Genomic DNA, 281,417 nt, shown 5'->3' on the forward strand with positions numbered 1-281,417 from the left:
CAGGAACCCGCCGACATGCCCAGAGACACGCAGTACAGCATTCTCCACAAGACATTCCAATCATGGGACAACAAAGTCCCTCTTTGCTGAAGCTCCTTGCGGTGGGGTTCCATCCAGCACAACTCGAAGAATCCTGATGGACGCAAAGAAAAAACCATCAGTAAGTTTACTTCCCAATCCATTGCGGGAGTTTGCAACATGCTCAGGAGAAACAAAGTCAGCATGGATAAGAAGTGTCAGATGATGTGGGAACCTTGGCTCAGTGTCTACCTCACGGGGCAAAGTGAAGACCGAAGGACTTCATTACATTATAGCCTTGGGCCAAAACTGATGTTCAGCTCAGAAAAATCTATTTGAATATTTGAAAAAGAGCAAAATTATTCTTCAGATATTTTGCTAACTTCCACATATTCCATCTTCGAAAGCAACAAGAAAATGGTCTAATGTGTTTTAGAAAATTTCTGTCCAATGGGCGGGATATTCCTGTTTTACTTTACAGAGGACGAGGCCTCACGAGGAAGGAGGCTCAAGCTCGAGCCGGGGCCCCGAAGTGAAGCCGCGCGTCGTGGTGGGAACACACGGGCGACGAGGGTTTGCAGCCCAAGACTTTCACGCAGCTCCGTCCCTGAGCAGCTACACGGGCAGAGCCCGTAGAACATTCTGACCTTGTTCAGAGAAAGGAAACACCTCCTTTCTCATCCCCAAGACACTCCGCAGATGTTTCCCTGAGGCCATGCTCATCCACTGACTGACCAAACAGATAACTTATCATTCAGAAGAAATTCCTTCCTAAAGCTACCAAACTCATTCTATGAGGCCAATATTACCTTGATCCCCAAACCAGGCAAAGACCCCATCAAAAAGGAGAATTACAGACCGATTTCCCTAATGAATATGGACGCCAAAATCCTCAACAAGATCCTGGCTAGTAGAATCCAACAGTACATTAAAAGGATTATCCATCATGACCAAGTGGGATTCATACCTGGGATGCAAGCGTGGTTCAACATTCACAAATCGATCAGCGTGATACATCATATCAACAAGAAAAGACTCAGGAACCATATGATCCTCTCAATCGATGCCGAAAAAGCATTTGATAAAATACAGCATCCTTTCCTGATTAAAACCCTTCAGAGTGTAGAAATAGAGGGTACATTTCTCAATCTCATAAAAGCCATCTATGAAAAGCCTACAGCAAATATTATTCTCAATGGGGAAAAGCTAGAAGCCTTTCCCTTAAGATCAGGAACACGACAAGGATGCCCACTCTCACCACTATTATTCAACATGGTACTAGAAGTCCTTGCAACAGCAATCAGACAACAAAAAGTTATAAAAGGTATCCAAATAGGCAAGGAAGAAGTCAAAATGTCTCTCTTTGCAGATGACATGATACTCTATATGGAAAACCCAAAAGAAACCACGCCCAAACTATTAGAAGTTATAGAGCAATTCAGTAATATGGCGGGATACAAAATCAGTGCTCAGAAATCAGTTGCATTTCTATACACGAAAAATGAGACTGAAGAAAGAGAAATTAGGGAATCCATCCCATTTACAATAGTACCAAAAACCATACGTTACCTTGGAATTAACTTAACCAGAGATGTAAAGGATCTATATTCTAGAAACTATAAATCACTCTTGAAAGACATTGAGGAAGACACAAAAAGATGGAAATATATTCCATGCTCATGGATCAGAAAAATTAACATAGTTAAAATGTCCATGCTACCCAGAGCAATCTACACTTTCAATACTATCCCGATCAAAATACCGATGACATTTTTCAAGGAACTGGAACAAACAGTCCTTAAATTTGTATGGAAACAGAAAAGGCCCCGAATCTCCAAGGAACTGTTGAAAAGGAAAAACAAAGCTGGGGGCATCACAATGTCGGATTTCGAGCTGTACTACAAAGCTGTGATCACAAAGACAGCATGGTACTGGCACAAAAACAGACACATAGACCAATGGAACAGAATAGAGAACCCAGAAGTGGACCCTCAGCTCTTTGGGCAACTAATCTTTGATAAAGCAGGAAAAAACATCTGGTGGAAAAAAGACAGTCTCTTCAATAAATGGTGCTGGGAAAATTGGACAGCTACATGCAAAAGAATGAAACTTGACCAATCTCTCACACCATACACAAAAATAAACTCCAAATGGATGAGAGACCTCGATGTGAGACAGGAATCCATCAAAATTCTAGAGGAGAACATAGGCAGCAACCTCTACGACATCAGCCAAAGCAACCGTTTTCATGACACATCCCCAAAGGCAAGAGAAACAAAAGATAAAATGAACTTATGGGACTTCATCAAGATAAAAAGCTTCTGCACAGCCAAGGAAACAGTCAAAAAAACTAAGAGGCAGCCCACGGAATGGGAGAAGATATTTGCAAATGATGCTACAGATAAAAGACTGGTATCCAAGATCTACAAAGAACTTCTCAAACTCAATACATGAGAAACAAATAAACAAATCAAAAAATGGGCAGAAGATATGAACAGACACTTTTCCAATGAAGACATAAAAACGGCTAACAGACACATGAAAAAATGTTCAAAATCATTAGCCATCAGGGAAATTCAAATCAAAACCACACTGAGATACCACCTCACACCAGTTAGAATGGCAAAAATAGACAAGACAAGAAACAACAATTGTTGGAGAGGATGTGGAGAAAGGGGATCCCTCTTACACTGTTGGTGGGAATGCAAGTTGGTACAGCCACTTTGGAAAACAGTGTGGAGGTCCCTTAAAAAGTTAAAAATTGAGCTACCCTATGACCCAGCCATTGCACTACTGGGTGTTTACCCCAAAGATACAGACGTAGTGAAGAGAAGGGCCATATGCACCCCAATGTTCATAGCAGCATTGTCCACAACAGCTAAATCGTGGAAGGAGCCGAGATGCCCTTCAACAGATGACTGGATTAAGAAGTTGTGGTCCATATATACAATGGAATATTACTCAGCTATCAGAAAGAACGAATTCTCAACATTTGCTGCAACATGGACGGCACTGGAGGAGATAATGCTAAGTGAAATAAGTCAAGCAGAGAAAGACAACTATCATGATTTCTCTCATCTATGGAACATAAGAACTAGGAAGATCAGTAGGGGAAGAAAGGGATAAAGAAAGGGGGGTAATCAGAAGGGGGAATGAAGCATGAGAGACTATGGACTCTGAGAAACAAACTGAGGGCCTCAGAGGGGAGGTGGGGGAATGGGATAGACCGGTGATGGGTAGTAAGGAGGGCACGTATTGCATGGTGCAGTGGGTGTTACAAGCAACTAATGAATCATCGAACTTTACATCGGAAACCGGGGATGTACTGTATGGTGACTAACATAATATAATAAAAAAATCATTAAAAAAAAAAAGAAGAAATTCCTTCCTTATATTTCGCTCTGAGTCAAACATGGGTCCACAAAAAAGTCGTGGCTTGGAGATGAGGATTCATTTATCTACTTGCATTATTGCAACTTATGCTTCCACCTACTTCTGGCACATTTTCAGGAAAAGTTAGGAAAAGAAATGCTAGATTTCCTTAAATTGCTTTCCTGTTTTTGACGTTTGCCCTTATTTTAGACTCCCAAGTCAGGTGACCCGGCGCCCCTGTCGGGGCTGATATTAGTATGACACACTGAACTTCCATTGCTGAGTGAAGGTTTCCAGGGCAACTACACCTGCTTGCTTCTCCCCGATGCCCTTCTTCCCAGATCTGAACTCAAGAAAGGGCTCCTGAATTACCCAACAAATAAATACACTAGAGATGTGAGAAATTTACTTTAGTTAACACAATAGTTAATAGTGCTCAGAGCCAAAGGGAGATATCCAGAGTTTACAAAGCGAGGCTATATATGGCAATTCTTTGCCTCAACTTTATATATATAGATTTTAAATATATATATATACTTTATGTATACATACATTAGTATTTATTGAGCATCTACCATGTCTCATGATATCTGCTTATTTTAATACTCTCATTGACTCTATGTAGTAGGTAATACATAATATGTGTGAAGTAGACTTAGACTTGAATACATGGAAATAGCTCTATTATACTTCTATCCATAACACAGCTGCTTCTGATAGGACAAGATTCTTACCCAGAACAATTAAAAATTCAGATAAAATGTAAATAAGAAAAGAGAGAGAAGATAGATGATAGACATATAGGTAGGTGGATGGATGGATAGACAATACATAGGTAGATAGACAGACAGACATATAGGTAGGTGGATGGATGGATGGATAAATTGGGAGGTAGGTAGATAGACATATAGGTGGATGGATGGATGGATGGATGGATGGATGGATGGATGGATGGATGGATAGGTAGATAGGTAGATAGATAGATAGATAGATAGATAGATAGATAGATAGATAGATAGATAGATAGATAGGGAGGTGGGTGGGTGGGTGGGTGGATGGATGGATGGATCGATCAGGCAGCCAGGATGTGAGGGACAAAGGCCCTAGAGAGAACTGTATCTTCCTGCATACTGCTTTTCACCTTTGGGCATTGTCCAACTCTTGGCCGGAAACAGAGACCTGTTCTAAGCAGCAGAGAGAACAGTGGAGCTTTTTATCAATGTCATAGGGCTAAGGACGTAGGTATTAGAGCCTGAGTTAGACGACGCATCCAGGATTTGAAAGGCCAAGATGAAAGAAAGGGGTGAGGCACACAGATATGAGCCCAGAGCACCACAAAGCACTGAAAGAGCAGAAACCAGACAGTAACTCCATCCCATGAGACCAGCATCACTCAGAACCGCACAGTATTTCTTAGGCAACTTCAGTCATTCAAGCAAAATTCATTAGACAAGAAGACCATTTGTTTCCTACAGCTGTTGTCATGAATTATCGAAATCTTGGTGGCTTAGAACAACGGAAACTTAATCCCTCTCAGCTCTGGAGGCCAGATGTCAAAAATCCAGGTGCCAGGGTACTGTGCTCCTCTGAAGGCTCTAGAGGGATCCTTTCTCGCCTCCTCCAGCTTCTGATGGCTCCTGTTATCCAGTGCTGTGGACCCTGTACTCCAAGCTCGGTCTGTCATCACAGCACCTTTTCTATGTCTGTGTCCTCTTCTGTCCCTCATCAGGACACTCGCACTGGATTTAGGGCCCACCATGATCCACTATGACTTCAGCACAGTCCTTAACCAATAATATCTGCAGAGACTTTATTTCCAAATAAGGTCGCATTATTTGTGACTGAAGGACATAAATGGGGGGGGGGGGGGAGACACACTCAATCCAGTACAGAGACCAAGACAATAAGCTGATAATACAAAAAGATCGAAGATTCCCAAGTCACTGGAGTTACCATATACAATTTAAAATATCTGTGATTACTATGTTCAAGAAAAAAATGATTATAAGATGGAGAATTTCATCAGAGAACAGGATTTCTTTTAAGAATAGCACAGATACTTTTTGTAATTTATTCCTTATTCTTTTTGACATACTTTACTTTTTAGATCGGTTTTAGGTTCACAGCCAAATTCAAAGTACAGAGAGTTCCCACGTGCCTCCTGCCCCCCCCCAACACGTAAGCCTCCCCCACTACCAGCACCCCCACCAGATGGTGCATTTGTTACCACTGATGAGCCCCCATGGACACGTCATCATCACCCAGAGTCCACAGTGTACATCAGGGTCACTCTTGGTGTCATACACTCTTGTGGGTTTGAACAAATGCGTGATGACAGTTACCCATCATTGTAGTATCACGCACAGCAATCTCACTGCCCTAAAACCCTCTGTGCTCTACCTGCTCGTCCCTCCCTCCCCCACTCCCAACTGATCTTTTCCTGTCTCCATAGTTTTGCCTTTTCCAGAATGTCAGAGTTAGAATCAGACAGGAGGTTGTCTTTGCTTCTTTGACTTTATGAATGCATTTAAGGTTCCTCCATGTCTTCTCAAGGCTTCATGGCTCATTTATTTTTAGTGCTGAATGATATTCCACTGTCCGGATGGACCACAGTTTATCCAGCACCCACTGGAGGACATCTTGGTTGCTTCCAAGTTTTGGCAATTATGAATAAAGTTATGATAGACGTCCACGTGCAGGCTTTTATGTGATAAATTTTCGACTCATGAAACTTATTTTCATGGGTTTTCAACCCATCAGCACCACTATTGGTTCACATGGTAAGAGTGTGTTTACTTTTGTGAGAAACCACCAAACTGTCCTCCAAAGTGGCCGCACCCCTCTGCACTCCCGTGGGCAGTGAGTGGGGGCCCCCTTTGCTCCGCATCCTCACCAGCACAGTCGGTGTTCCAGATTTGGGCTGTCCCAAGCTGTGACTTTCTGCCCAATCTCTTTACGTTGTTCTTCACAGAGAAGAAGTTTTTTGTTTTAGAGAAATCCAGCCAATCAATTATTTCTGTCATGGATCATACCTTTGGCACTATGTCATCACCATACTCACCGTCATCTCGATTTTCTCCTAGAATTGATTTTTCTAAAGGATACAATGAAAATTCTAGAACTGACAAATACAACCAATGTTAAGAACTTAATAAAGAGCTTCAGCAACTCAACAACACTCCCTCACTCTCCCTACCGCACGTGCCCTCACGTGCATGGACTTTGCTCCCTCGTGTGCAGAAATCCCCGAGCTCACAGAGGGTCTGGAGACCCCAGACCCTGGGTGCCCCCAGCCAGGAGGGCCCTCTCCTTGTTCCTGAGACATGCGCACTGCCTCAGCAGTGGACCAAAATCAGCCCCGTGAGGAAGGCTGCTCTCACGTGCCCGTGAGCTCAGGAAGGCGAGGCACAGATCAAACACGCGAAATAACAGAAAAGGTTAATGAAGAGCCAAGTCAAACTTTTATATGTGAAAACTGCCGTGTCTGAGATTTTCTTAATGTGTTGATGGGATTACCAGCATGTTATTTCAGATGAAAATATCAGTGAAAATACTGGAGATATAACAACAGAAAATATGCAAAATAAAATACAAAGAGAAAAAAGACGGGGAAAATGTAAGGAGCATCATCACAGAGCCCGAGGAGAGGCCGGAGCAGATTAATCTACGTGCAACCAGTCCCCACAGCAGGAGGCGCTGCACGGAAGGAAGGATCTGAAGAAATGCTTGCCAAAATCTTTCTAAATGTGTTGAAAACCGTAACCACAGACATCAGCAACACCAAGCTCAAGAAACATGAATAAAACCAGGTCACGTCATAATCCAATTGCTTAGAACCAGCGATTCCAAGGAAAGGTCAAACGCAAGAAACGAGGCAGACAAATCCTGCATAGATGAGAAGGACAGCAGGCTCTCCGTCAGGAGCAATGCAAACCAGAGCACCGTGTCCCTCAACCTCCCCAGAAAGGAAGGCAAGCGGCCCCAGTTGGGTGGCGCTTGCGGAGACCCTGTGGCAGGGAGGGGCCCCTCCCACCCACACCCCCAAACCCGGGCCCAGCGAGGCCAAGCAGGGCACCTGCCCCCCCACCGCACGGCACTCAGGAGCCAGCAGCATGGGGTCCACCGAGGCCTGCTGCCACCACACAGGAGTTAGACTCCAGGGCCCCCTAATATCATATCCGCGGCTGCTTTCAAGGCAAACTCACTCCCCCTCATTTTATGCAAATAACCTCTCCTCCTCCCTGGGGCCCCTAGCCCCGCCCCCCACATCTTCTCAGGGCCCTCCCTCGCCCCTGGGCTCTCCCGCATTGCTTCTCAGCACCCCATGGGACATGTTCCCATCATCCTCAAACATCCTCCAACCTCCCAGTCCTCTTTCTCAGCCACACCTTCCCCTGCAGCCACCGACCTGTCCTTCCAGACAGACTGTGGAAAGCTCTGCGTACAGTCAGTTTTCCATGTATTCACCATCCCAAGCCCTTTGTCTCCTCCAGCCTGCCTTCCACTCCTGCCACATGAGGCCCCAAAATAGCTCCAAGTCACCCATGACCTCCGTGTCACTTGTTCCACTCTGGGCCACCCTCCGATCCCGCCAACGTCCGCCTGCCTGGAGTCCCTGTGCTCCGGGTGTCTGTCCCCACCTCTAGCCCCTCCAGGGCATCCATCGTGCCTCTCCTTTCTCATTTTGTCCTCCCCCAGGCAACCTCGTCCTCAGTCAGGCCACAGCTTCTCCACCTCCTTCTGAAGATCGCGGGGAACCTCAAACTCAACAAGTCAAAGCCCAACTCGGCCTCTCCTTGTTGCCCCCCATCAATGTCCCCTACCCCTGAGTGGCAGAGCTGTAAGTCCTGCACACCTTCCTCAGACCCACAGATCCCAAGCATCGTCCCTCCTGGATCCCCCTGCACCTGCCACCTCCTTCCTTGTGCACCCCCATGGTGCCCACACTGGCGGGGCCACCTCACCCAGCCCCTGCCTGCCACCGCCTCTCCCCACAGGCTCCCACCGGCTGCAAGGCCTTCTCCAATCCCGGTCCCACGTAAGTGTCTCAGAGCACACACCTGAGCAGCCACCCCCGTCTCCCACACAGCCCCGCCTGGCCCTGGAGTCTTCAGGGCCGGGTCCTTCCTGTTGGAGCACTTTCCACACCAGCCTCCCCTCTCCGAGTTAACCCCCTTCAGACTCCACCTCAAACACCAATTCCTCAGATGTCTTTTCTGACCCCAAGTTAAGTTAGGGTCCTTTAACGTTCCCTAAAGCCATGTTTCTTTCTTCCGGAGCCCTGTGTCGATCAGTGACCACACATTCCTTATGGCAACTGCTTGGCTCGTCGGTCTCACCAAACAGACTGGACACACCATAGAACTACAGAGACACATTTCAACAAATATTCACTTCCTGAATGAATAAACCAGACAAATTAGCTAATATGCCTACTTTTGTACTAACAAGAAACCGAGTATGATAAAACCGAAAGTCCTCCCAAACATCAAAGCAACTAGATTGGTTGGTATTTGGGCATTACTCAATGTCTCTGTAATGGAGCCCAAAGTTTTTCCATATTTTGTAAATCAAAACACAGCCTAGGAAACCTGGCAGGAGACCTGAGCTATGTACCTAGCAGGTATCATATGTGTGTTCTGCCTGGCGTGACCTCCGTCGTCACCCCCAACAAGATGGGGGTGCTGGGAGCCGCAGGCCTAGGGCCATGGAAACATGGAGCCCAGCTAACTGCGCAGGGACCAGCTCCTTTGTGACTCACAAGTTTCATCTGGGCCAGTTACAGGACAGACATCTTCTCAGCAGAGGAAACCCACAGGGGGTACGAGGACCCAGGTATGAGGAGGGAAAGCGAAGACTGCGGTCATTTATAGTTTGTATGGGCAACCACAGAGTTCTGTGACTCGATAAAATTCAAGATGAGCACTAAGCAATGCACAGAATTGTTGGATCATTCTGTTGCACACCTGAAACTAACATAACATCATGTTAATTATACTTCAATTTGAAAAAAAGATTAAAATGTGACCCTTAATGCAACATTCGTGCTTATGTTTAAAACTGTGAGAAGTGCCCATCTGACCGGGTCAAAACCATACCACTTTTTCTAAACTACCTGTACCCAGGGACCAAAGACATGTGTAGAGACAGAAGTGGGTTCAGATCCATCCCCAAGTCTGACCGAAATAGTGCCTTGCACATCGGAGAAACACAACAAGCACCTTTTTATACCCTGTAGATTCTATTTACAGGTTTCTATTTACAGACATGGCCCTCCATTAATGGGAAGTTTATCTCGACGATGTCATTAAATAATCTCGACGAGGCTAGTGTGGCTAAGATCTGGCCACAGCGCCGGGGCCGAGCGTCAAGGGCGCTGGCTCCAGGCCTGGCTGCTAAGTTTGCTAATCTGCTGTCAAAGCTGCGTGACCCGGGCAGAATCCCTCCGACCGCCCTGGGCCTTGGCTTCCCCATTTGTAAAGTGAGAGTCTGGATGATATGATCCTGGTTTAAGCCCCCATACGCTACGATTTCAATCCCGAACGATCAGGCCCAGGGAAGGGAGCGTTCCCACACAGGGACAGAGTCACCAGCTGCCTGGCTCAGGACAGGATCCAGGAAACAGGCACCGGAGAAGCAGCTGGCCACGCCAAGAGGATTCCATCCTGAAAGCACTTAATGGCTTCAAGATTACCAACAATGCGGCTCAGCCATGTGCCTGTAAGAATAGTGGTTGTAATAAAACAAAAATGGATGGAGGGCACGCGAGTACAATCGGCTGGCAGGGCCGGCCCTGTCCTTGCGGAGCAGGAGACAAGCCATGTGCCCCTGGGCTCCAGCAGAGGGTGGGGCTGCTGATAGGAAGTCGGCCAGCCCACGGAGGACTCTCAGCACTGGACGGAACATTGGCTATCACCCCACCCGGTCCCCTCCCTTTACCCCACGGATGCAGAAATCAAAGACCAAACAGATTTAAAAAAGAAAAAAATTGTCCAGCGTTACATGGCTATGCAGTGAGTTTGAGCTAGAATTTAAATATCTTGATTTCTAGTCCATCACTATTTAGCCTTGAAAGAGGGGTGGTTGCCAGGTCAAGGTCAAGGTGAAGGCCATGGTCCAGTTCAGCACAGGACTGTGGCCAAACCCCCAGGGTGAGTGATGGGGTCATTTGCAGATGGGTCAAGTCAGCCGAGACGCTAGGCTCAATGCACACAAACATAGGCTCTAAGGGCAAATTCTTCTTAAATCCACGGAAGTCAGAAATGGTCACTAAAATCCAGTGTCACGTTTCTGGCATTTCCATTCCCAGCTGTGTGGTCTGCTACTCATTCCTCAGAGCATGCCGTAGTGGGGCAGGGGGCTTGGGTGGTAAGATCCAGGCCTTTGCACAAGATGTGGAAATCTCTCTCCCGGGGCGTTAACTCTGTGTTTATTTGAGATCAAGAGTCTGCTGGTGTTTGTTTTCCTCGGTCTTCTGCTGCTGGCCCACGAAACCTTTAAGACCCTGCCATTAACAGCTGTCCCCAATTCTCCCAGTGCAACAAGATCACAGCCTTGTCAGCCCACATAAAGATGTGGGATGAAGGAATGTTCTTCTCAGGGTTAAACGAAGGTCAAGACAACACTTGCCCGTCATCCTTAGACAGCTAAGCTTTTGAACGTGCCCTGGTTGCCAATGAGGCCAGCCCAGCTGCTGAGGCCTGGCTCTCCAGCTTTCTCAGGAACTGGGTCCTCACCTGGTCCCGGACTCTTCAACTCTGTTTGGTGTAACGGAACTTGCCGTCACAGGGCTCTCTTGCCCCGAGGGGTCCCCAGCACCATGTACCTGCTCCTAGCAAGTCCTTCTGGGTCTACTGCCATCATTCCAAGGTACCTATTAATCCACAGGCAAATTGGGAGAATCGGATAGTAATACCAAATAAATGGCCATACATTTGGTAGAGGACTAACGTTCAAAGTTTGCATCCCAGAGACCAGTGTTGATGAGCTCTGTGACACTGGATAACACATGAATGAAGTTTCCTAATAAATTAAAGTCAGTAACAACGAAGTAGTTAAACAAATGAATCATTAAGATCTACCTTACCTCCAAATGTCCGTGGCCCTGCTAGAATGTGGGGCCCATACAGCTTAGGATCCAAACTGGGACCGGTTAATCAATACTCTGGGGCAACAGGCTGGTCCCTACTGTCACCCTGGGGTGGGTAATTTCCACGTGTCCGACTGGGCTCAGCCGGGGGAGCTGCTGAAACCAACCTCTGGGATGTCTGTGAGTCACCACACTGAGTAAAGTCCCCCCTTTGAAAGGCATGTGGGCGTCATGCAATCACTGAGGCCTGAACAGAACCAGAGGAGGAGGAGGAAAGTCCCCTCCCTCTGCAGGGCCGGGAGCTGGGTCAGTGTCTCCTTCCGCCTCTGACAGTCTCACTTCTGGCTCCTGGGCCCTTGCACTTGGGACCTCCACCATGGCTTCCCTGCTGTCAGACTTTCAGGCTTGGATGGAGTTCCAGCACCAGCTGGCCCCGTCGTCCAGCTCACGCCTGGCAGATCAGGGGGGCTTCCTGGCCCCACAGTCACGGGAGCCAGGTCCTGTGATAAATATCTCACGTCCATCCAGCGGTCAATTGACCTGGCGGTCTGCATCCAACCAGTTCTCTTCCTCCGCAAGATGCGAGCACACACCCGAGCTGTCATCGCCATACAATAAGCATCCAAGAATGGGAAGGTACCTGTCCCCGTGCAGTTCAAACCCAAGAACGGGAAGGCAGCTGTCCCTGTGCAGTTCGAACCCAAGAACGGGAAGGCACCTGTCCCCATGCCGTTCGAAGAACAATGACCCAGGAGCCACGAGGCGCAGACGTGGGACACAGGAGGGCCAGATTCTCTCTGTGATGCCGCTGTTCTGACTCCAAAACACTGTGATTTTTCCCGCGTTCACATCATTCTGCCTGCTTTCCCCATGAGCTCTGCACTTCATTATTTTCTTTTATTCTTACACGGAGCCTCCACAGAATCACGTCAGGGAACTTGGGCCTTCGATTGTCATTCTTCTTTAAAAGCATTTCTTCTATTAGAGCAGAACTTTCTCACTTTCAGAAGACTTTGTGGGGAAAAAAAAATACACAGAATACCCCAGCAGCAAAATACCCTCAGTCAACGGAGAGGTTATTTAGATAAAATTCTCACTGCATCCAGTTAGGCATAAAACTGCAGATCGTGATCTGTTACTATTCCAGCCCAGGAGAGGCAGAAACTAGTCTCCTTCTCTTTTTATAGGTCACCATCATTCCTGGGCCTGGCATAGAACACACACCCAGTGAGTATGCCCTCATATGGTTGTTGAACAGAAAAGAGATGGAGTTAAGACATGATCAAGTCAGGAACGGACCCTGCATTAAAACTATGAAAAGTAAAAATAGAAGGATCAGCCATTAACTGCTTTGATATACAAATGAAATTATGTAAAGTAACAAAAATTCACAATATATCAATACGTATTATCCTCTGACTCAAATCATTCCCGTTCTTGAATTCAACATTACATTTTATTTTTAATTATCGGAGATTACCAACTATTATTCCTCCTCTCTAAACTTTCTCGAACTTGTCGGTCAGACATTTCGGGAACCCTATGCACCCTTAAACATTATTGATAACCCAAACAGCTCGTATTTATGTAGGTTGTATCTGCCTGTGCTTACCACACTAGAAATTTAAACTGAGAAATTTTTATAATATGTATTTACGAATTCACTTTAAAGTCACAAAAATGAAACACCTGTTAGATGTCATCACAAACAACATATTTGTGAAAAATAACTATATTTCTGGAAACAAGAAAACAGCTAGAGTGGCAAGCTTTCACATTTTTGCAAACCTCTTCAATGTCCAGCTCAAGGAAGCTGGGCGTGTGGTTCCGCATTCGGGATGGACTGTCCTCCTCATGCCCGGCCACACGGCAACATCTGGAGGGTGAGCCACGACGTGGAATCCGAAACCACGCTGGCGATGTTCTCACACCTGCCACGCTGCACCTCTGATCTCTCTCACACTGTGGCTGGCCCTCACGGAACCTGGAACAACACACATTGGCCATTGGGAAAATGACAGTTCACTGAATTACATAAACCGTCCAAATTCCACCATCCAGCCTCAAACACTTACATCATTGAAATGATCACTGAGCTTATCAGTATTATGAAGATGATTTTGACCCTGCCCCTCCTGAAGAGATAATCAGAGGTCTCCTGGGGGACCTGGGATCACACCGTGACAAACACATTGCCAGCCTCCTGGAAAGTTCCAGGCTTTGTGAATCTTGCCAATAGGCGAATTCAACTTGTAGCCACTAGATGGAGCTGCACGCCATCAGAACAACCTTTGTCCCTCTAAGGGGAAAAAATCCATTAATATCAATAACTTTGAGAAGAAATCCAAAACCACTTTATAAGAGAGAGGGAAAATATTATAAACAAATTTAAATAATTTTATTGCCAACAATCTTTCGCAATTTTGGAAAAAGATTATGTTAATCCTAACTTGGCTCCATTTGGTCATAATAATAGTATCTAAGCAAAAATACATTAGCGTAAAAAAAATCTTCAAGTTGAGTAATGGCAGGTTAGTTATTTGTAACAACTCCTACACTGAAAATAAATTTTGGGATTGCTGAAGGTAAGTGTATGCATGTGTACACACTGTGATGGTTAATTTTAATGTGTCAACTTGGCCATCCCGTGGTACTTGGATGCTTGATCAAACACCAGCCTAGACACTGCTGTGAAGGTATTTTCTAGATGGGATTAACATTTGAATCAGCAGACTTGGAGTAAAGCAGATGACCCTTCATGGTGTGGGTAGGCCTCATCTTATCGGTTGAAGGCATTGATAGAAAAAAGACTGACTTCCTAGAAGAAGGAATTCTGCCACTGGCTCACCTTCAGACTCAAACTGCAACTTCTCTCTGGGTCTCCAGCCTGCCGCCCACCCTACAGATTTTGGACTTGCCAAGCGCCCACAACTGTGGGAGCCAATTCCTTACAATGAATCTCTCTCCAGGCCTGGTCTTTATGTTTGATCTTAGAGTTCACCTCTTGTTGGTTCTGTTTCTCTGGAGAACTCTGAGTCTCTCCTATACACACACACACACACACACACTGAAAAACTGACAATCCCATAAGGAAAACCAGCCTGAAACAGGAAAGAATAATAAAGTCCTACAAGGTGAATATGGAAATTTTTCCTTGATGGCTTTTGTTAATCACGCACATAAAACAACTTTGATTTGATGGCCTCACTTTGGAGGGCGGAAATAAAACTCCCACGGCTGCAAGAAGGTGAGGAGTCGGGTGGACGACCTCCCCGCAGGAATCCAGAGGGGTGCAGCTCAGGCTGAGAACAGAGCTAGGTGCAAACCATCAGCACCATCCAGAGAACCTTAAGGCTTGAGCTTGGTGTAAGGGAGCCCCAGAGTAAAGTCCCCACCCACCCACCAGACCCCTGGCAGAAATACATGTCCATAAACCCTGGAAATGGTACCTCACTGGCAGGAAAAAGTTATTCCTACAGAGAATTTTTCAAATACATTAACTAGGACGTCATCAAAGAGAAGGAACGATACGTGAAAACCGCCCTATGCATAAGAAACATTCTAAAATATGCTTTATTAGAGAGTGACACAGAGCCAAAACGTGAAGAGACGATGACATTTTTCCAGAACTGATGAAAAATGCCAAATCCACAGATTCCAGAAAACTAACAAATTCCAAGCAGAAGAAATACATAGAAATGCACACCTAAATGGATTGCATAAAGAAAAAGAAACCTGAAAAACAAACAAATAAAAGCTTACCAAGAAGGCAGAGAGGAGTACGGGGTTGTCCCCAGAGTCTGGTGGGGTCAGCACAGTCCCCACGGCTGCCCCACAGCAGTGAACAGGAGGGCATCCTCCCCACTGGGACCATCTCCAATACCCAGACAGCATCTCTCCCCAGATCGAAGGCAACGCGGATGGTTTTTCAAACAGAGACTCTGCCACCAGCAGAAAGCACTAACAGGTGTAATTCAGACGAGGAAAGTGATTCCAGGTGGGAAATCTACAAGAGAAAAAAAATAAAGAGCAAAGAAAGTCACGAATGACCCCAATTCTATAGAAATATAAATTCATGAAATTCATGGAAAATTGGTTTTAATTGAGGTGAACTTTTTAAGACTTCCATGATGTCCTAATGAGCTATTTATCATGGATCATGGCTCACAGAGCTGGAATTCGCCTCATTTGCAGGACATACTTATTTTGGGAAAAGAAGGGATGTGCACAGTGTTGTATTTTCTTTGGGCCAAATCCTGGCATGTTTTTGTTTTTGTTTTTTTGTACACAGCCCTCAGTCAAAATGCCGTTTACATTCTTAAAGGGTCGTAAAAACAAAACCAAACATAAACAAAGAAAACTCCGCGGCTCCCCAAACCTAAAATATTAACTATCTGGCCCTTTATAGAAAGAGTTTGCTGACTGCTGGTTTAGATTATCCAAATTACAGGGTGGTATTTTGGGGGGGGGGGGGGTTCTTTCTTTTCTGTTGTAGATACAAAAACATGTTTAATTTAAAAAGCAGTTTGTTTTTCAGTTAAAAGCGCCTGTCTTCCTCAGGCACAGAATAGTGCTCATCATGGGAGTACATGGTAGGAGCTGACTTACAAATTCCACCGCACGAGCCAAGGATGAAAAGTGATGTCCTTCAGTTTGCGGACAAAGTCACCGGGCGCTCCCTGGAGCCTCCCGGCCACTGTTCTCCACGCGAACCGCCTCACTCTACCTAACAAAAGTGAGTTTCTCCTCAAAACAAAATTTTAGAAGCTATCAAGTTCTGGCATGCCTGGGTGGCTCCGTGGGTGAAGCGTCTGCCTTCAGCTCAGGTCATACTCCCAGGGTCCCGGGATCGAGTCCCGTGTGGGGCTCCCTGCTCAGGGGAGAGCCTGCTTCTCTCTCTTCCCCGAGCATGCTCGCTCTCTCTCTCTCTGACAAATAGAGGAATAAAATATTTTTTTAAAAAAGCCATCAAGTGTTAATGACTGGGCAGAATTGCTGGTATGTATGAATTTATAGCTGAAAATTTCAAACGGAATTACTCACAGAGCAATGCTTCTAAAACATTCGGAAATGGGGCTTAAGAGCGCTCCGTGCGTGTATGCGTACACGCACGCGCATGCGCACGCACTCTGGAAACCAATTAGGAACAGCCCTGGTCACGTGATCCATCAGCATTGGCTACTGGGGCCACTCGGGGCTTTGATTTGTAAATCGACAGCCACCATCACATAAGTGGTTTGCCTGAGGAAACAGTACGCAGCAGGCACTAGTAGGGGAGAAAACACATCTAGAATATTAATTCTTCTTTCTTCTCTCCAGAACTTCGATTCAACTCGCTGTTCGTGAGATTAGTGTGTCAAGGAACCTCATTTCCAACTCCATGAGATAGATAGATAGATAGATAGATAGACAGACAAATATATACAAATATATGGATATATACACACAGGAAAAACCTTCGCTTGCTGTTGCCACACAACTGGCTTAGAGTAGCCCATAATATTCATGCTATTAGTTTGCCTATTTCAGACGGTCCTAACACCTGCCCTGCACACTACAAGGTCCTGCGGCCGTGTCCCAGAGCATGGTTATTCCTGCAACAAAAAGGAAAAGCTGGCTTGTTCACTCGATTTTTCCCAGCAGCAAAATTCTGTTGAAACAGTTAAGTCATAGCAGTTGCTGTTACCCAAAAGAGTACGTCAATTTTGTCTCCATGCTCACCTGAAGGCAGTGGCGTTTTCAAAACCCACAGGTCTTTCCACTAAAGGCTGCCCAGAATGCCAGCAAGAGAAAACTGACTGAAGATTTGGTCAGAGGGCATGTCTACGCACAGATCCAGGAGCCAGCGTCCCCCATGGCCAAGCCCGGCTCACACAGCTGGCGGCCCCCAGGGCACCCTGGCACAGCTTCCAGGAGAGCTGGGGACCTGGGCCAGCTGCCCCGAGAGTCTCCCACTCTGACAACCGCCCCCCACTCAGGGTCTGGGCAGTGCCTTTCACAGGAGGAGCCGGGCGCATGCCTTCCTGGGTACTGGCCCTTCTAGGTTAAGTGTCATCCACATTGCAGAAAAATCAGCCGTAGGAGCCAGGGATGGCTGTGAAGGAAAGAGCCCGTGACGTGGGGACTGCACGAAGGAGGACCTGGATTTAGGCTGGCCTCGAGATGCCATCCCTTTCCAAACCTACAGCCGGTCCGTCCGCGGGCTCCTGTGTGCACCTGCTCTGTGCAGGTGCTGTTCAAGGTCTAAAAGCACGCCCTGTTCACAACGCCCTCGTAGAGGCCACAGCAAAACATGACCTGAGATCGTTCACAGACACAAACAGCCCCCGGCTGGTGACCTGCGCTGTGCTGGGGACAGAGCAGGGAAGGCACCCAGGAGCCCTGCCGGGGTTGTGATTTAGGAAAGGTGATCCGGGAGGAGCTCGCGAGAAGGTGACTCTGGAGCCAGGAACCTCAGTGCCCGGGTGTAAACGAGATGCAGGCCTCTCTTCCTCAACATTCAGCAACCCTGTGCTGCTAAAAATAACATTTCGTGTAGTCTTCCCCCAGACTGCTGATTTTTTACATTGCCAACACTGGGTAAAATTTTTCTGGCCTTTCTTTAATAACTCTAGACTGATAGTTGGGGTTTTCCAAGAGGCTGATGATCAGACGAATCCACTTATGTTCCCTCGCTTTAGAGACTGCCAGTCCCTCTTGGCAGGCACACACAGATGGGTCCCTTGTGTGTTAGATCATTATCACACACACGTGTCACTCTAGGACTTAGGTCACCCATCCCATGACACGCATTACCTTTGAAAATAAAAATGCATTTCAGTGCCTTAGTTGACAAGCATTTGTCATATGATGCTAGTTAAAATAATATTAAATGTATGGAAAAGGGTTTTGAAAATACATGACATGCCCTGGTTTATTTTACAGGGGCTGTAAAGTCATGCTAAATATTTTGATGTTTCCCTGATTCCATGTCCTGAGTATGTTCATTTGTCCCCAGAGTGTAATGTTCTGTGTTCCCCAGCAGATGGTGGTATTGCAGGCGGAGTGCTGGCCGCAGGCCGCATGGTCCTTCCGGTTCTAGACAGATCCCGGAATCATCCTCAGAGGGCCAGCAGGACCAGTGCTGAGCATGCCATCCTGCCCATGTGTCCTGCGGTAAGAATCCAGACCCCAAAGCCAGTGCCGGTGGCCTCAGGGTCACCTGGACCACGACAGAAATGGGAAGGCAAAACTCTTCTTACACCCCCTTCAAGTGAGTCGAGGTGCCTAGATGTGCAGATGTTCACAGGCACGTCATGTGGGTTCAGAAGGAAAAAGATGTAAATTGTTTCGAAAAGCAGGACAGCAGCAGCTGATGAAGCCCACGGAGGCGTGGGACCGGGCCAGCCATGCAGCCAAGCTTTGCTTGCCTGGATCTCTCGGCCGCTCCGTGGCTGCCCTGATCCCATAAATCTGTTTGCCTCCGTGATGGTTGGTTTGCGTGTCAAGGTAATGGGGCCACAGGATGTGCAGATAAAACATGATTTCGGGGTATGTGGGAGGGTATTTCCCTAAGAGACCAGCACTGAATTGGAAGATGAGTGAGGACGGCCACCGGTGTGGGCGGCATCATGCCGTCCACAGAGGCCCTTCTGCTCGAGCTCAATCACGCATCCTCTGCAAACAGCACACCTGGTTTTGGGGCCTTCAACCTGCACACCCAGCCTCCGGGCCTCCAGCCTGTGGGACACGGATCCCAGGGCTTCCCAGCCCCCACGACATGGGAGCCAACACCTCAGCAGAAATCTCTTTCTAGAAAGAGGTATGTCCTATTGGTTCTGTTGCTCCGGGGAACCTACGACAGCCTCCATCCTTGCTGAGCAGAAGTAACGAAGACTGGGAAGCATGCTGGAGGGCATCTTGGGACCCAGAAAGGAAGAAAGACAGATGGACTCTGACGGCAGACAGGGCAGGAATCAGACCCCTGTCACCTGGCCCAGGCGGGATCTTTGCACTGATAGCAGCATCTCCTCGTCGGTTTGCACACCCATAGTAAGGAACACACAGTGTGCTGCAGGCCAGAATACACACTATGAGTGTGTGTGTGTGTGTGCACGTGTGACAATCATCCACTGTGCACGAGTGTGTGCATGTGTGACAACTGTCCACCATGTATGCTTGTGTGCATGCATACATGTGCACATGTGACAATCATCCACCGTGTGTGTATGTGCATGACAATCATTCACAGTGTGGTGTGTGCATGCGTGTGCATGTGCGAAAACATGACAATTGTCCACCCTCAAGTCCTGGGCTAACCTCTGATATTTTTTTATTCTTCCATTTTGACTTGTAATTGCTAATTCCTTCCAATTTGGTTAAAAATCTAAGGGGTTTCTGGGCTGCCTCCCCTGACCCTCAGGCCCAGTCCTGTCCCTGCTGGCCCTGATCGCTGCCCCTGGGCGGGTCCTCACATCTGTGCTACCCCCCACCCTGCTGTTGCTCTGCAGCTTCTCCTCCTCAGCTCCCCCAGGACACAGTCAGACTCGATGTCTGCAGAAGTCACTTCTACTAATGCTGTTGTATCATCTCTCCCTTCCTGGAACCTGAATCTCTGATGCATTGACACCCTGCATAGGGGCGTTTGCACTGTGCCAGACAAATGATCAGTAACTAGACAGAGAGAGGGCGAGCCAGAGATTAAGACAGAGACACAGACACAGACAGAAGGAGACAGACAGAATGAGACAGAGAGAGACAAACAGAGACAGAGGCAGAGACAGAGATAGAGACAGAGAGACAGCAATTGCACTATTAGGTATTTACCCCAAAGATTCAGATGTAGTGAAAGAAGGGGCACATGCACCCCAATGTTCATAGCAGCAATGTCCACAATAGCCAAACTGTGGAAGGAGCCAATATGCCCTTCAACAGATGAATGGATAAAGAAGATGTGGTCCATATATATGATGGAATATTACTCAGCTATCAGAAAGAACGATTACCCAACATTTGCAGCAACATGGACGGGACTGGAGGAGATTATGCTAAGTGAAATAAGTCAAGCAGAGAAGGACGATTATCGTATGGTTTCACCCATTTATGGAACATAAGAAATAGGAAGATCGGTAGGGGAAGGAAGGGAAGAATGAAGGGGTTAAACAGAAGGGGGAATGAACCATAAGAGACTCTGGACTTTGGGAAACAAACTGAGGGCTTCAGTGGGGAGGGGAGTGGGGGACTGGGATAGGCTGGTGATGGGTATTAAGGAGGCACGTATTGCATGGAGCACTGGGTGTTATATGCAAACAGTGAATCATGGAACACTACATCAAAAACTAATGGTGACTAACATAATAAAAAAATAAATAAACTGTGGGGAAAAAAAGAGAGAGACAGAGAGGGAGACAGAAGCAGAGACAGACACAGAGACAGAGATAGAGACAGAGAGATAGAGACAGAGAGACAGACAGAGAGAGACAGAGAGATAGAGACAGACAGACAGGGGTGGGGGCATCCATCCTCAGGGCCGGAAATCAAAGGCTTCCGCGTCTCTAGTTACAAATCACTCATACATACCTTGACCTCTTTTGAAAAGAATACGACAAGCAACATCAAAGAAAACTCCTTGATTGTCAATAAAAAGGGTAAGAAATTAACAATAAAGGTTATGTCCCGCAAAGCCCCGACCTCCTCGCACAGCACAGGCCACCACGGGCCTTCCCATTTGTCCCTGGAGAGCAGCCGCCAGGAGGAGGGAACAGCGGGGAGATTCAGAGCAGGGCCCGTGGACAGAAAGGGCCTTTGTCCGTGGGACTTTCACACACACACACACACACAGACAATGGACACTAGCCTTCTGTGTCCCTGTTCCCAGGATTTACAGAGGGACATCTGTGACAAGAAAGACGGGGTAGGGGGGGTTGGAGGAAGCATCTTGTGCACAGAACACCGCCTGGGAAGTCAGCGATAGCACAAATGAAATCCTTCCAGGAAAAGGAAGCGAGGGCAGAAGAGCCGAGAAAGCGCACACAGCAGAGGAAGCTGTCACTGCCAAGGCAGAGTCCACCCCCCCCAACCCCCCCAACCCCCACCCCACCCCCCCCACCCCCCGCCATGGAGACTCAGCGCGGTCCGGTGCCCACTGCCTCTGAATGCTGGCTCTTCTCTCATTGTTCCCAACCCCGCGTCCCAGGAGCTGGCAGGGCTCTGCAGCCCAGACTGCAACTATGGAAACCAGGCCTCTGTGCCATTCTGGCCCCGTGGGGGCACCAGTCCCGTGGCGGGGGTGGGGGGGTGCTGTGCACCCCGCAGTCTGCTCCATGCTCCACGCTTCCTCTCCCGGTCAGACCGATGGACAGACAGACGGACAGAAACTCTGATTCTAGAACGGCACACGTGACCCCCTTGGGCTGTAAGTCAGACGGAATTACCCCTTGAATCAGAAAAATCACCTGACGTTTTGAAGAGTGAAAACATTTTCTAAACAGCAACAGCCGTGGGGCAGCTCTTGGGCTGAAGGAGAACCGAGGTCTTGACCTCATGGGCCTGGGAAAGCCGTCTGAGGGGAGGACGCGTTGCTCATGCGCCAGACTTTATGTCAAGTTCCTCCCACGTTATTCCAGAGGCACTGTTGCCTAAAACCCAGGGGGAGACAGGGCAGCCCGCTCTGACCCGTGCAATAGTCCTGAGCCGGTCAGACCACGCCGGATGGTGCCGAAGGATGGGATGTGTATTTTGATACATTATCTTCTTAGACTGCTTGCACATGTAAGCTCAATTGTATCATTTCTGCTCACATTGTAGAGCATTTCCAGGTCATGGAACAGAAGCAGGAGGAAATGTTTTCAGAATGCATTACAAAGGTTAACATCTAATTTCCAGAGAAACAAAAGGATTTAGATTTCGATCTCCCGACTCAATCAGCCTGAGAACTGCAGAGCTCTGGGCAGGTAACAAGGCCACCCGAACTCGGGGCACTGGGACCCTGGATGGAACTCCACACCGCCGCAAGCCCACAGGGCCGGGTCCGGGGAGACTCCCAGCCCCATGAAAACCCTGTGAGAAGTGTGGAGCTGCCAGGAGAACTCACCGTTCAGCCAACACCTGCCTAGAGCGTTTACTGGAAAGGACTCAGAACTGGGAATGCTTCCTGCCGCCCTGGGACGTCTGCGCACCTCCCACCCAGGAACATCATCCCCAAGGACCCCAGAGCAATTCCTCTGAAGGGGAACCATTCAGAAGGACCTCTGAGTCCCAGTCTCTGCAGAGGGTGGGGTCCTAACTCAGTCACTCCCCACGTTTACACTGGCCCGCCATCTGTGGTCAGTCCCTTGTGCCTACTCCTCCCCCACCCCTCCTCCCTCAGTACCATGAAAATGGATGAAAATGCCATCACTTCTACACAAACACTCCCTCTGGACCATCAGTAGTGACAATACTATCTGTTGTCACCACTGTGATGTCCGGCTGTGACTGTCTGACATGCCTCAGAGGTTGGAAACTCAGGCACGCACACCCGAGCCTTTGATGGGCCTGGCAGGGGGTGGGGGTGTGCAGTGGCCCCGAGGTGTCTCCTGGGCTGTGCTGATAAGAATATGGGTACGTGACCAGTGACGTAGCTGGTAAGGACTGGAAGCCTGCTTTCCTGTGAACTGAACTGAATTCTTTTTTTTTTAGATTTTATTTATTTATTTGACAGAGAGAGAGAGACAGCCAGCGAGAGAGGGAACACAAGCAGGGGGAGTGGGAGAGGGAGAAGCAGGCTCCCAGTGGAGGAGCCTGACGTGGGGCTCGAAACCCAGAACAACGGGGTTTATGGGGTGCCTGGGTGGCACAGCGGTTAAACTTTTGCCTTCAGCTCAGGACGTGATCCCAGCGTTCTGGGATCGAGCCCCGCATCAGGCTCCTCCACTATGAGCCTGCTTCTCCCACTCCCCCTGCTTGTGTTCCCTCTCTCGCTAGCTGTCTCTGTTAAATAAATAAAAATAAAATCTTAAAAAAAAAAACGGGGTTCATTTCACAGGTTTGGGGGAACGCAGTGCTAGCTCTCCTATGCATTGCACAGGATATGACCTGTGTTCTGTGTGATTCACGAAGACCTTTTGTGTGCTTTGCGGTATTTATTGTATCTGAAGTCTCATGGGGACACCTGACCCCACCGTTGCCACTTCTCCAGTATTACATCCGAAGTCAGCACCACCATTCATCATCACTGGGGAAATGGTCCTGCTTAACTTCCAATTTTTATTCTCTTTCCTTACATCTGCTTTTGTTTTTTCGGGTCATAGGTAAGTGTAAGAAAGCGTATGCTATATTCTGACGAATTTAAGGCTTACACTCTTCTATCCCTGAGTATGCGAAGAGGATTCCTCTTCTTCTGTAACCTTTCCCCCACTTCCTCCCGTGCACCTGGGCTTAGTGCTGGCCCCCCGGTTACAAGCTAACAACCTCTAACTGTTCATTGTAGCACATGGCTGCCTCCTGCTTATGGACTTGTGTGACGGGCTTGAATGTGGGCTCCTACAACTGTACGCAGTACAAGAACAAGTTTCAATGTAGAATTTCATATATATGTTCATAGTTCCTTTTATAAAAAGGACTTGACAATACACTGAGAGATTAGAGAATTTATACATTAAATGAACAAATACGAAACATGCCATTGGTTAAACTGCTAAAGACTAATCCCCAAAAAACAAACCATCAAGAAAAAAAAATTAATGGATTTGACATTCAAGTTAAGGATTAGATTACTATTCAATACAAAATTCCCACCCACCCCCCAAAATGCTCACAGATGAGAGAACACACTTCAAATCTCTAAAATACCCCTAGAGGCAATATCTCAAATCTACGAGAGATTATAAATCAACAAAGAAAAATACACAAAGAAGGTAAACCAGTCACAGAAGTGGGCAGTTAACAGGTACACAAGGGGATCTCAATCCCTTAATTGTCAGAGAAAAGCACATTAAAGCAGGAGGTCCTACTCTCCTGTCTACTGGTGAGGAGGTGGGTAGACGTGGGGTGCCCAGCGCTGACGGGCAGGACACCATGCCGCCACCCCACAGAAATGCCCCTGGGCTTGAGGGACATGTGATCAAGATCCTGCCCAGGACATGGACTGTGTGTAGGAGCCATTCTGCAGCGTGGGAGCCCCTGGGGGGCTCCTCCCAGGAGGACAGCTGGGTAAGCATTGTCAGCGGTCGGTGAGGCTTGGGCAGAGATGACGTGCACGAGAGCACGCCCAGGAGGACGGAGACCAGGCCTGGACGCCGGTGTAGCCAACAGCAGCCATGAGCATCCTGCCCCGTACTGCTGTCCACACCACAGCCGGTATAGATGTGGGCCACCCACATCACAGACCCTGGGATCAGACTCCACTGCTACCTAGTCACCAGGGGCCCCACAGGGGACCGTCCTCACTCACTCCGCAGAATGCGGCAGTGCACAGAGCCAGGCAACGCACCATCCCAGCTGCGGGGTTGGGGGCAACTCCTTCCTCACTTCCAGCTTGGGGAGGCGAGTCACTCGACAGGACAGCTGCTCCAAGAGGGAGGTGTCGCGGCGACAGGCATGACGAAGATCACTGCGTGCAGCAGAGGACTGGCCAGCAGTCAGCAGCCCCGGGACCAACACAAAGTAACAGAGGCGGCTCTTTTTAAACGTGTGAAGACAGCGAGAAAAGATCAAGATCGATTAAACACGCACACTGAACACCTCTGCGTATCTGCTCTCAACGGGACACACCCAGGGACAGGCAATCTACAGGTCAGCGGAGTGCCGAGCCTCAGCCCGGGCAAAGCGACGCCAGCAGGACAGAGCAGGAAATCCGAGCTCTGGGGTGCACTCACCCCCGTGCCCCTCGGGGAGCACGGGCGCCTGAGCACAGACGCGGAGAAGCGGGGTAAGGGAAGAGCTACCCACCAGACGAAGACAAGAGCACAGTAATCTGATGTCACTGGGTTTGGGGCAGATTTTCCTACAAAATGACCGGGAGCCTGCTTGCTGAAGGAGGCATCCTCTAACTGCTTGTATGCTTCTTACCACTTGCCCTGCTGATCTCACTCACGCGTAGAATTTAAGAAGCAAACGAGCAAAGGAGAAAAGAGAGAGGCAAACAGAGAAATAGACCCTTAACTGCAGAGAACGCACTGCTGGTCACCGGGGGGGGGGGGGGACAGTGGAAATAGGGGTGGGGATGAAGGAGGGCACTCGTCGTGATGAAAAATAAAATAAAGTAACTAAACAGAAATAAAAACTGCCCTGAAAGGAATATTGAGTGGGAAATATCAAACGGCTGGTCCAGGGGTGTGTCTGATGACAGAGTGTCGTCTGTCCGGCACGGGTCCTCACGTGACCAGGTCTCTGCTTCTCCATGCCTGGCAGTGGGGCGCTCACACCCGCGCTCTCCTGCAGGGCTCCCCACTCTCTCCTCGGGGTCTTAGCAGCCACCAGCCACATAAACGCGTGTGCTGAGTGCCCACCGGCCTCAGGTGCTGACGGAGAACCCGGGGTCTGGGGAAGGTAAGACAGGCTCGCTCCGGTGAGGACAGCAGACTGGGACATGCCGGGCTGAATAATGACAGGAAAGGCCCAATTCACGGGATAGTGATAAAGGCACAATAACAGAGCTCTGACTAGCTGCTAATAAAGCCATCAGAGAAAGCAAGGCCTTCCCAGTGAGGAGACCACGGCCAGGATGCAGGGGGAGGGGGCTGGGCTGCTGTCGGAGGCCTTCTGGGGAAAGGGAGATGATGAAGGCGGGAAGCCCTGGGGAGACCAGGGGACAGAGGCCCAGGCAGAGGGGACCCCAGTGTCAGTGCTGCGTGGGGAGCAGCAAGACAGCAGAATGCCTGGAAACAAGGGAAAGGCAGAGAGGAGGCTCAGAGGGATTGGTGGGGGCTCGACTGTGGTGCCTCTGGGCCAGGGCTGGAGCCTGCGCCCCAGGGAGGGGTGTGAGCATGCTACCAGAGAGCCTGAGGGGACAGTGAGTGGCCATCCCAGGAGGGGCGTCCCTCAGACAGGCACTCAGTGTGACAACAGCCGAGGGTCAGGTTCACCCCCTCTGCTGATGTTTAAAGTCCTTGCTAGCCCAGCCTTTCCACTCAGCACCATTGCAGTTCTAAAGGTGGCAGGGAGGCGGGTCCCGGATGTTGGGCAGGGAGCTGCAAGTCCACAGGAAGGCCGCCAGAGGCCTAGACACTCGGCCCAGCCGCGTCTGTGGAGCCCGGCCAGGTGCCCCGTGCAGTGAGGGGTTGGGTGGTGCCCCTTGGGGTTCACACGCTATCCACCCGGGGGGGGGGGTGGGCAGGGCCTCCAGGCTGCTGCAGAGAGGCCGTGCAGGGCACAGAAGGGCCTCCGGTGGGCCAGGGGAAGGACAAGGAAGGAACCCCCACTGACAGGAGAACAAGGGGGTCCTGGTGGAGCCAGACCGGTCCCTGGGCCCTGTCCGCCTCGGGGACCCACGGGTGGTGGGCACTCGGTTCTGTGTTAATGGAGGCGCAGCCGGGGCAGCCCAGAGCTCAGGGCTGACCTTCAGAACATACAGTAGTGGTTGCTGAATGACTGAATGATCAGTGAAGCTCCAGCGAAAATCCTCAGCCAATCATCGGAGCTCAGACTGGAAGGCACAGCAGGACAATTCCCCTGGTTCTCCTGGATCCCCATTTTGCAGGGAGGAGGCCGAAGCACGGAGGAGGACTGGCGAACGTGTCCAGGTCTGCTGGGACCGTGGGCCAGCCCTCATGCTGTCTGGCCTCAGACACGCCGACTTAGCCCGGGAGTGATAACCACATGAAAGGGGAACTTCTAGTTCACGTGCCGTCCCTGCGCGTTGCTGAGTGTAGAGAGCTTGTCATTACCGATGTTCATACACACCCTTGACCTTAGGAGCCGCTGGTCAACGGCTGCTGGGTCACATCCTGGGAAGGAGAGCACGTTGCCTTCTTGGTGACGTGGGGGTTCCCTCTCTGTCTATGAGACGCTGGTCAAGGAGGGCTGTGGGCTGCTGGCGGGGTTCACTGCGGTGCCCCCACACCTAGAACAGACCTGGTCTTACGAGGTGCTCGATCTTGTTGAGTGCACCAGCTGGTCGACACAAGGGCAAGGTCTCGAGGCACTTGGATGGAGAGGCCGTCCCGGGGTCACATTGGAACTAAGCCCACTCTGCTCAGGGCCGAGTGTGGGTTCACTCACACCTGGATGGCCGTGGAGGGGGCTGTGGTATGCCGATGGGCAGGCTGTCCTGGGCAGGGGGCCTGTGGGGGCTACCCCCAGAAAAGGGCAGCTTTCCTAATTTGCAGAAGTCAGGTGGCTCTGAAACGGCCTTGCCGTGTGAGTGTCACCTTGGAGACCATAATACGCTGACCCTACAAAATGTCTGGGAGGAGTGAACAAGATAATGTGTGTGAGATGCCCGGTATGGCATGTGCCTGTAGACGTTCCCGCCATGAAAGCTGTTCGTTTCAACGGTAAAGTGATCCCTAGCTTGGTGCTTCTCAACGCTTCTTCCATCTCGGTAGCTGGCTTCACACAGATGGTTTGGTAGAAAATGTAAGTGGTTGCAACCTGTTTTGGGGAGAGAGGCCACCTCAGCTTCAGTTCCCAAGTCGATTTACGAGTTGGCTCATGCCCCCTTTTGTCCCAGAATGATTTCGTGTGCGTTTAGGGTCACCTACGATATGACAGAATCTCATGAGTTTCACCCAAGGCAACAGAAGGGAAGGAATGAGGAGCAAGCAGGTTAGTGCCCACCAAGCAGCAAACAGCCCAAACCTGACTGTGAACCTTCTAGCACGGTGAGAATGAAGTCACACCACTGACACCTGCCGGGAGCTAAAATCTGACAAACTGACGGGAGGAATTGGGGAATTCTTAGTAGGAGGACACGAATATCAATGTTGTCATTTTTCAAACAATTCGCAAGAAATCTGGCTGGGGAAGTGGGCTGCCCTGCCCCTCTGAGAAGGCTATTCTAATTAACCCAGCATTCCCTATAATTACGCAGTGATCCCTGCTGGCTACGGAGCTCTAAATACTGCATCGCCTTTGAGGAACAACTTTTCAAAAACAACTGACCAAAGCACAAAACAAATGAGTGCTACACACAACATAGAGGGATCTCATAAACATTGTGCTGAGTGAAAAACACAGGAAGACAGAAAAAAGCAAATGCTGCATGCTTCCATGTTTACAAAATGGATCTATAGTGACAGAGGCAGGATGGTGAGTGCCCGCAGCCAAGGTGTGGGGTTGGGCAGCAAGGGAGTCGGACGGAAGTCTGCAGGCAAGGAGTTGCTCCATATTCTGTGCTGTAACTCCACGGACACCGATATCCGCATACGTATATATTTTGTCAGAAGTCTTTGAACTGTATACTGAAAATGAGAGTATTTGGTTGTGTGTCAGTTATATCTTAATAAAGTTGATCTTAAAATAATACATAAATTGAAAACTCCTGTCCACACAAAAACCTGCACGCTTTATCTGTAATCGCCAAAGCTTCCCAACCAAGGTGTCTTTCAGCAGGTGGATGCATATCTGTGGCACATTCAGACCATGAAACAGTGTTTAACGCTAAAAAGAAATGAGCTATCCAACCATGAGACCATGGAGGAAACTTAGATGCACACAACCAGTGGAAAAAGCCAGTCTGAGGCTACTTACTCTGTGATCCCAGCTCTGGGACCTTCTGGAAAAGGCAGAACTACAGACACAGTAAAGAGAGGAGTGGCTGCCAGGGGATGAGGATGGAGAGGGAGGGGTGGAGATGGAGAGGGAGGGGTGGGGATGGAGATGGAGGGGTAAGGATGGAGAGGGAGGGTTGGGGATGGAGAGGGAGGGGTGAGGATGGAGAGGGAGGGGTGGGGATGGAGAGGGAGGGGTGGGGATGGAGAGGGAGGGACAAGCAGGCAGCACACAGAGGGTTTCAGGTAGTGAGACTCTGTGTGACCCTGTCACGATGGGTACATGTCATCACACATTTGTGCAAACCCACAGAGTGTGCCACACCAAGAGTGACCCTGATGTCGACTGAGGACTCCGGGTGATGACGACGTGTCTATGCAGGTTCTCAGTGGTGACGACTGCCCCGTCCAGAGGGGATGCTGGCGGTGGGGATGCTGGTGGTGGGGGAGGCTGTGCAGGAGGGGACTGCTCAGTTCTGTGCTACATCCACAGCCAGAAGCGACAGAGACTGCTCCTGCCAGGAAGGGCCCCTGCTGTCCTCAGGTGCGGAGATTGCCTCTGATTTCCCAGCCCAAGGTCACAGGATTTGGACACTGCAAGCCTTGCTAACCATTCGCGATTCCCTTACTAGAATATAAGCGGGTTATAATAAAAAGCTCTTTCTTAGAGCCTTCCTCCCCCACGCGTGGTTTGTGATGAAACAACCTCTCCAGGGCCATCCAAATATGATAGCACAGGTGGCATCTGCCGTGACAGGTGCAGGACGAGGGGCCAGCCCGGGGAGATGTGTCAGCAGGGAGGACAGCGCTGAGGGACCTGGGCTCCACGGGGACCATCTCATCGTTCAGGCCCCAAGCGCCCAACACCGCCACGAGCACCTGCATTACCAGTGGTGTTTGTTAAAACGCAAACTCCGGGCTCTGCCACAGACATCTTAAATGGGAATCTCTCATGTTGGGACCTAGGAATTCACATTTTTTAGGAGGTCCCAAAGTGACTTGCCCGGACTCTGAGGTTTGAGGTGCTGTGACCCAGTGGGAGCATGTGGCGGGGATTTGCATACACCTAACCCCGTAAGCATTCTGACGGGTGTTTCAATCGCAGGTTTGCAAATAAGGAAATGTGACCATTCCGTGGAGTCGCGTGTCCCACACATTCTGTTAGCAAGGGACAGAACCATAGTTCAAAATGAACTGAAGACGACCTCCTGCCCCTGTGCTTTTCCGCTGGGCTCCAACCAGCACCAGAGGTCAGCTTTACGGAGTTTAATGACCAACTGTTGGGGATCAGCTGTCGATGATGGATTCCCACGCTCTGAAACACTCCAGTAATGGGCTTCTAGCGTGACTTCCCTGGGAGACGGCTGTGTGCATCCAACCGCTAACTTTCTGTTGCTGGAATGTTTAGGGACATCTGCTCAGAGCCAGCAGTTCAGTCTAAGGCAACACAGGGCCCAGATCACTGTCCTGTTAGCACCAAAGGGCAGAGCCTCCAGCCACCAGCAAAATGGGTCCCCAAGGAAGGTCCTCAGTGGGCCGTTATGGTCTCTCAAGAATTGAGCGCCATGAACTTTCCTCTGCAAAACCAGATTTCACTTCATCTCTCATAAGTGGTTTTAAGAAATCCTCCTTTCTCACGGGGCGAGAATCCTAGACCAACCATATGAACTTTCCCACATCCTCCATGTGCCCCAACTTTTGTTTTAAAGTTCATCACCTCAGTCTGCAAAGCCCATGTGTTTTGTGGCATTACATCTAATTTAAAAGATGTGAAAATCCAAGAAAATCATTCCAATCTAGTATCGAAATCCCAAAACTCAGGGGGGAAAGTTGCAGCTGTGGAAAAGTTCAGATTAAATTCTATTGTTGCAGGAAAAAAGGCCATAAGGGAACTAGAGATGGCAAGCTCCGTCTGGGAGCTCCTCTGTCCACCCTTAGCCTAAGGATATTCTTTTAGCGACATCCCCCATCTCCCCGCCCCATGAAACAATATTTTCAAGAGGAAAAGAAATAATTTCTTAAAGAACCCCTACAAATTAACAATGACACAGATCCATGCTCATGAGGAGGGCAAACTGTAAGAGGAAATGCTTGGGTCTACAGACTTCCCATTCCTAGGAGGCTAAATGAGCATGGAGACCCAGAAGGTGTGGTTGGCATGGAAACCACCACTGCCACCACTTGCAGGCGGAGGGGACAGGTGAGAGGGCGGAGACGTGAACAGGCACCTAGTAAGTGTGAAGAGACCCCCGAGCTTAGACGTGGGTGCTGGAAGGACCCTCGGGAATCATCATACTCCTCATTCATAGATGGGGAGCCGCCAGCGCAGGCCTCGCAGGGCTGGAATCTCCGCAGCCCAGGTGAGCGTGTTTCCAGTTTCCGGGGGCGGGAGGGCGCCTCACCTGGCGCTCCGCTCTGCAGGGTGGGGGTGTCAAAGGGGGGGACGGGGGCAGACAAGCAACCACTACACAGATTCAGGAGCACTAGCATTTCCGATGATTTATTTCATCTCGGCATAAGCGGACAGGTACAAGGTTTCACAGCAATTGCGCCTGGGTGTGAAAAACCGAAGCGTTAACAAACACATTCCCTGCGTACAGCGCCAGCGGGCTAACCCGGGCTGGGGGCGGGGATGGCGTGTCTCTCACCGACACCACCGGGCAGTCTGTTGGGAAGAGCTCTGGAGGAGCTTGCGTCCCCCAGAAGAACACCCGCAGCCCGCATTTCAGCTCACTGCCAGCCCGTTCACCGCGCGTGAGAGCCGCGAGCCCTGCACCGGGGCGCGAGGGCACGGCCTCCCCATGCAGCCCGGCAGGTGCAGGGCACGTGCGGGCAGAAAGGCGGATGAAACCGGAGCGTGTGCGTGTCTCCCTTCCCAGCGCCATTGCTTCTCACGAACACCATCGCACAGGACCAGCAAAAGGAAGAACGCTGAGTTTTTTTAATGCCCAAATACAACATTTTGTAAGCTAGAGAACCATCTAAAGTAAGACAGAACACAAGCAGCACTTCTGCCTACATTTCGCCCCGTGCAGGTGTTACAGCGGGCGGTGGCCGAAACGACCTTGGCTTTAGGAACCACAGCAAAGGACCTCAAACACGTCCCGTTTCAAAACCGTTCACAGGAAGTTACCCAAGAGACCCGCGGATGAGCCAGCAGTACTGAAGCCGCACCCGAAGCGACCGCGGAGGCGGATGGCTTCATCTCTCCGGCGTCTGCAGCAACACCCAAGGCAAAGAGTAGGAACTGCCGCAAACGCGCGGCCACAGCGTCTGTGTGTTCTCCTAGAGGAAAAGAAAGAGGTGCCACCAGAGACGCAGAAATCCCATCAGCAAGTCCCAAATCCAGCTCCAGAGAGCTGCCAAGAGTCAGGTTGTTCCCGGGACCAAGAATAAACGCCGGAAAGAGGACATCTCGAGCCCGTGTCTTTGGGTTTCAAATGAACCTTGAGGGACAACAGGTTGTCAGCCAAACAGGATGGAGCTTTTCTGTGCACTGCAATCCTCCCTGACAAGACCTCCGCTCTTTCACATACGTGGAAACGTCCGAGTGCAGGGTTACCTTTATGAGAATCAGGGATGGTCCTGCTACACACATGAGGTCCGCCTGCCTCTGACACATGGTCACCACGAGTCCGTCTGCAGCAGAACAAGCACCCGGTGAGTAATAATGGTACAGTATTCCTACACCGCGCTGGATGCAGACTCGGAGCATCAGCCTGCACATGCCAAGGCCCCTCCTTGGAACATCAGCGGTCGGGGCAAGTCGCAGCAGGGACTGCCCACCCCCACCCCCACCAAGCAATCCTCCACATCGCGGCCCCAGAGAGGTGGCGTTTCTGCTTGCGTACCTGGTGCAAACCTTGTGGCTACAACTCCAAATAGTGGCCCCAAAAGCAAAATAAATTGGTCCCGATGGCATCTGTTACTATGAGGTATTCCTATTTAGAAATAAGATACACACTATTCTATGTCCTTTTACCTATCCTTCCGTTTCCCTAGGCTTCCTCGTGTATTCCATTGGGACAAACCCCTGGAGCTCCAAGGCCAGTTCCTGCAGGACTGATGCCATGTCCAGGACTGGCCTTTGTTAAATTAAATCATAAAACAATACACAGAACTCCAGCTGGGCATGTGATGGGGAGGCTCTCTGCACCTGCCACCCAGCACGTCCCTGTGGGGACGAGTCTGCTTTGGAAATCCACCTCCACAGAATTTGTTTTGAAACGGTAAACATCGCAGGAATGATTTCTCAAGCAAAATCACAGTGATAGTATTTTATGAACTTGAGATTTAAGGAATGAAAATATTAGCCTGGTTCCATTTCATATAAAAGCTTTAGCATAAATATAGTAACATTCTAGAGGAAAATGTGCTATGATACAAGGCGTACGTTTCTTTAAAAGAACATTATTTGTTTCCTTTTGCTCTAACTTCTCTTTCTACTACTATTTCTGCATTCTACTCCTAGAAGGCCAGGCAATCTGAAGTCTGTCCTTCTTTCCTAAGAGGATGAACCAGGCTGCCAAGGTAGCCTCTTGGCTCGTGAGCAATCATGAGCAACCACACAGGTCACCAAACATACGCTAACTGAAATCGTAAATTCCATTCCTCCGGCACATGGCTAAAGATGCAAGCTGGTCACGTCTGAACATACTTCGCCGATAACTTCCATAATCACAGACTCTTTAAAAAGCATAGTTTATTTCCCAATGACCCACTCTTGCTACAGAGATGTCAACCCCCATCGCTGGATTAAGAAGTGAAGAGTGGTGGGGGTGCATGATTTCCTCTAATTAAGTGCCAGTGACTTCCAACGTGTACTTTTCCTACCACAATCAGGAGACGGACTGGATTCAGAATCCGGACCGGTTTGCCTCTATTTGTGAGTATGTACTTCATCCTTCAATTCAGAGTAAATAGTAACCTCTGTCTACGCCTATTTGGCAGGCAAAGTGTTATAACAAATGAGAAACATTTTATTTGTTTTTAATGCTTGTGACCTTTCAAAGTACTGAGTTTCACGCTAATTCTTTCAGGTATTTTGGAACTCAGTTAGAAAAATGTAGTCTACTTGCTAACGACATTATAAATGTGTGTTATTTCCCCCTATGTCAACTCTACCACAACATGCTTGTAGAGATTCATTTCCCGCATCAGCATTACCTAATACATACTTGGAACATCGTAAGTAGTGGGTTCCAAATGTGCCTACATGTTTGTCTTTAGAAGTGTCAAAAAGAGTGCTTTTAACCTTCTTCTGGGGGGGGAGGGGAAGGGGTAACCATTTCTTTGAGCCCATTATAAAATATGAAGGGGGCTGAGCATGCACAGGGTACCTGACAAAGTTCCTTTTAAAATAGACAAGCACCCTTGTGGGTCAGCTTTTCCTATTCATGGTCTGCTCTCTGAAGGAAGAGTAAATCATTACTAGAACATCGGACATAAGTATTAACACCCTTTAACTTAGAAATCTGTAACCCATCTAAGTTGAAAGGTGAGCTGATCTCCTCGTGAGGGGGGAGTGCGGCCCACTCTGTGGGATCTGCAGTCGGCAGGGGAAATCCTTCCACTGCTTGCTGGACAACAGACATACTGTACCAAACATCCCACCTTTCATACTTGTGAAATCTGGACCTAACCCAACCCACACTTGAACATAGGATGACATGAGCCTTTTAACTAAATTAGAAAAGTTTTAAAAGCTCTACGTATAGGTTATGAATTTAAACCTCAAGCCAACAGAAGTGTGGCCTTCTCTCAGTGGCTCACCGATATAGTTCATGGTGTCCTATTTCAGGGTCTCCCCTGGGGCGCCGTGGCCCTGAGCTGTGCTCGCAGGGCCTTCTCCTAGCGCAGTGAGGAAGCTACTGCGCAGACTCACGTCTGGCCGGCTCTCCACCCCACTCGGGAGCGCAAGTGCCCCCCGAGCACCCCGGCTCGCCCGGGCACACTCTGGGACCCACCCACTGATCCTGAGGCTTCATCTTCCAATTCCTTCTCCTTCTCCCTCAGATATCCCGTGTCATATTTGTAAGGTTACTATTTGCACACACCTTACGTACTATGCCATTGACCCCGTAAAGCAAAGCAGCGCAAAAAGGAATGCAGAATAGGGCAGCAGACCTTAAAATAGCATTGCGGAAAGTCTTCAAGGCCCCACGACAAGATTCCAACTTCAAAGCGTTTAAATGGTCCCCGTGGACAGCGCCCACCCCAGGATTCTCTCCTCGCCCTCCCGCCCCTCTACGCAGTTGGATCTCTGCCCACGGGGGCGTCCCTGAGGGAGAGGCCCAGGTGGCCCCTGCCCACCCTACGCGGCGCCCTCCTCAACTCGGTCCGGCTTCTCGGGCAAGTTGAGCACAAACGGAAAGAGCGCGCCTCGAACGTCCAAGGGGACGCGGAGCGGCGCGGGTTCGAAGCTGCCGCCTTCGCCCGCGCCCACGTCCGCGCCGGGCTCGCTGTCCTGCGGGGGCACGAAGCGCCAGGTGCCTGCGCGGCTCACGCAGTAGATGGTGCCGTCCAGCGCCACGCAGCGGAAGGGCTGCAGGCTGGATGGCGCGCCTGGGGGCCGCAGGTGCGCGGCGCAGCGGCTCCACTGCTTGGCCAGACAGTGGTAGCGGAGTACGCTGACGCCTCCGGCCGCCGTGGCCGCCGCCTGCGAATCGCCACGGCCCCCGCCCAGGTCGAAGCGGTAGATGAAGCCATCTAGGGCCACCATGGCCGCGGAACGCTCCCTACTGCTGCTGCACGGGCACTCCTGCCACTCGTCGCGCCGCGGGTCGTACTTGAGCAGGCGATAGAAGAGAGAGCCCCCGGACACGTAGATCTCGCCGTTGCAGGTGGTGGCTTCGTGCGCTACAGCGAAGGCACCCCGGGGCAGCGGCGCCACGGCGGCCCAGCGGTCGGAACGCGGGTCGTAGCGCTCCACGCTGAGCAGGCACTCGCCGCCGACAGCGTACAGGTGGCCGTCCAGGGCCAGCAGCTGCAGCTGTGAGCGCGCCTGGCGCAGCGGCCGCACGGTGCTCCAGCGGTCGGTGGCCGGGTTGTAGCAGAAGACCTGGTCCGAGGGGCGCGCGCGGCCGTCGGGACCCGCAGGCCCCACGCCACCGGCCACGAAGAGGTAGTTGTAGAGCACGCACAGACCGCAGCCCCGCGCCGGCGCGCCCTCCGGCAGCCGCGTCAGCTCGCGCCACTCGCCGGCCGCCTCGTGCAGGCAGTAGACGGCGGCGTCGCCCCGGCCCTCCGAGTCCCCCGACGGGCTCTGCGGGCGGCTGCCCGCGCGCTCCCCGCCCGGTCCCAGCGCGGCCGCCAGCAGGCGGGCTCGGCCGGCGCGCAGGCGGCGGCGCAGCAGCAGGTCGCGCTCAGCGCCCGACAGGCGCCCGAACACCGCGGGCTCGCGCAGCACGTCCAGGTAGTGGTCGCTCATGAAGCGGTAGGCGGCGTCGCGAAGCTCAGCCAGTCGCTGCCGCTTGGCCGCGCTCAGCACCTCGTAGCAGTTGGCCAGGCTCAGCTGCGGCGCCACGGCATCGGTGGCGCGCTGCACGGCGCACGGCAGCTGCAGGCGACGCGCGCCGGCCACCACCTCGGCCACGTTGTCGGGTCGCACGCCCGCCATGCGCCCGCTGTACGCGTAGGCCAGCAGCAGCCGCAGCGCCGCCCAGCCCACGCCCTGCACCCGCAGCACGTCCCGGGACGCGCGCGCGCGGAAGTAGTCGCTGCGAGCCGCCAGCACCGCCTTGTGCGCCCGCAGCCGGCGGCCCGACACCTCGATGACCAGGTCGGGCTCCCCGTGCGCGGGCCCGACGCCGGGGGGAACTGGCGCGGGGTCCCCGGGCTCCTCGGGGGACAGGGGCTCCTCGGGAGACACGAGCTCTTCCAGGGACGTGGGCTCCTCGATGGACACGGGCTCCTCGGGGGACACGAGCTCTTCCAGGGACGTGGGCTCCTCGGTGGACGCGGGCTCCCCGGGCGACACGAGCTCTTCCGGGGACGCGCGCTGCGCTGGGTCGCCGGGCTTCTCGGCGGACGCGGGCTCTTCCGGGGACACAGAATCCTTGGGGGACGCGAGCTGCTCGGGATCCCCGGGCTCCTCGGGGGACGCGGTGTCCGCGCTGCCGACCTCCCACTGCCGCTCCACCACCAGCGGGCCGCTGCGACGCGAGGGCGGGGAGGACGCTGCGCCCTCCGCGGCGGAGGCGCGAGACTGCGGCGGGGAGTCGTCCCCGGAGCTGAAGCACAGCGACGCGCTGAGACTGCAGGGTGTCTGCGCGTCCGGCGGCTGCAGGCTGCCCTCTCCCGGAGCCGCGGGAGTGCCGCCCCGGCCCCCGGCCTGGCCGCACGCTCCCTGCGCAAAGGCGCCCCCGGCCTCGGCCCCGCGGCCGTGGTCGTCCCTGGGGTAGAGGGCGCAGGGAGGCACGGGGTTCTCCATGGGAACGCTTGCTCTGGCCGCCGCCGCAGCCGGACCCCCGCTCAGCAGCCCACCATGACCGCGCCCTGACTCAGCCTGCTCAAGGTCGACTGTTCCTCTGGGGCCCTAGCTGCACGGACTTTTCCTGGCCCGAGATCAAATTTCACTTTTGTGTGCACAGTTCCTCTGGCTCACACACGGCTCCCCTCTCCCGCAAGGAGGAGTGTGTCGGTCCTGTGTGCACTCTCAGCTGAACTTCTGGAGGGCAGGCACGTCAGTGTTGGCTAGCCCAGTGCCAGGGTCTCCGTGGCTGCTTCTCCAGGCCGGTGCATGGATGCTTCCCTGCAGGTACGGCCTCCCACGGCCTCCCGGGTTCTCCGCAGTTCCTTTGCAGCTCTGAGCTACCCAGAGCGGCTGACAATCCCCGGCAGGCCCTTTCTTTCTGGGCTAGTGTTCATCACTTTACTTTTCATCCCATCTGGCCCATCGCTGCGTCCCAGGACAAACAAGTCCAAGGCAGGCTGCCTCTAAACTTCAGAACCGGGTTTTAACTCCGTTTCCTGTGGAGCCCACGCCATGGAACTTGGTTTTATTTTTAAGACTCCCATTTGTGATTCGGGTTTCTATTAGTCTTCTGTCCTTGCGTCAACAGCTCCTGATGTGTCTGCATCCACACTGTTCACTCCCCGGGGAGGGGGGTTTGTCCATAATTCACTTGCCAGGTGGGTGTTAGTAAAACAGGATTACTGCAGGAGAACTGGCTTTCCTCACTGATCCGTCAGGAGCCTCTTCCTTTGTTGGAACATCAGATGTTTCCATATGGTGTCAGCACACTCTTCTCGTTCCTGTTTGTGGGAGAGAGAGAGGGTGTTTGAGTGTGCATTTTTCAGTGGCGTTATTGTGTGTCATGGGGTCTACCACACTCCCCCACCACTGCCAGGTTAGGGGACTCACAGCGGGTGGGAAAGGGGAGTGTGACCCTTCACTGCGGGACAGTTTGCTGAATAAGATATACAGAACACCTTAGGGATTTTTTTAGAAGTGCCCTCTCCTTGTTCCTGCCCTGTTTATGAGGCCCATGAAGGAGAACCCAACTCAGGCAATGGGCTTTAAAAACATTGGGTTGATCCAAACAAAATTGCTTGTTTTGTGGGTAAAAAAGCAGTCACATATCAACAAATTCCTAGTTTCAACTTAATGGGGTGTATATGTAAAGAACGTTCGGTGAGAAAGCATAATTAACCTTATTAATTTTATTAATATGTGACACTTTCCCTACAGTCTTTTCCAGTCGGTTTCGAAAGCAAATATTTGGAGGAAGGAGCTGAGAACACTTCTCTGGAGTTGGTCTCAGAGGCTCAACTCCAAAATTTGTTTGCTCATTCTTGGAATTGTGTCTCTGAAAAACCTCAGAGAAGCAATTCTCCAAATAGCCCATGTGCAGCAAAAGAAGGGCCAAAGCAAAAAAAAAAAAAAGTGGAAGGCAGATGTGAGCATGATAAAATATAATCTTTCCTAAATTAGGTTTTGCCAAACCTAATTAGGCAAAACCTTCTGAGACTCCCCAGCCTGAAAGGGGTCTTAGCAGCCTAACCATGAACATAAGGGGAGAGTCAGATTGTGTTCCAGCTTTCTAAAGAAGAGAATACAGGCAAGAAACACACCAAGTACAGCTTAGTTTTATCATTATTAGGTGGGATGTTTTAGCCTCTCAAATGAGACGGATGATTCTTAATCAGCTTCCCCCAACATCTCCTGATTTCTGCCTATTCTACTGACGACGGTTCCCTGACCCTTATAAATGCTCAGGGTTGAGCGTATATACCTGCTTGCCCTTGCTTCCTGCTGCCGTGTTACCAAAAACGCTTTCCCCTTATTTTAGCAGTGTCTTTGAGTTGGACATTCAAAACATTCAATTCTCCCTTCCCCGTCCTCTGTCCTCTCTTTTCCAGAAATGTAACGGTAACCTCCATGGCACATTCCCTGTATGCAAGGCAGTGTCCAGACGCATGGAAATGCCGGGTTAGGAAATGCTGAGTGAGCTGAAGCCTGGCCTGCGGGGTGTGTGGGTCGTGGAGGAGGCCAGCAGGACCAACACGCTCTGTGTTTACTCAGCTGTGCCCCGGCCCCGCTGCGATGCCATCCGAACTGTCCCGAGCCGCCATGCCCAGCAAGGTGGCCGTGAACGCTGGCGCACAGCGAGGGAGGGCGGCGACGCGCTGGAACGCTGGGAGTAGCCTATACAGCAAAGCTCATGGCATCGTCCCAAGGACGCAGTGGTGCTTTCTCAGTCGGCGAGGTCATTCGAGGGAAAGTCTGATAAAGCTAAGACATACCAACGTAACTTACTCAAAAATTCATAGATACAGAAAAAAGGTTGTCAGAGTCAGGGGTGGGAGAAATGGGTGAAGAGGGTCAAAGGGTAAGTATATATGTGGTGCGTATGTGTGTGTGCGTGCATACACGCGTGTGAACCTTAATGTCAGAAAATCAGAGAACTGGCTGTTACTAGGCTCGTTCTTTAACACTTCTGTACGCCACACAAGACCGTAGACCCCAGAGGACTAACCTAGTGTTTTATTTCTTTCTGTGGCCTGAGAAAGGGTCCCAGAACTTCCTGGCTCTTTCGCTGGCTTGGCTCGTTAGAATGAATAAAAACCCAAGAGTTGTCTTCATGTCAATCATCACAGACTGAAAGAAAAGGCGTAGGATAGGACACATTCTTAAAGCTTCAGTTTGGAACTCGGTGTTTTAAAAGCCCTACAGAGCCAGGCTGGTCAGGTGTGTTTTGTTGTAGGTACGATGAAGCAGGAGCCGCAGCTCCACAAAGAAACCAACATAATCCAAAGAAGCGGGTGGTCTGACCACTGGAGCGGTCCAGGGGCCTCCAAGAGACAGATGGGGTTCTCATCGCAGCCAACCAGAGAAAGAATAACACTCAATCATCTCGAAAATCATGCCTCTGGGGTTCTTATGACGATCCCACTTTTACTTGCCAACACACATGAACCTTATGAAATTGTGTCCTTTTGCAGGAGATTTCCAGCAGAGGTGGTTTGACTCCGTCCCACTGACGCCTCTTCACCAGGCGCCCCGTGCGCCCCGGCTGGGATTAGAGCCGGTCACGCCAGCCTCCCTGCGATGGAGCCGAGACAGCCCCTCCCAGCTCAGCCACACGACCAGCCCTACGCCCAGCAACCAGGTCAGGAGTCCCTGTGCCTGTCCAGCCGGCCAAGGTGATGCCACGCACACATTGTCAGGGATGTAAGAGCCTGCCGCTCTCCAGTCAGGCACGGTGACGCTGAGTTGGGAGCTGGGAGGCCGACCCCAGCAGTCCCTCCACCGGGGAAGCTACGGTCCCCAGCTTGCAAGCGTCTGGCCTCGTGCGAGGCTCACCCACCACCTTGCAGAACAAATGGATCCGATTCCACAGGAGAAACAAGGACATTAGGCAGAGGAGCTGTTTCCTTTTTCAAATGGTGTCAAAGGAACTCAGCAGGAACAGCCCTATCTTCCCTCCCCCCAGAATGACCACTACTGTGATTTCACCTTAAAATAGATGGGGAGGAGTCAGCCCATCGGGCGTTAACAGTCCTGAGACATCAGCAACTCTGCTAAGACGCTTCGTGTCACATTTCTCTGGATTGGAAGTCAGGGTTTCTCCCCCATTTTGTGGTTGGTTCTAGAATCAGAATTCCACGAAGAGGCCCCTGGAGGACTCTGGAGGTTGCAGGTCCTGGTCATTGGCAGTAACTGACACCCCCTCTGTGATCGTGGCCTGGGGAAGGCTTTCTTTCCCGAGTGGTCACCAGCAGGCGCTGCCCCGAACGCCACTTTGGGGGCTGCTACGTCAGAGGGTAAACGGAGTCCTAGCATATGGGGACGTGTCAGGGGGGAGATGGGGTGACAGTGGCAGGCTTTCTTCTTGACTCTAGTTAGAAAATGTTTCAATAAGAGCAAGTTTTATTTAAATATAATTTATGTAGCATTTCCCCCTGAAGGATAGGAATCTCTTCTGGACCTCATAAATACCTAAAGAGACTTTTTAGTTTCTTTCCATGAATTTCTTCACTATTAATAGGAATTTTTTAAAAAATGATTGTGATTTCCTAATGTGGACATTATGTATCTAATGTGGGTATTAGTTTATCTAAAATTAAATATGCTTCCTTATAATATAGGTTGCTTGAAAGAATCTTCCTTCTAAATTATTATGGTCAGCTTTTTTAAAAAAAATAAAGTATTTGTTAATAGACTAAGGAGACTCATCTGAGCTTCTGCGACACGGAGCAGATTTTGCTGCTCGTAAGGAATTCCTTCTGGGTGTTGTCCCCGTCCTGCCCAACCTGTTCCATAAACATCTCCATCCACACCCCATTAGGTCCCAGAGTCCCTGGGGACAGCACCTGCCCCATGCCCACCGTGTGCCTTCCCCAACACCAGAAAGACACCGTTCTCCCAATGAACAGCCAATAGTCAACGTGAGGTTCATTAACAAGAAAGCCATAAATACAAGAACCAGCATCATGTCCCAGGGACTTGTAGGGAACCTCAGGAATTCTGTTGGATTATAAAACATGTTGATTTGCTTCAGCTGTTCATACAAATATTGCTTTTCAAGATGATTTCTTCTTCGGGCCCCAATTAAAATGAGTGGGCAGTTTCAGAAGGGCCTTGAGCAGGTGGGTGGGGAGGGCGCCCAGGCTGCAGGCTGACCGCTGCTCTTCACCCCCGTGCCTGGTTCACATTTCCCGAGTACTCTTCATAGGACAGAGCAGAGTTTTAGGAGGACCGTCAAAATGACGTGTGCAGAATTACAAAGTCCAAAGCTAGCCACGGGGAAGCATCACTCACAAAACAGGTCTTCATCTGGAAACGCAGCCCATCAACTCTGCTGTTTGGCTGCTAAAAGCAAGTGGTGTGTGGCGTCTCGGAAGACATGAAAAGTGGTAGCCCCCAGAGTCTGCCAGCAAGAGATCTCTAACAGGCTTCAAGCATGCAGATACTCCGTGAGTAAAGGGAACCTAAAACCAATATATTCTGTGCAGTTTAGAAATGACAGGGTGGCTCGTGACATAGTTTGCGGGGTAATTATATAATTAGATGACTATGTGGCTGCCCTTCCGTAGGTCAAGTGACATTGATTAGAGCTTATTCCACCAGACTACAATCTATCACTTTATTTTTTACGAAGGACATTCCTAAAAGACCAGATGAACTGTGACATAGCCTCACTATGTACCGGGAGTAACGAAATGTGATAGCTAACGTCGCCTGTCACAGGCACGGCTCTCCTGTGCGAGCAATCATACAAGCATGCGAGGCCCTTGCTTTCACTAGCTCCGTTCTGCAGAAGAGGAAATGAGACGTGAGGCAGCCTCACCAGCGTCGTGCAATGACTCACGCATGCAGCCCCTAAGTGCCAGAGCCAGAACTGGAATCCGCACCCTGGCTCAAGGGCACACGCCGAGAAACACCAGGTCCCATGCTTTGGGAAGCGCTCGGTCCCTCACTAGCGCTGACCGCGAGGGAGGGGACTTCAGCTGCTTCCACAAACTCAGTGGACTGAAGCCTGCGCTGTCTTCCCGAGCCCCGTCCGTTGCCCAGGGCGACCTGCCCACAGGGTCCTAGAAACTGGCTGCCCCACCCAGCTCCGAGAGTAAAGCAGACAGACGCGTGCGGGCACCTGCTCGGAGTGCTTTTGCGGGAGTTATTAGGGCAGTCACAATCTTTGTAACTTGAAGGGGCTGAATCTTCGGCGGGGAATAATGGGAACAAGTAATCTTACTGGGAATTTCCTGAATAAAAGCTTTCTGTAATAGCTATTCTTCAAGTCCAGACTCCAAGGCTGGGGAAGGAGGCGGTGGGCCAGCTGTTCCAAGACACTGCGTCCTCGTGCATGTTTGTACCTCAGATCCCTTGCTGACGGGGGCTCCCGTGCCCCAAGCCAGCTCTGTCGGCATTCGAGCTACAGTGCGCCTCGTTGCCGAGCTCCGGCTCCAGGCTCCATGTCTGTGGGGACTGCCCACCTCGCTTTCCCGTGAGGTGGTGTGGTCTGTGTTCCCAGAGAAGGTCTCGTATTAGTGCCACATAGGTTCACCCCTTGTCTGCCGTGCACCCCCCTTTTCTAGAACATGAAATTCGGGACAGAAGACTTCATTACTCATTCTATCCTTACCACGGGCTCTCCAAGGGCAACCAGCAAACATTTGATTGGTGAATGAATGGACGATGTTAACCAGGGAAACTAGAAAAACAACTCTGAAAACGTCCACATGTAAACCACATAAAACCAAGTTCTGAAACTGTACCAAGGATGACGTATGTTACAGTGTTATCAATGAGATAGGGTACCACTCAGAACAGCTCTCGAAAGGGATTGGAGGTGATCTCTGGGTGTTGGTTTAAAGATAGGCTTTCTAATCTTCTATATAACTATGCTGAGTTTCTGTATTTTCTAAAAATGCAAATATACTGCTTTTATAATCATAAACAGTTGTGGGTTTTAAATTACAGGTTTGCTCCAGGCAGAGTCCAGCACATAGCTGGCCTTCCCCGTGCCTCGTTCAGCAGTGCACGGCCTCAGGTCGGCTCTCTGCCTGCAGTGACACAGCAGCCTTCGAGCTGAACAGAAGGAGAAAGGGCCCTGCCTCAGTGGATCAGGGAGCAGAAGTCAAAGGAAAGCTTGTCTTCAGCAGAAGAAAAGGAAGCCAACACACAGAGCAAAACCTAGGAGCTGGATCAAGCCATGCTTACAGCCAGCTTCACCCTGGGGCTTCTGAGGTATGTGAGCTAATAAATTCCATTTGTAACGTAAGCTAACTTGTGTGGGATTCCCATCCCTGGAAACTGCAGTCATTCTAACTAAATACCAGGACCCACGTCATGGCGCTGCCCTGGGGATGACCTGGGACGTTTGTAAAGAACTCAGCACAGCACAGTTCCTGCCCCTGGGAAGTGTGCACAGGTGAGGGTTCCCACCCTGGCCAACATCACAGAGAGCCCAGCAGGACCAAACGAACACTGACAATCCCAGCCGTGTGTCCAGACAAGCCCCCAGGGCCATCACGGCAACTTCCAGGTCCATGCTCATGACCCACACACAAGGACAAGTAGGGCAATCATCAGGGTCCTGATGGAGTAAAGGAGAAAATGTTCGATGCTCAGAAATTGCCAGTTACTAGTCTCATAAAAGCAAAAAACGTAGCAACAGACCCAAACCACAGCACAGTTTTCCCTTTTCCCATCTCTGGAGCATTGAACACGTGGCCTCAGAAAAAAATGCCTGAGATTGTTCTAGCTGTTCCCCATGCGAGCTGGCTACCCAAGTCCGCAGGGATAGCTTCCTGCTGGTCAGGAATTCAAGACGGTTGGTGGGAGCCTGGGATCTCAGCCTGAGGTGCCGTGCTTTGCTGACCTGTGCCCCCCACTCTGTGGGCAGCTCGCGGTGCACTGTGCGGAAGGCCATGCAGTGAGGGGGGTCTCTGTGTCCGCACCCTAGGCCTTCACCAGTTACTGCCTGGTGGGAGGGAGTGAAGCAGCGTAGAGAGATGAAATTTACATTAAGCCAGCTGGACAACCGGGTCAAAATTTGTTGAATGGATTTACTAAATGTTCTGCTTTCTTCCTCAGATCATGGATTTTTTTTTTTTAGTTCAAGAGTTCTGAGATACACACCATGTTAGAGCTCCAGGGTGCACAAGACGTTCCTTTGTTGGTGATGTAATGACCACACTGGGAAGGAGAGGCGGAAGGTAAGAGCCACCTTCTGCGGCTCAAGGGAGCGCTGCGCCTTCACATGCCACATGCAGCGTGATCAGAGGGCCACCGGCTGCCAGCTGCCCCACGGTCCTGTGCGCACCCGAGTCCCTGGCTCACAGAACTGGAAGAACACCTCTGTGCATTCTTTCCAAAGACAGTCTCCAAGCCAGAGGAGCGCAACGTCTGCTCCAGGTTTCCGCAAGTGCCTTCGGAGGGCAAACTCAGAATATGTTGAAATAGAAGCATTCGTCTGTCCTTGTCGGTCCAGATTCAAGATTACAGATTTAGCCAAACATACAGCGTGAACAGTAAGGTTATAGACAGAATCACCGAGCACCTGGAAAGAGGTGCATGAATTGCAAAACTATGTTGCAATATTAGCTAGGAGATGCAATTCTGAGCAGCATGTGGGTAAACTGACTTTTCCAAAGTAAACCTGTTTTGTGTATCCCCTGAAATCAAGCTGAGTGTCCCACCAGTGATGGGAAGCTGCAGTCAGAAATGAGAGACTACCTGAGCCAGATTAATCCCAGCTCTTCCCAGTTGTTCCATCTGTTAAATCCCCATGGATACCTCAACGCCGATAAATAACTGACCATCTTCAGTCGTTTGCCTACAACGTAGCAGGAAGCGTACGAGGTACCAGAAAGCATCTAGGAACCCAGCCAATGTGGTCCCAGCCCCCACCGAGTTCGCGGTCTAGTGAGAAGGCAAATCCCAAGCCAGTCTATGAATTCCAAGGGAATGACAAACTGGTGAGTGCCGTGAAGGAAACACACACGATTCTGAGAGAACGATGGCTGGACCAGATTTCTACTCTGGCATCAGGAAAGACTCCTCTGAGAATAGGGAGTGCTTGTGTAACCCCGAGAGGAGTCATGGTGAAGCAGGTAGCGTGGAAGAGCCTAGCTAGAGGGAAATCCTCGCGGTGGAAACAAGCCTGACCAGTTCTAGAAACAGGAGGAGGTTGGAGGCACTGGGGAGCCCTTCGGGTCAGTGGGTCAGCGGGGCCCGCCACGCCCACGGAGCCGCAATGTCTCCGTGACAATGGAAATCCCTTGATGGCTGGTGAAGAAGGGAAGGGAAGGTGACCTGATGGTAACGTGATCAGTCCTGTGCTTGAGAAAGATTGCTTTGTGCCCCTTGCACAAAAAGAATTCACTAAGTTGCTCTTAGACTGAGTTTGGATCTGCCAAGACTACTGTACATGTTAAAAATGAACTAGATTTACATGTATCGCTAAGAATACATTTCAAAAACACAATTTTGAATTGTTGAGGGTTGGCGGTTTGTAGAAAGAGACTGTAATACCATTTACATATATTTTACACACGAAGAATATACTGTATGTTTTGGGAATGTGAAGAGGATAGGCCGGGATCGGGTATTGAGGTTACTTCCCAAGGAGGAAGGAAGGAATGGAAGCTCCCACTGACTCGGTATCATCTGTGGTTGTTGTTTGTTAAATGTAAAGCATAAAGGGCAAAATGACAATGTGTTAAATCTTTTTAGGGTACACGTGTACTTCTTTCTATTACATTGCTCATGACGTTTGAAATATTTCACAATTGATAATCTGAGAAGTTAAATGGCTACCAGTATTTACCAGTCAATGAATCTAGCTTAGTCCTGAAAATGGATGGAAGCCACACAACCTTAAACATTAAGTAAGTGGAGTTCATCTTAAGGGTAGGAATCCCCTTGAGTTACTTGATTCCTAGTGCTGGGATCGTTAGTTGAATCACTGATTCGGGATGCTGAAAGTTCCAAAGGAACTGAAATTTGGCAAAATTAAATAAAAACTCACATTTTGTCATCTGTAAAGTTTTAAACTCTTGGTTTTATAAAAGAGAGCCTTGTCCAAGATCACACACCAGTTACCTACAGAGGCTAATTAAAGCCTATGAAAGTCCCCGGGCACCCCAGGCCGCTCCGTCGGTTCAGTGTCTGCCTTCAGCTCGCGCTGGGGTCCTGGGATCGAGCCCTGCATCCTTGTACCCTCCCTGGCACCCCTGCATTCTTGGGCTCCCTGCTCAGCAAGGGGGCCTGCTTCTCCCTCTGCCTCTGCCCCTCCCCCCCACTCTCTCGAACTCTCTCTCAAATATATAAAATCCTAAAAACAAAACTGAAAGTCCCAACCCAGTGCCTTTTCTACTAATGTCACTTGCTTATTTACTGTTGTTGGTATGAATTGAAAAAGAGGCGGAAACCCTTCTCTCCAGCTTCTGTTCTGCTCTGGTTTGGATGAACCGTACGGCAGAGAGTCCCATCTTTCCTCTCCCATGGCACCTGCGCCGTCGGCACATCTGCACGGGCCTCATCCACGGACGTTATCTCACTCCTGCTCCCTCCCTGACCACGGCAGCTGCCGACAGTGAGCGTGGACCCTGTGGGGCCTGGGGACAGCCACGCAGAGCCGTGCTTCTGCTCAGGGTCCAGGCCCACGCCTGGCAGAGAGATCACAGAGACAGACAGTGCAACGGATCCAAAGTCCTCTCACGAGGGTGAGTTTTCGAATCAAAGAGTGGCCGGCCTGGAGGGGAGGGCAGCTGAAATGCTAACGGACCTTGCAGTGGTATCTTAGCCAGTATTTTTGAAGGAGAAGCGAAGAACTGTGGTCTGACACGTCTGAGTTCACGAGTGTGAACAGGAAGACCATCTCCTGTCCAGGTGGTCCAGAAATCACCAGGCGCGAGTGTGGACGCAGGAGCTAAATGTGTGTAGTTCTCTCTTGAGACTGACTCTGAGGATCCCTTGTGTGATTATTTGCTGTCTTTGCAAACTCTGAACATCAGAATGAATATGGTTTATCGATGAAAGTCAGCAATGTCTTGATTTGTACCGCGTTTTTTCCTGTAATATGAGTTTGAAGCCAATGTGAGGGTGAGTTCAGGGCGAGAGAGGAAACTTCAGTCTCAGAACGATGATGATTTTGGAAAACAAACCCAGTCCCACTTTGCAAATGCCAAATACAGGGAGCCACCTAAGTTACTCTGGGGGACTGAGGCTTCTGAGCGAGCCGTGAGGCACCGGGCGGCGGCCCCCGCAGTCTGCCCAGTGTTTGGAATTCCCTGAAGACGTGGAAAGTTGCTGAGTGGAAAAGATGGTTTTGAGGCAATAAAACCAGGTGGTGGGGACCCTGGGTGGCTCAGATAGTCAGCGGGGAGCCTGCTTCTTTCTCTCTTTCACTCTCTCTCTGGCAAATAAATAAATAAAATCTTTAAAAAATAAAAACAAAAACCAGGTGGTGATGGGCATCTGCCCAGCTGGGCCCACTGTGACCTTTTGCTGTGTAAGCTGACAACATATCCTCACCGAGGTGACCGACCCTCAGTAAGAGCTGGGGCCCCACGCGGGGCGTCCCTTCCACAAACCCTCAGCCTCCTCTCTTGTAATGGAGCCTGCTTTTGGCAGCCACCCCTTCTCGTCGGGGGTCTCGGCACGCAGCCCTGCCCCTCACAGCCCAGCCCACAGCAACAGGAGCTCCTGAAAAGGGCTTTGGATTTTTATAGAAGTTTCCATCGACACCAGGACATACTGTGGATACCTCCCAGAGCGGGGGAACGCAATGCTTCACCAAACTGCAGCTACCGGTCCACCTTAGCTCAAGGTCATGTATCTGACCTCCCTCGTAGATGCGGGGTTGGGCCGTGGGCACCTGCGTGCTCCACTCTGTTCCCACGACCCCCGGATGGCCAGCTGCTTAGACAGCCCGACCACCTCGTCAAGCCCTCATCCAGCACGGCCGGTTTCCAGTGCCCCGGATGGAAACTCAAATCTCTGGAAAATTTCAGGACAAGGACTTTCCAGAGCATTCTCATTTGCAAAGCACTGAATAATAAACAAGGAATTTTGTCAATAAATTACATTATATTGCTATGCCATCATTAAAAACTGTGTTCTCAAAGTTTCCAAGCATTTGGGAAAAGGCCTCCATCACAATGCTGAATTTAAAGACCAAGATCACAAGAGAGCTCATGCCATTTAAAGAGAGAGGGGGAGAGAGAGAGAGAACACGGGGGGAAATGCAGGAAGAAAGATGCTGAAAAAAGTGCCAAAAAGTCTAAAAGGCTTGTTGATGGTGAGAAGATGTGTGACTTCTTTTTTCCTAAGTTTTGGTGTCTTCCAACTGGCTCTCCTCAACATGTACTGCTTTCAGAATCAGAAAAATCACACACGCACCCCCCTCTCTGTCCATGTGTGTGTGCATTCACGCCCGTGTGTATGTGCTTATGTGACCACATACGTGTGCGTGCGTGTGTGTCTGTGTACAAACGTACAACGCCAGGTCCAGTCGGGCCCCCGAGAGGAAGGGTGTTCAGGGAAGAATTCAGTGAAACCGAGCCCACGCTCCTCATGGCCAGGCTCTCAGGCACATTGTCCTGAAGGTGATGTATCACTTTTAAAAGTCAAATTCTGATACATCTCAGGCCTGATTTGGGCTGTAGGTTTGCAGGGAAAACATGTTGGCATGAAGCCTGCTAACCCTCCAAGTGTCCAGTCTCAGAAACTGTCCCCACACTCAGGACGTCAAAGACCCCGAGAGCACCAGCTCCCTGCCTTTCACAAAACCAGGAGAAACTGAGCCCAGAGGGGCCAAGCGACTGCCCGGGGCTGCACGGCTACGGAGCTCAGGGGTGGACCGGAACCGGGGTCCTGCCGTGCCCTTTCACTACGCGGCACTATCTCGAGTCCAGGAATGTGAGACAAATGAAGGCTAAGATGCAGCTACTTGTAAAGATTCCTACAAACCCCACAATGGTCGGTGCACAAGACCGCCCAGGCGACCAGCGGATGTGGGCAGCAGACTGGTGGCGTCACCCCAAAAGCTCCCAGATACTCATCTGCTGGGGCCGGCGCCTCTGAGAACAGGCAACAGAACAGTGAGGAAAGATGCTGCCGCACCTTTGCGCCTCGTCCGCTCGCCGACGAACGCCTCCTGCACGTGTCGGGGCTCCACGGGCAGGGACAAGTGCCTCTCAGCTCACACTCCCGTGTCAGCAGACCCCAAGGCCACCGTGAACCCACAGTCATGGCCACGTCTGAGCAGCAAGAGACTCTAGACTCCAGTGTCCCTAACAAGGCCCTGGGGCCCCGCGTAGGGACACCCTGCTGAGCCAGAGGCCATAGGCGCCTGGATTCCTTCAAAGCTCCCCGCTGGTGGGTCACAGCCTTCGGTATATAGACTGGGCCTCTTTGTCCTAGCTCAATATTTCTCCTTGAAATATGTGACCCCTCCAGGAGATCTTGTCAATAGAGTAAATAATATGAGCGTTTACGTTAAAATGAATCCCGGTGATGTCTGTCTGCACGAACGAAATGAAGATAATTGTTCTTCCCACCCTGACTTCTTTAGAGTGATAATGCACAGGGCTAGAATTATTTCCTCTTATTTCCGTATTTAGGCAGAGTGATTCCCCTCCCCCCCGGAAGAGCAGGAGTGTGCACAGGTGAGTGGCCCGTGCCACGTGCCACATGAATACATAAGACACTGTGACATGAGCTGAAGCCCCAGTCACACTCGGCGCTGGCTACCCTGCCCCGGGATTGGTGGGGAGGAGCTCCCCTCTGCACCATGAACCCCTGCCGAGTGCACGGACACAGCATCCTCCCGGCAGACGCAGCCCCCACACCTGAGCTGCCCAGGGCTCTTTATCAGGGTCAGCTTCTCGTTCACTAAGTCATGCATTCATTCACAAACATATAATAATACAAGCCCACCAAATGCCAGGCCCACTTGTAGGCCAAGCCAACCACGGGAAACAGGACACGAAGAATCCTGGCCATGGACCCCCGTTTCAGCAGGGACACGTAACCTACATCAGCCCCCCCAAGCCCACTGAATGTGACCCGCAGGACGCAGGTGCAGAACCGGCGTCGTGGGGCTCCTGGTCCTGTGAGGGCAGTGACAGACACCCCCCGACCCCCATCACCAGGGACCGAGTGAATGATCACAGATGAGGGACGGGCTGTGGAGGGATAGGCCTGCTCTGGTGCCTCCAAGAACCCACCATGGAGGAAGCCCGGTGTACATGGGGGCAAAGAGGCGGAGCGGGACTTGAGAGGGAGACAGGACGGATCATGCTGCGGTCCCCGCACGGAGGGAGCTGCCGGTGGACAGCGAGGAAGAGCAGCTGGACCGATGCACAGGTGGATGGCTGTGGCACATGGTCACTCCCTGCACCCCCTGTGGCATGTGGCCCCATCGCTGCAGCCCATCCCACGCCATCCCCACCAGGGGAGGCTGACTCCCCCGAGCACCGGTCCTCCTGACCCGAAGCAGCTATGGGGAAGGGAGGCCGTGTGCAAATGGCAGGGCAGCTGCTCCTGGTTCTCCTCCTCGGGGGACTCCCACCTTGGATTCCCGCCCCACCGTGGAAAACGCAGGGTGACGCTGGAGTGCCCCGCAGGAGAGGCCACAAAGACAACGGGCCATGCCCCGCTGTCAGGGTACCCCAGCCCAGGATTTGGAAGGGGGGAAGAGCCGTCCCTACAAAACACTGCCCAGACTGCCGACCTGTGAGCAACATAACCGCAGTTGTTATGATCGAGGATGTTCTGGAATGACTAGGTATGCACCCCACACGGGTGAGCAGACAGCCAGCAGCTCTCCAGCCACTGTCAGTGATGCTTGGGGGAGGCCTGGCCCATGCTCTGGGAGCCCCGTTCCAGGCAGCAGAGAGGCTAGCAGCCCGGCTGGCCTCACTGAGCAGGACAGCCTCGGGGCGGTTTCCAGGCAGAGTTTTCTTGGTGGCTTTGATGCCATGAGAGGGCACGAGGATGAGGAAGGAAGTGTTCTGTTCTCAAGGGAAATCTGGAAAAAATACAAAGGAACCAGGCCTTGCTGGGGGCTGGGACCAAACATAAAACCAGCTCTTCTCCCGGGCCTCTCCAGGACTGCCAAATTAAGGAGCTTCGGGGTAAGGATCACACCCGGGGCGCACAGACCCCTCGTGAGGGCCTCCTAAATATCAGGGGTGTGCCTCAGCCAGTCACGAGGCCGCGAAGGCGCTCGAGGGCAGGCCTCGCAGACACGGTCAACCGCAGCTCTTAGGAATTCTCAGACTTTTCACAGCAGCCCTGCAGGAGTCCGAGGTGGAGAAAGGAAAGGTTCGTGTCCATGACCTTTGTGAGCCCCACAGATGCACAGAGAACCCCCCGCGCCTGTGAGCCCGTCGTCACACGGGAGGAGCTACAGCCAGTGCAGACGACGTGCGCCCGAGACGGCACGAGAGGAAAACAGGAAACGGGCTGAGAAATCCATCAGCGGCAGACACCAGCCGCTTCTTACGGAAAAGAAGGACGGCTCGGAGGGGAGAGCCAGGAATCTAGAAGGCAGAGCCAAGCGTGATGGAAACTCATGCCCAGGAATGAGACTGCAGCCCTTTCCAGGAACCGCCAGCTCAGCCCGGCAGCAGCGCGGGTCGCCACGGGCCAGGCCACTGTGTGCCTTCCCTGTCCGGCTTTGGAACAGGAGGCTGCGGGGGTTCATTTGGTGCATCTACGTGGCTGGGCCCCAGGGCCGGATACTCCCTCCAGCACCAGTCTACACTTGCTGTGAACATACTGGTTAGAAGGGATTCACATTTAAATCCGCAGACTTGGCTAAGGCAGATCCCCTCCCTAATGCAGGGGGGCCTCATGCAGTCGGTGGAAGGTTCTGAAGGAAAGGCTGGGGTCCCCCAGGAAGAGAGAATCCTGCCTCCGGATGGCCTTCGGGGCTCCGGCGGACGCACCAGCTCTTCCCTGGACGGGCTCCTGCCAGGAGCCTGCCCTGCGAACTGCACACCGGCCAGCCCCACGATCGCAGGAGCCACACCTTGCCATAAATGAACGTCTCTCTGTCCAAATACGGACATCCTGCTGGTGCCAACACAAGCGTCTACAGCTTTTGTCCTATGCCTGCCCATCACTGCTGGTGGGTGTCCAGGGCAGACAGCGCTCCTCTTCGGTGTGTGGATCTTCATAAGGAGAACGTGCCGCAGGAGTTGTACCCAGGACTAGTGCCCAAGAGGACCTGATTTCAACGATGAGGTCCCGGAGCCTGAGCCCGACGCCACAACAGGATGAGATTTGGGAACTGGATGTAGGAGTCGTGTCATTGCACGTGGGAGGCATAGGAATTCAGAGGCCAGAGGGCGGGCTGTGGCAGATGCTATTTTCCGAAGATGGCCCTGCATGCATGCCATCCAGCCAATCTTCTTACAGTGTGACAGGATACTCCTCCACGGAGGTGAGGTCCACGTTCCCTCCCTGCCAATCCGGGCGGGCCGGGAACCGCATCAAGTGATGCAGTGTGACTTCTGAGCCTCGTTTAGGAAACGTGGTGCAGCTGGCACGCGGCTCTACCCGCTCAGGACATGGTCCTTAGGAACCACGTCCCATTCCCGCGGCGCTGAAGCTGCCGTGCGGGGGAGAGCCCCCTGAGCGGCCGCAGAGAGACAGAGCTGCTCCAGGGGCCCCACCTGCTTCAGCCCCCACCCGTTGGCATCAGGCCAGCCTGGACCCCAGACACCAGAGGTCAAGAGCTTTGGGGCAGTTCCAGCTATTGGCCTTCAGGCGAGCCCATCTCATGCTGGGTGGCACAGAGGTGAGCTGTCCCCACTGAGCCCTACTCAGACTGCAGAACTGTACGCAGAATAAATGTTCGTGTTTTAAGCCACTATCTTAGTCCACTCGAGTTGATATCACAAAAATACCGTGGACTAAGTGGCTTATAAACAACACTTATTTCTCACAGCTCTGGAGGCTGGGAAGGCCACGATCAGGAGGCCAGCATGGTTGGGTGAGGGTCCTCCCAAGTGGCTGACTTCTCACTAGGTCCTCACATGGCTGAGGGTGGAAAGAGGGCAAGCTCACTCCTATCTCTTCTCATAAGCGCACTAACCCCAGCCAGGAGCACTCCATCCTCGTGACCTCCATTCCCCGCCCCCGCCAGGCCCCAGCTCCAAATGCTATCGCACTGGGGGTTAGGGAGTCACATATGGCAGCCCCTACGTTTGTGGGAGGGGTTGTGGAACAACCACACCTAACTACAGCAAGGATCTTGCAACCCATTCAAAGAACTGTGAGTTGCAGCTTTGACAACGGGAAGCGATTCACCACCCAACGTCGTCAGCCTTGTGTTTGCAAATGACCACTCTGACCACTGTAGGAGAAACTGACGAGGGGGGACAAGAGTGATGTCCAGCACCCCAACCGGGGATGACTGCCACCATGAAAGCAACAGGTGATGGTGGCTCAAAGGTAACAGGGTCAGCATGCATACGTGCAAAGGACTCCACAGTCTCAGACTTGATCATACAACAGTAATAATAGCATTGACATTGGCACTGTGGTCAGCTTAGGAAACACTTTGTATCATATAATGATTTCCCTTAATGATTCAGTAGCTCTCAGTTTTATAAAATTAATCCACATCCTACTTCATCAAGCCCTAAAGCATAAAGCCCCATCAATTTACCTAAAGGGAATACCACAATTAACTTCGTAATAACATTATATTAAGTTATAAACTACGACTCTCTGTTCCAGGTGCTCTTCCCTGGCTTTCCCTCAGTTCTTCTGTTTCCTATTCCTCACCATAGGGCCTTTGCACACAATTTCCCTGACCATCCTCCTTAGCCACTTCTCATCCTTCCGTTCTATGCTTTCATAGTTTATTCCTCTCCTTCGGAGCACTTGGCTGGGTTTGCTCCTCTACGTGAATTTACATGGTCGTATGTTTATAGACCTTATAGAGTCTAGGCTGCAAGAGGTGGGGGACTGGGTCTACTTCACTCACCATTGTATTCCCTGCACCTAGAATTGTGCCTGGCCCACGGAGGCACTCAATAAATATTTGCAAAAGAAGGAAATTAATTTTTAATTGGTCAAACATTGCACAAGACACGGAATGGCTTCAATTGCCAAGGCACTGTTTGTTTTAATATCCTTTCGAGCAGGAGCCAGGTTCTTGGCAAAAGATAAACTCCTAGAAGTTTTTATTTTATTCCAAAAGTTATTGCTGCTCTGAACTATTTTGCAAATATGCACTGGGTACCAACACTGTAATTTTAGCATAATTACAATAATTGCAAGAAAAAAAACCCAATCAGGGCCACAGTGGAGACGGTAATCCCTGGAACCCCAGAGAAGGGCAGATAGTACCCTGAGTCACCAGGGGAAGATGTGCAAAGTGGCACGATGCGTTTCTGATCTGCAAGCAGACTGCCCCACAAGGCACCTCTGAAGCCCATTGAAGCAGCCGTGCTCTTGGGTCACACGGCTCAGAGGTAGGGAGGCTTTGGGGCATTACAGCTGCCTAAGTGATTCCAGATTCCCTGCAAAGCTATTATTACTGAGCAATTTATGCTGTTGGCATTTAGAAAACAACAGAAATATGATTCCAGATGGAGGCGTTCAGAGCTTGGAGAGCCTCTGTTTTTCGGTACAGGAACAAAGACTCTAAAGGTACATTTTAAGCTGAAAAGAGACCTTTGTCTTCCCACTGCCAAAGCTGCTGCTAGTACTGGGACCTATGAAAGTGAAGTCAGAAGTAAGGGGGGCTGTCTGGAAAGATGTTCAGATATATCACCAAAATTCCAGATCCTTCCGTCCTCCCACTAACAGGCAAAGTGCTGAGAGTCAAGGTAAGGCCTTCCCTGAACGAATGCCCCATCACCAGAAAGGCACGATGACCACATATATACACAATTACCCGGCCTGCATTTAGTCTCAGGCTAAGATCCACAGCATTTAACTTTTTTCTCCCCTCCCAAACCAAGACTGCCTTAAATACAGGCAAAATCGTTCTAATTATATTATCAGCAATGTCTGCGCAGTTGACACTAAAAGCTCAAAAGACTTTCTATCTCATTAAAATTTTTGCTTAGTTATCCCCAGAAGACAGAGCTGGAATGCCAATTACCATAAATTTGCAGACAATGGCCTGTCCCCGGCAGAAATCTAATGGCAGGGGAAAGCTGTCTTCTGTGGGTTTTGGGGTGTGGAGAGAGGTATTCTAATAATAGGACGCCATTAGCTCAGGATAAAAGGCTCAAGGGCAACGTTGGCATCCATTAGGAGTTCCTAATTAGAGTCTGCTACTTAATGAGATGGAGGGAAGTGGCCAGGGAACAGGCCGGGAACAGGGCGAACTCTTCATTCCCTCAATGCTCCGGCGGGATGCACACGCATTTAAGACCTACTGGTCACATGCCTTTAGTGGTTTGAGCAGAAATGCAGCGTCCTATCAAATTGGCTTGCTCTTTCTCTTCTTAGAATAAATATGGGGGGGTGGAGATTGAAAATATGGTTTTGTAGGAAATTAAGAGGTGCTGGAATTATTTAAAACCTTCCTGATTTAACGCTATGGGAGCCGTCACGCCTGAGCTAGGGACCCTCCCCCAAGAACTGCGCAGTCCCGCGCAGGAGGCAGGAGTCCCCAGCACGTGGGGGTGCCGACGGGGCGGGAAGCGTGGCTGGCATTTAAACTCTCCTCCAGACGTGTTGGAGTCGATGGCGCAGGGCGAGCCGGTTACGCGCAGCCGTCATCCCCCGCCCCATCGTGATGTCGGGCACGTTCGCACAGGCCACCAGCGCCGGCACCGCGCGGCCCGGCTCGGTCCTGGGGCAAAGGCTGCGCGAGAAGGGAGCGCGCGCGCGCGGCGCACTGGCCCAGAGGCCCCCCTCCCCCAACGAGCCGCGGGCGACCGCGGGCAGCGGCGGAGGCCTGAGACCCCGTGGGGCTTGGGGTCCCGAAGGACGGCCAGAGGGCACAGAGCGGCCTAAGGAGGAGAAACAGCGAGGCGCCGGCGGACGTGGAGCACGTCCCTCCGCGTCCCCGGGTCCGCGAGGGACCTCTCTCCCGCTTCCTGAGGCCCCACGAACAACGCGCTTCGGAGGCGCAGCGCGCAGGCCCGGGCCAGCCCCTAAGAAAGCGCGGACCCCCGGCTGCGCCAGCCGCAAACGTGGCCACGGCGACCGGGCGCCTCCGCCCACCACTCGTGCCGAGCTACTGTTTCCCCGGCGGCGGTCACCATGGGGGCAGCGCGGGGCTCGTGGTCCTCGGGATCCAGCGCGGCTGCCGAGTCCCAACCGCCTCCCCCCCCCATCGGCACGCCCTGCGGGAGGCGGCCACCCTCTTCCCGCGGAGTCCCCGCGGATCGGCCTCCCACCTCCACGCGGGCGCCCCCGAGGATGACACGGAGGTCTGCCCACCCCTCTGCCCACACCTCCACCGAGAGCAGGGCCACCCCCGGCCACCTTCCCCACGTCGGCAGCCACCCCTTCCCACCCGTGCTTCCCCAATCCTACGCCTCCGGGGGCGTTTGGCCACTGCCTTCCGTCCTCGGGGCCCACCCCTACCTCGCCTCTCTGCGACTCGCCCTCCACCCCCGCGCCCACCCGAGCCCGGACGTGGAGCCCAAGTCGGTGGTCTCCGGCGCGCATGCGCGCGGGCCTCTTCCCGCGCACCTGTGAGAGCGCTCGGGGGCGGGGCGGCCGCCTCCAGCGCACCTGTGCGAGCACCCCGCGGGTTCCCAAGCATCTTCCCGCGCGCCGTCGAGCGCCTCGGGGTCTTCCGGCTCTTCCGGCGCGCCCGTGAGTGTGCCCGGGAGGGTCCTCCGCTCCTTCCCGCGCGCCCATCAGCGCCCAGGAGCCCTCCTCTCCTTCCCGCGCGCCTGCGAGCGCCCAGTGTCCCTCTGGCTGCTTCCCGAGTGCCCGGGGTCCTCCGGCATGGCCAAGCCCGGGCCGGCGAGTACCCCCTGCGCCGTCGTCCCCGGGGAAGCGCGCTCCCCCAGCCCGCCGCGGAGAGGGCGGCGGGGCCTTGGCACTCACCCTCGTCCGTGGAGGCCCAGCCGCTCCGAGGAGCGCGCCGAGGCTTTGAGCCGCGGGGGCGGGAGCAGCCACGGCCTCCGCCGGGCGCGCGTGCACACGGGCGCGCAGCCTCTGGGCTGGAGCGCGAGCCCGCGCCGCCGCCAGTCCCGGCTCCCGGGAGAGGGCTGCGGCTCCGCGCGGAGCCCTCCTCGGCGCGCCGGGCCCGCCCGCTGCCCGGCCCTCGCTTAACCCTTTCCAGAACCCCGCAGTTCCTGCAGATGCGGGCGCTCAAGGCGTGGAGAGCGGCGCCAGGACGGCCCCACGCGGAGGGGCGCCGACCACGAGCCGACCCCGGCTGCACCTCGTGAATACCGTTTGAATCCCCCCACCTACCACAAGAAGCCAAGACCAGGTTCCCGCCGGCGCGCTCTGGTCTCTGCCAAAGGCCACACTCTTTTGTGTCCAACTTCCCCTCCCCCGCCCATCCTTTGCAAGACCTTGAGATAATAGAATGTAGTGTTTAAATATTTTTGTGGAATTAGAGACCATGCATTGATGACATATTTAGTAGTTAAAAAATATTGCCTGCCTCCTTATAGATTCCAGAAGGAATCTGGAGAAAACGTGAAAGTGTGGCCTCAAGCATCCCCAACTCCCTGCAGTTCCTGCCGGCATGGAGCCACGAGGGACCCTCCGGACCTCACGGAGAAGGGGGAGAGCAAGCTCCCCAAAGACCTGCCAGTGGACGAGGAAGACATTTCCTCTGACTTCAGCTGCCTTTTATTCCTACAGACAGCTGCTTCCTGCCGAGGTCAGTTCTAATTAAGACTGGACCCCGATGGTAAATGCTATTTTTAAAGGTTTTGTGCAAAATAAGGTTGATTAGCTTTCCATAGGCTCAGAGAGCCCCAGACTCTACTGTGTTTCGAATTTTGCTTCTGACAGCCTTTGCCAGTTTACTATGCCAGGAGGCTTTTGGATCTCAGTACCAGAGCTAAGACTCTGAGAACATCCTTAAAAAACATTTTCATTCAGTGGCCAAGTAGAATATTTAAAGTCTGTATTTGGATCAAAGGCAGCAGAAACCAAACAAACTATTGGGATATTTTTACATTATCAGTTAACTCTAGCAGAAACAGATCTTCTGGGGGCTGAAATCATTCCCATCATGCTCCATTTGTATTTTGTTCTGTTCACTCCAAAAATATTCCAAAATCTACTGGGATCTTTTTAGTGGATGTCTGTTTACCTCCACATGGAGACCATGGGGGAGGGGAGACTAGCTCACCTTACACCATTGACTTAAAGACCCCTGGAGTAGTTTAAATTTATTTCTCCAGCAGTGCATGCAGGCCTTGCTCCCACTCTTTCCCAGAGAAACTTCAGGCTGACCCAGAGTCACAGCCCCATGTGGCTTCCGCACCCACTCTTGTGCGTTAGTGTCCAGTGGCCACTAAGCTTTCCCTGACCACTGGTGCTGTTGCCAGTGAAGTATTGTCCTGTCTTGTCTAACATTCTGCAAACTTCCCGAGGGCAGGTAATATGTCATATTTAGCTTTTCTTTCCACTTTACAATGCTTGCCATATATTAGGTTCTCAGTCAATGTTATTGAATGAAAGAAAAAATAAATGAATTAACTTAAAATATTCATCCATCCCCTACACCATCTGGTAGATAAGGTGTGTGGGGAACCCCATCCATTTTCAGACTTTACATGTTTTATTTTGAAAAATGTACTACGACCCCAATTTGGTCAATGGAAATTGCAGAGGAACAATCCATGTGTTTAATTAGGACTTCATCAAACTACAGGGACCTCCCACATTCCTGAAATCGAACATGGGATATAATAATATCAAAAAGAAGAAGGACTTAACTTAAACATTAAATAACATCTATTTTAAGAGTACTTCAAGAATAATATTATTTTACTATATTAAATTTTCCACTGCTCAGAAAGAGCCAAATCGTGCATGGCCGCTTTGAGGAAGTGCACAAATATATCACCGTGCAGAGCTGTGGAAAATGGAAATGCAACTCACAACTGTCCTGGGTAAGCTGGTCTACAACCCCCTGAATGCTGGGGTCTAGTAGCCGGGGCTCCAGGCCTGGGGGACTCTGAACCCCATTTGGAAGCTGCGTGGAGAAACAGAGAGAGCGCAGCTTTGGAATTCCGCAGGCGGGATCTGAAACACCCATTTCACCACCACGTGCAAGTCTTGAGAATTTTGAACAAGCCACTTGACCTCTCTGTTCTCCGCTCTCCTCTTCTGTAAATCAGGGATAGGACTGTCCCCTCCCAGGGGAATGACCAGGGCGATGCATGCAATGCACTCAGCACCGTGGGTCTTAACTCCAGGGGGAGGCCAGCTCCACTCCTCACTGCTGAGTCTGCCCCGGCTCGTCTGGGTGACTGTCAGCAAACACATTCCACATTCCAGTTCTGTGCTCCCCCGGACTGTGTTCATCATACACGGGCAGGACTCGGACGCAGAAGAGGTACCTGGCTGTCAACGAGTCACGAGTTCTGAGCCCTGTTAGGATGCGAGATACCATTTTCCTACCGGGGCTGATACCAGAAAGCAGAAAATTTCCCCAAAGATTTAATGTCCATAAGAGTTTATGCGATCCGCCTTTCAAAAAAAAAAAAAAAAAAGCAATTAAACTCCAGTAGCTGTCAGGAATTGATCCAATTGCTACAAAGTACTTTGAGTCTCTTGGCATGAAAAATTAATCAGAATATCTGTGTGCTGGTGTGGAAACAATATCCCTGCTTCATTTAAAAATTCTGCCCACACTGTACGAATGTGAGGCCATCTTTTCCACCGCGCTCCCTGAAATCCGCCTTTCCCCACCTCGGCTGCCCCCTTCGGCCCTGATGGACTCGGTCCGTTTGCAATGTTTGGAAAGCTACTTCTTGAATATTGTAAAGCTCTTTCGACCTCATGCCTTGAGTTTTCCCAACTTTCTAATTAGCCAGTGCCTGAGAGTTTCACACTCCGAAGGGTGTGTTCCTCCGTACCGGGAAATACTGTTGACGACGGACTACGATCGTGAACATATGTTGACCGTGTGTTTGTGATGTCACTGCAAACATTTTATGTTACGGACAGTCCCTGGTGTGGGAGGATACGTGATGCTCCTGATTTGAATAGGACCACAGAGACCCGTCTTTTCAGCCTTACAGAGCAAGTTCCGATCAGTGATTGTGGAATCCACGGGAGGCCGGTGCGTTACTGTACTGAATGTCCCCCTCCTGCCGGCCTCCACCACGCTCTGCCGGGGATGCTGGGGCCTGGCCTGGCCTTCACCAGGCTACAGGCCACCCGGGGGCAATAAATTCTTGTCACCTGAGTAAATACGGCAACCACTAAAAGGCCATTAAGTGCTTTAGCGCTGATACTGGTAAACCTTCTTTTGGAAAAGATGTAAAAATTGAATAGTTATTTTTAAATGTTTTCAAGGAACATGTTCATAATGTTAGAGCAAGTTCGTTGCTGTTAAATATGATTTCACCTACATCTCTGTGTTATATCGACGGGTAAGTGTGTATACGGCAGAAAACCCGGTGTAGATTGGCTCACGCACCGCCCGAGGTGGGACCGGTTCCGCTCTATGGTGGAGGAACCTGGACCCACAAAGAGTTTAATGTAACTCTCATTTTATGCGAGGTGCAGCAGGGATTCTAACCCTGCCCAGCCCCAAAGACCTTCCTCATATTCACAACGAAGCACTGTCTTCTCGAATGAATAAATCCAATCTTTGGAGTAAAAATCAAGAAGGTTGGGGTGCCTGGGTGGCACAGCGGTTGAGCGTCTGCCTTCGGCTCAGGGCGTGATCCCGGCGTTATGGCATCGAGCCCCACATCGGGCTCTTCTGCTATGAGCCTGCTTCTTCCTCTCCCACTCCCCCTGCTTGTGTTCCCTCTCTGGCTGGCTGTCTCTATCTCTGTCGAATAAATAAATTTAAAAAATCTTAAAAAAAAAATCAAGAAGGTTGATGGAGCACAAAAACTGTACTTCACGTAATAGGAATCAGTGTGTTAAAAATAAAATTGGTTCCCTAGCCCATCTTAATGGCTTCATCCTACCACATTGATTTCCACCCCAACCCCAGAAATACGTTGTGCTGCGGGTTAAAGATTCACTTTTGGAGCTCAAACTGCTCTCTTGCATCGGCATGAGTCGCCCGAGGTCAGGGGTGGGGTGGGTGTTGGCCACGCAACGTGGGGACAAGTCCTGCCCCCAGAACCATTCTGCTCAACGCTCCTACTTCAGACCACGGGCCTGGGGGAACCTTCCGGACAGGAATCTCGTGCTGCCTGCCCATAGCTCTAGGAGGTGAAGGGCCGGGGCAGATCTGCTCCAGCTGGACAAGCGGAATAGTGGGGAAGCCGGTGCGGGTGTGGGTGCAGCGGGAGGAACGTGGTGCACGCAGGCCTTGACCGCCATGCTGGGAAGGTGGGTCCCCGGGGCCAGGAGGCAAGTCGTTCTCAACTCTCTTCTAAATCACGTTGATGTCACGACATAAAGAATGTGAGCAATGGCTTAGATGATGTGCAAGATTAAACAAAACCCAAACCCAAGCCCAAGCGTGTCCCTGTTACTGCCCTCACCACTGATAACGCAGGGACTGCAAAAAACATTTTATTTTTCAAGTTCTTTTTACCTAGTAAAAGTCTAATTAGTAAATCCTCAAAAGTGTAAACTGCACAAGGACACTTTATCCAGGATGCCTGGGTGGCTCAGTGGGTGAAGCGTCTGCCTTCGGCTCAGGTCATGATCCCAGGGTCCTGGGATCGAGTTCCGCATCGGGCTCCCTGCTCAGTGGGGAGTCTGCTTCTCCCTCTCCCTACCCTTTCCCCTCTTCCCCCTGCTTCTGTGCACTCTTTCTCTCTGTCAAATAAATAAATAAAATCTTAAAAAAAAAAAAGGACACTTCAAACAAGCCTAACTTAAAAGTTCTTATGGGCTAAATTGTGCCCCCAGCCCCCCATAGAGATATGTTGGACTCTAAACCCCTCAGTACCTCAGAATGGACCCCGTTTGGAGAGGGGTGTTTCTGAAGGCAGCCAACTTAACACGAGGACACAGGGTGGGCCCTAGTGCGTGACGAGTGTCCTTCCAAGAGGAGGTGCGACCACAGGTGTGGACGGGCACAGAGGGAGCGAGTGGAGACAGACACAGATCGGAATAATGGATGCCACAGATGCTGAAAACACCGGGGGCCCGGGTCCTCTGCCAGTCCTCAGAGGGCGCGACCCCGTGACACAGGGAGTCAGACTGGCCTCGGGACCTCGGGAGTGTCAATCTGCGTTGTCTCAAGCTTCCCCACCCCCCAACGTGGTGCTTCCTCACAGCAGCCCTGGGAAACACACAAAGGTTCTGTGTCTTCTCTGTGAAAGCAGCGTCTTTCAAACTGTCTGCTGTGAGCAATCAGGGTTTTTTGTTCTTCCTTACAATTGATTGTGGACTGGCCTTTCCAAAATACAATAGAAATGAATTGGTAGAAAAGGAGAATTTAGAAACGACATACAAAATATGAAGCCGTTTCCTTAGTATGAAGCTGAACAGGCCTACGACCACTCTCAAAACGCCACCCACATTTGTACACACTGCTGGGCACTGCGGGTCCGGCGGGGGTCCGGGAGGCGGCGCGGCCCAGGCTGTACCTCCCGCCGCCCGCGGCTCCAGGTCCCCGCTGCGGATGGGCCGGCTGTCGGCTCGTCCTTGCGAAGCCCCAGACCATTGCACCAGGGTGGGCACGGGCGGAATTCTCCTGTCCACCGCCTCTCCAGACAGGGTCTTATTGTGGGATCAGGCAACGCACTTGTGAAATATTCGTCTGGGGCGAGGGGAGGAATGTCTGAACGTGGGCTCTAAACGATCCCCAGTAAATCCACGCAGAGTGAACAGCCCGTCACCTGACGGCTCTTTCCTGCTGCTCCCTGGGATTCCAGCGGGTGCCAGGAAACCACTCTTGAAAAACACAGACATCAAACCTGGACGGCCTCTTTGAAACCTCAGCCTCTCGGGACGTGGGGATGCTCCTGATTTTATGTTTACGAAGGTGCAGGGCACTGAGGAGGGCACTGCTGTTTTCCTCGCCCCGGCCTCTGCTCTCAGCCTCCTGGGAAGCAGGCAGCAGCTTCTGCGGGAGGAAGGACCGTCCTGGGCGCTGCCATGTGGGGAGGGTGCCCCCCCTTCCTCTTGGCCGCCCCACCCACCTCTCAGGGCTGTTTTGTTCTGCAGTGGGAGGTCCAGGAGGCCAGAGGGCAGGGGAGGGGCGGGCCAAGCTGGGGCTGGCCACCACCCTTTCCAGCTCCACCTGCTTCCCCCTGAGGGGTCTCTGCTTCCTGCAGGGTCTCCGCGCTCTGGGCATCTGTTGGGGTCCCACTCTGGGGCGTCCATGGGAGGGGCCCCCTGGGTAAACAGAGGGCAGCACGGAGCTTCATCAGAGGCTGTGCGCCTTTGCCTGCAGCCCCGCTGGGGACGCCACCCAACTTGGGCGAGCTGTTCCTGGAAATCACCCATAAGTGTCAGAACCTTTGTGCCTCTGGACCCTTCTGCTGAGACGGCGCTGGGAGCCTCCTGAAACCAACACACAAGGGTCTCGTGCTGGAATGTCAGTGTACGAGAGGCTGCATGACTGGTCCTCCCCACCCCTGCGCACTCTCCAGCCGTTCCACCTGGAAGGTCCTGTTAGCGCTCCCACCTGAGGTCAAGGCCTGCGCAGAGGCCGCCTTTCTGAAGCACGTGCTACCTCCTCTCCCCAACGTCTCTGCCCAGACCCTGCTGCTGGGTGGGTGCGAGCTCCCAAAGCCGCTGGTTGGGGGTCTGTCCCCGCCCTGCCCGCCCTGCCCTTCCAGCGCAGGGACCAGCTCCCAGCATGGGGTCTGGTGCTTCTGGGGCGTGAACAGACTCCAGCTGCACTTGCTCTCCTGCCCTGCCCTAGTCAGCCCGGCTGCCGTAACAAATATACCTTCCTTCCTTTATTTCTGCCCGGTCTGGGGGCTGGGAAGTCCAGGATTCCCGGGGGGCGGCAGGTCGGTGCTGGGGAGGGAGGGGCCTTGGCTGCGTACTCACGTGGCAGAGAGCAAGTTCTGGGGTTTCCTCCTGTGATGAGGACACTCATCCCAGCCCAAGCCCCACCCTCATGATCTCATCTGCCCCTACTTGACCCCCAAAGACCCCTCTCCAGGTGCCACCCTGCTGGGGTTAGGGCTTCAACCGGTGAATCTGGGGGCCCAGGCCTTCAGTGCGTAGTAGGCCCCTTAGAGAAACAGAGAGGAAGACATACACCGTCCATCCCCCAAATCAGCTCTGCCTGATTGTCTCCTTCTCTGTGCCTTTTGCTTCCCCCTTGAAAGTGTATTGTTTTGCTCTCAAAACTGAAAAAAAAAAAAAAAAAAACCAAACCTGCATGTGATTACTTTGGACGAGTCTGTTCGGGGAATGAGTTTCAGAGTCTCTGCTGGACATCCCGTGGCTCTACCAGCCCCTTGTTTCCAGCTGTCTCCTCTCCGCTGCCAAGCAAAGCCTCTTGGCGGCCCCCCACCGCCCGCTCCTCCCTGCCTGGCCATGGGGTCGGGCCCTGGGCCTCAGGCCTCCGCGGGGGGGGGCCGCGTCCTAGGAGGGTGCGTTCTGAAGGGGTTGTGCCGGCTCCCCGGGATGGACCGCCCTCACCTTGTGGGACCGTGGGAGCGCACAGGGTCCCCTGCAGAGAAGATGCTGCAGGTGGAGCTCGGGGTACTGAGCAGACCAGGGGATTCCAGAGCCGGGTCTGCCCCCCAAACCACACCTCAGCTGCGTCGGAGAACAGGAACAGGAACGTGTCACGTCCACGAAGCCTCTGGCCTGAGGTCAAGGGGCCTGCGTTTGGGGTCTGTCCTTGGACCCAGAAAACCCCCCCAGGCTGCAGGTATGCTTTGGGAACACCTGGGAGGTGGGTTGGAGCGCTCAGAGCCCCCTGCTGAGGCCAGGTCACCCTCACCCCCCCACTGCCTGCGCTTGGCAGGCAAAGCAGACACGACAGAGAGCAGGAAGTCAGGGAGGGGGTGTCAGACCTGGAGAAGTCCACCCCAGACTGCAGCCCCACCCTGCAGAAAGTGGAGGCCAGGCCATCAGAGAACCCTCCTGGGTCTTGCCTGAAGGACGCGCCTTCTCTCCCCTCCTCCCAGTGATAAAAAGACCCTTTGGACTCTTTGTTTTGCTGTCCTATCCTCCCTTCACCCTGGAAGGCTTTCATGGCTCGCGACAGTAAAACGGATGATTAAAGCCTTCTCAGAGACCCCCGTGTGGCGGCCTGTCTGATCGCGTCCCTATCAGGCCTAGTCCCACGCGAATAAAAACTTGCATTCTTAATCTAAAGGATTGTACAGGCTCCCCGTGGTTGCTGTGACAAATCGCCAGAAAACTCGTGGCATCAAACAATACTAAAATATTTCTTACGGTTCCGCAGGTGAGAGTCCTGACCTGGGCCTCGCTGGGCTGAAGTCAAGACGTTGGCAGGGGCTGGGTCCTTCTGGAGACCTGAGGGAAGAACCTGTTTGCTGGCGTTTCCAGCATGCAGAAGCCCCTTCCTCTGCCTTCACAGCCAGCGGCGGGCCACCTGCAGCCCCCTCCCCGGCCTGTCTGCTTCTCTGACCCGCCTGCCTCTCCCCTGCAAGGACCCTGGCAACGGTGCTGGGCCCCAATGATCCAGGCTTGTCCCCCCAACCCAAGATCCTTAATTTAGTGTCTGCTAAGTCCCTTTGGCCACATAAGGAAACACATTCATGGGAGCCGAGGACAAGGACGTGGTCACCTGAGGGGGCCACTACTCAGCCCGCCACCCGGCACGCTGAGATGGGTGAGAGCCACGGAGCTGCCTGGCACAATGCAGAGAGCAGCCAGAGGGAGTGTGTGGCCTCGGTCCTGGCTGCGTGGGCAGCTCCCAGCCAGCGCCCACTGCCCGCAAGCAAGCAATACATACTTGCCGTACTTGCCGAAAGAATGAACATATCCACCAAGAAGTGAGAGAATCGCGGGATAACCAGAATGATCGCAGATGGCAGGACTGCACGCTGGACACGGAGATCCAGAGGGAAAGAGCATCCCTCAGAGACAGCTGCTGTCTGCTGCACACCGACCACATGCCAGGCACCGAGTGAGACCTTCACCCATCACTTTGTTTAAATCCTGTCGCCCTAGGGAAGCAGGAACTAAGTCCATTTCACAGATGACAGAAATGAGGCTCACAGACGTAATTCACCCAGAGCTGGATGTTTAGCAAACCTAAGTGGTAAAGCTCGCATTTGAACTCCAAATCCTCTGGGCTGCCTGGATGGCTCAGTGGGTTAAGCATCTGCCTTCCACTTGGTCATGATCCCAGGGTTCTGGGATCAAGTCCTGCAACGGGCTCCCTGCTTAGCGGGGAGCCTGCTTGTCCCTCTGCCTGCTGCTCCCCCCGCTTGTGTGCTCGCTCTCTCAGATCTCTCTCTGACAAATAAATAAAAATAAATAAAATCTCGAATTTCAAAGCCTCTGGTCTTAACCCCTCGTCTGTTATTTCTTAAAAGCAAAAAGAAGTTTCACAATGCAGACACAAACCAGGAAGGTGGCTTCCAATAATGTTCTGGTGACTAACTTGGACAGAAGGAGCGTATGAGCTTTTTCCTGGGGCAGGAAATGCAGACACACACACCAGCCAGCACACCAGTTGCGTATTCTTCCTGGAAATTCATAGCCCCTGGTGGTCAACCACGGCCCCTAGGATACAAAGGTTTTGTGGATACAAAGGTTTTGTGGATACAAAACCCAGCCTGTGGAGCCTTGTCTAAAGAAATTCTGCCCTTTGAGGCATTCGGTAGTGGAGTCAGTCTCTAATCTCTGACTCTGTGGGAGACCAAGCCCAAGCTCACCACTGGTATAAACCTGGAGGTGCACACGTGGGACGTGCCTAAAACGGGGTGTGGCCAGCAGGAGTTTTTCCTTCTCTCTCGGCTAAGTACGAATCCAAATCTGCTTTTAGCTATAAATGCACCACTATATTATGTCTTGCTCAAATGGGCTCATTGCCACTGTTCACATCTGTTAGTCCCCATCAAGAGTTCCGCGTCAGGACCCAAACAAGGTATTTTTTTGAAGAGTTTTTAATTTTTTAATTTTTATTTTTTTAGAGAGTGAGAGTCCATGAGCGTGAGCGTGAGCTGGGGTGGGGGAGGGGCAGAGGAAGAGCGAGAGCGAGAGAGAGAAAGAGAGAGAGCGAGAGAGAGAGAGAACCCCAAGCAGGCTCCACACCCGGCGTGGAGCCCGGCACAGGGCTCGATCTCACAACCCTGAGATCGTGACCTAAACCGAAATCAAGAATCTGGTGCTTAACCAACTGAGCCACCCAGGCAGCCCCCTAAACAAGGTGTTTTTATGTTCAAATTAGAACAACAGTGCTGAAGCCAGACAGACGCAGTAAGGAGACCGGGACATCTGAGAGCAGAGCAGGAATCCCATATGTTCACACCAAAAAAAGAAATCAAGCAACTGCTCTCCCGTGGAGCGGAAGAACATGGAGACACGGTGCTTCGGCCACGGCACGGCTGACGAGGGGCTATCCTGTGCACCGGGGTCACCCAGCAGCTTCTCCGACCTCAGCCTGCCTGCTGCCCGGTCCATTCCTCTGTCACTGCCCCCCGAAAGCAACGACAACGAACATATCTCCAGACATTGCCAATGTCAGGGGTGGGGCACAAATCGCTCCCAGTTTAGAACCATTGAACTGGAGAGGACGGGACAGGAATCCCACACATTGGGCACCACAGGAAAAAAAAAAGCAAGCAATGATTTTTTGATAAGCAGAAAAAGATAAATAACTTCTCCATTACTTACCTACCTGGAACAAGGCACACAGTGCTTTCTCTCTGCGTGCGTGCATGCATGCGTGCGTGTGAGCCACACATCCACACCCCTGCACCCCAGAACCTCGGAGAATTCACCTGTCAGCGTGGGGTGGGGGGAGCACTTCACTGGTCGCCTCTCAGACTCTCGCATCCTCCCTTCCCGGGGTCCCCCCAGCTCTGCGTGCAGCCCCTGTACCGAAGCAGGACCCGTGGGGACCAGGGCACATCCCCTCCTCCTCCGCCAGCATCTCGGATCTGCCCTCCCCGTCGCGCCCCTCCCCGACACTCACCACCGCCTCCCTGGGCTCTCCCTTCACCATCACGCGGCCTTCTGGAACACCACACTGTCCGTGTGTTTGGTTCCTCCTAGAAGGCAGCCAGTTCTCCAGGGCTCAGCAGTGACGCTCTGCACAGGGTGGTCTGTGGGAACCCAAACTGCGGGAGACCCGCTAGACCTTAGCTGGAGGGGACCTGGTAGAAATCTCCAAACCGCAAGCCAGTCTTCCCGGTGATTAGTAATCACCGGCAGTTTACAACCAACACCGAGGGGAAAGTTCCTAAATCACTAACACCTCTGATTTCTGCGGGCAGTTTTGTGTGGTTTCGCTTCCAGCCCTTCTGTTTGTTTGCTTGGCAGCCTGGCCCGGCTCCAGGCAGTCCGGTTACACAATCGCGGCCGCGTGGAGCCCCAGCCAAGGGTCTGCGCCTCCCCCTCTCTCCCCGCAGTTCCCACCCGGCCATCCCAGTGCCGAGCAATGCTGGCCATGGACGTGCACCCACTCCCATCCGGCTGTCAGTCACCAGCCGCCAGCTTCTGTGGCTCCTCGCCCAGTCCCCTTGGCAAGACTCCGAGCTCTCCGGGCACAGTGGGATCTAGACCATCTTCTTTACACTGTGGTTGTCTTTAATAAAACCCCGGAGCTGCGTCCACACGGTGTCTGGCCACAGGGGCGCAGAGAGACATCATTCTGAAAGAGTCAGACTCAGAATCAGCACGGCATGCCCAGAAACCACACTGGAGCAGCGGGACAGCTCTGAGACGCACATGTGGACGTCCAGTCACCATGCAAGGTTGGCAGGGGTCCTCATGTCACCGGCATGAAAGATGACAGCCACCCGCCTCGGGCCCTGGCTCCGCACTTTCTCACTGGGGACCAGGGCTCAGCACCTCTCCGTAGGAGTAACAAGAGATCATGTCACCTACTGCAGGTCTGCAGGGCGAGGGACGTGCCTGAATCCACCTGGAAGGACCAACGTGGTATTCTCGGGCCATGAAGAGGCTGCAGAAATGTGCCTTCAAGCCAACGAAAGCTGTCAGATACCAAAGAACTCACCAACCTGCTTTTCAGGGGTTAATTCTTTCCGAGGCTCTTTGGAGAGAAGCAACAGGGAACACAGTGAAGCCAGACCCCAGCAGAGGGGCAGCCCTGGCGGCTGTCTCTCTATTCTTCCACCCAAATAAACATTGCCCCAACGGCCCCTTGCAGGCGAGCGCAGCTAGCACGGAGGGGGGTGTGCAAGTGTGTGTGTGCGTGCATGAGCGTGCACGGGCGCTGTAGGGGGGGCGTGAAAGAGAAGGGGTTTGGAAAAGCTTAAGAAGTGCTCCGTGCCCTAAATCAGAACCCGCACACAGGGTGCGGAAGGGCAGTTACTGTCCAGTTGTCAGCGAAGTGCCTACAAACAGTCCAAACACGGTGTCGTCATTGGCTCGAATCTTCCGACAGTCAGTCTTCTTCGGAGACGGTAAGTGCAACAGGGACGATGTGCACACAGACCGCGTCCCTCAGGACACCTGCAGTGCAAAATGTGTACCAGAAAGTTCTGCATCAGCCGTGATGCTAGCCACTCCCACACCCCTTACCCATAGAAAAATCCAGTTTGGTGAAGCACTTTCCTGCCCGTAAGATCCAAAAGTCACCCAAACACTGCAAGTTCTCTAGGGCTTAAATAGTGTCCATTTTACGGGTGAGAAAACTGGCTAGAAATGATCCCACTTCCCTCCGGATCTAGGATACGCTTACCAAACTGAATGTACAAAATACCGATTGATAGACGATGCTTCAGGACATGATTTAGAAAATCAAATAGGATGACTCCATTCGCAAAAATCCCACTTCTCTACAGCTGGTCAGAAACACCCCCGAAATTGAAGCAAATCAGCCATTCCTGACCAGGGGAACGCCTTCTGTCTTGATGTGGGCTGTGCAGTGGCAAAGCACCAATGAGCCCCCCGGAAGCAAGCCTGCAGGCCTGGGGTTCACAGAACCAGGAAGGGGGCCCCGGAGTTTGGAAAGGAAGCCTCATCCCGGCTTTTGTGGCAGGCATGGCTCTTCCACTGCGAGGCTGCTAGTTTCATGGCCTGGGGGCGCACAGGGCAGAGCAGGCCCAGCTGGGCTCTTAGGACATATCCTCTCTCTGCCCGAACAGGGACCTCTTGCAGGGCCCCGGTCTGAAGCAGGGCCGCAGAGGAAATGGTGATCTCAGAAAAATGTGTTCCCAAAGGCTCAGCCTGCAGAAAAGACTGTGTTCTCAGCCAAAGGGGCAGACCCGGGAAGCCATGCGGGAAGAGTCCAAGGGGATCAAGTCAAAACTGGGTCCCTGCAGGGGCTCGGGAACATCTGCAGGTCAGTGCAGAGAGGGGAGGGGGATCGGATCCAGCCAACGCCGACCAGCTGCCCCCTGACAAGGGGGTAGGGGGCAGAGACAGGAGGGGGTGGGGGCATCCCTGACCAGGATGGGGAGACAAGAGGTGGGGGCATCCCCCACGGGGATGGGGGGTAGGAGGAGGTAGAGAGCAGAAGCAGAGGACAGCTGTAGGAAGGCCTTCTCACCACCCCCAGGTGTCTCCCATCCTCAAGAGCACCAGGATACACCCCAGAACGGGAGGCCTGATGTCAGCCCCCAGGGCGCTCTCCTGAATGAGTCCCGCTACACCTGAACAGTTCTCTGGCCTCAGGACAAGGTGTACACATTTCCCATCTCCAAAAACCTCCAGAACATCACAGTTCTCCTGACTTGCTGTCTTACTGCTTCTGGGGGTGCACCCAGCTGCTCCCCGATTCAGCCGGGCCTGTTCTCTGTCTGGTCACCTCTCCATGTGCCAAGTCAGTCCAGATGGGACGCCACTCCCTGTAGCTAGATTAGGGATGGCTTCTGTCTGGGCCAAGCTTGCCAATGCTTTATTCTCAAGCAGGTGCACAGGGCAGCCAGAGGGCTGGGGCAGGGAGCTGAAGCAGGTGGGTCAGAGGGCTGGGGTGGGGAGGGAGGCAGAAGGGTCAGAGGCCTGGGGCGGGGAGGAGAGGCCGGGGGGCTACTGCACAGGAGCAAGGGGAAGGCAGTTTGTCTGCACTCCTGTCTCTCTTACCTTAAATTTCCCCAGCAGCCCATGATCTGCTGAGCTTCAGAGCTGGGTTACTCACCCCCTGGACAGCTGCTGGAGCTGAGTCCCTCATCGGGTTGGGTCCGAAATATGGGGGGCTAAGACCCCGAGGACTCCCTACCGAGCAGGTGGCTGAACACCCCAGGAGTTCGGGGACGGTCCCACTGGCATCGCGTAGATTTGCAGATGTGTCTGCGCTCCCCTAGGATATACAGCTCCCACCCCGCAGGTGTTCATAGGAACCAGATGCCCTCCCTTCTCCCCTGCAAGGGCACAGACAGACCCATCCTGCAGGCTCGCCGTCTCTCGCCTCTCACTGCTTGCAGTTTACCCCATAGGACGAGTCCACACTTCTGGGTTGGCTCCTCGGTTCCTTCAGGGGTTCACAGCACCCACCTTACAGCACACGGAGAAGGTGCACGAACTTGCTCCGGCTGCAACTGAGGGTCTCCGCCTGCACCCTGCACCCCAACCACTCTGGATGTCCCTCCTCCTGGGCCGGTGCTTCGGCTGGTGGCTCGGTGGGGGAGCTGCCCGCACCTGTGGGGCCGTGGGGGCTGCAGTGGAGGGTTTGTCACAGCCGGGGAGCCGGACGAGCCTCCTGGGGGAGCCCTGTGCTCCCGCTGCGGTGGGACCCTGGCTTCTCGCGGTAACCAGTGCCTGCCGCCAGCCCAGCAGGGAGCCATTCTCTGCTTGCTGGATCGCTGCCCCTCCAGAGGGGCCCAACGTGGTGCCAGTCCTGTCTGCTGGGTTGCTGGAAGTTTCCCTTTTGGAAACAGGACCTGAACTTCAGCGGCACTTAAGGCTGCAGAGATGAGAAGCACCCTCCCTGGGGAGGACATGGGAGTGATGGGGGCCTCTGAACTTTACCCCTTGGTCCAAGATCAAGGCCCAGCAGAGCCAGTGCCAAGTGAGGACTCCCTGGTTCACAGATGTCTTCTCACCGTGTCCTCCCCTGGTGGAGGGGCTGGGAGTTTCCTGGGGTCCCTTTCATATGTGCACTAATCCCATCATGGGGCTCCGCCCTCATGACCTCATGACCCCCGACCTAACACCACCACCTTGGAGGTTAGGATTTCAACACCTGAATTTTGGGGGATGCACCGAGTGCACAGACTGGCTCAAACCTGCCCACACCTGTGGTCTGCCACTGATGGTCCCAGGATGCCACCGGGGCACCAACCCCATGCGGAGGCATGTGGACCTTCCAGCTCAGGCCTCGGCCTCCGAGCCGCTGCAGCTGCTGTCCCAGGGGCTGTGAGGCGCCAAGGGAACCTGGCCTCACCCCAAGGGAGGGTGGCAAATCCCAGTCACCTTGCAAACAGGGGGGGCAGACACAGCAGCATGGCCCTGGGTCCCACGCACATTGCTGTCACTAGCTCTTTGCAGCCCAGGAGGAGCTCAGGGCTCTGTAGGGCAGGTGCGTGAATAAAGAGACGATGGCAGCCCCACGGGAGGCCCTTTACTGCCCAGAACCCAACAAAGAGGCTGGCCCAGACTTCTGACACGTGAATATGACATATGGTGTCACCCGAGGTTCATCTAAATACATCAATAGTCTAACATAAATGTAAACCGCAACTGGTACTGTTTGGGTTTTTTTTTTTTCTTTTACTTCTTTATGCTGTAAGAAAACTTGGTGGTTTTGAGTTTTTTGAGATATTGATGAAGACCAAAAACCTTCGAGTATCAAGGTTTCAATAAAATGCACGAGAGTACATCTGTTTAATTTGCCCGTGAAAAGACTGAGAACGCCAGCTCCACTTGGCACAAATATTACGGAACCTGGTCTACAACAGATACCTCTGTATTTCATGTTCAGTTCATTCAACTCATGACGTCACTCAAAATACAAAGTGGCAAGTACGTGAGTCTCTTGAACTTTTCTCAACACCTACCTCAAATCACAGCATGCTTTCCTACACACGTTGTGACTGTCTCTGGAATTTGTACCAAACTCCCAAACCAGCAGGTGGCGATCCAGAATTCGAAAGGGCCCACCAGACGGTCCCTCGACGTGCCAGAACGTAAGTGCCCCTCCGTGTTTCAGGAGGGAAGAAAAGGCAATTCGAATACGGTATTTTTAAATAAAAAGACTTTATTTATGACTTAAGATAGCAGCTAACAATTTAAGAAAGCTCAGGGAGATATTACTTTCAAAGGGGGGGTATATATGCACCTTAGAAAATATTTGGCTAAGTCATAAAATTAGCATTTTTAGTCCTCTGTAAAGTGCTGAGAAATTTCCCTCTGGTGATGCCTGCATTCGTGGTTTTAAAGCCCTCAGCAAGTACGACACAGATACACGAATCCACGCCGTGTGTCACGGGACTCACTGCTCAGCCGCACACCCACACGCGTGCCCCGGCTTCGGGAGGGTGGAACACGAGGCCGCGCGCTCACGGAGGATGCGGCAGAGTGACAGGGCGAGTAGACGGCAGGGTTGCCCGCCTCGGCCCGCGTCCCATGGCCACACTGACTAGCAACGCGAAAGAGCCTGCCGGCGTCCTCTCTATGTGTTTCCTACAACAGGGAAACGCACACCTTTCAAACACGGGCATCAATGCTATTTGACACGAGAAGGGAGGAATAGTGTGGCGCGGACACTCGAGTCTGAATGTTGATAAGGTATTGAGCATTTTGGTTCAAAGCAAACATTATTTGTGAAATGTTACAGATCATATAGTGACTAAAACATTAACTGTTAATTTTTAATAGAAATGCAATATAAAAATACTACTTTGTTAAAATATACAATACACACATGACACCACTTTGGAGAACCCAGCTCACTTCAGAAAGCAAACCAGTCCGGCAGACCCGCTGGACTGGCGTGTGTTCACTGGCTTTCTTCATTGTTACACACTCTTTTCCGGAATTTAAAGAGAGACAATATAAATAAAAGCAGTGACTCCGAATCAAATTATTATTCTAAGAGTTGTTAATAAGTCCATACTACTGGAGAGGCTGCATTTTCCCAGACGGTCTTACTTTGCAAATCCTCTGGGTAACGGGACACAAGAGAAGGTCCGGAGCGTCCCGGGTGTACGTGCACCGCAGTGGTCAGGAGCGGGGTGGTCTCCCGCAGCTTCTGATGGCCCCGCGTGCTGTGCTGCCCCTCACAGTGTCTGCACCTGGCTCTGCTCGTGGAGAGGGGACGGGCCGGCACGAAACCACCACCACGATGATATTGCACGTTTCTTCCCCAAAGACCTAATTCATCCTCACCCAGTGTAGACACCGTCTACAGCCCCCAGGTCACCCGACCCAGCTGAAAGCCGTCCTCGGCCACAAACACCGCCACCTCGGCGGGCCCCAGGCTCATGCGTTCAGCAAGGGGATCTGCCAGACCATGACAGAGGAGGCCAGCTCCTCCGGGCGCTGCTGCCGGGCCTTCCTGCTCACCCGCCGGTGGCCCTGGCCCCCGCACGCCACCAGCACCGAGCTGGCTTTCGCCCTCCTGGCCCGCCGCCCTCTGCTCGGCAAGATGTTGGGGAGCCGCAGGAGGTCATAGACGATACTCTCCTCCAATCTGGGCTCCAGGGAGCCCGAGCCCTGCGAGGGGGTCAGGGACCCAGACGACGAGGAGAAATCGCTTCTGTGAGTCACGGAGCCCAGCGAGCCCCCCAGCCAGACGGCGTCCGCGCTGCTCTGACTCAGGCCAGGCCCCTCGCCGGGGAGCGCCTCTTTCTGCTCTTCATCCTGGGGCTCCGCGCTGGGTGGCGGGCTGTCCGTGGGCTTGTCCTTGTCTGTCCTGACGGCGGCGGTGGCCATGACCAGGAACTTGACGGGCCCGTTGTGCGCGTGGTAGGAGACCATGCCTCTTCCTGAGTGGGGAACATTCCGCGGCCGCCGTGTGCAAGAGACAGGATCACAGAGGCATCAACAAGCATCTCTCTCTCGTCCAAACCACACAGAAGCCCACGCCGAACTCTGACACCAACGGACAGCTTAAAACCAGGATAGCGACCAGGTCGCATTCTCGTGGACTTTTAGTTAATTTCAAGAAAGCTGTCAAAGGGATGGTCTAAACTCCTAATGCCCACATGGGACTCTTACAGCAGTAAAATAGCTGTTTTCCTGCTCCCTGTATGAGGGTCTCCTCACCCACTCTACAGAAAGAGATTCGATTTTCCTAAGTCTTGATTGAAAAATTAAACGCCAGAAATGAGTCCGTTTAAGGCACAAGATGCTTAAAATGCCAGTAGCTTCCTGCCATTTCTCATTATAAGAAGGTTCTGTAGTTTAGAATGAGTTCCTTCTATGGTTTTAATTAAACTGGAGACTTTTCTATCTATCTAATTATTTACTTAGAAGGGACTTTTCAATTTAAGAGTGATGTGAATTTAATTTTAAAATCCTCACTTAACCCAAGAGCACGTGTCAGAAACTATGCAGAGGTCTGTTTTGAAAGCACAATCATTCCCCGTCCCCGAACGCCCTGACCCTGTGCTGTCAGGTGGGAACAGGGTGTCCGCGCTTTTCAAACGCTTCACAGGTGAGGTGACAGGGACGTGGCAAGCGTGTGCCCTTTGTCACACAAGACCCGAGCCCTCACGTTCATCCGACCTTGGCCAGAGCCGATTAAATTAGAGGATTCCTCAGCCAGGGTGAGCGGCCGTTCCTCGAACAGAGCGGCAAGCTCGCGGGTACGCGTGGGAACGCAGAGGGGCAGGAAGGCGCAGACACGGGCAAGGGAGGGGTCCTCTGACACGACAATGACGGGAAAACGTCTCCAGTCACCTAGGGAAGGTGAGCACATGCGTTTCCTCCACGCCAGGGATTTGCGCCCGACGTGCACCCCAGAACAACGTGGGCCAGTATCAGCGGAGGTGGCCAGACGGACACGCACAGAGGCCTCGCAGGCACCGCAGAAAACCGGAAGCTAAACACCCACGTGAGACGCACGGATGCCCAAGGCGTCCGTGCACCAGCGAGCGTGAGCGAGCCAGTCTCGCGTGCTAACAAGGCTGCGTCTCGGCAGTACCAGGGAAGCAAGAAGAGTGACGGGGGGGTGTGCAGGTTAGGAGGCAATTCTAGGAAATGGAAAAAACAGCAAAATTCCAGATTTGGTTTTTTAAGTTACAAACTGGCAAGACTACAGAGAAAAATCAATGGAATGAGGGTATGCCGCTCAGAAGAACGGCTCTGCACGGTTGTGGGGGGAAGGGGCGCCGGAGGGAGGAGTGGCGCCCACACGCGGGCCAGCGGCAGCTGGAGGCTGACCCTTCACCGGCACCGTGGAAAACGGACGTATTCACTGCATGCGATGTCGTGTGTGTGCCACATACGGATCATGATAAAAACACAAATGAAGACAAGAATGAACAAAACTGGAATCCTTAACCCTAAGAGGTGGCTCTTGAATTTACGTAAACCACAGACCTATTTACGATAGGTCTGTACAGCTCGCTGAGGAGGGAAGGGCGTCTGGAGTCACGGGAAATATTCTGGTGTTGTCATTAGGAGGAAACCGTAGGAACAGAATCTTTACTAACATTCTGGTGAATTTCCTACAAATCTTTTTCTCCGAGATTTTTTCCCACATGGCTGATGTTACCTAATCAATATAAAATTTAAGATCTTGGTTTTACTTCTAGAATTAGTGTTTTTCTGTATCATTCAAAGCTCTCCACAAACATCACTTTTACTGCTTTGTTATATCCTAAAATGGCAGCACAACCGTTTTCTTAAAAATCTCTTCACCCCTAATTTTTAAGTTGTGTCCTATTTTGTGCTATGAAAAACTGAATGCTGTGTCAAATATTTTTTTTTGCATCTTGCTCCGTTCACAGGATCGGCTGCTTCCCGAGGCAGATTTCTGAACTGAAAAATCCTGACTCCAGACACACACGCATTCTCAGGCACGTGATCCAAAATGCCAAGTTGCCTCCTGAGAAGGCTGTACCCATCTGAACTCCTACCAACATTGCAAAAAAGCTTATTCAGACGCTGAGCTTCCATCTTTGCGATAGGAAATGTAAAAAGCATCCACTGCCACTGGGCAAAATCGTATCTAAATGACAGAAAGTAGTAAGTGGCAATAAAGGGAACATGAAAACATGTTTTGGGGTAAGATTCTCCCTGGGCCACTAATATAAACAGCAGAAAAGCAGAAGTAGGAACTGATTATTCAAATTAACAGTCTACAGTCTGCAAAAGGAACTGATTATTCAAATTAACAGTCTGCAAAAAGAAAAAATAATAATTTACGTCTTTTAAGCAGCTCCCAGGATGCGAAAGTGTGACAGAAACAGAGGGCTTAGTCAGTGCACAGGACGGGACAGGGGCCCGGGAGGCACAGGTGTGCAGAGGCGTCTACTCACCAGTCACCTTGGGGATGCCCTGCAGACGCGGGACGGGCAAGGCCACCACGAAGCCCAGGCTGGTGCCAACCATCAGCAAGCCGTGGCAGACGAGCAGGCTGGTCACAGACAGGCGCTGGGGCCCTGGATGGAGAGAGGGAAGCGGAGGCGGTCTCGGCAGCTGCACCTCGCTGGGGGCAGGCACTCGGTGCCCCGCCAGGAAACACCACCGGCCTCCAGCCAGAGCGCTCGCTGTGCCAAGCACGCCCTCCCAGGGCTCTCCAACCACATGCTGTGCTCACTTCCACCGCAGGGAAAGACCAGGGGCCGGGCTTCCGTCCTGGGGACCCTGCAAAAGGAGCCGTCATGCCTTCCAGGAGACAGGGGCTCTACCGCGCCCAGGATGGATGTCCCCGCCCGCGCCCGACAGCACAACTCAGCCACAGCAGGTGACCTCCTGAAGCTTCTGCTGGAAAGGAGGACGCGCCCAGGGCCAGCATAGGAAACGGTTTGGGGAAGGTTCATAGGAAACAGCAGAGTCAGACTGGCCTTTGTGGCTTTGGCAGTTTGTCTGGTTTGGTTTATAGCCACGGCCCCAAGGCCCAGAGACATCAAACCATTCGCTCTGCACCGTGCTGGCCGGGAGGGTGCTTCTGGGCACCCGGGACTCGCCACTACCACGCTACGGCCGCGCTTCCGAGAGTCCCGGGGACTCCCAGCGTTCCTCTGCTGGCTCTAACGCCGACACGCAGACAAGAACGGTTGTTTGCTTGTGAGAAGTGAAGGTGGCGTTTAAAAACACGTGCTTCTTCTCTTCTGTAGAAATGAAGGTTACTTCCAGTACGTCTGCATTCCACCTGAGGACCATCTTGCAGAAAAGACATGGACACAAATGGTCTAACACAAAGGCCAAAGATAGATTAACATGACTGTTTTTATGAATTTTCTTGTAATGACAAAAAAAAAAAAACCAACAAAAAAACCCAAGATCCCCCCCAAAAAACCCAAAACAAAACCAAAACAAAATCTACAAAAAAAAAATTTTGTTTCATTTCTCAATATAGACTTACATGTTATTTTAAAAGCTAATAGTGTTTATGTTCCCAGGAATTCTGGACATCTGCCTATTTGAATGACTTGGTCCTTGGAGCTGGGTGGGCACTCTGTGCTAATTTTTGCATACAGCTATAAAATACCTATAAAACACACAGGTGCAGGTGTGCGGGCACTTTCAGAAGCAGAGACCAATTCACAACCGTTGTTATTGAGTGACACATCACATATTGGAAGGCTTCTCCACGGGCTGGTAATAAACACACCCACAGAGGGAACAGAAGCAGCAACGAGCCTCAGCGTGTGGGAGGAAATGTACCAGCTGGGACACCCTCTTCACCTCCAGCCCAGAACACAACCACAGGCATGCGGGCAGGGCCCAGCTGCTGGCTAACCCAGGATCAGCAGCTGACTGATTCGCTGCTGGCTAACCCAGGATCAGCAGCTGACTGATTCGCTGCTGGCTAACCCAGGATCAGCAGCTGACTGATTCGCTGCTGGCTAACCCAGGATCAGCAGCTGACTGATTCGCTGCTGGCTAACCCAGGATCAGCAGCTGACTGACTCGCTGCTGGCTAACCCAGGATCAGCAGCTGACTGATTTGCTGCTGGCTAACCCAGGATCAGCAGCTGACTGATTCACTGCTGGCTAACCCAGGATCAGCAGCTGACTGATTCACTGCTGGTTAACCCAGGATCAGCTGCTGACTGATTCGCTGCTGGCTAACCCAGGATGGCACTAGGAGCCAGGAGGACACCAAATCCAATCCTTAGTCTTCCTTCCTAATTCACAAATAATCTTTTTTTTTTTTTTTAAATATTTATTTATTTATTTATTTGACAGAGAGAGACAGCCAGCGAGAGAGGGAACACAAGCAGGGGCAGTGGGAGAGGAAGAAGCAGGCTCCCAGCGGAGGAGCCTGATGTGGGGCTCGATCCCGTAACGCCAGGATCACGCCCTGAGCTGAAGGCAGACGCTTAACCGCTGTGCCACCCAGGCGCCCCATAATTCACAAATAATCTTGAGTCTGGTTTAATTTGCTGAACCTTTTGATGTGATCAATGCGTTTTTTTTTTTAAGTTACACTGATTTTTAAAAAATCCTAATTTGGCCATTTTATGTGGCTAAGTCCCTCCTGGCAGCCAATGCACTCACTCAGTGGGGACGCAGAAAGCCTGATTTAACATGACCTCTCAGGACTTGTCCATCAAAATAATTTCCTTTGAATATTCTGGACAAAGCGGCAAAACCTCCATCATGGGATAACTAACCGTGACTGCTTGCAACTTACAATTAACGCTCCTTCTAACGCATTTGCTGTAAATTCTACGCCTTTGTAACCCAGAAATTTGCTCTACGAGATGTGCGTGCTCGTCACGGACAAGTTCACTGTCATTCGTTAGACGATGTGAAGTGTGACGTGGTTTATGCCAAAGAGCATGAGTGTGACTGTTTTCAGAGCTGAGTTCTGAACGGAAGATGACGACCCCAGTCCCTCTGCACAACCCTCGAGTCCGCAAGTGGGAGCGCGCTCAGAGCCCCAAGAATGACCCAGATCACTTCCAACAAAGGGCCTGAGTTACAGAATACCAATTTTATATTCAAATTTTGCTCTTTCTTGCTTGGGAAGTCTTCATCTTTAGAACCTACTGGAATTTGATGGTCCAGTAAGAGCACAAAAGCGTAATGTTATGTATAGCTGTACACAACAAAACCCACTTGAGCCGCCTCACCGACACAAGTCTCGACGAGGTTTAGATGTTCGTGCACGCACAGAACGCGCGGGTGTGCGGGGGCCGCGAGTGTCCTGGGAGTGACCCAGCCCAGTGGCCTCCAAGTCAATGCGCCTACGAATGCACAGTATAAACACACAGAGTTATCTGACGGCAAAGCAGAGTGTACCAACGCTCGTCACGAGGAGACACTGGCCTGCGGGTGAGACGGTTAGTAGAAAGGAGAGACATGGCGTCTTGTTCTCTAAATCACAAAATGCAGCGAAAATCAGACCAATTTTGGGTCACGCCTTTCCGAGTGTTGTACTCAAGAGCTGTGGTGGGAGGCGTGACAAATGCAACAGCATTCTGAGTGGAAGCGAATTCTGCTCTCCACACCTGCCCTCCTCCCAGGCCGCTGGGCCACGGCGGCAAGACGACCTTCGAGGAGACTAGGAGATGCAGGTCGAGCGTCCAGCGCCGCCGGACACTGGTCAGTGTGCGGTAAGTGAATCCGGGAGAACACATGCTCCCGTCTGGACTGGATGCTCGCCTGTGCTTCACAGCGTCAGAGAGAGACCGGAATAAAGACCCACGACAGAGGGCCCAGCAGACAGTGGTGGAGGGAGCGTGTGTTGGGACCACAGGGGGAGAGCCGAGCCCGCAGTGGACACTGGCGTCCGGCCCTGTGGAGGGTGCGCTCGGGGAAACGGTGTCGCCAGATGCCCAAGCATCTACTGCACATCCTCTTGGTGCTGACAGAGCCCGTGTGGGGCCGTGATCAGCACACGCAGAGCCACGCAGATGGAAAAAACAGGGAGTCATTAAAGGGTAAAACCAGCCATGAACACGGTCATAAGAAACAGAGGAAACACCACCCACATGTGGGTCTGTAAAGGCGCCATGGACATGAGATGGGCAGGCACTGGGCGGAGCACAGTACTGGAAGAAGGGTGCTGCCTGGAGCACGTCTGCGCTAGCCTGTGGCGAGTCCGGACCCACTGTGACCTTGGGAAGCAAGGACGGGATGACAGCGGGTCCAGGGCTCCCACCACTGGGGCTGCTTGCCCAGTGAGGCTGGCTGGACAATAGGGTCAGGACTAGGGGGGCTCAAAAGGCAGCCCCACTGCAGCAGCCACACCACCACACCACCGTTCCCCTGGATGGACTTGGCCACTCACTGGCAAGATGACTGTTCTGCCAACAGGTGAATTTGACTTTGTTTCATGCCATCCATGACCAGCACTCACCAAGCCCCAAATGTGTCACCCACCCTGTTCCCTGCTGCCCTCTCCCCCCAATTCCCTCCCCAAGTCCAATACCAATATTCCCTTTGTCAGAGGCCAGCCTTTCTAGAACTTGATCCCTTGTCCTGTTTCTCATGCATCAACAGTAACTACTCCTCTAGTACTTTCTGCTTAAGCTAAAAACATTTTCAACATTGTTACCAACCACCAACCACCACTAACCAGCCAACAACCACCTAACAACCAACCAACAACCAACCAACAACCACCACCAACCAGCCAACAACCATCCATCAACCAGCCAACAACCACCTAACAACCAACCAACAACCAACCAACAACCACCACCAACCAGCCAACAACCATCCATCAACCAGCCAACAACCAACCGCCAACCAGCCAACAACCAACCAACAACCACCACCAACCAGCCAACAACCATCCATCAACCAGCCAACGACCAACCACCAACCAGCCAACAACCAGCCAACAACCACCAATCGACCAATCACCAATGGACAACCAACCAACCGTCAACCACCAGAACAAAAACCTCCCACTGGTACCACCACAGTCTCACTACCTTTAAACAATGGTTAAAAAAATAAATATATATACACAGGGCACCTGGCCAGAATGTAATTTGCACTGAATTTGTGAGATTTTGATAACTTGCTTTACTGCCTACATGGGCAGGGGACCCAAATAACTTCTAAGAGGTTTTCTCCACACTTATGGGCTTACAGAATTCAAAATTCTATCAAACATGTAAAGTCAATTAAGAGGCAACTTGACTGGGGTCCTCTAATCTGGCTCAGCCTTTTGTTATTAACTTTTCCCAGCTGAAGTCTAAATTCGGTCTCTTTACCTCCCTGGTTCCCACTGCTTTTAAAACGTTTGCAGCAAAGCTCCTCCCCAACACATATGCACACACGTGTGCACACACATGTATAAACCCACACTCTCATCTGCACACAATCGCACCTCGCACATGCACACAATACATGTGCACACGCACACACCCACACTCGTGTATGTGCAGACACACGTGCGCACATTCCCACACCAGCACTCCGGCCACGTGCTCCGCTGTCCCCGCCTGGTGCTCCCCTCCTGGCCCCTTGGATGCACACTGCACCCCTTTTTTCTGACTCTGCACAGTCCTCTCACCTCCCGAGGGTGGTAGCTGGTGCTCTGACCTGACACTCTTTGCCCCGTCCCCCTGTCCCTTCATCACTCACCCAGGCGGACGAACTCCCCAACGGCAGCCCCTTCCTGACCCCCTGCCCATGCGCCAGACCCTCCTTCCAGTTTCCTACGGGGCTGCTCTGCTCAGCAGCACCAAACCCAATGTACTAGTTCTCCCCAAACTGGCTTTTTGTGACCCCATGTCCGTTGATGATTATATGTTCTTCCCAAAAACCCAGGCCCCAAATCTCAGACCTTCTGGCCCTTTCCCTCCCTAATCAGTCTTGCGCCAGGGGACTCTGCTTCTCCCTGGGTTCTCGCTGCTGCTCGCTAGGGTGGGTCCCTCCAGACCACAGGCGGGTCCCCACTGCCCCTCCCTCCCCTTCTCCGCAGGCTGCTGCCAGGATGCTCCTTCCAAACTCACGGCCACACAACCTTTCCGGCCTCTTCCTTCCCTCCGCCCCTCAGCTCCTGCACAGTGGCCACCTGCTCATACACATACTCGCCACGTGCCCGCAGGTCCCAGCCACGTCCTTCCACACACTAGCTACAAGCCTGCATGCACTAGCCACGTGCCTACAAGTACCAGTGATGTGCTTACACGTACCACCGACATGCGTACACACAGCCACGTGTCTGCACACACACCAGCCACGTGTTTGCTCACACCAGCCACATGCTCACATTCAGCAGCTACACACACGTACCAGCTACACGTTTATACATAACAGACACATACTACCAGCCTCTACACACCAGACACATGAGTATATTCTAGCTACATGCTTAAACACACCAGCTACGTGAGATACAAACGTATACATCCTGGCTAGAGGCTCGTACACACTGACCACGTGACCACACGCTGCCTACACGTGTATGTGTGCTGGCAACGTGCTCGTACATACTAGGTGCCTGCTTGTGCATACACACTACATGCTTACACACACGCTGCCCACGTGCCGCTGTACACACAGCACACACGCTACACATACACACATGCACACTCTAGCCACACGCACACACACACCACACACACTAGCTACCAGCTGTCCCCGCCGTCCCCGTTCTGCACCTTTGCCTGTGACCCCCTCTGCCGGGGGCATCCTTCCTGCTCTGTGCCTAGTAGGCTCCCAGCTGAGATGCTGCGTCTCTGGCTTCCCCCAACAGCCCTCTCTCCCCCAGTGAATCTTTTCCTTCTCTCCATTCTTCAACTTGAGGTCCTTGCTCCCACAGTCTGGTCTTATTAGGCTCAACTACAAGCAATGTCTACGGTCATGGGCTTCCGACCTATAAAAACCATGCTTTAATTTGGTTCTTGCCCTGAAGGGGCCGCACCTGCACTCCACGCCCCCTACCTTCTCCCTCAGGACCCTCCCCGTCCAGATCCAATTACCTGGCAGCATATGGTGAACGGGGGTGGCTATGTTGATGTCCTGCAGATGCTTGAGTGTCTCCGTGTGGAAGAGGCGAAGCGTGGACCCAGAGGTGAAGGCGATCCAGATCCCGACGCCAGCGATGACCATGTGAGAGACCACCATGCCTTCTTCCTGGTGCGCCTCGAGCTGGTTCTGAGGAAGTCAAAGAGAAGTGATGAATGGGGCTCTGGGTGCAGCCGGAGCCTTGCCACTGCGTCACTGCGAGCTGCCGCCGGCCCTCTGCCACAACTTAACACCCAGGTCGTACGGCTGTCCTGACCATGAGTGTCCAAATGGCACTCCAGAGAGGCTCAGCATGACCCCCAAGGGCCTACAGCGAGGGGACCACTACTCCAAAACCACAGACACCTCTGTTGGCGAGACACACAGTAGCAATCAAACTGCTCGTTACTGCTCCCAAGCAGATCAGAGTGCTTTCCAGAACATCACGGTATTTCCCAGGGACCATGAACCCCAACAGCCTGCCGGAAAGCCTACCCACCACGGAGGTGGAGTCCAATGGTTGCTGGCAGGTTGGCAAGCGCAGGAAAGCAAGAGAGACAAAGGAGCAGGGAGCAGGAAGGTCTGGGAATGTGAAGCGGCGCTGGCGGACGGAGGCCGGTCGGCTCCCTGGGACTCCAGTGTGGAGCCGGCAGCCCCCTTCCCCAACTCCGAGCCAGGAACGCAAGCCCACGCCCCGGCCTTGGGCGAACCCTTCAAAGGCCTGCCTGCCCGCACTGCTCCGAGCGCTCATGGACTGCCTGTGGGTCTCTGGGTCTGCACCCAGCCCTGGCCTGGTCCCCAAAAGCCACCTGCTACTTTCTCCGTGGGACCAGGTCCTTCCTTCCCAAGCATCTGGCTGCGCGCTGGCCCTTGTCTCTATCCTGACGACCCTGCTCCACACGGACCCGTGAGAGGGGAATTCTCTAACTTGGCTGCAGCACGGACAGGCCAGCTCTGGGTGGGCAGCTGGCAGCACTCCCTGACAGGTCTGGAGAAGGGGTGTGCAGGGCTGAAGCTTGCAGCGTCGGTGTGAAGACACTCATCTTCAGAGCAGCCCCTGAGCTCTGCGGCAGATCAAATCCCCCACGGTCCTCTAAATGGCTTGCTTTCTGATCTCAGGGCTGTTCCCGAACATCATGGAATGGGGGGGGGGGGGCTGTTCAGAGCCCATCACTCTGTCGAGGATGTCGTGTTTACACATCTTGTGTGCCTACCCCACACAGGAAGGGGTCACCAGGCTACACCCCTCACCCACCCCGCAGCCTGCGTGGCACGCAGTGAGCCCAGCAGAAGGTGAACACGTGCATTTCCACTGCAGTCGATGGCAGAGCCCTTGTCGACCTGCGACCCGAGAGACCCAGATAGGGAGTGGAGCCCCCACTCTCCGAGCTGGCCTGGACCGCCCCACTCCACAGCCATCACGGGGACAGATGAGGCTTCACCCCTCTGTGGGCTTCTCTGGGAGGAAAGTTCCGTTTTTGTCTCTCAGGAACTAGTATGGAATTCCCCAGACGAGGGCTGCAGGAAGCGGAGAGGTAACGACACCCCATGGCTGCGTGTCTGCCTGCTGGGCTAATCACTGGTGTGGCGGGGGCGGCGGGGGGGGGGGGATGGGAGATGGGAGGACGGCACGCACCCCTGCACAGGCCCCCTCACCCCTGTGAGGACAGGCCGGCACTGCCTGAAGCGAGCACCAGATGCCATCACAGCACAGCTTGGTGGCCCTCAAGAGAATCCAGCAGACCCGGGCTGGGGCCCAGAACCAGCATTTCTAGAATGTTCCCATGAGTGCTGCTGCTGGGCCACCTTCACCTTTCACTGCTTTCTGGCAAGTTATTTTCTCCTGTTTGTCTTCCATCCTCTGCCTTATCGGTCACGTCAGGTGCCTCTGTGCTGTGCTCCCTAAACGCCACAGGAGCGCTAGGGTCACGCGCTGTCCGTGATGCATGGCGCACGCGCTGGTGCTGGGGTCGCGTGCTGTCCATGACGCGTGCTGTGTGCTCTGGGGCTGGGGTCGCGCACTGTCCGTGATGGCTGCTGCTATGCCATCTGCATTTTGCGGCCAGTGGCTCGTCTTCCCGGAGCCCCTTCCTCTGCAGGTCCCGTGGGGTCCGCCCTACTGGCTTCTCCACGTGGGTGGTCTCCAGCAGCACTCCTCCCCCCCAAAACTGCCAGCAAATTGACCTTCAGAGAACATGAATGTCGGAACATCTGCTACATATTAAATCCCTCAGCAGCTCACCATTGCCCACGGCATAGGGACGTCCCAGCAGGAAAGGCCACACGCACCCCAAGAAAGCCAGGCAGATGCGCTGCCTTTCGTGGGGTGCCTCCAGCATGGTGACCCTGAGGTGACTCCTCGGAGGACTTAGAAGGGCCAGGGAGAGAACTCCCAGCAACCTGGTACTGAATGTGAGGTCCCTTCTGACCGCACCTGTGCCAACCTCACCTCCCAGCATGCCACTGGACTCATCCACACCTTTCTCCCACCCGAGATGCTCCGTGTCATTTCCTTCCAGGAATCCCTGCTCCGCCTGGACAGCCCAGCCTCATGGGGCTCCTCGGGCGGAAATAATTTAGACTGCTTCTGTCTTCCCTCTGTGTTGTCTTCCTGCCAACTGCCTGGTGTGGCCAGAGCCACGACTGGCTGGCTTTCTGTCGGCTTTGGGAGGCAGGGTCTTGCAGGATGCTGGAGAGGCACATCCAGGACAAAACCCAGAAGAGCTATCTGTGGTCCCACGGGAGGTGCCTGGACCTCATGGGTCTGGGTGTGGGATCTGGTAACCTTCCTAGGGCCCGTCCTCCTCCGCCACCCTCAGCGGGCTCCCGCAGTCTAAGACCATCCGCCCACGTCCGCATGGGCTCACCACTCCCCTGACCGCTATCCACCCACACTCTACCACATGAAGGAGATCCGCGCTGGAGGCTGACACCCCACCTTCTAAGATCACAGAATATGCCGCCAAGTGTGTGCTGGCAAAATGGCTGAAGGTCCCTACCCTGCTGAATAATCAGTAATCCTTCCTAAGGAGAGTCGGACAAACATTTTTAGAAGTCCGTAATGACTACAGTTTATTAGGGGCTTGTGGGGGTTCACACCAGTCACTGCAACGTGCCCGCAGAGCGCTCGCGGAGATCAAGGTGATTCCTCCCCTCAACGGGCTCCTTTCTCTACTACCTTTCACGTGATGGTCGGAGGAATTTTTAGTCGTGACGTGATTCATTGCACTGGCTGGAAGCAATGCCTTTATTATCTGAGTTACTTAGAGGGGACGTAAGAAATGGCCATGGACAGCTTGGCTTCTTTTTCTTCAAATTTAGTAAGAACTCTCTTTCTATGAAGGACATGAGCTGTTGATCACAGAGATGGACAATATTTTCTCCATTTGTCATTTATGAAACTTTCTTTCACACACTTATTAAATGAGAACAAAAAAAGGTTCTAAAAGTTTACCACACTCATTGTTTTCTGTATTATGGCAACTTCCAAACATGTGTCATGCTTAGAAAATCTCCCCCACTGCAGAGTAATGAGAACATTCCACTGCTTTCTAAGTTTGTGTTTTTGTTTATGCTTCGAAATTACCTCCATCTGCAACGTTTAGGAGGGTGAAGACCTAGGGCCTGAGGCATGGCTCCACGTTTCCACATGGCGGGCTGTCTCCTGATCCTTCACGGCATAATCCAAGCGTTGCACTGACTGGAAGGGCCACCTGACTCGGGGCCAATTTTCCCCATGTCCTCGAAGACTCTCTATTATGCACATAGTCAATGCATTTTTTAAAGTAGTGAATTTGTGTTAATTAGCAGGGAAACGATGAACAATTCTTCCACGGACACATGGCTACACTGCAGTTAGCTAAATTATCTAGTTAATCTTGCCTTTCAGCGCACAAATCTAGGTGGAACTTTCTCTCAGGGCAGGGCCATGGGTGAGAGGCTGCCTGCATCCGCCACTGGCCAGGGGCTCCCTGACCACCAGCATCAGACCTTAACTGAGGCCACTTCTGAGACACATCTCTTTTGTGCCGCAGACTCACTTAAAACGACTTACCTCTATCGTGTGGGTCTCCGTGCTGATTGTGAACACCTGACCTCCAGAAGCTGCCCATAACGTGTCCTCCGCCATGACGAGACTTCTAACCGGCAGGACACCTAATTTGATCACTTTCTGAGGTTCAGAATTCCAGGATCCATCTTAAAAAAAGAAAACTTTACTTTCATTCGGATTCAGTTATCCGTGCACAGGGCCTGGGGGAAAGGATCAGAGATCATTTTATGCTTGTCTTTTTTTTTGTTTTTTAAGTAAGGTTTACACCCAACATGGGGCTGGAACCAACGACCCCAGGATCAAGAGTCACAGGCTCTACCAGCCAAACCAGCCAGATGTCCCATAGACCATTTTAAAAAACAGCAAGATACCACTGGTACTTCCGAGGCCGACGCCTGGTTCTGGGGTGTCCAGAGCTCTAAGAGGTGGTACCATTTCCACGAGGCAACCTAACTCAGTCACGGAGCAACGTTCTGATCCCAGCCCGGCTGCCCGGTACGCATCATTCAACCTTAGTCATGGCTTTCTTCTCTGTAACACGGGACAATGCTGCCACGTGTCCCCAGGGCCACGTGAGAGTGTGAGGTGCGACAAGGCGATCAAAGAGCCCAGCACGGTGCCCACACAGTGTCCTATCATCTCCAACGGTAACGCACGAAACCACTCAGTTGTCAGTAAAGGGATCTGCACCCGAAAGTGTGGGACCGTGCTTCCTTTCCCCGTTACCTGCTCTTACCTCTGAAATGCCCCCTGCCATGTACTGTATTATCGGGACTGACCACATCGTCACCGAATTAAAAAAAAAAACAAAACAGAACTGAGGTAAGAGGCTTTCCTCTCTTCTCATAAACTCGCTCCATCCCTGAGGCACAGGCAGGGATGAAATATTATGGTTTAAAAATATTTTCAAAGACCTACTGATGAAGTTTGTCTCACTTTATAGGAAGTGTGAGTCAACAGGCAATGGGGATGGCAAGAAACAATATTTAAAGCCAGACTTAACATACGTTTTCAAAGTGACTGTGTAATGACCCCATGAGGCGTTAAAATAAATTCTTCAGTTTTCAAAGTCACTGTTAATTAAGCCATCGTGCCTGAAAACATAACTACAACTGTCAGTCCGCCAACACCTCTGGTCCTGGTCTCATAAAGCCCTCTGCTCAAGGAAGGGGGCAAGGTCCCAGTTCCAAACTGAGGGCTTGCTCCTGGGTTCTATGTTTGAGGAACGGAACCTTTTCATCCAAACCCTGTTTATGAGTAACTGTCTTAAGTGGAGGTGTGCAGATGCCAAGAGGCACCCAGGCAAGTTTTGAATTTTGTGGCATACTTTGAAGTTATGATTTAACTGTAGGGGAAACACTTTACTGCTGCAGTGAGGCCAAAAGATGTTGTGGGACAATTACTGGTTCTGACAAACACCGACCTGCCGTTTGCTTGTAGGATCTGTGCTGGAACTGGGTTATCGTCGTGCGGTTAAACACACACGCCTGTGCACACGCAGTTCCACGTGCACACACACTCGGTCACAGGTGCACACATGTACACACAGTTCACACAGGCATGCGTGTGCACGCACAGTCATACGTGCACACACGTACACACACAGTCACACATGCACACACACAAGCACACAGGCCTTTTCATCCAGGACTCACAACCTTACCAGCTGGGCAGTCTGCACGGGGATTACAGAGGTTCAGAGTGGAGATACAATTCTCCCCAACACGTGCAAGGGACCGAGTGCAGGGCTGAGGACGCCCGCTCCACCTGACTGCCCCGTGGTGTCTGTGTCCTTGGATGGCCGTCACATGGACACTGCGATTCCTCTGAAGCAAGACATCTGCTGTGAACATGTTACTTTGCTTAAGAATTAACTTCTAACAACTGAACTTTGTTCTCTGAGCACCTACGATACTCTTTCTGCAGACCCTGTGCTCTGTGCCCCTCCACAAAATCCTCTGGGGGTGGCGGGGGAGGGCATACCACTGGGCACTGGGCTGTGGGCGTCGGCTCCAGCCGACAGACCACCTGTCTGGGGACAGCCTCTTTCCGGAGTCTTCACTCCAGACCTGAGTGCTCAACCAGGCTGCCCAACCACAGCGGGGCCCCAGTACATGCTGATTACATTTTGAGCCGACACTTAAAAACTGCAGAAATTTCTACAGAATTCCAGATTTCAAGCTCCCTAAAAAGTAAAAGATTTGCAACAGTGCCTGGCAGAGAAGTGCTGCAAGGGCGGTGGCCTCCAGCCACCAAGTCTCCCACCCCGGACAACACAACAGCCGCGAGGAGACCGTTCTCCGGAGCCGACATTCAGACAGCCCACGGCGACATGCACGCGTGCTCAACAGCACTCAGCAGCAGAGACACGCAACACTTGTGGGAAGGGCCGTCCTCAAAGAGACAAGAGGTAACAAGGGTTGGCGAGGACGTGGAGGAAAGGAGCTCTTGTACACTGTTGGTGGGAACGTAAACAGCAGCCACTCTGGAAAACAGCGTGGAGGTTCCTCAAGAGATTAAAAACAGAGCTACCCTCTGTCCCAGCGATCCCACTCCTGGGTACTGATCCGAAGGAAATGAAAACGCCAGTGGAAAAGGCACGTGCACCCCCATGTTTGTGGCAGCATTATTCACAATCACGAGCACGTGGAGAAGCTCTGAGTGTCCACTGATGGCTGAGTGCCTAGAGATGTGGTGTGTGTGTGTGTGTATATATATACACAAAGACATACACACAACAGAATATTATTCGCCATAAAAAACAAGGAAACCCTACCGTTTGTAAGGACACGGGTGAACCTTGAGGGCACTATGCCACGCGAGGTACGTCAGAGAAAAACGAACACTATACGATCTCACTCACATGTGGACGCTAACAGAGACTAGATGGGAGGTCACAGAGGATGGGGTGCAGGTGGGGGTGGGGAGATGGTGCTTACAGGCACACTTGTGCAGCCACAAGGGGCGTAAGTCCTGGGGACCTGACGCACCACGCACATGACAGTCCACAACATTGCGTTATGAGCGTCCGAGTCGTAAGAGAGAAGATTCGAAATGCTCTGAGCACGGCAAGAGAAACGGTACGTCCGTGATGGGATGCAGGGCTAGCTAAAGGCGCGGCCACGATCGTTCTGCAGTGCACACGTGGATCCAGACCTTAAAATGTGTACCATGTTACGTGTGAATTATGTCTCAAGAAAGCTGGGAAAAAACAGAAGGTTTCACCAGCCCCAAATTAAATAAATAGAAATAAACCCTGAATGAATTCATTGCACTGGGAGAAATGGACATCAATATCCCAAACCAATTTAGGAAGCTCAGTAGACAGACCGAAATTATGGTACTTTCAGACTTCCAGGTTGTTTCTAATTCCCATGAAATTTAGTGTCTGCCAGAGCAAGAGAAAACACACCTGAGTGAGCCACCTCAGCCAAAGACGACAGGGAAAAGCAAACAGAGCAATCCCGGGATAAATATTCGCACGCACCTAAATCAACATGTACTTAGTTCTAAATGCAACTGAGCCCGCACACAAACCATGCGTCTGAGCCTCACTCCACGAGGCACACCTGCTGTCCTGGCCCTAAACCCGATCACCGGTCTCGGCTGCCGGCAGGAGGGGCACAGCCACCCCTGCTCCTGCTTCCCGCCCTTTCTAGCTCTCCCTCCCTGGGGACCCGCAGCTGCCCTGGGGGCGTGCTGGCAGGGCTCCCTGTCCCCTGGACGACGACAGGCCCCCCTCAGGCTCAATCCACTGCCTCCCTGCAGAACGCTCTGACCCAGCGCCTCCCGGGGCTCTCTGGGCATCGTGAGCGCGGTGTTTACCCTCTGTGAACTGTTCGTCCCTGGGGGGGAGAAGTGGGACTTGCACCCATCTGCAGCCACTGGTGATCAGCCCAGGGTCACCTGAACCGAGCCCACACTCAGGCTGTCCCTGAGATGGTGACGGACAGAGGCACGGAACCCGGGAGGTCCCAGGGTGGGCCCCAGGCGGGCAGGCGTCAGGAATGGAGAGGGCCCTGGAGCAGCTGAGGGACCCTCATTCCCTAAGGGCTTGAGCCCTTCGCTTCCATGCACCTGACGCTGGGGGGGCCGCCCAGGTGCTGCCGAAACCCTCTGGCCAAGATGTGGAAGCTGTGGGACTGGGGAAAGGCAGGGTCCTGAACGCTGAGTTGCACAGTGTCAGCGGGGAGAGGAGCGGGGAGGGCGGCTGCTACAGCTGAAGCGAGCAGCAGGTGCTGCAGAACCACAGCTCCCCCACAGCAGGAGTGGGCATGGGCAGGAGGCAGAACCGCCGGATGGCCCCCTGCCCCCCCCCAGCCGCGGCCCGGGTGCCCGCGCCAGTAACGCCCACGTGCCCCAGGAGGTTGCAGACCTGCGCTGTGCCCCTCTGGTGTCCCCAGAACCCACTGGAACTCTGGGCCAAGCCTGTGACAAGAGGAGGAGCCTGAGGGGGAGGGACAAGGGCCGGCACGTGCGTCCAGGATGTCCTGGCCATTGGGCTGGTGCAACTTGGTCCAGCCACTCATGCGGGCGGCCTGTGGTCCCCTCCACCCAAGAAGAGAAACCCTCGCGGCTCTGAGTGAGGGCAGGGGCAGCGAGGGGGCCGGGAGCTCGGCCATTGGGAGGAGGACACGCATGGAGGTCGGTACTTTGTGGAAAGGGGAGGCGTCGGCCCGGAGACCCATGTCTGAAACCATTTCCCACCTGTGCGGCTGGGGCTGCTCGCACTTCGCACCCTCCTCTCGGGGTTGAGGAAGTTGCACGTGCCTTGGGACGTGCGGTGATAAATGCTCACAGGAACGTAACCCTGGAACACAAAGCTCCGTCCAGAGCAAATCCCCGGAAACCGCTATGAGCCCTGACGTGTAGTCACACACACGCAGTGTAGAGACAATTACCTTCTGCTTTCGCGTAGACGGCCACGGCGCCATTGACCAGGCCGGCGTACAGGCTCTGGGGCATGCAGGCGAGGCTCATGACCGTGGACTTGTCCGGGGTGAAGAAGTGCTGCAGACGCACCTTCTTGGAGCCTTGACTGCTTTTATAAATGGAAATGCTTCAAGAGAAACAGCGGCCAGTGAGTGCGCATGCTCGGGTGACAGGGAGCCCCCCCCCCCCGTGGTGAGCACAGCAGCTCCCTGCCACGCCCCTGCCCCACACGGGAACGCCGCTGCCACCCCGATCTCATCCCCGCATTGCGAAGGAGAAACCGAGGAAGAAATTACTTCTTCCTAGTGAGCGCGCATCAGGAAAAACACTGTAACGTGCCTTAGAACGGTGCCAGTGTTCGGGACGCCTATGGCGCAGACCGCGGCCCCGTTACACTCCAAACTGTGAGCAATCAGCTACTTTTAAAGGCAAGACTGAGAAGAAACAGGTCAGGGGAAACCGCCAGGCCCAACGGGAATGTTCCCTGCAGAGTCGCCATCCCTCCTTGGGGGTTTCCTGCGGTCATTCCCACGGTTGATGACCCAGCCGTTCCCACCGCGTGGCACAACCCCTAGCAGGGCGGGTGACCGTCCGTCCTGCTCCTCGAGCTCCTCCTCATGGAGCAGCGTGCAGGTGACCGTTCCAGGCGCCGGCAGTGGGCTCACCTCCCCTCCTCTGTCCCCAGGCAGATGGTGGGTACGCCCCCCGGCGCTCTCCCGGCTGGGGTCTCGGGGTCCACGTGTCGCTCCTCCGCGGGGATGAACACCATGCACAGGATTCGGGACTCCACGTTGAAGCACTCGATGACTTTGGGGTTGGAGTTTTGAAACGAGACGATGGCAATCTGGCCCATTTGGCTGGTGCAGCTTCCGATCTGAATCGGGGGTTGGGGGGGAGGAGAGAGGAGTGCCTGGAGATTCCACACCACACCGACCCCTGACCTCCAGTGGCCACCAGGAGAATCCATGTTGCCACTGGAACCAACACGCTTCGCAGAATCGAGAGCTGTTTACACCATCTGCTACCAGAGCCCGCTTTTCCTTTTCAGCATATGGGGTTACTTTAATGAGAGCCCAGTTTTGTTTCATTTATTTTAAATTCCTATATCTATTCCCGAGAAACCACATCCCAGCACCATGCAGTGGTGCTGACCTGCTCAGGCACAATGCAAAGGCTTCAAAGCAGATGAGATTCGGTTTTAAACCCGTTTATACCAACGTCAGTTAGGGCTCACCTAGGAAAACAAGGACTTAAAAAGAGAGTGCATCAGAGCGCCTCCCCACGTAGTCACCAGCGTGTAAGCACAAGGCAGTGTGCCCTCACCCTGGGATGCTGGCGGGCTGCGGGCACCCCCATGAATCTATCTGCCGGGTCACCAGACACCCCAGAAGCTTTGTTCCCGACTTGAAGTCTAATTGCTTTTTCAGTGGGAAAGAGTAAGATCTTGTTAACAGAAAAATTAATGGGACAGAGCTCTTGAGGTCCTGGAGGGAAAGCCAGCCCAGGGGTGAGGGGTGTTGAGGCTCCCGGATCCTGCCTCCTCTGGGACAGTTTTGGAAACTTCGTCCCACCCCCTGTACTCGTACTGTAGTGTTTCCACACTGCAAAAAAGAAATGTCCTGCTTTGACAGCCTTTCAGGGGAACGGTGCCAAACCTCTAAGCCCTGCTCTGGCTGGCAGGGTGCAGGGGGGTGGGGATGTGAGCAGGAGAGGGAATGAGGCACCAACTGCAGTCCAAGTGATGGGAAACTTCTCTGCAAAAATTTAAAAACCTTAGGGAAATGAGCCCATCCCATCCTTTGCAGCTGGGTGCACAGAATGGCCTGGTTACTCAGGCTGTTTCTTCTCAACGCTCAGGGAGGAACACCGACCACACAGAGGCTCAGGCTGTGGGAAGGTGGAGAGGTCACCTGAGTGCAGGGCACCCAGGAGAGGCGGTCAGGGTGCGGTGCTGGGGGAGAGCAGGGCACCTATTGGGGAGCAGACACATGTCGCCGGGAGGGGACATGGGAGACCTCAAAACACAGTGCAAGAGAACTGTCTCCTGTTTGCAAGAATCAGAAAGGCCAATTGCGATGGCAGCATAATTCAAATGCACTATTTCATTTGGAAAAAGTTAATTTTAATTGCAAAGTTTCCAGTGTAAAAAGCCAGCAATGTCTTGGAAGGGGGGGAAGAATCCCACACAATTTAACCATCCAAATTGAAGAAATATTTAAATTACTCTCATATTAACTAAATTGGTTGTCTCTGGGCTGAATCTAATCTGGTAAAGCTTTAGATGAAAAAGAAAAGACAGAAACATTGTGGGTATCTTTTCCAAAAGCCTTCAGTCTCCTTTCGTGGTTCGGGACTTTCATGTTTGTAAACACAGCCCGGGACACACTGAGAACCTCTCAAGCCCACACTAACCACGGACACGGATTCCTCAGGAACCCGCATCACACACACAGCACGTCTTACCCACAGGAAGCCGTGCGCTGCGGACAGCGAATCCGGCTGAGCCTCATTATTCACGCAAGGTTCAGGATTGTACGCAGCACATTCGATCTAATGAGGAATTAAATCAAACACCCACATTTAAAACGGGACCGGGAGGCATCCAGACAATACAGTATCTTGAGCGGATGACAGACTCCTGACATTGAGCCACAGAAACTGCAGGATATTACTTGTTAAAGATTAAAACGGGAAAAAGAACGGATGAAGGTACAAGGCTCAGAAATCAGCTTTTTAGAGGCAAACATCAGTCTTCCCCCTTTTATCTTCAGACCCCAGCAGGTGCTGCAAACATCTGTCGCGGAGCACACCGTACAGGCAGCCGCACCTCCCCGGATGTGGCGGGAGGACGCACACACCACACTTCCTCCCCTCTGCCCGCCCGCCTGCCCTCCCGGGAGCTCCAGGGCTGAGCGTCGGCCGGAGCCCAGAAAGGAGAAGTAGTAACGTCTTTACTTGTTTTGTACAGAAACACATCCACGTGCCTCTGAAGGCACCTGTGGGTGTGGTGCTTGAACAGACAACACGGGACACTGAGAAGTCACCACGTCTCACAGGCTTGCTTCAGCAAAGTGAGGGCACCGTGCTCCAGGAAACACGAGGCTTCCAACCGTGACCCAGTGTGAACACTGAGTACTGCCAGGCAAAGGGCAGCAGAGCTGACAGATCTGAGACATGTGCCCTCATGTAACTAGCAATGCCTGGAACGCACCAGTGCGGTGAGGACCGCCCCCCCCCCCGGCACCCGGACGGCCACTGGGCAGAACGCACCAGGTGCGGTGAGGACCCCCCCCCCCTCGGCACCCAGACGGCCGCTGGGCAGAATGCACCAGGTGCAGTGAGGAACCCCGGCACCCGGATGGCCACTGGACAGAACGCACCAGGTGCAGTGAGGACCCCCTGGCACCTGGACGGCCGCTGGGCAGAACGCACCAGCTGCAGTGAGGACCCCCCAGTACCCGGACGGCCGCTGGGCAGAAAAGCAGGCTTTCAGCTTCATACTCTAACAGTCTTAATTCCTAAACAAATACCCCCAAGAGAAATGGTAACAGTGGTTGACTTGGGGAGACAACGTGGGACCCTGCCCTAAACCAGATAAGCAGGGCAATCTCGGTGCACAGTGGACCCCGCCTCCAGACCCACCCGCCCATCACCTTGAACTCCTGCTGCTTGGCCACCGTGACCGGCATGTGTCCCACGAGGAGAGGGTGTCTTTCCTTCTTGATCTGATTCCCATCATCTTCCACGCAGAACCAGCCCATGTGGTTCTCCTCCTCTGCAGGCATGTGAACAACGAGAGACGGGGAAGGGCAGCGCTGAGCCGCCTGCAGCTTCGACACGGCCCTGCGGACCCCAGACTCGGACATACACCAGACCGCAGAGCTAAATACTGTTTCTGGAACACAGTGCGATCTTTTCTGAAAGGAAGGCCTGTCCGTTCACCGCTTTATTCTGAAAAGCGTGTCCTGTTTTCCTGTTTCCTCCCCCCAAGTGCACGGATGCGAGGGGCTGAGAAAGTCCTCGTAAAGCACCTTAGGATATTTTTCTTTATCTTTATTCAAAGCAACTGAGATGTTTAGATTCAAATACCACAGGCACAGTGAAAGGTGTTTTAACACGGTAGGATACTGCGGGATAAAAAGTGCGAGGAAGGGACGCCGGGGTGGCTCAGTTGGTGAAGCGTCTGCCTTCAGCTCAGCTCGTGATCTCGGGGTCCTGGGATCGAGTCCTGGTCAGGCTCTGCTCAGCGGGGAGTCTGCTTCTCCCTCTGCCTCTGCCCCTCCCTCCTGCTTGTGCGCCCTTTCTCTAATAATTAATTTTCAAAAAAAAGCACGAGGAAGTGAAGGGATATTTTGCTATAGAGCAAGCTGTCAATCTCGGCTCCGAGCAGAAGAAAGGGAGCTTATTTTCAGGTTCAGCTTGCTCTCTTCAGAGAGTGGGCCGTTTCTGGCTTGCTGACTCACGTAGAGTCTGACTTGACAAACCATGAAATGCTTCAGGAAGAGAGAAAGGAGCAGTGTCACCGCCTCCCCCTCTGGGAGCCCAGGCAGCGGCGGGAAGGCTCTCTGCTCGGCAAGACGAGGGCCCTTCCGTCACAAACCACAGCCCCCTGGGGGGTGAGCATTAGCAGGGCCTGTTTCTCTTCTGTATTTTATTTTCACTTAGCAGACTGTCTGCATCTCAAAGAGAACAGCACACGTGCAAGAGGTATCGCGGTGTGTTCTGAGTAACGGATCCGCGTGTAAACAACATGCGTGCACACATATCTACACACAGAGAGAGGTCTGATTCACGCTCACAGACTGCAAGGCTGCAGACAAAAGAGCATGAAAAGAATCAAGTCACCTCATCTCTGATGGAACCACAGGGCTTCCTTGCATGCTGGCAGGACCTTCAGTGACAACTCAGGGCCACCCTGTACGTTTCCCCAGGTGCGGGAGGGAACCAGGACAACCCCGCCCTGTGGGGCTGGGCCTCCCAGCTCACGGGCCACAGACCCACAGGGCTGTTCTGCCCATGTGGACAGTCTCAGCTAATGTCAATGTGTGCTTATAATAAAAATGAGGGCTTATTTTGTCTACAATCCCTGAATTGTAATTTAGATATCTTAAAAATCACTCCCGCTGGGGGGCAGGCGGCACTTGGCTGGCTCAGTGGGTTAGGCATCCCACTCCTGATTTTTCAAGCCCCAAGATGGGCTCCCTGCTCAGTGGAGAGTCTGCTTCTCCCTCTCTCTCTCTCTCAGCCCTTACCCAGCTCTATAACTAACTAACTAACTAAATAAATAAATAAATAAATAAAACCTTTAAAAAAAAAAATCACTCGTGCTGGGGTTCATTTTTCCTGTTTAAAAACATTCTTTCAGGGCGCCTGGGTGGCTCAGTCGGTTGAGCACCTGCCTCTTGATTTCAGCTCAGGTCATAATCTCGGGGTCCTGGGATGGAGCCCCACATCGGGATCCCTGATCCATGGGGAGTCTGTCTCCCTCTCCCTCTCCTCACTCTCTGTCTCTCTCTCAAATAAATAATCTTAAAAAATAAAAACCAAAACCAAAAACATTCTTTCAGGTGAAGGAATGAATCTACTGTCAAGGTCTTTCTCCCGATGCTGTCATCTCAGGCACAGACTTCACCGTCACGGAGAAAAGCAGGGGACCGGGACACGCACGCACACGCCTCACGGAGATACGTCGCCTCGTTCTTACCCAGGGCGAGCTTGGCCATCTGCAGGCTGTTGATCCAAGACTCTTTGATGGCAGGGGTGAATGTATTGAACACAGCTGTGAAGAACGTGGGCCGCCCCGACCTGCCAGGAGGAACGGAAAGGCGTTCAGTTTACACGACGTGGGATCACATGACAAGCTCTGCCCGGTGCACACGATCGCCAGACGGAGCCGTCGTGGCACGCCGCCACCAAGAGCCGTTGCCTCAGCCCTGCCCAGGAAGGCTGCCTTGCAAAGTCACCACTGACTTGTCCTGCTTCCCCGGGAGCTGCAGCTGGATTCGGCAGCAATCCGCCGCGCGGATTTCCTCTTCTTTCTTCAAAATGAGCCTCTGTAAGCCTGACGTCCAATCGTGGGCCACGGACTGGTTCAAGTTCTGTGAAGGGAACACACGTGAGCGTGGTGAAGGCGTTGAGAAGGCAGGGGCCCCCCTCACCAAGGGAGGAGGACAGCGAGGCTGGAGCAGGAACCGTCCAGGAGGCCATAACTCTCACAGCGCATTCCAAACAAGACACCCCCTGGGCTCGGGCCAAACTGCTACTCGAGTCCCTCGCAAATGAAGTGACCCCAAAATAGTTTCACGCCAGCACCCTGCCCGAAATGGGAGAAAACACACCATCAGACTGGTTCTCAAAATCAACCTAATTCTCAGTTTCAGTAGAAGCTGGAGGCATGGCCTCACACTGACGGCGATCTAGACCTGGAAACAGAATTCTCCGTCCCGTGGCCCCGACGGTTACCTGATAGTTTCCTTTGAGGTTCCCGATGAGCTGGGAGATCTGACCGATGACATTCAGGTCATGTAGCAGGTTCTGCAGGTCCTGATACAGCTGTCCTGGCCCCACGTACACCTGGTCTGCGGAAGAAGCAGCAAACAGCTCGAACTGAGAGACACGAATGCCACAGGGGCCAAAGCACCAGCGTGAAGATGCCAGGTGACGGACAATTTTTAAAAAGTGTATCTCTTCAAGCATTTAGTGGTTTTTCCTTTTCTAACGTCTAATTTTGGAATGATTTCAGACGTTGGAATCTTTGGAAAGATTCAGAGCGCCCCAGTGTGTGCCCTTCACCACGTCCCGTGACGTTAACATCTCATAAAACCATGGCACCGTCTTCAAACCCGCAAAGTCACGTGGACATGAGGCTGTTCACTAACCTGCACGCCCTATTCAAGTGTCACCAGCATCCCCACTGAGGTCATCCAGGGCTCCTGGACCCAACCCATGGCCCCACACGTGCTTGGCCACTGAGTCTCCTTAACTGCACTCCAGTCTAGGCCAGCTCCTTGAGCACCTGCCTTCCAGGACCTGAACTTCTGGACCATGGCCGGCGTTTTATCTCACAGAACCTCTCACACTTCAGGTTTGACTCGCATCTTGTCACTTGTATTTTTAATGTATTGTTGCTGTCATTGCGGTTAGTAAGACGAACCTAGAAATGGCATTTAACCTAAACCAAATTTCCAATAACCAGGGTCATCCAACAATGAAACGAGCTCCCCAGTGCCCTTTCTCTAAAGGACAACAGGACACAAAGGAGGACAGTGATCGGCCGGGGGAAGAGCCCCTGTCCCCGACTTGGGACCACCTCTGTGTGTGGAGAGGGGAATAGTCTCCCCTCTCCCCCGGGATAATGCCCCGTCCCCCATTCTCCTGATGAGGACACTAAGGCTCTCCACTGACATGCAGGCAGGATCCCACCACAGAATCCCACTTGGAGCCCACCCTTTAAAGGACACATGGTCACAGCTGACTCCTATTCTGTGTCCATGGAAACAGACGGCCTCAGGTGTCCCCCCGCCCAGCTCAGTGACCAGCAAACCCAGGGGGCAGAGCAGTTCCATCCACACGGAATCAAGCAGGGTGAGTCTCCTGGAGTCTGTTTCCGCAGGGCCAGCTTTACGGGGTCAACCCGGGTGTGAGGAAAGTGGACTCCGCCCTTAGAATTTAGCATGAGGCCATGCTGGCTGGGTCCCTTGTCAACAGTTTGCAAGTGAAAAGCAAATATGCGTGTTATTAGCTAAAACTATTTTAAGGGACAAACACACTGTTAAGGGAAAATAAAAGGTAAAGTTGGTCCATGTGACCACTGGGACAGTTTTCAGGGCTGGCCCTGAGGAACCCAAGCCTCCTGCTGGCATCACACTCTCTGTCCTGTCTCAGAACTCTAACAATGGTGAGCAAGGCCCCCTGCGTTTCCACCGCGCATGGGGCCCAGCCAAGTACGCGGCTTGTTCATCCTCCCCTGTGCACAGTGTGTGTGTCAACGGTACGTCTGTGTTAAAAACGACAGGTATCCATCTGACCACACTCACTGCTTCACCGTGGAGTAAGTAATTTTGCAGAAATGCCATTAAAGACATTTTCACTTGGGTTTTTATGTATCCACCAGGCCTAATTTTTTAGGACTAGACAAATTCTATGATTAATTGCATATTAAGTATTTTCGTGAAGTTTCACCAAAAAGCAAGCTGTCCAATGATTATCCATTTATCAAATTTGTTTTTCCTTAACAGTATGTCCCCATACTAAAATGTCTGTAGTGAACGCCACACACATTTGCTTTCATTTATAAACTTCTGATGACAGACTGCACGAACTCACCCTCGGGATAAAATTACTCCTGCTACACGAACTCGATCAAGTTGCCCGCATCTAGCTTTTAGTTTAGTTTTTAAATTATCATATAGTAAAGCTGACTCTTTTACCGTGGGCACACGGCCCTTGAATTTTAACAGGGGCAGGTGTGGCCCACAGAATGGCGCCTTCACCCCCAAAGACCCCGACCTGTCCACCCTGTTGCCCCCAGCCCCGTCCAGCAACCACTGGTCTCTTCTCCAACATTTCCATTTTGTCTTCTCAAGAATGTCACGTGAGAGCACACAATATCCCACTTCTGTTTTTTAAACACATAAATCGTATATTTCTGTGCACACAGAGGTGTGACTGAGTTGCCTTGAGCTGGGGAGGCCGGCGTCTAACCTGACTCAGGACTTCGTACGTTCAGTCCTGAGCCCGGTAAGCAGAGCACCGCACCGTCACGTGAGCACGAGCGCAGGGCTGTGCCGTACTCTGCACAGAGACGCTGCTCTGAGTGCTTGCGGCCCAGCTCTGCAACGCGCCACGAGCAGGGAGGTGGGTTCTGGCCTGAGCGCGCCGAGATTCTGACCTCGGTGCCTGCCCTGCAAACAGATGCTCCTCCCACGGAGCTCCTGCGTGCCACGCGATAAAGCAGAAACCACGTGTCTCAGGAGAGAGAGACCACTAAACGCTAGGTCAGAAGTTCTCAGGGGCCAGGCGGTGTTTTCCTAGTCAGATCTCACCACCCGGGACTCAGGAGTCCCTCCAGGAGAACCCAGAAGGCTCTCCCGTCTTGTGTTCCTCGTGTGCACCCCGGGACGAGTGTGCCTTCCCACCCACCTCGGTCCCACACTGAGGCTGGAGGGGGACGGGGGACAGTGCACGTGGCATCTGCAGTGTGCATGTCACTGAGCTGTGCGCCATTCCCCACGATGCACACAACATAACCTGGGGGCTGCCGGCTTCATCAGCTGTCACTCCCAGAGCCCGACACCCGCTTCCGTGCTTCCTGTATGCGGACCATGACCGCGGTCTCCCAACAAAGCAAACCCTCCCTGTTCCTCTCCTGCAGAGTTCAGGAGGTCGTGCGCTCCCCGCTGCTTCACAGGAGGCCGAAGGGAGCAGGATTGTACATCAGGACAGCTTCCAGAGCTCCCCAAGTCTCCCCACACAAGTGCCTACACCACAGGTGGCAGCCGCCTCGAAGCCTCCGGGAAGCAGCCCCGCGGAAGGAGCCCCACGCACCCCCAGAAGCCAGCCAGGCAGCCCTCACCCACAGGAGCTCCCCGTTAAGGGCATGAGCCGTGTTAGTCATCATCAAATGATCTCAGCTTTGGGGAGACGCAGGCAAATGGTCAGCACGTGGACAAGCTGAAGCTGGTGGAGCGTTTCCATGAACCGAGCACACAGGGGTGTGTACACACACCGGCCATACCACGTCCGAGACAGACACGCTGATCTGGAGGTCCTCCGTGGCCACCCCGGACCCGCTGCCCTGACAGCAGGAGCTCTGCCCTCGGCTTCTGGAACAAAGATGCTGCTACCTGAACAGGGCAAGTCTCCTACACTGTCCTCCTCTTTATCTGGCAGAATACAGTTCAGAGCAGGTGGCAGAACCGGAAAACCCCAGAAGGACAGGCCCTTCTCACTGGCCTTCCCAACCGGCAAGTCCCTGGCATCTGCACAGGCAGCCCAGCACTGCCGGGCAAGCGGCTGTCACAGCTCCTCGCTCAGCGGGGCCTCCTCGCCCCACGCTCCCCAGAGACGGGCCATCCTGCCTGGGCGGCCAGGACTGCAGGACCCCGAGGTCACCCCGTGGTCACCGCTGCCAGGTCACCTAGGCCAGGGTGTCCAAGCAGGTGTAGCAAGACGGGAGACGGGGCAGGAGGGAGTGCAGGGCTCGGACAGACAGAGGGTGACCACAGTTTTCATACTTGACTGTTAGGACTGACCTCGAGTTCAAAACCAAACCCAAGAGGGAAACTGAAGGCATACGCACGAGTGTTCCTGCACGGTCAGCGAACACCCGTGTTTAAAGTGTTTTGGCTGTCTGCACGAACGGAAGGGAAGCAGGAGTGATTGATGCTCAGCGCCCCTGACATGCAGACAGCGGTCTCATGACGCATCTTCATCACCGGACGCCTCACTACCCTCCAGCGCTGGCTTCCGGGAGCCTCACTCCTCAGAGAAGACACCTGTGTCTCATCACAGGTACAACGAAATCTCGCTTATTGATTCAAAACTTCTACAAAGCTCAATATTTAACGCACCATGAAAGGGAACAGCACAAATTTAAAGTAACGCTCTCAGCGGCTGCGGCACTGTGATGAAACTGGCTTTATTCCGTTCCCGGGGGCCGGCCTGCAGCTCGAAGCCACATCAGTCCCGGACACCATATCAGTCCCGGCTACGACGATCTATTACCAGCTCCGGATCCGGATGCAGACCACGTGAGTCTACCTGATGGTTTTCAGATGCTTTCCAGGAGGAGAGTGGATGGGGGTAGGCAGCTGGGCCTGTCTCTGCAAGGTGGAGTGGGGGGGACTCCCCTCCATCAGGGGCACAGGACACAGGAGACTCAACGCTGTGCAGGAGAGCCAGCACTGGTCCTGAAACCCCACAACCGTGCCACGCCATGGTGTCAGGTGAATGCCACGTGGCCGCCGTCACCAAAGCAATCAGGGAGACGCGACTTCCTCCTCTCCAGTCCCTCCCATGGAGGCCCTGGCCCTAAAACGTGCTGTGCTTTTCGAATCATTATGGTCTCACTGGAGGCGGTTGTGTCCCTCCTGTCCTCTGACCTTGCAGACACATCTGGATCAGGAGCTGCTGTCCCCGCCCACAGGCCACGGCAAGCGCTGAGAGGCTGAGGGGGTGCCTGGATTAACCCCTCACCCCTCGAGACCCCACATCGGGCACTGAACAAACCCCAGTGCTGGCCCTTGCTCTGGAGAGCGAGAACCTGGCCCCACAGCCCAGATCCAGGGCTCCTGTGTGACACAGACTTCCAAGGCCCTGTTCAGTATTTTTAAAGTGCAGGCACCGTGTCTCTGCCTTCCGAGGTAGAAGGGTCAGAGTTGGGGTTTCTGCTCAACTGCTGCCACGCACCTGTGTGTGCTCACTTCTGGCTAAGAACCCTAAGCCATACCCACACACCCCCCAGCGCTGCATCTGAGCCCTGTTTCCAGTCTACTTTCTGTCCAGGACCTGCCCCTCCCCCTGTCCCAGCTTCTCCCCCTTGGACCCTCCTTCTCAGAATTCAAGGATACCTAGGTCTCTGCCAGCTCAGCTGTAACAATGATGTGATCCCTTCCTTGTCCCTGACCCCTGGAACCCACTGCCAGAGCCCCCACTTTGCAGCAGGACTGCAGAAGGAGGTCTGGGCACTTTGAGAAGACGTGAGCAGAGAGCAGGTGCTCTGGGGATGGGAGGGGACACTGGTCCTGCACGGATGGTCGAGGTGGCTTTCTATTCTCTGTACAGAGTTGCTGGTGGCAAGCAGGGGGCAGCTCTGCATGCTGGCCGGGACAGGGCAGGACACCACCGAGGTGGTCTTGCCCTCTTCCCATGGTGGTTTTCAGCGGCACGTCTGCTGTTGGTGCACAAGAAGCAGACGCTGGTCCCACAGCTGTACAAGCCAGGGCCTGCCCTGCACTCACAACAGTGGGTGGCTCCCCAGCACAGAGAAGCACAGCAGGCTGACTCTGACTATCATCCTCAAGGGCTAACTAACGGGAAAGCGACAGGCCTGATCCCTACAGGACCGCAGTAGCCACACGTGCACACCACGGCGCTCCCCTTGGAAACACACGCAGCCTGCACACCACACTGTTCTCCAGGCTGCCGGACACCTTCTCCTCCAACGTGCTAAAAAGAGGCGATGACAGGTCTCTTCCAGTGGAGGCTCCCGCGGGGCGGAGACCCCCTCCCTCCCCAGCTCCAGCTCCAGCAGCCGGTCCCCTGAAAACTGGGAGTGCTCCAGAGTCAACCATCGAATGGAATTGATCTGTAGGGATCCTGCATGAGTCAGCTTTTCTCTGGCACCAGGGAAATGCATTTTCTGGTAAACCGGCTCCCCAGACGGTGTGCAGCACAGTGATGGTAGGAACGTAGGCAACTCCACCTGATGCACCAGGTAAACCCACCGCACTGCAGGGCTTTCTCTTCCCAAGCCCCAGCCCCAACCCACAAAGTCGGCGAAAACTGTTCGATCACCCCAGAAAAAAGCACAGAATTTGGCAAAGGAACTTCAGAAGGTCTGAAAGCTGAAACCAACCCACGGAATCCCAGAGGATTCGTGAACAAATCCGTGGACACCAGCCTGCAGGCCCCTGCACGGAGAGCATTCAGTGTCAGTCAAACGTCACAACGCAAGGAGACGGACGGAGGCAGCAAAGCAGATGCACACTCTGCCAGGGGCTCTTCTGGGGACAGCGCCTCCTGGGGGCGGCTCCTGCGGGGCCCAGGAAGGTGGCTGCACGGCTCCTGCAGCCCGGTTGCTAGGCAGTGACGCCCACACCATCTCCAACGCTGAATAACAGACCGAATTTTCCAATCCTGATTTCAGAGCTCAGTCATCCACACAGCAGAAAGTCACATGGCTACAGACGGAACAAAGAATTCCGACTTCGCATCTCAAAATAATTGAGGGATGACAAATGCGAGAGAATCAGAAGGAACAAAAGCACTGCGGGTGAATCTGAAGCTTTCTACAAAAACCTGTGAGACAGCGGTGACAGCCCAGCTAACTGTGACTCGTGGAGGGGACACGGTTTTATCTGCAGGAGCAGCGCGCGACTCGCTGGCTGCAGGCTGGTGGGAGTGAGATCAATATTATGGATTCGATGCCCACAGAGCAGTTCATTGTCTGGCCCCAACCCCAGACTCACCCTCATTGCTGGACGCGTGTGGACGGGGCGGGACAGTCCTTTCCCAGGGCTGAACAGTAAACGTGCTGTTCCCGGTTTCCCTGACCGGAAACCTGAAAACGCCCCACGGAAGTCTGGCTTGAGTTCAGTCTTCCAGCACACACAGAATTAGCACAATGTGTTAAAAAACATTTTTTTATTAATCTAGAAGGCATTTAAGAGGCCATATACTCCAACCCATCATTTCAGAGCTTAGAGCTAAAACTTGGGTCCCCTCTGTGGACAGGGAGACCAAGAGACCGGGGTCCACACAGCTAAGGTGTACCACTAAGCCAGGAACGAAGTGAACACCTGCTCCCACAGAGGCCCAGGTGCTGGGACCCCCCTCCCGACCCTCAGACTCGATGCCCACTGGCCTCTCTCCGCTCTCAGCAGTGCCTGTCCATTCGGCATTGCCAAGGCAATGACCCCTGTACACTCAGAGTGAACTGTGTTGTACGAGAACACCCTGCTAAAATACACTAATGCTTACACAAGTAACACGTCTGACACAGAGCTGAGGTTAGTGAGTGACGGGGTCAGGAAACAGGAACACAAGGACGGGCCTAACAACAGACTGATGCTCTACAAAGCGTCCCTCCCAGGACTCCAGGGCCGAGAACACGGCTTCCTGGAGGCCTTCCCACCTGGAAAGCTGTGTCCAGACAATTCCCAATCCAACCCTCTTATGGCCACAATCTGTTAAGGAGGGAGGATGGCTCCACGGGTGAACAGCACGTTAGCTGTCTCTCCTGGAGAAGCCAGCATCACCTATGCATGACCAGTCACCTTCATCCTGCTCTTCGTTATTCCAAGAAACAAGTAGTTTACGGAGTAATCGGCAATTATTCTGTGTTCCTTCCCCGACCCTACGCTTTGCTGTCCTGGTGTCCCACCACGCAAGTAACTGACGTCAGAAGAGGAAGAGGATCCGCCAAGCAGTGTCTCAGGCTCTGGGGTCCACATGGCACCTCCCTGCCCGGTCCGAGGGCCCTTCCTTCCAGACGAAGCAATCCCACCAGCTGGAGAGCCACAGTGAGTATTTCACGATGTCTTACGCAATCACAGGACAACCTGGAAGCCTCTTCCCATTCATATTCCTGTGGATGGAACTGGGCCCCCCTGAACAGACAACTGTCGGTCCTCCAGAATCTGGAGGGACCCCCACAGGCTGGGAAGGTTCCAGTCACACAAACAGCCGCCATAAACTCCTTACTGTGTGCGAGGCGGGTGTCAGATGAAGATCAGCAGAATGAACCAATCAACTGATGCATGTCCTCCCACTCTCTCTCTGTGAAATCCTACGCCTCCTTTAAAACCTAGCTCAAGAGGCGTCTCTCTGAGAAAATTATCCCCTTTTGATCTCCCAAAGTATTTTGCCCTGTTTTCTGTCAAGGAATGTATCATAGTGCATCACACCCGTGCTCTGGCATCCGTCTCCTGGGGCTTCTGAAGGCATAGTCTACCCCTCACTCATCTGGGGGCTACCAGGACATGGCGCTCGGTTTAGAACAGGCCTTTGACAAACAGGTCAGTAGAAAGACACAGTTTCATTAAAAATTTAACAGTGGTTGGTGATTCCATTTTTCTTTTCATTCGCTCAGCAAATTACTCCTTGGGCCCCCACTGCACGCCCGGTCACAGGGCTGAAAGGGAAACGATGAGGGACTAACCGTAGACGAAGTCCCTCACATACTCATCGGTTACCAGTTCCCTGATTCCTTAAAATAAAGGCATTGTAGTAACAGAACATTCTGAAAGGGGGTGCACACCACTACGCAGGGCCGTAGCACATGAAATGACATAGGTTACGCCCACTGCATGGGTTCCACCCACAAAACGGAGCGGAACGAATCTCTGTGGATGGCAGAACAGGGCTGTCACTTACATTCTCTCTTTAGGACAATATGCAAAAAAGATGCTCCCCAAACCAATTGCCTTCACCAAGGTTACGTGCGTGCTTTGTCAGAGGGACACGGAAAGGTCACGGCAAGTCCGCAAAACACAACTGTCTATGTTTCCAAGTATTTTCCAAAGTCTCTAGAACTTAAGATACATCAACGAGATTCTCCTTAAATTGGAGAAAGAAGAAAACTGGATACTCCCCAAAATGACACATCTTCTTCTCGCTGACAGTAGGAACTATGGACCTGCCGTCGCGGACGGAAGCTCGGAGGAACGTTTGTGGCGCCAATGTCCTTTCTTCCACGGACAGTCAACCCTTGCACAACATGGCTTTGAACTGTGCAGGTCCGTTTCTACACGAGTTTCTTTGATAAATACAGAGCAGTACCGTAAATGTGTTTTCTCTTATCACTTTCTTAACGACGTTTCACGTCCTCTCACTCACTTTATTGTAAGAACACGGTATAGGGTTCCTATAGCACACAAAGTGTGTGCTAGCCCCCTGTTTATGTTATTGGTAGGGCTTCTGTTCAACAGTAGGTTTTTAATAGTTAAGTTTTTGGAGAGTCAAATTATATACGAGGATTTTCAACACACGGGGATCGGTGTCCCTAACCCCTGTGTTAAGGGTCAACTATATTTCAAAAACTGAGTCTTTCTGCTGTATGTTTTTTAACATTGCTAATTGATTCGAATCTTATTCTAATTTAGCTCAATAGAAATCATAAATAAAAACAGGAATAGGAAAACACAGTGCTGCCCCAACACGCAGTACCCATTCTACGGATCAAAGCCGCCCCTGCTGATTTGGGCACGAGGACGCAATCTTAATTGCAAATGCATCTTAACACTGCTACCATGATAAACACATGAAGGCATTATTTTGTTCACAAAACCAAGACACACGTTGGATTTGCAACCAATACTGCAAGCAATTTAAATGGACTTTTACGAACTTTTAACAAATGAGATAACACAAGTTGACCTGGAGCCAAATCTTACTGCCACGCATCCGTCTGGAAGAACGCTTCCCTCCCCTCCCCATGTCACTCTTCAGTATATCCCCGCTGCGGAAAATCTGTGGCATGGTCTGGTATTTTGATTACTCGCTGAGACTGTCTGCAAGTCCTTTAAGAAGGACTTAGCAGTCGGTGACTCGGGACCGTGGGACCTGTAATACCGTGCTTGAGGACGTAGCCTACCAGGCTGATTACCCAACCGAGCGACTGACTGTTAACATTACACAAACAAGAGCAACGGGAGACCTCACAGCAAATTAGATCTAATGCTCACCAGGCCCTGTTCCTGTGAGTCCCAGCGCACATGCAGACGCAGCCAGAAAAGTTACAGGCTTCAAAGGCACCTTCTTCCGAACACGTCGGAAGCAAAATAATCTGAAAGGTTGCCCAATATATTTATACCACGAATATTTAATATAAAAGGCTCATTCCACGTATGAAAAGGTTTACTGCAGGTCCCCATTTTGTGTGTTCCACAACGGAGGCAGTGGCCGGCGAGTGAGTGAAACTCAGCCAGGCTTTATTTGGATTAAAAAAGAGAGAGGGAAGGAGAAAGTCATGAATACTACACTACGTTCAAAATCTACAGCCCAAAGACCCTTTAGTAATAAAGACCATACATATTACACAGCTGTCAAAGCATTGCCGAAGTGTCAGGACACCCTTGGCTCATCTCGGCTCGTTAGGACCCAGCACCCCCTCCCTGGGGAGCCTGGGGGAGAGGGTAGGGGCTGCATGAGCTGGTGCAGAGCAGAGCCTACAACGGAGGTCCACACGCTGGAGGGCTTCCAGGCCTGCTCAGGAGACAGGAGCCAGAGCCCTCACTGCCAAGCTGGGAAACGCAGAACAGAACAAACCTGGGGTGACTGAACACAACCCACATGACGGGGCTTCCCTGTAAACCCAAAGGATCCTCACCAGTGGGGACAAGCTCAAAGATGAGAGTCTAGTGGGCTTATCGGTCTACGTTTATCAGCCAACATAAAACACAGGCTCCAAAGATGGTATCGCCCAACAGCCTGACCATTTCCCTGGTCCTTGGATGCTGCGGAGGCCGAGGAAACAGGGCCTGTTAGGTTGGTACTGACGCCGGCCCCAAGACGCGCACGCACAATAGTAAAAGTGACACTTACTTGGCTTGGCGTTGGCGACCACCGCCAGGCTCTCGGGTGGGTGCATGGGGGGACACCTGTTTTCTCCAGCACCGTCGTTATTGCCATACTCTATTACTTCCACGTGTCCAAGAGGAACACTCCACTTTAACAAATACCTTTGGCTGGTGGATATTATCGTGTTGCTGTCTGAGGTGCTGAAAGGAGGAATCGGGATGTTAGGATTCATTACACGTGTAAGTCAAGACACTTTTCATCCCTTAGGTACTCAAGTGAGAAACACATCCTGCTTCTGACTTTCTTACAAACAGTTACTATTTGGTTCTTTAAAGAGGTCTCCCAGTGGATGAGAGGGTTAGAACTCTCCACTGCCTAATCCAGGAAGACGGGAGAACACGGAATGCTTATCTCCCAGAGAGCCCTCACGGTCCCATCAAAGCTTAAAGGGAACAAGCTGGAGGTTTCCTGATGGCTGTTTGAGCAGAGATGCACGTGTGTTCTGGCTAGTACCATTAACAGGGAAAATCTATGTGCACAGATATTCTCTGGTCACTTCTTATCAAAGTTCCCTCTTTACTCTTGGTTTTACTGTAACTATTTTAATAAAATTAAATCCTATCATTATGCTCCATGATTAAAATACTTATTATGTAAAAATTAAGGAAAAAATCCCACGACCTATACGGATTATTTTCTTCTTTTGCCATAAAATGAAGCATACATGCACAGAAAGATACAAAGCACACCTGTTCAGACAGGTGGAAAATGCTAGAATGGACACCTTCTGCGACCACCGCCCAGTCAAGGCTACAGGGCTACCAGCAGCCTGAGGCCCTCCAAGGGGCAGGAAACCCACCCTCCCCTCCAGGGCAATCACTGTTCCTTACTTATGGTGATGATCACAGATTGCTTTCTTCAAGACATATATATTTTTTCCAATCAAAATGTAGACAGGAATAACCAAAATGCTGGACACTATACTTTAAACTGAAATACTTGATGTGTTGGGAGCCAACTGGTACCCAAGCTACCCGACTTCCCTCTGGTGTTAGAGGGCTTTACTTTTCAACGTCTAGTCCGCGTGGGAAGGAGAGGAAGAAGGCACTACTCAGACACGGAGTAAGAAAGACTGTGTGTTCTATGAGTTAGGTGTGCTCTAAATGTAAAAATGGAGAAGCCCATGACCTTGACTCGAATTTCTACTCATCCTGTTTGAATCTAAGATCCTCACTCCTACAGAGGTTTGGGGGACCTTGCTGTTCTGAGGCTGTCAAGGGATCCCTTGGGGCCATCTGAACATTTCAGCCTGACCAAAGTGGGTCTTCCCTTCACCAGCTCCCAGAAGTGTCACTGAGAACACGTCAGTGGCCACTGGACCATCCCCCTTTCCTCACTTTGTAGAAGGTTGTCAGAACCTGGGATCCCTGCCGCAGCCCGGTGTGTTATTTGAAGGAACAGCCCTGGTAGTGAATACAGCTAAATACATTTTTTAAGGATTCCTCCACTTCTTGTTCATCTTGAAAGAGTATTTTTCATCTTGAGGTTTTTAAAATGACATAAAATTTCAAAAGACCCAACCTGACTTAAGAGCCTTTGGTAAAGGGTGCACCTGGGCCGCCCCCTGGACGCTGCAGGACCTGGGGCGGCGGGTGGCCCCTCCTGCTACGTTCAGACGAAGGTTGCTTACAACAGCAAACACGTGGGACAAGAAACACCCACGTCTGCACCGTGCTTTGCTGTCCACAAAGTCCCTTCACTGCATGACCTCGTCTTTCTGGTGTGCAGAAAGCTGACCGGCTTCGCCTGGAAAGGGGGTGCTTCCTGGACAGTTAAGCCTGGAAACCATTCCACAAAATGTGCACCACTGGGTTCTGTGTGGCAGAAAGTGGCTCACGGGACGGGAGCATCAGGAGCAGAAAGCACTCACTGATGGGGCATACACGCTCGGCACACGTCTCACAAAGCTGCTCCTTTCCACACGTGGGTGAAGGCAGTGGCCAAACCACACCAACCGTGGCTGCTTCCAGAGGTCCACGTGTGGCCACGGCAAGTTCAACGATAAAGGCTGAGCCACAGATATGAATCAAGCAAACAGGACTCCTGACACGGGGCAGTCATTAAAATTGGCATATTTTGGAGGTGCCTGGGTGGCTCAGTCGGTTAAGCGTCTGACTCTTGATTTTGGCTCAAGTCACGGTCTCAGGGTCATGAGATCAAGCCCCGCATCAGGCTCCATGCTGAGCACTGAGTCTCCTTGAGATTCTCTCTCTCCCTCCACCCCTCCCCACATGCGCTCTCTCCTCTCTAATAATTTTTAAAAATTGGCATATTTTCCAGACTTATTCTGTAGCTGCCTCAAAGTAAGTGAGGATGAGGAAGGACCATCGTAAAAACTGATGGTTACTGGGCAGCACCGTGCCAGGCGCGGGGCTAGAGGGTCTGACGGGGGTCCTCGGCTGGACCCTCCCAGGAGTCCCAGGGATCACTGGCTTCCCCGCCATTATTCTATAGAGCGTGCTGTGAGGCTCAGCGAGATGGGGTGCTTTCCCGAAGCCCTGAGAGGCGGGGTTGGGGGCCGGGCTGCACCGTGTAAGCGCCCGCATGCCCGCCCACCCAGCCTTCCTACTGGGGCTCCACGGCACCGGGAAGCGGCCACCACAAGAGGACCACAGGCACACATGCTGGCTCCCATCCGGTGGCATGCTCGTGAAGGCCTCACATGGGGCTCCTGCTGGGAGAGGAAGCCCTCACGGTCTCACTGGTCAGCTTCTGTGCTGTCAACACTCAGATGGACAAGTTCAAGCTGCCAGTGGTTTGGCAACTGCATCCCAAACTCCTGAGAGTTTAACCAGGAGCCTCTTAAGCCACAATAAGCTGCTAAGGACACCGCGTCAGCGTGCGCTATTCCATAAAGCACCCAGAGCGTTCAGCTCAGAACATTCCATTCTACCTCAGTTCCCTTACAATCCCCTCTAGCTGAAGACACTAACTCTTCAAATATCGTCGACCAGCGACAACATTCTAGGTGTTAGGGAGCGGTTCTGATGGTAAATGATTTAAGGATAAGCAATGATGAAGTGGTACGTACTCATTTTCTTGGTTCACAGTGAACATAAATGCCACCGATATAATCATACAAGAAAAATGCTTAACAGAAATGTCCCCACAGAGGGGCAGCTAAAGAGAAAGGATCAGAATGATGATTACAACAAGACTGTAGAATGATTTAGGAGGGAAATAAAAGAAACCCAATGTAGTTTCTGTCCAACATTGGCCTTATGTTTAAAGAAAAATATACCAAACGTCCCAAATTTTCTCCAGCAGTGACCTTGAGACTTTGCACTGGACCCGTTTAAAAACACGCTTGTCTAGGGTGCCTGGGTGGCTCAGTCAGTTAACTGCCTGCTTTCAGATCAGGTTATGATCTCAGGGTCCTGGGATTGAGTCCCGCATCGGGCTCCCTGCTCAGAGGGGCGTCTGCTTCTCCCTCTGTCTGCCGTGCCCCCTCCTTGTGCTTGCTCTCTCTCAAATAAAGAAAATCTTTTTCAAAAAATTAAAAAATAAAATAAAATAAAAATACGCCTGTTTAGGTCCTGGTTCCCCAGCATCACAGGACAAGGAGACGGAGTTCTGCGCACATACCGGGGCAGCCTGAATGGGACTTCTGGCGGAGCCATCTGCCCATCTGGGACGCGCACCCACGCGGGCGCAAGGCCGAGCCCGTGAAGGAGGCGCATGCTCACCGTGCACTGACCGTGGCACACATTAGCACATCGCTCAGCATGAAGACGCGGCGCTCCTTGGTTTTAACGATCTCTCCTCTGTCGTTGTAAACGGTTTCTATCATATCGTCGGATCGCACAAGGTACCGATTCCCACTGCTGAGAAGCTGAACATTCAAAGTCACACTTGACATGCTTCCCGCCATCAAGCTCATCAAAAGAAGAAAAAGGGTGAGCGGAAGTCTTGCCAAATACAGGAGCATAAAGCGTGAAAGCTTTGCAGATTTTCCCCTTTCCAGAGAATTCGCATACTTCCAATCGCACTTTATGTGCATACTACATAGAATTCTGAGAGTGGCTTTTTTTTTTTTTAACTGCATAGTTTCACAGTGTTTGGAGTTATCCTAAACAGTGAAAGGAGTCTAACCCAGCCCTTGTAAACAGAATTCCCCCAGCTGAGGGGCGCCTGGGTGGCTCAGTCGTTAAGCGTCTGCGTTTGGCTCAGGGCGTGATCCCAGGGTCCTGGGATCGAGCCCCGCATCAGGCTCCCTGCTCTGCTGGGAGCCTGCTTCTTCCTCTCCCACTCCCCCTGCTTGTGTTCCCTCTCTCTCTGTGTGTGTCTCTCTGTCAAATAAATAAACAAAATCTTTGGGGAAAAAAAAAAAACTCCCCCAGCTGAGAGATACTGATTCAGCAAAGGAGGACCCATTTGTTTTCACCTGTCAGTTGTCTTCCTTCCCTTTAAATGAGCTGCCCAAGTAGAAGCTCCAATCTTTACAGACAGTCACCCATGGCCGGCCACCATTGTTCCTTATAACACTATGCCAACCGAGGATGCTTTATGTAAGTGCAATAGTTCCCCGGGTGATTTTCGTTTTCCCAAAGGATGGCATAAAAAAGAAAACATCTTAGCTTCTTGAGATACGCCATATTTCATTTCACTGAGCTCAACACAACACCCTGGGTCCTCTGCAGAGACGCTTCGTACTCATCAGTATGAGGAGATACAGCTTACAGAGGTCAGGCTTATTGTAACAATTCAGCCCAAAGGAACATGGGGAATCTGCAGCCCAGATGCTCTGGACACCCAGATGGTGTTCTGATCCCGTATCTGCAGTGGCCGAGATCACGGTCAACCTACACTTGGCGTGCTCGCGGGGATGATGAGGCCGTGTGCACGGGTCCGGGATCGCGAGCGAGGGACACGCACCAGTTCCCCGTCGGCCTTACCCCGTGCCCCACACAGCTTTGCAAACACTGCTACCACAGGCAAGCAGGATCTAAACGACATCACCATCACCTCCGGCAATTTTCGGCTCATAGAAATTCCTACATAAAAATCAGGAAAAACCTGTTCCTCAAAATGTATTAAAGTTCTTGTAATTAAGCCACTGAGGGTCACTATCGGGTAGGAAATTAGCCCTACAGACAGAAATGGAAGTGATTTTAGCAACGATGAATCCGATATAGAATTATATAACACCACTCCGATCAATGAACCTGTTCCTGTGGACCAGGGCCCTAAGTAAATATGGTGACGTCTACACAAAATCAGCTTGCTGTCGCAGGAAAAGGACTTGTCAACGTAAAGCAGAAATACAGCTCTGCCTAGGAACTGCTTTCGTGCCGTATTTCCCTCACATTTCCGTGATAAACACAGCCTAGTCTGTGCACAGACAGGGACAGGTAAGAACGTATGTAACGTCCTCTGCTTTGATTATGACCACCTAAGAGGAAACACCACATGTTGGCAGTAAGATTCAGACCACGCGAGGGTCTCATGAACGTGGGAGCCCCTTCCCCTGAGCAAATATGCCCAGACATGCCTGACGCTCTCCACTGACTTCCGAGGCAGAGCCCTGGGCCGCAGCATCACTGCAAAGCTTCCAGAAGGTTAGTAGCAAGTGGCAGAAAGAACTGCGGCTTGTTAGTACAAAGCAAACTGAATCCCAGCACAGACTGAGAAGCCTCGGTCAACCTTGTTCAGGTATCTCTCGTTTATGGCTTTGGCGACGTGCTTGATTTCACAGCGCTGGTCCGCATCTCTCTTTCTCTCGTTCAGCTTCTCTGCTAACGTTTCCAGCTCCGTCAGCGCCATCTGAAGGGGCAGCCGGTCAGGGTGGCCTTTGGATGTATTCTTCAGCATGTCCTGTGGGAGACACACGGTAAAAAGGGCACATGTGACTGTTGGTGCGGGGGCGCAGAAGGCGGCCCATGCACGCTCCCAGCCAGCAGCCGCGTTGCTCACGAGCTGGCGGCCTCATCAGCTACTTCTGGGGGAGGATAAAATAAGCACCGGGGAGAGAATAATAATCCAGTGACTCACGATTTGGCTACATGCTGGAATAGCTCCTTTTGCAAAAACAAAATGAACTTACTAAATGGCTTTGCTGATGGAAAAAAACAGCATTTCCCAATAAAGGGCACTATAAACACGAATGTGCCACATCCTAGAAAGTCCTGCCCTCCATAACCACGTTCAAGGTAACTCCTAGCCTGCTTCTCTCAACCCGAGGCGGACCGACGGACCCAGGCCCCAAAGGTCGGCTTCCAGACATGAAGTGGGCAGCATGACTCCCGTGCCTTCGCCACACACAGCAGGATCCACTCTCCCGGGGGCGCCCCACCCCTGCTGGAAGGGGGCCAGACACTCTCCCATCCACATCCGCAGTGTCACAAAGGGAAGAGATGGTTGCATGGAGGGAGCGACGATCTGGTCACTGATGAGATGGTGCTCTGTGCGTCCAACACAGGCGTCGACTTTCAAGACCAACATCTAAGTGGCAGCCACGAGGTGGTCACCTTGCTTTGACACAGGACCCCTGGTGTGCCTCAGCCCGCCCACGCAGACCACATACTGGCTTCTGCGGCCGGAAGCAGATGTGTCCGGAAGCACCCTTCTCAGAGCCGGTCTGACCCTCTGCCTGGCCCCCGATGCTGATGTCAACTCAGCTGGCGCTGGAATCCAACAGCGCCCTCACCTTCTAACCTGCTTTTTATCTGAACAAACAAAACCTGGCAGATGTGATGAAATGTTTCCGGTCTGAATGGACTATATAGACCCTGTTATACACCTGCTTCCCTGTGAGTCACTTCAAATCGGATCAAGGCAACTAAATCACCTTACAATGACTCTGGCTCCAACGTCACAAGCTGGCGGTGCCGGCCTGGTACCTGACCACGACCAGGACAAGCACCGCACCAGCAGAGCCGCGGTGGGGGCGGGGGGTCCGCCAGACGCCAGGAGAGAACCGAGTAAGGAAAAAGGGACGTCTGTCGTCCTGTCCAGACTGCAAGTCATGTTGGTCCAACACAGGACCGAAAATGGTAGTGGGATACAGTGAGACAAAGATTCCTATGGGACCACGTGTCCAAAACCAGCAGGCCTGGAAAAGCCAGGGCAATTCAGCTTTACCCTGGATCAGGGAAGGCTGTGGGGTCCCAGCGCCACCAGTAACAGGGCCTAGGAGAGCTGGGACCAGTGCAGAAACAAGGAGAGCAGGGTGCCTGATGGGCCAAAGGAAGGGGAAGGAAGCACGCCGGTCCCCATGCCATCCCTTCCCGCGTGTGCAGAGCACAACTCAGGAGTGAAGGAACACGTCTGCCCACAGTGTTCCAGCCGGGCCACCAGCCCTGTGTCCCCTGCAGTCAACAGCTCCCAGGAGCATCATTACTGGGAGCCGGCTCCCTGGCGAGCCATGCAATTCTCTCAGACACACAGAGTGTACACTCTGAGTTCAACTGTGCATTTTTCTAAGTACCCTGGCCCGGCCCTGAGCCACCCCTTCGCCTGCCAGGGGAGCCACTCACACAAATCCGGGGAGTTCTCAGGTGAGTCTCCAGGCACACAGGGACTGACCTCACTAAGCCCAAGGGAAACCAGGTGGGACAGCATGCCGCAATTTTTAAGTGCAGTGTTCTTAGACCAAAATCAGAGAAATATCATCCAGGACCACGTCCCTGCTCCCAACCACCACGAGGCTCAGAGCCTTTCCTCTGATGTTTTTGTTCCATTTCCCACGGCCTTCCCACCCTTTCTAAAAAAACATATTTCGGTAAACATCTGCGCCAAAGGTTTGCCATGATTTATGAACAGTTAACCAAAAGCTGATGAGTTAGATTGAAAACTACATCCAACTTTAATTAAGAACAAAAAAGTATTCATGAGCGAGGTGTGAAAACCCAACAGGGTCGTGAGTGACCGGTGATAACCAGGCATTTACTAGCACGTTACCAAGCACAGTCTGCACGTGAGTTTGAATGTGCAGCACACGGATTATAGGGTGGTTATGCCTTTGCCCTTGGTCCCTGTGTCCCCATCTAGCTAAAGAAGGAGCTAATTGGTTCCATCTTTCTTCCTCACCGAACTGTCCGCCTGGAGCCTCCCACATTTGAAGAGCTCAGGAAATACTCGACAACCGGAGGAAGAAAACACATTTTCTGGATATTTTGATTTTAGGGGTAAACAAAGAGCTTCCGTTATTAACACTCTAACACATACGTTGGAAACCAGAAACCGGATCCAATACATACCATATGCTAACCGGACACGCACTGGAAAATGTACGAGGAAGAGAGGAGGACAGAAACAGCCTATGAAGCTAGCCATGGAGATAGCTGGTATTGACAGTCTAACGTGTGTATCCCTCTTTCTCACAGTTTTGTGATGACTTTATTTAGAAGGACACAGATTTGGTTGGTCACAAAAGCAGCCACGATCTCGAGGGAAGGGGCCTTGGCAACGTTGCCTGAGTGCCCGTCCACTTCCCGGGATGATGTCCCTATTCACCTTCACTGCGTTCCCATACGCAAGCCACGCCAAGCCACCTGAGAAATCTAAGGAACCAACACCTTGGGGGCCAGCGTGGACTGTCACCAGAAATCCACTTCAGACGGCCTGCCGTTCGCCTCCGTGCGGCGGGGCCCCCCAGCGTTGGGGAGGACGAGGCGTGCGCACAGACGGTGGGTTACACGGAAGCCGCTGAGTCCCATCTGTCCTCAAAACCAGGTTTGTCGGAAACAACACATGCACCCATTTGAATATTCTGTTTTCAGCCATGTCGGGTCCAGGGCTAAGCCCCTCCGCCATGGCATCTCCGGTCCCCACACCATTTGTGGACCATGCTCGCGACAGGCACGGTCTGTCTGAATTGTGACTCGGGCTCCTGAGCCCAGCTGTACCCTCTGGCCAGAGGGTAGGTCATTTTTCCTTCTGACCCTAGACCCAGACCCTGACAGCGGCAAGAGGGGGCGGATTCCTTTCTGTCCCCGGGGAACATGCATCCAGCCCCCTCCGCTCATGCCTGAGCGGGCCGGTGAGGGTCCAGGGCCGTGTTCATGCTCCAGGCCCCCCGCCCCCCGACTCTGCCCTCCCGTAACTGCTCGGGGAAGGAGGAGAGAGGAGGTCGGAGACAGAAGCAGGAGCACAGATGCGGCTTGCAGACAGACGCTGGGAAAGGCACACGTCCTTACCTGGAGCAGCAGAATGAACTGTGGGAACCTCTGTATGGGCTTCATCATCAGGCTGTAGAGCGTGACGCGGTCGGGGCTGGACTCCTGGCACTGCTGTGGGGAGAAGCCCAGCTTACTCGCACTTCGGGGCGGCGGGGACCCCCACCCGGGTCCGCGGCTGCCCTCCCGCCACAGCATAGACGCATCGGCAGGAGGCCGACCAGCTGGCCCGAAGCCCATGCCCCGTCTTCACTCAGCAGAGAGAGTGCATGCAGATTTGCTGCAAAATACTCCCACGCCTGGCATCACACCACACACGTGCTCGCGCCTGAGGTCGAGAGCACGCTGTGGCGGGTTGGGAACTGAACTCTGTCGCTGTTTGCGTTCCATGCTTTACAAGCCACCTCTGACAGCCGGGCAGGGCTCATCCATTTACAAACGCAATTCAACCCTCTACGAATTGAGTTAGTTTTTGAAATTCTACAACCACCTGAAAAGCGCATTTACAAAAAAAAAGAAAACGAGGCACCTGGGTGGCCTGGCCAGTGAAGTGTCTGCCTTTGGCTCAGGTCATGATCCCGGGGTCTTGGGATCAAGTTCCTTCCCTGTCATCCTGCTCCTTGCTCAGTGGGGAGCCTGCTTCTCTCTCTCCCTCTGCCCCTTCCCCTGCTTGTGCTCTTTCTTGTTTACTCTATCTCAAATAAATAAAATCCTTTAAAAAAAAAGAAAAAAAGAAAAAGAAAAAAAAATATCACAGAACCCCAACCAAGAGTTGCAAGGGCCCTTAAAGGCAGCCTGCCCCACGCATGAGGCGAGTTCTCCGTGGCAGCCACGGCCAGCCAGGCTTGGCTCTGGGGGTGAGGCTCTCAGGGTGAGGGGTGGGGGTGTCCCTGGGTCTGTGTCCTGTGTGAGCTGCCCCAGGAGCGGCTATGGCAGAGGATGTCTGGTCTGAGGGCTCCTCTCCCATGTGGCAGGGGCTGCCTAGTCCCTCAACCCGCCTCTCTGAGCCGGGGAGGGACGCTCCAGCAGGCTGGACCATTTGCACACCAGGGTGGGGTCTCCAGCTAAAGGAGCGGTGTGGTCGGATGGCAGAGCGAGGGCTCAGCCCCATCACCACCACTAACACTGGTTCCCGGGCTGGACCAGGATGACACACGTCCTCATCCCCAGGCCACCTGGCAGGAGGTCACCTGACAGCAGGAGCCACGGCTGACCCCTAGCTGACATCTCAGGTTCCATCAGCATCTGCAAGACACTTACAACCTCCTCCAGGAAATGAATGTGGGAATCACCTGTGTTTCCTTCCCCCAGGAGCCGTGCTGAGATAGGGAAAGACCACCGAGCACCAAGACCCCTGAAGCTGGGGGCTGACATAATCCCTCCGCTAACCCTGACCAGAGAAGGAGGGGCAAGAATTCAGCTTCAGTGTAACTGGCCGGCGAGAATGTCGCCTGAGGCCACTCGCTGCAGGTAGCAGGGGCTTCGGGAATTCAGTTCAAGTAACAAGAACAAACTTTGGCCCAAGGTTTTATGATGGGAATTGGGGCCTCGCGCAAAGGAGGTCTGGGGTTGGTGACTGGCCACGGTAAGGGACCATGGGCTAAATCTCCCAGGTCAACAACAACTCCGCGTCATCAGCATCAGACGCACCTCCCCTCTCACCAGAGCAGGGATGGAGCCCTCGGCCCACACAGGGCTCATCCTTCGGCGATCAGCTTATTGCTCTGAATGGAAGGGGGCCGGAGAGCTCCACCCCAATCCCAAACGTTCTGTCTCTTGCTGAAGGACAGGAAGCCAAAGGCAGCTTCCTCTGGGATCGGACCTTAACTTTCTTTCTGCCCATCCACCTACACCCTTCCAAGGAGGTGCAAATAAAGGTTATTTTCAAAAAGTCCTGCCACCACTGAAGATTCATCTCTGTTTCTAGCACGGACCCAACATCTTCCTACCAAAATCTTTATGACAATTAACATTACGTGTTGAGAGACAAAGTGCAGTAAAATTTCACTATGGAGTATTCTGACATGAAAGCTGTTATCAGAGGGTGTGATAACCCAAAATGGGAAAAAAAAAAAAAAAAGAGTGCTTACCTTTAAAAACTCGAGAAAAGCAGGCTTTGTAGCACACGTTTTCTTGAGGATTGCCACCGCTGTGCTGAAATTATTCACATACTCGCTGTAGGCGTCCAGCACCATGGATTTGGAAAACTGAAAGGCCAGAGAAAATTGAGAACTATCAACAGTGCATAGAGCCCAGGGGCTCCCTCTTCCAGGATATGATAAAAGATTCGAAACCTGCCCTAAAAGTAACCTCTCAGTCACTGGGATGTTTCCACAGGACACACTTCATTATGACCCCGTGTGATTTTTTTTCTTCTTTAAGCAAACTTGTTAGGAATTGTTTAAACAGCTGGTCGATCTTACTCTGCTCGCCCGGATGCGCTTGTCGGCATCCTTGCTCAGATCCCTGGCGGTGGGGCCTTCAGCTAAGCAGACCCCATCTTTAACTTCCGGGCAATCCTCACTTTGTGGATTTCGCCTCCAGGAGAGGATGCCACGCAGTCCCCAAAAGCTAGACTAGCAGCCACTGAGTGTCCCCTGGAAATGTTGGGGGGGGGGGACTGATCCCTTCCAGCCTCTCTAGCTGAAGGGCCACGTTGGTCCCTGTCCTGTTTTCCTAGAAACACCAAGAGACCTCCCTCTGGTATTCTCCTTAGATCCTACTAATTCTCAAGATAAACAGTAATATCCATAAGTGGGTATCTGATGGGACTGTCGCTTATAGAAAACAATGCTTTCACCTAAACTGTATTTTGTAAAGTTTTTTTCCTGTTAAAAAAAAATGTTGCCAAGGTAAATATTTCAAGAAGAGAAAGAGAGTAAATGTACACGCTGAACACATAAAACGGCCAAAAAATGCAACTGCAAAGTAACTATCCACTGCTTCCTCTTTTTCATAAAGATCCACGAAAGGCGTCATGCAAATATTTTAGTAAGAACTCCTGTTCCTGTGTTGTGCCGAGGCATCCTGTAATTTATACGCTTCCTGTAATTTATACATGTCATCAAGCCCACACAATTCTATAGGGAAAAAGAAAAGGTCTTTGGTATCATTATTACAGCATTTGTTTAGATAAACGGCCACTTGCACCTTCAAGCTGACATCCCGTGGACAGCACTGTACCCATAAGCTCCCACATCTAGAGAGAATGCTTACTAAACACAATACACATAGTTCATAAATGGACCAAAGATGAAAGGGCTCAGAACTGCTGGATGCACACAGGAGGCTGCTGGTTTCCAGGCAGCCAACCGCTTCCCCTGCCAGGAAACGCGAACGCATTCCGCCGCGTCCTGTGTCAGCAGACGCCTCAACCCTGTGTCCGCGCAACAAGGCCCCAGGCCACAGAGCGCTGGTTGGGTGTTTTCCACTGCCCCCAGACAGGGACAGGGATCAGGGTGAGACCCACCTGCCCCGGGGATAAGTGGGACAGAGTGACACACTGTTTCCAGAGCCCTGGCTCGGCCACAAAACCATGCTCCAAAGGCCCAGCGATGCACGGGATAGAGCTGGCGGATCCAGGTACACCCCCCAGCAAGCCTCCAGATGGTGTCCTGACCCTGTGCACCTAACCCCTTCCCTCGTGCACTGAGCAGAGCACGGGGAGCTCACGGTGGCCTCTGAGGGGTCGGCAGCCGGTGGCCCCGGAGAGCACCCAGGCCCGCTGCTAACACCCAGCAGGAGATGTCCCCCTGAGCACGGAAACCGTTTGCACCGGCGAGCTCCGTGAGGCAGCTGGGCACACCAGCAATTACCGAGGCCACGAAGACGTCCCCGATGGTTTCCACGGAGTCCCACTCGGCCACGCGGCTGGCCAGCGCGATCTGGAACATGCCGTGGCACTGCAGCAGCTCTTTGATGCGGTAGAACACCATCTTCAGCTTCCTCTCGCTCAGGATCCTCGGCTCCATCTCCGACAGCGGCTTCTCGTACTGCTACAAAGACACGCGGGAAGACGGCACAGACTCTTTGAGGGTGCACTGGAAACACAGGGAGAAATCCACTCACGTACGTTACAGTTCACGCAAATCACGCGACTTCTCACGTCCACACACAGACCCGACACCCCATGTCTCCCGGGAATTCTCCCATTCCGATTTCGTCACGGTTCGTATGCACGCGTAAACCCGTGTGTGTGGGAAGGGCCAGGGACACCTGTGTCTCCCCGCGACACGAGGTCTCGGTACCTCCAGAATCCTCTTCAGAGCATCCACGTATTTCTTTTCACTGTCGACCACTGAACCCAGGATGTATCTTCTTACGACCTGTTGGCAATTGGAAAACACAATGGTAGCAAACTGCTGCAGAAAACAAATTCTACTTCTTGCAGATAAAGAACTTTGTTTTGTTTCTTGGTCTTCAAAGCAGTAGGCAAAGGAAACCTCCACATGCCTCTAAGGTACTTTGAACGGCGCGTTAACGAACGTTACAGGCACAGAACCTACTGGCCCTGTTGCCAGTTACGAAAGTATGTTAAACCTCAAATCATAAACCGTAAGGACAGCAGGACAAGTGACATTACAGCAGTAACGTCAGCAATTATGAGCTGAAGTAACGGTATTTTCTGGGCCCCATGTGGATGTACAGGATATTTCACGTAGGCATGAAGCATGAAAAAAACCATTCCGGTCTTGACTCAAAGAATGCTAGCAGCAACACAGATCTAGCGAAATTATTATTGCAAAATTGTAGAAGAAGAAACAGCTTGTGCAAGGTGAAAGAGTGCATTTTTTTTTTTGGCTCCAGGGCTTTTGACCAAGGGCAGACATGCCCAGGAGGCGGAGGGTACAGGGAGGGGATGAAGGCCACCCCGCCTCAGACGTGCAGGTCACTCAAGCACACAGGAGGACAGCGTCCTGAGCGCTCGGTTCCTGTTAAAGGCCAGGGATGATGCTTGGCATTTCCGTCAAGGCTAGACATATTCTGGCAAGTTAATTTTGCCAATAAATGGAAAATGGGCACAAAATTACAGCAAGGCTGCCTCTAGACCACACACACCCCAGAGCGCCCCCTCCACGCCTGCCCGAGGGAGGAGGGGCCGCTCGCCACGGGACCCACAGCGCCACCCAGCGGGCAGAGATGGCATCTTCCACAGTGGAGATCCCTCGGGTTAAGAATGCTCTAGGGCCACGGAGTCTTACAAAACAGAATTGACAAGCAAGCGACTCTCTCCACAAAAAGGACCATTCAAATTCACAAAATGAAGACAAAAACCAGTGCTTCTAGAGCACGTAAGAGGTCAGGGATGTACTGAAAGAGTACAGAAGCGTCTGGGGTTAAAAGAGGCCCCCTCGAGGCCGCCAGCCACCTGGCCCCATCATGGTCTGAGCGCCGACCCCTCCCCTCTATGAGGAAGGCTAGACCCCGCATCCCAGTCACTCCCCAAACTGGCAGATGGCCCATATCCACCATCCTTTTTCCCCAATTCAGGTTCCCATATGCTGCAAGTCTCCTCAGGCAGAATATCTGGGGTCAAACCCAGGAAATTACAGACATTTTTAACAGTCCTGAGAGGATTCTGAGAGATCAGATCCCACGTCTTCTACACAGCTGTCCCACCTGTGCCTGCTATCTTGCCTGGGAGTGCCCCGCTTCATCCCCTACCACCCCAACACCACATCCTCAGACAAGGGCACCCACATCCCAGTCATAGTGTGTCCCCCCAGGAAAGAGCTCGGAGACCCCATTAATGATCAAAGCCCCAGAGAGCACAGGAGTGGGGCAGGAAAGACCCAGGTAGAGACTTCAATGGAACATCAAGGGTGTTTTCAAGAACTCAAGTCCCTTTCTCCAACTGGTGAGGTTGGAGAGTGGGGAGTGAGACCCAGATGGGGACAGCCAGCAGCCCCCCTCCCCATGCGGGGATGGCAGCCACACGTCCCCAGGGAGCACCAGAGAGAGCAGGGGATTTACAGTTCATCCAACAATTCACTTAGGATTTAGGATTCTAGGTTTGGGGATTGGAGACTCGGCTCAGGCATCGGGCCCTACTGCGCCCAGGGCACGGCGCCATCCCGACCATCAGCCTCCTTGGAGCCATGGAGTGTGTGTTGACACGGAGGGATGCGCAAGGATTTAATGATATCTGGTGCGCTCCTGCAGGCGGCTCACAGCATGGGTGTCTGTGGCGGCCACCGCACGCCCGTCGCCACGTCTTCCTTCGCTCCCGACACGCTCACACATCAGCCGTGCGGCCCGCAGACACGATTCCTTGTCCTGTCAGCCCTACTGCTTGGGCTCCCCCTTCAACTCAGTGAAATGTGAGCTTCCTAATTTGCCGACAAGGATTAACGGCCCCTGGGCATCCTCCCAGCTCGGCTCTTTGTTCAGACTCCAACCTTAGCGCTGTCACTGCCTTGTTCCCTCCCACGCCGCTGTCCACACATGTCTACCTAATGCCGCGTGTCTCCATGACGTGTGTCATGCTGACCCCGCGGAGAACAACTCAAGGGCCCCCCAAAAGCCCCAAACTGCTCCATGCTCTTGTCCTAAGGCTTCTTTTCCTTTTACCCAAGATCATCAAATGGACACCACCGTGTTTTTTTCCCTCTCCTATTTCCAAAGGTTAGGAAATTCATTTCTGCCCCGCTGATTTCATCAGGTGCTGGAAATCTGTTTTTGCTCTGCGTGTGGGGCACTGTATACACGCCGTTTGCCCACGCCCACCTAGCGTCTCCAGGTAAAGTCGCCCCGTCGGTGAGAACCGGTATAAATCGCGCCCACACACGTCTCCCTCTGGGGGTGACACCGCAAACACTTGTGGACCACAGAGCCCCCGTCCACACCACAGGCCCTGGCCAGGGCTGCCGAGGCCACAGAGGGGCCGGAGTAGGGGATCGTGGGAGTTCAACCGTGGAGACACTGCGCTCCGTTAGGAGCCGGCACAGCTGCGCCAGGAAACAGCCCCATCCTACCTGCTGCTGAGATAGACCTTCCGGCATTGGGGTAAGGATGGCTTCTGGATGTTTGCAGTCAACGTCAATAAATAAATTCTGCTCCTCCTCAAGACAGGATCTGTGATCTTGAAAAAAAGTCAGAAGGCACTAGAGTTTGACCTTGAAACGATATATTCATAATAGTACAGTGTGGTTAAAAAAAAAAAGCCATCAAGTCAATGCTTCGGGCAGACACTTTGATTTTCCGTGCTTACTTTTCCACCTGGCAATGATTAAGTTGACATTTTAATAAACACAAGAAAATATCCTTTCCAGCAAAGGAACACAGTGTCCATCAATATCTGAAATTTTCAATACTTGGAAGTTTAATTTCAAAAGATAGAGATGTCCTCTGAATACCTGGTTGGTAGATCAGAAATAAATACTTCAATTTCTTAACGTATAAAGTATGGCGTTCAGAGACAAAGAAGGGCAGCCAAGAACCCAAGCTCGGTAATCGACGAAAGCTAAGCGGAGACTCAGTGAGTTTCTTGACGTCCCGTCTGCCTTGCTCACGGGGAAGCACAGCTACCATCAAATCAAAACACTGAGACCAAAACTAAATTTATCTTTAAAAACTTGGCCGTGGCTAAATCATCCACAAAATGGCTGGAAAACAGAAAAGCAAAGGGATTCTTAGGTTAACAGGAGCCCAGAGATGATCAAATTCAAATCTCCAAAACCCTGGCTGCACAGAAAAATTTGTGAGGATCTTTTAAACACCTACCAGCGTCTGCACACCCATGAGAACGGCCCAGATCCAGAGCACCGAGCACACCACATGCTGGCGAGAGCGTGGCACCACGGGAGGCCCCACTCGCTGCCCGCGGGAGAGCAGAGGGGTGCGGCCACTTTGGAGGGCAGTATGGGGCTTGCTCACAAAAGTCAACATCCTCTTACCCTACAATCCAGCAATAACACTCCTTGGTATTTACCCAAAGGAGTTGAAAGCTTATGTCCACACGTGACCCGCAGTGGAGTTCCCGGCACCTGATTCACGATGGCGACAACCTGAAGCCACCACGATGGCCTTCAGCAGGTGAGGGACACATAACTGTGGTCCATCCAGACGTGGGGGAGTGTTCAGCACTACACAGAAACAAGCCTTCAAGCCATGAGCAGACGTGGGGGAGCCTTGAAGACCAGTGACTCAGCCAAAGAAGCCAGTCTGAGCAGTCTACGCATGGTCGGATTCCGACTCTGACCATCTGGGGAAGCGAACCTACGCAGACGGTGACAAGATCGGAGGCTGCCGGGGGTTGGCGGAGGGAGGGACGAGCAGGGGGAGCCCAGGGGACTTTAAGGGCCGTGAAGCTGCTGTGTGTGGTACTGTAACGGTGGGCACCTGTCACTGGACTCGTGTCCAAACCCACAGAATGTACCATGTCGAGAAGGAAACCGCGTGAATGTACGCGGCGGACTCTGGATGACGACGTGTCCGTGCGGGCTCATCAGTGGTGACAAATGCACCAAGGTGGTGGGAGTGCTGGGGTCGGGGAGGCTGTGCACGACGGGGGGTATATATGGAAAATCTCCACACCTTCTGCTCAGTTTTGCTGTGAATCTAAAATTGATCTTAAATACTAAAGTCTTAAAAGAAATAGAAACAGAACCTTCTTGTATCCAGAGACCCCCTCGGGTTTCACAGATCAGTCCCAGGGCTGCTGAGCCTGGGTATGTGGGATTTGTTAAAAGCTCCACTTCGTTCATGAGTACACCCAGGTTTAAGAACCACTAAGTCTGTCCCATCTTCCCATTTTACGGCTTGGGAAACTAAGATCGCTGGGCTCAGGGATGTCCTTGACTGACTGTTGCACCCCCCGGGGGGTCCCCATAGACCTCCCCCCTGCCCAGCTCGGGGCTTCCTGCCCCATCCTGCGTGCTGGCTGCTGGCCTGCAGATGCCCGGTCAGGGTGTGGGGTGGGACCCCAATCCCAACCCGGGCACCTCTCAGACCTGCCCGTGTCCCCCCACGAAGGGGTTTCATCCTGGGGGCGCCCGGCATGCCGCTAGCAGCTCATCAGGGCACACCCTGTATCAGACCCCTCCCCAAGCCATCTCCTTCCCAAGTGAGCCGCTGGGGCTCCTGACAACCCTTTCTGCATCTTGTTTCGAGATGCTGAAGACTTCACTAGGACTAGAATTTATACAAGAGTCCAGTTTGTTTTAACGCCCATTACACACAGTCCTCCGAGGCTGCTCCTTAGGAAGTGTGGTTTCAGCAAATACTATACACACACCAGCTTGCCTCTTAGAACACTTGTGCAAAGAACAAAGTCGTGTTTTTAAAGGAATCCGTCAGGGTCCCGGTGCCCACTCTGGGAAAGTACGTTCCCAGCCACCCTGCAGGTAACCAGCTGTCTTGCAATAACGCACCAGTGCGAAGACAGCTTCTCAGATAATCCTTGGTCCACAGCTTGTCGTCCACATGGCACATTCTAGACACAACCTTGCTCTCTGACGCACAGATAGGCTCCTGCCCCCGTGCTAAGAGCCTCAGAAAACCTGAAACTTCTGGAGTCACCCCAGATCTTTCCTCACCAGCAAAAGGGTTCCTAAAATCCCTGCTAGAACAAGCCCTCTTAGCTTGCGTCTTTGTGAGAAATAGACGTACATACGAGAATCTGTGCTCTGTAAATAGATCATCGTTATTATGCCTTAGTAGAAATAAACCTGCTGGGGCGCCTGGGTGGCTCAGTCAGTTAAGCATCTGCCTTCAGCTCAGGTCACGATCCCAGGGTCCTGGGACTGAGTCCTGCGTTGGGCTCCTGGCTCCGCGGGAAGCCTGCTTATACCTCTGCCTGCCGCTCCCTCCCCACCCTGCTCATGCTCGCTCTTTCTCTCTGAAATAAATAAATAAAATCTTTAAAAAAAAAGAAAAAGAAAAAGAATAAAGTTGCTGAGAATCCAGACTGACTAGGGTCCCAGGATACCCGAGGGGATTTCGGGAGGGAAAGCAGAGAGTGAAGGCCCCGGGGCAGGGGTTCATGAATGGCTGGTGTGCTGAGAGGAGACAACAGAAAGAGAAGTGAAGTCTACCACCCACGAGAATTCATGTAACTTTCTGCTGCCTGGTGTGTGTGTGTGTGTGTGTGTGTCCATCCGTCCCTGAGCTACTGCACAGATCCGAGCACGTCTTCAGCTGAGAGAGCACGCCCTCCCCCCATCTGGGAGAGGAGACCCAGGTGGCCCGGCTAAGTCAAAACCCCAGCGACAAGCGCGGTGCTGAGGGGGTTGTGCGTGACAAGCCGGTAGCTGCACTCCACGCCACCAACATGCTGTGTGACGGAGCAGTCTGCAAGCAGGACCACACACCTGAAGCCAGGAAGGACCTGGTCCGAATGAGGGAGCGGCCTCTCTTCACAGCGGCCTTCGTCTTCTCGAGCCCATCCTTTGTGCCCTCCTTGGCGGCCTTCATGAACTTCTGCATCTGCAAGAAGAGGGGGAAATGTGAGAAGTGGCACCGTCGATAAAAATCCACTTACTGCTTTTATTCTATTTTAAAAGAATACTGTCAAGTAGCTTGGTCTTAAAACATCCCCTGAAGTTGGCTTTGTGACCGGGGAGAGCTCACTTGCTTGTTGCGTGTGTGTGCGTGTGCGTCGCTTGGGCCACATTTTGTGTGGTTAACAAAAAAAAAAGAAAGAAGGAAAGAAAGAAAAGCGAACTTGAACAACCAGCCCTTCCTCGACCTGGCGGGGGTGGGTCTCCCGCTGCGTGCAAGGTCAGTCTCCATCGTTCCCGGGATGACTCACAGACACAAGAGACTCTGCAGAGGCAGAGGCAGAGAATGAAGAGCACACACAGTTACGCGGCGGGCCCAGGTCAAGGGCGCACGCAGGACACGGCACGACAGCCCCCCAGCTGCCCTCCTGAGCTCCACGCGGAGGCAAGTCCAGCGGCTTACAGGGGCGCACATGGGCTGCTCGGGCTGTGGGCTGCGTGAGTGGACACAGACGGAGGACAGCCCCACTTCCCCCCAGAGTGCCGTGTCGGGGTTCTGGCGCCCTGAACCCAGAGTCCAAGCACACACGCACACCGGCTGTCGGGGCTCAGAGCCACAATGACCTGCTTTGGCATATCACCTTCCTTATTCTTGAAAACTCTAAGGTCTGAGGTATTAACCATCGGGGTCCAAGTGATTTTTTTAGAGAAACCCCAGATGGCCTCCTCCAGACAAACCAGCATCCAGTCCAAAGGACCTCCACACTGCCTGCCGCCCTGGTCCTCCTGCCGATTCCCTCCTAACGCCGGAGAGATTTCAACCCTGTCTCCACCTCCCTGCACCCAGGCCCACTTGCCCTGCCTGTGTGTCTCAGGGCCGGATCATCAGGGTCCCCTCTGGGTCCCACCTTAGGGGTGGCGTGTGCTGGTGTCAGACACGCACCATGGCCCTGGCTGTTCCTGCGCGTCCTCTAGTCCCCTGAGCCTCAACCAGCTGCACCAAAACCACGTCCACACTCGCTAGCCGGGACCCTGCTCCAGCCTCCAGCACGGCCACTGCGGGCTCCTCTGACACCGACGTCCCTTCTTCCCCCTCCTAGGGACACGCCCTTCGCTGCACGCACCATCTCTCCTGGCCAGCCGCTGCTGGGCCTCCACCCTGCACTCCCCCAGTGCTCATCTGCCTGCAAGGCGCCTCTGCTTTGTCTCCTGACCCACACAGCCTTCCTAGACCTCACTCTTTCTTACCCCACCCTGGACCACTAAGCCTCGATCTTCAGCTAGACCCTGGTCAGGAACCCTCAGATAAGAATCAGAGAATTGCTAACACACGACCGAGGGGAGCCAACCTGCAAAGTACCAGCAGCAATGAAGACCCAGGTTCTGGGGAGCTGTGATGCCTGTCCCAGATCACACAGCAGCCGGGAAACAGAGCCAGGCCTCCCGACCCATGCTAATGTCTGTTTCTTATTGGATGAAGGGGGTTGGGTTGGCCTGGCCCTAATTACTTACACCCCATCTCATTTTTCCCTGCTTCCTAACACATGCTGCTCGCCCCTCTCACTGCCTACTTCCTGCACCTGCTTCCAAACTCCTCCACCGAGCTGGCCTCCTTCATGACTCCCCCATGACCAATGACTGAGCTCATGGTTCTCTGGAAAATCGCAACAACCGACACTCCCATGTGACGTGCTGCCTTGGATTCTTGGATTCCGGCCAGAGGATGACCTGAAGGAAGTGATGAGACTCCCAGAGTTTTGCTCCTGCCGTGGGAAGCCCAGGACACAAGAACACTCTGGAATTAAGCAGGTAACTATAACGGAAGACATTTCTAAGTGAACATCTATTTTCAGTTAGACGCCATTTAACACATACAAACAAATCACAAAACATTGGGAGGACAGAAGACCTACTGGGCGTGAACGTTACTTGACAGTGCCCTTTTAAAACACATCTGCAAGGACTGACCGCCACCACATTCAAACCTAGCGGTTCTCGAACTTGCCGGTCTCAGGAACCCTTTATACTCGTAAAAGTACCGAGGGCCCCACAAGCTCTGTCCATCTGGCTTTCACTGGTCTACGTTTACTGGATAAAAAGTTAAAATTGAGAAAAATATGGAACTTTAATGAACATTCATTTAGAAATAATAATAAACCTACTCTTATCAAAGCAGCACGTTCATGAAAAATCGTTGTATTTCCCACACGACCGGATAGGTGGTGCTGTTGCGCACGTCTGGAAATCTCTCGCTCATCAGAGAGATGGCGGATCCCACGTGCCAGGGACTGTGGGGTCACAGACATAGGTGAGCCTCGGGAACACTGCCGTCCCCATGTAAGAGAACGAGAGACAGAAGGGTAGACACTGTCTCAGCATGAATATGAGCCCGCCACGTGGGCCTTGGTGACACCTGGAAGCCCAAGACCACACTCTGAGAACCACTGTTCAGATAGAAAGGGCCAACTGAGTAGCCGTGGTGCTTCTTTTAAAAAGCACGGCCCATTTCTGAATAAGCATTTTCAACGCAGCTGGTCAAAAAATGAACCACACTACCTTCAGTTCCTGTCTCTGCTTTAGCTGCTGAATCTCTGTGGCTCCCACCGTGTTTGCCATCAAAGCTCTCATCTTTTTCTCATAGTGGTCCTTGAAACGGGTTAGGTCATGGGAAAGCTACAGCATAAAGAGATACAATCTTTTCACAAAGACGCTCCTTTCGGTACTTTGAGACAGTCTTACGTTGAGAGGACGTGGCGGCGGCGTCTGGGGGACCCCACGCCCCACGGGGAGCCCCTAGTTCTGGCCCACCAACTCCTGAGAGATAAAAACGAGGAAGCCAAACATGTGGGGCAAGGAGGCGACTTTGGATGAGCCAGACTGGAAACTTTTCTGTGCCAGACAAGAGCGAATATGGGAACCAAAGGATCTGGGACGTCATTCACGTGCATTTTGATGACTTTAAAACGATCAAAAATGTAAGTAAAAAATGCATAAAATTATTCTTTTGGGTCAGCACCAAAGCGGAAGATACCCGAATTGAAGACTGCCCTCCATGCAGGGCTGCATCATTTGGGAATGGGGAGCCCAGATTGTTAAGACTCCAAACTGACCTGACGTCATCTCAGCTGATGGGGGAGGGGAGAAATCCTGTCAAACACTGTCCACGTGATCACACGTCTTGGATACGGAAACCAAGGCCTGAAGGCTTCTTCAGCGAATGTTTCCCATATCAACCCAGGAAAAGACACTTTAAGCAATTTTCATTAAAAATGTGGACTTTTTTGAGTTGATTTGTCAATAACTTCAGAGTGTTCAGTAGGCCGTTTTAAAATCATGACTTAAAACGAGAATGCCTAGTCCTTCCCACGGCCCTTCCATCTTGCTGGCCGGGCTCCCAGCTGCCCTCGGGTGCGGCCGCGCTGGGGCAAGGGAGGGAGGAGGATGCCCACACTGACTATCCCGCACTCGTAAGCCACCTTGTGGGCCGTTCACCTGCTGAGGAGCAGCCTTTCACTCGGCATTCCGGGGGGTCTGCCCAGGAGCGGGGTTCTACTCAGAGGGCAAGGAAGGCGGTCTTTCAGTAAGTGTGTGACACCCGGCCTGCCAACAGAAGGAAACTGAAGAGTGTTTTACCCACTCTTCCGAGCGCCCGTGCACAGCTCCCCGGTCTCAACGTAAGCCCAGAGTGGCAGGCGCATGGCGTCAATCCGACTACGGCTTCCCACGCTAGTTAGTCCCAGCTGTGCTCACTGCCAGTAGAGGGGTCCAACGAAAGGCTGTAACGACGTGAGGTGCTCGGGCAACCTTCACAAAGCGGTAGGTTCTTCTGAGCTTCACGAAGCCAGTTCACAGAGTATGAGAACACTAGGTGACCCGTAACCACATGCAAGCCGGACATACGTGGCCACAGTCAAGAACCCCCCCCCACCCCGGCTCTGCTTACTGGGTGCGGGCGGGGCCAGTGATCTACCCACACTGTCACAGTCTGCATCAACAGAGTCACACGGGCCAGCCTCCATGTGCCTGTGGCCTGATGCTCAGCCTCACACAGAAAGCACGTGAAGCCTGCAGACACGTCTGTGAAGCCTGCAGACACGTCTGTGAACCTGAGTGCAGATCACCCCTTTCACAAACGACCAGAGCCCAACAACCAAGAGCAAACGGCACAGACACGCACCGCTGAAAACCACACATCTCAGTAAGAGGACCCGCTCTACAAAAGTGCTTCTGGGTCCCACATCTGACCACCACCCAGTTCTAGAATTCACGCTCCTGATCTCTTAAGTTCCTCCTTAGACCCTGACCTCATGAGTCACGCACATGTGTGCACACACTCCACTCAGGACAGATACCCCGGCAGCTCAGGGGCTCTGTCCTTCAACCCCATCTGCGTCTCACAGAGACCCGACGCCATCCACTCAGGGGGCACAGAAAGCCGTGACTGCACAAACACAAATAATGCAGAGAGTGGTCACTTAGGGCCTTCTGAGCGTGTTTATAAAAACTTCCTGCTATGACTATACACACGAGGTAAAACCAGAGACCCCTTCCCTACTGCTTACACCTTCCTCACACTACGTACCAACATCTTAAACATTTAGAGTATGGAATGCAAAATTTAAGTCCTGTTCACGTGCTAACAGGAGATACGCTGTCTCTCACACAGACTTAACACGTACTTGCTTCTTGTGGTTGCTGCGCAGGAAGGACCTGGGGACCCCATTCTTGCACTCCGAGTCACTCTGCTCCTCGTAGCTTTCGAATTCACTGGAGCTCCATCCATACTCCAAAGAGCTATTTCCACCTTCCTCTCCATTCTCAACGTCGTCATAAATCATTTCATCTGAGGGCAAAAATGCCAAAATGAAATAAAAAATGCAGAATTTGCTAGTTACGGGTTTGCGCGTGTCTGTTGTTTCACCGTATCCTCGAGCGCTGGGGGCTGGAAGCATATCAGACCCCTGGGGGCAGTGCAGAGCCCCGGGCAGGCTCCCCTCCAGGACGGGGGCGGCGATGTGCAGGGTTGGACAGAGCACCAGTGAACCCCCAGCCCCAGGTGCATCCTAAGGGCCACTGGTCTCTAAGAATCTGCCAGAATTATACCAAATAACTTGTTGGCCATGAAGACAAATGTACAGAATATAAACAGATTAGATGAATAGAAGGTAGATGTATAGATGATGGAGACATTCAAATACGACACAAGGGAAGCTCACAGGAAACAACTAAAATTTTGCCTTTGTCAAGAAACAACAATTGTTGGAGAGGATGTGGAGAAAGGGGATCCCTCCTACATTGTTGGTGGGAATGCAAGTTGGTACAGCCACTCTGGAAAACAGTGTGGAGGTCCCTTAAAAAGTTAAAAATTGAGCTACCCTATGACCCAGCCATTGCACTACTGGGTGTTTACCCCAAACATACAGACGTAGTGAAGAGAAGGGCCATATGCACCCCGATGTTCATAGCAGCATTGTCCACAATAGCTAAATCGTGGAAGGAGCTGAGATGCCCTTCAACAGATGACTGGATTAAGTTGTGGTCCATATATACAATGGAATATTACTCAGCAATCAGAAAGAACGAGTTCTCAACATTTGCTACAACATGGACGGCACTGGAGGAGATAATGCTTAGTGAAATAAGTCAAGCAGAGAAAGACAACTATCATATGATTTCTCTCATCTATGGAACATAAGAACTAGGATGATCGGTAGGGGAAGAAAGGGATAAAGAAAGGGGGGGTAATCAGAAGGGGGAATGAAACATGAGAGACTATGGACTCTGAGAAACAAACGAGGGCCTCAGAGGGGAGGGGGTGGGGGAATGGGATAGACCGGTGATGGGTAGTAAGGAGGGCACGTATTGCATGGTGCACTGGGTGTTATACGCAACTAATGAATCATCGAGCCTTACATCGGAAACCGGGGATGTACTGTATGGTGACTAACATAATATAATAAAAAATCATTAAAAAAAAATTTTGCCTTTGTGCTAACAATGGTCTAATAAATCTTATAACCTATTACTGCTTTTAAAATGTTTTAATCACATCAGTCATTTCATAATTAGTAATGAACACAGGTCTATGCCACCAAATACAAAGGGATCTTTATAGTTTAAAAATTCCAAAGGCTTTAATTCCCATCTTTTACTCCATAATCTGTATTCTGCGAAAGTGAGTTCACTGAGCCCAGCCGCCTTATTGGTACTCCCATAGCAAGGAGAAAGTCTTGACATTCATCACCAATTAATTAATCTGCTTCCTTTCTAATAGGTGCAAAGGCCACAGATCCACGAAAAGTAACTCTGTGATACGCCTTGACTAATACAAAAAAATGCAATGGAACAGAAAAATACAGATGGGTTTCCTATTTTCAGTGCCGTGCTGCTGGTGACGGGACTTTCTGAGAATGAAAACGTCATTCTACAAACTTCCAGGGTTATCAGTGTCTCTCTGATTTCTATTACTTATTAAACACGTGAGCATAAATGGCTATTTCAGATGAACTTTCTCAGGTACAAGTGACTTGTTAAAAGTAATTTCTGCTTAAATTATCACCGAAGGACAGTACAAAGTTAGATAAAAGATGGCATTTCCATACCTGAAAATACATTCACATTTCTTGATTAAATTTATTCCATATGCATCCTCCACTGACCTCTGTAATAAAACTTGGCCTTAAAAATCTTCAGTAATGAAACCTTGATCAATAGATTCTTTAGGGCCAAGAGCAAGCTTTGTATATATAATGATACTTAAAAGCAAATTTGCTTTCACTGGAAATGAAAAATACATAGGAATTTGTCACTTTGAAAATTCCTGTAATATTTCAGATTACCCTGGCCTTGCATGACATCCACTGGATTCAGATTACTTCTAGAACATAAGACAAATCCAAATCTCTGGTTAAAAGAGCTAAGGAGTTAAATGTCATCTGGGTAAAACCCAGCAATATTTGAAAATGAGCTCACTTTCCAGGAGCCGCAGCGCATGGTTCAGCGTGCCTGAAGGACACCTACCATGACCACCAACTGGGCAATGGGTCAACAGGGCAGGTGGGTTCTGGGGATGCAGCCAGACTCTGGCTTAGCTGCCATGCAAGTCAGGGCCAAGAGCCATCCTGACAACAGCAGCTGGCCATGAGTGGAAGGACCTGGTGACCCGCCACGGACCCTTCAGCAGGGGAGGCACCCACACGTGCCGGTGTGTGCCTGGGCACCGTTCCCCCAGCGCGGTTCACGAGTCCCGAAGCTGCCAGATTAGCACACCGTCGTCCCATCACCAACCCCTCTGGACCTCGGGCTACTCTGTCTGCAGGAAACAGTCTGCACACATAGCATGGCACGTGGTGCCCGTACCTACAGTAAGATTTCCAGAGTGGTCCCAGCTCTGGGGGGGCAGCTGAGGGCCCCTGCTCGTCTGTGAGCCCTGCTCTCGGGTCAGCTGGATGGCTTGTCCATCTCAGGAAAGTAAGTGCCATCACAACCCCAGGCGCAATGGACCCCCTTTAACTTAGGGATGTTACCACTCAGTGGTCAGGACGTGTGAAAATAATGCTGCTCCACGTTCTGGAAAAGGCAGTGCTAGCTGGGCCTCCCCCCTCCACATACTGAAATTTCAAGGGCTCTACAGCGTCTTGTTAACTACAGAGGACTGATGGTTTGTGAACTGTGAGGCCCTGTGGAGTTCCTGGATGCACAGGGTGATGCTTTCTGACCCTGGAAAGTAAACGCAGACACCTGGCACATGTTTCTCCCCCAGGCGTGAAGGGAGAGCTGGTTTCCTTGGCTGAGTTATTCTGGGCAGCAACCTTGTTACCTGCCCTAGGCCAGGACTGTGGTGGGGGTGGCCACACCAGCCCATGAGTGTGCTTCGTACCACTAAACAGTACACACTAAACTGGATAAAATGGACAATTTTATGTAGTGTGCACTTTACCACAATTAAAAAATATATAGATGGTTATCATCATATGTCATGAGAAAGTCTTCAGTATCTTCCCAGTATTGTGACAGAACTTCACCTTAAATGGCTATATCTTGCGCAAAGCTCATAGGCCTCTGCTCTCCCTTGGACACATCCGTGTCTCCACAGTTCACCACACAGCCGATGTCCTAGACAGCTTGAATTCTACAATTATACTCACAAGGAACCTCACAGATTTAGAGCCAGGGCACACATCAGGGCCCTGCAGGCAGTCCTCACAGGGACACGGCTGGCTCTCCCCAGAATGGCTGCCACCTAGGGAGACTACTGGTAGACCTCTTGTTGGTGTTTTGGTGTTGGAGGCCTCCTATCACCCCTTCTGTGCTGGGAAAGGCCGACCTGGTAGCATAAATAACCCAAAAATAAATTTCAAACCTGTTTTTTACAGAAACCAGTCTTTAATACCCACTTTCTTTGCAGCATGCATTTAAATAGATACCTGGAAGCACATCCCTTCGTAAGCACTTGAGTTAAATTTACAAAGGGACCCAAATGTTAAGTGTCCGTCTCCCTCAATGTCGGAATCTTGAGGGCAGAGACGGCTCTGTTGGCTGAACGTAGATCAGTGCTCAGTATGTGACAGCGTCCAAACGCACTGTGGAATGAACACATTACCACGTGCTTCTAACTCTCCATCATTTAGTGCATTGGATGCAGATTACAAGAACACGTCCTTTGTTAGGCTGAGGATCTTTCCTTCTGTCATGAGTTTTTAACACTGAATGGCCATAGAATCTTATCAAGTGCATTTTAAGCATCTATTGAGATGAACATAAGGTTTATGTCCATTAGTCTGTTCCTGTGGAAAAGATGGTAAAAGAACCTGCTAATGTTAAGGGATCCATGAACACCTGAGACCTCCTAAAGGGTTGAGGTTGGCTTTAGCTTGTTTGTTGGGATACTGCTGGATTTTATTTCTTTCCATTTTCATTCGGATGTTCAGCATCACCCCTTTGGGTGAAGGGGGTTATAAGCTGATACTAAGACCCGGAAGTGAGTTACCTGCTCCTGTCTTCAACTATCCATTGGAACTGTGTGTAGAGCAAAGGGGCTGTCTGTCCCCTGATGGTTTGGCCACTCTGAGATGAGAACACTGGTCTTAGTGGGCTGTCTGGCACATTAGTTAAGCAATTAATTCTATATCAGGAATCATTATGCATTAATGTTTTTTACCTCGGATGCAGTCCAAGTGTTTAAACTGATTGATACCAAGTTGTTTCTAGAATCCCTTCATGGTGTTTATCAGTTTCTACTGCAGTTTCTTGCTCCTGATCAGTTTTTCCTTCCCTCCTTCCTTCTCTCTCCTCACAATACTATCCTTTCTTCCCGACACTACCAGAGGCTGGTCTATTTTCATATTATTTTTAGAAAACTGTTCTCTGGTTCTGTTGATACTATTGTTTTCTGTTAATCACTTTTGCTGTTACCATTTTTATTTCCTTCTATTTTCTCTGAGTTTACTCTGCTGTTCTTTTATATAACGGAGTTGGATGCTGGCTCATTATTTTTCCATCTTCTTTGATTAACAAATGCCGTCGTGTCTATAATTCATTATTTTAAATCTATCCCGTAGGAATTTATGTAATATTTTCATTAGTATTCAAGTCAAAATATTCCTAATTTCCATTCTGCTTTCAGCCTTGTCTATGAGCTAGGTACTAGTGTTATTTTTTAACATTCAAATGTTTCTTTTTATTGATTTTTTTAAAAATAAGGGAATGAGGCCTGAATACCAATTCTTTGGCATTTGTTAATATTTGCTTTGAGGAATGGTATATAATTTTTATAAATATCCCATGTGTTTGAAAAAAATGCATTCTGAAGCTACTAGCTTCAGGGTTCTATATATTACCTTTAGGTTTATCGTATACTGTGCTCTTCTGCAGTTTACTCATTTCACATCCGGTCTCCATGACAGTGGAAGGAGCTTTCTTAAAACACCCCACTCCAATTATGAACTTAGCTAGCGCTGATTATAGCTCAGTCCTATTTACTTTATACCTTTGGAGACTGTCTTGTTGGGTGTACACAAGTTTAGAACCGGTACAGCTCTCTCTCGTGAAGGACTCCATACCTAATATTTTATACCCCAACACTCACTATATTGGAGTAATACTAGCTATATTTTGGCTGGAATTGGCCTTATATTTCTTCTTCCATCCATTTACTTACAAATGTTTTTTATCCTTATACATCTTTCACAAAAATACACGCCGAGCTCTGCTATTTTACCCAACCTGAGAATGTCTTTTCTGGGCAATTGGACTCAATTTATATTTACTACAAAAAGCAATATATTTAGACTAATTTTTGCCATCTTTTTTCATACTATTTGCCATACTCTCCTATTTTACATTTTCTTGCTTTCTACCAGATTGGGTTTTTTCCTACGGGGTTAGAAGTGAAATAATCTGTTTCTATTCTTTAGTGGGTTGCCCGTAAATGCAGACCCAGCCTATCACAGCAAAAAAACACACAATCATTATTTATACCCTCTTCCTGCAGTTCCTGGTGCAGAACGTCAGCCACCCCTCCAGATGACAGGTACACTGCCTAGGGCTTTAGCCCCGCCCTGCGGTCACACCCGGGAAACGGAACTGTACTGTTAGTGCTGTCTTAATCAATGCTTGCTCAGATTCATTCACAAGGTCATTGTTGGCTCTCTGTTCTTTCTGCAGCTCATTACGTTCAGTACCTTTTTCCTTGAAACGCAACATGGAATAGTTTTTAGAGTCTGAGTGGTAAATCTCCCCAGTCTTTATCTGATATTGCCTTTGTCCCCCTCTTTTTAAACACTTGTGTTCTGATATGAGTGGACTGAGTTGTGCTCAGCGGTTCAATTGTATGTGCCTGGGTATGGATTCAGGCTTGACCCTGCTTTTGATTTTGTATTTCTACAATCTGAGAACGTACATCATTCTTTAATCCTGGAAATGTATTAGTACTTCCTTCTATTTTCTCACTTAAGTCATTTATTATATATATGCTAGTTCTTATAGCTTCATGTTTTTTACCTTTCTGTTCGTATTTTTTGCATCTTTAACTCTTCCTGCTTCTTTCCATGAATCAATTACCCTAAAGTGCCCTAACAGAACCACACACACCTACGTGCACAGACCAACGCTCCCCCCCATGATATCAGTGAGACACTACACAACATACAAAACACGAAATAAAACACATAAAAGCTGTGTATCTAGGGATTGTGTGCACACGAACTGGTCATTTTTTATACCCAGAAGGAAACACTGGTAGACTGAATCCTCTAAAATTCAATTACAGACAATTCAAACCTGGTTCAGAGTCTGAATTTTCTCTTGGCACGTCATCATAAATGGCTTCTTCTGGATCTGGAATAAAAAGAGGGAAACGTTAGGGGCGCCTGGATAGCACAGTCATTAAGCGTCTGCCTTCGGCTCAGGGCGTGATCCTGGCGTTCTGGGATCAAGCCCCACATCAGGCTCCTCTGCTGGGAGCCTGCTTCTTCCTCTCCCACTCCCCCTGCTTGTGTTCCATCTCTCGCTGGCTGTCTCTCTCAAATATATAAATAAAATCTTTAAAAAAAAAAAAAAAAAAAGAGGGAAACGTTAAAAACCAACCAAGACCACCCAAGTACAATTTACACTGTTTAGGACCGCAGCCTCCTATGATGCTGTAATTATTCAGAAAGTTAGTCTGTAAGGGCTAATTGGTGATAACCTACCAAAACATAAGTATTACTTTTGGGACAGGATGTTTTCTTGGGATTGAAGGATGACACTACACGAACCAGCTGCAAAATCTCTCCAACAGGGAGTTTTGTGGTTTCTAGACCAATTTAGTCCATTATTTTGTGTTCATCTATGTATCTCTGTGTGGCTCTTTAAAAATATTTTTAAGTTTACGAAGTTAATGTGTTCCGATATGCAAAAAAATGCAAAGGTGCTGTACACAGTTTCAGAAATAACGGGACAGCTCAAGTGGGGCTATATTAAAAGGAAACTGTTAAAATAAACCCATCGTTCCATGATATTCTGAACCTCTGGCTAGGAAAAGCAGGCTTAAGCAAGGGTGCGAAGGTTCACCTGTTAGGGTAAAATCTCTCCAACTATATTATGTGGAACATTCGTGTCCTATGAAATTATAACAAGCTTTCTTAAGATAAAGCGAGGACCCTCCACGGGCAAACTACTCAGTGTACACTGAATGAGAAGGTCACGTACAAGAGCATGTGTGAAACCAGAAATGCATTTAAATATTTGTAAGAGTTCGGGCCTCACGTGGAAATCAACCACACTACAAAGTCACTGGTGACTAAGCAACAGCAAGAAAATGAGCTAAATACACTGAACACTTCCTCTGACATTGAGCCACTGTTGCACCACAGGAGCAAATTCGGGAACGCTCTTCATTCTCTTGCTGCTGTCAAGCCCCTGTATGATAGACGCTTGCTTCCTTGTAATATTGTAATATTAACTGCAACCACGGTAAGCATTTCTACTCCTGTTAGATAACGTGAGGGGTGCTTGTCTGTGGACCCTTGGAAAACACAGCTGTGAACGCACAAAGCCCGCTTACGTGCGGATTTGTTTTTGATGTCTGCAGTACATTCCGCAAATGTATTTTCACCTTTTTATGATTTTTCTAATAACATTTTTTTTCTCTAGATTATTGTAAGACTGCAGTATATAACACATACATAAAATATGGGTTAGTTGACTGTGTATGTGATCTGGAAGGCCTCCGGTCAACAGGAGGGCTATTATTAGTGGTTAAGTTTTGGGGGAGTCGAAAGTTATACCCAGATTTTTAATGTGTTATTCTAATTAACTGCCACTTATGTAACAAAACAAGTAAATGGGAGAAAGTCAGACAAATTTTACTCTGGAAATAACATTGCTAGAGAACTGGAAGATATTAACCTCATCCTGTAATGATCCCAATTTGGCAGCCCCCAGCAGAATCATCTATTTATGCTAAGTTCCTTGTTTCACAATGCCATAATTAAAACCAGAATGACACATTCCAGGAGATAATTTAATAATTAGGAGACAGTTAAGACAGTTCTCCCTTGGAAGTCAATCATATAAAATAATTATACAAAAATTAGTGAGCCAGTGGATAATAAAGAGATAATTAGAAAAGCCACCTTTACTTTTCTTTAAAAATTAAAAATCATATGTGGTTAAAAATAGCTCAGCTTTCTCAACCACATGTGGAACAGAAGATCTGGTATGCCATCTGGACGGTGGGCTGGCTTAACCAGCCACCCACCCCGTTTTCAAAATGGTAGCATGAGAAAGCATCTTAGAATCCCAAGAAAAATACCTGGTTGATGTCTCAGTGGTGACTTGCTGTCTAAGGGCCCGGGTCAAAGCATCAGTTCCCCAAATGTAGGACTATCATGACAAAAGCCAAACACTGTACGAGGAAGAAGCAATGAGGAACACATACGTGCAGGGACGGGGCGAGCGGAGACGGTACGACAGGATCTAAAGAAGGGCTGCAGAGAGTGCCGGGTCAGCCCTGGTCAGTACGTAAGCTAAATGAACACACTGCTAAGTGTTCCATCAGAATAGGACCTGAGACTCATCAGCAGAACCTGACAAAAACACACGGTCCCCCGGGGCGGCATCCCCACGGAGCGCGGCGAGGATCCCGGGGCGGCCCTGCCAGGTTCCTGGTGACAGCGGTACCTACTCTCCATCCACGCGGTGTTGGCTGGGTCCGCAACCCAGCGGGCGAGCGCACTGTCCTCCTTATGCACCCGGTCGTCGCTAAGAGAAAACAAAGCACAGAATCACAACAGCGGAATGCTGCCCATCATGAGACCGCTGGATGTCCCCAAAGGGTACAGACGCGTCACCGTATGTACATTCTATGTTTCCCCAGAGATTATCACAGATGTTCTGTGCTGAGCATCCTGTCTTCTGAGCTGCTGCCCGTGCACTTCACAGTACGACAAGCCTGCTCACACCCACAGTCTGGACCCGTGTACAAGGAACCAAGCGTGAGATTCCCACCATACCTTCCCGCTCTGCTTTCTCAGGGCACCCTGTAAAATCAACAGAGTAAGCCCTTGACAAGCTAGTGACCTCTGCTCCACTCTTACCCAGTAAGTGACAGGTGCTGGTGGCCTGGCTCCGTATCTACGGGAGCAGAGGATGCCCTGCCCCCAGCTCACTGCACCACCCTGGTCCTGGGATGTGCACGGCATAGATCTGGTGACCAGGCTGGCTTTGTGCCAAAGTTATGCCTTCCATCAGTCACCCCGGGGTTTTCACTCCCCACACCGGTCACTGGGAGGCTGAGGGAGCTACATGTGGACACTTGCGGAGGCTTCTGCCCCCTCACTCAGCCGGTCCTAATCTGCACATTCCCAATTTAACAGCCCAGCTGCGGCATCTCAACACAGAGCCCAAGTTCAAACTTTCATGCCTGGCTATCCAGGAGTGCCCTCGAAGGCCCACCATATGCACAGCATCACAGACACGAGAAGACATGAAGTCCCTGTCCCGGAAGACCTGAACTGTCTTCCGGTTTTCCACCAGAACTTCTCAAGGGTCAGTTAGGTGTCACACATGGGGTGAGTCGGAAAGACTCACCGGAGTAACCAACGGGCCTTCGGGGCCTCCAGGAACAGGTTAGTGGGAGAAAGCGACATCACACCACCAGAAATTAACGATGCTCACGACGTGACTGGTGGTGTGCTCACAGAGCGGGCCCCGGGGGCCAAGCCACGGGTCTCACAGAGGGACGGGGACGCTGTCTTGCAGGCAATGGCAGGCCGCCGCAATGAGATCAGATTCACTCAACAGATGGAGCGCCGCCTTGGGGAGAGGGACACAGCACTGGGGAGGGTCTCAGCGGCACGCACAGGAGCACGCTGCAAGGAAAAACTCGGTGCTGCGTAAAGCACTTCCCGGAAAGGGAGAGAGCCGGGAACGCCGGTCAGCACCCCGAGATGAACACAGGGCGCTCTGCAGACCGTCCATATGGATAAAAGAATCCTTAATACGGAGTTGATGCCACACTTCACAGTAAGTGACAGAGGTGGTGGGGGTTACTGCCGGGTGGTCTCTTCCATTACCATCATTTTTGTTTGTTTGCTATTAGTTTTAATAGTTAAATATTTGCAAGACTGAGAGGCCAGGGAAGATGATAAAGGTCTTCAAATTGTCCAGATCACAGACACTAGCTCCTGGAGGATGTGTTGTGGGTGTGCGTGAGGAAATAAGTGGAGTCAGTCCTGCACTTAGTCGAAGAATTTGTCACATTAAAAAAAAAATATTCTTACACTTTTTAAGTCTAAGATTACATCAAAATAACATTAAGTAAAAAAGGAGAAAATCTGAAGCAAGTATGGATGATATTTTAAACTATTCCTGAGTGTTTCCATAAGTTTAAACAAGGTCGCACTTTGGAAAACAGTTTGAGGTTACCCTCTCACGTCGTTTCACCTCCTTTAGGTTCTAACAAATCATCCCTTCAGCAGATATATTTCTCATCATGAAGTTTTGATTACCAGTGATAATGTGCCCCCCACTCCTCTTTCGTTATATACAGACCATGATTCTAATGAAGGGTCTTGAGTGGATCTACTTGGCGACACACGTAATGTAATCTAGGTAGAAAACCCTGCAAGTGTGTACCTTCCTCCAGAGATCACACTCATTTTGGGAGGAGAGCACCTTTGTACTTTCAGAGGCCGGCCTACTGTCAGAAAGGAAAAGCCAAGTGAGTGTGAGAACAGCAGACCGAGACCAAGGACTCCCAGCTGCGTGCATGAGTCCACATGCCCGAGACAGGACCCCGCACTCTCGCTGTCTGCTTTGCTGTTACTCTATCTCTGATGCCTAGCACGTGCCGGGCACGCGGTAAATACTTGGTAAATTAAGATACAACTAACTGAGCTAAAAGGTAACAAACAAACACACCCACCATGCACCAAACACAGTACCAGGCCAGGTGGTAGACATTCTAACACGTGGTAAAGGCTGGTCAGACAGAATGGCCTTGAACTGATCAAAGGTTACAAAAAACAAAGGAGATTATAAATTGATAAAAGGTTCAGTACAACAAGAAGATGTAACAATTATAAACACACGCACAGCTAACAAAGGAGCCCCAAAATAAATGAAGCAAAAATGCACAGAACTGAAGACAGAAATAGACGGTCTCACAATGATAGCTGGAGACATCAATCTAGCACTTCCAGTGATGGAACCATCAGGCAGCAGACCCGTAAGAACACCACAAATCAACCAGACCTAACACACCGTTCAGAACGTGCCACTCAACCTCACAGGCTAAACAGAGAACTCTTAGAAGAAAACATGGCGAGAGGGCTTCAGGACACTGGATTTGCCAACCACTTACTGGATAGGACACCAAAAGTACAGGCAATATAAAAGAAAAAAATACATAAGTTGGACTTTATCAAAATTAAAAACTTTTATACAAAGGGAACTACCAAGAGAGTGAAAGGCAGCCCACAGAATGGGAGAAAACATTCACAAATCACGTAACCAATAATGGATTAATATTAATACTAATAAAGAATACCTACAACTCAACAAGAACAAAAAACTGAATTCAGGAAAAAGTAAAGGACTCGAAAGACGTTCCTCCAAAGAAGACATACAAATGGGCAACAGGACATGAAGTGGCGCTCACATCATCAGTCACCAAGGAGATGCACACCAAAGCCACCACGAGGACCATGCCACACTCAGTGGCATGACTATAATCTTTAAAAATGGAAAATAACTTAGGTGATCTTATGGAGAAATCGGAACTTGTACTGCTAGTGGGAATGTAAAATGGCACAGCCCCTGTGGAAGACAGTTTGCTGTTCCTCAAAAAGTTAAATAGAGACTCATCGCAAGACCCAGCAGTTCTGCTCCCAGGTATAGAGCCAAAGGAATAAGGAGCAAGGACTCGAATGCTTGTACACCAGTGTTCACAACAGCATTATTCACAAGAGCCCAAACGTGGAAACTACCCAAGAGTCCACTGAGAGGTCAATGTGTACTCACAAAGGAATAATGTTCAGGCTTGAAGAGGAAGGCCATCTGGACACATCCTACAAGATGGGGGAGTCTTGCAAACATGATGCAAAGTGAAATAAGTCTGACACAAAAGGACAACTACCGTGATTCCAATTACATGAGTTAGCTAGATTAGGCAAACTCGTAGAGACACAACACAGAATGGAGATTCTCTGGGGCTGGAGGTAGGGGAATGGTAAATTACCACAGAATGGGTAGAGTTTCCGTTTAAGAAGATGAAAAATGCTGAAAGTAGATAGTAGTGATGTTGGTACAACACAGTAAATGCACGAGATGCCACTACATTTTATACTTAAAATGGTTAAAATGGCAAAATTTTATGTTATATAGATTTTAACACAATTTTAAAACAGACGATGCAATGTACCAAAACCCACAGGACAGTACACTTGAAACAGGCATGGTGTGCAATTATACCTCCATAGAGCCGCCCAATAACACCACACAGGCCCACCCACCATGCGCCCAGCACACTGCCAGGCTAACGCTTGGTAAACCTGGTCTTTAACTTTGCAGAATTCTTAGCTCGACAGCAGAAGAGGACACTCAAAAAAACAGTGAGGGCACACAGCAATCAGCTTTAAAGCAGATGTGCCTACACAGCTCTGGAAGAATGAAAGAGGGAATTTTATAAAATGGGACATTTAGGCAGGGTTGTGAAATGGAAATAGGAGTTCACCTGGAAGATGGGATTTTTCCCAGGCATCCCAGGCAGATGACATAGCATTTTTGAAGGCAAGTGGCATGAAAGAAAGATCTAGAATCCTCAAATCAGTTTGGAGGATTCTGGATGAAAGGTGGGTTAGACACACTGTAAACACACCCCCGCCCAACCCACCACAGGATTCTGAGACCCTCTACAATGCTAAAGCACACAGAGTGTAAGCTACACGGAGCCCGAGGAGCGCCGCGTCCTCCTGGTCTACCTGCCTGTGCATTCAGATGGCCTGTCTTTCCACAGAACACGAACACCTTGCAGAGTCCTCGTATTCCGGAGAACCCACGACGGTACAGAAGACAGAGCTGCCCAGGACCTGGGAGGGGCGGGTCTCGGGCTGGGGCCAGGCCCGGTCGTTGACCACCTCACAGCACCGAGGGCGGGCGGGGCAGCACCTCGCACCACTGCACTCCACATCTCAGGGAAGGGTCGTGAACTCAGAGCACGTGTGGAAAATTAATAAACGTACCTGTTCGTTGGATCCTCAGAACTTAAGGAATTAACCTGGCTGTCTTCTACTTCCTGTGTTTCTGTGAGGAAAGAAAAAAATTCACACGGTTTTAGGCTTAGGGTAAAATACATACGGAGTGGCTTTTTAGCCTTAAAATGGTTTTATAATTTTTTCAATGATAAGCTTATCTTAGCATAAAAATGATTACCTGGTAGATTTAGAGTTTTTTCAGGTTTTACATAAGATGTATTTAAAATAGGATTGCAGTAAAAAGCGATATCCAAAAGCCCTCTGAAACAGCTGGAATTAAAATGGTACCCCAAAGAAATCAAGCTAGAGTGACAAAACTATTTTTTCTCATTCTTAACTTTTCACGGAAATTTACAATTGTCATTTATTTGAACGTGTGTCTAAATGGCAGCCTCCAAAGATTCTCAAGGGAGAAAGAGTTATGTTCATGATACCTGACAATCAACCTTTCATATACTCATGTACATGTGCACACACTTACACACAAACTCACACACATGCACACACTTATGCGCGCACACACACACACACACATATATGCCTACACACACAGTCTGTCACACGTGTCCTGGCTGATGGCTGTTCTCCCACCTCTGGGTTTGGTTTACCAAGAGGGTGATGAGCTCAGGACAAAAGGACATGTGCTCAACCAAGGCCCAGTGGGTAATGGCTACGCTGGGAAACTGTCCATAAAAAGACTTTAAGAAAGGATTGACGGGGTTCCACACAAGCATTCTCGAACACTTTCAAACTGCTCAACAGTTGACTCCAGGTGCACAAGAGCTGTGCTCAGTATAATTAGCTCGCAGACCTCACCCATAAAAATGGTCCCCTGATCCTGATAAATACTAGCAAATACCCTTCCTCAGTAGCGGGGAGCTCCCTGGCAGTGCAGCAGGGACCACACAGACATGAACTCATTGCGTTCTCAAGGCCACTGAACTACGGTAGGCATCTCCCGAGGATCACACGTCAGGTCAGAGGCAAGGTCAGGATTTTAACTCAAACCTGCACCCCTTTCCAAAGACTGCTCTTCCCGCCACACCACTCTGCCCCAAAGAATGACCCACAGGACCTCCCAAAAGACAAAAGCTATTCGACAAAGTCGTTGAAGAAAGGACATTAATTGGCAGCAAACACACTTCACACCATAATTATTTTCCCTGTGGGTGGGACGAGGGCACCACTCCTCATCCCTGAATGCACACCACCCAGGCCTCATCTTGACTGCCCACCCAAAACAATGCTTTCTTTCCCTGGGCTCCCCTTTCAAGAAAGGAGATGCACCCCAATGTTACTGTCTGCTCAGACACAAGAACTTGGATAAGGGGAGGTCAGGAGAAGGTGAGCATACTCAGTTGTTCTCTCTCTGGCCACACCAACTGCTCATCCTTTATTGTTCTGGAAAGATCTGGAAGCTCGTGCCAAGAAGCACGGCACCATGAGTTTCTGGCCATTGGAGGACCACTAAAGAACAGAAGGGGAACCTCGGAATCTTTTTTCAAACTAGGTTTTGGGCAGGGAGGAAGAGAAGGGGTTTTGGCTGTTCCTGTGTCTGAGGGCCGTGTTCCAGGTGAGGTGGCCTCCGTACTAGGGAGCTTGTGCCCCTGCAGAGCCAGGAGGCCCCCCATGTCCATGGGAGAACCACAAGGTGCACAGCAGGCCACCAGCACAGGTCCGATGCCCGGACCCCAGCCTCACACTGCACTCCAGGCTTTCCTCAAGACCTCAGGAAAGAGCCTGGTGCACCTGTTTATCTTTAAAGGCTCAAGAAACAAACACAGACCCAGGATCTGGGAACTTACAATAGTGTTTATTATGATAGGGTTTTATTAATGGCCCTAGGATAACAGCACAAAAAGAAGCCAATGGTTTTTAAATATGCTAATTTACTTAAAAATAAATTAGTGTTCAATTATTTACAGTAACCAAATGATCTGAAAATAAGCAAATTACTTTAATGTAAGAACGTGTTCCTTAATCTTTTTTTAATTGCATAATCTACTTCCTTATTTTTAAATCGTTCTTACTCTTTAGACTACAAAATATGAACAGCATGGTTGATCCTGGTGAATTTCCAAGATTCCTGCCAAATACAACAGGAAAACATATGGGGAAACATCGACCCTGAAAACCTCGTGTGGTTTCCCAATATAAATTCAAGATTTTCTTTTAAGATTTCTTTGTCTCCATTGTGATTAACAGGGGAGGAAAGAACCCGTTTACTGAAATCTCACATAATCCGAGTTATGATTCTGTGTCTGCGGGGCCTCTAGTCCCTCAAAACCCCTATGCCTGGGGCAGTCCCCGTGGCATGTCTGGGACAGAGAGCACGGATTTCAGGGAGAGAAGACAAACTCAGCTGGACTGCGTTCACGGGGTCTGCTCTGAATAGAACACACTGCACTTTGCTGAAGGGGGACAGTGTTGTACTCTCAGCAGCCCCGGACACCTGGGCCCGCAGCAGAGGCGGCAGGTGCCAGCAGCCTCAGCCAGGAGCAGGTGCACCGGCGACTCCATCTCGGTCTGCTCCGGCGGCTCTAACCTAACACCGAGGACGGCAGGTCTTAGGAATAACAGACATCCATTGCCTGCGGTACGCGAGAGGAGGAGGAGCGCTACCTTCCTCGTCCAGGGACGCGGCACGGACGACGACAGGGCTGGAGTAGGCTGGCAGGAGCAGCGGCAAGTTGCAGGGCACGGCGTAGCCACAGGGCACGGGCACCGAGTACCCGCTGGCCACAGGCTGGCTCGCGCCATCGTCCTCAGCATCTGGGTCTGGGGGCGGGGGCTGCTCCTCCTGGAAGGGCGTGATGTCAATGACGGAGTAGGGGTTGACTCTCGTTGGGACCTCAAGGGTGGTGGGTTCCACCGGGGCGGCCGTGTCTGTTCCCATCCCAACTTCACCTCCTGGAGGCAAACACACACGCATCAACGGGGAGCGCCGCCGACCTGCCCTCCTGGGCCGGAGGCGAGAAGGGGGTGGAGGGCCCCCCAGGGCCCATGCAACACCAGGGGGTCCAGGAGGTGCCCACATCTGGGGGTTTGGAGGGGAGCCCCCGACTCTGAGGCATCGGAGGGGTCAGCGCAGCCCCTGGTGGCTCCCAGGGCGGCCTCTGCAATGAGATGAGCCAGTGAGAAGCTGCCTGAGCTCAGGGAGTCGCTAATGACACAGAGAGGCTGTTGTTAGGAATGAAGACACGTAAGGTTCGCCCCAACCCGTCCTCCTGGTCGGGGAATCATAGCAGACAACGCCCCCTCCAAGATGTAACATGGGTTTAACTCATCCCAACAGCGGTCCTTCTAGAGCTGTCTGACGGCATCCGCTGACACAGTGCTGGGGCCGTGCTGATTAGGTATCAACAACACCCCCTCCAACATACACACAGAGCGGAAGCAGGAATAAAGGAAAGTAGCCAAATGCAAATCCATCATTTCGGTTCACAACACAGAAAGGTCATGAACTTCCCGCTCCGGGACCCCGCCTGTTTCTGCACCATGCCCACCGGCCGTCGGAGCGAGGGAGCCGCCGGGACCCACCTGAGCCTGAGGTGGCATCCGCGCCCACATTACTGGCCGCGGGGGCGCCCGCAGCCTGTCGGTCTGCTTCTGGAATCTCATCTCCGCTGTCAAAATCAAATTGTTCCCCCTCGTCCTCCTCGTTGTTGGCAGCATCGTATTTCACCGCGTTGCCTATGGGTTAAAAGAACACGACTTAAGCCAGCGGACGAACAGACAGACGCATTCACTTTCAGTGACAAAGGACGTCCAGGAGGCCAGAGGAACAGGGCGAAAATGAAGGAAAGGAAAAATCCGGAAATGGGGGAGCCCACGATAGAAAGTTCAACTTCAATACAGAACAGGTGTGTCTCACACCCCACAGATCCCCAGCGCCACGGGGTTCCGTCCATGCCGTCACCTGAAAGGTACGTCGCCACCCAGAGGTAGGGGACCTCGCGATCCCTGCCCACGCAAGGTCTCCTCCGGGTCCCTCCTGCCACGCGTCCCTGGGTAAGGATGTGGGCAGGGCAGGGCAGGGGGTGGTCGGACTCACGGACACCACCAAGGGGGCCTCGGGTCAACATCTGGAGGGGCATCTGAGATGGGCCGTCTGGGGACTTGTCCACAGGGATGAGGCTGGACCCCCCATGCTTGCCTCACAAAGTGGGGGACAGATGGACAGATGCCCAGCACCCATGAGGGGTCACAGTGCCCAGGCTAGGGAGGTGGGGCAGGGGACAGAGGAGGACATGCAGGGGACAGCACGGGAGGGAGGAGCCTCTTCTGCTTCATTGCGCCCAACGCCGGGGCAGAAAGTCAGAACATGGAACCCCCCCGACCTGGACATTCTTATCCACCAGCACAACTCACTCCATGACACCAAGAGGGTCTGCAGGTGACCGGTGCTCAGACAAATCACAAAATATCGCAAAAAATCAGTCACTTTCCAGGGAGAAGCTCTGGTCAGTTAAGGTTATGTTCCCGCACACTCACACAAGGGACCCCTCTCCTGGGACAGAGGGATCCCGGACCCTAGAGCTATCTAGGGTGGTTTCCTTATGAAATAATGGGCACTACGGAGAGAAAACATGATCTCCTGAGGGAGATGACCGGAAGGTGGGCATGAGCCCAAGTCGCTCACTTTGCAAGCAGACCAGCGTGCCCCACCTGCCGCGGAAGGCCGCTCTTCCCGCGTTTGGGGGCACCTGTGTGCAGGGGCCCGAGGTACATACAGAGCTCCAGAGTTCTACAGAGGCTGGGGAGGGATCTGCTGGGAAAGGCACCCACTGTCCCAGGCCGGTTCGCTTCCGGATGGTTCCACCCCTACTCACTAGCCAAACAGCTGGTACACGTGCCTGAGTGTTTCAAAAGTGCCCTTGGGGAACGCAGGGATGTGAAATGAAGTTATCTTAGAACTGAAGACACGTAAACAGGATCAGAGGCCAGCCTCGGGGTGGTGCTTCTCAGGGGTGAGGTAATGGAGACATTGGGGACCCCGCCCTCCACACCCCAGTGCTAAGGCCACAGGCCCTCCTTCCCTGCTCTGCCCGGGGGCTGGGGTCCAGGTGGATTTCTGGGATGGCTTGGGGTCTTAGAGACAGTGGTAAGGGGGTCACCTCCCCTGGGTCGGGGGCAGCGTGGGGTGAGGCCAGGCCGGGGCTGTTCCAGCGCAATGGTGGGCAGCCTCTGCCCCTCCAGCTCGGCTCAGAGCCCTCCAAGTGCCCCTCAATCCCGGGCCAAGACCTGGGTCAGCAAGAGCCAAGCAGCACAGGTGCCGAGCAGCTACAGAAACAACCTTCCACAGACACCTGGCAGCTGAAGGATGCAGGCGCCTGGCAATTCTTGAGCCGGGGGGGGGGGGGGCGGTGACTGGGAGGCGGAACAGTCATAATTGGGGTTTTAGAAGTGGAGAAATTTCTAAGGAGGGAAGGTGACAGACGTGTGTCTGACGCTGGAGTCGGTCTAGAAACGGTCTTTCCAGCTAGGGCCTCACTGTCCAGACGAAACTTTGATGGTCCAAAAGAAAAAGTGGTTTTAAATACCAGGTGTTTACTTTTTCCTTGAATCTTTGGAATTAGCGATATGTTCTAAGGGGTCCTTCGAAGGAAGCACTTTCTTACCAGCGATGAGTAACAGAAAGCTCAGGCTCGTCCCTGCGATAGGGCAGGCGGGAGGGGCCTCTCAGCCGGGACACCCGTGTCCACGGCACTCACAGGACCCCCAGGCAGCATTCAGGGACAATTTCACCCTCATTGATGCGTGCTAAAAGCATGATAGTGGCAAATATTGACATGGAATCAAGAACAGGCTTCAAAAAATATGTTCTGAAAACATGTAATTCTGATAAGAGTGTGCACTGGTGATCTTCCGGATGGTAGGCTGCCAGTATTTATCAAAGCCTTCAAATCTTGTATATCCTTCATCTCAGAAATTCTATTATGAAATGTCTACGTTCAGGAAATAATCAGTGATCATTAGAACACTTAACTGAACGTCTTATAATAGAAAATAGATTTTCCAAATCATGACACATTTATACAGTGAAATGCTAATGAAACCATTAAAATTATTTTGTTGAAGTTTATTCAATAACTTGGAAAGAGATTCTTGACATACTAATAGTGTTTCTGGTTGGCCCTTTCACACTCATTTAATAGAAAATAACAAATATTGACGACGGCTGGAGACACTGGCACCCCGGTGCACCGCTGGAGGGAACGTAAGCTGGAGCAGCCGGTGTGGACACTGCACGGAGGCCCCTCAAAGGGCTAAACACAGAACTCCCCAACGATCCAAGTGCCTGCTTCTACGTATTCACGTGGAAGAACTAAAAGCAGGCGCTCAAGCAGATGCTTGTAGACCCATGCAAGTGTGCAACCACACACAGGTGTGCAACCGTACATGTGCAACCATACCAGTGTGCAGCCTTACATGAGTACAACTGTATAAGTGTGCAACCATATGCGTGTACACCCAGACACGTGCAACTGTACAAGTGTGCAGCCATACAAGTGTGCAACCATACAAGTGTGCGACCATGAGTGTACAGCCATGCACATGTGTAACTACGAGTATGCAGCCACACAAGTGCAACCACACACGTGCAACAGTACCAGCGTGCAGCCATACACGTGTGTGACCACACAAGTGTGGAACTGTACACATGTGACTGTACAGGTGTGCGACCATATCCATGTACAGCCATACACATGTGGAACTGTACGAGTGTGCACCCACTACAAGCAGCATTATTCACAACAGCTGGGAGGTGGACACAACCCCAGAGCCACGGCCAGATGAAAGGATAAATAAAACATGGTTGATACTGACAACGGGACGTATTCAGTCTCGACAAGGACAAATCCTACCACCTGCTACAGGCAGGTCCATCCCGGATGGACCCTGAGGCCACTGCACCAAGTGAAGTGTGCGAGTCACCAAGGGGCGGATGTGGTGTGACTCCACTTACAGAAGGTAGGATGGCGGACACGTGGGCTGGGGAGGGGAGGGGGAGAGTCCACAGAGGACAGCACTTCGGCGTGGGAAAATTGAAAGTTCTGGAGACGGAGGGTGGTGGTGGTTGCCCAGCAACGTGAATGAACTTCATGATGCTGAGCTGGGCACTGAAAGATGGCTGGAGTGGTAAATGGTATTGTATTCCACCACAATAAAAAAATTGGAAACTCTTGGCTTTAGTCATTTAATCCCTTTCACACACGGACCAAAATATGACCCATGGCACTCTTGGGGCCGAAGCAAAGGACTGGCATTTTTTCTCCGCCCGCTCCTGTGTTTTGCAAACTTTCTACATCTCTTGTCTGTTTCTCGGCCGTTTCTGGCTTCAGCAACTCTACTCGGCAGTCTGAATTAGCCGAGCGCGTTAATCCTCTGAGGTTCATATTCAATAAAGACGTGGATACGACTCGCCCGTTTCCTGCAAGTGAGGACAGTTTACAAGTAAAACCATCAGACACGGACTGGAGTTGGGGGTGGACAAAATCTCCATCCCCACGCATCGGTCGTGGCTTACGTACTGTCCAACCAACTCTGGTCGAGTGCCAAGCGACGGGAAAATAATCCTGGTTTAGGGTTTTGGCTTTATCAGTAAGTAGTTAGCTTATTCACCGAAACAAACAGGTCACCACGTCTTGGGGCAAGAAATCTCTTCAATGGAAAAACCCAAACTGACAGAACATTTTCTAAATACAACTGTGACCACGTCTGTAGATTCCTGTTTGCCAGATTAACACAGCAGGGAAATAACACCAACTAAACATGTGACCAAAAACAACAGGTGGGGGGAGCTGATGGTCTGACTTAGCCACATAAGAAACCATGCCGCACACGCATCCCACTCCGCACGGACAGACCCGGAATCACATGCCAGCTCTTCCCCCATCACCCTCTTCCTGGAAGTTATATTCTATTACTGGGGAACGTTAAGAATTTGATAAAATACACCTAAAAGTGACCTTTTAAACACTACTTTTAAAAAAGCCTCACAACATCTGGCACCATGGGACCTAACCCTGGGCTCCCCCATGCAGGGAGAAAGGGATTCCCGTTTAATGTGTTCAGGAAGGAAAGTGGGCAGCAAAGAGCATTTCTTACGACTGACCCACACTGGCAGGTCATGGTCACATGCTCCCATCAGGGGCCGTGCACTGTGTGAGTTTGGACGATGACACGTGTCCACCATGACAGAGTCACACACAGTAGTCTCACTGCCCTAAACCCTCTGTGCTCTGCCTGTTCCTCTCTCCCCCACCACTCTTGGTGCCTCCCCACCAGCTGGTGAGACGGCTTCACAGGATGCTGGGTGACGTGTCCCCAAAGCCAATGCCCACGGGTCATCCGTGGCTTCCCTTCCAGTCACCGGGCTGTTCTTCACCACCCCGTTTGGCATGACCTTGCTTTGGCATCAACGACATTACACTCTCCTGCCTTCCTCCCACCTACCTGGCTGCTACTTTCAGCCCTTCCCTCTCAAGGACTGAATTGTGTCCCCCCAAATCCTACGCTGAAGGCTGAGCCCCCAGTACCTCAGAACGCAGGTACATTTGGAAGTCCTACATAGGTGGGCCCTGATGCCGCAGCACTGGTATCCTTACAAGAAGAAGGGATCAGGACACAGACACACACAGAGGGATGACCACAGGAGGACACGGGGAGAGACGGCGTCTATTCATCAAGGAGGGAGGCCTCTGAGGAACCCGCCCTGCCCACGCCTGGACCCTGGGCTTCCTGCCTCTGGGCTCTAAGAGATGCAGGTCTGTGGCCCTGTCCATGGCATTTGGCATGGCTGCCCAAGCTGACTCCTCCTTGACGGACACCCTTCTGCCCCCACAGAAGCGTTTCAGTGTAACTGACACTGTCCCCATGGGAGGCCAGCCTGGCCCGTGGCCATGGCCTTCATCAGCACAAAACCCCCCATCTACGTCAGACCTCCTGCCAGAGCTCCGGAGTCACATCCGAGGAGCTCTGCTTGGACTTCCACGAGGCCCCTCCAAGTCAGCCATGCCTCTGTCGCTCTCCATCCCTGCACACTCCCTCTGAGGTGAGAGGTCTCCATGGCAGGAACCTCAGGATCCCCCCTGGGGCCCTGGCCTGCTTCAGTGCCATGAACCCACCCACGGAGAAGTCCCTTTGCTTCAAGCACCCGGGACTCCCCTTCACAACCTCCTGCAGCGTTCGCGGATGTACCACACCCGGTCCCAGGCACCACCTGCTCCATGTCCTTCCAGGCGCCTCTGATTCCCTGGATCCCTCGAAGGACCCCGAGCCTGCCCTGGGTGACCCTGGAGCCCCGAGCACCCTGCTCATGGTCTGTCTCCCACCTCTCTTGTGCATCAGTGTGTCCCAGGGCACCACACAGGCTCCCAGCCAGCAGCCCCCCAGGTAGAGGAGCCCGGCCCCCCAACTCAGACCCTCTGCCAGAGTGGCCCTCTAGTCAACGCCCTAACAACAGTCTCGTCAGCAAGCACAGCACCAGGGATGCGGTCTGACCTGCGACCTCCCTCCTTCTGCAACTGAATCCCACCCACCTTGGTCTAGCAACAAATTGCACGGCTGTGGCCAGCACACTTCAAGGAAAAGAGAGTTCACAATGGATCTCTTAGGGGTCAAAAAGGTCTTAGTTTCTCCCTGAACTGCAACAAAACCTAAGTCACTATAGGCTACAATGTTACGTTTCCCACTGGGAGGGATGCAAACGTTCATCAGAGCCCTAAGGAGCAGAGAAAGGTAGGGAGGAAGACACCGCCTGCCCCCTGCCCATGCCAGCCGCCCACTGCTCCTGGCACACATCAATCTACACAGCTGACACAGAGCCTGGGCTCAGGATGGGCTGGCTCGGGTCGCTCACCCCTCAGGGGGTCAGGGGGTTCCAGGGCTCAGGGACATGCTGAGGGAAGATGGGGGAGAAGGCTGCCCCTCCCTGGTCATCCCCTTTTTGAGCAGACGGCCCTCCAGGACTGCTGGAAACCCACCAACAGGTTTGAAAGCCATGCCACAGAGGAGCCAAGACACGGAGAAAATAAATAAGAGAATATTCATTTTTAAGCTCAGAGATAAAGGAGACACATTTTGTCCCTAGGGCCATTAAGACCACATCTATCATAACATGAAAGCCTAACCCAAGATAAGATGTTTCTCTCATGGCTATAGAAGGGTATTTGTGCTTTATTTCTTATTATTAGAAAAGAAGAAAAGTGCTTTGCAAAGCAGCAGGCACAAAAAGCTCCCCCAACAAGGGGCTATTCACGGCCACTGTCCTTGTCGGCCTCCTCCTGGCTCTGAACATCCCCGGGGTGGTGGCTGCCTATGAACAGCGGTGTCCCCTGAACGTCACCCCTCCCAGGCCGCCGCTCCTCCACCCCTGCACCGGGCTTCTGTTCTCTGGGCTTTGTCAGCGCCCCGACCTGTCGTGGACAGGTGCTTGGCTCCCAGCTGTGGGTGAATCCACGTTCCTACAGCAATGGAGCGCTTCTCCTTCCCTATCATGGAGGGGCTGGAATTTACCTACAAATTCCGGAAAGCCTGGTGCAGGAACCTTAACACCAGGAGACTGCGGGGTTCAGACCTATCCTAGAGCATCTCTGGATAGGATTCCTAAGCCCCGCAGCACCTTCTCAGGGACCCGCAGAGCAGCTGCCACTCTGCCTGGTCCAGACCTCGCACAAACCTGCAGCTCAAGCCCCCTAGGGCCGCCGCTCCTGAGGACAGGGGGACAGAAGGGGCCAGCCCCCCACCCCTGCCACATAGCCCAGTCCCTGCACTGGCAGAAAATGTCTATTTGATGTCTGTGATCACGCAGCCGAGAAATACAAAGAGCAGAGCAGAGAACCAATCTCAGGGAACAAGTGTTGTGTCGTGGTGCTGGCATGAACGGACCTGGTCCTTCCTGCTCCCTTCCATGCATGCAAGGGTAGCTGGGAACAGATGCTTTGACAATGGGGAACTTATAATTAAAATATCACTGATTGACCCAAAAGCGACACCTGGCCGTTATGCCCATCGCGGACGGTAGCACCGCAGCTCTGAACTATGCTGCCCTCTCTTTGTAAACAGTGGCCTTAAATCCACACCAAAGTCACAGGCCACACTGCAGACCAGGCCACGGATATGGGGACCTTGTCCACGCTGTAAGGACCGCTAGCCACGTCCCTAGAGGACACCTCCCAGGGGACCAAGAGCCAAGAACAGGGGTCCATGGAGGGGACTCACTCCACCTCCTGCCACCCGGGGTCAGCTTCCAGCTGAGAGGGCCCAGGGCCCAGCCCACGATGGCCTGACGGGACCAGCTGGGCCCCCACAGCTGCAGCCCTTGCGGGTCGGCCTACTCATGACTCTGAATGCACAGAACAGGACAGGTGAGCGTGTGGTGCCAAAGGGAATGGTGTGGGTATGTGGGGAAGGCGGGATGCCCTCTGCCTAGCCCCTCCACTACCCTTCCATCCCAGCTCTGTGGGCCTTCGTGCTACAAGCCTAGTCCTTCTTCCCCACCTCGGACACACAGGTGACAGATAAAGACATGTAGGTTTAAGGAGCGCAGAGGAGGATCCGAGACTCGTGGACACAGAACCAGCTGCTCCAATCGGGCTGGCCACCGGACACCCCACACACAAGCACCGTCTTCCTCCCGTTCTATTCCTATGGTGAGAACACGTGTGTCCCCCCTTGGGGTGCTCCAAGTGGACAGCCACCCCCCCTTCCCATCACGTCCTGCTCAGCGTGTCTCAGACCTGCTCCCGCTGACCAAATGCCTGCAGAGCCTGCTCACAGCCCCTTGGGGCCATGACTCCCAGTCCCAAGGCCACCCCCAGGCTCATGCACACCCACCAAAACCCCAGCTGCTTGGCCAGGCCCCTTCTCTGTCCCAGACCAAGTGCAGAAGTGCATCTGGCAGGTGAAGCCTGTGGGCGGACAGGCATTCCTGCAGGTCCCAGGGTGTCACTGTCAACGCTGCACCATGCACAGGACCAGCCCCGGCCAGCTCTAGATGCTGCTGGCAGCAAACACTGGGACACATGAATAAGAGAAGTGCCAGTTCTAATTCTCTTGAAAACAGCAAAGTGTGGCAGAAAAGAACATGCATCCGCCATCAGAATCTGAAAACAGCGTGTATCACCCGTATTGCTAACAACAGAGCTGCAGAAAAGGGCCTTTAGTTTCCTAACTTTTCTGGGCCCTTTAGTTTCCTAACTTTTCTCCAACAACCTGTCACGAGCGCACACCCAAAGCCCCGCCCTGTCCTCGCTGCACTCCGGATGCTGGCGTGGTCAGGCCACGCGGTGCTCCCATCACAGGCACCCCATGGCAGCCAGCACGGGCCTTATGGAGCACAGGAGCTGCTAATGCAGGACCCAGGTATCAGCCCCCCGGACAGCAGTGCCACAGCACCTCCAGCCTGTACCCACACCTTCTCTGGGCAGCTCAGCGTGCATGGGAGGACCCCAGGAGCACACACCCCACCATGTGTGGTTTCACAGGGAAGGAGAGCAGGGAGCAGTTTTGGTGTCCTTTGCAATAAAAACCATCAAGAGAGGATCTAGCCTGTAAGACCCTAGTGCCAGCACTTCACACATGCATGAAACCTGCAGCGGGAAGACACCCAGAGCCCTCACGACCAGACCCTGCTGGCCGTGGCCCGAGGAGGGGAGCCGGCCCGCCAAAGGTGCCTGCAGAAGCAGGTGCGTGGTGGCCTTGCTGTGTGATTCCTGGGGCGCCCTCCAGCATGCCACCCCACCTGGGGCTCACGGCTCCACGAAACTCTGGGTGAAGGCACACAGGGGCCCCTCTGAACCATGCGGCCAGCTCACCGGCTCTTCCCAGGGCAGCCCCTTACCACCAGGCACTCCATCAGAGGTGATCCTCGCGTGCTGTCCCCGAGCCAGGAGATGCAGCCCTTGGCCTGAGCCCTGGTTCCCTTAAAGATCAGCCCTACCCGCAGGCTACCTTCCTTCTGCTCCAGCTACAAGCGCACCACCAGCACAGGAGAAGGGATGGAAAGGCTCTGACCCCGCAGGGGTTCCTTCCAGACACTCAGGTCCCGCAGCCTCCAGGTATGCAGGGGACACGCAGGTCTGTCCGGGGTGGCATGTCCAGCAAAGCCGCAGGTGACGGAAGCCCTGAGAAGGCCGTGCCCTGCGAGCTGGGAGTGATACCACCAGGCCCTCCGATGCCCCGCATCTCCCCAGCAGCACCTTAGCTCTGGCAAGGGGACAGGACTGGGCCCCTCCCCCACAGTCCTCGAGTACAGAGCAGCTGGACAAAGGAGGTCTGCGCTTTCCCTGAGTGAGCCAAGGGCGGCAGGCAGATCTGGAAACCGCCCTCTGCTCCACCCACAGGCACGTAGTCTCTCCAATAGGAGGCCCGCCCTTTTCATCACCAGGTGGATCTGTGACGGGTAGGGAGGAGGCGGACCTCACAGGATTCCAGGCCGGCGCGTGCCCCGTGGGGGTGCCCAGGGCCCAGCAGGCGGCTCAGCCAGGGCACCCAAAGTGAGGGCGGGGCCTGGGCAGGCAGGGGGCTCAGAGCTCCACCTCCTCGAGACGTGTGGTCAGACCCTCCCCTTCTCCCCAAGGACCCCCAAGTTGGAAAGGGCCCCTGCAGGATGCCCGTTACCTTCGGGAGCGGGGGCGGGTGGCTCTGGCTCATCCATAGCGCAGCTGCGGACACCTTGCTCCTTGGGCCCCTGAGGAAGGAAAGACACCACGGTCACCGCAGGCAGAGGGGCTGCCGTCAGCTCCGTGGGGCACTCAGCTCCAGGCACAGTGCTCACTGAAGGACCAGCACACCCCCTCCCCCACAAGAACATCCACTCCCCCCTGAAATCAGGCCTCTGAGAACACAGAGTCCCCCGGGCCTGACTTCACCGGGGTCGCAGCCAGGAGTTCCCTCCGCACCCGGGGTTAAAAGGCAGACCCCTCCCAGTCCAGCACGATGGTCCAGGAGAGGAAGGAGCCGGAGGTCAGATGGCTGCCCCTCCTCTTCCTGCAGCTTCAGCTTCAGATGAACAACTCACCGCCCAGGATCGCTGACCGGGCTGATGGTCCCTTAAGCCTTCAGTCCCTAAGCTCTGGGGTCTAGGCCAGGTCTGCACACTGGGCTTTATTCTTTTTCTCCTCTTTTTTGCACTTTTTGTTTCCCTTGTGCTTTCGGAAGAAAACGAGTCTGAGAATAAGTGTGAAACCAGCCACTTGGCGAGGACGTTCGTCCCCAGCTCCCGAGGAGGCCATCCTGTGGCCAGCTCCCCTGTTCACAAGGGTTTACGGCATCGGACACCTGCCCAGCTTCTACCACAACAGCCCCGTGAAAAGCAAATGCCCAGACTCTGAGGCGGCAAGGACAGCACCAAGGGTGGGTATGGCAGGGACGACGGTCTGGCCCACGCCTGCCCGTGGTGCACAGGAGAACAGGCTGGAGGAGCCGGCAGGGCAAGCTCTGGGTCCTTTGCCAACACACCTGCGATGCCTCCCCACCCTGCCAGCTCTCTCAGCCGGTGCAGCAGAAGGGATGCTGGTGAGGGCACCGACGGGGGCGTCACCCACACTGCCCGCACAGCCGTGCACCAGCCCCTCTCCCCGAGCATCTCCGTGCTGTGCTCCAGGCCTGTCACTGGCTTCATCGCATCACACCTCTGTGACACAGACTCCCATGCTAGGTTCAAAATGAAGGAACCAAGGCATGGAGGGCTTCCAGGAACCCACCCCGGGGGGAGACTCAGGACAGACGGACGTCCATGCTGGGGCTGCATCCCTTCTCCCTGCTTTCCTGCAGGCCACCGGGAGCCCCAGAGCGTCCCACGTTTCTAGGCCAAGTCCCTTACCGGGAGTGCAGGGACAGCAGCAGGGCCAGCCTCAGCTGCTGCAGGGGTAAAACATCCAAACAGAGGGGGTCAGGAGGGGCCTGGCACACAGCGGGCTCTCTGTACGTGGCAGTGGGCACTGGTCCAGCTATGCTGCTGTCATTTGTGCCACTAGGCCCATCCCCAGCCCTCTCCAGAGATTCAATGCGACAGATACTCTGTGGTGGCCACAGAGCCCACGGCATAGTTAACCCTCCTCGCCAGAAACTGTCATTCGATTCCCAAACCAGACAGATGTGTGCAGACCACAGCAGTTACAGGAGGAAATAATGCAGGTGGCAACACGTTTCCCTGAGACGCTGCGGTGGCCTCAGGCTGCAGTGACCTGGTCCACAGGGAGAGCGACACAGGCACGGAGACCCTGACACAGAACACCATGCCCACCACTCCAAGTCAGCCAGCAAACGTCCGACCAGCGTCCACCGCGTTCAAGGCACCGAGCGTGCGGTCTGCAGGGCTCACAGCCTGCGCGCACGCACACACGCACACACGCTCTGCCCAACCACCCAGCACTGACGCAGGACGGTCCGCCTCTTCTGGGGCCATGGGCGACAGGACGGACAGGGCACACGCCAGGTTTGCAGAGATCACACAGGTCTCAGAGGTGCAAGGAGGGGAGTGCCTTCTCCCAAGGAAGTGAGTCAAAAAGGCTCAAACGCTTACGCGTCCTACAGGTGAGCTTGCAAATGTAACACACGAGCGTATCCAGGATGCTGGTGGTTCTCGCCAATGCTGGTCACACAAGGAAACACCGGGCTGGTCCCCACACTGGATCCGGCCCCTCCCGGTCAGTGTGCCTAGACCCCACAGGCACTGCGGGGAACAGGAAAGACGCGACGTATCCGCAGGAAGAGGGGACAATAGATTCCACAGTCGTGAGAGGAAGTGAGGAAAGAAGGGAAACTGGTATTTTTAGCCATCCGAGAGGTGAGCTCCAGCGTGTGCAGCTACTCAACGTTCTTGCCACAGACCAGGGGTACAGACATCCTGCATTTTCTGAGCTGCATGGACAACATCCCCGAGTTACAGAGCCCCGGGTAGCCAGAGGGGTCCTCAGGCTTTCGGGCAAAGCAAAGCTTTCTACTGGGTCTGATCTCAGCACGGGTTCTGCTCGTGCATGAGACCAGCTGGGGGCACGGCCATAAAAAGCTATCCTTCCTGGAGGGGGGACAATGTGGTGGTGTTTCTGCCTGGGGCTCCTCCGGGAGGAGCTGCGACGCACCAGCCGCAGCGGCCGGCCACGTGGCTCTTCCTGCCTGAACACGATTCTCCTCTCTCCTCACACTGTTCACTTGTCTTCAACTGTTTTCCAAACCACAGAGTACAAATTTCATGAATGCTAATTGTACTTAAATACATAAGAACAAAGTCCAACTGAGCACTCCTTTTCACCTATGACTCGGGCACAGCGCGAAAGATGCCGCTGCAGGTTTTGCTAGTCCGATGGCTGGCCCCGCTGGACGCACACAGCTCACGCTCACAGCGCCCCTGCGCGTGCCGGACCGGTTCCGAGCCAGCTTGGGGCTCACTTCACCACGTGGCCTAGCGGGGACTGGAAGGCAGCCTCTGGTACCAGGATCTGTGTTCTGGATCACTGGTGAGTGTCCACCAGATCACAGCATGCTCTGCGACGGTTTTCTCCCCAAACCAGCATCCCTGGGAAGCCATGCTCCTGAGAAGGAACCTTTCCAGGCAGCCGACACGCAAACACACGATTCTGCTTCTGGATTTCGGAGGCCTGCGTGCACTCATCCCCAACAGCCTGCTCAGCACCGCGGACGTGTCTTGCACTCCTGGATGCTTCAGGCCACACCGAAAACCCTGCTTCCCCCGCAACCTAGCAGGTGCTGAACCCGCATGTCTGTGCCACCTTCCCGTGGTGCCTGACTCTTGACGCCCTCCCTGGGGACCCTCTGCATTTGTGGACAGCGTTCTGGGGACGAGCTGTGCTGCAGCCGGCTCTGCCCAAGACTGACCTCGGGGCAGAGGACGAGATTCGCTTACACAACACTGTCCTCCGACGGACGGCAGCATGACATAATTCCAGTCTGGGCTGTCTTACTGTGGTCACTTTCCAATTTAAGCATCCTAATGAAAGATTGCATTGTGCACCCAGATCGCGGTTTCAAACAAAGAGATGACGCATTCCGTCAGAGCAGCAGCCTGAGGTGAGGATGAGCCCTACAGGACGATTCCATGGGACATGTCTGGAGGCTGTGTGGCTCCATGTCACAAGATGGTTTCCGAGGCCGGGGCAGCCACTCAACACCCAGATCACTTTTCGTGCTTTTCCCCACGTCACAGAAACAGACGTGAACCTATCCCTGTGACATTTCTTCGCACCTTGAACCATCCGTGGACACGGGCAAGGTGAGCACCCAGGGCACGTGTGCAGCACGATGCTGAGGCAGCGGGGACAGGTGCTTCCTGCAGCTCCTACCCTGTGACCACAGTAACGCTCAGTTTTCTGAATCTAAAGACGGCAGGACACTCACAAGCAAGGTCCCTTCGGCTGAGAAGCAGCAGAGAGAATAAGCAGCAGAGGGCTGAGGGCCAGGACTCTGGGGGACACCCTGCTCTCCTGACCTCTCCCAGCTGCACAAGGCTCTGCAGTTCATGCCTTAGTGTCCTCAGCTGTGCAACCCACCTGCGGGGTCCAGCTACAGGGCTGCTGGGGGTGAGATGACCCCACGTCCCTATATTGGGGGCAGCAGCCCGGAGGGGACACACTCACTCACCACACAGCAGGCTCAGTTCCGCTGAGTGCAGAGAGTCTCATGCACTGGGGGCCCGGGGTGGCTCCCTGACATCCACTCCAGCAGGCTCCCCACAATCTGGGTCACGCCAAGATGGGTGGCAGGCGGCTGGGCCTGTGCCCGGCCCAGATTCATGCGAGCCCACCACCACTGATGGGGCCAGAACCAGAGGTCCTGCCACGGTGTGTCAAATGCACACGGCGCCCAGCGTCCCAGCCAAAGGGGCTGGGTCAGAGCATCAGCGCGGAAACCAGCTGGAGCAAGGAGCCTCAGGGCCCTCATGCCTAAAAGGACCCCAAGGACAGAGCCCAGGGACAGGGAGCTGGACGCTGAGCAATCAGCGTGAGCCAGGAAAGCCCGAAGGCCCACCGCAGGTGCGCTCCGTTTGGGACCGCCTCTGGATGGACGTCACATCAGCAAGGCTCTCCATCCACAGAGACCATGGAGGGACAAGGAATAGCACGCAAGATCTCACGGCGCACGTGTTGCTGGAACGGCACCGTCTAAGTTTCATTAAAATTCACTGCAGACCGAATGCACCAACCTCCTGCACGGAACGTTTTTACAATTAAGGTAATGCTCACAAAAGCAAGAAAGGAAGGACAGAGAATCTTCCCGCACACCTGCAGGGAACGCAGCCGTCTGGGGCTTCCAGCCTGTGGTCACTTAGATTTTACCAGTGTGGCCACGGCAAGGCGTCGATTCATGACGGCTACACGGGGCTGTCCAGAGTCCACATCTTCCCAACTATAAGCAATGAGCTCCTGCCAGACTGACGCCGATCCCAAGACCTCTTCCCCTCCTTCACTCACTGGCCCCAGAAGACAAAAAATTAAAAGAGAAGCAAATTTATTCCATGTCAATGGCTATTAGAAAACTTCCAGCCACCAGCGGTCAAGCAGCTCTTTTCCCAAACAGCCCACGGTCCAGGGAAGGGTGTGAGGCCCCGAGCGCACACTCCTCTAGCCAGAGGCTCGGTGTGTCCCCTCTGCTGTGCCCAGCTCTCGCCCTGAACCTCCCTGCTGGCCGTCTACCTGCAGCCTTGCTGCTGCCAGACCTACTCGCCCCAACTCTCTGGGGTGCCTGCCTCCCCCCCTCCCCTGCAAACTCGGATCCCCATCCCGGGTCCTCCCTCTGCCCTCCCTCCCACAGCTGCACCCCTTCTGCAGGAATGGCTTCTGCTCCCAGCCACAAGGAAAGGACGCTTCTTTTCCCAGGGAGCCTGTCCCTGTGGAAAAGGACAATGCCCAGCCTCAGTGAAACAAAATAACTCCACGAGTAAATCCTGACTAGGAATGGCTTCAATTCATGGCCTGACGAGACAGAATCCTGGGGTGTCCCAGGATGGAAGAGAGTGACCAGGTGGGGACCACAGGCTGGAGGAGCCGAGCAGAGACGGTCCAGCATCTAACTGAAAGTCTCAGAAATGGAGCCTCAGCTCACAAGAGAGGGAAGCCGTGGAGACGTAGGGGCTGAGGTGCTTCCCATACCCGCACTCTCTCCTGGCCCTCCCTCCCCGCCACCTGGCCCCTGCAGCTCACCATCTATGCACCCCCCCCAGGGCCGCTGCACCCCTGCCTCCTTACCCTCCAGGGCCTCTGCACCCCTGCCTCCTGCCCCCTAGGACCACTACACCCCTGCCTCCCCAGAGCCTCTAGCTGCTGCACCCCTGCCTCCTTCCCCCCCACCTGGGCCTCTGCACCCCTGCCTCTTTCCCACCCCAGGGCCTCTGCACACCTGCCTCCTTCCCCCTAGGGCTGCTACACTCTGCCTCCCCCCCACAGAGCCTCTAGCCTCTACACCCCTGCCTCCCCCCGCCCCCCGGGCCTCTGCACCCTTCCCTCCCTCCGCCCACCAGGGCCTATGTATCCCTGCCTCCTTCACCCTAGGAGTGCTATGCCCTTGCCTCCCCTCCTGCCCAGAGCCTCTAGTCTCTGCACCTCTCCCTCCTTCCACCTTCCAGGGCCTCTGTACCCCTGCCTCCTTTCCCCTAGGACCCCTACACCCCTGCCTCCCCTACCCCAGACCCACTAGCCTCTGCACCCCTGCCTCCCTCCTCCCCCTCGGGGCCTCTACACTGGCTGAGATGAATTCTGAATTCGTCTGTATGTTCACCTTCTTGTTAATTGCTCTGTTCTCTACCCCTCGCCAACCTAGAGTCAGGACAGGAGCACCATCACTTTCTTCTAGAGACAGAAAGAAAGGAGAGAGAAGGAGCAGTGTCCCTCTCCACCCCTCCCACTGTGCCCACCTCATAGGGAGTAGCGTGGTTCAGGATGGGGACACAACCAGGAGGCCTTTCCAAACAGGGCTCACTGGAAAAGCTACAGGCTGCTACATGCTGGTTTAAAAGAAGGAATGCACGTAACCTTTGCCTAATGCCCGAGCCATACTCTGCACATTTGCAGAGTTGGAAAAAATATACACCTAATTATTTATTAAGGGGCCTACTAATAAGGAACAAAACACAGAAAGTGGTTCACTTTCAGCAAAACTGTGAGGAGGGAGGAGGAGGGAGGAAGGAAGAAGCAAGGAAGAGGAGGGTGGGGGAGGAAGGCGGGGAAGGGAGGGGGAGGGGAGAGAAGAAGAGGGAGAAGGAGGGGGAGGAAGGAAGGGGCAAGGGGGAGGGAGGAGAAGGGAGCAGGGGGCAGCTGCTGGGTGCAGCAGGTGCTCCTGGTTGGTCCTAATGTGGGCAGCTAGAGAGCCAGGCGGGGAGGCCCCAGGACCGTGTAGACCTGTACCCTCCCCTGCTGCCCCTCCTGCCCTCTCCTCTCCTTGGGCCACACTGTCTCCTCCCCCTGCCACTCACTCCTACTGGCCAAACTACAGAACTGGATGGACTGCTGGCTGTCTCATAGAGTCTGGGATGCGGGGTGGGTATGGGCCAGCCCCCGGGGCTGGGGTCCACACCAGCTCTGCCAGTATCCATGAGACGGCTATCCTCACCCTTTGAGGATCAGTTTACCAAGAGGAGACTCGCAGAGGGCAAATGCATCACCACCAAACAGCACATCCCCGGGAAAGCTCCTGAGACGCCTGCCCACACTGAATGCACAAACATGGGTCATCCAAGTCGGAACAAGTCAGAGTTTTCTCTAAACCTCAAAATCACCTGGACAAAATTATAATTGCTTCATGTGACCACAACTTACCGAAGAGTAAGTTAATTCTGTCTTTAACAGACAATGCTTTCCAGAAATGTTTTCATTAAATATTATGCTCATAAAACAAGTTAGCAGAAGTTACTCCTAGAAGGGAAGAAAGACTATACTTGCCCCAGCTCCCAGTGAAGACCTTCCGAGTCCCCCCCCCCCCCCGCGACCCCCGGGGCAGTCTGCCAGTAAGGCCTCTCATTCCCTGATTAATTCTAGGGCTTGTTCCCCTCCTCAGCCTGCTCAGGCCTCCCTGTAATTCCCCATACCACGCTGTGCCCGATCCAAGGACAGGGACGGGCACCACCAGGAAAGGGTCAGCACAGGACGTGACCCACAGTAAAATCCCAAGTCCCTCCCCTAAGACACACGTGCCCAGAGATCTCGTGTAGAACGTGAATTCCAACTTTAAAAAAGGTCCTCACAGACAAGGACACCAGGCCTCAGAACGGAAGTCTCTGGGGAGGCCCCCGGGGCCAGAGTCTGTGCCCCCGCAGGGCAACCACTGTGCCAGGGTGCAAGGCCTCCATATGGGGAGGGGCTGGCCCAGTGCTGCCAGTCCCACAGCGAGGGTGCTACTTACAGGAAGCACAATAAGGTGCTCCCACAGAGAAGAAGGGGCACCAGGCAGATGTGTTATTACATCAGTCAGATCCAGAATAAGTAGTTATCGCCCCGGGGCACAGCGAGCCACTCTCCTCAAACACCAGGGGGCAGCAGTTCAGCCTGGGGTGGGGTGGCCTAGCCCCAACTGCTCCCTCCCCCACAAGACTTGACCCCCGGGGTGCTGGGGCTGCCCACACAGCCAACACTGGCTGCAGCCACACTGTAGACCCCGGCAAGAGGAAGAGGAGGGTGTCCAGATGGCACAGTCACTCTGCCCACACAGCAGTCCTGTGGCAGGGATGCAGAAATAGAGCCAGCTAAGACTCTGCGAGGACAGAAGGAGCCCAGAGCTGGGGAGAAGAGAGTGCTTCCCGGAGGAAGATGGAGAGGTGTAAGGCCCCAGGACAGAAGGAAAGGCAGCTCACATGCCATGGGGACCTGCAGCCCCCGTCCAGGGCAGGGCCTCAGCGTGGGCTCAGAGGAGATTCACAGAGGTGTTTGGTCAGGGGGCTGAGGTGGTCAGAGTACTGGGGAGGAGGGCCAGACGCATGGAGGGCAGCACTCAGGAGGCCACAGGGCAAGAGTGGAGGCTCATGACCATGAAGATGATGATAATTAGGAGACTAAAGACTCCTTAGCCTGCAGCCCTCCAAAGTGGTGAGCATTTTCTCCTTGAACCTCACCAAGTCTTAAGGTAGAGTACGTGTGACAGATGGTCCAGACAGAAAGTAAGGAAACACCGGCCTTAAGTGGCACATCAGACAAGATGGATTAACACGGACAGAACATTCACTTCAAAAGCAGAAGACACGTTCTTCTCAAGTACACATGCACATTCTCCAGGAGAAAGCACAGGTTAGGTGACAAAACAAGTCTTGATAATCTAAGAAGACTGAAATCATACCAAGCGCCTCTTCCAAACACAATGGTATACAATAGAAATCAATCACAAGAAAATGAGAAAAAAACACAAACATGCGAGATGAAACAATATCCTACTGAACTACCAATGAGTCAAAGAAGAAATCAAAAGAAAATCAGAGGGGCGCCTGGGTGGCACAGCGGTTAAGCGTCTGCCTTCGGCTCAGGGTGTGATCCCGGCGTTGTGGGATCGAGCCCCACATCAGGCTCCTCCGCTATGAGCCTGCTTCTTCCTCTCTCACTCCCCCTGCTTGTGTTCCCTCTCTCGCTGGCTGTCTCTATCTCTGTCAAATAAATAAATAAAATCTTAAAAAAAAATAAAAAAAAAAAAAGAAAATCAGAAAAAATACCTTGAGACAAATGAAAATGGAAACATAACACTCCCAAAACCTATGGGATGCAGGAAAAGCAGCTCTAAGAGGGAAGTTTGTAGCAATAAATACCTACATAAAAAAACAAGAAAAATCTCCAATGAACAACAAAACTTTGTATCTCAAGGAACTAGAAAATGAAGAACAAATAAGCCCAAAGTTAGTAGAAGGAAGGAAATAACAAAGGTGAGGGTGGGGGAAATAAAGACAAAAAGATGATAGAAAACATCAATGAAATGAAGAGCTGGTTTTTTTTGAAAAGATAACACTGACAAACCTTTCACCAGACCTACTAAGAAAGAGAGAGAGAGAGGACTCAAATAAAACCAGAAGTAGAAGAGGAGCCATTACAGTGGATGCCACAGAAATACAAAGGATCAGGAGAAACTAACGTAAACAATTACAAGCCAACAAACTGTCCAAACTAGAAGAAATGGAAAATTCCTACGTACAAAGACTGAATCATGAAGAAACAGAACATGTGAACAGACCAATTACTAGTAAGGAGATTGAATCAATAATCAAAAACCTCCCAAGAAACAAATATCCAAGGCCAGACGGCCTCACTGATGAGATGTATCAAATGTTAAAATCAGAATACCAGCCCTTCTCAAACTCTTTAAGAAAGAATGGGAAATACTTCCAAATGAATTTTTGGAGGCCAAAATTACCCCAAAACTAAAACAAGACAAAGACAATACAACGAAGGAAAACTACAGTCCAACAGCCCTGACAAAGGATGTAAAAATCCTCAACCAAGGAGTGGCAAGCCAAAATAAGCAAGACGTTAAAAGGATCAAACACCGTGACCAAGTGGGCTTTATTCCAGGGATGCAAGGATGGCTCAACATCTGCAAGTCAGTCAATGAGATACCATACTAACAAAAAGAATAAAAATCAAATGATTATTACAATCAATGCAGAAAAGCCAACTGACAAAATTCAACATCCATCTATGATTAAAAAAAAAAAAACTCTCGGGGCGCCTGGGTGGCACAGCGGTTAAGCGTCTGCCTTCAGCTCAGGGCGTGATCCCGGTGTTATGGGATTGAGCCCCACATCAGGCTCCTCCACTATGAGCCTGCTTCTTCCTCTCCCACTCCCCCTGCTTGTGTTCCCTCTCTCGCTGGCCGTCTCTATCTCTGTCAAATAAATAAATAAAATCTTAAAAAAAAAAAACAAAAAAAAACTCTCAACAAGTGGGTCTAGAGAGAACGTCCTTCAACATAATAAAGGCCCTACATGACAAGCCCACAGCTCACATCATCCTCAATGAAAAGCTGAAAGCTTCTCCTCTAAGAACAAGACAAGAATATCCTCTCACCACTTTTATTCAACATTGTACTGGAAGCCCCAGCCTCAGCAATTACGCAAGAAAAGAAATAAAAGGCATCTAAATTGGTAAGGAAGAAGCAAAACCGTCACTATTTGTAGACAACATGACACTACCTATAGAAAACCCTAAAGATGCCACCAAAAAATGGCTAAAATTAATTCAGTGAAGTTACAGGATACAAAATCAATATGCAAAAACCCGTTGCATTTCTATACATAATAACAAATTATCAGACAAATTAAGAAAATAATCCCATTTACAACCACATTCCAAAAAAAAAAAAAATCTAGGAATAATTTAACCAAGGGAGTTAAAAACCTGTACAATAAAAATCTCTAAGACCCTGATGAAAGAAATTGAAAGAGATACAAATAAATAAAAAGATATTCCATGTTCATGGATTAGAAGAATATTGTTAAAATGTCCATCTGACCCAGAGCTATCTACAGATTCAATCCAATCCCTATTAAAATTCCAATGGTGTTTCTCACAACAATAAAACAATCCTAAAATTTGTAGAGAACCGCAAAGACCCCAAATAGCCAACGCAATTTTGAGAAAGAACAAAACTGGAGGCATCACACTTCCTGACATCACACTACGTTGCAAAGCCGCGGTCATCAGAACGGTCTGGTGGTAGCATAGAAGCAGATGCACAGAAGGGAAAGCTCAGAAATAAACCCACACGTGTCTACCCAATTCACAACCAAGGAACCAGGAGTGCGGACAGGACAGTCTCTTCAGTGCATGGTGTGGGGAAAACTGAACGGATACACGCCGTACAAAAGAATGAAACTGAACCGTTACATCACAACATACACAAAAATTAACTTGAAATGGGTTAAAGATGTTAACACAGCTCTGAAACCACAAACACCTAGAAGAAAACACAGTAAGCTCCTGGACATCAGCGTCGGTGATGACGTTCTGAATCTGACACCAAAAGCAAAGGCAACTACAGCAACAAAACAAAACAAAAACGAAGGAGGACTACTTCAAACTAAAAAGCTTCCACACAACAAAAGAACCATCAACAAAATAAAAAGGCAACCTACCAAATGGGAGGAGAAAACATTTATAAATCGTGTAACTCATAAACGGTTAATATGCAAAAGATATAAAGAATTTGTACAATAGCCAAAAAATCTAATAAAAAATGGACAGAGGACCTGAATAGACAGCTTTCCAAAGAAAACATACAGGTGGCCGAAAGGTACATGAAAGGATGCTCAACATCACTGACCATCCAGGGAATGCAAATCAAATCCACAATGAGGTACCACCTCACACCTGTTCAGAAGGCTACTATCAAAAAGATAAGAGATAACAGGTGTTGACCAGGATGTGGAGAAAGGGGAGCCCTCTTACACTGCTGGTGGGAATGTGAGCTGGTGCAGCCACTCTGGAAAACAGCGTGGAGGGTCCTCAAAAAACAAAAACTAGAACTACCCTATGATCCAGCAATCCCACTTCTGGGTATTTACCCTAAAAACCAGAAACACTACCTTGAAAGGACACCTGCACCCCCAGGTTCACTGCAGCATTAGTCACAATAGCTAGTGTGTAAACCACCTAAGTGTCCACCGATGGATGAATGGAAACAGAAAATACAGTAAAATGCATACGCAGGGGAATAGTATTCTGCCGTAGAAAGAGAAGTTCTGCTATTTGCAACACCGTGGATGGATCCACAGCTAACTGAGGTAAGAAAGACAAATGGAGGAAGACAAATTCCATGTGATCTCATTTTAAGTGGATTAAAAATGAGCTCATAAGTGCAAAGAACACACTGGCGGTTGCCAGAGGCCGGGGTGGGGCTGGGCAACATGAGTGAACGGTGTGAGAGATCCAAAATTCCACGGATACAGTCCGTAAGTCATGGAATGTTCTGTGCAGCACAAGACTCAAGCTACCCCTGCAGCATGGGGTACAGGATCCCCTGCTATTTGAAAGTACCGTGTTCCCATGAAACCCTTCACAGCAGAAATGGTGCAAACCAAAGAAGGAACTACCATTCGTTCATGTGGAAAAATCAGTGAGCACGCTCAGACCCCAAAATTACTTCTCTTTGGCTTTTCTTAGGCCTCAGGACACAACTCCTAACGGATGCCCAGCATAAATGGAGATAAAGCACAGCAGACGCTCACGGACACAATTCAAAGCGCTGGTGGCTGGACACGGAGAGCGGTTCCCAGGAAGGAGCTGGTTGGGGTGCACGCTGACTCTGTCGTGCTTCTCCCCAAAACAGATGCTGACAGCAATGCTCACTTTTCGACTTTTTTCATAAGAGGCAAACCCTCCTTAGGTTTCTTCCTGTCACTGAAGCCGGGTAATAACATAGATCTTTCCAAAAAGCTACGTGTCTTACCATGAACTTTTCAAAAGTGGGGGATACTTGTACTTGAACGTTGCTGAGGGAGGAGATGTGAAATGTTCCCCCGGACACAAACCTCAGCAGATCCACCGGGAAAGGCACCTTCCTCAGCATGCAGACCACGGACTACCTCCTACCCCCAGAAACCTCCTCCTTCTCCTCGCTCAGGACAACCCACAACAGCTGGGAGTAACCCCAGTTCCTCCTTTCTCCCATCCCCGGTATCTAAGCTGTGGGCAAATCCCATGAGCTCCATCTTCAAGATGTACCCAGAATAGGACTAACCACACCTTCCAAGGCCACCTGTCTGGTCCACAGTGGAGCTCATCTCTTGCCTGAGTTGCTGGAAAAGCTTCATCACTGACCTCCCTTGCCCATCCTCAAACCTGTATCATCTGTTCTCCACACTGTAGCCAGGATGGCCCAGTGAAACAGGGTCCCATGGGGTCACAGCCCTGCAATGGCTTTCTGTCACCCTCTGTCACCTCTCTGAGATCATGTCCTAAACTGTCTCCTGTGGCCACAGGGCCCTTCTTGCTGCTGCTGGACATACCTGGTAGGCTCCTGCCCTACTCCAGGGCCTTTGCACATGCTTTCTCTTCCGTTTTGAATGCTCTTGATGTGATATCACTCACCTTCTTTAGATATTGACTCAAGTATCACCCTCCTAGTGAAGTCCTACCTGGTCCCTATGTGAATAGCAGGCACCACCCCACCTCCCCTTCAGCACCCCAGCCCAGTCACCTGCTTCATATTTCCACAGCAGTTATCACAGTCACCAGTCCATCTCAGCAGGGGTGAAATGGAGGTCTACACTGATGGTTTCACCACTGATTCCCTCCGATTTCCTGGTCCAAAGCCCCGGGGGGAGAGGTGCCCCAGGACCCTTGAACAGCCAGGATGCCCGGGACAAGGGGGTCTACCTACTGCACCCTGAACACCATCAGGAAAATGAGCCACATGAGGAATCCACCTGCACACGAAACCTGAAACCAGACACCTTCCTCAATGACAGGTGAGCACACACACCTCCTCCCCTTGCTGAGGTGCTCATCCGAGAAAGCTGAGCAGAGACGCTTCCCAGGGTCCAAATCTCCCTCTGGCCAAGGTCCTGGGAAACAGACATCTCTCCTCCCTGCACCAACCACCTGGGATTGCTGTCCGGAACCCTCCTGTGCTCAGGCAGACCGGTGCACCTGTCCCTCGTTCCTGTGATGTCCTCACAAACCGGTGTTCAGGAAGGAGCCTGCAGCCATGTCAGCAGGCCGCCCAGGCTCAGCCTCAGTCCCGCACGTCTGCCCCACGCGGAACTGGGCCTTCACGGAGACTTGGGTCCTGTGTGGCCTCGGCACCTAACGACAGGAGCGGAGAGTTCAGGTCCAAGGAAAAGGACCTGCTGCACACAGCACAGGAACGTGGAGAGAGGGTTTCTCAGGGGTGCGGCTCTGGAAGAAGGGCTTCTGCTGGCTGAATGCATGGAACCCACGCAGATGACATCTGGCAGCAGCTCCTCCCCAGGGAGCAGGCGACACACCGGGCATGACCAGCGCTGCCGGTGGGCTGCTTGCCACCACCCTGCTGAGCCGCGGGCTCCAGAACCAAACACGAAGCAACCTTCTTATCGCTTATGCAGCAAGAGGGCTGGCCGGGCAGGGAGCCCAGTCCCTGTCCTTGGGAGGGAGCAAGCAACAGCCCACAACCTCTCAGCTGTCTGATCCGACCAGCCCTGCCAGGCTCAGACCTGCTCACACGGTGAGTGAAAAGACAGAGTGAATTCTTTCCACTCCAGCTCAACGCTTCTCACAGAGAAGCAAACTCCGGCCTCAGAAACGTGCTCATCATTAGCTCTGGAATTCCCTGGGTTGTGTCTACACTGGCCCACACAGGTGTCTCATCTAGACTGCTTAGCCAATGCCCTAGGGTTTCAAGCCACTCTCAAGCTGCTGTTAAAAAGGCAGGACCTGGCCGGATTAGGCAGACCAGCCAAGTGACTCGATGTGCTGGAAACTCCGACAACTTCCTCCCTGAACACCAACGCTCCCGAGTCCAAGCTTCCAACCTTCGCTCACTGGGCACTGAGCACCACGTCAGCATGAACACTGCTCTTTCAATTCACTTGTCTCTCATTCCATAAAATCAGAAATCAAGCTCCAGTCACCACTCCATTTTTCCGTTCGGAGGAACAGGGCAAATAAGAGAACAAAACACTGCGTGTGCCCAGCACACTTCTATCAAATGTGATTCCTTGGCCTTTCTCATACGGGCACCTCTACGTCACTGGCCCTACTAATGAGAGATCCCCCAGGTTTGATCATCATGTCTATGTGTGACTTTGCAGTTTTCCATTTGGTATTTCTATCTCAAAGCAAATGTCCATATTTCTTTCTTAAAAATAATAATGTCCACATGTAAGGGTCTGGATCTCCACAGCCAGACAACATGGCTCTGGCCCAGATAAGGACAAAGACACCACCTCAGCCCATGAAGCAAAACCCACACCCTCAGGGATCCCGACACGCCTCACAGGTGAAGAGCCCCTTTGCTATATGGAGTTGTCCGAGGACAAAGGATAGAGGCACCCTTCACCCTTCTTTCTGTTTTCTTCATAAACTCCCCAGTTCAAGTCGTAAGTGACTCAAGCTTCCAGAACCCAGGATAAGCCACCAGGTAAGCAGCCCCCCACCAGGGAAGGCTAACAGGGGGGCTCGATCTCCTGTGGGAGCACACTGAGCCACTCCCCGAGCTCCTAAACAACCTACACTCCTTCTCCATGTGTCCCCCTCACAGAGGGCACATGCCCTGTAACAGCTCTGAGGCTGTGTTTCACTTTAAAAAATAATTTCTGATACTGGAAGTTGGTTCCTGGAAGAGAAAAACATGAACACTCACAAAGGATTTTTTTTTTAATATTTCAAAAGGTCGTTTTCCCATTGTTTAATTAAAATAGGAAATAACCCACAGAGAGCCCCTTCCACTAGCAGGTACGATTCACTGCAGTGACTTAAAGAAGGGCAGAAAATAAAAGAGTAACAGACATTCCGATGACCTGTCATTCCCATAATCAAAGTTTTGAAACTTCACACACATGCAAAGAAAGAAGCACCAACAAACGCCTCGCCCTGGCAACTCTGACAGTCTGAATTGGAGTGACAGGGACAGACTATAAGGTTGTGTGTGTTGGGTGAGGCTGGTGGCCCAGAAGGAGGTGCTCGGCCAGCTCTCCACCTGTGCCTCTCCTGTCCTCAGCCGGGAACCTGCTCGCAGCCCTCACCTGTCACAACTGTCACACGGGAGACTCCCAGCCACCCCTGGAGCCCGCCCTGCCCATACCCTGCTGCAGAATGCACTCCGCTCTCCTCTGGGACCCCTGTCAGCTTTACCCAGATCTGGAACTCCCCTATCTGCTGCAAAGCCACAGGATTCCCCCTCTTCTTCCAAAAGTACACTGGCCCAAGGCTTTCCTGAGAAAGGTAGAAGGCTACCTACCTAATGAATGTTTCACAGCTTCTTTCCCCTTCTGTCGTATTTCTCTCCACTTACCTTCCTACCTGGCAAACTGTAAGCAACGTATCCATCAACATGAACGTGCTCTGAGATCTCAATCTTTCATTGCAGCCCTCCGAGGACTCTTTGTGCAATAAAATATACGACAGGGGATTTTAAAACTATTATTTATAGAATAAGACAGCCCAAATCACCTCATTTTTAGTTGCTCTTCATCAGGCAGAACAGTTTCTGTATAAAAAGACATAGATATTACCTTCCAGCAATTTCATAAGTAGGAAACAGAAACTCTGTGGGATAACCTGATTCACCCCGCATCAGGCAAGCAGTTCCAGAAGTCAGGCCAGGGCTCCTGAGGCCAAGCCCCTTGAAGCCACCAGCATGCCTCTATCCAAAGGAATTCCTGAAGACTCTCCTTCTGACTCCATCACAAAAGAAACTACAGAGAAAATATGGCACTTCAGAATATCTAGATGATATATACAGTAAAATTAGAAAGTCAAGCTCAACTTTTAAAAGGTAAAAGGCTATCCTGAATAATTTTGAATTTTTATCTACCCTCATTGTAACTCTTTCGGTGGAAAGAATGATCAATTAGGAAACAGCATCTTAGACAAATGACAAGACATCATCAAAGTCTGTATCTGACGACAAAAAGACACAATACACCTAATCCTAGATGTTGGCCACTAAATCCTATCCTCGGGCCAATCAAATAAATGCCGTTAGATTAAGTAGCAAATTATATTTTAAGAACACACAAACAGTAAGTCTCATCTTCCCTTTCTAACAAAAGAGATTTCCTAGGAAACAGATGTTCAGAATACACTTGTAAGCAATAAGTGAACAGAGAAAATGTTATCCCTTGCAATGCTCTACCTGCAGGGAAACTAAGTAACTCTTGCACCAAATCCGGAATACTGAGAGCTACTTAAGTCTCACTTTGTGGCTCAACTAGAGAAACGACAGAAGCCCATGAGGTTTGAGTTAATGAGAAGTTTTACCTCTAGCAAAAGTGAGTCACCGACATGAATAGTACATTACATCAAATATATCTGCTGTTTCTTCTGAACGTTGATGCCCTGTGACAAGCTGAATCATTTACTCAAGTGTTTATGTTCAAAACTCAGGGTCTCACAGAGAAGTGTCGTCAGGTGGGAATAAGTAGGCACCTGCGGCCTGCACACCTGCTTCAGTTTCTGGGAGAAGAGGAAACACACTTATCCCTTAAGTAGCAATTCCCTTCATCCTAAAGTAGACCAATGACTTTGTCTTTATAGAAAAAGGGAAATTACTCTTCCAAATAAACACCTCAACTCCTCATTTCTCATGGAACTTGAGTGGGGTCTGGTTTACTCCAGCCTCCAAGCCCCCACCTGGAGGACTTTCCTGCAGGATCCTGACAGCCCATTACCACCATCCCAGGGGACACGGGGCACAATGCTGAAGTTGGGGGGTGCTGCTCGTGGGCTTGTTACTGCCACACCTGTGCGTAGCTGGAAGGGGTACACCTGCTGAACTTGGGGGTGCTGCTCATGATCTGTTAACTGCACTGTCTGTACGCAGGATAGGGGCCACCCTGAAGTTGGGGTGCTGCTCGAGGGCCCATTACCTGCATTGTCTGTGCCAGGGGACAGGGGGCACCCCACTGAAGTTGGGAGGCTACCTGTGGTCCTTTATCCGAAGTATCTGTGCCCAAGGGCGCAGGGGACACACTTCTGAAGCCTGGGGACTGCACGCAGGCCGTCACCTGCGCTGTCTGTGCTCAGAGGAGCTAGGAGGACACCCATTACCTGCACTGTCTGCTGGGCTGAAAGCACAGGGTCACCACAGTAAAGCTGGGGGCTGCGCTGGGTCCGTTACCTTCACTGTTCCTGGGAAACAAGGGACACCCGAGCTGTCTGCGCCCGACCCGCAAACCTCGTGCAGCGGGCAGCCCAGAATTCACAGATCGGCGGGCTTTAGCGAGTTTGGGAGCATTTGGCAAAAGAGAGACTTTCAAAGGAAAAAGAAAAAAAAACTCGTTCGAGGCCCCGCGATTAACCCGCTGGACGCGCCCTTCAAGGACCCCCGCCTCCCCCCCCCCGGGCCCGCACCCTCCCCACTGCAACCCCCGCCTCCCCCCCAAGACCCCTGACTCCCTCCAGCCGACGCTCATGCCCCCACCCGTACCCCCCGCTCCTCCCCCTGGGCCCGCACCGTCCCTCCGAGATCCCCACCTCCCGACCCGAACTCACCCCTCAAGAACCCCGGCCCGCCAGCCCGCACTCACCCAGCCGGGAATCCCACCCGCCGTCCCTCAGAGCGCCCCTCACCCTGCCCCGCTTCAGCCGCCCGGGGATGTGCCCCGGCCCCGCCCACAGGGAGGCAGCTCCACCCCCACGCCCTGACTGGCCACATCCGACAGTTCCAGGAGCCCATTGGATTCCGTACCTGCCCGTCCTCGGCCGCGCTCCACCCTCACGCCCGCGCATTCCTGCGGGGCCACGTGGCCGACCGCGGCCCCTCCTAAGCCCAACGCCCCGCCTGGCTGCGCACGCGTGGGCGGGGGGTTGGGGGCAGAGCGCTCCAGACACCCGGCCCTCCTCCGCGGACCCTCTGGTTTGCACGCGTGGGCGGGGTCGTGGGCAGGACCCCCCCCAGACTCCTGGCCATTCCTGCTGACCCTCGGGCTGTCCACGCGGGGGTGGGGGAGTCATAGGATGGACCCCCTTCTTCCCCCCGCGACATCGGGCCCTTCCCGCGGACCTTGGGGCTGTGTACAGGTGGGTGGTGTCGATAGGCAAGACCCGCCCAGACACGCGCCCTTACCCGCGGACACTCGGGCTTGCACGCGTGGGCAGGACCCCCCCCCCCCAAGACTCCTGGCCCTTCCTGTAATTCTCGGGCTGTGCACGCGTGGGTGGGGTCTGTGGGCAGGACCCCCGCCCCGATACCCGCCCTTCCCCGCGGACCCCTGGGGCTGCAGACCACCCCCAGAGCATGGCCCCTTCCCTTCGGCCCCTTCCCTTCGGGAGCTAGTCCTGCCAGCAGGGGCGGTCCTGGCTTTGCAGAAGGTCAGCAGCTCTCAGACCCGCCAAGACTTGGGCGTTAGGATATGCAAGGATTTCACACATTTCCCAGGCACTTTTAAGAACCTAAAAGTAGTGCTCTAAGAGGGAAGACCTTCACCTTCTGGTTTCACCCTTGGAATGGCTCAGTGCTTCTTAGGCTCTCAAAGCATCCTTACACTAAAGTCTATTGTGGTTGAAGATACAGGCATATGCTTGGGTCTGCACCTGAGGGTCGAGCATGGACAAGAAAGTCGCCCTCTGTGCTGTTGTTAACCAGCAGCATTTATTTTATAATTTAAAAAGAAAATGGATTAGGGGCGCCTGGGTGACTCAGTCGTTAAGCGTCTGCCTTGGGCTCAGGGCGTGATCCCAGAGTCCTGGGATGGAGCCCTGCATGGGGCTCCCTGCTCCGCTGGGAACCTGCTTCTTCCTCTCCCACTCCCCCTGCTGTGTTCCCCCTCTTGCTGCCTGTCTCCCTCTCTGTCAAATAAATAAATAAAATCTTAAAAAAAAAAAAAAGAATGGATTATTGTTATAATTACTACCGAAGGGGGGAACTTGGGACAAAAGTATCTTTAACAAGAATATGAAGAAACCACAATGACACCTACAGGATGTTACTGGTTACAGGTAACAGAGGTGTTCACAGACGCTGGACTCCTCCCCTTCTCCTGTCCAAATCTCTGAATCATAGAAGTTATTTAAAGTCAGAATTTTAAAACTGCCAGACATCTTAGAAATCTCTGGTCCCATTCACTGGGCTTCTAGAATAAAACAATTGTCACGGTTAATTTAAACATTAAGTACCCCTAAAGCTCAGATGCTCTGTATAAGTTCTTTCCCTGCAAATTCTGACTGATGTAAATCATAGTTATAACATGTAAAGACTACAGGGGTTGGGAAGTAAATAACAATAGATAAGGGAATATTTTAGCAATACTTATCATTAGCATTTGCTCATTCTGTGGATCAGAGCTATGTTGAAAATGAGCTATGTTGAAATATGATTTCAGACCTGTCCTGCCTGCTGTGAAGATACTGGGGGCTGAATCAATGACAAAGCATACTTCCTTCCAGTGACATTAATATCAGAAAAATATTACAACATCTCTATTCCTAGGGTTATTTGAGTACCTTACTCAAAGGTCTTCCACCCAGATAATTATTTCAATGGCCATGGTGGACAGAGGTAAAAAGGCCAGCTGAGTTAGTTCTAGTTTGCCACACACTTGTTACGTTTCCGGATCGCGAAGACCTGAGATAAGAGAAAAATGGTACCGTGTGTAGAATACACAAGGGATTTGGAGTCCATTTGGGGATCCTACTTTGGTTTCTGACCCTGATTAAATTCTCTGACTTACGCAGTCTCTAACCATATAAAAATGTGACTAATAATATCTACATCACAGCTTAGAAGTTTAAAAGGGAGAACTCTACGAAGAGCCCGTGTGATGTCCGGCAAGAGCGGGTGCTCAGCAAGTCATAATAATCATTTGGGTGTATTTGTTCTCCCAGAGGAATGAAAGAATGAAAACAGATTGAAATAACATTTCTAATAGATGGCTCACAAGCTTATTTTCAAAACTTAAGGAAAATCACAAAGTGAAATGACTCATTTTTTGCATCATATTTCACTCAGAAATTGTGTTTGGGGGCCTATGAGGACAATACAGTAGCACCATCATAACTAGAAGTACAGACTGGAGCTTCCCATTCCCATATGGCAATGTTGACACCCCTAGCTCAGGGCCACCAGGAAGGGCAGTGGGGGTGGGGTGGGGGGACCACAGGCCAAGGCTGCCGGGTGTGGCTGGGGCAGGCAGAACTCTGATTTGAGGCTCAACTCCTGTCTAGCTTATGGTTCACAGATAGAGTACCATTGTCTGTGAGCCCTGATGCGGGAAAAGTTGAGAATTTCCATTGTGATTCCTTCTCTGACCCTTAGGAGATGTAGAAAAGTCAGGTTTAATTTTTAAACATTGAAAGACTTTCTGGTTTTCTTTTCATTATGACTATGGCTCAATTCCCCTGTGGTCTAAGAATATAATCTATATAATTTTAGGTTTTTAAAATTTTAAAATAGACTTGCTTCATGGCCCAACATATCATGTATTTTGGGAAATGTTCTATGAGCACTTGAAAAGAATGTATTCTGCACGTATTATGTAATGTTCCATATATGTCAGTTTGGTCATATTTGTTACCAAAGTTTTGTCTACCGTTGCTACCAGATATTGAGGAAGGTGTGTTAGAATCTTCAAACATCACTATTCTATTCAAATTGTATTGAAGAATCTACCCTGTGTTATAAGGCAAGAAAAACAAAAAGTATGAGGATTGGGAGGAGGGGAATATGACTATTCACAGATAATAGGATTGTATGCATAGAAAATCCAAAATAATCTACAAATAAATTATTAGAATTAAAAATGGAATTGAGAAATTTGAGATGGATCACAGCCTTAAACAATAACATTTCTGGGGGAGAAACGTAGAAAATATCAATCTTGGGGTAGGACACAAAATGCACTAAGGATTTAAAAGGATTGACTTGGACTCCATAAAAATGTGCCATTTCTGCTTATCTCATGACCATTAAGAAAATGAAAAGCAAGGGACAGACTGGGGAGTAAAGATTTGCAATACACAAACTAAAGGACTTGGCAAGAAAGAATTCCTACAAATCAACAAAAGATTTACTGATGGCCAATTAGATCAGGAAAGGGTGCTCAACAGTGTAATGTTCAGGAAAACCCAAATGAAAACCGCAACAAGATCCCGTCACATGCACACAAGAATGGCTGCAATCAGACTGACCATAGCAAGCGTTAATGAGGATGTTGAACAGCAGAAACAGGTGTATCGGCCAGGGTCCTCCAGAGACAGAGAACCCAAGAGACACCTGTGCAGACTTAGAGGTTCAGCTCCTGCCTGAGAGCGCCACAGCCCTCCCTAGGGATTTCTGACTCCCAGCCATCACCGACATCCCGCCAGCCAAGCCCCTGCAATGAACCTCTTAAAATCTGCCTCCTAGTGGCTCCACTTCCCTGGCTGACCCTACCTATAGACCTACTCACAGAATTGTGTCACTAGAATAGAGATGAGCTGCTGAAGATCTAGAGCACTGGCTCCTAGGCGTGGGAACTCAACTGAGGTTGGTGGGTACTGTTCTGGGTGGAAGGGCAGAACAGGCTTTTGGAACCAGATCCCCAGGGCCGGGTCTCTACTACCTCCTAGCTGGGCAACCTCGGACATGTTATGACACTTCACTGAGCCTCCGTGTTCTCCTACATAGACGGACTTAGCCACAACCCCCAGCTCAAGAGACCCTCGGGGGTGAAGACTGAATGTGGCCGTGGGCGTGCACCTGCCCAGCACTCTACCCAGAGCCACAAGTGAGTGTTTGCTAAAGGTTCTGTCAGTGGTCAAATGACAGTCTACACGGTGTGATGGGAGAGTAGTCAACAAGGGGGATCCCAGCCAGTGCCACCTAGTCAAGGGCCACAGTGAAGCCTGGGGTGGCAGACATGGCTCCAGGGAGGTCCCAGATGGACAGCAGCTCAGAGGACACAGTGCTGGGTTAAAGAAAGCTCCCTCTGATGCCCCGGGCCTCAAAGTGTTGAGACCACTTTGAAGTCTCAGCCCCCCGTGTTCTCCTGTGTCTGGATCTTTCACTGTGGGCTCTGAGCCATGGGGTCCTCCAGCTCCCTCTGGGCTCCCAACACCAAATACCGGGCCAGACACACATCCCGTGTTCAGTTAGCATGGAATACTACACTGATGGCCTATCTGTCTCACGATCTGTCCTGCCCACAGCCCCATCTCATTCCATCCCCTCCAGCAGGTTTTCCATAAGCCCCTCTCCTCCTGTGCCATCCTTGTCTCAGAGATGGTCCCCATTGTGTTTGGGTGCCCATCCCCCACACAGCTTGCTCACCATGCCTACACAGGACCTCCTAGGGGAATGTCCAGCCCACGTGGGCCACCAGGGGAGGGACCAGGCTCATCAGAAGGGGCTGCCGATGGCTCTGGGCAGCCCCTCCTGATGAGGCATGTCCACCCTCTCTCCCTCCCCTCCCCTCTACCTCTTCCCCATCCCCTATCCCTGAGGACAGAGTCAAAGACACACACTGGGGCAGAGCACGTAGCAAACAGCACACAGTTCACTTCCTGGTATAGCCTCATTGCCAATCAGCTGATCATTTTGTGCCTTTATGAAGTTCTCAAAAAAAACAAAAGCAACTAGGTTAACACAGATGCCATTCAAGAGTCCGTCAGGACGGGCTTCTGATGGGGTAGGTGGTCCTAAATGGAGGACGGTGGGTGTGCTCACTTTCTGAACCATGGTGATGGTTTCACACGTGTACGCAGTCGTCCGAACTCACTGAATTGTGACTTCAATTACACACAGTTTCTTGTGCGTCAGTTTTATCTCAACAAAGCTGCTAGGAATGAATCATGGAAAGCATGAGTGCCCTGCGCGGTGATGCCACAACTATTCCTGAAACCACAGGTGAGCCGCCTCTGGTCGGGCTTCCCCCCAGGCTGGCCATCCTCTCCTGGTTCTCAGGGCTGTACTCCTGGGAACTACTGTTTACGTGCACACATGTTGGAATTGGGTTTCAGGGTCAGACGGTTATAAAGAGCTTCCCACCTATGGCGGCCCAGTGGAACCCTGGTCGGTGGTATGGGGTGTGGACAAAGTTGGCCTGCAGGACCAGGCCATGATTGGTGAATTCCAGGATGTCAAGCCTCCCTGGCCTCCAGCTGCTAAATGCCCCAGGGGGACAGCAGGACACAAAGGATCAGGGCAGAGTGTCTGCAGATCTATGGATGTGTTAACTCAGCCCAGGATCCCATCCGCTGAGCTGGAATGCGTGTTGGTCAGCGGAAGATGATGGGCAGGAAGGCAGGAAGAGGGGAATCATGTGGGCGCCGTAAGCGCGGGGGCTGCGTTCTCTCCGTGTGCCCCTGTCACTGCTCCCTTCAAACATGTGCACCTCCCACCCGCCCACCCATGTCCCCTTGGAGGGATGGCAGGCCGCGTGGATGACCGCTGTGGGGAGGGGAGGAAAAGAAGACAGAAGAACCGGAGTGGAGGGTGGAGGGGCCTGGTGAAGATCAGGGGGTTAACACTGCCCCTCTGTTTCAGAAGGGTGCTGGAATCTGGTCAGGAGAAGGAAGCATTGTTCCAGGCGGGAAACAGGGACTTGTTTGTTCCCAGAGCACTTGCAACAAGGACTAAGCTGTTTTCTTGCTTTTCTCCATGACCAGTGGAAGAGAGGCTGAGGGGGAGAGCTCTGAGGAGAGCAAGCAGCTCCACAACCAAACTCCTGCAGCACAAGTTGGGGGAGGGGCACGGGTGCTCCTGGCTCCTTGGGGCCAGCAGGCTGGGACTTGGGGTTCTGAGGGCCATCGGAAGGGCTACACCCCTCCTCACATGGGCACAGACCACAAACTCTCCTCCCTCCCCCACCTTCTCCCCATCCCCTCCCCTCTACCCCTTCCTCACCCCTCCCCCACTCTCCCCCAACTCCCTCCTCCATCTCCTCCCCCACCCTCTTCTCCTCCAGACCAAGCCTCTGGTTGAATAGTCCCAAGCTTGAAGAACTGGAGCTGGCAAAGAATGTTAAAGAAGGGACAAAGAAAGAAGACTCCTATGGATGATCTAGAAGTTTCTTTTCTGTTCCGAGAGCCCTGGTTCTGCCCACGACAAGCTGCAGTTCTCAGTGCTGACAAGCATAGGCGTCATCCATGCCTAGCAAGACACATAGCTGGAGCAGGCCATGACTCGAAGAGCACCTGCACCCCAAAACTGTCCCCCTGGCCTGAAGCTCTCCGTTAGTGAGAAGTAGGGCATGTCGAGCCCCAGCCACGTGTCGGAGAACAACGGCACTTGCTCTCACTCCCGCTGTCGTCTGAGGACCATTAGGAGAAGCCCAGGTGGTGGAGTGGACAGGAGGCACCCCGCGGGCTCTGGGAATTTGGGAGCCCAAGGCTGCTGAGCAGCAGAGGCCGAGACCAGGAGGGCTGCAGCAATCGGATCCATTAGCCAGCTGCAGCTTCTAGCTCGCTCGGGTAGCTGGGAGCCGCACCAGCCACCGACACGGAGCACGTCTGGGGTTGTCAGCTTCACTGACGCTCCCTCCACGAGGATTCCAGCCTCAAGCAACCCCGTGGGGCTGACCATCCACACCTTCCCTCTCCTTCCATCTTATCTAAATCCTGAGGCTGGGCGGTGACCTCCCTCTGGCCCCTTCCTATCCGCACACAGAAGGACATGCCGTCCTCAGCTCTTATCGGGAACAGGGTGTCCCTGCTCCTGCTCAGCCCCGTCTCTGGCAACTTTCTCCCCCAGACTTCAGCCTCCCAGTGCAGCTTTCTCTCAGTGCCCAAACAGGCCAAGCCTCCTGACCCCCGCAGACCCCCACGCAAACTGGCAGACACTCAGAGAGGGCGCGTGGGGCTCCACGTCCATTCCCCGGGACCCTTCCAGGGAGAGTTCAACCCACCCCAGGATGCTCACGTGTTCTAATTCCCCACTGCCCTGTCTGCCTCTCCACCCTCTTCAACAGGGTTTTGTCACACCTTTGTGAGAGAATACAAAATGTCCCTTTATCTGCTCCCAATTCCTGACACAGAGGGAGAGGGAGAAGCAGGCTCCCCACTGAGCAGGGAGCTGGATGCGGGGCTCCATCCCAGGACTCTGGGATCATGACCTGAGCTGAAGGCATGAGCCACCCAGGTGGCCCCCGCCTCAAATTATTTCTGTGTTGTTTAACAAGCAGACTACCAGGAAAACAAAGAGCCCCGCCCTTTCTAGCTCTAAGAAGTTGGCCCTGCTGGGTTACATCCAGCCAAGATTTGAAGCATCTGTAGAAAGGCTATTACTCAGTGTATGTTCACAATAATGGTGTTTTAATCTCTTCTCATTTCCTTCCCAAATAAGACTTAGACAGGAGGACTGTGCTGTGGGAGATCAGTAATGTTAACCAAGTAATCTGAGGGGTAAACTGCTACCATTTTCTAAAATCCCCTAAACATTCCCTCTTCTGAAAACAGACATTATGAATTGAAGTAATAGGCCAATTAGATAGTATTCATAGGAAGTAACGTCCTGTGATAATAAAATGTGCTTTGGGCTGAAAGTACAGAGATGTGTGTGTCCACTTTAGTCATGCTTCAACTAGTCGGACGACTGCAAACAGTATCTAGCTCCTCGGGTCTGCGAGCTGGCTGCGATACCTCAAAGTTCCCACGCAGTCCACAGGTATGGACCACTCTAAGAGTTTATTACAGAGAGTTCTTTCTATTCGGGTTGTCATTCATTCCATATGAGGCACCCCATAGGTGACTCCGCCGAACCCACAACCCAGTGTCCCGTCCCATCTTGCGGCAGCATATCATGAGAATTAATGATATATTCCACACACCCAGCAACACGCATAGCACACGTACAGATAGGAAGAACAATATAACCAATACCCACTTACCTACCACTCGGTTTAAGAAACAGGGTGTACCAATGTTCATAGCAGCAATGTCCACAATAGCTAAATCGTGGAAGGAGCCGAGATGCTCTGCAACAGATGACTGGATTAAGAAGTTGTGGTCCATATATACAATGGAATATTACTCAGCTATCAGAAAGAACGAGTTCTCAACATTTGCTACAACATGGACGGCACTGGAGGAGATAATGCTTAGTGAAATAAGTCAAGCAGAGAAAGACAACTATCATATGATTTCTCTCATCTATGGAACATAAGAACTAGAATGATCAGTAGGGGAAGAAAGGGATAAAGAAAGGGGGGGTAATCAGAAGGGGGAATGAAACATGAGAGATTATGGACTCTGAGAAACAAACTGAGGGCTACAGAGGGGAGGGGGGTGGGGGAATGGGATAGACCGGTGATGGGTAGTAAGGAGGGCACGTATTGCATGGTGCACTGGGTGTTATACACAACTAATGAATCATCGAACTTTACATCGGAAACCGGGGATGTACTGTATGGTGACTAACATAATATAATAAAAAATCATTATTAAAAAAATAAAAAATAAAAAAAAAAAGAAACAGGGTGTAATTAGAATATATCAACGTCCCCATTTGTGTCTCCTTCCATCCCTGGGGGTAACTGGAAGAGCCTCGATTTTGTGGTTGTCATTCCATTGCTCTAGTTTATTTCTTTCATCACCAACACTTCCTGCCCTCTCTCAATCTGTTTCTCTCTCATATGTCTTTTTCCACTTCCATGTTCTTGGTCCTGGATATAAATAGTGTCCTACTCTATTTTTCTGAGATGTTTTTACGTTCAACATGAAGTTCACTCGTTCTCAGTGCTCTCAAAGAATGAACTATTGAATACACCAGAGATGACTAGTACATTCTCCAGGTGATGGGCACTCTGGACACTCAAGCTGGTGCTGTTATGAGCCACACTTCCACGAATCTTCACGAGCATGTCTCCCTGGGAACCCCTTTCTTGCCCCCTAGGATGGACATCCAGGACTGGAGATGTTAGGTCACAGCGTATACACGTCTTCCATGTCCCTGGCTGACACCAATTCTTTGCAAATAGTTGGATCAACTTAAACTTCTACCGGCTGTGATTAATCGCCCACCTGATACACGTGGAAATGCCCTTTATCAGATTAAGGAAGTTCACTTTCATTCCCACATGCTGGGAGGTTTTATTATTAGTGGGGTTTGAATTTAATGAACTCTCTTTCCTGCAGTTAATGAATGAACATATAGTTTCTCCAGTGGGGATTCAATAGTAATAGATTTTTCTAACTTTAAACAATTTTGGCTTGCTGGGATGTATGATCCTTTTAAAGGACTGCTGATTCAATTGCCTAATTTTTTGAAGGATTTTTTTTCCCTAAGTTCATGAGTGAGATTGCCATTTCCTTTCTCATACTGTCCTTATCAAGTCTAAACGAATCTCATCAAAATGGGGACGTTCTCTGCTCCTTGGGAGAGTTTGTTTAAAATTCGAAGTGTGCCTGGGTGGCTCAGTCAATGAACCATCAACCTCTTGGTTTTGGCTCAGGTCCTGATATCAGGCTCCGTGCTCGGCAGGGAGTCTGCTTCTCTTCTCTCTCTCCCTCCGCCCCTCTGTGTGCACACGCTCTCTCCAAAATAAATAGATATTTAAAATAAAATAAAATTTGAATTCTCTCTTCCTTGAATATCTGGTAGAGCAAGTCCACAAAACCAACTGGAGCTTCTATTTTCTTGCTGGGTAATTTTTACTTAATTTTTATAGTGGTTTTTGAACTTTTCGGGTCTCGTAAGCTTTCTCCGGTCAGTATTGGTACGTTAGATTTTTCTAGGAATTTATCCAGGGATTCTAAGATTTCGGATTTATCAGCGTAGAGCTACTTAGGATAGGATGCTATGGTCCCACTCTCCGTGCCTGGATTGCTCTTCTGTTGCTCCCGTATCAAAGCACCACAAACGTAGTCTGGAAACAACAGATTTATTATCTAGGCTTCTGAAGGTCAGAGGGTGACACAACTCTCACAAAGACAAAGTCAAGATGTGCGCAGGGCTGTGCTCCTTTCCAGAGGCTTCAAGGGGAAATTTGGTCCCTGCATTGTGCAGGTTTAGAAATCATCCCCATTGCTTGACTTGATGCCCCGTCTTCCATCTTTATTTTTTTTAATGATTTTTTATTATATTATGTTAGTCACCATACAGTACATCCTCGGTTTCCGATGTAAAGTTCGATGATTCATTAATTGTGTATAACACCCAGTGCACCATGCAATACATGCCCTCCTTACTACCCATCACCAGTCTATCCCATCTTTAAAGCCAACAACAGTGAGCAGGCTCCTCCTCATACCACCTAACGCTGAACACTCCTCCCTCAGCCCATATCAAGGACGCTTGGGAATATACTGGGCCATTTGAATAATCAAGGACGTCTCCATCTCAAGGTCCTTGCCTTAATCGTATCTGCAAGGTCCTTTTTGCCATGTGAGGTCACAGTCACTGGTTCTGGGGACTAGGACGTGGACACTTTGGGAGACCATTATTCTGCTACCACAATGTCTAAGATTACTTATATACTATCCCTTCTCTCTCCCTCCCTCCCTCATTTCCCCTCCTGCCTCCCACTCCCCTCTATTTTCCATCAATCAATTTTGCCAGGGATTTTCATGTTTTTAATCTTTGCCAAATCCTTTTTGTATTCTGTCTCTATGGTATTAATGTTTCTCACTTTATTAATTTCCACCCTATCATTTTTATTTTCTCCCTTCTATTGACTTTTGGGTTGTTCTGTTATTCTATTTCTAATTTGCTTATGTTATAGAGCCAATAATCTTGACCCCCTCTTTTTTTCTAATTATAACATATAAAGCTATAAACATCTCTGGAATTACTGCTTTAGCTGCATTACACACTTTTTTAAAATTAGCCTTCACGTGTAAGTATAATCCAATTTCAAAGAATGATTTATTCTTGACTGTAAGTTTTAATAAGTATATTTTTTAAATTTCCATTATTATGTTTTTTTAAATTACCTTTGTGATTTCTGAGTTAATTTATCCACACTCAGAGAACATATTGATAAAAACATTTTCTTTGATATTTGCTTTATGGTACATTATAGCAAGGTTGTTTAAAATGCTTTTAAAGCATTGCATTCTCAAAAAAAAAAAAAAAAGGAAAACAACCCCATTTACAATTGCATCAATAACAATGAAATAACCAGGAATACATTTAACTAAGAAGATAAAAGCTCTGACATTGACGATTATGACATGGCATTGTTGAAAGAAATTGAAGACATAACTAAATGGAAAGATAGATATGCTGGGCTCAAGGATTGTAAGAATTAATATTGTTAGAATTCCATACTACCCACAGCAATGCACAGATGCTATGCAAGCCCTATAAAAATTCTAATGTCATTCTTTACAGAAATAGAACAATTATAAAATTTGTATGGAACTACAAAAGACTCCAAATAGCCAAAGTAAAATTGAGAAAGAAGAACAAAGCTGGAAGTGTGCATGCACCCTGATTCAAAACCTATTTACCCCAAAGATACAGATGTAGTGAAGAGAAGGGCCATATGCACCCCAATGTTCATAGCAGCTTTGTCCATAATAGCTAAATCGTGGAAGGAGCTGAGATGCCCTCCAACAGATGACTGGATTAAGAAGCTGTGGTCCATATATACAATGGAATATTACTCAGCCATCAGAAAGAATGAGTTCTCAACATTTGCTGCAACACGGATGGCACTGGAGGAGATAATCTAAGTGAAATAAGTTAAGCAGAGAAAGACAATTATCATATGGTTTCCCTCATCTATGGAACATAAGAACTAGGAAGATCGGTAGGGGAAGAAAGGGATAAAGAAAGGGGGTAATCAGAAGGGGGAATGAAACATGAGAGACTATGGACTATGAGAAAAAAACTGAGGGCTTCAGAGGGGAGGGGGGTGGGGGAATGGGATAGACTGGTGATGGGTAGTAAGGAGGGCATGTATTGCATGGTGCACTGGGTGTTATACGCAACTAATGAATCATCAAACTTTACATCAAAAACTAGGGATGTACTGTATGGTGACTAACATAATATAATAAAAAACATATTAAAAACCCTATTGCAAAGCTATAGTAATCAAAACAGAATAGTATTGGCATAAAAACAGACATAGACCAATGGAACAGAATAGGGGACCTAGAAATAAACCCATATGTATATGGTCAATTAACTGGAGGAAAAGAAGGCCAGAACACGTAATGGAGGCAGTTAGAGTCTTGGTCAATGGTGCTGGGAAAACAGGACAGCCACATGCGGAAGAATGAATCCGGACCCCTCTCTTACACCATACACGAAATCAACTCAAAGTGGATTAATGACCTGAAAACAAAAAACTCTTAGAAGAAAACATATTGGGAAATCTCCTGGACACTGTCTTGTCAATGATTTTTTTGGATTGGACACCAAGAGAAAAGCAAAAATAAACAAGTGTACTACATCCAATGAACGAAGTGCTGCACAAACTTCACGGAACAAAAAGGAAGCTTTCCAAATGGGAGCAAACATGTCAAAAGCATAGACCTGACAGTGGGCTAATCTGCAAAACATATACAGAATCATACAACGCAATAGCAAAAACCACAACGAGAACAACAAAAAAACCCAATCTGATTGAAAAATGGGCACAGGATCTAAACAGACATTTTTCCAAAGAAAACATACATGTGACGAACAGGTGCGTGAAAAGGTGCTCAGCATCCCTCATCAGCAGGGAAATGCAAATTCCAACCACTGCGAGATTTCACCGCATGTCTCTGAGCATGCGTGCCTATTACCAAGAAGACAAGAGATAACAAGTGTTGGTGAGGATGTGGAGAAGACGGGACCCGCGTGTGCTGCTGGTGGCAATGTAAATTGCTGCAGCCACTGTGGAATACGGTTCTTTAAAAAATTAAAAATTGAACTATCATGTGATCCAGCAATTCTGCTCCAGGGAATATATCTGAATGAAACGAGAACACTTGTAAAATTATCTATCGGCCTCCCCATGTTCACTGCAGCCTTATTTACGTTAGTCAGGATAGAGAAACAACCTAAGTGACCATTGATGAACAGATGGAGAAAGAAAACATGGTCTAGACCCATAATGCTATGTTATTTGCCATTTGTAACCACACAGGTGGACCTTGAGGGCCTTATGCTAAATGAAGCAAGTCAAAGACAAATACCGTATGGTCTTACTTACAGGTAGCATCTAAAAACCCCTGAATGTGCAGATACAGGGATCGGATTAGTGGTTAACAGAAGTGAGGGGTGGAGGGAAAGAACTGAAGGAAAGTGGCCAAAGGTACAAACTTCCAGCTGTAGAATTCATAACTCCTGGGACGTGATGCACAGCACGGTGACCGTAGTCTACTGTGCTGTGTGCTGTATTTGAAAGCTGCTAAGAGCGAAAATGTTAGAAGTTCTCACCACAAGGAAAAACATGGATGTTAACTTATTGCGGCAATGATTTTGCAGCGTCCATGCACGTCAAGTCTCCATGCCGCACACATTAAACTCATACAGGGTTGAATGTCAATCATATCTCAATAAAACTGGGAAAACATAAAACCTTCCCTTTCTTCATCTGAATGCTGATGACTGAGTGCGAATGAGAAGATTTAGTTGCACCTTATGTGAGATGGGAGTTCCCTGCATCTTCCAACATTCAATTCTAAGGCACCAAAATGTTAGCCAATTACATGTACTCCACTCCTTCGGCGCTGGTTGAAAATATCAGTTAATGAACACTGTTACAAGGTAGAGTATTACGTCCATTTTACAGATGAAGAAAATGAGGCTCAGAGAGGCTTCTGACCGGTTGCAAGGGAGGAAAACCAGTCCCACAGTGTATGCTCCAGTACAAGGTGCAGGTCCCTGCAAGGTCTTTGGGGACTGTTCCGGGCCCTGAAAATCCCATATTCACTCATGGAAATGTGTTTCCCCCTCCCTCCTTCGGGGTCCCACAGGCCTTGTCTCCTCCGCCCAGTGCCCCTGGACACCCAGGGCTGGGGTATGGGTCACAGAGAAACCTGGGGTCCTGGGTGCCTCTCGGCCCGCTCCGGTAGTCCCCTGGTCCCCCAGCGCCAACACCTGCCTGGGTCTGGGGTTTGGGCAGGAGGTGGGCTGGGGTCCGGGGTCCGGGAGGGAGGTGGGCTGGGTTCTGCGGTCTGGGCAGGAGGTGGGCCGGGGTCCGGGAAAGAGGGGGACGGGGCTCCGGGGTCCGGTGGGTTGGTAGGCCAGGGTCCCGGGCTTCTGGTGGGAGGTGGACAGGGCTCTGGGGTCTGGGCAGGGGGTGGACCGGGATCCATGTGGGAGAGGGCGGGACGCCGGGGCCCGGGCTGGAGGTGGGCCGGGGTCTAAGGTCTGGGCTGGAGTTGGGCGGGCGTCTGGGGTGTGGCCGGTTCACGCCTCCTGCCCCGCCTTACGGTGCCCTCAGCCCCCGGAAGGGTCCCGCGACCCTACGCCACCTCTGTGGGACGGGCTTCAGGGCCCGAGCTGGGCGTCGACACGTCCGCTACGTGCCCAATCCAGATGCAAGGTCTCTCTGGCTGGATGCCAATCAGCCGCGCATGGGGTGTGGATTGGTTGTTGCGGGGGCTGCGGGCGTGGGCTGTGGGCACTAGCGCTTCAAGCCTGCTCAGGGAAAGTGATTAAATCCTAGGTGACCCAAATCCCAGCCCGCGGAGGGAGTCTTGGGGAGGGAATCATACGGATATGGATGCGGGGAGGGGGTGTCAAGGGGAAAGGGGTCAGCAGGAGGGGTCAAGGGGAAGGAGGTCAGCGGGAGGGGGTCAAAGGGACGGGTCTCGGGGAGGGGTCACTGGGAAAGGAGGCCCAGCAGGAGGGGACATCTGGTAGCATGGCTTGGTGACCACCCATGGTGTCACCTAGGGTTCCGTGGCCCCATATCCGGGGTGCTGGTGCTGCCGGGATGGGAGCAGTGCAGCGCCCTGCTTAGAGCCCACCGTGCACCAGGTGTCCTAAGGTGCCCCAGAAATAGGGTTGTGAAGGCCAAGGGATGTGTGGCCAAGGGGAAGACCGAGAGCCATGGAAAAGACCATCACCCTCCCCCGTCCCTCTCCCCCGCGGGTCCACGTCCACCCCAGGTAGGTTTCTTCCCTGTGCGCCCCCACCCAACCCCACTGCACTTTCTCTGGGACCCTGACTTGTTGTTTGCTCCCTTTCTCGAATTTACTTCTTGGAAAATATATTTTCCCAGAGCTCAGAGTCTGCATGTCAGGCACTGTTCAAGATGCTGCAGACATGTCGTGAAAAATGGGATGATGGGAGACGGGAAGGGAATGAAGAGAGACACACAGCTTGTCATGTGGACACGAGTGTGGTGGTCAGGAAGGTTCCACAGGAAGATCATGTGGGCCAGGCTGGCTGCAGAGGGAGCAAGGCTTGGTGATAACCAGGCAAAGAGCACTCAGCAGAGGGGAGGCACATGTCCTTTGAGGTGCCTGGAGGGACAGTGTCTGCAGCGGGACCAGGGAGGGCAGAGGGACTGATGCCATCAGGCAGGAAAAAGGCCTTGGTGTTGGGGCACAGGCCTAAAGTGGATTATCACAACCCTGCTTCCCAGCAAGCCACGGAAAATCATCAGCCTGCTGGGGCAGAGGAGTGAACTGCTCTGACCTCATCTTAAAGAAGTCCCTTGAGGGGCGCCTGGGTGGCGCAGTCCTTAAGCGTCTGCCTTCAGCTCAGGGAGTGATCCCAGCGTTCTGGGATCCAGCCCCACATCAGGCTTCTCCGCTAGGAGCCTGCTTCTTCCTCTCCCACTCCCCCTGCTTGTGTTCCCTCTCTCGCTGGCTGTCTCTCTCTGGCAAATAAATACATAAAATCTTAAAAAAAAAAAAAAAGTCCCTTGAGGAAGCAGGGAGACCAGGGTGAGGCCATGGCACTTAGACCTTGGGGGCCAGCATCCCGGCAGTAGCATCCGAGGTTGTAGGAAGCAGTCCTCGGATTTCGGATGTATTTGACAACAGAGCAAAAGAGGTTTTCATGTTGACCCGTGTGGGCTCTGAAGAAGAGAAGTGTGGCATGTGTCCATGGCGTTGTCCCAGAAACTGGAAGGATGGAGTCACACGGAGGAGATGGGGAGCCTCTGAGAGGATGATCCTTGGGGGTGGCATGTAGCATCCGCCCTGAGAAGTTTGAAAGGCTCTCTCGACCCCTAAAATGTAGGCGTCCATCAAACAGTTGACTAGGACTTTAGGGTTCAGGGGTAACCATTCACTTGTCCAAACCCACAGAATGTCCAGCACCGAGAGTGAGCCCTGATGAGAATCATGATGGACTCTGGTGGTTGATTATGTGTCAGTATGGGCTCAGAGGTACCATCTGGTGGGGATGTGGATGATGGGGGGCTGAGAGTGTGGGGGAGGCAGGCAGTATATATGAAGTCTCTGTGCCTTCCCCTCAATTTTGCTGTGAACCTGAAACTGTTCTAAGAAATAAAGTTAAGTAAAACATGTTGGTGCAGGAGGAGGGGATACTTGCCGGACTAATGTCCTTGATGAGCCTGCATCTTGAACCTGTCCTTCTCTTCTGCAACACCCCACCAGAGTTCAAGCCCCCTCCAGACTTGGTGGCTTTACAACAAAATCTTCCCAGAAACCAGATTTTCCTCGTGCCCTAAGTCCCTAATCTCTTTCAGACCCAAACTTGAAAGAAGTGAGGGCAAAGTCCCAACAGGTGGCGCCTGCAGTAGAACCGATGTATCCCGCTGGCGGAGGCCAGCCCCTCCCCAGCGGCAGCCCCCTGTGCTCCAGGCCTCCCACCCCCGGTCCAGCGCCCAGTGCGCAGGCCCCGGAGGAAATGTAACTTGCGCGCAGACCCGCTGACCTGGTCAGCGCCGTGTCTCGCAGCATCTGCTAAACTCAGAGCGCCTGAGGATTTCTGCGCTGAGGATGGTGCCAACCGCTGGGGCGGCGGAGGCGTGGGGCGCGGACGAGGACCCCAGGGCAGCCTGAGCAGGGGTCCCAGGCTGCGCAAGTGGCCTAGCGCCTTGCTGTGGCTGCACCTGTCGCTGACCGTGGCTGGGGTCTCCGACCTAGGTTAACCCTGGTGGAGGCGCAGGCATAGAGCTGGCGCCCCGGAGGCGGGACAGGCTGGTGCTTGGCCTGCGAGCTGGGGTAGCTGGCAGAGACCAAGGAGGACGCAGTGGCCGTGGAGGGGGCCACGCTGGGCTTCTCCCCGGCGGGCCGCTGCAAGGCGCCGCGGGTGGAGTGGCCTCAGCTGTGCAGTGGACCCAGACTGGGGAGGATCCCAGGGTCCCGGAGCCCAGGCTGCGCGCGCAATGGGTCCGGGAGGGCGGAGGGGCTACTTCTGCCTGGTCCTAGCGGCTGCCGCACAAGGAGGGTGTGGCCGCCTCCTAGCGAGATCACAAGGCTTTTTTGGGATGGTGGTTAAGCGCTGCGTTTCCGGAGCAGGGTTTTGTAACCAAGCCTCCCCTGGCAGCGGCTGTTGCTGTTCTTGGCTCGCCTAAGAATGGCAGAGAAATAAAGATGTAATTACTGCAGCCTGCGCTGCCAGGGGTGGGGGCGGCAGGCACGGGCTCTGCATGCGCTAGCAGGTGAGGCCGGGCTGGGGAGGGTGCCCCAGCCCACCTGGCCGCCCTCTTTGCCCATGCTGCGCCCAGAGGCTTGGAGCCAGCTGGACAGGAGACCTCTGGGTGAGGGGCGGTTAGGAGAAAGGGTTAGGAGAGGTGGGGAGGGGACGACAAGGCGGAGTGTCTCAGAGGTCAAGGGGGTCTGCAGTTGGAGAGGGGAGAGGGTGCAGGTGGAGAAGGGATAGGGCCCAAGTGGAGGCAGGAGAGGTCTGCAGGTGGAGAGAGCAGAGAGGTCTGTGAGGGGAGAGGGCACAGGTGGAGAGGGCGCACGTGGAGGTGTGAGGGGGGCCCAGGTGGAGAGAGGAGAGAGCATGCCCAGTGGCTGGAGATTTGCATGGGAAACTGGAGGCAGCCTCTCTTCCTCTGACTCTTGCACACTTCTCAGCTGCTGTGATTCCAGCCGCCTGTGTTCTCTTCTGCCAAGTGAATGGCGATTCCGGCCGGGGCTTGGAATTGGGAATTCGTGACTTCTCAGCGTTGGCTGTCTTGTATTGATTACAAATGAAGCGATGGGTAGCGAGTTCTTCCTCAGTGGTGGTAATGCTGCCGGCAGGGCTGGCGTGGCTTTGGAGCTCAGAATGTAAAGCGCACGGCTTTGTCTGTCACCTCGGAGGCAGGAGAGCTGAGGGGAGGACTTCAGGCAAGGACTCTCCCTGGGGTCCTGGGCTCTTGCTGTCTGTGTGTCCTTGGGGAGCATTGCATGCGGTAGGAACTGGCCGACTTGGTACTTATTTCAGATGGTGAATTAGTTCTGTTGGTGACTAGAAAACCCCCAGGCTCTCAGCACAGGCTTGGGGAGGCCATGTAGCACCTCTCGGGGACGTCACCCCCGCCCTCTCCCCCACAACTTGGGAAAAGCAACATCGACGTCTGAGGTTCATGTGCCTTAAACACCATTCTCATTTTTCTTCCTTCATATTCTCTGGGTAAGGTAATAGGTAATCAAGGCAAAACATGGTGAATTGATGAAAAAATTGTGATTTTTGGCAGGTCAGGTTGTTACTCTGGTGTTCAAAAAAAGTCATTAATCAGGATTTTCCAGTAGCCAAATTGTCTTGTGCAGGCACTGGGTGACTCACAGCCTTGGCTCCGACACTGATTGTGGAGCGTGTGTACCATTTCCTTTCAGATGATAGGACTTTTTCGTTGCTTGCAAGAGAACAAATTGGGATATTTTATGCCCCACATCTGGCAGCACGATGAGCAGGTTGTGGGGAATACGGTCTGCTCAGGCACATCTGGGAGAAGCAGGGACCTAATGAACGAAAACAGGGGAGAAAGTCCTGTCCTAAAGCACACTGCCTTTTTCTAGATCACGGCAATGTCCTGTCCCGGGTGAGGAGGTCCATAAAGGTGGGATTACACTCACTGATAACTTTGTGTCTGTAAGCCCCTCTGCCCCTGAAATCTTCTGTTCTTGGTGAAGAAGTCAGTAAACCTTGGGTGACTTACTCTAGTGACCTGTCCTAGCCCATCTGCAGGATCATTGTAGGTTATAGGGTAAGCTTTGTGAGCGAAAGGAATACCATCTCAAATAATCCAGAGTGATGAAGTGCTTAAAATGAGAGTTTTCTCACCACGGAGATGTTTTCTCAGATAAGTGTTCTAAGCCAACTTTTCATTCTGTTAATCCTTTATTCCCTTTCCTTCCAAGAAACTTCGCATTTACAGTACAGTTGTCCAAAGTGCTCCTGCTTGAGACAGAAATAAACATGTATTCTTTTACCACTATTTTTGTATGGCTTAGGTTGCTGGTGATTTAGATGAATTAATAAGGGTTTATTTTTATAGAACTCAGGTTACTTTGCATTATTGCTTCCTGGAGACATAAATATGGCCCCTAATGTAATCTATTGCTGCTCTTATTTCTGTTTACTTCATTTTTGAAATTGGGAATTCCAAATTAAATATTAAAAGCAAAAATATGCTTTGCAACATTTGGGTCACATTGGAATCCAGATGCCCAGAGTCAAACCACTTCTGAAACTAAAGGGTTCTAATACGGTTAATATTGTTAGCGGATTTCTTATGTCTGTTTTTTTTTTTAAAGATTTTATTTATTTATTCGACAGAGATAGAGACAGCCAGCGAGAGAGGGAACACAAGCAGGGGGAGTGGGAGAGGAAGAAGCAGGCTCATAGCGGAAGAGCCTGATGTGGGGCTCGATCCCATAATGCCGGGATCACGCCCTGAGCCGAAGGCAGACGCCTAACCGCTGTGCCACCCAGGCGCCCCTCTTATGTCTGTTTTTAACAGAGTATCTTCCATCCTGTGCCTACACGATGAAATTGAAGAAATGCTGTCATTGTTTTATGACTATATTTGAGGACAACTTCATAGTTACCCAAGGAGTTGAAGGATGTACACCTTGAGTATAGATCTTAGAGGGAAAAATAAGTAAATGTATCATTTATTGACCCTTGGGAAGGATATGCCACGGTCATTCATTGGATACAATAAAAATAACTGTGATTCATCCTGTTGGACAGATGGGAGTTCTCTTTAGAGCCTCGCCAGCATGTTGGTTCTGAAAGAATTATAGGCTACCGTGCAGGAAGTTAGTAGGCAAAACATGTTAGGAAGTTAAAAATCATTCTTCGTCCACCACGGTTTATCCTGTGACCAGGGTCCTAGCCGATCATCAGTGTTTCAAATGTGTCTTGTTGTTTTGCAGGTACTTGTGAATACAGAGAGTCCGTTTGCTCTGAATTTCTCCAAGATCCAGATGTTAAAACCCTTCACCCTCAATTTTCTTCTTCCTCCTCCTCCTCTTTTTTTTTTTTTCCAAATCCATAATCTCTTTCATGATTTCCTTGATTGGCTCTGTCATAAATCCTATGAAGTCATGCACAACATCTGGAAACAGTTTTTCCCCCCATAGGAATTTGGTTTGGGCTTGATGGTTTTCATGGCTTTTTCTAAAACAAGGATTGCATCTTCAATGGTGTCATCCTTCCAGACCTTCATGATGTTCTATCAGGGTTCTCTCCCATAGCATTGTCCATCCTTTCCATACAGTACCGTGTGTAACGACCCTTTAAAGTTCCTTATAACCCCTCAATCTAGAAGCTGAATTAGAGATGCTGTGTTGAGGGGCAAGTAGACCACTTCGATGGTTTTGGTGTTGAACTCATGGGGATCTTGATGGCCAGGGGTATTGATTAATATCAGAAGAACGTTCAAAGACAGTTCTTTACTTGCAGGGGACTTCTGACCTCAAGGACAAATCACTGGTGGAACCAATCTGGAGAAAGAGTCCTTGTGTCTGGGCCTTCTTGTTGTGCAAACAGAAGGACTAGCAGCTCGTGTTTATCTTTTCCCTTCAAGGCTCGGGGGCTAGCAGCTTTGTGGATAACGGCAATCCTCAGCATAAACCCTAGTGCACTGGCACAAAACAGTAGAGTTGGCCTATTCCTTCCTGCCTTAAACACTGCTGCTCGCTTCTCTGCCTTACAAATAAATGTCATTTGTAGCACTTCTTTTCCAGAATGGGATACTTTTGTCTGCATTAAAATCCTGTTAATATACCCTTTCTCCTCAATGATTTTTTTGTTTGTTTTGGCAACTCCGCTGGGAGTCCACAATGATCTTAATGGCATCTGGGAATCTGCTTAAGATTCCTTCTCTCCCTGTCTCTTCCCTCCCCCTCCCTCTCTTTCTGTCTCAAATAAATCTTAAGAAACACTGTAAAATGAGTAACAAAGTGGGTATAAATACATGTCTAGTGACAATTACTTTGAATGTAAGTGGACTAAACATCCCAATCAAAAGATGTATGGTGACTGGATAAAAAAATCAAGACACGTCTATATGCTGGCTACAGGAGACTCATTTCAGACTTAAAAACACATACAGGGGCGCCTGGGTGGCTCAGCCGTTTAGCGTCTGCCTTCCGCTCAGGTCATGATCCCAGGGTCCTGGGATCGAGCCCTGCATTGGGTTCCCTGCTTGGTGGGGAGCCTGCTTCTCTCTCTCCCACTCCCCTTGCTTGTGTTCCCTCTCTCCCTGTCTCTCTCTGTCAAATAAATAAATAAAATCTTAAAAAAAAACAACACACAGATTGAAAGTGAAGGGATGGGAAAACATTTGTGATGCAAATGGATGCAAAAAGAAAGCTGGGGTAGCAATACTTAGACAAAATAGACTTTAAAACAAAGACTGTAACAAGAGACAAGGGCACTATGTAATCATAAAGAGCAGTCCAAGAAGATAAGAAAATTATAAATATTTATGCACCCACCATGGGAACACCCAAATACATAAAGCATCGATTAACAGACATGAAGGAAGAAATTGGCAGTAATAAAATAATAGTAGGGAAATTTAATACCTCACTTACATCAATGGATATAGATCAGAGAGAAGACCAACAAGGGAACTGGCTTTGAATGACACATTGCACCAGATGGACCTAACAGATATTTGGAACATTCCATCCCCAAACGGCAGAATCCACATTCATTATTTTCAACTGCATATGGAACATTGTCCAGGACAGATGACATATGAGGCCACAAAACATGTCTAAACAAATTTTAAAAATAGGAATCCTATAATGCATCTTTTCTGACCACATTAGTATGGAACTAGAAATCAACCATGAGAAAAAAAATCTGCAACAGAAATACATGCAGGTTCAATAACGTGCTACTAAACTGATAAGGTAAACCAGGAAATCAAATTGGATAATATAAAATACATGGAGACAAATGAAAATGAAAACGTGATAGTCCAAAATCTTTGGGATGCAGCAAAAAGCTGTTCTACCTGGGAAGATTGTAGCGGTAAGTGCCAGAAAGAAGCAAGAAAGCTTAGGAAATAAGAAAAATCTCAAACAACCTAACCTCACACATAAAGGAGCTAGAGAGGAAAAGCCCAAAGCCAGTAGAAGGAAGGAAATAATAAGAATTAGAACAGAAAGAAATGAAATAGAGATGAAAAGAAAAATAGAACAATGAAACCAAGAGCTGGTTCTTTGAAAAGAGCAACAAAAATTATAAACCTTTTGCCAGAGTTATTAAAAAAAAAAAGACACAAGTAAATAAAAACAGAAATGAAGGGGGGGGATAATAACCAACACCCCAGAAATGCAAAGGATTATAAAAGAATATTATAAAAAATTATACGCCAACAAATTGGACGACCTAGAAAAAATGGATAAATTCCGAAAAACATATAACCTCCAGGACGGAATTAGGAAGAAATAATTTGAATAGATCAATTACTAGCTATGACATTGAATCAGTAATCAAAAAATGGAACAAAAACAAAAACCAAAAACTTCCCCAAAACAAAAGTTCAGGACCAGATGGCTTCATGGGTAAATTCCACCACACATTTAAGAAGAGTTGATACCTGGGGCGCCTGGGTGGCGCAGTCATTAAGCGTCTGCCTTCGGCTCAGGGCGTGATCCCGGTGCTCTGGGATCGAGCCCCACATCAGGCTCCTCTGCTAGGAGCCTCCTTCTTCCTCTCCCACTCCCCCTGCTTGTGTTCCCTCTCTCGCTGTCTCTCTCTGTCAAATAAATAAATAAAATCTTTAAAAAAAAAAAAAAAGAAGAGTTGATACCTACACTTTCCAAACTATTCCAAAATATAGAAGAGGAAGGCAACCTTCCATATTCATTCTGTGAGGCCAGTGTTGCCTCATACCCAAACCAGATCGCAACACTGCAAAAAAGAAAACAGACCAATATCTCTGATAAACATAGATGCAAAACTCCTCAACAAAATATTAGCAAAAACCTACATTAAAAAAATCGTTCAGCACGATCAGGTGGGATTTGTTCAGATACGTCTTCTGCACCCCTTCCTCTCTCTCCTCTCCGGGATCCCTGTGATGCCGATGCCAGAACGCTTGATGGAGTGGCTGGGTCATCTGAGTCTGTTCTCATTATGCAGCATTTGTCTCTCCCGCGCTGCCTGACCGCTGTTCGTTACCCTACCCTCCGTCCACTGCACCTTCCTCGGCTTCCGGTAGCCTCCTACTTAGGCCAGCTCGTGTATTTTTAATTTCTTTACCGAGTTCTTCGTTTCCGACGTTCTTGTCTCCTTGTCAGGGGTCTCATCGATGGCCTCCACCCTTTCCGAAAACCGGTGAGCACCTTTATGCACATTGCTGGAAATTCTCAGGGAGACAGATCACTCCTGGTTCACTTAGATCTCCTGCTGTGATTTTGTGCCGACCTCTCACTTGGGACCTAGCTCTCTGTCTCTTCATTCTATCCACCTCTGTGTGTCTGCTTCTGTGTGTTAGGAAAGTCAGCTGTCTTCTGCTCTTCAAAGTGTGGCCTTATGAAGAAGAGGTCCTGGGGGCCCCGCAGTGCCATGTCCCCTGTCCCCTGTTCACCAGACCCTGGCACTCAGGGGGGTCTCCTCTGTGTGTTGCTCGTGTCTGAGCTGCTTTTGCTTTCAGTCCAGATGTCTGGGCGGACTCCCTGCAGGCTGCGGCTCTGCTTGCTGGATGATGTCAGCGGGACCCAGCTGGCCAGCTCTGAGGGGGCGTGACAAGAGCAGGGCTCGGGCAGGGCAGGGGTGTCAGCAACATTTGCAGAGGCCACTCGTGCTCTGCTGGATCTCCTGCCGAGCGGTTGCTGCTGGGGGGTGGCCTTTGTCACTCCTGGCAGCAGGTGGGGCACGGCATGCGGCTGTGCTGGTGGCCGGGGCCAGAGTCAGCTGCGCAGGGACGGGACGTGCGAGGTGTTAGCAAAACTTGTGCTGAGCCGCTAGTTGAGGCCTGATCCCCTGAGACGCAGAGGCCGCCAGGAGCTTGGCTGCACACGCAGCAGCGGGGTGCGGCTCGCGCAGCCTTAAGGAAATTTGCCCGAGCCCAGAGCCAAGGCTTGCAGGCTTGGAGTGGGTGAGTCCTCAGGAGAACACGGGGGCAGGGGCACCGCTAGCAGGTTAGGTAACAAGTGTCTATGCAGAGCCACCTCCCTCTGGTGGCTATGTTTATGCTTGGCTTGGAGGGGGGGAATGGCACCTGCATTCTCTTGTTCCCAGAGAAGTCCCCTAACAGGCTCTGACATCCAGGATAAACAGGTCTCCCTGCTGTTTGCCCAGGCGTTGTGCAAATTGTCTCTGTTGCCTCTCTGAGGTCTCTTTAAGGGTGGGGACCCAGCTATCACTCACCCTCGGGGCTCATGCAGCGCTGAGTCAGCGGACTTTTTTTTAAAGCTCCAGGCTCCAATTCCTGCCGGTTATCCTAAATCAGAAGTCAGCCCCTCTGGTTTTAAAGGCCAGGCACTTTGGGAACTTACCTGCGTGGGCTCCCTGGTGCTTTCCGGTCTCCACACCTGCAGTCCCTACCTCTCGTGGGCAGCTCCCCGCCGCGCTGTCGCCCTTCCTAACCTCTCCGCTGTGACTTCTCTACATTTCCTCGTGGCGTTGGTTCTGCCTGTCTTCAGATTGCCCTGCAGTGTCTTTACTCCGATGTGAGTGATTTCTAGCCGTGGACATGGGATGGGGTGAGCTTAGCACCCTCCTACTCTGTGTCTTCCCACGCTCCGGATCCACATTTTTTGGAACCCTGCCCTTCCTGAACCTGGATGTCCGTTTCTTTCCCCAGCTTAGGGAATTTTTCTGTTTTTATTTCTTCAGATAGATTTTGTGCCCCTTTTTCTCTCAGTCTCCTCCTTCTGGAACCCCTATAATCTAAATATTTGTCTGATGTCCTCCAAGAGCTCTCTTAACCTATTCTCCTTTTTAATTAGTTTTCTTTTTGATGTTCAGCGTGTATGCTTTCCATACCCGTGTCTTCCTGATGGCTAATCCATTCTTCTGCCTCCTGTCATCTGTGCAGTCCCTCTAGTGTATTTTTCATTTCAGTTATTATATTTTTCAATTCTGATTGGTTATTTATTGTATTTTCTCTTGGTTGAAATTTTCCCCGAGTTCTTCCCCTCTTTCTCCTGTGAACATCTTTATGATAACTGCATTAAACTCTTTCTCAGGCACATTGCTGATCTCCATTTGATGTGGTTTTTTCTGAAGTTTGTGCTTAAGTTTGGAGCATATTCCTCTGTCTCCTCATTTTACATGACTTTCTGTGATTGTTTCTACGAATTCGGAGGAACAGCTACTTCTAAACTTAAAGGAACGGTCTTGTGCATGATCACTGGGTAGACTGTGTGTGTCTGGTGACTTTGGCTGGCTGGCTGGAGACGTGGCTGGTATGAGCTGGTGGTTCTGGGAACTCTGTGCTGGGGCTATCCTGGTGGCATGGCTTGAACTGAAGTGGGCATGGCCGGGGTAGTCCTGGAGTTCACCACAAAGTGGCACCTTTGCAGGACAGCCACAGTTCAAGTGGGAAAGAACTGGGGAATCCTGGGGATCTCCACAGAGAGGGTGTTCTGGAAGGACGGTGAAAGCTGAGGTGGGTTTGCACCACGGTGGTCCTTGAGCTCTGCACACAGAGGTCACCCTGGCCAGGGCAGGTGGAGCCAAGGTGGGCCATGGGGCATCCAGGTAGGCCCGCTAGAGCCAATGCAGGTGTGAGCCAGGCGGCCCAGGAATGCTCTGAATTGGGCACATCCTAGCAAGTCATCTGTAGTCTAAGTGGCAGGGGCCTGGAGTGTTCTGAGGTGCTTTCTGCCTGTGTGACCTTGGCCCAGTGACTGCAGCTGTAGTGAGGGCTGACCAGTGTGCACCATGCTGGGGCCACCTCGGTGGGATGGCGTGGGCTGGTGTGGGCAAGGGGAACTGGGCTCAGTGGGGCAGGAGGCTGACTAGGGTCCTAGGCTCTGCTCCTGCCTATTCTACCAAAGTGGAGGGTTAATGTAAACTGTGGCCCTCGCCAGGCCCTCTGCCCCAGAGAGAATTCCAGCAATTACCCCCTTTTGTGGAGTTCTAACTCTGGATCCTTTATATACTAGTTGCTCTTTTAAACCATGGCGTGTGTGTGTGTGTGTGTGTGTGTGTGTGTGTGTGGTGTGGTATGGTGTGTGTGTGTGTGCGTGCATGCCCCACGGCAGATGAATCTGTTCACAGTCTCCAGTTCCACCCCTCCCCCTGCAGTGCACAGCACAGGGGTGGGGGCAGGGTTCCCTTTATTACCATCTCTCCGTCTCTCCATTCTCTGTGATCTCTGTGTACAGAAGCTCTCGGTTCTTCAGGAGGCATTTCTGGAAACATCCGTGTAGACTTGGTGTGTCCGTGGAGGAGGTGAGCTCAGGGTCTTCCTACATTGCTATCTTGGAATGGAACCTTGTTCATCTCTTGATTTTCCGAATTTGTTCCTGGGTCTGCTGAGGCCTGGGGAAGCCCCATTTCTCTTGTGGGAGGGAGCGGTCCCCTGGGAGAAGGGAGTTCTAGCCCCAGGGAGGCCTGGGAACAGCATCCCCCCTTCCCTGAACAGTAGGGAGCTGCTGACTGGGACTTGTGCCTTCAGGGGTGACCCCGGGAGAGGTAACTCCTGAGCTGCCCCCAAGGTGGAGTCCTCAGGCCTGTCAGTGCCACGCAGAGCCAACTTCCGTCCACACAGGTGCATGACTGGGTAAGAGGTGGTGTTTCTCCAAAGCAGAGGTGCACAGGCTACCCCCAGAGCAACCTACCGGCTCAGCCCACCGTAAATTCACAGTGGATGTTACCCTACCCTAGGTCAATGAATGCCTAATTTAAAACATTTTTTTTGGGTTAAAAACCAGGATTATAGACAAGTTTTTCCTGGTATTGTGTTAGAATGTGTCTACCAATATGAGTTACCTTGACTGAATTCAGTAAAAAAAAAAAAAAAATTAGGTTATTTTTCATGTGAGTAGATCAGTTAATAAGAAATAAGTGGCTTGTCTGACTGTCTATCCCTGGTCTCACTGAGGGCCCACTGGGAGAATGGAAATGCCGTCATTCTTCAAGCACGAGGAGTGGTTGTCAGGATTTCTTCGACTATTATATTTTATTCTCCAAAATAGACTTTGTCACGGGAAGTACTGGTTTGTGGTCCTTCTGACTCGCCAAAAAGAACCGAGCACCCTTGTGTCAATTTGTCCTTGGTGTGTGATGCCCTCGAGGAGCCCTGGACCGCAGGCAGGAGCCTCCATTGGGAGCCCTGATCTGCAGGTGGTGATCTGTGCTAAAACCTTTTTTATAGTGGGGATGGGTCCTTCAGTAAAATTGAGGTTTACCATGACGTCCCCTCAAACCCTTTAACTATTCGTGATCTGGAGTGTCTGCCGTCTCTCCATGGAGCGTGTGGGCTTCACATGAACCTAACGCTGCTTACCGTCTCCACGTCTGACCTCTGCCTGTTCGTTCCTCCAGTGCTATGGGTTCTTGCAACATGAGATAATTCAGATTGTTCAAAATGCATTTTATAATGAAATTCTGCTCATTATCTTTTTAGTCATTAGTTAAAATATTAAGCAAAACATAGAGTCACTTCTCTGGCACACACCATTACACATCTTATGCTAATGGCAATACAACGATTATAAAACAATTGCAGATATGAAGATGGAAATGTCTAATGCTCTGATAACTGGATTCCACACGCAGCCCTTGGCCACCTATGGTTTCTGAAGCACATTCTAGAAATGAACCTCATTACACTGAGAAACATTTTTCTACAATTCTTGTTTATGACATACGCCACATCACAATTTCCTATAACCTTTGTTTACTAAACTTTGAGTACCATTTTCAATGGGAATCAACTCTGAAAAGGTTTGAATTTTCTTATCCAATATGTTAAATTTTTTTTTTAAAGATTTTATTTATTCACTTGACAGAGGTAGAGACGGCCAGAGAGAGGGAACACAAGCAGGGGGAGTGGGAGAGGAAGAAGCAGGCTCCTAGCAGAGGAGCCTGATGTGGGGCTCGATCCCAGAACACCAGGATCACGACCTGAGCTGAAGGCAGACGCTTAATGACTGTGCCACCCAGGCACCCCTCAATATGTTAAATTTTTAAACTGAAGATGGAAGATGAAAAATAGTTGTAAGAACCCAGTTTGTGAATTGGTTTCTTAACCTTGTCATCGGCTTGTTTTGTCACTGTGCCAACCTACGCAGCACTCCATCCAAAATATTTCTAGGGTGTAGTAATATAGTCAGACCCCGGGGATGTGGGGGGCTTGGTTCTAGAGCATTGCAACAAAGCAAGCAAAATGATTTTTTTCGGTTTTGTGCATATAAATATTTACACTGTACTGTAGCCTGAAATGTACAATAGCGTTATGTCCAAAAGAGCAAGCTAGAGGCCTTCATTTAAAAACACGGTATTGCTGAAGTGTTTACCATCATTGGAGCTTTGCTGGTGGGGGTCTTGTTTCAGCGCTGGTGGCTGCTGACGATCAGCGTGGTGGCTGCTGGAGGTTAGGGTGACTCTGGCACTTACATCAAGCGGACATTGACGTTTGTAGCGCATGATGCTATTCATGTTTTTTTATAGTATATTTTTTCTTTTTGTATTATTATGTTCAGTTCGCCAGCATATATAGTACATCATTAGTTTTCTATGTAGTGTTCGACGATTCGTCAGTTGCATAGAAAACCCAGTGCTGTTTGATTATACTTATTACCCACAGTAGAACTTCTTTCAAAGTGGAGTCAATCCTTCCAAACCCAGCTGCTGCTTTAGCAGCTTAAGCTTATCTAATGCTCTAAATCCTTTGTCATCATTCCAACAATCTTCACAGCATCCTCACCAGGAATAGATTCCACCTCAAGAAAACATTTTCTTTTGTTCATCCACAAGAAGCAACTCCTTATCCATCAAGGTTTCATTATAAGATCACAGCAATTCTGTCCTGTCTTAAGACTCCACTTCGGATTCTCCTTCTCTGGCTCGCATGGCTTTAGGGAAAGAACATTTGTAAGTCTCAGTGGCTTTGAGTCGGAACGTCGGAGAAAAATTGGAAATGCTAGTTTAGAGGACTGGAGCCAGGTACTGGAAGAGAGACTAGGGCAACTCAACAAGCAGTCCAGTTTATAGATAAAAAAGGAAACAACGTCTCTCTACAACTGGCCCATTTCTATGAAAGTTATCATAATAACAATTTGTTTTCCCAGTTTTGTAAGTCCATTTTGATGAAACTAGATGTAAGTGCAGCAAGAATAAAAATATTCCATATGGCTAATCTCTAGTCTAGTTTGCTGTAACTTTTCACAAGGAATCTCAGATTGAATTTCTAGCCACATTTGAGGCCAGAAGCCAAGGGACACGTTTGCTATCAGGCTTCACCTGCAATATCCATAGATTTGTGTGAATTCCTATCTTCTTGAGGTGCCCCAAATATCCTGAGGTTCCTGCACCTGCCAGGACATGACCTTCCTTACTCACCTGGTAAGGTTGTTGGCATCCCTGTAAGTAAGGTACCAGGCTGATATTTCCAAGGGGCTTTATTGGCTTCACAAAGTCAACCTTAGTACTTTATTTATTTATTTATTTTTTAAAGATTTTATTTATTTATTTGACAGAGAGAGAGACAGCCAGCGAGAGAGGGAACACACGCAGGGGGAGTGGGAGAGGAAGAAGCAGGCTCCCAGCGGAGGAGCCTGATGTGGGGCTCGATCCCAGAATGCCGGGATCACGCCCTGAGCCAAAGGCAGACGCTTAACAACTGAGCCACCCAGGCGCCCCAACCTTAGTACTTTAAAGCAGTCTGGTCACATCTGAGTGTATGCAGGTCTCTCAAATAGGACGTTCCAGTACGACCAATGTTAATATGACCAACATTGCCAAATGTGTCCTGTTAGGAGAACAGATTGCTAGTGTTCTTATTTTTATGGCTAAATATATTTATTTACCTAAGTTTAATGAGGGGCGCCTGGGTGGCTCAGTTGTTAAGTGTCAGCCTTCGGCTCAGGGTGTGATCCTGGCATTCTGGGATCGAGCCCCACATCAGGCTCCTCCGCTGGGAGCCTGCCTCTTCCTCTCCCCCTCCCCCTGCTTGTGCTCCCTCTTTTGCTGGCTGTCTCCCGTCAAATAAATAAATAAAATCTAAAAAAAAAAGAAAAAGTTCAATGAGTTTCTGAATTCTGGAGGGTCAGTTATGGAGGAAAAAATGTTTTAATTCTGCTTTCAAAGGTATAATTTTATGAATTGCTCTAAGTCATAGTTACCTTAAGAGGAAAGGTTTCCTTATATTTGGAAAACAAAATATAAAACACTCAGCTCTATTTCAAAGACTCATCAAAATTATCCTCTTCAGTTTTTCCATTAGCTCTGGAAATTTTCACCCAGTTTAGTTTTATGATCTTAAAGTTATTAGAAGCCTGTGTTTTGGAGCTTATCCCATGAATCCCCTTGAAGAGGAAGCATTTCTGTAGGAACACTTTTGTAAAAGCATCTGAGTAAAAGAATAAATGTCTGTATATGATAGAAATCTTTAATGGCATGTTAAAGGTCTGAGTAGAGTTCATTATAATGCAATTGATAAGGAAATTTGCTTATTTTTGTGACACACTTTGAGAGAGTAACTGGAATTACATGTGTTACCACTGTTTTCGGACGTATCTAGACATGTTCCTAGAGAGGGAATTCATACAATTTCCGGGTCACTTGTATTAACATATATCCACATAAACATCTAAGAAGAGTTCAAATCAGCCTCCTTAGTTTAACATTTCCCTTTTATAAGGAAAGAGGTCAAATCCTTTGAGATATTTCAGGAATCTTTATGAATATTTTTTAATTGGTTCAAGATCAAAAAGCCTTCATCTATGATTTGATGTGGGGCATGTTAGTCCAAAATACCCCCAATTTTAAAACACTTGGTCAAATAGTACTGTTTCACAGTGACCTATGATCTTGAATTAACCATTTAACCAACCTGACAAAGACTTTGCAGACGAATAAATGTAAAAGCCTAAGTTCTTTGAGCAACCAAAAGACAGATAAAGGCATTAACGGTAGAGAAAAGCCTTTGTTAATGACTTACCGAGAGCAGACTCACTAAGAGAACTGGGGACGTGGAGAACGGGAGGATCCTGAGCTCCCCTCTTCCCGTGGACACCTCGAGGCAATAACTGCACACTGAGCAACCCATCCAGAAAGTGACCAGAGGATGAGCAGGACAGATCTTCACAGCTGAAGATGGAGTGAAGACACAGTGAGAAGGGCCAGAGGGCAAGAGATGTGGGAGGTCTTCCCTGAGGAGTGAGGGCATCAAGCCCCACACTAGCACCCCCGGCCCTGGGGACCCACACTGTGGAGATGAGACCCCCATAAAGTCTGCCTTTGAGAATCAAAGGGACATAACTCTGGGAGAGGCCAAGGGCTGTACGAACCTGAGTTTCCACCCTTAAAGGGTCAGCATGCCATATCAGTGAGACCCAGCACAGAAGCAGGGAGATTCATAGACGTATTATACTGTGTGTAGACGAGGGACAGGGATCTGCATGAGCTGTCTCTGTCAGTGGAAGTACTGGGGGGGGGGGTCACCATTTCCTCTCCTTGCCTTCAGTCTGGCTGGATGCTGGTGTAAGCCAGTTCCAACACTGTCCATCACTGTGCTAACACGGCGCTCCTGCCCCAGCATTTTCTTGTGGACTTGCACCACCTTGTGGTCAGCACCACCAGAAAAAGACTCTTGCTGAGGAGAGGGGAAGGCAGCAACACCCACTAGAGCAGCCAGTGGCTCATCTCAGCCAGCCACAGCCAGCCCTGCACCTGCAGCAGTCCCAGCCAGACCTGTCACAACAGATGACACCCTAAAAACCTGGTTCTGGTGATCGGGGGGGGGGTATACTAGTTGGCCCCACAGGACACCTTCTACCTGAGGCCACTACTTTCAAGACCAGGAGGTGTAGCTCTCCTACGTAAGACATGGAAGCAAACAGAGTAAGACACAATGAAGAGAGAGAGGAATATATTCCAAACGAACGAAACAAAATACAGATGAGCAAACTCCCTGACAGAGTTTAAGTAGCAATGATAAGACACTTACTGGAAGAGAGAGAAGAGTCGATGAACTCAGATTTTCAACGAAGAGACAGAAACTTTAAAAGGACCAAACAGAGCTAAGGAACATACTACCTCACTGGAAAATGCACAAGAGGGAATCAATACTAGATTAGAGGATGCAGAAAACAGATCAGCAGTATGGACGACAGGGTGATGGAAATCAAACAAGATACACAGCAAAATAAAAAAATGAAAATGAGGAAATGTTAACAGACTTAAAGGGACAACATCACGCACAACGTTCACATTATGGGGATCCCAGAAGAAGACAGAGAAATACGGGACAGGAAACATCCCTTATGCAGGGAAGGAAACAGACATCCAGGTTTAGGAAGCACAGAGAGCTGCAAACAAAAATGAACCCCGAATTCCACACAATGACATGTAATCATTAAAATGTAAAACTTAAAGGTGAGGACCAAGAGAAAGGGATACAGTGAAATACAAGGAAAACCCCAGAAGGCTATCAGTGACTCTTCAGCAGAAACTTTATAGGTCACAGGGGCACCTGGGTGGCTCAGTTGGTTGCGTGTCTGCCTTTGGCTCGAGTCATGATCCCAGGGTTCTGGGATCAAGCCCCACATTGGGCTCCCTGCTCCACAGGGAGCCTGCTTCTCCCTCTCTTTCTGCCCCTTCCCCCACTGTGTGTGCTCTCTCTCTCAAATAAATTTAAAAACATTTTTAACGAAACTTTTCAGGCCAGAAGAGAAATGGCACCATCTGTTCACAGTGCTGAAAGAAAAAGACCTGTAAGCAAGTATACCAGCAGGGGTGTCATCCAGAATTGTAGGAGAGAGAGTTTGCCCAACAAACAAAAGTTAGAGTTCATCATTAAAACAGACTTACAAGAAACGTTAAAGGGACTTCTTGAAGAAAAAAAATTGCTAGAACTGATACCTGAACTCAGTAAATTCACAGGATACAAAATCTACAGAAATCTGTTGCATTTCTATACACCTATAACGAAGTAGCAGAGAGAGAAATCAAGGAATTGATTCCATCTACAATTGTACCAAAAACAGTAAGGTATCTAGGAATAAACCTAGCCAAAGAGGTAAAAGATCTGTACTCTGAAAACTATAGAACACTTATGAAAGAAATCAATGAAGACAAAAAGACATGGAAAAAATTCCATGCTCAAGGATTGGAAGAATAAACATAGTTAAAATGTCTATGCTACCCAGAGCAATCTACACTTTCAATGCCATCCCGATCAAAATACCAATGACATTTTGGAGCTGGAATAAACAATTCTAACTTTTATGGGGAATCAGAAAAGACCCTGAATCACTTAGGAAATGTTGAAAAAGAAAAACAAAGCTGGGGGCATCACGTTACCTGATTTCAAGTTATACTACAAAGCTGTGATCACCAAGACAGCATGGTACTGGCACAAAAACAGACACACAGACCAATGGAACAGAATAGAGAACCCAGAAATGGACGCTCGACTCTATGGTCAACTAATCTTTGACAAAGCAGGAAAAAACATCCAGTGGAAAAAAGACAGTCTCTTCAATAAATGGTGCTGGGAAAATTGGACAGCTACATGCAAAAGAATGAAACTTGACCACTCTCTCACACCATACACAAAGATAAACTCCAAATGGATGAAAGACCTCGATGTGAGACAGGAATCCATCAAAATCCTAGAGGAGAGCTTAGGCTGTAACCTCTTCGACATCGGCCACAGCAACTTCTTTCATGACACATCTCCAAAGGCAAGAGAAACAAAAGAAAAAATGAACTTGTGGGACTTCATCAAGATAAAAAGCTTCTGCACAGCCAAGGAAACAGTCATCAAAACAAAGAGGCAACCCGCAAAATGGGAGAAGATATTTGCAAATGACACTACAGATAAAAAAGACTAGTATCCAAGATCTATAAAGAACTTCTCAAACTCAATACATGAGAAACAAATAATCAAATCAAAAGATGGGCAGAAGATATGAACAGACACTTTTCCAATGAAGACATACAAATGGCTAACAGACACATGAAAAAATGTTCAAAATCATTAGCCATCAGGGAAATTCAAATCAAAACCACACTGAGATACCACCTTACGCCAGTTAGAATGGCAAAAATGGACAAGGCAAGAAACAACAATTGCTGGAAAGGATGTGGAGAAAGGGGATCCCTCTTACATTGTTGGTGGGAATGCAAGTTGGTACAGCCACTTTGGAAAACAGTGTGGAGGTCCCTTAAAAAGTTAAAAATTGAGCTACCCTATGATCCAGCAATTGCACTACTGGGTATTTACCCAAAGATACAGACGTAGTGAAGAGAAGGGCCATATGCACCCCAATGTTCATAGCAGCATTGTCCACAATAGCTAAATCGTGGAAGGAGCTGAGATGCCCTTCAAAAGATGACTGGATTAAGAAGTTGTGGTCCATATATACAATGGAATATTACTCAGCTATCAGAAAGAACGATTAGCCAACATTTGCTGCAACATGGACGGCACTGGAGGAGATAATGCTAAGTGAAATAAGTCAAGCAGAGAAAGACAATTATCATATGATTTCTCTCATCTATGGAACATAAGAACTAGGAAGATCGGTAGGGGAAGAAAGGGATAAAGAAAGGGGGTAATCAGAAGGGGGAATGAAGCATGACAGACTATGGACTCTGGGAAACAAACTGAGGGCTTCAGAGGGGAGGGGGGTGGGGGACTGGGATAGACCGGTGATGGGTAGTAAGGAGGGCACGTATTGCATGGTGCACTGGGTGTTATACGCAAGTAACGAATCATGGAACTTTACATCAAAAACTAGGGATGTACTGTATGGTGACTAACATAATATAATAAAAAATATTATTAAATAAAAAAAAGAAAGTGAAAAAAAAGAAATTAAAAAAATAAAAGATAAAAAAAATACCCCCAAAAAAACCAATTTATGAAAAATAACTTTTCTAAAACACAATAGCGTAGTGAGCAAATTACTGTCATCTCTGCCACCTTGTCCCTGTCGGCAGAGGGTACTTGGGAGAGGCTTGTGCTGTCCCCATGCCGGCCGGTCCCAGCATCGACAGTTCCCAGAAAACTGGACTCGTGAGGAACTGCAGGCAGATGGCACACAACACCTGAGTCTCTTAGGAACTGAGCTGCGGTCACGTGAAGCTGGGATGTGTTCAGGAACCCGGAGGAGACGTCAAAGGCCGGTAGCAGTTTGGGCCTAGGCTGCAGATGAAATCTGGGGAGGTCTAGAGCACAGATGTGGTTGAAAGCCAAGGGACAGGGTGAGTTTGCCAGTGGACCGAATGCGACAGAGAAGAGGTTCTGAGAATAAAGAGAAGGCAGCAGAGAAGACCAGAGGAAGGCAGGAGGGCCCCCTGTAGGAGGCAGCCCAGGAAGCACTGACTGGACCCTCGACCCTCCGAGGGGGGGGGGGTGTAAAGATGGCTGGCGCGGGTCTGAGGAGAACAGGACAGGAGGAAGCAGAGGAAACTCCTTCAAGAAGTTTTCCTGCAAAGAGGAAGTGGCAGCCGCAGAGGGGACAGGCCATGAAAGGACGTTTAGATGACAGGAGCCATCACTGCACGTGGGCTGCTGGTCGTTGTCCTCAGGTGGGGAGGGAAGATTGCCCGGCTGGACCCAGTGCTCGGTGGGAACAGGCGCAGGAGATGCCCGCACTCAAGGCCGGCGGGAGAGGCCCCTCCGATGGTAAGAGATGGACATTCCCTGTGGATGCCCTCGGGGATTTGTTTTCCCACAACTAGAGGCAGCATGGCCCCAGGAAAGGGCCTGGATTGCCAGGCAGCGGGCCGGCGAGGGTGTGACTGGGCATTGGGTGAGACCTGCCAGCAACAGCGTGAGGACTGCGCTCGGCTGGAACCCCCTCCGTGGACGCAGCCCCTCGCTCTCTGCACGCGCTCCCCTTACAGGGCCACCCAGATCTGCCAACTCTGTCCTCCCTAAAAATGCTGTGTTCCCAGCACCCAATAATATTTGTTGGGCTACATAATCTGTAATGTTACCATGAAGTCTGATCGGACTCATGAGATACAAGGTAAGTGTACTTCCCAGTGTGCATGCACACACATGTGCACACACGGGCACACACATGCACACATGGACATGCTTCAAATTGTGCATCTCCCATCCTGTGCTCTGGAGAGACCACACATCACACACTGTATGTCCTCACGGGGATGAGAATGGCCACAGTGTAACTTCCTCCCAGGGGTCATGTTCTGCCAGCAGCGCTCTAAGTCTCAGGTGTCCACATGCCTGGGGTGGGGGACCGAGGCGCATGGCAAGGCCATCCACAAGTGTGTGAATGTGAGGCTGGTGGGGTTGCGTCTGGGTCCCAGCTGGCCTCACGGAGCTCAGGGACAATTCGTGCAGGGATTGCACTGCGAGCCCCCCAACTGCACGGCTCTCTGTGCTGTGGTTGGGGGTCCCGCTGTGGACCACACAGATGGACATCCTGACACGGGCTGGAGGGGCCCGAGGCCACGGTGGGCCGCGGCTCCCTCTCAGGGAGGTCAGGGCTTGTCTGGTACACATCGCGGGTTTCACACAGCCACGGATTACGTTCACGGGTTTATAAATTGCAGACAATTGAGTTCTATTGCCTAGTCTTTAAATTTTTTTCAGCAACGACAAAATCAAAGCAAATGATCAACAAGTCCTATCATCTATTTATTATCAGTATTAATTATGGTAAAACATACGTAACACAAAACGTACGATCGTAACCACCGTCAGGTGTAAAGGTCGACAGTGTGAAGCCCGTGCACGCTTTGCCGTGACCACTGCCCACCTCCAGAACGCGCTCGTATTGCAACACTGAACGTCTGTGCCCTGAGTCTCAGACTCCCTCTCCATCTCCCCCACCCCCGACAGCGTCATGTGTCTCTCAGTGATTGGCTCATGTCACTCAGCAAATTGTCCTCCAGGTCCAGCCCTGTTGTCATGGGCGTCACAATTTCCTCTTTGTTCTAGGCAAACCCTATTCGATAGCATGTCAATACCCCACATTTTCTTCACCCATTCATCCACGGAGGGACACCCAGGCTGCTTCCAGGTCTGCGCTGTGTGACCAATGCTCCTGAGCAGGGAGGCAGGTGTCTCTGCGAGATCCTGATTTCAGTTCCTTTGGGTAAATACCCAGTAGTGAGATGGCGGGGTGGTTGGGTAGCTCCAGCTTTAACCTCCACATCCTTCTCCAGCGTGGCTGCACCAGCTTGCATTCCCACCAACACTGCACTGAACTGGGCTCCACTGGGTTGTACTGGTCTGGGCTCCACTGGGCTGGGCTTGGTGGCATTCCCTGGGCCTAACACTCGGTACTCCTCCACACGGCCTTACAAATGGCTCCCTTGGGCTTTCCACAGCTTGATGGGGCCGGCGGCTGGTGCAGAGGAAAGGTAAGGGGGTCAGGTGACATGGCAAGTTCCACGAGGAGAGGAAGTCAGTCCACCTCCACAGGACACAACACTGAGGCACGGGGAGAGAGAGGCCACATGCACCTGTCTGGAGACACCATCCCTCCCAGGAGCAGAGCCAGACAGAGCCTGTGTACCCAACACTGAGCCACGGTGTGGCCGGGGAGCTGGAGACACTCCAGGCGGGTTGGTATCTCCTGGACTGGTTACGGAAACAGGCCTGCTGAGGGGCACCAGAACTGCCCCCAGATTGGGGTCTGGAGCAGAGGGAGGAAGAAGACAACTCCAGGGCATGGGGACAAGAGTGGGAGGAAGACAGGGGCGGGTGTTCCCGAAACCTAGTGCAGGTCACTGCGGGCGCCGCCCAGCTCATCCTGCCTGTCCAGGCAGAGTGTGTGCCCACGCAGAGGCCTGGGAAGGCGCGAGGGCACGGAACCTGTCTCCCCAGCTCCCTGGGGATTTGGGAGCTGGGAGATGCCCCTGCGCTGGTCCCTGGAGGACAGAAGAGACTCGCTGCATCCAGACACAACATACGATTTAGCAGCACCCACCCCTGGGCCCCCAGTGCAGACTGGAGCCACGGTCTTCCACTGAGAGGGTGAAGAAGGAAGAAGGTGAAGTGAATCCAGACAGCAGGAGAACGGCCTGAGGTTCTGCCAAGTCTGTGGGTGAAGAGGAAGAAGCTTCTAACGGACGAACATCAGGCAGCAAACAGCTGGGTCAGGAGGGACCATCGTGAACACGCATGTGCCAAACAGCACTTTGAAAAGTGCATAAAGCAAAACCCGACAGAACTGAACAGAGAAAAACATAAGCTGGCAGTTGCTGTTGGAGGTTCTTTTTTTTTTTTTAATTTTATTTATTTATTTATTCGACAGAGACAGAGACAGCCAGCGAGAGAGGGAACACAAGCAGGGGGAGTGGGAGAGGAAGATGCAGGCTCATAGCGGAGGAGCCTGATGTGGGGCTTGATCCCACAATGCCGGGATCACGCCCGGAGCTGAAGGCAGACGCTTAACCGCTGTGCAACCCAGGTGCCCCCTGTTGGAGGTTCTTATTTTCTTACTGCAGAAAGAAAACATTGCAGAGATACGGAAGATTTAAACACACATTTGTAAGCCTGAGCTATTACATCTGTATAGAACTCAGTACCCAACAGACACTACAATTTCTAAAAAAATACATGGAATGTTTATAAAGTTTGTCATGTATCACGAAGAGTGTATTTAGCAATGAAGGGAAATCCAGTAAATCAAAGCAGCAAAGCAATCACATTCTCTCCAACACAGGACGATAATCTACAAAGTAAATACAAAGAGAACAGATTTGCAAAAATACCACATTTTGGGGAAGAAAATAATAGTATTAAATAACACTTGGTCTCAAAGATAAAACCTAAAATGGTTAAGAACTATTTAAAACTGAATGAAAATGAAAACAGAAATGTCAACATTTGTGGGACAAAGATAAAGGCGCTCTTAAAGGAAATTTCATGATTTCAAAGTACAGGAAGCAAGAAAACTGCAAAAGAAAACAAAATATTCAATACAAACACTTAGAAAAAAGGAAGTGAATGAAATCAAAGTAAGAAGAAATAATAAAAGAACAGAAATAAATGAAATAAGTTATTGGAAAAGAGAAAGGTTTAATAACAGAAAACTCTTACTTCTTGGAAACATTAATAATATAAACAGACCTTGAGCAAGACTAATCAAAACCAAAAAACATGGGGTGCCTGGGTGGCTCAGTCGGTTAAGGGTCTGCCTTCGGCTCAGGTCATGATCTCAGGGTCCTGGGATGGAGTCCCCACATCGGGCTCTCTGCTCAGCAGGGAGTCTGCTTCTCCCTCTGCTGCTCCCCCTGCTTGTGCTCTCTCTTGCTCACTCTCTCTCAAATTAATAAATCTTTAAGAAAAAAAAGCAAGCAAGGAGATGCAAATAAACAAAATATACAATGATCCCGAGAACTACAGACATTAAAAGATTTGCTAAAATAAGAACAATGTGTTTTAAAAAGTTATATATTCATGAGGAAACGCAGATGAAAGGCAGGTTTTTTGAAAACACAAATGCTAAAACTGCAACAAGAAGGAACAAGACACAGGAGCCACTGCACAGGGCAGTGGAACAGGAGCGAGGTGGCACTTTCCTGAGGGGTAACTCGCAGTGTCGCATGCAGGGGGAGGGCACCCAGGAATGCAGTGGAAGGCGTCCCATTCAAAGAGGGGGAATGAAAACGGAGTAAGAAGAACAGGAACGGACTCTGAGGGAGGCAGGGGCAGCGAAGGAGGGCAGACAGGGCAGACAGGTGGAGATGACGGACACAGCCACGCCCCCCACACCACAGCCTCAGTAAACGCAGACACACCCAGCACCGCCACCAGGCCACGCCCTCGTTAGGCTGGAACACGGAGTGAGACCCTGCGCTCGCTGCACCAGGGACACACTCGGCTGCAAGGCACCCATGCTGGGGGGCAGCGGGCACCGAAGCCTAGCCCAAGGGTGTCTGCGTGGCTGTGTGGGTGTCACATGGGACAGAAGCAGAAGACGCAGCATCAGCACACGAACGGGAGGGACGCTTAGCATGGTGCTCACTCAGCAGGTCATGGGGTCGGGAAGAGATAACAGTCTTACGTGCATGTGGATCAGGGACTGAGCTTCCAAACCCAAGGAGCAGCACTGTCCGATCTAAGGGAGACAGGGCAGTGACGTGGCCAAGTCTCAGCGGCCACCCAGCAGCCAGGGGACCACGAGAACACGGAAGACCAAACCACACCAGTGGCCACCTTGCTTCAGTGGCAACCAGTTTGGGAAAGTGTGGCATTTTACCATAAATTAAACTCCCATCCATCCTATGACCTACGATTCCCCCTGAGGTGTGTACCTGGGAAAGCAAAAGCAGGTGCACATGGAGGGGCTTGTGCAAATTATTCGTGGTGGCTGTGTTCCTCCGAGCGGGAAACCGCAGATGACCCAGCATCTGTGAGCTGCGAGAGCACACGGGGCGTGCCAGGCACACAAGCCAGTGCTGTTCAGAGACAAAGGGGATGAGCTGCCGAGACCCCCAGTCTGTGCACGGAGCTCACACACAGGAGCTGAAGGAGCCAGACCCCCAGGGCAGAGTCTACATGGCGCAGCTGCAGGATGTTCTAGAACAGACAAAGCAGGTCCAAGGCGGAACGTCCCATGGTTGCAGCGTTTGCCTCTGGGGGTGCGGGGAGCAGGGCCGACAGGGAAGGGTCTGAGAGACCCTCGGGGAGGAGTGTACAGGGCACTCGAGTGTAAGCGGTGTTCAGACTCAGTGACGGCCCGCGTGAGGGCTGTGGCCTTACTCTACGCAGATTTTGCATCAAAAAGGAACTGGGACTCGATAGTGACTCTGGGTCCGATGGGCTCTGCGCCGTGGTACAGGCTGGCAAAGGAGCGAAGCAAGGCAAACTCACAAGTCTGGAGGGATGAGGAAACAGGCCAGAACTCTGCTGAGAAAGAAACGGTCCAGTGGCACCGGCTACGCAGATCAGACAGACCGACGGGTGATGTGTGGATATGAACATGCGTACGGACACAACTGAATACTGTGAATACTCGTGGGGAAGGAAATAACCAGCTGCTCAGGGATGGCAGGGGACACTTTCCTCTCTGCGTGGAAAGACACAAAGCTGGCCAGCATCAGACACCAGGCATATGTGTGAAGAAGCTTCCAGAGGATTCTAGCCCCAGCCACTGCTTGACCCCAGCCACTGCAGAGCGGAAACAGACCCGGTCTACTGTGCCCCATCTGCATCCCCAACCCAAGGAGCCCATTCACATGGTAAAAAGGCGGTTTTCCACCACTAAGCTTCGGGGTGGTTTGTGACCATGAAACACCAACAGGAGACCCACTAGTACCACAGACAAGGGTGAGTCCCACTTGCACGTGGAAGATAAAACTACAGAATTAACAGAAGATGATACGGGCTGGCACCCCTGTGATACAGGATGGGGAAAAACTCCCCAGTCACCAGGAGCACAACCCACGAAATAAAAACTAACTTGATTACATTAGCGCTAAGGATTTACGTTAAATGAGGGGAACCACGACGTTAAGAAGGTGAAAGACTGAAAGAGGATATTTACAATTAAAAAAAATTAGTATCTAGGATATGCAAGGAACTTCAGCAAACTGACATTAAAAAAAGGGAGAGGAACTTCGGTTGAAAACAGGCCAATGACATTACGGCGGGCAGAAAAAATGGCCCCCAAAGATGTCCACGTCCTTGTCCCTGGAGCCTGCACATATGTCCCTGACGTGGGGAAAGGGACTCTGCAGCTGTGTCTTACGATCTGGCCCTGAGAAGGGGACATAATCCCAGAGTACCAGGTGGATCCTTGGTGAACACATGGATCCTTAAAAGTGGAAGGCCTGCCCCAGGTGGATTAGGGAAAGGAGCCAGGGACTGGAGAGGGGCTGAGCTGGGAAAGGGCGTTCGGGGCTCGCAGCACACCCTGCGGGCTGGGAATGACCCTGGCTGATGGTTGGCCAGCAGTGAGAGGGTCTCTGTCCCACCACTGCAAGCAGCTGGATTTTGCCAACAACTGGCAAAACTACCTCCCCCATTACCTCCAGAAAGGAACCCGGCTCTGCCAACACCCTGGTTTTAGCCCTGCGAGACCTGTCCTGGACGGCCGAGCTATGGAATCGTGGAGGGTGGGTCTGTGCTGTTTAAGGCCACAGAGTTTAGGACAGTCTGTAACAGCAGCAACACAACACTCACGCAGGCATTGATCCGGAAGCTACCGTGCCCATGAAGACTAGCTCCATCATTAGTGGTCAGAGAAAAACCATTTGCAGCACGAGATACCGATTTTCAGCCTCCAATGAGGCTGGCAAGAATTAGAAATCTAAATCGTGCCAACTGTTGGGCAAGGAGTGGGCTAACAGGTATAGCCATTCTTGTGAGCCATCTGGCAGAACACAGGAAAATTCAGTGCCTAAGAACAGAGACAAACTTTCAGCTGTTCTCCTCCCCCAGGAAGGGGCCCAGGAGGAGGACGCTGGCTTCAGTGTGAACTGTTGAATGGCGAATAATGACTTTATAAAGCATGTGCACTACCACCACCCCCGGGCAGCCCCTCTAACCTGGAACCCCCACACCCTGCACACGAACCACCAGCCGACGGGGCCGGAGCTCACCTCGGAGTTTCGTTGGTGACAACACGGACACTTCCGTTTCGATCTCCTGCTTGAAGCAGAGGTACGAGGCCCAGTTACGTAACTGTGTGGCCTGGCATGTAAAGCGACAAAGGTGTTATTAGTTCCAGGACGGTCTACATTCACTGTACCGAATGTGACTGCAGGAAGACAACGAATGTGCTGTTAGGCAGAGTGGGGAGGAAGAGTGCACTTACATCAGCAAGAAAACAATCAGCAGCTTACAAATAGACGTACCAGACATGTGCAACACGTGTGTTAGGAGACACAGAAAACACTCCTGAGCACACAGACGTGTCAGAGGAGGAGGCCATCATCCTCCGACCGGGCTCTCACGGAGCAAGGGCTCTCTGGACCGGCCCCTGGGATCCGGGTAGGCTTTGTGACGACCGAATACAGCAGGAGGGATGCTTGTGTGCTTCGGGTGTGAGGGTGAATCCGGTGAATCCGGACTCACAAACGTGGTTTTCACCTGTGGAGTCTCGGGCAGTCGGCTACGTGGCAGAGAGTAACTGGAACAGTAGACGTGAGTACACGGACAGGCTTCCCCTGTCCTTGGGCATGGCCTCTCGGAGTCACTCAGATGTCAGGGCTCCCTAACGTACTGTGCGGAATTAATGGGATCCCACAGAGGATCAGTAAACTTCTGTCTTTGCAGTTAGGCAAGCTGTCGGATATTAAAGTACATATGGGAAAAATACACAGTAATAGCTGGAAAACAGGGAAATGACAAGTTGAACACACTGAGAACAAACTACAAAGTTTCTGTAACCGAAACACATTGCTCAGCTGACCAAAAGGACAGAGTACAAAATCCAGAAATAGAGCCCAGTGCAGACAGACAGACATTATCTCCAATCTGCACAGCCAAGACGGACGTTGTAACAAACGGTGCTGGGATAACTGGATAGCTGTTTGGAAAAAGATAAAAGTAGATCCGTTCTTCACACTATGTGCAAGAACAAAATCTAAACGGCCCAGAGACTGAAGTGTAAAACGATGAGGCTGGACAGTTCTTCCATGGTGTGCGTGGAGAGGCGGCTTTCCTAACCACGGATCAAGATCCAGATGTAATGGGAGACTGATCCATTTAACTTAAAAAAATATGCACAGCCAAACAGAACAAACAAAAAATCTCCACAAGCAAAGTCCAAAGACAAGTGATAAACTGAGAGAAGATGACCATGTATCAGAGATAAAGGTTAGTATCCCTGATATGTGAAGACTTTCTTAAGCCGTACGTGAGTTAACAATCCTGTGGGAAACAAACGGGCCAAAGACATGAATAGATGACTTAAAAATATATGTGTATATAAACGGGCCTTAAACATATAGAAAGATGGTAAGCTTCATTCATAGTAAGAGGTGCAAGTTACGACTTGTCTGAGGCGCCCACGTTCACCCGTCAGAAAGCTTGCCCGTACGCTCTGTGGTGACGGGCGCACGCGGAGCTGGGACGGCTGCCCGACGGCACAGCTCCTGGGGGTGGGATTTGGGCCCGACCACTCCACACAGGCATTCCCAGCAGTCTCCCGCCCGGCAGCGCTTCTGAAGATCCGCCTCTGACTACAACCAGGTACGTGGACGAGCTGAGTCACGGACACGTTATCTATCATCGCGACAGATGGCAACTGTCGAAGGCCTGGCACGGGCGGCTGAGAGAGTAAAGGATGATCGGGGGGCCAGCTGGGGTATCAGGCAGTGGAACCAGAACAGAGAGAAATATCCAGGACAAGAGCGAGTGTCTGTGGGGCAGGGAAGAAGGGGCAATAAGAAAGCATGTGCGGACTTCTGAGGAACACCAAGACAGAGACATTCTATGCTCACGTGGAAACACTGCCCAGTTGTAAAACGTACGAGAAAGCAACAGTAATGGAGACAGTGTAATAGCAGCGGGAGGATAGATGCGTAGACAAGTAGAACAGAACTGAGAATCCAGAATGAACCTTCATACTGAAGTCTGTTCATTTTTGACAAGGGTGCCAAGTTCATTCAATGGGGAAAGAATAATCTTTTCAACAAATCGGTGGGAAACAAGCATATGCAAAGGAACAAGGTGGATGCCTTCCTCACACCACACACAAGAGTTAACCCAAAATGGACCAAACACCTCAACATAAGAGCTAAAACTAGAAACCTCCTGGAAGGAAATATGGATGTAAATTGTGATCGTGGGTTTGGCAAAGCCTTCTTAAACACCAAGAGTACAAACAATAAAAGAAAAATAAAGACTTCTGTGCTTCAAAGGACACCATCAAGGTTGAAGACAGCCCAAGGAGTGGAGAAAGTATTTGTGACTCTTATGTCTGGGAGGGGCACGTATCCAGAGTATATAAAGAATGCTTACAACCCAACAATAAAAGGACTAAGAATGCAAGAATGTAACCAGAAAAGAACAAAGTGGGGCGCCTGGGTGGCTCATCCAACTCTTGATCTCAGCTCTGGTCATGATCTCAGGATTGTGAGTTCAAGCCCCGCATTGGGCTCTGTGCTGGGTGTAGAGCCCACTTAAAACGAAAAACAAAGACCCCAAGTAGGCATCTCTCCAGGGAAGATGTGCCAATGTCAATGAGCTAATGAAAGGATGATTAACCACCAGGGGAAGGAAACTCAAAGGTGTCACAAGACGATTGTGCGCCCCCCAAAATGGCTCCAGTGAGACGAGCAGATGAAGACAGTGCTGGCGGAGAACCTGGAACCTGGAAACTCACAGCTGCTGGGGGGACAGCAGCAGGTGCGGCCACTCCCGGAAACAGTCCTGATCTGCCACATGTAGAGTGACTGTGTCCCAGGAAATCCATCCCCCCGCTCGTGCCCAAGAGAAAGGAAAACACATGTCCACACAAGAACGTGTGCAAGAATGTTCGCGGCAGTGTCATCCATGATGGCTGAAAGGAGGACCATCCCTGAAGGGAGAACACGCGGACTTTCCACAGAATGCAAGCTTCCTGGCAATAAAAAGGAGCACAGTACCGGCGCGTGCTGCAACACGGAAGAGCCCAGAAGCTGGCGCTCCGTGAAGGACGCCACTGCAGAACACCACCCGCCGTGTCATACGCTTACATGAGATGTCCGGAACCGGCCAACCTGTGGACGGTTGCCTGTGGCCGGGAGGCCACTGGGGCCACGGGGAGCAGCTCCTGATGGTATGGGGTTGCTCTGGGTGAGGACAACACCCTAACGCGGACTGTGGTGATGGCCGCATGGTCCTATGAATACAACCCACTGAACTACAGACTTGAAATGAGTACATTGAACGGAATGTGAATGACGGCTCAAAACCGCTGTGAGCACAAGTGAAATCGGTTACTGATGAGGAGTGGAGGGCTCGGGGTGGAGGAAGGAGGGGACGGGATGACATTGCTTGACGCCGTTCTTGTCTCACATTGGAAATGTCTTCCGCAGGGGCTAAGAACACCTGTTCCCTTGAGCCCTAGACGGAAGACCATAAACACAGGAGGGCTGAACGCAGTGTCTCTCTAGCTGACCCTCTCTGTGGGGATGGCGGCTCTGGGGCTCACGCAGCCTGTCTCACCTGACAAGCCATCCGGACACAGGTGGCCCGGGGCTGTGTGGGAGGGCTGTGTGCCCCGCTGTCCCTGGTCCTCGTGCATGCCTGTCCCCTCTGTGACGAGGACCACGACTGCACCTCAGGCCAAGAGGAGGCAGGAAAGGGGTGAAGGGCATCTGCTCTCGGGGCCAGTCTTCATCTGGGAAGGAAATGCACTGACTGAGGTCCGTGGCCAACCATCATCCCTGTAACTGGCTCCAAATTAAAATGCGGAAAATCACTTCTGATGAGGGAGCTATGTTTCTGAGCCTTATTTTTAAGTATCTGCATGTTTTATATCTGAGATAGTCATGCACACAGATATAAAATGGGAGTCCCGGCATGGTGTGCCTCCCACTGCCTAAACTTGGCTACCCACACGGAAAGCTTCTGTGGCCCCAGTTGTCTGGGCGCTGGGTTTGCTCTGGGTGGAAATAAAATCTCTGGGGTGGGCCAAACAGGCTCGGGAATTTCTTGGGAAAGACTCGAGGGTTAACTTAATATAAACCAAAGACACTGTGGCTGAAATGTGCCATCTCACTCTGGTGGTTTTGCCTTTTATAGATCTTTGCAACTGAGAAAGTTACAAGGTACCAGTAAATGTTTTCTGTTTGAAATGTCAACAGGGAATTTGGAGATTGAAGGTGCTGACATTTAAAAAATGAAGGATTCTAACTCTGGGTTAACTTTTGGAATCCTTTGGCTGCTTTGGGGCTGCACGCAGAAAACACTGAAAGAACAGGAAACCCAAGGGCCCCCGTCAGCTCTGGCTGCCCTAACAGTTTACCATGGGCCAGGAGGTGGGGAGGCCAAGGTCGTGGTGCTGGCTGAGCCCAAGTCTGGTAGAGCCCTCCTACCCTCACCAGGAGAGGGGGAGGAGTGCAACACTGCCAAGTACGGAGTAGCAAGAAGCTGAAGGGAAGATGCACAGTGACAAAAGGCTTCAACTCCCCTCGCAGGGCTCCCAATGTGGAGGCGAGAAGAGTTCTGTCACATGGGACGGTGTCGCTGTGAAGCCAAGTGCCGGGCTCTGGGCTCCTGGCCATCTGCAGAAGGAAGGGTGTGGTTTCTGTCCCCCTCTCCACGCTGGCGCTCGGGCCATCCTGAAAGGGGACTACCAGGCTCTGGATACTCTGGAGTCAATTCCAGAACATTCTGTGTTCCGTGTCATTAGAAGAAAGAAAACAGATTCCCGGATTCCTCCCATGACTGTATTCTAGACAAGATCAGGCAAGACGACACATACTAGAGTATATTCTAGTTACTGACAAACGGGAAGAGCTATTTAAAAAGAATTAGTGATTGGTAAGCTCTCCTGTTAGAGCAAAGCACACTTAGTAAACGTGGAGGTGAAGTGAGAGTTTGTGCGTCGTTTGTGTTTGCTTACCTCTAGGAGGGTTGAAACCCTCGCTCCTGGACATCAGTCTGGCGGTGGCAGCGGCACTGGCTTGTGCACATGGGTTCCACGCTCCTGCAGCCGCGTCCGCTGCATGGGGACCTTCCAGAGCCCGCGCCTGCCCTCCACCCGTCCCGCGAGCTCATGGGAACTCAGCTGGGAAGGGACAGCACGGTGCAGGCATAAAGCAAGTACCTGGTTTGGGGGCCCTGAGCACAGAGGTGTTCTGATTGTGACACAAGGGGCAGCCCTCCGGCTCAAGGTTGCCCCACTCGCCCCTACACCTCGTCCTGGACGAGGGGCTCCGGGTCCTTCTTGCTGAAGCACAGAGTTGGGGGGCCCATGCATCTGTCAGGACTTCTAACTGGTGCCGAGTCCGTGCCAGCCTGAGCAGGACAGGACCCACAGGCACAGGGGACACCTGACAAGGGACCAGCAAGTCAGGTGACATCTCCACAGTCCGACTGCATGAGGGCAGAATGAGGCAGGCTTCTCCGCTTTGCTTGCATCCGTACGAGAGTTCACAGGATGGGCTAAAGGGAAGGCTGGTTGCCGGGCAGAACACTTAGACACACTTAACGCTACTTGGGTGTACCATCACGCCATCTGCACACACCTTGATGCCAACACCCACAAGGCAGAGATGGCTCGCAGACCCCGCCTCCAGGGGCTCCGGAGGCACGAGACCCTCCCACAGCTCAGCCCCCTTCAGTGACTCCAGTTCCCCACCAAGAATGTCCCCCACGGCCACCGGCCTTCCCAGGCGCCCTTGAGCAAGGCTGAAGCTGCTCACCACGTCTCCACCCCACCTTGTCTGGAACGATCCGTCAGCACGTGTGTACCTGCTCGCCGATGGGACCCTTCTCGATGGCTGCCTCAGGGCCCCATGTCTGCTCACTCCCTCACTCACTGTTGCGGGGCAGCTGTCCCACGCTAGGCACTGCGGGTACGTGGACGGACAGACACAGACCCCGCTCTCACCAACGTGATCGTCTGTGAACCCGGGCTATTGCTAAGTCAGCTGGCAAGGACCAGCCAGGGGTCCTCCTCCACCCTGAGCTGACCGCATGTTTACGAGCCTCAGCTCTGACACCAGAGGAGTGAGCCCACGTGTATGCATGGCTGTGTCCCAGCCACGTCTAACACCAGCAGGTCAGGTTCCCAACTAAGTGGAATGAACCGTGCTTCCTTCAGAGTCGTTCATGCGAACAGTGAGGAACTGTGGGTTACCTAGTACATCGCACAGCAGAGCCCGGCGGCACAGACCTGCAGCTGTTAGCTGTCTGTGGGGCATGCAGGGCGCTCTGAGGGAACCCTGGGGTCTGCGGGGAGAGAGACAGGGGGCAGGGGCACAGCCTCCCTGCCTCAGGGCGCTCAGGAACGCAAACCAGCAAGGGCACCTTCGCCTGGTTTGTTTCCTCATTTTGAAAAACACAGAATGGCTAAAAAGAGAAGGTGCAGGGCCACGCGATCATCAATGATTTGTAACCTCCACGTCGAGGCCACGCTGGAGAGCGGTGTCCTTGCCAAGGGCACAGCAGGCTCCCACCTCAGACACCTGTAACAGCACAGTCCAGGCTGAGGTTGCCAGATCCTCCCATTTCTTGAGATTCCAGAACTCCTGGCGGCTGTGTGTGCTTTCCAGCTCAGCGCCTGCCCTCCCCCTCCGTGGACGACACGTGAGTCACACCGGCCGCCCCGGCTCTGCGCAGCCGGCTGCAGGGGCCTCTCCCCTCGGCAGCCTCACCCACGCACACGGCTGGCGCGGGGTGACCTGGGCCTGGCGCAGAACCCGGGAAGCGCCGTACAATCTGGAAGGTGCTACCAGTCCCAGGGCAATAAAGGCACGTGGGTCCTGGATCAAAAGGGTTCAAAAAGCCTTTTTCTACACAGACAGGCTTGCTTTTGTGTTCCTCACGGGAAGTCCCCGGTCAGAGGGAGTGCTAACGTGTGCGTGGGGGAGGGGGCAAGCTCATGTGTTCTCCGGCATCTCCCTCTCCCCGCTGGAGAACCGCATCTCTGTGAAGACGCAGGGTGTCGAGGCTGAACTCGGGCAAGGTCCAAGTCCTCCTGTAGGTCAGACAAAAATTAAGCTGGGGCGCCTGGGTGGCTCAGTCGGTGAAGTGTCTGCCCTCAGCTCAGGTCATGATCTCAGGGTCCTGGGATCGAACCCCACGTCAGGCTCTCTGCTCAGTGGGGAGCCTGCTTCTCCCTCTCTCTCTGCCGCTCCCCCTGCTTGTGCTCTCTCTGTCAAATAAATAAATAAAATCCTAAAAACAAATGAAGCTAACTACTTCATACCTTAACTCGAATTTTGAGTCTGTAGCTCCAAGACACAGAAGACTTGCACTGATACAAACAGTATCGAAAGACAAGAACTGACATCCGTTTGGGTCCGTAAACATAAGTTACTTTATTATACTTCTGTCCCATCAGAAAACACCAGCCATGTCTGTTCCACGAGACTGAGTGTGACCGTGGGCAGCAGGGAGCCACGAAGTCTTCCGTTCGCAGTCCTTGCAGGGACGCAGTGTGCTGGGAATTGAGATCTAAGTCACTTCTTACAAAGAGATAAATAGGTATTGCACATCTTGACCTAAGCATAATCTGTAAGTCGAAGCAGCAGCACTGAGGACACGCACTGTGAGCTCTGTGTCCCAGGATGAGCGCAGGTCGGGCGTTTCCACGACCAATAAACACGTGTTTTTTGCAAACACGTCAAAGGGGCTTTTGGTAAAAAATAAACTTAAATTTTATTGCACGGTCATGGCCAGAATAAAACGTGTGTGCAGGTCTCCCCCGCAGCCCACATGTCGTGAGCTGAAATGACCCCCGCTTTCCTAAAGTTTGCACTGCAACACTTTGCAGACCTACTCTGTGCCTGTTTTTGCTGCCTGACAGAAACCCACTGGGGGCCCTCCCTTCCCAGAAGGAGGCAGTGCTGTGGGGACGCAGGTCTCTGGTAAAGGTGGAGAGGCCACAGCGAGATTTTGGAAGTGGGGGTGCCTGGGTCTTCCGGCACACGTGCCAGGCTGCTGTGACTTCCACCAGGCACGGCGTGGCGAAGGCGACCACTTTGGATGCACCACCAAGCGCCCAGCAAGGGCCGCTGCAGAGCGAGCCGGGACCACGGAACCTGCCGTCTGGCCCCTCGGTGCGCAGGGCAAAGCGACTGCTGCCCGGCCCTGACACCCACAGAAACACCAGCCACGGAACAAGGGTCTGGATGGGAAGCCCACTGGCAACTCAGTCTATTCAAAATGGTTCTGCAGTACAGACAGATCCGATGACCAAACATCTCCCTTATTTTGCTCAGTGAGCCATAGAGTATGAATATGTTCTTATTTTCCTACATATCCCCTGACCTACCAGCCTCACAGGCCTCGCTGTCGCGCACGCTCCGGTCAGGCTGGGTCTGGTCCCAGGCAGCGGCTCCTGCCCACGGTCTCCACGCGCCCTCACCACCCAATGGACACACCACTGTGCAGCAGGCTCCAGGCTTCATACGGGACACTCTTAATGAGGGGCACGAACAGGACACCCTTCCAGCTCGGGCAGTTCTCTCCAACTCAGCAGGACACCACGACCGGAGAGGACACACGACACGCTGACCGTGTGACCAGAAAGACCACGCTGGCGGCCACAGCGCCATGTCAGGCACTCCCGGACAGGACACTCCCCTCCTCCCGGACAGGTGGCCCGGCCTCCACCACTGATCCCCTCCTTGGTGCTGATCAGGGCCCCGCACAGGTAGGCGTGCAGGAACAAACTCTAACAGACAACAGAGTTACGACGGCAAAAATCCACCCCCAGAGGCAAACCAAGGCTTTAGAAACACTTTGTGGCTACATGGAAATTAACACGACCGCCACAGCTGGTCCGAGTTGGAAAGAGCGCTGGACACGGAGCCCGTGTCTACGTGAGCCTGTGCAGGGGACGCCGGCGGAGCCCAGGCAGGAGCCGCTGCGCGCTGCAGTCCGGGCCCCAGTGGCTACTGCCCCTTCTTCGGCGGCACCTGGCCGTTGGCCCCGGCGGGCCGGCTGCTTCTGGGCGCCGGCTGCGCAAAGTTCCAATCCACCGGATGGAGCAGCTGCTGCGTCTTCTTGTGGGTCCAGTAGGGATTGATGACGAGCGTGAGGAGGCTCAGTCCGACGAGGAAGAGCGCCAGGTGCGGCGGGTAGAGGCTGCGGAGCAGCCCGTCCCAGTGCCAGAAGCACACCCACCACATGTGGTAGGTCAGCACCATGCGGCAGTGGAACATGTGAATCATCAGCCACTGGTTCAGCTTCCAGAACAGGGAGTCGGACCAGCCGGCCTGCGGGCAGAACAGAAGCCGGGTCAGTGCACGGCCAGCCACACGCACTCGTGCTCTCAAGGGGGCCACCAGCCCAACACAGCCCCGCAAAGGCATGTGCGTTCTCCTTGCCCTGCGACTTCTCCGTGGAAGGAGCCGCCTGCCGACTGAGCGCCCGCACGGGCAGCGCGGCCCCCTCCTCACCCGTCCCTTCTGCTCCTTCCGACTGTTTCTCCCATGAGCAAAACGCAATCTTCTCTTCAATCTCACTCCAATGTTCACGTTTAACCTTGAGCTCACACATACCGCAGCCCTGCGACAAAAATCTCCGAGAGGAGAGACGCTGAGGATGACACACATTTCCTGCTTTGGGTTTCGATTCTTTTACCCCAGGAGCCCATGGACACAGGCAGACCCGGACTTTCCTTAACACAACTCTAATTTACATTAAACTAGTTTCTGAGAGTTGTAGCCCAAACCGAACAGAGAACTTGAAGGTGGTCCATCAGATCGTGGACACCAAGGTGGGACCTCGCTGGCACCGGGACAGTCGGCACTGGGACAGTCCAGCACCACATTCCAGCACCCTCAGACCTTCCACACACCAGCCTCTCCAACCTTGTCTCTGCTGAACCCAAGCTAGAAAATCTTCCTCAGGAATCCACGTGGCAGGTGCCCGCCCCAGGGTGGGGGCGGGGTCCTGCTTTTACAGAAGGGAACTCTGAGTGGTGGGAGAACGTGACCTCAGGAAAGGGCACTGCTCTACTTGCAGTACGTCTGCTGAGCCCTGAAGGGGACACAGCAAACCAACTCCTGAGAGCATGTTTGTAAACAATAAGGAAGGAATCCTAATCTCTCATGGCATAAAAACACATCCACACAGCTCTGACGCAGGAAAACAAGAATCCATGGAACTGATGACTCAGGAAAAATAAACTAAGAAAAACAAGGAACTTCCTTGTTGTCTGCAATACTGTGAACTTACCCCAAAATAACTGCACAAAACTCAGCATTATCTAGTACTTTGAGAGCAGAAATACCCATGCATGCTTTCTTCTAGTCTTCTGATAATTCAGTTAGTGTAGATAACACCCCAGAGAAACATCCTATTTACTCTGGCCGAGTCTGACACGACACACTCCAGCTCGACTAACGAGCGTGGACGCGAAGGGAGGTGATGGAAGGGCCCACGGAAAGCCCCGTGGAGGCTCTAACAGCGTGCTGCCTTTCTGGGCACGCGGCTTCTCGGGGCCGCTGTACCTCCAGCCTCCCGCAGGCAGCCTCCCTAGCGGAGTCTACAGGGATGGACGCTGCTGTGCTCGCAGAACACACCACCTCCAGACCTCGCGGGCAGCTTTTCAGACTCACCAAGCACTTCATTTGCTCCAACCCTGTGTTTGGTGCCACTCAAGGTGGACCGTAGCCACATGCTTCCCGTGGACCCCGCTCTGCTGGAGCGGTAAACACGCAGGAGGGAGAGCCAGGGCACAAATCTGAAACAAGCACAGCACCGGCACACAGAAGGACGGTGGAGAAGCTGAGGCCAGGAGATCTGTGTCCTCAGTCCTGACGGCCACGTGACAGGAGGATAAAACCAAGTGTGTCTGGTAACGTTTTTGTAAAATCAGAGGGCGAGGCTACAGTTCTCGGAGGCTCCTGTCTGAAGGAGAAGCCAGGACCACAGTCAGCCCTCCATCAGCAGGAACCAGGTGCCCTAGCACTCTGGCGTGCCCCAGTCTGCTGAGAAACCGTGTGGCCCCTGCCAAATGGCCCCATCACCAGGTCCAGAGGTGGCGATGGACAGCACTCAGCGTTGGCACAGGTGCGCTGTTCAGTGCCCTCCTCCAACACCCACTGGCAGCACTGGGTGCAGCCTGGATGCACACAGGTGGGGACACCCGGTCCCAGCTGCATGGGCTCTGCTCCCTCGTGCGAGCTCCTCTAGACTTGGCCACACTGTTTCCCAAGGGAACAAAGCACACGTCTGCCCCGCACGGACTCCACCTCCAGAGCTCGGTGCATCATCCATGTTTCCTCCCCAGCCCCTGCCTACAGCTGGCAGAGTTCTCGATTACTACTCACGAGAGCATGTATCTTCTGTGGGACCGTACAAGGAGGCCACAAGCGCACATTTCTCAAGCACAGAAACACGGAAGGTTTGATGTTTCCAATGTCAGATCGCTCCTGTGGAAGAGCGTTAGGCTTCGCATACAAACTGTGGAGGACACAAGAGCAGGGCACACCGCAAGGCCGCCTCCCCATCACCGCTCCATCACACTTAGTGGCATGGACTCCGTCCCACTTTGCCACTCCCCCCAAAATTCACAGAACAAAGGGCTCTTCTCCATTATTCTCATTGCTAAAAGTGGCCTTCTTAAATTATTAATTTTCATATCACGAATATGAACTTTTATAGTAATTATGTTAAGTTCAGAACGCTCGAAGCTTGAGAACTGAGCATTCTTTGGCATAAGTCGGGCACCGTCACCTCGTGTCCAGTGTCACCAAGTGCTCTGAGCAGGGACAGGGACAAAATTGGTGACAGCACGTACAGAGAACGCTTTGTGCAGCTCTGGCTCCCGGGGCTAGCACTGCACGGCACACGTGTGCGGAAACCGACATGCCCTCATTCACACTACGGGCTAGTCGTTTGTGGGTGAATTTTATCCAGAGGTTCGAGTTCCGTGCAATTCGTTTATTAACGCTAACATTTCGGAATCAGGTGAGAAGGAAATGCTAAGAACAAGCCACTGGTGGAGGCAGAGCCCGTCTTAAATTATGGTGACGTCTGCCGTCTTGATGTGCATCCTTTGCTCTCTCAACACATCAGACCTGAATGGTCTGGCAGATCCTTGAATACGGATGCCCAACCATGCACGACTTCGGCAGCTTACATAAAAGCTGGAAAGGATTTCAATACTGTAGGCAGCACCTACTTACGTTTAGTATATGTGAACTACAACAAGAAGTGAAACATCTAGAATAACTGACCTAAGGCACCTTAACTTGGGGTACAGTTCTGCCGTAGGGGTCCACTGGTTTGGCAGAGTCAGTTTCATGAGGGTGTTAAGAAGTGAAGACACAGAGATCCCTTCTTCCGTCCTGCACAGACAGCACCCAGCAAACTGTAGCGATAGCAGCAAAATCCAAAACCAAGTCTCTCTCCCGCGCCCACCCACCGCTAGAGTCTGCCCGCGTCCTGAGGATGCGGGGACCAGAGGCTGGGCCTCCCTGACGGCCCTGCTCCCCCCAGTCGGAGCAGGCGAGTCCGCGGGAGGCTGGTGGCCACGTCTGGCCCCAGGTGGTGTACAGACAGGTCTGGAGAAATACACGTGAGACCACTGAACACTGATCACCTTATGGGCTGGAAAGAGACAGGAAGATTTTCTTTCTTTTTTTTAAGAAGTGCCTACAAAAAAAATAAAAAATCCAGATAATGAATCATCTATTTTCTCAAACGTGTGAATTACATCCCAGGCACATCTGTCTTGTAGGTCTGGGGTAGGTCCCTGCTGACCACGGCAGTCCAGCCCACCCAGGTGAGCGGGCTCCTCTGTCCGGGGGGCAGATGGGACAGGACAGCTGGACCACAGCCGGACCGTCTGGCACACCCTCCGTCCACAGCCGACCACAACGCTGGTGCTGGGCTCAAAGCCAGAGAACACAGGGAAGTCTCAGCCCCTGCTCTCCGCCCTTGGGAAGCCCCTGTCTGTGGAGAGGACACCCACAAGGAGAGGACTGACAGCTGCAGGGCGTGAGCAGTACGGGCAGGCGCACAAACGCTGATGGCTCCCAAGTCGCTGCCTCTTACCAAAATGACCCACCGCTGGACCAGCAGCCTCGATGGTCAGAGGTTGGCTGGCTTGACTCCTCCACTCCATTAACGATTTCCAACCTTCCCCAAATCACTGCCGCTACGTGGGAACGGTCTGCCCTGCGGACACCGGAAACTCACTCCGATGTCCCCACACCGCCTACCCCAGGGGACCTGAAGGCACTGATGTCTCTTCCTGCTTCTTGATTTTCTCCCGAATCTTAGCACGGCGCTACAGAAGCGCTCGGGCACATGACCCGCCGGTGGTGACTGCATCAGCCGCAGACTTCACGTTTCACATAAAACATCCTGCGAACAGTGAGCCATGAAAGACGGCAAGACATCTGTGCTCCAGACAGAATTCTCAAGAAACTCACCTGAACGTTTTGATATCAAAATGAGAATCCAGATTGTATCCAGCAGACAAACAGCTTCTAAAAATACACTTTTGAAAACAAAAAGGAGACAACTGCTATGCAAATAATGATGCTAGGTCCCGACACCTCTGATTGGTAGTAAAACGACCTTATTCAGAAACACAGGCATAAGAAAACAGAGGACAGGGGTAGGAAGCCGGACCCACCCTCCCCGCAAATACCCGGATTCAGCACAAGGCACACACAAAGCCCCTTTGTGAGAAATCAGAAACTAACGCAGACAATCTTGCATGTGGGGGAATGTGAGTCACCCTCGCCATGGCAGGGAAGGACCGTCCAGCACCACAGGGTCAGGGGAGACCCCAGAGGAGGGAGGAGCTGGTGCACATGTCCAGCACCCCAACTTTTCCGAGGAGCTCACGGAGGACTGGCCTCGGTGTGGTCGGTCCTGGAGTTCCAGCGGGTCCGGCAGAGTCTGGTTGCCCTGCCCCACAAGAAGAGAGGCGGTGGCTGGGCTGGCAGACCCCATAGCTTCTGTCCCCCACTCCAGCTCCGCACGGAGGGAGCAGACCACACAGCGGCCCACTTTCCCCTGGGGAGGGACAGAGCCAGCAGAACCCCCCAGAATCTCTGGCCAGGCTGACCAGAGGGGTCAGCTCCTGCCCGAGGACACCGTGTGGAGCCTGGGCGCGGTGCCTGCTTTGTCTGATGCATAGACAGCAACAGACTTGGGCAACGGTGTTCTCAAGGTCAGTCTTCAAAAGCAGACCCTAAGGAACTGGGGTTAAAAGACTTACGTGACAGAGAAGAACAGGCAAGTCACTGAAGACGCAAGTCACTAAAGTCTCGAGAACAAGGCATAAACAAAATGAGAATTTCAACAGACAGAAAATGTTTAAAAAAAAAAAGTCCCAAAAGGAAATCAAGGAGCTGAGAACACAGTAAAGGAACCGAAAATTTCACTAGAAAGGCTTGCTGACATGATCTCCAGTTCAATGCCGTCCCTACCAAAATGGCAATGGCACTCTTGACAGAAATAGGAGAAACCATTCTAAAATTCACAGGAAACCACAGAAGACCACAGACAGTCATCTGAACCTTGGAAAAGAAGAGTGCGTGGAGGCACCACACTTCCTGACTTCAAACTATATTATGGAACTACTCAGAACCGTAGGGCACTGGCGGAAGGCGGACATGGAGTCCGGGGGCACAGGGCCCACAGCCCAGAAGGAAACCCACCATGAACGCTCAACTTGTTGACCGCTAAGGGGCGAAGAACCTACTACGAGGTAAGGACCGTCCCTCTGACAGGGGTGCTGACCAGACCACGCTCCTACACCAGACACAACAGTTGGAATGGGTTGAAGGCTCACACGGAAGACCAAAAACTAGTACTCCTGGAAGAAAACACGGGGAAAAGCTTCACGACGCTGGTCTTGGCCACAATGGCCCAGCTACGACGCCAAGAGCGCAGGCAACGGAGATAAACAACTGGGATGGCGTGACGCGGACACAAGCCCCACAGTGGGGGGAAGGCGCCTGCAGAGCACGTGACCAGGGACAGGCTACCCTCCAACAGATAAGAAACTACACGCCAAGTGGAAACAAAATTCTGATTCGAACACGGTGCAGGGCTGTGAACAGTTTTCCAGGGAAGACACATACACGGTCCACAGCTGAATGAAAAGCGTCTAAGCTCACTGATCGCCAGGGAGAAGCAAACCAAATCCACCGTGAGGCCGCCGCACATGGTCATGACGGCCAGAGTCAGCAACACAGGAGACCAGGGTGGGCGAGCACAAGGAGACCCCAGGACTCTGGCGCGGTGTCGCAGGAACGGGAGCTGCGGCAGCCGCGGTGCAGACCAGCATGGAGCCTTTCTCTTGTAGAACAGAACTGCCAAACCATCTGGTCAGCCCACTTCTGAACACTCGTCCAAAATAACGGAAATCAGGACCTCGAAGAGCTGTGAGCGCCTCCCATGCTCACTGCAGCGCTATTCGCAGTGGCTACGATGTGCCCACGACCTGGGTGCCCACGGCAGACGCACGGACACAGCGTGGTGCCCACACACCACACAAAACCTGTCTGAAAGGGGATTCTGCGGTGGGCCACGTGCATGAACCCTGTGGACACGACGCTCAGAGGAACAAGCCGGTGGCAGAAAGACAGACATGGCCTGCCTCCACCTATGTATCTAAAACAGTCGAACTCACAGCGCAGCGTGGAGTGTGGCTGCCGGAGCCGGCGGGAGATACTCATCAGCAGGCAAAGCTTCAGCAAGCACGGGGAGCAAATTCGAGGGCGCTGCCCTATGCCGCCATGCCTGTTGTCCGCAGGAACGTCTTGTCCACATAAAAACTCATGAAGAGGGTAGATCTCATGGTAAGTGTTAAAATAAGATGAAATAAAAATTTTAAAAAAATATGTGTATACATATATACTATTGGATTTTTTTCCCCAAGCATTTGAAAGAGAGAAAAAATTATGTTTTCTTGAGCTTAGAAAATCCTATCGACTAAGTCCTAAGATGCAGGGAGTCTTGTTTCACTGTGGAGCTCGAAGCCTAAGAGATTCATGATTAGGGACATGGAATTCAACTAGGAGGAGTTCCTCATGGACTCCGCATGCTGCGATTTAGTCTGGGGTGACCGCAGAGCACGGTGCCTAAGGAGCAGTCGTCTAGGCACGAGACGGGACAGGTGCTCGACCCGGCTCCCCAGCCGCTGCTGACGAAGGCAGAGACGGCAAAGGCCCCCCGCGTCCCGCTGGAAACACTCACCTTCAAGAGCATCCAGGAAATGCAGGTGAAGGGGGTGCTGGCCTCCAGGAGCAGTGTGGTCATGGCCAGATAGTGGCCAGCGTCCAGGTTGACCACCGAGCCAAGAAAGCCAAGAAAGGCAAAGAGATGGTGGACAACCAAGAACAAGTCGAACGTGCGGAAGAGCGCGTTGGACAGGTGCACTGCTACGTTTTCAAAGAAAAAGAATCCAGTCGCCGTGGCGATGTGGAACCAGCACCAGTTCCGCTGCCCACGCGCCTTGTCGGCTTGCAGCACGGGGTCCGCCAGCAGGGCCCACAGACCCGCAGCACTGCTCTGAACACCAAACACGGCGCGCGTGGCCGCCAGGTTCCAGAAGACCTTCTCCCTGGCCACCAGAGAGCGGTACGTGGCGTTGAGGGAGGATGACAGCTGGTGGCAGACCACAAAGACGCCCAGGTAGAAGACGAAGCCAGCAACCGCCAGCGTGGAGCGGATCTTCCAGGACGTGTAATCCATGTCGAAGATGCTCTCTGATGTTCCTCCATCGCTCACAGGCGTCATCGTCCTCAACTGAGCCTACGACAGCGTCCCAGGCCACGCCGCACCTCGTCCAAGAATGCAAAGTCGGTGCAGGCGCCTCTGCAGTCTACATGTACCCGTGTGCAACCTGCAAGAAAGGACAGACAGGTCACCTCACGGGGCCGAAGCAGGCACGAGCCCACAGCCCTGCTCCAGCAGGACAGACGTGGTACCGTAAAAAGGATTTCTAAAACTTCTTCACCGTATTTGAAGGTACATAGACACAGCAAGAAAACACCCGTCGGTGGCCCAGGACAAGGCCAGGAGAGGACCCAGGAGCTGGACGGAGCTGACAGGACACGCCGTCCCAGACTCCGCCGCGGGGCCACCGGGGAGTCACGCTGTGCACACGCTCCACAGGGTGACCCGCCTTCGGATACTCACACGGCCATCTGCACTGGCAGCTTCTTGGCCCGGAACCCGAGACAGGAATACTGGCCTGGTCGTCCACAGTCTGGAGGGCCACAGCCACGCGCCACAGGCCCGCCACAGCCCTGCGTCCCGCATGCTGGCTTCAGACCATCCGCGGCTCAGTCTTCACACACAGAAACAGCTGCGGTGCCAGACACAGCCACGTGCAGCACCGGTGTTCGCAGGGTGCAGCATGAGGATGGGCCTCACCTGTCGCCGTCAGGGCCTTATAATCACCTGAGTCCCCAGTTTGCGTCTGCTACCCTGCCATGCAGCGTGACGTCCGTCCTCAGTCCCCCATCAGAAGCAAGCACAGGGCCTGGATCGGAGTGGGGCAAGGCCAGCCGTGCGTGCCCATCCACGGACAGCGGGAAGGACAGCAGGAATTACTGCCCCCCACAGCTCTGTGCTAAGTTCCCACCCCTGGACTAGATCATCGTCGGGGCCTTCTCGAGCTCTCAACTTCAAGTAATTCTACTTCCACCCATGAAAACGATCTCGTACACCACGTACATAAAAACATAAACAGAGCACGTAACCCGAGGGCCGTGGGTAGAGTTTATCACCACCCTGTTTCCAAAACTCCTGTTGTCCTACCACCAATGGCCTGTGGGCCGAGAAAACATTATGAACACAATTACCTATTCGAAAAATAAGTTCAATTGAAATAAGCCAATGACTTTTCTCTGTAACGATGTAAAAACAGAAGGTCATTCTTTCATTGCCCAGAAATATAAACTATTTCTTCTTTTCACAACCACCCCACTTCCTATTCCCACATAGGTTCGACAAAACGTGGAGATCACGAGGAAATGAATGTCAAATCTGATTTCCTGCCTCTGCGTTAGAAGATGGTTGCCGTGTGGGTTATACTAGTTAGCAGGACAGAACGGACTGTCGTTACCCCCAGAAGAACGTCGTACAGGGCTGTGCTCCTGCCCCATTTAAGTCTGAGCCTCATGCTCTCAGGACCAGACCCCACCCACCCTGCACCCTGCTCCACGCTCCAGCCCTACTGAGCCTTCCAATTCCTTGGAAACCCATCTCCATTATTACCTCTGGGCTGCTGCTCCTCCTGGGTCCTCTACCTAAGAGTCCATGCACCTGTCCCACCTGTTAGCCACTCTTAGCTTTCAGATCTTGGCATCCGTGCCGTTTCCTCCAGAAGCCCGCTCAGACCAGAGGAAGTGCCACGGACAACACACCCTCTGTTCCTAGCACTGTCGTATTTAGACACGCGCTCTGACTGCTGCTGCTGCTGGAATCCCTAATCTCCCCCAGACCAGCAGCTCTCTGAGGCCAGGGGCCATGCCCGCCTGTCCATCACTGCACCCCCACTGCCTGATACAGTGCCCGGCGCAGAGGACACGTTCAGGAAACACTCGTTGAACATAGGCCCAGATTTCAAATTATGCTCACGCGGTCAAATTTACACCAACAGCAGAGTCTCAAGTCTTCCAAACAGGCAGGGATGTCTGAAGCTCCCTATGTCACTTTCAGGGAGGGGACCCCCAGCACAGCTAAAACTCTCCGTCCTTGGGGAGAGCACTACATCGAGTGAAGCTGTGGCCTACGAGACCAAAGCCTAGAGCCACAAGCACTAAACCAGCTGTCAGTCTGTGAATATTCAGCGAAAAGCAGAACAGCTCTTCTGCCCAGACGGTCGCTATGACCGGTCGGGATGCAGAAAGTACTAGCTCACTTGACCCAAACTACAAAGGAAACATTTCTAACCACTGCACCCTTGGATTTGATGATGGTCCTATAATCGAGGGCCAAACTCACAGAAGTGTTTTCCTATTTCTCAGTGAACACGACCTCTAAAGTAGGCTGGCTCTCTGTGAGTAGGAATCTGACTCAGGGAGAAAAGACGAGACCACACTCATTCGCACTTTCTACCCAGAGCTCTGGGTCTGCTCCAGGGCACGTGCCCAGGAGTGCTTTGTATTGGATGGACTAAAGGTGTCCAGCTGGCTGCTCCGATGGGTACATGGGCAGGTCTCTCTTCCCCACGCATCCCAAAACACGTACACGTGCACACAGACCTAACACCAGAGGAGAGGCTGGCAAGAGCGCTCGGCTCTGGGAATCCGTGCACAGGTGTGTGTATGTTTCTACTGCTGCATGTTTTGACATCTTCAAACCTTCCTGGCTGGGGAGACTGCTCGCTCAGGGCCAAGCCCACTCTTACAAGATAGCAAAACAGGGAACTAACCAATCAGAGGCCCGCCTCCCCCACCGTCCCCACACCCAGGAGCCACATTCCTGTCTTGATCATTCCAGGGCCTGGTGCCACCCCTATTGCCCAAAGCCGACCAAAATTGTTCAAAGTAGCCAGTCCTGAATCATTCACCCTGTCCTGCCTACCTATCCCATGGAAACCCCCACAAATGCCATGGTCTAAATCTCCCCCTGCCTCCTGACCTGGTGCTTCCCCTGGTGGCCCAGCATGGGGTGGCATGGCGTGCCTTCTGTCTCTAGGACCCATGACTATACTGACCTTGGTTTTCCTGAGCCTCTGCTCTGTGTTCTCTTGGCTGCACCTACCTCATAAAAGGACCCAGAACAATCTGGTTCTGCAGCAAGTCACCTTCTAACCCATGAGGGTGGGGGACTATGAAGTTTACGGGTGCGGAGCAACTTCCGGCAAAGATTCCAGGGTTCGGGAGAAGGAAGCCTCACCACCAAGCACTTCCCAGTCACCATGAAAAGCGTTAGCCTGCACTAAACTGCAAACTCTGTGAAAATACAGACTCCTCCTAAGATTTCTTCTTGTACTTTCCCACAAGTCGGTCAGAGATCTGGGTCACATTTCCCATTCTGTCACGATTGCATCAATATGCACTTAGCCAAGTCATCTAACTTCTGTGGCACCTTGGCCTTAAAATGGGAGAGTCCCCGTGACTCTGGACCCACTGGCCAGTACAGGTGCTACCTGAGGAGGTCCGGGTCAGGACTGAGGGACTCCAGGGCCAAAGGAGCAAGAACAGTGGGTTCTAATCTTGGTTCCACTACTTAGGAGCTAAGAAAATACGTTTCATAACCACCGTGGGCTTGTTTCTGATGAGAATAAAAAATACACAGAAACGCAGGGTAGTAGGACAGTGCTTACCAATACGAAGCACCTATTAAGTGCCAGGCACATTCAACTCCGTCATCTGGTCTTTATAACGTTTCCAATTTCCGTAGCGAGCCCAGGCTCAGCCCCCTTGTTTTGTACTGGATTGGCACCTGTCAGAGACTTCGGAGCTCTGGTCCCTGGTGCACGCAGATCACCAGCAGATGCTTTGCCGTTGGTCAGTTTCTTCCCTACCTACAGAACACGCCCGGGACAAGGCCCACCTCCAGACTCTGCCTTTCCTGCCCTGCAGTGATGGCCACGCTTGGGCACTTTGTACATGGCCAGGTGCCCTAAGGCAGGTGCAGAGCCACTGGACTGACATGATCTCCGGTCCCCACCTGGTTGTAAAAACCACAGAATCGGAGGTGGAATGGTTTAGTGTCTTCCCTCTTCCAAACCCAGCTAGCGTAACTGAAAGACAGCAGGTAAGGGTCTTCCTGTGTGCCTTAGTGGTTTGACAAGTGAGCAGATAAAATTTAAAAAATCGGATTATCCTGCTGGAGAGAAACCCTGAAAGCAGGCTACCGTGAGTCCCTCTTTCTTCCTGCCCCTCCTGCCGTCCCTGTTCCCCACCAAGCAGCACGGGGACAGGCAGGGTCCTGCCACTCCGGGAGGGGATGGCACGTGCATGCTCCCGGATGGTTACAGGACAGGGAACCGCACACCAGCCTCGCAGGCTCCTGAGCACGTAGGAAGAGGCTGGAGCACAGGTCCTTTCCTAGGTCCGCATGTTCCTGAACTACATGCTTGATTCCTTAACAATGAGACACTGAGGCATGGATGGGAGGAACGGGGCTCAGGAGGGAGAGAGGCCCATGTAAGGAGGTCATGGGCGGCACAAGCACTTCTCATGGGTGATAGGCAACTGGTTGCAAGGGCTCAGAAATCCAGGAAAAGCCCCGTGCCTTTGAAGTACACCACAACACAGCCTGAGGCCGGCTGCCAGGTCTGGTAGCCTTCAAGACCACCTTTTTGAAGATAGTTTTGGATCTAAACACAGAACCGCAGACAGGTGAGGGTCAGACACAGAAACAGAGACAACTCACCTACAGCCCTCTTTCTGCTCCCCGTCCTGATCCTGATCCCTGCTCCAAACCTGATCTCACGTGCTCCTATACAACTGCCTGCACGGTGTTTGTGAGCAAGCCCGTGCTGGTCTGGCCGCACCGGGCACCGTGGGTGTCTCGGGTCTGCTGACACCAACAGCACCGCCCAGCTGGGGATGCTCCAGCAAGGTGAACCACCAAGTGAAGAAGGCCAGGCCTCGGGTCGCAGGGACCTGCAGGGACCCAGTCGGGGCAGCAAGTCAGCCTCCCCTGGAGCCCTGAGGAGGCACCGCTGTCTCTTCCCACAGCGTCACAATGCTACCTGAATCCATGTGCCCACAAAATCGGCCAGGCCCCATTCTGGAAAGGCGGCGCAGACAGGGTGGGGCAGACTTCCATTTCTCCTCTTGTCTCCCATTGGCCCGTCAGCCCAACCACATCCCCCCAACTTAGATGGCACAGGGGACACCAGGTCACCGCTGTTCCGCTGCTGCATGCCCAATCCCCAGACTGGAGGGCTTCTTCATATGGCCTGAAGTCCACAGGCAGTCACAGCTGGAAGTCACTGCTCCCTCCGGGTAACGAGGGGGGCAGCAGCTCACACCCAGCCCACCCCCCGTTCCATGTGGAAGGCTCCGCAGCCCAGGCACTCCAGCCCTGCATCTCCGCAGCCGGGAGAGACACTGGCTCCTGGAGCGGCCCAGAGCCGCATCCCCGACTCTCTGTGCGCCTTCACTGTCTTTGGGAAAAATCTATCTACAAACCTCATCTTTCCTTCTTGTATAACATTTGGTGGTTTAAGCTGAAGCATTGCACTGGATCAGGCGTTTTTTTTTAAAGAACTCCTGAGTGTGAGTATCAGGGCTGCAATGACCCGGCGGCCGTGTCTCCAGGGATGGGACTCTGCAGCCACCAGGACCCTTGGAGCTCCACCTGACTCCCACTGATGAATTCATGGGGTGCTAAATTGCTACAGATACCACTATTTCTGTATTTAACTGCCAAAATTGATCCAAAACTTGGAAATGAAGTCAAAAAGATGAAAGAAGTTTGCGTGCTTCTCAGGTCATGCTGGGTTACTGCTTAACAAACCCCCTGAGGATCACCTGACTGTGGGAGAGATAACTGTCCCTTACTGTTTCCCGGGGACTGGCCATGTCAGTCAGTGAAGTGAGAGGTTAGACTATGACACTGGTAAGGGGCCGTAATCCTCCTCTCAGCCCAGGGAGAAGAGATAATGTGAAGGCCGTGGTTTCATTGCACTATAGGTACTCACCAGTGCCCCGCTGAACCCCAGGAGCTTGTCTGTGCATTCGTTTCATTCACTGGTTCTGACCGGCTTTGTCTTCCTGCTGGGTCAGCCATCCATGAGATCAAAGTAAACTGACCCGGCTTCCCCATTTGTGTGAGAACTATGTTTGTAACATTTTGAGAATTATGCTTTGGCAGTGTGTAAAAATATTTCTTCCAAAATCAAAAGAAATAGAGACTCAAGGAATAAAATTTAGGAAAATATGAACAAGCCTAAAAATACAAAAATAAAACTGTGTAATCCCCCACAGCAGCTCCAGGGAGCATTGCTGCTTTGGGTTCAATCATTTCACTCACTATAAACTCTTATTTTTTCCCCATGAAAAGGCATCAGGTATACACACGCTGCCTTGCGCCTGCTTCTTTCCTCTCCACGATATAGGACTCCGTTTCCCCTGTGAATCAATCCTACTGTACAGAGTGTTTCCTCCTGGCACCGAGACCCTCCGCCTCTCCAGGTTGCTCTGCTACATCCAACACCCCATTAGGTTTCCCCCTTCCTCACAGTCTCAATTGCTCTGCAGAGAACTTCCTCGAGCGTTCGCGTTCCTCGAGAACCCACCTCATTCTCAGCTCCAGGTTTTAGGGACAGGAGGTGCTCAGCGAGAACCTGCACAGCAAGTAGGGCCTGGAAGGTGCTGGAGGAAAGCTCACAGCTGCGCACCCCGCTCCTTCCCGACCCCCAGGGCTGACCTGCACAGGGTTCCCCTAGACGCGGGGGGGGGGGGCTCCCCTGCACGGGGCTCCCCTAGCCGCTGGGAGGCTCCCCGGCACAGGGCTCTCCTAAACGCAGGGGGGGGGCTCCCCTGCACAGGGCTCATCTGCACGCGGGGGTACTCCCCTGCACAGGGCTCCCCTAGACGCGGGGGCGCTCCCCAGCACACGGCTGACCTGCACAGGGTTCCCCTGCACGCGGGGGTACAGTCCTGCACCGGGCTCCCCTAGACGCGGGGGTGCTCCCCAGCACAGGGCTGACCCGCACGCGGGGCGGCCGCAGCCCTGCCCTGCGCGTCCCCGCCTCCCAGTCCAAGCCGGCGCCTGGCTCGGGCCGCGCGCGCCCACACAGCGCTGCGCCAGAAGGGAGCGCGGACCCGGCTTCGGCCGAGGAAACGCCCACCCCGCCCGCTCGGCCCCGCACCCCCGGCCAGCTCGGCCCCGCGCCCACCCGCCGCGCACCGCCCTCCGGCTCTCACCGCACTGCCGCCGTCACGACCCCGCAGCAAACGAGGCCGCGCATGCGCATCTCCGCTGGGCGGGGCCTAGAGCGGGGCAGGGCGGAACCAAGCGCGCGGGGCAGGGGGCGCGGACCGGACGGAACCACGTGCGTGGGGCGGCCCGGGGGAGCTCACCCAGCGGACTTGAGGCCCCTGCCCCGCCTGCCCCGCCTGCCCCGCCTGCCCCGCCTGCCCCGCCTGCCCCGCCTGCCCCGCCTGCCCCGCCTGCCCCGCCTCCCCCGCCCTCTCCGAAGTGCGTTGACCACGGTTGCCTTCGTCATGCTCCAGGCTGAGCCCTGGAGAACTGCGGCTGTACGCGCAAGGGGGCGTCTGAGCAGATGGAGCCCCCACGGAATCCCCACTGGGACCCCACGGAGCCCCCACAGGAACCCCACTGGGACCCCACGGAGCCCCCACGGGAACTTCCACTGAGACTCTGGAAGCCCAGGATGCAGCCTAGGCCAGGGGCTGGGCTGCAGCTGGAGGCGACTGCCCCAACCCCACCCCGTGACAGTGGTGACTCAGCAAGCTGAACCTGTAAAAATAAGTTGAGGCCACCCCAAGGCCACAGAGGCTTGGGAACTTGGAGCACTCAAATACAGTTTCACTTCCCAAACCACCCTGTGGTGTTTGCAAATGATGGGACTTCTCTCAACCCTAGTTTCCCGTCTGCAAAGTCAGTAAAACCTGCCCCACTCAGGCGTCCGTTCCCCAGCTGTCAGTCCTCCACCGTGTGTGATTTTGGGAACAAATTCCCTGGAAACGCAAAACTTGGAGAGACAGCGTTAACTTCGTGTCCTGGGGAATTCCTTTCCCTCTCAAAGAGGTATTGTAATCTCCCCAGGACCCTGGAAAAAAGAGGTTAAGTTGTTTATACTGGCTCCTGGTTTCCAAAGTCCTTCAGTGCTGACGGTCTCATAGGTCACCTCAGGTCGCCTTCAGAATCTGCATCTGTGAAACGGAAAATAGTCGGATGTCCACCCAGAATGTGGCCCAGAGAATGAGATGTTAGGACGGGGAACAGCCGGCATTATATTAGCTTTCAGTGTGTGCTGCTTAATAATACAAAGTAACTAATTGTGAGATGATGTGTGGAAACACCTTTATGAACTGTGAACTGGGTGCAAGATCTTAGGTGTCCTTGGGTCCACCTTCCTGGTAAGGAAGCCTCTAGAATAGAAGACTTCTATGGGAAAGGCAAAGTTTGCTGGCCTTGCTGACGGCCCCAATTTCTCCCACGGTTTGTTATTCAAGGACCAGCCCCCAGAAGATGGAGTTCAGGGGCTTAGAATTAGGGGTTTTATTTTTGAGCATACATGGCCAGGCTTTGGAGAGCCAGCAGCAGCCTTGCCTTGCATAAAACACCTGGCTTTGGAGTCAGACAGACCTGGGCTCCGGAACCACCAGCTTCGAGAAGTTGGTGTGCACCCCCTGAACCTCGGAGCCGTGACCTCCATTGAGAAGTGTGGCAGCAGCTGGTGGGTTCTCTGGGGTCTCCTCGGGGCCCTGACCCATGGGGGTGCAGAGCCCTTGCCCCTGAAACCCCCCCACTGAAGCCTTTCTTTCTTACTACATTTAACCCCGCTGGACATTTGTATTTTTATATGCTCATTTTAGTTCTTTGTTATTTTCTGTGTTTTCTGACCTAAATGTGACCTGCATGAAGGGAGACTTGGCCCTGTCCCCCTCTTATCCCCAGCACTTAGGGAAGTGCTCCTCCATGACCAGTGAATGTCTGCAAACACATGGGAAGCATCTGGACTAACGTAGTGCTCATCCACGTGCCTGCAACACCCCTGGCCTCCTGCGTGAGACGCCCTCAGAAACTTTATTGAGCTGATTAAAACTATGACAGACCCTGAGACACATGCTTTTGTCTTGCTCATTTTCCCTTTCCTGTGGTGCGTTGGAGGGAGCCATTGCCCCATCTACCTCTCACTCCAATCTGGGGATAAAATTAGACATTTAAATTGTGAACGCCCTTTGAAAAAAAAGTATCACGAAAGCATTATCTGTCGAGCACGTGAGGAAGAAAGTTCACATTCACACCTGGGGTTTTGAGTTCAGCTCTTTTTCGGATGTGTGCTACCTGGCTTCAGGTGAAATCCAGAGTCCTTCGTGTTGTATATTTCTGTGCCACCTTAAAATTAGGAACCAAGGCTCAGAAATAGGAAGTGACAGCATCCTCACTCACACAGGTGAAAATTCCTCAGCTACGGTTTAAATATTCAAGGATGGAGCCTTTCCACTATGCCTTTATGTCTTCACGCCTTTATGTCTTTAAAGCTAGTGATGAGGTCAGTCCTTTAAAAAACAGATGCAGGTATAACTAGTAATAAATAAATATAACTGCTAATAACTAACCAGGTGGAACTGAGAGACTGAATGAAACTGGAAATGCAGCCTGATTTCTGTGCATGCAGGACCCACGGGCCTGTCTTCCCACGGGAGGCCCCTGTGTGTCCAGCCGGGTCCCTGGCCTCCTCCCTCCTACCGACACGACAACAGATGTTCTGTGCGGGAGGCGCCCCGGGAAGTGCTTTCCGGAAATGGTTCATTCCGCCTTCCTGTGGGTCTGGCACATTCTCAGATGCTCGTAGGCAGACCTGCATATTTCCTCGGTAAGAAAACCAAGGCCCAGCGTGGGTAAAGCAAGTAACTTGTCTAACTACCCTCAGCAGAGACACGACAAAGCTGAGTTTGGAAATACAAGGCCATGAGGTATTTGGAGGCAATCGAAATGGGTTTTTTAGAGGAGGTGGGAGGGACAGTTTTCATGTTCCTTTCCTTTCTGATCATATAAACAATACATGCTCCTTGTTTGCTTGATTAAGGAAAAGACAGATCTTTAAAAGAGATTAGCAGAGGGCTGGTGAGATCTCTCCCCTCCTGCCTGTTTGTAAGAAGCAGGTGGGATGACCGAGTTCTCACAGGGAAAGTGGGGAGAAGTTTCCTGCTTTAGATCAAGTGCTTCTCACCAGAGAGTGCACTTAGCTGTGCAGCAGACAGATCCCAAACCATATTTTAAAGCATCGGACCCCAGTTCATGGTCTCAAACAACGGGTCACAAACACACACACACGAATCTCCCGACGTCTCCCCTTCAAGTGATTAGGGGCTCAGCCCAGCTGCCATGGAGACTCTCAGAGCTGGCTTTCCTGGGGCTCCTCTCACCCCGCCCCCGCCCCAGGCTCCGATCTTGGGCTCTGCCTTGCGTCATCAGTCCGGCTGAGCGTCCCAGCCCAGATGCTGTTACCCTGGCCTGCTTCAGCAGGAATGCTGCTGGGCCGGCCCAGCAAGAATGGCCCGGCCTTGATGTTGCCCAGCCCCTTGATGTTGCCCAGCCTTGATGTTGCCCGTCCACCAGCACCCAGACACACACCCGCTCCCGGCCCTCTCCCCCTTGCAAAGCCCACTGGAGGGGCAGCGTAACTACAGTGGTACTTTCCTGAAGAAAGTCCAAGTCAGCATTCTTTAACAAGTGTCATGGGTAATATTTTCTTCCAATAAGTATGGCAAAAGGAAAGCATTTTAGAAAGAAGTTTGTCCAAGAAAAATGCGTTTTCTTGGAATCACTCCTGCTTAAATGAGTATTCATTGTGTCCAGCTCTTTTTCTCTGAGAAGCAGCTTGTGGCTCACATCCCAGATTTTCAGAGGGCTCTGAACATGGGTCCCTCTACTTTCACGGGTGGTGTGACCGTGGAAGGTTTGTGTAATGTCTCTGAACCACAGACATAAAAAGCTGAGATTGGTCTCACGTCTCCCGCAGCATAAGCGTTCTGCCGCCCCTGCGTGTCGGCTAAACCAGGGCCAGGCCCCCTCCGTGGAAAATGACCTTCAAGTTAATGGCTGGAATGATCTCCGCACCCAAAGAATCCTTAAGTCTTGGTTGGCCAAACATACGACCATACCGACCAGCATTTAAAAAAAAAATGCCTTGATAAAGATTATGTTTGTTCAAGGGCCAGGAAGCCAGGCTGTTCTCAGGGGCCTGCCCAAGCAGAACACGCATGGACCAGCCCACCCCTCCTGGGGGGCCATGTGGCGAGGTGGACACCTTGGGTTTTCACAGCGGGTGGGGTGGGGGTGCGGTGCTTCGGGCACGTGGTGTGGGGGCTGGTGATGCTGCCACCGTCCCAGCACACGGATCAGTGCCCGCCACAAAGGAACACAATAGTGCGATAGTGCAGAGGCTCAGAAATCCTGGTCCAGGCACAGGAACCGCCTCCAATCACAAACTCAATCACGGGGCAGAGGCTGCCTTTCCCCCCAAGCCGGTCTGGCCAGTTCTGTCCCCTGGAATGGCCTCAGAAGGTACGCAGTGACCTGGAGGACATAGTGAGCTTTGAGAAATGTTTAACTCCTATCTGCGGAGAGATAGAAGCCCTTGGATTTTTTTTTTAACCTTAGATACTAGTTTAGGGACAAACTTACAGGCTCAGAACTTGCCCTCTCTCCCCCCAGAAATCAAATACGGGGCGCCTGGGCGGTGCAGTCCCTTGAGCATCCTCCGACTCCTGATTTCAGCTCAGGTCCTGGTCTCAGGGTCATGAGATCGAGTCTTGCGTCAGCTCTACGCTCCCCTGTGTCTGCTGGGGATTCTCTCTGTGCCTCTGCCCCACCCCTGCTCCTGCTCTCTCTCTCTCTCTCAAATAAATAAATAAATCTTAAAAAGGAAAAGAACTCAAATATAGAGGCGTATAAAAGAAAATAGACATTCAGTGTGTTTGAAAGGGCGGGTAGAATGTTACGAGGTCAGTAAAGCCAAAAAGTGGCCCACCAAGGGGGCTGGACTGCGAACTTCCCGACAGGAGACCTTACCTGAGAGCTATCTTTCCGATCTCGCCCCTGAGCCGCTGCACCCAGTTCAGATGGACAGGCAGGAGGAGCACTGGACCAGAAACCACCAGCAGCCAGCAGCGATCAGAGAACACATGTTCCCGGGCTCCTGCTTTCTCCCCTCCTTGGAAGGAACTAAATCAAGGCCACGGTGAGGGAGCCGGGCCCCAGCGCTCTCCTGCTGTCGCGCTCCAGCAGGGGCCCCAGGTACCAGATGCCTTCCTGCTGGCTTGTCAGGATGCTGACTGCTCACTGGACCGAGGCACAGCCTCCTCTGACTGTCCTAATGACCTGGCAGGCACGGCGCATGACAAAGCAGACCTGAGTCACTGACCCTGGAGAGGGGAACAGGAGTCTGCAGGACTCCCACTGCCTTGGGACGCCCATCCTTATCCTCACGCCCTCGCCCTCGGGAGGCTGGTGAAGTGCTCCGGGCAAAGGCCTGAGGCCTGGCGGGTGTGCAAACAGGTTACTTCAGAGAGACTGCCAGTCAGACAGCCCAGGTGAGGGTCTGACTGGGGGAGCTGTCTTACCAGTGCAACCCCCCCCCACGATGTTGTGCCGCTCCCCCCCACGCTGGTCTGCAGGTGGGGGGCGGCATCGCTGGATCACAGGAGCAAATGGGGTTGCTTTATTTTGGCGCATGCGCAAGAAGGCCTTTTGCTCATTTCTACCGGTAAGTGTTACCCATGAAAGTCAGTTAGCTCTGACTTCCAGGCATCTAGGAGCAAATTCTTGTTAGTACCCAAGTTACTTAAAATAAAGCAGTTTGTGCTCGTGTTTACAAACACCAAGACAGCAGAGATTAACCATGGGGTAGTTGCTCTATTGTAGGAAACAATGCTCCTATGCATTCAATGCTTTTGTTCTAAAGTAGGTTTCATCAACATTATTTTATTCAACTATGTGCTCAAAGACTATTACTTAAGTAAATAAGTAACATGACTGTTTTCTGTTAACCTTGACACGTTCCAAAAGGGACAGAGATATGGCTCTAAAATAGAAAATAAATCTCCGTTTAAATCATTATGTCTGTGTTATGCTTGTGTCTTGGTCCCGTGTTTTACATTCTTTGTTTTATGATGTGTTGCTATGTTAGGGCCTCACTGACTCCTAGGGACAGACCACAGCCCCACCCACACCTGTTTTATGTGGCTCTCATCTGGGGGGCTCTAACCCCCCATGCTCATTGCTCCGGGGCCAGGCCTCAGACAAACAGGGGCAGCCCCGACACCCAGAGCTACCAGGTGGCTTGCCAGTCCCTAGTGGGCTGGGCTTGTTCCCCTTGTCTGCTCATTCTTCCCCGTGAAAACCACAGTCGGGGCTTCTCCCCACACTCTGCCCTCACCCGCCCCCCCCCCGCCCCCACTGACCCTGGTGCTTCCTGGAGGCCCCGTGATGGGGCCTGCCCTGCCTCCTGTGCCTAGAAATCTGCGAACATAAGCTCCTTCCTTCATGACCATCATTTCTGGGCCCATGTGTCTCACCGTACCTGCTTAGAGCCAGGCCTGGGTATACTTTAGAACAGTCTGGTCAACTTTATACCGACATTTTCAGAAGAATGAATCGTTCTTCCATCCCTGTTAAAAACTAACAGATAGATTACTCAGCTATCAGAAAGAACGAGTTCTCAACATTTGCTGCAACATGGACGGCACTGGAGGAGATAATGCTAAGTGAAATAAGTCAAGCAGAGAAAGACAATTATCATATGATTTCTCTCATCTATGGAACATAAGAACTAGGAAGATCAGTAGGGGAAGAAAGGGATAAAGAAGGGGGGGTAATCAGAAGGGGGAATGAAGCATGACAGACTATGGACTATGAGAAACAAACTGAGGGCTTCAGAGGGGAGGGGGTGGGGGAATGGGATAGGCTGGTGATGGGTAGTAAGGAGGACACGTATTGCATGGTGCACTGGGTGTTATACGCAACTAATGAATCATCGAACTTTACATCAGAAACCAGGGATGTACTGTATGGTGACTAACATAATATAATAAAAAAACATTAAAAAAAAAACCTAACAGATAGAAAAACGAAGGCCAAAAATTGCATAAGAACTAAACTAACCTCACACCAGCAAGAACAAAGCATCTGAATTTACAAGGTGTCTATGTTAAAACCAGATGTGCGTTAGAAGGTGTTGAGAAAGGCAGTGGCTGCTTTGTCCAGGTGGTAGCCTGGACAAAAAGCCAAGGGCAGAGTGTTTTACGGGACGCGTGTTACTCTAAGGGGATAATAACATGCAAAGTCAGACATCTCCCCGAGAAAGGGCAAGAGCGGCCATCCCGACAGGAAGGAGCACCCTCCTGGGTGTTCCTGACCTGAAGCCAGTCACAGGCCCACCGTGTGTCCATCAGAGGGGACCACACCACATCAGAGGCATCTCTGAAGTTTTGGGGGGCATGCCTGCATTCCAGAGAGTCTTAGAGTGGATGGCCCTCAGAAGGAGAGTGCCAGCAGAGCCAGGATGGACCCGGGCAGTTCACCCATGAAGGTGGGGGCAAGTCTCCCCAGTTACGTTCGCCATGGTGTTCAGAGGCTGTGACAGACGCTTTATCTGACCGGGAGGACTCTCTGTTCAGTACTTCCCAGCAAGAAGGAGGAGCCCCCATTCAAGGCCCAAATCTAGGACAGGCTCTTCCGTGAGGAAGTGGGCAAAGCATTTGTCCAGAACAAGCACTTTCCAGGAGGTTTAAGTTCATTTTCCTGCAGACACCATCAGCACCATCCCTAGGGACCTAATCAACGCAGGGGGCACTCTCAGCAGGGCTCCTGACATGGGACTGACTCCCTCCCTCTCTCCCTCCCTCCTTTCCATCCCTCCCTCCCTCCCTCCCTCCCTTCCCTCCCTCCCTCCCTCCCTTCCCTCCCTCCCTTCCTTCCTTTCCTCCCTCCCTCCCTTCCTTCCTTTCCTCCCTCCCTCCCTTCCTTCCTTTCCTCCCTCCCTCCCTTCCTTCCTTTCCTCCCTCCCTCCCTTCCCTCCCTTCCTTCCTTCCCTCCCTTCCCTCCCTTCCTTCCTTTCCTCCCTCCCTCCATTCCTCTCTTCCTCCCTCCCTCCCTCTCTTCTTTCCTCCCTCCCTCCCTTCCTCCCTTCCTTCCCTTCTTTCTTTTTAGTTATCAAGTAGGCTCCACACCCAGCGTGGGTCCAGTACTCACGACCTTGAGATCAAGACCTGAACTGAAACCAAGAGCTGGAAGCTTAACTGACTGAGCCACCCAGGCGTCCCAATGCTGGACTTTCCACTTTAATGATCTTTCACATTTTCGACTGTCACTGAGGTGCGTGTGCTGCAGGCTGGTGGGGTCTCCCCGGGCGATGTTGTCGGTCACACTGTCCCCTATGAAGTGCTCCGGCCAGGCGAGGCCTTCGATCAACATTCCGTGTTGCAGGACAGGCAGGCCCCAGAGGAACGGTGTGCGGAGCCACGGAGGAGCAGCTGGGCAAATCCGGGAGGTGGGATGCCGTGCGGGACCGCTGGCCCTGTGTCTCCGAAGTCACGGGCTGGGAATTAAGGGAAGGCGTGCGGCCGGTGTCCCCCGAGCTTACAACAGCCAGACGTGCTGCCGGAGCCCTGCCTGGAGGCTGATTCAGAGCCATAGCGGGAAATGCCTCTGTGAGGACAGAGGGGGAACTTGCGCAGGACCTGAGCCTTAGCTGTCTTGAGGGAATCCCTGTGGCTCTGCCGCAGTGGGTTAAAGGTGTCGTGGTCACACAGGCAATGTGCTCGTTTGTAAGAGAAATGAGCTGTGGGCTGAAGTCAGGAGTCATTGGCATCTGGGCTTCGCTTTGAAAAGGCTCAGCAACGTGCATGAGGGTGTGAGTGTGAGTATGCGAGTGTGCGGTGCATGAGGGTGTGAGTGTGAGTATGCGAGTGTGAGGTGCACGAGGGTGTGAGTGTGAGTATGCGAGTGTGAGGTGCACGAGGGTGTGAGTGTGAGTATGCGAGTGTGAGGTGGACGAGGGTGTGAGTGTGAGTATGCGAGTGTGAGGTGCACGAGGGTGTGAGTGTGAGTATGCGAGTGTGAGGTGCACGAGGGTGTGAGTGTGAGTATGCGAGTGTGAGGTGGACGAGGGTGTGAGTGTGAGTATGCGAGTGTGAGGTGGACGAGGGTGTGAGTGTGAGTATGCGAGTGTGAGGTGCACGAGGGTGTGAGTGTGAGTATGCGAGTGTGAGGTGGACGAGGGTGTGAGTGTGAGTATGCGAGTGTGAGGTGCACGAGGGTGTGAGTGTGAGTATGCGAGTGTGAGGTGCACGAGGGTGTCGGTGGGAGTGTTTGCGGGAGCGTGGGTGAGTGTGTGATGGAGTAAAGGGGGCTAAACACCAATAACCATTGAATCTGGTGTCTGCTACGTGACTAGTCATCTTATATTGAACAACTTTTTTCTGTGGAGGTGCCTGGATGGCTCAGTCAGTTGAACGTCGGAATCTTGATCTCAGCTCGGGTCTTGATCTCAGGGTTGTGAGTTCGAGCCCTGTGTTGAGCTCCTCGCTGGGCGTGGGACCTAATTAAGAAAGCAAAATAAAAATAAGAAACCTTTCTGTGCATTAAACAACTTTCACAGTCAGTAGGAAAGTGTACTTGACCCCTAAAGCAATACCTGGACCCCTCGACACGGTCCATTTCCACGTCTCGAAGAAAGACAATGAAGTGCAGAGGGGACGGTTCCGTTGTGGAATCCAGGCTGTACTTCTCCACCTGGGAAAGCCCAGGAGGGCGCCTTTTCTTTAACACGACGCTAAGAACGGTCCCTGCCGCTCACGCCAGCATCAGGCTGCGCAGAGTGTGGCCAACGTGGGGTTACTGAGGATCTAAATACTTCCCAACCAGCTGTGGGGAGCTGATTCCCAGGATCCACTAGATGTCCCCACCACCTAGCAGTTCCATATACGCCCACCGGTGGCTTAGTGTCTTGAGCTGGGGGGCGGGGGCTGTTTATCTCCTAGGTCTTTGGGGGGGGGACGACGTCAAGCTCATACATTCAGTGAGCGAGGCCCTCCGGACATGCCTGCCCCCTAAAAAACACCCCGTAACCGTTCGCTGTTAGAGGTAAGTCTCCTCTTTTTACAGAAGATTGGATGCCCAATCTCTGTTTGTTTTATGCTGAAAGAGTAGGCTGAAGGTTAATGGTGGAGCAATTAAGTTCTTAACTGAAGTGCGTAATTAAATATTAATTGAAAAGAAGAATAGATAAGGTCTGCCAGACGTTCAGGCCTTTGTGCCCCATGCTGACTTGTTACTTGCAAATTCAGGTGGAGACAGTTCTTGTAAACCAAAGCCTGGACGCAGGCATGAGCTGAGGTCAACCACGGGGGGCTGCGGTCGCGCTACCCAGGGCTGTCACCGTCAATCTCAGATCTGGGCACTCAGCGTCTTCACAACGACTTGGTTAGAGACATTAAATTCTCCAGGGCATTTGCGGGGACCCAGCAGAAGATGCATGGAGCGCAAGAGGCTGCCCTTTAGTTGGGGTACAGCAGCCGAGCCCACATGACTGATCTGTGCAGCTCAGGGGCCTGGGGACTAAGGGCGGGACAGGTGGGGGGCCACAGGGACCCAGGGTAAGGAATCCTATTTCAGGCTAATCAATTTGAACTCAACCATGTAAGGTAAGCATTGAGGAATTTAAACATTAAATTGTAAATTCTTTATATAAAACTTCTTGAGGACCTGAGAACCAGCACTGTGGATGGGGGGGGGTCCCTAAGGCACCGTGTCACCCTGGTGCCTGGGGCCACGTGCGTCCACTTCGCAAGCATTCACCGAACGTCCACTGTGTGCCTGGGTTAAGCCATCAGGGGGTGGGAGAATGGGATGATGCAGCAGCTTCTTAGCTGCCCAGCCAGAGCTCCCAGTCGTGCAGCAAGAGGAAGGGTCACCTTACCCGTGGTACGCAGGTAGGTTTCCGTGGGCTGCCTGTCTGCATCCTCCCCACGTTGGATCACTGAAGTATCCCCCAAGGGAATGCTGCCCGGAGGTGGGCACTGGGAGGTGATCAGGTCCTAGGCGGGGCGGGGGGGGGGGGTGGCGGAGGGGGAGCCTCACGATGGGACAGCGTCTTCCTAAAGGACAGCACAAACCTCACTTCCTCTCTCCCTGCCGTCTGCCCGTGAGGGCACAAACCAGCCACACACGGGCTCTGGTGGCACCTGGATTTCAGACTTCGACTCCGGAACTGTCTGCTGTTTAGGCCACCCCGGCTGTTGGGGTTTGGGATCGACGCCCGACGAGACGAAGACATGGGTGCACCAATCACGTGTCCGGACCTGCGTCCGTAATTACATCCATGATGCGTGTGTATAACATGTATATTTAACTAAGGAAATGAGACCAGAGAATTTACATGTGCACGCCGCTCCTGAGTGTCAGAGGTAGATTGTGTTTTCGGGGGTGGGGGGGTGCCATTCAACCCATAAGCCTGCTTCAGAACACCTAGTGCTCTCCCTGAATCCACGTCCTCTCTCTTAATAGCCAATTCCACTAACTCACCACTAGATGACGCTAGCTCCAAGGTTTCTTATCCGGCTTTCTTAATGCACTGAATTTTTCTAGTTGTAGACATAGGCAAGTTTTAGAAGCATCGTTCCTGTGTCTCAATTTTATGATTTCACCGTCAAGATATTTAACTAATACACCATGCCCTCGGGATATACAGGATTTATAGAAATTAGATACGTTTCAAATATCCTTGGAATATATATTTTACACAAAACACACTTTAGGGGCGCCTGGGTGGCACAGGGGTTAAACGTCTGCCTTGAGCTCAGCGCGTGATCCTGGTGTTATGGGATCAAGCCCCACATCAGGCTCCTCCGCTATGAGCCTGCTTCTTCCTCTCCCACTCCCCCTGCTTGTGTTCCCTCTCTCTCTGGCTATCTCTATCTCTGTCAAATAAATAAATAAAATCTTTAAAAAAAAACCCCACACACTGGTTGTGGATTCGTATCAGGGCCCGGTTGGAAGCAGTGTGTGGTACCCACAGACCGTGTGCTTACGCGGGGATCCAGCCCCAGCTGCGGGAGGAAGCCAGGCCGGAAGCACGTGCTCCTCTCCACGCGACAAGACAGAGGCAGCAGGGCAAATGACTCACAGGTCACAAGCCTGGCAGTGGAGCAGAGGGGGACCCGGGGCCTGCCTCTGGGCAGCTGGCCCTCACCGTGATTCACAGCGCCAGTATTGATTGTGGGGGGCCGGGGGGGCTGCTGGGGAGTTCCTACAGATCCAGGCACAGGAAACAAGGCACATAACAGGGAACACAAGGAGGGTCTTGTACTGTCCTCCTGCCCTCTGTATCCGCCTTGGCAGCCTTATTTTTTCGTATTTCTCTTCATCTGGGGTGGAAAGCAAAAACAAGGAGAATGTGCGTGAATAGAACTTTAATGAGAACTCATGGCTCAGGAGGCATTGTTTCGGGAGGTCCTTCCACCCGAAACACATTAGGAATCTGCGCTGGTCAGGTTTGCATTCTGCGGGCAGGCGTCTCCATCCTGCGTAGGCATGCTTCACGCAGCCGTTGAGCTCTGGTTGCTGTGACAGATTCCACGAAGACAGAACATTCTCGTGGAAACTCTGCTTAGCACGGCGAGGCACCTCACGTGGAGGGCTGGGGCCGAGTCGTGCTCAGGCTAGGAGGACGCCCCAGAGTTTGGGTGATGACACGTAACCGTGCTCATCGGCAGCCTTGCAAAGTGTTGGGGATCTGGGCGGTCAGGCGCGGCTGGCTTTGTCTCTGTTCTGCAAAACCATTTGGTTGCAGGGAGCTCTGTGTGATGTTCTTTTTTTTTTTTTATAATAATTTTTTATTGTGTTATGTTTTGATTTCTTTTTTTTTAATGCTTTTTATTATATTATGTTAGTCACCATACAGTACATCCCTGGTTTCTGATGTAAAGTTCGATGATTCATTAGTTGCGTATAACACCCAGTGCTCCATGCAGTACGTGCCCTCCTTACTACCCATCACCAGCCTATCCCATTCCCCCATCCTCCACCCCTCTGAAGCCCTCAGTTTGTTTCTCATAGTCCATAGCCTCTCATGCTTCATTCCCCCCTCTGTTTACCCCCGTTTCTTTATCCCTTTCTTCCCCTACCGATCTTCCTAGTTCTTATGTTCCATAGATGAGAGAAATCATATGATAATTGTCTTTCTCTGCTTGACTTATTTCACTTAGCATTATCTCCTCCAGTGCCATCCATGTTGCAGCAAATGTTGAGAACTCGTTCTTTCTGATAGCTGAGTAATATTCCATTGTATATATGGACACAACTTCTTAATCCAGTCATCTGTTGAAGGGCATCTCAGCTCCTTCCACGATTTAGCTATTGTGGACAATGCTGCTATGAACATTGGGGTGCATATGGCCCTTCTCTTCACTACGTCTGTATCTTTGGGGTAAATACCCAGTAGTGCAATGGCTGGGTCATAGGGTAGCTCAATTTTTAACTTTTTAAGGGACCTCCACACTGTTTTCCAGAGTGGCTGTACCAACTTGCATTCCCACCAACAATGTAGGAGGGATCCCCTTTCTCCACATCCTCTCCAACAATTGTTGTTTCTTGCCTTGTCTATTTTTGCCATTCTAACTGGCGTAAGGTGGTATCTCAGTGTGGTTTTGATTTGAATTTCCCTGATGGCTAATGATTTTGAACATTTTTCATGTGTCTGTTAGCCATTTGTTTGTCTTCATTGGAAAAGTGTCTGTTCATATCTTCTGCCCATTTTATGATTTGTTTATTTGTTTCTTGTGTATTGAGTTTGAGAAGTTCTTTGTAGATATTGGATACCAGTCTTTAATCTGTAGCATCATTTGCAAATATATTCTCCCATTCCGTGGGCTGCCTCTTAGTTTTCTTGACTGTTTCCTTGGCTGTGCAGAAGCTTTTTACCTTGAAGAAGTCCCACAAGTTCATTTTATCTTTTGTTTCTCTTGCCTTTGGAGATGTGTCATGAAAAAGGTAGCTTTGACGGATGTTGTAGAGGTTGCTGCCTATGTTCTCCTCTAGAATTTTGATGGATTCCTGTCTCACATCAAGGTCTTTCATCCATTTGGAGTTTATTTTTGTGTATGGTGTGAGAGAGTGGTCAAGTTTCATTCTTTTACATTTAGCTGTCCAATTTTCCAAGCACCATTTATTGAAGAGATTGTCTTTTTTCCACTGGATGTTTTTCCCTGCTTTATCAAAGATTAGTTGCCCAAAGAGCCGAGGGTCCATTTCTGGGTTCTCTATTCTGTTCCATTGGTCTATGTGTCTGTTTTTGTGCCAGTACCATGCTGTCTTCGTGATCACAGCTTTGTAGTACAGCTCGAAATCTGGCATTGTGATGCCCCCAGCTTTGTTTTTCCTTTTCAACAGTTCCTTGGAGATTCGGGGCCTTTTCTGTTTCCATACAAATTTAAGGACTATTTGTTCCAGTTCTTTGAAAAATGTCATCGGTATTTTGATCAGGATAGCATTTAACGTGTAGATTGCTCTGGGTAGCATGGACATTTTAACTATGTTAGTTCTTCCGATCCATGAGCATGGAATATTTTTCCATCTTTTTGTGTCTTCCTCAATGTCTTTCAAGAGTGATTTATAGTTTCTAGAATATAGATCCTTTACATCTCTGGTTAAGTTAATTCCAAGGTAACGTATGGTTTTTGGTGCTATTGTAAATGGGATGGATTCCCTAATTTCTCTTTCTTCAGTCTCATTATTCGTGTATAGAAATGCAACTGATTTCTGAGCATTGATTTTGTATCCCGCCACATTACTGAATTGCTCTATAACTTCTAATAGTTTGGGAGTGGATTCTTTTGGGTTTTCCATATAGAGTATCATGTCATCTGCGAAGAGAGACAGTTTGACTTCTTCCTTGCCGATTTGGATACCTTTGATCCCTTTTTGTCATCTGATTGCTGTTGCCAGGACTTCTAGTACTATGTTGAATAATAGTGGCGAGAGTGGGCATCCTTGTCGTGTTCCTGATCTTAAGGGAAAGGCTTCCAGCTTTTCCCCATTGAGAATAATATTTGCTGTAGGCTTTTCATAGATGGCTTTTATGAGATTGAGGAATGTACCCTCTATTCCTACACTCTGAAGGGTTTTAATCAGGAAAGGATGCTGTATTTTGTCAAATGCTTTTTCGGCATCGATTGAGAGGATCATATGGTTCCTGAGTCTTTTCTTGTTGATATGATGTATCACGCTGATCGATTTGCGAATGTTGAACCACGCTTGCATCCCAGGGATGAATCCCACTTGGTCTTGATGGATAATCCTTTTAATGTACTGTTGGATTCTATTAGCCAGGATCTTCTTGAGGATTTTGGCGTCCATATTCATTAGGGAAATCGGTCTGTAATTCTCCTTTTTGATGGGGTCTTTGCCTGGTTAGGGGATCAAGGTAATATTGGCCTCATAGAATGAGTTTGGTAGCTTTCCTTCTGTTTCTATTTTTTGAAATAGCTTTAGGAGAATAGGTATTATTTCTTTGCAAACCATCAGAGCCTTGAATTTATTTATTTATTTATTTAAAGATTTTTTAAAATTTATTTGACAGAGACATAGCTATCGAGAGAGGGAACACAAGCAGGGGGAGTGGGAGAGGAAGAAGCAGGCTCTCAGCAGAGGAGAACAATGTGGGGCTCCATCCCAGGACCCTGGGATCACGCCCTGAGCCGAAGGCAGAGGCTTAACGACTGAGCCACCCAGGCGCCCCCCCCCTTTTTTTAGAGCCTTGAGATTTAAACATGATCGTGTGTCAAAGAGTCCCCAGCAACACTAGAACCAGCCGTCGCAGCCGACCCTCGGACCGACCCCTCCAAGGTCTGTTGCAGAGCACACGGCCCAGAGGGGAACAAACGCCCGTGGGAGAACACAGGGTACAGACTTCCAGCTCTGAAACGAATCAGTCCCGGGGATGTTACGTACGCATGCTGATGGGAAGGAATTTCCATCTGACGTGGAGCCCTGGATGTAAGACAGAAAGCCTCATGCGTGTGCCCTCAGAAACACACGACTGAACGACGGACTCACTGTTTTCCGATCAATGTCTGCTTTGCAGAGAACCGATAATACTGGAATTTTCTTATATGACCCCGGTCGGGTTGGTCTCACCAAATAAGCTGAACTGAGCTTTGTTTGTGTGACTGGACCGGTTTCATCTGCTCGGGCAGCTTTCTGCTCTGGTCTTTGTTTTGATTTTAACAGTCTCACTGAACTCTCCTCTCTTGACCCTGCACCTGTCTGTGGGCACAGCCCCAAACCTCCAGCGGCCTCGTCTGCAGCGTGCCGGCTGGCTTGTCCCGAATTGTGACGCCTGAATGAACTCTCTTTTTGACAGTTTTGACCTCAACTCGGTTAACCTCTTTTTTCAGGTGGGTTATTGACTACCATTAGCGAATCTCCATTGTAGTCTTGAAAGTCAGGGAGAGAGAAGACCTTAGAGTTTCTCATCCCGTACGCAGCATTTGTAACCATGCGTGGTGACACAGAGTGACTAAGCTTTACTGTGGAGATCGTGTCCCAATACATACATGCACCTGATCATTATGCCCAGTACCTGAACCTATGATGTCATATGTCAATTTCATCTCAATTTTAAAAAAAAGGAATTCAGGGGAAGGAAAAGTCACCCATCATATTAATTTCTTAACAGTGGTGCTTCTTCGTGCTTGAGCCTCTCGCTGCGTGGCATCGGATTTAGGTATTGCCATCACTGCTTGAACTCGTTTCCCTCACCTGCTGCCCATCTCAGGACATGTGTCTTTATGGGGAAAACATTTTTCCATCCCGGAGAGAATGGGTGAGTTTCATTTTCTAACCCATCGAGCCCTCGTGTAATGCTTCCTGAGCTCTCCTCGGTGCCAGGCTGGCGTCTGGTGAAGCTGCTGGGCTCTCGTTGAGGTTTTTCCTTCCTGACGTGTTAGGGGGATGTTTTTATGCTCGGGTCCCTTCTGCATGGTACTCACTTTGTGCCGGGCCCCGTGTTGGGTGCGGAGGATAACGACGAAGCATCACCTGGCATTCAATTTAGCGCCACCTCCCCATTGCCCGGAGGACCCAGAGGATGGCCCGTGTCCTGCTCCTGCCACGCCAACTAGGCCATGGCTTCCCTGCCCCACCGGTGACCTTCACCCCGTGGGTTTGCTCATGTTGCTGCCTTTCCCGGGGCTCTGCTGCCACCAAGACCCAGCCCAGGGGCTGCCTTCCCCTAGCTGCGTTGTTCTGTCATAGTCTCGAGGAGCCACACCGTCCCCATCCAGCCAGGCACAGACCCCTCACGAGGGTCCTCAGCGCCTCTGAGATCAGTCTCCGTGCCTGGACCTCATCTCTTGTGACTCTTTATTATGATTACTCATTTTCTTTTCTCCTGGGTGACTGTGCTGTGTCGACTTAGCTAAGCCAGACCTGCATCTCTCAGACTTCCCTTCACAATGGTTCCAAACTCCTGCTGGAGGTGGGGGGCATTCCCACACCATCTGGAAGGCAGAAGCCAGAGCAGCCCCTTTGGACAGACTGTTATTGTAATACTTCCTGAAAAACACTAAGGCCTGTGCATACCCTTCTACCATGCAGCCCTCCTGGTGCCCATCACGGCCTTGGGAGCCTTTGTGGGAGAGCTTTGAAGGTTCTAGGTTTAGGGTGCCTAGTTGTTCAGAGAAAGAAGCTTTAAACATAGTAAGAAATAGAGCGAGGAGATGGGTCTTTGGCAGATGCCAGCCCAAAGCCAGGACTGCACGAAGCCACCTCATGCTCAGTGAGCTCTTCCTCCCTCAGTGGGGTCATTTGCCTGGTCCAAAGCAGTTGTCTTCTTTGTTGCATAGGTGGGAGTGGACATTGGGACCAGGGATGGCTGGTGTACACTATTTGTAGATCTGTGGATCTGTGGATCCGTGGGCCCTTCTTGGTGGCAGGGGCATGTCTAAATCACTCAATCTATCTATCCATTCATGTCTGTCTGTCTGTCTATCAATCATCCATCTGTCCATCCATCCGTCCATCCATCCTATCAATCAATCATCTATCATCTATTATCTATCATCTATTTTTATCTATATATCTCTACCTATCATCTCTGTCTATCCATCCATCCACCCATCTACCTACCTATCTATCCATCTATCCATCCATCCATCCATCCATCCATCCATCCATCCATCCATCCATCTTATCCATCCATCTATCATCACCGCCATCCACCGATAGTACCCATTATCTGTCTCTCCATCTTTGGCACCACGTATCCAGTCCACATGAGCTCACATTGATTTCTTCTGTTCAATCCGACACCACAGGTGTTAGTCTAGCCTTCCCCACACTTGTAATTCCCTCCTTAACAGTGACAATACTCACTTACATGAACGTCAGTGTGTTTTTTATTGTGGTAGAACACACGTGACATACGATTTACCATTTTAGCCATGTTTAAGTGTTAAGCTCTGTGGCATTAAGTGCATTCACAGCGTTGTGCAATACTCCCCACCATGCATCTCCTGAGTTCTGTCACCTTATCAGACTGGAACTCTGTCCCCGTTAAACACGAACTCCCTGTCCTGTCCTCTCCCCAGTCCCTGGTAGCCCAGTGAACTTAGTGTATTTTTGCTCAGTCCCCTAAAAGAAACCAGACTGCCAGACGTGCCACCCTCCGTCATGCCCTCAGCAGGAGCACTAGGACGAGGTGTTCCGGACCCCTGCCCCTGGAGGGAGAGGAGACGGTGGGGGGGGGGGGAGGGGAAAGACCAGTTACTCGGAAAGTGTGTGCAGCTCAAGCCCAGGAGAGAGAGGAAGGGGGTGGGGAGGAGTTGGGAAGACTGCTCAGGGTCAGCTCTTCCTTAACGTGCCATCCCCCTGCCACAGGACAGGCAGGCTCCCCAGCAGGGCGTGGGGACGGGGAGAGGGGAGGGCCACATACCTGTGGTTTCCACCGCTCCTGCTAGCAGCTCACCTCTGCTGCCCCGTCGCTGCTCCCCTGCACGGAACGCCCTTCTCCGGCTGCATGTAGCTTCCCCTCTGCTTTGGCTGTCAGCAGCGTCACCGAGTGCCCAGCTGTGCTCACCAGCCAGGGCTCTGCGCCTCCTCTCGCCACGCTTCACATCCTCCACCGGCCTCGATAGCGGTCCCCCGTCATTCTCTCTCCCAACATTTCTTCTGTCCCATTTTCTCTTTCTCTTCCTCTGGGACTCAAATCGCACGCATCTTTAAAGTTTTTGTTTATTTATTTTTTTAGTAATCTCCACACCCCACGTGGGGCTCGAACGAACGACCCTGAGATCCAGATTCGCACACTGCACCGACTGAGCGCGCATGCGAGACCTGTCCTCCTGTTCCTGCGCCCGCAAGTCCCTGGCACTCTTCACTCTGTTTCACGCGCTGCTTTCTCTGTGTGTCTCAGGCCAGATCTGCGGCCCCCATCCTAGCCCCTCACTCTCCGTGCGTGTCTGCTTTGCACTTCTCATTTTCAGTTCCTCACTTCTCCTTTCTAGAACGTCCACTTGACTTTATGCGTTCGTAGTTCTCTCTTCTCTAGTGAAACTGCCACCTGCTTACTTAAATACCTGACCCTAGCAGTCGTGCACATTTTTAGAGGGCACATCTCATGACTCCAACCTCAGGAATTCCCATGGATCTCTTCCTAGTGTGTTCTTACCTGTTCGTTTTGGTGATATGTGTGTGTGTGTGTGTGTGTGTGTGTGTACGTGTTATCTCTGCCAGATGATCGATCCTTGATTGAATGTTGATTACTGTGTATGAAAAAATACAGACATAATTTGAGGATGTAGATACATTATCTGGAGGAAGCATTTCCTTTCCTTCTTGGTAGGTATGTGGGTGGAGCCAGTTATTCTAATCCAGATTGGGAGCTGGATTTTGGGTTTTTTTTGTTTTGTTTTGCTTTGTTACGTCTTGGGAAACTGCTGTGAAATCACATAGTGAATTTGTTTTGTGTTGGAAATCATGACTCAGAAGTTACTTTGCACCACTTGGCTCAACCTGACTAGAGACACGTGAGTTCAAAGCATACTGTTCTCAAATTGTGGCAGCAAAGAAGTCAGTGAAAGATAACTCCCCCATTCAGATGCCTGGCCCTGCAGGAGAGCTGCTGGGGCTTTAGATGGACAGGTTTGGGTGAGATGGGGCAGTGGCAGGCTGGGCTGCAAGAGGACAGAGGTGAGCCCTATATGGGGAGACCTGAGTCCCTGGGCTGCAGTGGGAAGTTGAGCCCATATGGGGGTGAGCTGAGCCCTATGGGAGCAGAGCTGAGTCCTTATGGCTGGGAGAGCTGAGTTCTATGGGGGGCAGAGCTGAATCCTATGGGGGGAGAGCTGAGCCCTTTGGGGGGGGAGAGCTGAGACCCTGTGGGGGAGGGGGGTTGGAGAGAGCAGGCCCAAGGTCGAGGTAGAGGTTCACTCAGCTTTGGCAAGTACTTTATTCCAAGGCCCAGCAAGATTCCCTGTGAGTTTTACTTTTCCCTTTTATAAGAACAAAGCAACGGAATTAAACCTGAGATGTTCTTTGTTAATCCCCTGCCTTGAGACCAAGCAGAGGCTGGGACAATTGGAACTGGACGATATTTACTGTTTCCATTTTGCATCCAGCGCCCAGCTAATAGGGCTTCCCCTCCCTCCCTCGTGCCTCTCTCCCTCCTTCCTTCTTCCTCTCGTGTACAGAGTGTTTACAATGTGTGAGACATATTATTTCATAATAATGAAATTGTTTATGCATTAAAACAAGAATTTGGTCTATAATTATTTAAGCCAAGAGCTAGTGGGGAAAACTACCCGACTACCTTGGACCCCCACCTGTGCCTGATTGATGAATCCTCACGGTCTACACTAGCGGACACACAGATTCCTGGCAGAGAAGCTTGTCGTTTCTTGTTGGGGTGTTGGGGTGCAGTGGGAGTGGAGAGGTGTCTGTGGACAGACCCGTGTGGGGTGACACGTGTCTGTCCACCCTCCCGTGTCAGTTGGTAAGTATTTTTCACACAAAAACTTTCTGGCTAGAGACAACAATTTTTGGTTGATTTTAACTAGGGATTAAAATAAAAGATTTGTCCCTTCCTACTCCATGTACGATGTTAATTTTCTTAGCTGAGTTTACTTTCTGAGCCATACCCTGTTGGCTAGTTCGGCGGAGAATTGCTAGTTACAGAATGGAATGTTGTTCCCTGTTCCCCGGGGCAACTGTAATTTTGTGACAGCTTGTATCGAATTGTGCATAGTTTTAAGTACAGTGTTGTTTTACCAGTCGCTGTGTATTTAAATTCCTTGATCGAAAATCGATACGCAGAAACAATGTGGACTCGATGTGTGTGTGTTTTTTTTTAAGATTTTATTTATTTATTTGACAGAGATAGAGACAGCCAGCGAGAGAGGGAACACAAGCAGGGTGAGTGGGAGAGGAAGAAGCAGGCTCATAGTGGAGGAGCCTGATGTGGGGCTCGATCCCATAACGCCAGGATCACGCCCTGAGCCAAAGGCAGACGCTTAACCGCTGTGCCACCCAGGCGCCCCTCAATGTGTTTGTTAACTCAAAAATCAGTGCTTCGCAGTGGTGTTCACACTTGTCACTGGCAGTCGGAGCCGAGGCCGGGAGGAAACCTGCCTTGAGGGCGTCTGCGCCCTCGACCCATGTTGTCTCCAATCCGGAGACTCTCATTTCATTTGCCAGAAGCCAAAGTGTCCCTACCACGCTCTACTAAAAGATGTTTACTTTAGGAAGGAAGTTGTTTCTGAAGTCTGGCGGCCCCTGGCGGCTCCTTGTTGATGCCTCGATCTGCAGACAGATTTACTGGGTGTCAGTTTCCTAATTGAAATGAAGGCTCAGCCCCGTCTTCATGGTTTCGGGGTGAGAGCAAGCGGCCGCTGTAGAACCAGCTGTGTCCAGGGAATCGCTGACCTCAAAAGCCAATTCTATATCTCACCCCTGGAAGCTTCCATCCATCATGATTCCAATGGAGAAGGAGGATATTTCCCGGGGAAATTGCTCACTCAGATTAAGGATGCAAAAGCCTCCAGCATTCAGTTTGTTTGGACCATCTTAGGAAACCACCTTTTTCTTCTAATACAATTAAAACAAGCTCTTATCGACAATTAACCATTTGAAATGTTTCATGTGTTTCTACGGAATTACAGAGCAAATGTCCTTAGTGGGTACAAGATGGCCAAAGGGTGGATGGGGAGAATTTTGTGGGCGCTAGAGAAGATGGAAGATTCATTAGAATTTGGATCCAACGTCAATGAAGGAACGTCACCTTTGAGTAACTGGAGACTGTGCCAGGCGCCTCTGTCCTGGTGGGGGCTTGCCGGCCCTGGGTCAGCTGACCCGGGGTGCAAAGTCCCGAGTCCCTCCCTCCACGTGGCTCAGCTCACAGTGGCATGAACAGATCCTGTGTTCGCGGGTTGCAATAAGGAAATTGTGGAAATCACGCGGAGCACAGGACTTTGTGGCAGAGAAGAGCAATGTTGACAGAGAGGTTAAGAAAATCCTGTCCCCCAGGGGATCTCCCGGCACCTCGATCTCTGCCGTTCAGAACAGAAACTTAACAGCTGTTGGGGAAACATGTCCTCTGGGATCCTTCCTAGGCCGGGCTCTCGTCAGGTGTGCCGAGAGGGCAATGCCATGCTTCCTGGTTCCCGAGCCATTTCTCAGGCTGGTGCTCACTGTTAACCCCGAGGAGCGAGGTCATGTCTCCCTCTGGGACCGAAAGCAGGCCTCCTTACTGTTACCTGTACCGGTGCCCACCCCCCCACCCCCGGCAGAGATCTCCAGCTGTGCTAACCCACGCACCCAGCGACCATCCCTGCTCCGGCTCCCGGGCCCTGGGAAGTCGGGGGGCGGGGGAAGAAGATTTTCTGATTCCCCAAGTTCCTCTCTTCGGCTAACATCAATCCAACCGTAACAGGCTGGCTTGTTAGCTTGTAAGTAAAACAGGAAAATCTGTGACCTTCACAGACCAAGGACACTACCGGTAGTTGAACGTAAGTGCAAAATCAGGATTCTCTCAACTACGGTGTCTCCAGCACAGGGCGCAGCGCCTAAATGTTGTTCGTAAATATTGAATGAATCTGAGAATGTCCGATGGAGACACAGAAGAGTCAGATCCATTCGTTCATCCAGATGGTCGCCCTTAAGTGTATGTAAGAATATTCCAAGTGTATATTCACTGGGAACCAGAGATACAGAGAGGAATTCAGCATTTTCCCCGTGCTCAGAAAGCTCACAGTCTGATCCCAGGCCACTTCACAAGTGTGTTCTGCTTACTGAGACATACGATGATAGCTACAAGGGGCAGCACCATTTTGGGGGAAGAGAGAAGAAAGTGATCATGTCACTTGGGAAGGATAAGGACATGATCCCTCCAAGGTCACGGCCAAGGTAATGTGAAAGCTCGGCAGGAGTGGGCTGAGTCCATGGAGGTGACGTTCCCACCGGAGTGCGGCAGGTACCATGGCAGAGGTGGGACACTGAATGATGCCCGAATTTGCAACTCCTGGGGACTGTCACAGCGGGGACTCCGGTGCCTGGTGGTGGCGGGAGATGGGTTCAGATGACGTACAATCTTGTGACCGTGAAGAGGGGTCTTTGGATGTTTGAATCCAGAGCAGCTCTGTGGGGATCTGACCTGTAGAAACAGCATTTTGGCCATGGTGGGGATCAGCTCAGTGGAAAATGAGACTGGGGGGAGAGGCACGGAGAGAGGGTCCTGGAGCACCGTGTGACTGGTTCTGACGGGGAAGACTGCCGGGAGACAGAGGGAGGGACACTGGCCCCAGCCGTGCAGAGTGGTGCCCTGCGGCCACACTGGGCAGGTTCCCAGCTCCCGAGGAAATGGTGCTTCAGGCCAGGGGCCTGCATTGGGAGAGACGAAGGAAGGCCCATGGGGGAGGCTGGAGGAAGAGGCTGGGGCACCACAGGCGCTTTGGAGAGGCTACCCGGGGCTTTGCAGCCCAGTGGGGTACCTGTCCCAGGGGCTCGGAAAGGAGGACCTGCCCGTGGGGACACTCACAAAGGTGCATATATTTCGAATGTGGCCCTCATGGTCACTGCAGCTCGTCTTCGCAAAGTGTGCTGTTGATAGAAAATTGAATTTTTTACACTCTAAGTTGCAAAAGACCACAGTGATGTAATGAGATCATCTGGAAATGGATTTTCATCGGCACCAGACTCTAATTGTTTGGAGAAAATCCACCTCGTCCATTTTAAACCACAGCAACGGTTGCATGAAGCGCGCTCAAGAATTCAAGGTGGCGTTAGGTGGCGGGACGCCAAGGCTTGCAGTCGCGCCTGCTGAAATCGTTGCTTCGTTCCCGATACAACATCTGCGCGTTGCTCTTCACCATCACGAAGAGTCAAGTAATGATGCTCTGAACATATTAAGTGTTGCTAACTTCAGAGCTCACCAAATAAACATAAAAATAAAGAGCAGAGATCTTTCCAATGTCCTCATTTCCAAAAGGCGACTCATTTAAGATATCAAATAATGGAAAGCAAGCTGAAAACATCCAGACTGATGCATCTGACTTGTTCTAATCATCGCTGCTTGTTTCGCTGCTGCGGTCATGTTTAATCAGTAGGTCGTTTTGGGGAAGCCTGTGGCTTACAGGAAAGCCGAGTGGGAAACACAGGGGTCCATATACCTATCCGCCCCCACCCTGCTCCCTGGCACCAACACCTTACACCGGCCTGGTAAGTTTGTTGCAACTGACAAACCAGAATTAACACATTTCAAATGAATATCACATTTCTAGACCGGATTATTTGTTTTTTGGGTGTTGAGTTTGATCAATTCTTTATAGATCTTGGATACCAGCCCTTTATCTGATAAGACTTTTGAAAATATCTTCTCCTATTCCGTGGCTGCCTCTTAGTTTTGTTGAATGTTTCCTTCGCTGTGCAGAAGCTTTTTATCTTGATGAAGTCCCAATAGTTCATTTTTGCCTTTGTTTCCCTTGCCTTTGGAGACGTGTCCAGCAAGAAGTTGCTGTGGCCGATGTCGAAGAGGTTACTGCCTGTGTTCTCCTCCAGGATGTTGATGGATTCCTGTCTCACATTGAGGTCTTTCATCCATTTGGAGTTTATCTTTGTGTATGGTGTGAGAGAGTGGTCCAGTTTCATTCTTCTGCATGTGGCTGTCCAATTTTCCCAGGACCATTTGTTGGAATGAAAGCTGGTGCAGCCACTCTGGAAAACATTATGGAGGTTCCTCAAGATGTTAAAAATAGAGCTATCCTATGAGCCAGCAATTGCACTACTGGGTATTTACCCCAAAGGTACAGATGTAGTGAAAAGAAGGGGCACATGTACCCCAATGTTCATAGCAGCAATGTCCACAATAGCCAACCTGTGGAAGGAGCTGAGTTGTCCTTCAACAGAGGAATGGATAAAGAAGATGTGGTCCCTATACACAATGGAATATTACGCAGCCATCAGAAAGGAGGAATACCCACCATTTGCATCGACGTGGATGGAACTAGAAGGGATTATGCTAAGCAAAGTAAGTCAAGCTGAGAAGGACGATTATCATATGGTTTCACTCATATGTGGAGCATAAGGAATAGCACGGAGGACCACAGGGGAAGGGAGGGAAAACTGAATTGGAAGTTATTAGAGAGGGAGAAAAATTATGAGAGGCTCTTAACTTTAGCAAACAAACTGAGGGTTGCTGGAGGGGAGGTGGGTGGGGGATGGGGTAACAGGGTGATGGGCATTAAGGAGGTCATGTGGTGGAATGAGCATTGGGTGTTAAATGCAACTGATGAATCATTGACCTCTATGTCTGAAACTAACGATGTACTATATGTTGGCTAATTGAATTTAAATAAAAAACCAAAAATAAGTAAATAAAAGGAATATCACATAACTTTCTTTCCACTTTTGCTGACTTCTGGAAAACAGTGTTGAATGTGGATAAAAGTGTAAAGTTTTCAGTATCATGCCAAATAAATGAAAATCCTTTCATTGAAGGATTATGGGATTAAAATGCATATATGTAAAACCTTCTTTTTGCTATTTACAAGTGTGTTATGGAAACAAACAGGGTAAGTGGAGAGCTCACGTATTAGGTGTGTGTTCTCGATGTCTTTAGGAAATGGTTTCTCTTGGCTGAAAAGTTCTCCACATCATGATTGTTGCCAAGTGTGTGATGTGAGAAGGACTCCGGTATGGATTCAGCTTCCTGCATGACCCTATTTCACCTGAAGTCAGGTGATTATGCAGGGATGCTCCGCCCACTGGGTGGCACTCACTGTGGAAGATTAGAAATTAGACTCAGCGGTCCCGACATTCAGCACAGACTCTTCCTGTCTGTCTTGCCTTGTCCATCAGAGCAGGCGGAGGGAAGGAAACAGTACAAAGCATGGTTCCCGATGAACACAGGGGGTCAGGAGCTCTTGAGCACAAGCTCCCCTTCCTCAGGACCTCTGTTCTTATGTCCTTGAGGGTGGACGGGACAGACTCGGGAAGGGAGCCCTGCACTGACACTGGCAAGAGGCACGAGAAGGAAGCCCAAGCAGGGCCGGTCACGCAGTTAGCAGGGGAACTGGTGCCGAAGCAGCATGGGGGGCAGCCCGCTCCACTCCCCACGAGATGAAGCACATGACATGGCTGGTGCTGGCCGGCTGGTGGCAGCCAGGGCCTCCCCGTTCCAGGCGGAGCTCCCTGTTCCAGGCGGGACAGAGGTGCTGCAGCCAGCACCCCACCTGTCTCCCTTGAGCCTGGGTCCGAGACTCAGCGTCATGACCTAACGACGTGTCTCTTCTCATTGCAACTCAAGAGAGTCTAAAACAACCATTAACTAAATACCGTAGTATTTATTAATTTTAAACTCATTTAATCTGTGCCATTTTTGCATACATATGAAATCCGTAGCCTTAATAAATGTCCATTTCTTCTTAGTAGATAGAGAAATTGAGGATATTTCAACAATGAAATAAATTATGGGGGAAGGGTGCCATGGTTCTGTGATAAAACTCTTTGGTCTATATAATTTTTCCGAGTTTAAAATAACACGAGAATTCACTCCAATAAAAAGTAAACATTACTTTTCTCAAAAAATTTAATTGCAGAACTATTTACAAGAGGTGAACATCAGCGATACAGAAATCCAATGAGAGGGGCGTCATCATAGAAGAGCATGGAGAGGACGGTGGGCGTGATTTTCCTATAATTGGCCGAGAGTGAAAAAAAGTCATGAACACAGAGAACTCAAGGAACAGAACGTGGTACAGCCTTAAAGAGACGACCAACATTCTGGTAGGAAGTTATTAACAAGAAGCAAGGAGAGGAGGTGACGGAGAGCATATACTGTACATTCAGATTAGGGATCCTGCATGCTACTGAATAGAATTTATCAAAAGAACCATAAAAGCATGAGAAAGAGAGTTACATAAAATAGGTTAATTCCAGTGAAGGGAAACTGTACAGATGTTGAATATTTGGCACTCTGTTCATCCTCATTTTTGATATGATTTCATATGTATATATATTTATATATATATTTATATACTTTTTTTTTTTTAAACTTTAACTAAACATCTAGTTTCCTGGTTCTAACATTCCTTGAATTTCTATAGGAGGCATTGAATTTAGTCCTTAGGCCACACCTGGGTATTTTGGCATGTAACATGGAGGCGTTTGTATGAATTGGTCTCTAGACAGGAAGGGCCTGTCCGAGAGGAAAGTGGCTTAGCGTTTGGAAATCAGAGTTCAAAAGTAGCCTAGGGTTTACTACTGGTGGGGAAAACCTTTGAATTCAGCAAACCGGTGATAAGGTGGAGGGAGAGACACACATGCTGAGCCCTTTGAACGTGATAATGATCCTAACGTTGGAATGGCGGGGGCTGGGCGGTGGTCGTGAGCTCAGGGAAAATCGAAGAGTGGCTGAGTGGCGTCTAGAAGGTTCCACACCCACGGCCTTAGTGCTTCGGTCGTGTATGTTAGCAGAAGGGTAGAGCACTGTCTATGGAGACTACCGTCTACTGGAACGAGATAAATTTGTACTTAAGTTGGCACAAGAACCTGGCACACGTCTGTCACCATCACCTCTCCCCCACTGAGTACGTGAGAGCTTGGACCGCCAAGCTCTCAGATTCGGAATAAGCACCCATGATGAAGAGTCACATAAAATCTAAGAAAGTAGGACGGTAAACCTCTGTTACCTTAGTGTATATACAAAATCTTTTAAAAAGTAGTGTTAGAATAGATAACTAACATTTCCTCTGCAAAGAAGTCATCTGTCATGTGTTTAAATTGACGCTTGAAATAATTTGTTTTTACTGCTGGATAAAAAGGCCAGGGTTAGGGTAGCAATTCATAAACCTATGGGTACTTTTCAATGCTGCGGGATGAAAAAGATGGTTATTTCTTGGAGCGTTTCCACGGACCACTTCTGCGCTCTCTGAAGAGTGAAAGAGAATAATTACAAAAAGCTGGACTTCGAGGGGTAGCTTCACGAACGTTTAGCAATTTTGGTCAGTCCGTCTGATTGCGTTCTTGGTGTGCTCCCGAATTACACTTTCCTTCATCCCTGCAGTGTTTCGATGGCTCTCTCTCCACGCTTCTGAGATGCAGCTGAGCGTTAAGTAACAGTGAAAACATGGCCTAATTCGGGTTGGCGCTGGTTCTCTGAGATATTTATGAAGGGACCTGACGTTTGCAAGCATCCCACACCTGGGGGGGGGGAGGATTGTTGGGATGAGGGCCCGCGGCACCTCTGGTCACTCCCACTCTCACCCCTGCTCCCAAGGAGCTCGGAGGACTTTAGAGCCCACGTGACATCAGTCTTCATAACCATTCCGTGAGGGAGACAAGGGACAGGAGAAAACAGACGTGAAGTTTCATCTGGCTGACATATGACCAGGAGCCAGGTTGTTGGACCGGCTGGCTGGACGTTCTGAGCTGGCCATTCATTTCCAAAACATTGTGCAGCCACTCTGCACCTGAGCACGTAGCAGGGGGCGTGCAAGACACCTCTCCTCCAGCACTCCGTTCGCTGCCCCGCCTCACTGACCGTCAGCATGGCCCGGGCCAGCAGGCGGGCCCTGTGGCGAAGGCACGGGACCTGACGTCACAGGCCAAGCAGGCCACCGAGTGTGGTGACGCCCCGTGCTCCCCCTGAGGGGCGCAGCGTGTTAGCACTCAGCAGCCGACCGCATTCTCCATCTCTTCTGCTTGTGGTTTTCTAATCTGTTTGCAAGTTTTGAACTCCTGTATTCGACCCAAACTTTCAAACAAATGTGCAGGTAAAAACCAGAGAACCCTCGGGGAGTTCCAAAGCGGGTACGGATTGGGAACCACGGTCTGCAACTACCTGATTAGTAAGTTAAATTTGCAACAGAAAGAAAACATAGGTCAGTGGTCAAGGCTTGAGAAGAAAGCAGCACATGGAAACAGGTAGAATTTAACCATTTAGGCCTGATTCGGGGGGGGGGGCTGGAATCTACGCTTGTTGGCAGGAATATTCCACTTCTCAGAAGGGGGGTCAAAGGCTGTACCTGGGTGCCCTCCCTCACAGGTGCGTGCAGGCGGGACATGTCTCGTGTATACATTTCCTGCTGCTGACCCTACCGAGAAGTCGGGGTCCCTGCACTCACGAACACCAGCCTGGGGACGCACGTGCTGCTAAGCGGATTCCAGATACGGCACCTGGACCTTCTGTCCACTGAGGGCTCTGGGCACAAGGCTGCTTGCTCTTCTCAGCAGAAGCAGCTCAGCACGGGCTGTATCTCCCCTACGATGCTCCACTGGCCTCCGAATCCCCGGGCCACACGAGCTCTGGCTTGACTGACCTTCTGGCGAAGACACAATCCCGTCACCCCTCTCTACTCGGCCCCAGGAGATTTGGCCCAAACCAGAGAGCTGATGGGCACACACCCCGCAGTCAACACGGGCACCGTGACCAATCGGCTGCAGCGTGAGACTTTCCGGAAAGTCCTTCCCAGGCGGGGGTGGGGCGGGGTGTCTGTCGGGGCCTGGTGGTGGGGTGGCCACACGGAAGGACAAACACGCAGCCCGGGGTCTTTTGACTCGAGTGAAGGAAACTGCTCAGAAAGGCCAATGGCAAGGTGGGGTGAGCAGGGCACCGACTGCAAAGCCGTGATGACAGCCCCCCCCCTTTGTGAGCCCTGCAATTGTGTCTCCTGAGTTTGGATGCTTCCAGGGGAGCCAGCACGGTGAGTCCCCCAACTTGGCGGGTCACTGATTTTGTGGCTGTGTGTGCATTTTGTATTTTTTCAAGAGGGACCCTTACACGTGACTTTTTCCTCTAATGACAGTCTTCGCTATTTAATGCTACAAGTCTTTAGTACTGATTTTGCGGTGAACACCGCAACATCTCCTTTCGAACAAAAATGTGAATTTTTGGTATCATACAACAGTTCTGTTCTTGACACACCATTCGAGGACGGTTCTACACATTTGCTGAGAAGAACACGGTAACAGTCGTTACCGGTCGCAACGCTTACGTAACACACGGCGGTGACAGATGAGGATGCGTGAGATGGGTTACATCAAAAGTGCTCTTGTTAACACATAACATTCAACTTTTCTGGGTTTTGTGAAACGTTACGATGCTGTTTATCATACTTGTGTTTCGATGTTGAGAGTTCATTGGAGCCTTCGGTGGGGCAATGTCAGCTGGCTGCTGTGAGCCGAATCCTTTCTAACGTAGAGTCTCAACGGTTACGCTGTGTCTTCTGGGAACGTCGCTACATGGTCAGAGAGAACGTGCGCGATCTTCCGCGAGGCCGTCCATTTCCCACCGTGCGCTCAGGCGGACGCACAATCCTTTATTAAAACTAGAACCACACGGTGGTGGGATGGTCACACTGTAGCTCTGTAGGGTGCCTCTGCTAGAAGGGCCTGGAATAAGTTAGCTGGATTCACTAACACAAGTATTAGAAACAGTTTTATTTTTCTTTACAAGTACAATATGTAAACATGGCTTATCATCTGCATTTCAGGGCGGAATGTCACCTGTGTGAGATTTGAATATATTGCACTTAGTCATGCAGCGTGACAGAGCCAGCAGCAGGTCCGTCACGCGACCTTCTTTGGGACTTGGTGGACCAAACAGGGGTTCGTACACGTCCCCCAGTGCAAATCAATGGCTGCTGTCACATTTAGTGGTAGGTTAATTTGCTCATCTCGGGATGGTTTAGGCCAAGACTTTGGGGGATTTTAAGATAAAAATGAGGATACAAAACATAAAAAAAAAAAAAGGAAGAAAAGCCAAATTCAGCGAATACTTTCATTCACGTCAGGATCAGAGAATCTGGGACCTAGAATAATTATTGTCTAATTTTATAATTTGTTGGTACATGTTTTGTGCAAGCTCAAGGAAATGAGCTAAAATGCACCTGCTGCCGGAGACACTGACGTGTCAGCCGGCGGGCGAACGCGTGTGTATTTTGCATTTCCTCTTACTAAGCGGTCTACACCGACTTGACTTCTCTGTGGTTATTTCTAAAGAGCATTTCATCCTAAATAATACATCATTTTTAAAGTCTTAAATGCCAATACTTGCAAGTACACTTGTTTTTAACAGAGTCTAGTGAATATAGGAAGAAGCATCATTATTGTACACTACTCAGGGTTTAGGTATTTCTTTAGGTAGAAAAAATGCTTTGAATACTCTGGGGAAATAGGATTCATTTATAGAAGAATATTTCAGGGATTTTTTTTTTTTTTGCGTTTTCCAAGGATATACATTCGTACTGATTTTTGCTTCCAAATATATTTTAAGGCTGTTTGGTAAAATATACCAGATACGAGGCTCAATTTACAGGGTTTTGTTCTTATAGGGAATTCTTAACTACTCAGCTTTAAAAAAGTAAAACTTTGAAGCTAAACATGCTTTAATATCAACTGTGCTCCAATGAACCCCATGCTTCGTGGAATGCAGAGTATGAGGAAAAGGAAAACTGCAGGCTGAGCCAACACCCCTACGGGCAAGGACCTCACTGAATGCTCTCGAAGACGTCACCAGGCTGCAGCGGGAGCTGGGTACATTTAAAGTGCCGGTCAAGCTGAGGAAAGAAAGTGCTACAGTGGGTAAGCCGGGGCTGCTCTGCCGGGCCGTGGGCACGGTACCCTCAGAGCAGCAGGGAGGCCTGTGGGGGGACACACCTGCCTTCAGGTGCAATCCTGCTTTCACCTTGCATGACAGTGAGGACTCCGAGTTTGGGATCGGATGGAGACACGCGACAGGCTCTTCCTCCGAAGACATGTCCGAACGGGACACGCGAAGCGTTGGAACGATAGTCACTGACTGCATCTAAATCTAATTGTACAAATGGAAAAGCCTTTTCATTCGAATTCTTCCTGCTTTTTTTCTGGTGCCAATCAGAATCCTGAAAACGAATTACTTAAAGTCCACAGCTAGAAATCACCATATGTGACCTTTTTTTTTTTTTTTCATCATGTCTAAAACAGGCAAGAAGTATTTTCTTGACTTTAGCAATACTGCATAGGACAAAAGAATTCTGGAAAAATACAAATGTAAACTACATTTCTTCTTTACCATTTAAACTGAGATATACTTACCACTCACATTCATATTTCTTAAACTTTTTACAACATCACGCTGTCATTTTAAACAAGCAAACTTTTTTTTTTTAAAGGGAACCTTGGAGAGAGAACTGATACAGCAGCTTGAGGATATATATACATCTAAAAAAAATCACATGTACTGAATGGGGACACTTAAAGACGAGACTGCGTGATGGAAGTGACAAAGGAATAGG

General features: G+C 51.5%; 3 protein-coding genes across 25 annotated transcripts; all 3 read right to left on the reverse strand.

Moving 5' to 3' along the window:
• Positions 1-31,632: 31,632 nt before the first annotated feature.
• KBTBD11 (kelch repeat and BTB domain containing 11) lies at positions 31,633-73,234 on the reverse strand. 14 transcript variants are annotated; one of them, XR_015721996.1, is made up of 4 exons: positions 69,282-73,234; positions 67,092-67,305; positions 64,345-66,649; positions 63,039-64,268 (listed from the first exon to the last, which is right to left on the reverse strand). XR_015721996.1 is itself a non-coding variant. In XM_087856478.1 (3 exons), exon 3 carries the CDS (start codon positions 37,577-37,579, stop codon positions 35,462-35,464), a length of 2,118 nt encoding a protein of 705 aa, XP_087712604.1. In that variant the 5' UTR covers positions 37,580-38,403; positions 69,282-70,783; positions 72,767-73,233; the 3' UTR covers positions 31,633-35,461. The 14 variants fall into 14 exon arrangements, 7 of the variants coding, with proteins under 7 accessions (XP_087712604.1, XP_087712601.1, XP_087712600.1 ...); XR_015721998.1 differs by having other exon boundaries at positions 64,345-65,974; positions 66,593-67,305; XR_015721997.1 differs by having other exon boundaries at positions 64,345-65,974; positions 66,569-67,305.
• Positions 73,235-74,451: 1,217 nt separating this feature from the next.
• ARHGEF10 (Rho guanine nucleotide exchange factor 10) lies at positions 74,452-181,608 on the reverse strand. Of its 7 annotated transcripts, none has more exons than XM_045811196.2 (29): positions 181,577-181,608; positions 162,999-163,068; positions 152,913-153,065; positions 151,995-152,282; positions 149,361-149,421; positions 144,803-144,879; positions 142,417-142,473; positions 135,816-135,979; positions 133,693-133,809; positions 131,008-131,122; positions 127,672-127,778; positions 124,945-125,022; positions 124,513-124,692; positions 122,788-122,904; positions 120,719-120,811; positions 117,225-117,395; positions 115,268-115,413; positions 111,546-111,721; positions 100,743-100,858; positions 100,251-100,378; positions 99,985-100,085; positions 97,934-98,055; positions 96,744-96,830; positions 94,946-95,154; positions 94,250-94,407; positions 89,352-89,494; positions 85,273-85,447; positions 78,697-78,819; positions 74,452-76,197 (listed from the first exon to the last, which is right to left on the reverse strand). In XM_045811196.2, the coding sequence occupies exons 2-29, from the start codon at positions 163,033-163,035 to the stop codon at positions 75,692-75,694; spliced, it is 4,005 nt and encodes a 1,334-aa protein (XP_045667152.2). In that variant the 5' UTR covers positions 163,036-163,068; positions 181,577-181,608; the 3' UTR covers positions 74,452-75,691. The 7 variants fall into 7 exon arrangements, with proteins under 7 accessions (XP_045667152.2, XP_045667156.2, XP_045667151.2 ...); XM_045811200.2 differs by having other exon boundaries at positions 120,719-120,808; positions 181,534-181,607; XM_045811195.2 differs by having other exon boundaries at positions 181,534-181,607.
• Positions 181,609-232,306: 50,698 nt separating this feature from the next.
• On the reverse strand, positions 232,307-253,853 carry CLN8 (CLN8 transmembrane ER and ERGIC protein). 4 transcript variants are annotated; one of them, XM_045811187.2, is made up of 3 exons: positions 253,666-253,853; positions 241,180-241,828; positions 232,307-234,227 (listed from the first exon to the last, which is right to left on the reverse strand). In XM_045811187.2, the coding sequence occupies exons 2-3, from the start codon at positions 241,720-241,722 to the stop codon at positions 233,904-233,906; spliced, it is 867 nt and encodes a 288-aa protein (XP_045667143.2). In that variant the 5' UTR covers positions 241,723-241,828; positions 253,666-253,853; the 3' UTR covers positions 232,307-233,903. The 4 variants fall into 4 exon arrangements, with proteins under 4 accessions (XP_045667143.2, XP_045667145.2, XP_087712608.1 ...); XM_045811189.2 differs by lacking the exon at positions 253,666-253,853 and adding an exon at positions 248,823-248,882; XM_087856482.1 differs by lacking the exon at positions 253,666-253,853 and adding an exon at positions 247,595-248,423.
• Positions 253,854-281,417: the final 27,564 nt, after the last annotated feature.

The sequence above is a fragment of the Ursus americanus genome, chromosome 27 (genome assembly GCF_024610735.1).
Source record: "Ursus americanus isolate L20-20 chromosome 27, mUrsAme1.1.p, whole genome shotgun sequence".
NCBI classification, from domain to species: domain Eukaryota; kingdom Metazoa; phylum Chordata; class Mammalia; order Carnivora; family Ursidae; genus Ursus; species Ursus americanus.

What these genes read in the sequence shown, in the direction of transcription:
- CLN8 (XM_045811187.2), bottom strand. Translation starts at nt 241,722, where the DNA reads ATGACGCCTGTGAGCGATGGAGGAACATCAGAGAGCATCTTCGACATG. An exon ending in TTTCCTGGATGCTCTTGAAG is followed by an intron (nt 234,228 to 241,179) that starts GTGAGTGTTTCC and finishes TTCTGCCCGCAG; the next exon opens with GCCGGCTGGTCCGACTCCCT.
- KBTBD11 (XM_087856473.1), bottom strand. Translation starts at nt 37,579, where the DNA reads ATGGAGAACCCCGTGCCTCCCTGCGCCCTCTACCCCAGGGACGACCAC.
- ARHGEF10 (XM_045811196.2), bottom strand. Translation starts at nt 163,035, where the DNA reads ATGGATGAGCCAGAGCCACCCGCCCCCGCTCCCGAAG. An exon ending in GGATGCCACCTCAGGCTCAG is followed by an intron (nt 152,283 to 152,912) that starts GTGGGTCCCGGC and finishes GTTTGCCTCCAG; the next exon opens with GAGGTGAAGTTGGGATGGGA. An exon ending in CTGGGGACAGAGGAGGGGAG is followed by an intron (nt 94,408 to 94,945) that starts GTGAGCCCACTG and finishes TTTCTCTTGAAG; the next exon opens with CATTTCCATTTATAAAAGCA.